Source organism: Rhinolophus hipposideros (genome assembly GCF_964194185.1).
Source record: "Rhinolophus hipposideros genome assembly, chromosome: 18".
NCBI classification, from domain to species: domain Eukaryota; kingdom Metazoa; phylum Chordata; class Mammalia; order Chiroptera; family Rhinolophidae; genus Rhinolophus; species Rhinolophus hipposideros.
The window spans coordinates 9351896-9640253 of record NC_138064.1 but is presented as its reverse complement, the minus strand read 5'-3'; the positions used below and the strand labels follow the sequence as shown (position 1 = coordinate 9640253).

The 288358-nt window shown below is 41.3% G+C and overlaps 1 protein-coding gene and 1 pseudogene across 3 annotated transcripts; both read left to right on the top strand.

Annotated features, from left to right (window-relative positions):
* The first annotated feature begins 53548 nt into the window (after positions 1–53548).
* Positions 53549–273621, top strand: BMPER (BMP binding endothelial regulator). 2 transcript variants are annotated; one of them, XM_081079765.1, is made up of 15 exons: positions 53549–54161; positions 55261–55346; positions 84945–85044; positions 106819–106901; positions 111673–111763; positions 115599–115681; positions 174170–174269; positions 178117–178226; positions 181472–181612; positions 183431–183535; positions 187284–187329; positions 202781–203110; positions 209398–209734; positions 264356–264486; positions 272221–273621. In XM_081079765.1, the coding sequence occupies exons 1-15, from the start codon at positions 54029–54031 to the stop codon at positions 272400–272402; spliced, it is 2058 nt and encodes a 685-aa protein (XP_080935891.1). In that variant the 5' UTR covers positions 53549–54028; the 3' UTR covers positions 272403–273621. The 2 variants fall into 2 exon arrangements, with proteins under 2 accessions (XP_080935891.1, XP_080935892.1); XM_081079766.1 differs by lacking the exon at positions 202781–203110 and having other exon boundaries at positions 53905–54161.
* Positions 107145–110624, top strand: LOC308510534 (ragulator complex protein LAMTOR3-like; annotated as a pseudogene). The gene is made up of 2 exons: positions 107145–107222; positions 110182–110624. The product of its transcript is annotated as a ragulator complex protein LAMTOR3-like (transcript).
* Positions 273622–288358: the final 14737 nt, after the last annotated feature.

Below are 288358 nucleotides of genomic sequence, written 5' to 3'. Positions count from 1 at the left end.
TTTTGGATTAGTCTTGAAAGGTGGAAAAGGAGGAAATGTTGATTGTAAGTAGCACATTTAAGCACCAAAGTTGTTTTTGTTCCTTTCAGCATTTTTACAATTTTGTTAATAGTGTGATACATGACCCACTGACATCAGAAAGAACAAGGGTTTCAGAGCTGGACAAAGTGGGTTGTGCACAGTGTGGCTGGTGACCTGACTCTGTCCCCCCTTGAAGTTGGGGATAAGAAGCCTGGAGCCCTGGCCCCACTGAACTGAGAGATGCTTAGACCATTTATATGGACAAGTCATCTTACCCTAAAAGAAATCTGTAGGCTTGGTTTTTCTTGTATAGTTGGAAAGCCTCTTCGGGGCTTGCAGGGGAATTATTTGGTATGGTGGTGGAGATCCTGCAAGGGAAAAAAGAAATGGCAAGACACAGAGCCAGACACTCATGTTGTGGGAGAGGAGAGGCTATCCATCTGGCTCATCATTGCATCCCAGGACCCAGCACAGCACTTGGCACACAGTAGGTGTTTAGCAAATATTTGTTGAATGAATGGGTGCGAACGCTTCACCAGCCTTGTAAACCTAGGTATATTTATTTAATCATATAAGATTCAGTTTAATCACAGATAAAATCGGGACATTAACACTTGCCCTGCCTGCATTACAGATTGTTGTCAGAAAATGCTTTCTAACCATGCACAAATGTAAGTTATTATAATTTAGACTTCTTCCATAAAAGCAGTACTGGCTTTACGAAGATCATAAAAATGCAGCAGATGTCAGAAGGGAAATATTGTCCAAGAAGAGAGCAATAAAACCTTGACTAACCAGAATGCTCAGAGAATGAGGTGTTCTAGTCAACGGAATCACTGTTTAAGTGGGAGATAAACAGAAAAACCTTTGCTTCAATCCACAATGAATCTACAATTTCTTTGCCCTACGAAGAGCAAATTGATCAAAGTATTCCATTAACAATTAAGAATAGTGCTGCATCTTTTGTTCATTGTTCTGAACATCATTTTTTCTTTAGCTATAATAGTCACTGACCACAGGACACAGCTGAGATGTGGTTCTGTCATCCCATGGGAAGACTTGGGCATGATGCATTAGAGGTACTAGAAACGCAAAGTGTTGAGGAAGGTGGAACGAGGCAGGGCATGATATTCTCATTGTGAAATAGTTCTTATGCAATATCAGGGCACCCCATACTCAAAATCCAAAGAGCATCATTGGTATTTTGTTTCAGTTTTGGTCAGAAAACATTTATTGGGGGCCTATTACATGCAAGGCAATGGGCTAGATTCATGACCTTGTGGGGGAGACAAATCAATGCAGTGCATTGTGGTTAATGATAAGATAGGGCTGATCATGGGAGGCATGTGGGCCCTGGCACGTCAGATACCTCTTAACTCTGCTCAACCGCATGGTCATTCATTCAACCATTCATTCGCTAATTTAAATCCTTGAACTTCGGTTGTCTCATCTGTGATTTGGAGATAATAATATAATAAGCACATACTGTGTCTGGCACATAGCAGATTCCCAATGGTAGCTGGATACCCAACCGTTTTCCATTTTTAATTTCAACTGTTCTTCGTGTTTTTCTTCTTGCACCTCTCTTTCCTCCCCTTCTCATTCTCTAAGGATGATTTCTTATTGCCTTATGGCCAGAGTCACTTTCATTTTGAAGCATTAGTATATGGTACATTTTCTCCTTCTCATGTTTTATAAAACAGAGGGGAACAAAGATTAATTTTTTAGACATCATCTTGGAAAGAATATAAATGCCTGAATCTAGCATGCTTTTAATGAACTTCCTTTATCAGGGAAAATATTTTGGAAGCGAGTCCCCAAATTTAGGAAATTATATATATTATAATATATATAACATATATATTATAATATATATAACATATATATTATAATTATTTATAACACATATATTATAATATATATAACATTTATGTCAACTTCAGAGTGAAGAGGGACACTTCCATTCTCATAGGCAATTCTAATGTACTTTTTTTTGGTTTGTTTCTTGGCTTCTAATATCCAACCCTCTCTTACTTCAACCTTCCTATTGGCATTCTAATCTTTCCATATTTGGGGGAAGATTTTGTGTATGGGTTGAGTGAGAGCAATTCCAAGACTATGCCTCACATTATGAAATCTACGAGTCCAGATTCTTCCTCTCTGCTATTCATTGTCATGTCCAAGGGCTAAGCAAGTGAGACCTTAAAGGCCAAGCTCATGATTTTAGGGCCAGACACGTGACCTAAGCTAGACCAGTGAGAAACAATTTCTGGACTTTGACTGTTCAATAGATAACACAATAGAGAAGGAAATATTTCCAAGTCAGGTTCATTGCTGAGCCAGCAGAGGTGCCAAGTGTTTGGTGGTCCCAGACACATGACTCTTACCACCTGGACCTTGGTGCTTCCCTGGTTCCTGCCATTGCCCAAACATAGTCCTTCGCCATCCCTTTGATCTGAAGAATTCTCCTGATTTCCTTTCAAAAATGTCTCATTTCTGCTTCAGTTAGTGAGAGTTGGACTGATATGACCTTACTGTTTAGGTATTACAGTGGGGATAAGGAAAAATTACGTGGTGCAGATAATCTTTTCTTCTTTCAGATCTCTCTTAAAACAATAATTCTGAAACCCTCCTGGACTGCATCAATTCAATGATTTGGTTCAAGAAGGTGAAGAGGTTGATCTAGTTTCAGGATGTGAGTCAGTGGGAATGTTGGTTAGAGAGACCTCTGGAATCCACAGTCTCCTATATTGTATCTCTTTTCTGAAATTCTCCACCTCGAAACATAAGGGTTTCAGGCAATCGGAGTGAATCTTTGCATTGGCTTTATTGACCTTTTAATTATTTCATTTTCCTTTTACTGAATTAGCTCTAAATACAGCTTATTTAAGTAAGTACTTAAAAGTAAGTGTAAAATGCCAAGATATTAAAGTTTATAAAATGACGACTGCTCATGTGATATGTGCCTGTCCACAGATGGAGGTTATTATGAACATGCATTTATGTCGTATGAATCAGTTCATTGCAGAAGAGAGAGTAGGAGGAAGTCTCGGCAGAGGGGAAAACATTGGTCAGCATTTGCTCTTTTAATGGTACTTGGCTGTCTCCTATTCCAAACCCTGTCACCCTTGGATTATGTTGTTTCTGAGAATAAAATACAGCAATGTGTAGCTGAGATGATGACGAGATGAGTCCCAGTAACAATTCTTTCAAAGTCGTCTTGGCTGATCTAGGTCTGGGATCAGAAGGAAAAAATAGTGATAATCAAGGTGAATGAATGAATAATCATGCAACATATATAAATTGAGGCCCTACTCTGGGCCAGACACTGGGCCAAGCCCAGAGGATATGGAGATGAGAGACAACCAGCCCCTATCCTAAAGAAGTTAGCATCTCCTGTAACTTGCAAGTGTCAGTGAAGTAAACTTACTCTACATAAATCACTTCAGACCAGGGGTTTGAGTTGAGTTTATATCGAAGCAGGAATAGCTGTCCCACTCCAGACCTGGCATGCCCTTCAACTCTCCCCACAATTGTTTGTCTACCATTCACTGATCCCATGGATGATTTCATGAATTTGGATAAAAGAGACAAGAAGACAAGATGAAGATGAAGTGAGAAGATAACTGCAGAGCAGAATAGAGCCAGCTCTGAAATAGGGAGAAGGAAGAGCAGCAAAAAAGGCCGAAGACTCCAGAAGTCTAACCAATGGGCTGGCGCCATCTTGGTGACATACCATAATCTATGGCAAAATGAGAAGAATAAGCACAGTGTAGTATTTTACTACATTGGTCTAAGGTTGCCTAAGGTTCTTTGTGGGAAAGACTCATTTGTTTTCGGAATATCTTCTTAATTTAAAATGTCCCTTCATTTATGACAGCGTGTACTCAACTGACAACTGTATGAAATTCCCCCAGAATACATTATCCTGGTCTGCAAAATTTGGAAGTTGGGAACCATCGAGTGAGTGAGAAATTAGAGCTCATCTTCCACTACCTGAGGTACTTCTGCTCTTCAAAACACTGAGTCACTTCTCAGGGTGGAATTAAACAACCCTGGCTTCTTTGTGCAGAAAATGAAGAGGAAATGGTAGATGGGATTCTGGAACCAAGGCTTTCATCACAATCTGCAGGGGTGATACATTTGGCCCATCGAAGTTTGAATTTCAGGAGAAGTTGGCCTGAGGGCAAGGGGTCAGAGAAATGTTTACAAGGCTGAATGGAAGAATGGGAGAAAGGAGTGGGTGAGCCAAGGGGCATCATACTAGAGTTAGAGGAAATCACTCCAACAACTGGGGTGGCAAGCAGAAAAGTTGCCTTAACTTTCTAAAAGGGAGTTAATATAAATTCTTCTAAAGTAAGACAGATTCCTAAAACTAGAAGCCTTTCCTTAAAAGTACAAGCCTTCAAAACAGTGAGCTTTCCTCTCAAGACTCCCTGCTGGAGCTTGCAGGAGCGAACCACTCTTTTCTTTGGGTGTTGACAAAGGCCTTGAAGGCGACATGAGTCGACCCCAGGGAGTAGATTCACTGTGCTTCTCTAATTACAGTGGAGAGGGCTTATCTTGCCCTCTTCTTTCTCTATATGTCCAACCCAACTAAAAGCAGGCTAAAAGCATCTTATTGCTCTTCTCCATAGGAGTCAACTATTGTTTTGCTAATATTATAATCAGTGCTATAAACTGAATTGTGTCTCAACCCCCACCCCCACCGATTTCAAATATTGAAACCCTAACCCCCAAAGTGACTACATTTGGAAGTAGGACCTATAAGGAAGCAATTTCAGTTATATGAAGTCATAAAGGTGAGGCCCTGATCTGTTAGGATAACTGTCTGTATTTGAAGAGACATCAGAGAGCTCACTCTCTCTCCCTGCCATGTAAGGACACAGTGAGAAGGTGGCCATTTACAAGCCAGAGGCCAGGAAGAGAGCTCTTACCAGCAACCAAATCAGCTGGCATTTTGATCTTGAACTTCCAGCCTACAGAACTGTGAGAAATAAATTTCTGTTGCTTAAACCAACAGTCTGTGATACTTTGTGATAGTAGCTTGAGTAGGCTAATATAATCGGTAATTATCATATGAATTGCATTGACCATTATTTCTTAAGAATAGGATGTTTACCTAGAGGAAGTGATTGCAGTCTCCTTGGGTACCACATTGTCATTTAGAAGAAGGGTACTAAGGGTTGGTTATTCCATTATTTGTATTTTCACCTATTTGCAAATCATTTTATATGCACTAGGTAGGAAGCTGTGGGTCAGAGGGGTTATGTAACTTGCACAATGTCACAGAGCTAGTAAGTTGAAGGCTCCACAGGGAAATGCCAGGTTTGCTGGGTTTGGAAGCCAGGTTGTACCTGGATGCTTGCTTGCTCCGCAGTCCGTATCATCTGAGCCTGTAGCAGACTGAGTTCTCACTTTCCTCGTCTAACATTCCACTTCGGCTGTAAAGACTAAAACCATGTAATAAGCCTGTGAAGGTTCTTTTGGAGATTCACCAAGATTCATTGTTTACATGATCCCAATTTTGTAAGAATAAAGAAAGAACAAAAGGAAATATGTATAGTCTATGTTGCATCAAAAAAAGCCTGGAAGAGTAACAGCAAATGATGATAGTGTTTTTTCTTCACCCCCCACCCCCTAAATTGTAGGATAATGAGTGATTTTGTTCTGCTTTTATACTTTGGGGGCACTTTTATTTTACACTCCCAACTTTTGAGATGAGAAAAGCAATTTTTTAATAATGAAATACAAGACACACTGTCCTCCTCCTGTGACATTTGTGTGCTCCACCAGAGCACAGGGGCTCCGGATGGCTCCTCGTCTGAAAGCCTGGGCACCAAGGTCAGGGCTCCAGAGAGCCACAGAAAGAAGCAAATGGCAGGAGCTGACCCTGAACAATCCCATTACAGAGGGTTGGGGGCGGGAGGAGATGCTGACACTGGTTCAGTTCCAAACCTAACTGAGAAAACATGAAAATGGTTACCATCTGGAGCTGTCTGGTGATGGGAGGTGAGGCGGGGAGGTGGTCTGAGGCCAGGGCGCCTACGACTGTGACTCGAGCACAGGCGTTGCCTTCTCTGGTGCCCCGGCCTTCCCTCTATACTGACACTAGGGAGAAAGAGCCACACCTCTCTGTGACCTTCAGATGACCTAGCGACTCAAACAGGGTGGCCACTGTCAAAGTGACATTTCCAAATAATGGAGTGTTCCATAGAAGCTGTATCATATCTTTGTAGATAGATCTGTCTTTATCAAATAGTAAAGAAATGAAAAACAAATTTCCTTTTTATGTCCCACAGAGTGTGTGGTTGAGATGGGTGGTATTATCCGTGGTTATCTTGGCAATAATCAGTTCTTATTCCCCTCTTAGATCTTCTGAAGTGCCATTTTTGGCAAAAGAGCACGGGAGAAATATTATATGTTGAGGAAAAGAAAACAGTAGGTTTCCCACCCCCAACTCTCTCCCTCAGTTTCATAATAAAAAGTTGTGAGCAGTAGAGAGCTAGGATTTCTTTAGAGGGAAACCATGGTGAATGGAAGTTTCTTGTAAGTGCTAGAATATTCTGGAGGGAATCCTGCTAATGAGAAAATAAAAGGGCTATTGTGTTTCCTCCAGGGAAACTTTGGAAGCAGGTAGTGACCTCAATGCAGCAGTATTTCAAGAAGGGTTTTCAGTTTTACCAAAGTAAGGCTGTCTTCCTTGGGTACCTATTTGTTGGCATTGGAGGAATGAAGGAATGAAGTGCTGTGTGAGGGCCTAATTCTGCATAAATTTGTCTACATTTGCCATTAGTTTTTGTAAGTCTTAGAAGTCAGGGATCTTATTCTGTTTATCTATTTGCTCCTTCATAAGTATTATTAAGCACCTGTTACATGAGTATCTATTAGGTGAAGAGTTCTGTGCTATACATTGAGGAGATATATATACATATATGTACACACACATTATATACATATTAATTATAGATCCTATATGTGTATATAATGGTAGGCTGAGTGGTGGTCACCCAAAAGATAGGTCCATGTCCTAATACCTGCTAGGTGTGCAATTTTGGATAATTTATTCTCCAAGCTTCAGTTTCCTTACTGTAAAATGGAAAGCATGGTTGTATCTATCTTAAATGATTAAATGAGACAATTTATGTAAAGCACTTAACACGTCATCTGGTGCAAAGCAAGTCCTCAATAAGTGTCAGCTCCTCTTATTGTCCTGGTCTCAGTTTAAATGAGTCCTTAGGGAAGACTTGCCTGACCTGAGACTGAGTCTCTCTCGTATGTTCTCACAAATTCACCTGTCAGTACCCTCATTACTTTTTATTTCAATTATATGTTGAATGCCCCTCCTCCTAATGAACTGTTGTGTTCCATGAGATCGGGCACCTTAGTGTCAGCCTTGTGCACTGATATGTACATATACACACATATGTTCCCCAGGCACTCTGACTCTGGAACCTTGGGTTTTCACCATTATACCCCATTGCTCTTTAGTATGTAATATGACTAAGAATAGGATGGAACCTGGCTTTCTTGTCAGAGGCACCAGACAGGGGACTTAGCATAATGTAACATGTCCAAGAACTACTTCTTACATGAAGAACTTCATCAAAGTTTGCATCTTATTCTGAAAAAGGAGAACTTACAGCAAAAGAATTGACCTCTTTCATGAATGGTCTTCGTTGCTCCTGCCGAAGCAGATATGAAGAACTTCAGTGGAGGTGATCCTAGGAAACTGGTAGGAGAGTGGGGAAGTGAGATAGGGAAGGAAAGGAAGCCAAGCCAAGGAAGGGGTGATGACCAAGCAAGTTTCCACTGTGGGTAACTGAAGTGTAACCCTCCTGAGAGTTGGCAAAGGGCATGCCCTGAGATAGAAAGAGTCTTCAGGAGGGGTCAGCGAGCTGGGGTATTTAGATACCAACACGCATTAGTCTATTGTGGGGGCTCAGCATGGGCAGCATGAATCCCTGTACTTTCGGCCTACGGAGCAGAGACACACAGGTACCTTCCCCTGGGAGGCTGCAATTTGGGCCAAAGGCACTGAGGTAAGCAGGGCACAAGGCCAAGGGGAGAATCCTGAGAACATTTGCCCTAGTGATTGGAAGGATTCATTTTCTAAGGTTAATGATTCAAAGGCTGCACATAGAGACAGAAGCTGGGCAGTATTTCCCAGAAATCCCAACCCCCTGAACTAGACAAACTGTCCTTTGGGAGTCCTGAGTCTCCCAGCTCAACCCCAAATTCGGCCAAAATCCCTGCAACAACAAACGACTAAATCAATTCCTTTGTTTTCTTCTTTCTCCTTGTCCACGTTATCAAATTGTGCTTATTGTGCTTTGAACAGTGCCTCTATTTCAGGTGAAATATTATAGAGAAAGAGACAGCCATGTTGGGGTGGGGGGGTGGGTCTGGAGCTACAGAAACATAGATAAGGAGAAGATACCTCTATGTGGAAATCATCACAGACACGCCCAAATCCTATGACACAAATTTGGCATTGGAAAATTAGAAAACAATCTTTCCTTCTTTCTTTCTTTAGGGAGGGTGCAGGTGGCTGTGGGGGTGGAAGGGAGGTGTGTGGTGTGAAGCTCAACATCTCCTTACATATCTCAAGCCTGGTGGGGGAGAACCTTTGGGACCTGTGTACCTTTTGGAAGCATTTCATAAAATTGAACATGGAAGCAGGTCCTCTTTGTGTGGAAAATTGTGAAAGAGGACACGCATATGAAAGAAATGGACCTCTTTGCTCTCTCACACTGGTGGCAGAGTTCTCTTTCTTAAGAAAGTAGAGCCCCACTGAAATGAATGGTTTGGGGAAGGAGGGAGGAAACTGTTTTCTTTACCAAACCAAGAACACTTCAAATTCATAGACTGGCTCATTTCAGAGGCCTCAGAGGAATTTCTCTGAGAACATCTCTGTAGTCCCCCCTAAAGATAAAATGAAATAAACTCCATATTTTGGGAAGCAGTAACAGGGGTGAGCAGCTTCAAAGGCTGGTTCTCAAAGTGGGGCATGCAATCCCTGGGGGCGTGTCGAAGGCTGACATTGTCAGCACGTCAGCGTGTGGCCTAGTGATGGTAGCAACACTGAGGCCCACTGTTATTGCAGGGAAGTGAGGGCTGGCAAATGGGGCGTAGGTAAAAGACTGTGGGGAAACACAGAGGACTATGGGAACCCTCTGGAAGAATGGGGGAACCAACAAAACTGGAGATATGTTGCTCTCACCCGGCGAGAGAAGAAGGTCCAGTTCTGTCAAGTCTATGTAAATATAAAGTGTTAGAAAATGGTTATAAATTGTATTCACAGAAAAATTGAGGTATAGTGAGGCCAACAGATCAGGAGATGATTGCCGATGAAAAGAGTTTGTTACTGTTCCCAAGAGGAGGGGTGTGGCACATCAGTGGAGGAGGTGGAGTAGAAAGGAGGGGAAGGCATGTGGAGAAGCACCCAGGTTAGTTAAAACACAGAGGGGAAGGAGAGAACTGTGGAGAAGACTCTTTATTGTAGCTTCTGCAGAAAGGAACAAACGAGGCAGGATAAGCAGGCTTAATATTGGCAGGTTTGATTTCAGGGGACTCAGGGGCATAAGAGCTGTCCCTCGTTGTTTGGTACTTGGCCCTGGGGTGATTAGGGCAGATGGACAGTGGTCTGGAGTGTGAGAGCCTGACAAAGGAGGTAGTTGGGGTATGGGCTGTTGATTGGCTGGTGTGTGTTTGAAAACTGTGCTCACGGGCGAGTTGTTCATATCTAGGAATTAGCTAACCCTGGGACAGGCAGTCTCTCCAGGCTCAGCAAGACCCCAGATGGCAAAGCATCAGAATACAGAAAATAAAAGATGTGGTTAATATAACAAGCCAGCAGGGAGGTGGTGAGCACCATTTCTTCTTTTACTTTTAAAGCCTTTTATAAAAGGTTGAAATACTTTACATTTTAAGTTGCGGCCCCTACTGGCCACATAGACCAGCCCTAGCGTATCAACTGGTGAAAGGAAGTGGTTCTGTTTGTCCCAGGCCTCATTTGGAAAGGAATTTGAAATCTTTCTCTCTAGAAGGCCTCATATGCATAAGCACAAAACCTTATTCATTGATAATAAATTTCAATGGAAACTTTTAATCATGTTTTTAAGAGCTGCCGTTTCAAAGCAACCCAGTAGAACCAAAGCCTTCATTATTTGAGGGATATTTTTGTGTGGAATCTGTTGATACCACACTTTGAAAGTGAATTAATGATGAGCTCGGGTAAGTTGGGTATTCAAAAAGATTTCAGGAGGAGTCCCCCATTGGAAATATAGCATGAAGTGTGGTATTAAATGGGATTCCTGTCTCAACCCCACATGTTGACACTGAACTTCTCTCTCTCTCTCTCTCTCTCTCTCTCTCTCTCTCTCTCTCTCTCTCTCATTGCCTTGCCAAGAAGAAGCCAGTCACAAAATTACACACAACACTGTATTTCACTCTATGGTGTTATTGTTACCTCCATTTGCATTTTAATTTTCTAGAATCAGATGGCAGGGCAACTGCATACATAACACCAGGAAGTGTATGAAGAAGGAGTGGGTGGTTTGCTACAGCACACAGATTTCTGTGTTTGACCCAAAAATAAAACAAGCACCAAATACAAAATGTTTTTAAATAGGGAGAGCTGAAAATCTCAGTAGACTTTGGTTCTTGGGCTTACTAGTACAGTTTGGTCTCTGAATCACTGAGTAGGCTCTCGGGGAGAAAGCTGAGAACTTGGGAGAGGGAGCACACATGCATTTCAAAGCCAGTGTTGGTTCTGGGGGGTAAGGGTATCCTCGGGCTGCGCAGCATCCAGAAAATGGAGCCCACAGCTCACTTGGGGCCAAACGTCTGAGGCTCACTTTTAAAGAGTTCTCTCGGGGCACCTAGTACAAAGCAGTCCTCTTCATCTCTGGGCCCTTGGACGCTGCGCTTGATCCTACCCACGTTCGGCCGCTGTCTGAGGGCTGCTGATAGGGATATTCACCTCTCCCTCCACTGTGCCTTGTGGAGACAGATGTAGTTTCCTCCTCCATCGTGATGTCATGCCACCAGCCCTGGCCTTCCCCAGGCTCCCACTACCTGTTCACGTGTTTCTGTAAGTGCACAGTCAACTCTAGCAAGGTGTGGTAAGGGGTAAAACGGGTGCCATTTGCAGAAAGAAACACGCTCACTCTCACTTGATTAAAGGCAGATGCTGTAGGAGGAGACGGGGAACAGGAAAAAGGGTCACTCCACTCTGTTCAGTCCATTGCAGCCCAACGGCCTAAGTGCCCACAGGCCCAGGGTGTAGGCCATACTCACCTGCAGGTGTGAAAACAAAAGCTGGGCAGGAGGGAAGGCAGGATTGCTAACATTTTAATTTTGCCTTTTGAGGATTTAAAAAAGTTCTATCTGCTCTCCCCACCTTTTCACAGTGAAAAGGCATTGTAACACCAAAATACAGGAATGCATTGTCCTAAATTTTCTCATGTACTCGCTCTCTGGAGAAAATATTGTCATAGATTATGAAGCTAGTATGTTTATTGAGTGTTTACCAGGCGCTCTTCTAAGTTCTTATACGTATTATCTCATTTTTTCCTTTTTAAAGTTCTCAATGGTTCCATATGGTCTCTTGCAATAGTCGCAAATATATCATTTCTGTCACCTTGGCTCCATGGACAGGGCCTTGCCTAGGGTGCTGTGTAGACAGGGATTCTGAGGTTCACCATGGTTGAGCTTGAAAGAGTTCTTGATTGACTAGCGATGCCTGCCATGAAAATGTGTGTCTGTGTGTGGGTGTGTGTAGGGGGGTGGGGTGAAAGGGAGGGTATTTGCCACCCCATTGCCCTCCAAGAAGAATTTCAAAGTCCACAGTGGGCAAATCCGGCACTTTACAGTCCTTGGGTTCCCTTTGCAGACTGGCCTCCTGCCCCCTTTCTTTACATTTAGTGCCAGAACTTCTCCAACTATAACATGTGTGCAAATCTCCAGGGAATCTTGTTAAGATGCAGACCCTTACTGAGTAGGTCCTAGATAGGATCTGCTATTCTACCTTTCTATCAAGCTGCCAGATGTTGCTTGCCTCTTACCATTCATTCTGGAAGCTGCCCGTGCTTTGACACGTGCTGTCACTGGTTAGTTAATAGGGGTTACCATTTACTATTTACTGTGTGCCAAGCCCTGTGCTCAGCATTTAACATAAATCATCCTATTTAATTCTGACAACAAACCTCTTAGATCTGTAATAATATTGCCATCCCATTTTACAAATGAATAAAACCACACTCAGAGATTAAGTAACTTCCTCAAGCTTAGAGGACAGCAAAGGACGTGAACCCATATCCACTGGACCATAAAGCATATACTCCAACTCCTTGCTATTCAGCCCGTGGACTATCAGCATCATGTGGGAGGTTGTTAGAAATGCAGATTCTCCGACGCACTGAATCAGAATCCCCATTTTATCAAGATCCCAGGTAATTTGTATGTATGTTACAGTGTAAGGATGGCTGCTTTAAACAACCATGACTGCATATTTTCTCATGTAGTTTTGAATCACAATTTTTACCACACCATTTCAATCAGGGATTTTTTTTTCCCCCCCACAAAGGGCATTTTTGCTAGGTTGCTGGGCAAATTTTTGGCTTGGATGAAATACTCAACACAAAATAAAACTGACAATGACTAAAAATGCAAGCGATAAAACTTATAAATGAAAACCTGCCCAAAGGCTCATATCATGTTGGTCATGTTGAATAGTGCAGGAATTGGCTCAGGAAAAAAAAAAAAATTAAACTTGGTAGAAATGATCAACATGAAATAAAACTGTCAACAGCTAAAATTACACACAGAAAAATACAGATTCAAAACATAAAACTAATAGAAGGAGCAAGTATTCTTTAAAACATATTACATTTGTAAAATTGGACCCAGAAACTTTGAACTTGTTAGAAATAGTGGTCTCAAAAAAAATAAATAAAACTCAGGAAAGCAGAGATTATTACTCTAAAATTATTTCTGGACAAGAATAAGTTATCGTTACCATAATATTAAGTTCCATGAATGCAGGAATCAGTATCTGCCTTAATTACTGTATATGCCCTGCACCTAGAGCAGTGCCCAATATGCCGCAGTATCTCAGTTAAAAATTCTTGCACAAAATCTTAAAATTTACAATCAGTTAAAAAAATTCAGAGAAAAAATAAAAAAATATTGAAAAAGGTTTAAACATGTGGACTAGAATTGGATAAAAGATGTAAAATAATTGAGTGGCATTTGATCTAGAGAATGCTTTTCATCCGAAAAAGATTTCATGAGAAGATGATTCATCAGTGTTGGCAGAATCTGGATATAAAATTCATAAACATGAGTCAAAATAGGCTAGAAGGGTGGGGTCGTAGTCTCCACCTGGTCAAATGGTGGAGTCAAAAATATGGAGCAAAGCAGCTGCACAAAAACAATTTGTATTCCTTCTTTTTGGCAGCAAATCTTAACGATCCTTCAATGCCTAACTGAAATTTCACATCTGGCATTAGGCTTTTTCTGATGCAAAGCAGGACATTGTACCCCCGATGTTTTCACTCCTACCATTTTGACCCAAGGTTGTGTTGACTATGCCACAGAGCCTATTAAAATTCATCAGAGTTGAAAAAAGACTTTTGAGAGCAATGCAAGTATTTTCATAATAGAGCAACCTTCCAATATCCGAGAATTGTTTACAATTTTATTATAGTTTAGCTAAGAAGTAAATACAAACTATCAGACTGCTATTCAACTTGTAATGTACATTACTAAAGAAATATATAAAATAAAAAGTGTCATATGGTTAACTGCCTGAAAAGACAGTTATGAACTCTTATTCATAACATTGATAACTATAAAAATTCGCCAAAAATGAAGACGTTCCTAGAGATATTCAACATAAAATAAAATTGTTCATAGTTGAACTATACATGGTGACATTCACTTTGATGAAAATTGATGGAAAAATAAAACCTTCTTTCAAAATTTAGATCCAAAAAATTGAACTTGGGACATTAGACTTGAAAATGATCACAGAATAAAGTTTATACTCTGATTCAGTTCTTAACACTTTTCACTATGTTCCATAAAGACATAAACTAAATATGAAAGTTACATCCTAAAATGTTCACTTAAAAGTTATTTTACAATAAATTAGCAGCTACTGCTAAATGTGGAGTATTAGGGGAATATTAGCTAAATTAGGTCACCTTCTCTTAGTGGTTGATGGCTATTTCCAGAGCAGTGGCTCTGCATTTATATCTGCTCATTTTTATTTATATGAGAATGCAAATGATGTTTTCCCCATTCACCTGAACAATTTTGGAAGCTGGCATTTCTGTGGTAGTTGTATGACGTCTCTAAGAGTGACAGAGCCTTGAAAACACAAAGGCTACTGCTGTGTCACCTCCAGGATCCCAAACACCAAAGTTGTGCCAAGAGCTTGAGTTGGGACAGTCTGAAGGATCGACATGTGACCTCCGTGACTGACTAGCTCGCTGGGATAGAGGGGTGGGAGGACACAGGAATGAAACCAAGAAATATAAAACACATTCCACAACCTCAAGTCAAATCCAAACATCCAGTTTTTCTTGATTCATTTATTCCTTCATCCAACAAATATTTATTGAGGGGTACCAGGCATTATTTTAGACAATGTTCTAGATTTAGAACACCAAATCTAGAGATTGAATGATAAAAGAGACAAAAATTCTTCTCATAGAGCCTCTATCCTGGTAGAGAGAGACAATCGTAAAACAAAATTAAGAAGTAAACTCTACAGCGTGTAAGAAGTTGAGAAGTGATGTGGAAAAATCAAAACAGAAGGTACAGGGACAGTAGGGATTGCCGGGGACCGGACTGTAGCTTTGAACTGAGCCGTGAGAGAAGGATCTGAGGAGATGACATTTGAGCAGACGCGGGGGAAGTTGATGAGCCTGTATGCCATACCCCGCAGGAGCTGGAGCGGGCAAAGCGAGTGGCTTCCCTCTGAAGTTTTCTGGCTTCGGACTTTGTCTCTGGCTAAGTCTATGGTGGTCATAATCTAAACCTTGAGAACAGAGTCTAGATTGATGAATTATTGGAATGGTGGAGAAAGGACCCCTAGGGCACAAAAAAGTGTCTTAACCTTTGTTTGAAATGATTTCAAGTCTGTGTCTTCCCAACGAGGCTTCGAGCTTGTGAGGCCCCATGGCCCCGATCTCTGCCATTAAAGTTTATATTAGTGTTTTCAAAATGTATTCTTCAGGAACTCACCCTGAGCGATAGCTGCTCCGTGAAAAAGGGTCTCATTCTTAAATAACTGTGAGAAACACAGTGTGCTTTCTTTGCAGTTGCGGAGTGTATCTTTGAAAAGCCCAGCACTAAAGAAACCTGATAACTTTGGTTTAACTCGGAGCTTCCCTGGCTTATTCTCATGCTATGGCTATTAATATCCCAGGAGACTAGCTTGGCCCACACAACAGTGTTCAGGCTGCTTGCAGAGTGTCTGGTCCTGGGCCCTTCCCTCCCCCATAGTGCCGGGGTTGTTGAATGGTAAGGCAGGCTAAGTGATAAAATTCTCCTGCATAACCACTGGCTTCTGGACACAGAGGACAAATACAGAAAACCTTTCTGGATAAAATTGATTTGCTGGCTAACTGCTGCTTTGAAAGAATGGTTGGATATGTGGCCCTACAGAAGAGGTCGGACAGGGTCTTCCGGCAGGTCAGCAGGAAAATATTTAGGGAAGGTAAGACCTTCTCTCCAGTCTAGACCAACTCAGAGACATAATTTTATTGTACATCTGAATTTGAGAGCATGAGAAAATTTGGGGTCAGGCGGCAAGGCAAGGCTGTGAGGAATTTAGGGTGTAGAACAATTCTGCACAGAAATCTCACAAATGATTATCTTTTGTTGCCCACTGAGCTGAGCTCGGATCTAATTGTTTCGCCATCTCTGCCTTTCGTGTCCTATCTGTAACCACTAAACAAAATCTGCACACTTGTTATTATTATTATTTTTTTGCCATCCTTTAATCTTCTTTCTTCTTATTTTCTTCTGTCTTTCTGGGCGTTTATTTCTGATTTCTCTATTTTTCCTCTTTCCTTTCAATTCTCCCTCTTTTCTGCTCACCCTCCATATCATTCCAAGCCCCCGTATGCCCCACCCTCTCTGCTGCTGACTTCTGGGGGTCTGTCTTCTCTCTGTACCTCCATCTGGTCCTTTTATTTCAGGTCCGTGGCCCAGGGCATGACAGACCTTTATTTCTTTGATGCATCTATTGTCATAGCTACCTAAGTCACACCCATGTTTGTAAAGCAACTCTCTGACTTTGTGTACATTTATAATAGTACCTAGGATTTTCTCTTACATCACCATAAAATCTCCAGTCTGGGAATACGAGATAGACCTGCATAGTCACCACATTCATCTGCCCTAAGGACTCAGTCAGTCATTCATTCACTGAGTAATGTGCATGTGTGAGGCGCTGAGGGTAGGGAAACAGAGGACACGGCTCTGCTCTAAAGTGCTGATGGCGCCCTGGAAAGATACGGGGAAGTAAGCAATCTCGATAGAACATGGCAAGTGCTTGGCTAGGGGTCAGGAAAGAATGCTGTTGCAGGAGGGTTCCTAACCTGGACCTAGGGGTCAGGGAAAGCTTCCCAGTCTCAAGGGTAACTGGCCCTAGAGGAACCACACAAGTCTGAGTGCTCAACTGAAAACTGGTGTTTGGAAAACTTTTATCTTCCACTCTTGGCTTGAGAGCATCTCAATACTTAAAGACTTCCCTGCTCAGGGAAGTGGTATTATTAACAAATGAAATCATAAAAAATACTGTATAAGGAAAAGTGTCAACATTTGGACAATCTGCACTAGTCAGGGTAGTATTTTCCAATGCATGATGCTACAGAATCATGTAGGATTAAAGATACACTCAGAATGCAAGATAGGCATTTAATGTAACAGTATGAAATGCCCAGTTAGAGGATATCAAGTTCTACGCTGCAACTAACCTTTGAGAAACTAGCGCTTGTTGAGTTTTGGTGTACTAGCAAATAAAAATATCTGAAATTATCTGGCAATATTGCGACATATTCCTTGCTTTTCCAACTTCATAACTGTGTGAGGCTGGATTTTCTTTAGCTATCTCAACCAAAACAACTGAATACAGAAGCAGAGAAAATACAACCATCTTTATTAAGCCAGACATTAAAGAAATTTACAAATATGTAAAACACTACTACTATTCTCTCATTTTTCGGTTTCAGAAAATATAGTTTTTTTCTTAAAAAACGTACTTTTTTTTGTAAAAATATATTAGTTATGTTAGCATGTAATCGTATTATTTTAAAATTAGTAATTGATAATTAAATTTTTTTCTCAGTTTCAGTTTCTAATATGGTCAATAATGCTAGCTCTAACCCATATAAACTAAAACTCTTCGGCATCCTCAATAATTTTTAAGAATGTAAAATGGTCGTAGGACCAAAAATTTGAGAAACACTGGACTGAACTATCCATTTTTAGCTTCCGAAAAGTCAAGCTATTGGCTTGAGACTTTGGGTGCAATGAACGGAAGACAGCTCAGAAGACCCTCTCTAAATCTGTGCCTATCCCTAAACTTGGAGAAACATTATTTTGCTTTTTGCCAATAAAAGTCTTTAGTAAGTCCCAATGATCACTTTCATGTATTTACCCTACCTCAGATGAGAACTCTCCTTCTACCTATTGTCGAATATAGAATTTTTGAATTGCCCTGGCCTCACTGTCCAACCCCAGTTGAATTTAGTTTTCTGTCTTTGGCAAAGTCTCATGCGTCACTGTAACGCTGTTCTGACCTTAAAGCTATACAAATATTTATTGTCTCCTAGGTGCAAAGCACTCTTCTCAGAAGTGAGAAGACAATGACAATACAGGAGATGCTCTCCTGCTTTTGTAGATTTAATTGTCCAGTGAGAAAATATAATGGGTAATCATGAATGGAACTCTGTTTCAGATTGTGTGCATTTTACATGGGCTATCTCTATTTCATCATCACAGCGATTCTCTGAGGTTAGCACTAGTATCCTCATTTTATATAGAAGGAAACAGCTCAGGGAAGTTAAGAAATTTGCCCACAGTGACTGCGGTGAACATTCTTGGTACCCTCAGCCAGATCCCCTCCCGTCATCTTCACCAGTGCTGTGCAGCCATTGCTAAATTTTGTGTGTCTTGCTACTAATGACTTGTAGCTGCAAAATTCTTCCAAGGATTGCCCATGGGCTAGCATAGCTGCCCCACCAGTGCCCAGATGTTTACTCCTGAGCCTCCACCCACTAGCTGATGAGTAACTGATGCTCAATACAAAAGCCCAGCTTTCTTTGCCTCTGGATAAACTCTGGGGTGCAATTTATACTCCCGAGCTTTTCTAGGGATCAAGCTGATACTGGTCTTCAACCGAAATCAGATCCTTGCCTAGCTGCTTCTTCCCTAGTCTGCTTCTCAAACTTTAACCATTGTATTCCTGGGAGTTCATTGGAACTTGAAATCTTTGGCTGAGTCTGCTTCTGGGAGAATCTGACAAAAGCTGTCTCCCCAGCTAAGTGGAATAAGTCAGGACTTAAACCCAAGGCTGCCTGGCTTGAGCACACGTGCTTTTAACTAGCAAGCTGGATCGTGTGTTGGTGTCGGCTTGTTGGTGAGTTGGTCCATCCAGATGTTAATTCTGTACAACCACATGTCTTATTTTGCTACACACATGAACGTTTCTTTTTATCTTGAGGATAAGTGTTCTTCACCCTCTTGTAAAAAATCCCCAAACCAAGGAGAAAGTAACATTCAGGTAGGATGGCATGCTTATTTAAAACAAGTCAACTGAAAACAAGTATAAATAGAGGCACACACTAGCTCTCCTCCACTCCATCAAAGTAAGAATAAAGGAAATATCCATTTGCTCTGATGTCCTACCATCCATGATGGCAATATTTAAGTAGATGGAGAAATTTCAGGGTGGCAATACCATACCAGCGGGCTCCTTCCATAGGATCATCAGCAGCAGCAGCTAGGTAGTCATACACTGTCACTACCTTAAGAGAGGACAAGCAGGAGCGTGATGAGTGTGTGGCAGTCACACACTGTGCTGAGCTCGGCCTTCTGGGTTGAATGCATGAGCTGTGACTCCCCAACGCCCTCGCCACCCTTGATTTGGTTCCCCTAAACTTGAGTCAGGGTGATTATAACTACCTATCCATTGCCTTTACAAAAAGCACTTCTGGTCTTGACTCTTAATTGCCGCCTTGTATTGTGGGGTCCTTGAGCTTGTCTGGTGTTACAATTCACAGGAGGCATAGGGACACGGATCCTCAAAGCAGTCTTAGTGTCAAAGACGTTTCTCATAAAAAGCCCTTTCTCTGTAACTACAGAATTGTTTATTTTTTCAATTAACAAAGGATAAGGTGGTTCACCAGGGAATTTTGGCTGGGAGTCTCAAAATTTAAATATGTATGCTAAGTGGGAGGTTAGAAGGATCTTAGATTAATTCTGTTCTTGCGACATCTGGGGCTGAGGTTGGGGTGGGGGTGGCTAATTTAAGTGCTGACTGTGGAAGTAGCCATCCTGTCCAAGTTTGGAGCCATGGCTCAGGTCACAGCTGCAGTTTAGAGTATCTTACCGAGCCACACTCAGTTGACAAGTTGTCAGTACCCCCTTGACATGCCTGGGTATCTAGTCCCATCCCTCTGTTTTACCTTTTTCTCCTCCTCAACAAATGGCACCTTATGTCTAACTTGATACTTTACATACAGAATTTAAGACAATCTGGTTTTTAATTCAATAAAGAATGAGCCCCAATGTGAGCCCTGAGGGTGGGGTCGGGGGGGCAGGTAGGTATAGGGAGTCCCTCCGTCTTCCATGTTCCTTTTAGGTTAGACTGAATGCAATACTTTTCTTCCTTCTCTCTGCTAGCAGGTCTATTGAATTTCAAAGCAAGCATGTATATAGAAATACAATAAATCCTATAGCTCTGCTCTGGGAGATTTTCTATGGCAGGAATTGGTACCCAAAAAACAAATAAATAAGTAAGTGGGGGAACTCATCAGGAACTCATGAAGTTAGAGTAAGAGACCACACTCTGAGAACTTCCCTTTTTGTTTCCTAACTTACTCAATGTCCTCTCTCCTCCAGTCTGAAAATGCAGATGCTTAAAACTCTCCTAGGGTGGGATGGCCAACGACCAATCTGATTCTGGGAGAGTCTAGACTTTACCATGACCTTCAACAGAGATTTTAAAAACTTACCTCCAAATTCATGGAACTGAGGCATGTTTGCACCATTTTGTCATTTGTTGATTTGGATATGTGAAGTCTTTCAGAGGAGATACTTCTTTTCATTGTGGCATCACTGTAATTCATAACGGATGTCATTCAGTTCCTGACTTTCTCCTCCTCTCCCTCCTTCTATTGTATTTAGTTGAAGGAACAATCTCTTGAACAAAATGTGTGTTATCATCTTAGCACCTCCAAATGTAGTCTTCTTAAGGCCCAGGACACCTTTCCTCTGGGCATTGTGGATTCATGTTTACATAATTAACCATAAAGAAAGTCTTCTGGCTTAAAATTCAGTTTAGGGTTTGTACTACCCATAAAATACCAACAATCTCCAGAAGGTGGATTTCCATCTCAGAGACTATACTAAGACATGGCGACTGGGCAAAATGGACAGGTGGGGAAACTTGGTTTGCCACCAACAGCTTCCACTTCCCAGCAAGTGTCCTGTTCACTTACCGCCTCCTCTCGTGTCACTTCATTTCTTCCTTCTGCCCTCACACCCATCCATTCTGCTATTAGGTAAAGTTGAGTTTCCAATTCAGTGTCAAGAAATTTAGGTCTATATGTTAACTTCCCTCTGCATTTGTCTTATCATTAATTATGGGAGGAAAGCTTTTGTCCTTGGAAAGGCATTGTGGGGAGCTTAGAGGGGGGTATTGAGGACTCAGAAAAAGAAACTTCTTCAGGAAATCTCAACCAAGAGAAACACCATTTGAAAATGCCTAAGTTAACAAAACTGAGTTTAGGACATCTGCTTTTGGCCCCTTCTCATTAACCACCACATCCCTGGAGACTGGTTTTCCTCCTAATATGGTGAAATATGCCAAAAGCAAGTAAATTCTCCAGTGGGATTTAAAGGATTTAACTGAATCACATGGAAAGTTACCAGATCTTCTGAATGATTTATGTGGTGGAAGCATGGTTCTATTTGGATGAACTTTTTGCTGTGTCACAGGAAAAAGAAAGTAAAATATTCAATATATACTCATCAAGTGGTTCCAAGGTCCTTGCCTTGAAAAAAATCATAGTTCGTTTTAAAAGTTAGTTTAGAAATGAAAAAAACACACACAAAAAAAACACACATTTTTGTAGTAAGAGTCATCACATTGCCATTTTTTCATCAGTGCTGTAAATAAAGTCACTTTTCTTGTTAGTGCATCATTAATTGCTCTTCAATAAGAAAAAGGTGTGTAAGTGTGGTCTTAATCTAAATATTAACACACTGGATGGAAGTGTGAAGTTTTTCAAATTTAAAACACACAGGATAAATTTTAGAAGCTAGAAACCACATGAGGTTATGAGATCCCAGACAGACACCCTTGTTCGCTCAAAAATCTACAGCATTTCTTAGGTTGAAGTTCAGTTCCACTTAAAAAGGCATAATTTCCGTTCTCAGCCCTGTTCTAAAATGGAACAGTAGAAATGAATTCTGCTGGGTTCTGTTCACATCTCAGTCACCTGGGCAAGTCCACAGAAAGTGACTTCTCAAACAAACATTTAGTCACCATTTAGTATTAGACCCCAGATAGTGGGTGGTATTTTTCAAATGCAGTGAAAAGTATTGCTAGAGAATCCAGAAAAAAAAATACACAACTAAAGTCTTGCTTTTCAAAAGCATCTTCAAATGGACAGGAAAAATTATCAAAAACAAAAACAAAAAAAAACCCACAAAAAACAACAAATAAAAACAAAACAAAAAACATATTATCATGAAGAAAAGAATGATCAGCTTTGCAGCAGAATAGAACTTGTGGGATCCAAATGGAATTCAGGTAACCATGGTCACGCTTTGCACTCCAGCACAGACTTTGTGTTTCAGATGCATTTGGGAAAGCTATGGATCATTCTGGATGTGTCTCCTCTCTATGCTTTACCTAATAAGTTTCTATAAACAGTGTTCCTTATACTGTATGAAAACCAGCCATGGTCCAAGGAGGGAGTTTGGATGACTTAGAGTAAGTAACTAGTCTTCTTGGTTTAGAAATGGCTGTTCTTAAAATACTAGTTTTGTAGATCACTTTGAGAAACTGATTAAAGGCAAGAAAAAGGGGAACATACATATCCCATACACATTGCATTTTGCATTCAGTTCCAGGGTTCCAAAAACTTCAGGTCTAGAACATCCTATGGGAGAATTTCTATTAGGTTTAGGACATCCATGGTAAGCGGGAGGAACAAAATGGGATTCTGACCTTGGGCAGCAATCTAATTCCTTTTATTGGTGACCAATTAATCCAACCCATTTGGATTGGACCAGTTAATCTAATCCAACCCTTTGTCCTTGCTTTTAAGTGGTTTATAAAAAGGAACAACAGGAAACAGCTCTGCTAGGAGCTTTTCAGAACTGGAAATAGTATCAAACTGGCTCCAAAACCAAACAAGTATAATATAATATCATATACACCAAATTCATATTTTAAATGCTATTCAAGCCAGAGAGGCAAAGGAGGAAATGCTGATTATATGGTGGGGTGGGGAAGGAAATGGGAGGAGAAGACTAGATGTTTAATTTCCAACATTAATGTTTCTGAAGCCAAAACTCTATTGCTAATTCAGACATGATAAAATGTTCAGGGATTTCCAGCGATCCACAGTCAGCTGACTTGTTTAAGGAGAAAAACAACAATTTTAAAATAATAAAGTTAGGCTGTAAATATCATTTTCTTATCTGTGATTCTGGTTATTTATACCTCAAAATGAATAGCTGCATAAAGATCTTATTGTTCCTCACTGGGATAAGCTTCTAGCCCAAGGACTGCCTTGACTTCATGAGGTTATCAGAAGAAAATGTTGTTGTTTTTATTTGATAGACTGACATAGATCTTATTCACTAGCCAATCTGACATGTTTCTATTATATAAATAATAAATAGAAATCTTCGTCTTATTGCTGGTTATGTGGCAGTACTGTTCTCCTTCCAAAAGCTGACGAGAATGAATTTTTTTCATTTGAGCCATTTTGCATGTTTGTTGTTGTTAGAATAAAATGATTTTACCAAAACCACTGAGTAAGCTACACATTGCCTTAATAATCGGACACTTCGTAGGTTTGGCTGCCTAATGACGCCGTTTAAAAGTTTGCACTCTGTCCACTTTTGATTTGACCTTGCAATTACCAAACTGCAGAAAAAAATGGCTTTTATAAGGACACGAGTCCAACTGAAACTTTGCAAGATTAGAATCATTTAGTTTTTGGAGACCGCGTTCCATCCAAAAGGCTCCTGTGGTTTGTGTACCCCAAAGATGATTTTCTATCCAAGTCATATTTGAATAAAGCAATGGATAGCAATATGTCCTATGTTTCCAAGAAACGTAATCTGGTGCATGATGGGAGTTCATTATCTTCTCTTCTGCCACCCAATGCAGGCTGGTAGGAAGTTTGCTTGGAAGCTTGTCTACACAGAGGATTTTATTAACCAAGTCACACAATAGAAGTTGTCAATTTCATGTCAGGTTTTTAAAAATTATATCCCGACCAAGTACATTTCCTTTTTTGTTAAATTATAAGTTTATATTTTTCAATACCAAGGAGAGAGTAGATGATTTTCACCAGAAGTAATCCTGATGGTTTTTTTTCTTTTTCTCCTCTATGCAAGATAGAAAAAAATATTTTTGCTATTTTCTTAGACAGAATAATTTCAGTATGAATTTTTTTTTCCATACACAACTTTGGCAGCCTCTATAAATACACCGTAACTTTGGGTTGTACATCATTGTTAATTTTAACCTTTTTATAATCCTGAAAAAACCCAACTTTCCAAGGTTTGAATCTATGTATTCCTGCACTTTAACATGCCTTACCTTTCTCCAGACCAAGCAGTTCCTGAGGTCTTGAAAATGCTTAAGCTGAACAAAAAAGTCAATGATCCTAGGGAACTTATATTGAGAAATAAAATCATTTTCAGTAAAAATCTAGTAAGAACGTGGTTTGGTCTTGGGTAAAGTGGAGGGCCTTGTTTATTATATTGGACTTCAAGGTAATAAATACTTGTGTTAATTTTCTTCTGCACCCTAATTTGGGCTACTTACGAATTGAAACTACCTATGCAGAGGTGGTTGGCTAACACTTGAAAAACTCTAATTAAGGGTCTCCAGGAAGTTAACACAAAGTGTGGCGGCAGCCTCCCAGAATTCTCACCCATGTGCAATGCTCTTCCCTTGAAGGTGGGTTGGACCTAGCAACTTGCTTTAACAAATGGAATACAGCAAAAGGAATGAGATGTCACTTCTGAGATTTTGAGGAGTAGTTTATAAAAGATTGGGACTTCCATTTTGCTAGCATTCTCTTTTTTGCCTTCTACACTTGTTGGCTTTAATGAAACTGTTGCTGTAATGGAGAGATGTACATGGCTAGTAACTGAGGTTGACCTCAAGACAGGGAGAAACTGAGACCTTAGTCAAAAAACCCACAAAGAACTGAATCCTGCCAACTACCACATGAGTGAGGTGGGAAGCTGATCCTTCTCAAGTTGAGCCATGAAATGACAACGGACCCAGCTGACACCTTGATTGTAGCATATTTGAGGCCTATAGCCAAGCACCCCACTAAGCTCTGTCTAGATTCCTGGCCCACCAAAACAGGGAGCTAACAAACATTGTTTTAAGCCTTTAAATTTTGGGGTAATTTGTTGTGCAACATTGATGCACAAGTTACAAGAATTGTGTTTTCATCTGTACTAGTTGATCTAACTATATACTTACAATAGGTGAATTATATGGTTTGTGAATTATACTTCAATGAAGCCATTTAAAAATATATACTAGAACATTTGTTAAATAGCATAAATAACATTAGAAACACATATACATACCTCTGTGAAAAGACTGGTGTACACGATATATAAATTGGCTACAAACAATGAACAGTAGAGTTATCTCTGACTTGGCAAGTAAGAGTCATAAGAATATGGTGATTCCAGAGCCCAGAACTCTTCTAAATAGTACCCCAGACCTCGATTCTCATACAGCCCTGGATCTGGCTGTCACATGGAGGGATTATGTGGCTTGATTTGACTCAGGTTAGGTAACATCTGTGCCTTTGTCTCCAGTAAACCCTTCCAGCTTGCTACCTGTCAAGGAGTCTGAAGGAAGGACTTATACTTCCTTGAACTTACAAGGGCAGATTCGGAAACATTTTTGTACCTGCATGTTAATAGTTGCTTATTGATGAGGCAGAATTGGGTCAGAGACTTGGTTTCATTGTAACATGCTATCTGCTACTAAGATTATGAGAAATCTGTAACTCTCACCTTTTTCTAGTAGAAGAGAAAGAAATCAATCAAAAAGAGAGGGACTGCTGTGAATGAGTAAGTTGACTCAGGCCATTCTGCAGGAGTGCTCATGTGCCAAGTTAATGCATCAGAGGAATGACTATCTCCCTTGCAAGCTAGAGTGGCCCCTGTACGTCCCCTAGCATTTGTATTTGTTATGACAAATAACAGATTAAACTGGCCCCTCAGCCAAACTATCAGTTAATTTAAGCAATTTAAGCAACCTTAGAGAAACAATGAGGCCAGTGATTCTCTCACTCAAAAACCTTTGATGATGTTCTATTTCCTGAGAATTAAGTCCAACTCCTTTGTCTTGAATATGAGGCTCTTAGAACTTTTGTTTTCTACCCTCTATAATACACCAAATTAGACAACTTCTGAAGAGTGGGCAGCTCTTATACTTTCTTGCTTCTCTGTCTTTGCTCATTTAATTCCATCCATCTGAATGAACTTCCTACTCATTAACTTTGGACAAACAGTGTTTATTATACCTCAGGCCCTTGGATACAAAAATAAAAAAGGTATGCTATATCCATAGGAAGCTGATTCCTTAGTATGTGACTTGGCCGTATCAATGAGCAATGTCAGTACAATTTGTTGAGTGATAAAATAGGTTTCTGTGGGTAGATTAAATATGGTCACCAATTCTTTGTGATTTCTCCTATTAAAAAGTGGACTCTTTTTCACACCTGTTGAGCCTGGGCTGTCCTGTGTCTTGCTTTGACACATAGAATGCAATGGTAGTGACATTGTGTCATTTCTGAGGCTTGGCCTCTAAAGATCTTGCAAGCTTCTGCATTCGCTATTGCAATCCGATTGCCATGTAAGAAGCCCAGTTGTGCCTACTGGGGAATTAGAGGCCATGTGGAGAACTGAGGAAGGAGCCTCAGCTAAGGGCAGCATTGCATTAAGTGTGTTTATGATATGCTGTATCTTATAATGTTTTAATATCTTTGGGGACTTTCAGACCTGGGGACAGACTCCCCCTGGTGGGGCTAGCTAATTCCTAGAAGTGGTGGTCAGCTTGCCTGGAGCACACCTTTCATTTACAGACTGATCAATCCATTGCTGAGCTCCCACCCACCTTCTTATCTAAGTCTCACACACTAAGCCAATATTTCCCCTGCCTTAAATCAACCCAGGACCAGCCACCAGATAGCTAGAGACGGTCCCTATGCCCCAAACCTTATTGAAATTATTTAAGCTAGCTGATCCTAAGCTGTTTGCCCAACCCTGCCTTCCCTTTCCCATGGAAGTCCCAAGAAAGGCTCTGGCTTAGGCTTTCCCTTTGTTCCTGCTTCTTCCTCCTAACCAAAACCTAGTACTTCCCCACGTAGGCCTGCCTGGTGTGGCATGTCCCTTTCTCTTTGAAAGTGGGAACAAAAATCTTCTTTCAGTGGCATTCGTCTCTCTGTGTCATTGCAGAATTAAAATTCTGCAAGTACAAATCTTAGAACAAGCACCAAATGGCTGAATTGTCCAGTCTCAGTCGAGCCTTCAGATGAGTGAAGCCACTGGAGGGATCAGCAGAGGACCTGCTCACTGAGTCTAGTTCAGATCATAAAGTTATAAGAAACTAAGTGTGTGTGGTATAGGGAAGAAACTGTACGGCAGTGGAAAACGGCTTTGTCTAGAGTGTGCTCTTCCCGGGTATCGGATTCTGATTCTATGGGAGTTATTTAAGGATGCTGTAAATTGTTGTCAACTGATCTCAATCCAAAATAATTTCTGTCTATAGACATGCAAATGAATTCTGTCTAGTGGATGGACAACCCTCTTTTGCCCCCAAAAGACAATGTTGCCTCCATTTTTACCTTCATTTCAATATTCCTTTACTCCATATGAACTTATGCTTCATTGACTTCTTCTTTAAATTACTTATAACATCTATCTGTTTCCCTCATTTCATTCAGTTAAATACAATCTTTAACACGTGCTCATTTTATATCTGTGTGAGAGCCATTTTACCTTGTTTTGAAAATTATCCCTTCACATAGCTATTTTAAACCATCAGGTTTTGAGGTACAACAATGGATAAGCGAAAGCAGTGATAAATTGCTGAATTGACTGTTGACATCCCATTTGTCTATATTTTTTGCTATCCATATTCCTTGTAGAAAATGTCATTTCTTTGTGGCATTGATGATAAGCATTTGTAAAGGAAAATATTAGGAGCATAGCTCTGCAGCATTCTGACCAAAGGGAGGCATAGAGTGATTATATTAAAGGGCGTGGACTTTCACCATTTAATATGCTTGGGTTCAAACCTAGACTTCACCATGAATCAGCTATGTGAACCTGGGCATGTTTGTCAATTTCTCAAAGCCTCAACTTCCACATGAACCAAAATCATACTTACCATACTTATTATATAGAATGATAAGATCGTGCTCGCTTCGGCAGCACATATACTAAAAATTAGAATGAGATCATGTAGCAGACATCTTTGATTGCCCACTTGACAACCATTTCCTCACTCCTGAACAGAGTCCCAAGTTAGTGTAGGCGTCCACATTGCCTCCAGCTCCAGAGAAGTGTCCTGAGCTGTGGAAACCAAGGCATCCATGGCCCTTCCCTGCCATCTGCCTTTATTTAGGAGAGGGCACAATGTTCAGTCGACCCAGTCGTACAAACTAGAATGATTCGCATCCCATGTTGGGAGAGGGTTTTTCTTTCCTTTTACCTTTCTTTTTCCTGCTGCGTGGGAACTAGGAAGTATATGAACATTTATTGCTGTAGGCAGCCATCTTGATCCCAAGGAGCAAAACAGCCTTGGGACAGAGCCTCTGCTGAGAGTCAGAACAGAAGGACCAAAGCTGGAAGCTTAGGGCCTGACCTATAGTCAGCATTTATGTGATCTAAGCAGCAGCCTGGGTTTTGCAGAGTTAGAGAGGAATCCTCATTTGAATCTGCACCAAAAGGACTCTGGAGCGTTGGCCAGTGAGGGTTGGAAGGACTACTCCATTTCCCGTACATTGTGTAAGGATAGTGCAGTTTTAACATGTGATCAGCCTTGAATGATTGTTCCCCTTAAAACCGAAACTCAAGTGCAATTGGGACATTGGCCTCTGTATTCACTGTTTGTAGTTATAATTCATCTTTGTCAGAAATACAGTCCTTTTTGCCAAATTGTTGAAATTTTCAAGAGTTTGGCAAAGAAGCATTTTCCACCAGAGATAGCATTTTTTTTCTGTGATTTTTGCTCATTACATTATAAAATAATAATTGTCAAAGTCTTGCTTCTGGTAACAGAGTATCCTTTAAGTATCTGCTATCACCACGGCAAAGTAACACTTCCAATTCAAGCCCTCTTTTGGGGATGTGATAACAGAGTTGGAAATTTTTGCTGCTGGCCAACAGCATATTAGATTTAAGCTTTCAAGCATTCTTCTGAATACAGTTTTGCCAAAATGCAGGCATGCATGCATACACACAGGCACATGCAGTTTTTTTCTTTTTTTTTTTGAGAAAACCAAAACAAGAAACCACATGAAGGAGGAAGAAGCACACTCTTTGACAAGGCAGGAAGTCTTGCTTTCTTCTAGCCTCTTCAAAGCAACAATCTAGTTTTAAGATGTAGGATGAGACAGGGAGATCATCCAGAGTGATGCCCATTTTTTACTGGAGTTTTGAAATATAGAGACTAATGGAAAATGCTTAAAGTTTGGAAAAATGGCTAAAATGACATGCATTTGAGTCACAGGACTGATTCTTGTATGATTTTCATGATCATCTAGTTCATGTCCTAATGACACCCCATTTGGCACTTCCATTTGGGCAGATTGTGACACTCCTCCACAGCACCCAGGAAAATCTCCACAGTCACGTGTCAGCTTGGGTTCCTTTGTAAAATCTAGCCCCTCTATGATCACTCAGTGCCTGAGAAGACGTCCAAGTCCCAGTTAGGGTTAAATGTAAAAACCTGTCTGTTGGTACAATTCATTAAAAGACCACTTGCCAATAATAGCTACTTAATGTGTCTGCAGTATATTTTCACCATAGACAAAATCAATAGAGACGATCAATAAAAAGAATTATCACAAATTTCCTGACAACTCCACGGTGGCAGCAGCTGGGAAGCCACAGCAGAGGGGTGGCACTTAGTTGGGCACCACTTGGAAGTGGGGGGTTATCTTCCAGCTGTTGGAAAACAGTCTAGACTGGTTATCTCACAGTGACAGCCTGTGGCTCACAGGCTCACTGCCTCACAGTGACAGCCAGGAAAGCTGCCCATAGTTCCCTCTCTAGTTTGGCCACTAGACCATTACCTTGATTTTCTCCTACTTTCCGTCCTGGCTCCCAGACCTTCCCTGGGTAGAAACGGGATCGAGTGAGTCTGAACTGTTTTGATTTTCATTCTTGTTAACCCCAACCAGAAAACTTCCAAACAAGAATAGCCAACTGCTAATTGAAGCTGAGGGGCATTGCTCTGGCGAGTCACAGCAGAACGGACATATTCTTTCATTCCTGAATTCTCCATGTTGTTAGTTTATTTGTATTTATTTACTGATTTTATTCATGCACAAAAGATTTGAGCCAGCTTACAGTAACGACAACACCTACAAGACAATATCAATGGAATAGGAAATCAAAGTCCAGGATCAGGGTGTTTGGGACTATTTAGTGGCTACAGCTGAGTTGCACAAAAGGATATGAAGCAAGAACAAACAAACAAAAAAACAGAAACAAACAAACAAAAATCCCCACAGGACTTGCTCATGGCTCTTGACTAAGAGGAAACACATACATGTTCCTGAGCCATGCCTGGCTTCTTCTTCCCTGCTCACTGAGTGGAGTTTATTCAGGTCGTGAAGATGTCTAGGTCTCAGGGAAAACGACCCTTTTCAAAACCCCACAAGAAGCCTGTCACGCACTTCAGTTTCCATTTGCTTGGGACTCTTCCTCAAATGCTTCGCAGAGGCAGATGGCCATGTTCAGACCAGTGAGGTCTCCCAATATGACAGAAATTCCTGTGCGGAGATCCTATTGCAACTACTCTTTCCTTTCTTCTTGTGACCTTAGTGTGAAAGCTCGAGGAACTGCACTTTTGCTGCCATCTTGCAATGGTGGAGGAAGGGCTGGCAGAAGGGCAAAACTGCAGAACCAGACCCCCTGGGACTACTCTTTCCAGATTCCTGCTTATTGGAGAGAATCAAGTGCTTTTATTATTTAAGACACTATTGGGAACGCTGTTCATTGTGGCTGACTATCCTACTGACATTAACGGTGCTTTTATTATCTTTATCATATAGGTGAAGACAGTTGAGTCTTCCCAGGGTGACACAGCTAGTGAGGAGCAATGCCAGGATTCGAATCCTCCTCTGTCTGACCCCAGAGCCAGAATGCTTACTCCCTCTCATAGTAATTCTCTAACTTCACCTGAGGCCCTTGTCAAAAATGCAGGTTCCTCTACTTCACCCCCAAATATTGTGCTCAGTAACTCTGAGGTGAGGTCCCAGAAATCTCCATTTTAAGCGATCAGTACAGGTGGTTCTGACACAAGGGCTTCCTAAACCCCAGTTTAAGTCTCACTGCCTTATATTATCTCATGCCTCAATCAAGCTCATTTCTTTCCAAAGCTTAGTCTTCGTCCCTCCACTTTGGGCTGACCTCGCTATAGCATCCATACCCCCATTCTTATCCCTCACCCCTAGCACAAGGTGAATGCAGACACAGGCCTACCTTATCAGGTCCCAATTCTTTGGGTTCTGAGGCTGAAAAGTAAGACCACCCAGGAAGGACAGTCTGCTCTCCTCTCCTCTCCTCTCCTCTCCTCTCCTCTCCTCTCCTCTCCTCTCCTCTCCTCTCCTCTCCTCTCCTCTCCTTCTCTCCTCTCCCTCTCTCCTCTCCACTCTTCTCTTTCCCCTCCCCTCCGCACCCCTCCCCTCCCCTCCCCTTCCCTCCCCTCCCCTCTTCTCTTCTCCACTCCTCTCCACTCCTCTCTTCTCTTCTCCTCTCCTCTCCTTTTTACCCTTCCCCTCTTAAGCAGTATTTTTTCATTTGCGAAACTGGACATCCTCGTGGTCACTGACTGAAACAACCAGCTCTAAGCCTTACTTATTCCACCACCTGGCCAGCTCATTACTTGGATATAAACTCCTTGAACAATAGTGAAGTGACATTGTCATGAGTCTTTGTTTTGGGAGGACATTAATTTTTGTTTCAAAGAAACCCATGCGGTTCACTGTCATTCAGCATCGATCAGTCCTGGCTTTGCCTGAGAGACTGAGTCCAAGCTTTATATTGTTGGAAGCTGTGAAACAAAAGTCTTGAATTTTTCTCAAGAATTTCATTTTTAATAATACAAAAAAATCACCAAGCCCATGTGTCCCATAAAAATAAACGAACGTTTTCACTTGTGAACCAATAAAGCAGATGAAAATTGGAAGCCACATAATGCTTTCTGTGTAGCTCATCCAGGCCATTCAAGGACATGGAGAATCAATCATTTTATGTTTTGCAGATGGGGGAAACTGAGGAAGCACCAGGTCCAGGTTCCCAGGTGTGGCTGTCAGAGAGCTAGCTGCCTGCCAGCTGCTGTGATTTGGAAGAGCAGCTCTTTTGAGGGCTGGAGCAAAGCCCAGAGTCTGGAGCATAGCAAGTTCCAGCTTAGCTGGCGAGTTCAGCTACATTTCCGGCTGAGTTCTTCGTGCACCCAACGACCTCTGGTTCTTCAGAGGGTCATGTTGCATCATGCCTTTGCACATGCTGCCCCTTCTTGCTGAAACACTCTCCTGTTCCTTTCCCACACGGCAAACGCCCACTCATCCTCTGCTTGTTCATCACCAAAAGCTGTGGGTCCTCCCATGGGGCTGCACCGTTGGGCCCAACCACAGCACTTACATACCAGGTGACATTTGTGTTCTCATGTATCTGGCCATCCCAGGACCCCACCAAAACACACTTGGAGCGTCACTGAGGCTGGATCCTGCTTAATTCATCTTTATGTTCCCAGGACGGGTCACATAACCAAGGACAGAATTCCTAGATGCTTGTTAAATGCTGTTGAAGGCATAAGTCATTCTAGTGGTTGCAGACATGGGGTAATGTGAGAAAAAAAAAAATGACACTTTCAACCCCATGGTGTTCCCTAAAAGAAGCTGGAAGAAGCCCATCCAACTTTCTGGCCAGCCTTTTCCTAGGAACTGTGTCTCCTCTCCTAGTCTAAGGAATATAAACAGATTCTTTTCACGGATAAATAACTTCACCTTCCATTCAAAAAAAGGGGAGGGGCACCGATAGTTTCTTAGAGGGGTGCTTCTGCTGGGCTGCCAGGGGAGATGTTTGTGGCTCTGACGGGTATTTGGGCAGGGACACTGCGAGGAGGATTGGGATGCCTTAAGGCCTACCCCAACTTGGGGAGAATTTTTTTAAGGCTTTTCTCTCCTTGGAAGGAAGTCACACTCCGGCAGATGCTGTCACTCTAAGCTCAGTTAGTTCTAAGTGAGAAAACCATGGGCTTTGGCAATATTGTCCCTTGTGCTCCTTCAGTACAAAGGTTGGAAATTGAGTAACAGCCTACAATAAGAGGGATTTTCCCTGTAGCCTGCGGGTGTCAGCCTCCCCACCAGGGGGCTGGAGTCAGGTCTGGTTAATGTATTTACCCAGGCCTCCAGGCAAGACCGCCCACTGTGATCTGGGGCTGCCCCCAGCCTAACCTGGGCTGTCCTGCTGACTTCCTTCTCAAGGATCCAGTAGATCATGCTATCTCTAAGCAACCTCTCCTCACAAAAGGGTCAGGTATTTGAATTTTCCTAGTGGGAGACTGGGAAATTGGGGATGGTTATTGATGGGAGAGGCTCATGAGATGGAGTTGGAGAGAAAGTTCTAACACTCTAAGTAGAGTGAACTTTGCTTACTTCGGTGGTTCCAAAGAAGAAACGATGGAGGTAGGGTGGGGGGTGAAATAGGACAGGGAAGGGCATTAATCTTCATAAAAGCCTGGTTTGGCGGTGCTGTTTTATGTGTATAATTTCATTTAATAAATCCAAATACCCTTGAGACCTATATTACTAACCATTGTACACATATGAGAAAATTGACTCTAAGAGAGAGAAAGGGACTGCCTGAGTCCACACAGGTAGGAGATCTGGGGGTCAGGATGTGAACATGGTCTATCTGGGTCCAGACCATGCACAAAATAGGAAGCTAGGAAAGTCATTAAAAAAATAAAAGACAGTTGTGCTGAACAGTTCGAAATCAGGTCAGCTTACATTTCTTGAGTAGCTTTTCTCTGCCAGGTATCATTCCTTTCAATCCTTGTAAAACTTCCATTTGCAGACGAGGGACCTGAGACTCATACCACTTTCCAAAGTCAGATGACTAAGAAATCATGGAGTCAGGATTCGAATTCAAGTCATATGGAATTCTAATCATTGTGGTAAGGCAGGGGGGCATACTCTTGCACGAAAAGGAGCAAGAGAAAATAAGAATAAACTTGTAGACTCTGATCAACCATTAGCTTCCCAAAGATACCAAGTTAGGTAGGGCAGAGTCCATTGATTTCAGAGGATAAGTAAGGGTGAGAGGAAAAGGAGCAGAAAACAGGTAAAAGCACTTCCTGCTGGAGGTTGACGCCCCCTACAGGTCACAGCGCGTTCCCACTCTCCTCCTGAGTGCAGACTCCCCAAATGCCAGAGTATTTTAAGCTCCTCTTTGGTAGTTTCAAACTTGGACACAAATTCTTTGACATTTGTTCCAACGTGAGGGTGGGGAGAGCTAGCTATCTACTCTCCCCTTGAGTCTAGGTCGGTTTGGAATTGGCTTATAACCAATAAAATGCAGCAAAAGTGACTGCAAGATTTTCAAGGCAGGGTCAGAGAAAGCAATGCAGCTGCTACTTTTTTTTTTGTTGGGATGCTCCCCTTTGGAGCTCTGAGCTTCCATGCAGGAAATCTGCCTCCTGTGGGACTGCCATGCTGTGAGGAAGCCCAGGTCATGTGTTCTGGCCAACAACTTCAAGTGAGGTCCCAAACAACAGCTGTCATCAACCGCTAGATATTTGAGTAAAGACTTTTCCAGTCCATAGCTTTCAAGTCACTCCCCAGTCAATCTTTGTATGTCCCAGTCCAGGCCCCAGATACCATGGAGCCAAGACAAGCAATGCCCACTGTGCCCCTCCAGAATCCTAACACATAGAATCCATGAGCATAATAAAGTAATTGTTTTATGTCACCAGGTTTTGGGGCGGATTGTGGGGCAGCAATAGTAATCAGAATATCATCTCACTTCATTTATTTTTAGGGTAGGGGAATCCCACGTCCTCTTCCTTGCTCCCCATCCTAAGCTCTTACTTTTCAATAAACTGTGTGGCTACAAGTGGGGGCAGTTCTCGGCAGACTACATAGGCTGATCTCATTCTTTGAGGAGGGCACCTTTAGATTGGCAAAGATGAGCCAGCTGCTTTACAACTGCCTCTCCTAATCAGGCTCCCAGCCCTCATCCATCCTTCACTCGTAGCTGACAGCTACTTACCCCCTCCTTTGGGCATCTCCATTGGGATGGGGAAACCTTTCCGTCCAATCAGCCCCGGGGCGAAAGCTTCCCTTCAACTCTAGGGCCATTTACCACCACCCTGGAAATGGCTACAGGCCTTCTATGAAAGGGGCCGGTATGAAGCCGTCTCAGTGGGTGTCTGTGTGGTTCAGGTTCTACCCTACTGGCCAAATTTCATGGCTGTTAAAATTCTTCAAAGAACTAGATGAACTCATTTCTCTTAAATTAGTGCCTGGTAGGAGATCTCTCATCTTCCCAGCACAAAGTTCATTATGGTATCCCCGTGCTAACTCACTATTAGCAACCCTTTCAGCCGGTAAACAGAGAATAAAGTTGAGTCCAAACAAGATTTTTTATTTATTTATTTATTTACTTACTTACTTACTTTCTGAGTTGACTATGGAATCTAGCATCCGCCAGCATGGTGTACTGGTAAGGTTTTGGCTTTACATAGATCAATGTCTCCTCTCCTTACTAGTTAGTGCCTTTAGCAAATTATATAAACCCCCTGAGTCCCACTTTCCTCATCAGCAAGATGAAGATAATCATTCCTGCCCAGGGTGACTGTGAAAACGGACTGAGATAGTGTTGGTAGCCAAGTCAGCCAGAACTTAGGCTAGTTGAAGGATATGGTCTAAGATCTAGTTCTTATTTTTGTTGTTGTTGTTTGTGGTTACCCTTCCGCAAATCCTATCAGGTCTGCCTCCCTAGTAAATCCAACATCTAGCCACTTATCATCTCCGCTGTCAATCGCCTGGTCCAAGCTATGGTCAAATCTATTTGCATGATTGCAATACTCCCTTGTCTGGTCTCCTGATTTCATCCCAGGTTTTTGCTCCTCCTGCTCACAGCAGTCAGAACAATCCTGTTAATTCTTGTCCTGTCACTCCCAGGCTCCAAAATCTTCAATCGCTTCCCTTCTTGCTGAGAGTAAGGTTTTTCCAGGGGTCTATGAGTCTATGCGAGGCCTCTATGACTTATCTTTCCTCCTCTTTCTTCCTTTCTCTCCCTTCCTGCTATTCCTCAAACAACAACAGCTGCTCCTGAGCCTTTGCACTTTCTGCTTTATTTTTCTACAATCACCTTCTAGCACATCATCGACTTACTTGTTTACATTTTCTGTCTATTTCCCCCAATCAAAAATATAAGCCTGCTGAAAGCAGAGATTGTTATCTCTTGTTCATTGCCACCTCTAGTGCCCAAAACAGTGCCTGACACATGGTAGACCCTCAAAGACTAGGCTGAATTGACCATTGATCACAGAAACCACTTAGTTGACTGCTTGTTAATATTTTACATTAGTGAAAATGACTGCATGCATTTACTGCATCATAGTATTGTTTACAAACATTGCCACTGTGCTTCCCTTTTCTCATTTGAGATAATGGTTAAAGCCTTGAGTAAAATCCATTTGAAGCCAAAGGATGTAAGAATAATAACATCTAGGCCTTCTGATTACTGACTCAGAAGGCCCCCAAGAATTGAATGTGGACTCACATAGTCAGGACCAGCTATTTCAATTTGTACCTCGTACAAAATGAAAATGCGGAGTGGCCCTTTGTTCCACATTATGAAGAATTTCAAGACCACGACAGCAGAGCATCAAAACAAGCGTGGGGCCCTCCTGAGCTCAGGCCCTCACATGGTTTCACAAGCATGATGCTGGCGCTGCCCATTTTCTACAACTGTATGGTATTTTTGCATCCAGTGGAAAAAAACCTTAGGGGGTTTGTTTACTTAGTGAAGTTTATCCTCACTAATATCTCTTTAAATTGCCATGAGGCTGGAAAGGTACCCATTGTGCCTGAGATTCACTGGTATTCTGGCTTTAAAATAACCTACTTTTGTTTTGTACAGTGGTCTCCCTTACCCTTGGTTTCGCTTTCTGTGGTTTCCATTACCTGTGTCAACCATGGTCCGAAAATATTACATGGAAAATTCCAGAAATAAACAATTCATAAGTTTTAAATTGCGCGCCACCATTCTGAGTAGCGTGATGAAATCTCGCGACATCCTGCTCTGTCCTGCCTGGCAGGTGAAGCATCCCTTTGTCCAGCGTCTGCCCGTATACATTACCTGCCTGTTAGTCACTTAGTAGCCGTTCTTGGTTTCCAGATGAACTATCTGGGTATCGTCATGCTCATGTTCATGTAACCCTAATTTTATTTAATAATGTCTCATTCACCTCACTTATCTCATCATGTGCGCATTTTATCATCTCACCTCATCACAAGAAGAAGAGAGAGTACAGTACAAGATATTTTGAGAGAGACCATATTCACACAACTTTTATTATAGTATATTATTATAATTGTTCTAGTTTATTATTAGTTCTTGTTGTTAATCTCTTACTGTGGCTAGTTTATAAATTAAACTTTATCATAGGTATGTACGTACTTTATGTACATATAGGGGAAAACATAGAACGTATAGAGTTCGGTACTCTCCATGGTTTCAGGCATCCACAGGGTCTTGGAATGTATCTCTTGTGGATAAGGGGGACTACTGTACTGGATTACATGACAACCTCAGTTTTGGAGCAGGAAGAGTATAAGATACCCAAATTATTGCCCTTCCCCCAAGACAAGGTGAAAGTCTTACTCCGGCGGCCATGCTAAATGCTGAGGCTAGAAGCGCCCAGGATGAGGTAAACGAGGATTACTGCTTCTGAAAGAGATCAGGTCATTTCTGATCCACCGTCACTGTTTTTCATGGTCTGGTTAGCAGCAGCAATCTCTGGGTTAATGGTTTGCAAATATGGGTTTGCAAATCTCTGGGTTAATGGTTTGCACAGTTAAGAACTAGCCTGAGGGATGGCCCAAAGAGAGTGAGAATGGGACTGAGATAGGGTCCCCAGTAGAGGCAGGGCCCCAGGACTCCAGATGCCAGCAGGTATCTCTTTTCATTACATTTTTATTACATGTCCACCTTGACATCTTACATTTTAAAAATGATTTGTTCTTTGGCCATGAACATGGTTTGAGTGATAGAGGCTGCTTCTAGGCCCTCCCATGAATGTGTTTAAAAAACCAAATTACAAACATCACAGTTAAGAACAATGTAACAGAATGCCTTATTTAAAGGTCAAAGTTATCTCTAGATTTCTAGAAAGTTCCAAAGATGAGATGATTTGGCCACAAAGATTTTAAAAATGTTAAATGAAACGAGTAGAAATATTAGTTCAACATTTCAAGGACAATTTATCACTAAACAAACTGATTTAAAGCTATGGAGAACTTTCTTAGAAGATTTCAAAGTCTTTTCATAAAGATAACTAAAATAAATATCATACACTATTTTAAAAATTCTATGTACACTTAAATCTTAAAGTGAGTTATTTTTTTGTGGGTCAGAAGTAACCAGTTGGCACAGGAGGACACATGACCATTCATATTTACAAGGCTAAATTTTTCTGTGCTTCTATTTTTGTTTTCCATAGGGGCTATCATTTCTTATAGTAATTGCTTAAATGTGTCCATTAAACTGTGGGCATCAATTTAACAGCAAGTGAAACGTCACAAAGTACTAGACTCTGGGGTAGACATAAGAATTTAGCCAAACACATTTAGAATCATAGGTTTCTTCCCCTTTACATAAATATTCTGGGAATTCACTTTCTCTCTGGTTCTCCACCAGGCTCTAACTCAAGTACGACCAACTTTCATTTTGACCATTCTGATTCAGATATTGTCTAGGGAATGAGACAACCTGTTCCAGAGATGGGAGACTAGCGTGAATCGCCTTGTGTCTGTGCAACCTTAACAAAACTGCTGTATTTTTAGGGATGGCTAGCAGAGCACAAGGAATTCCTTCTCCTGCAGAAAAATCCACAGGACAGTTGTAAGGAAGCGAAGCTGGGTTATCTTAAAGGCAGTCAGCCTGTTCATCTATCTCCATGAGGCAGATACCTCTGCAAGGCAGTGAGGCAGGACGAGCTTCTGTCTGCACAGTCCTGGTTCAGGCTGAGATTCTCCTTCTCTAAGCCCCTTCGTCCCCTTCTCTGATCGTCACATTCTTTCCATAGATATATGAATGCTCTGGCCACCGAGCTACCTGCAGTAGTCTCCCAGTCTCCTTGAGGGTATTCCATACTTCTAAGGTCATTTGTGGCTCCCAGAGAATTGAAGGCTCAGAAAGTAGCCTGGTTTTTCTGGTTCCAAGTTCAAGTGAGGGTTACAGGCAGAGAGTACCACTTCTGTGCCCCAGATAAGTCTGACAGTGGTTTTAAGATACTCATACTTGGGTTGTGCATAAATTCAGGGCTAGATGCTTAACTATCCATTGTTTCTAATTGATAAAAATTGATAAAATAATGGGTAGCAAAACTGATAAAACAATTGATAAAAATGATTAGGTTGAATCATAGGAAACTGCTAATAGTCAAACATTTTTACCTATAAGTATGGCAATTTTCTATGATTCTACTTAATGCTGTAGAATGTTTGCAGACACCAATAAAAAGCTATTGAAAGCTTTTTGCTTTATCTTTCACTATGTTTCACGCCCCCTAACTTCTTTCCCTGTACCCCGCATACCTATACTAAGAACACACACGCACACAAGCACACACTATTACTTAATCTTCTTCTTCTGGGACCTTAGAGAGTTGAGAAAGCCAGATGACAATGAGGTAACACATTTATGTGAATAAAAGTCTCGGGCGGTCTGCTCACAATGCTCTTGTCGTTTGTTCAGTGGCATCACGACCTCTGTCTTCCCCCCCACCCCAGCTCTGCCTGAAATCATTTTATTAGATTAAAAGCAATGAAGACAACCTCATGCAGCAGGCTTGGGGGCAGGCTGCATGTGTGTGGAATAAGCCCCAACTTTGAGTCACAAAGATCTGGATTCTGCATTTGGTTTGTTTCTTGGCATGTGAGCATACCAAACATACCATATTTTGGACAAGTTACCTAACCACAGTGTTTTCCAGTTTTCCCATCTGTAAGATAGGGTAATAATATCTACGTTATAGAGTTGAAGGGGGCCAAATATGATAATGTGTATAAACTGCCTAAAACTGTGCATGGGGCATAGGTGCTTCAAACTTATGTAAAACCAACAAGCTTCAATTTCCTGTCCCCTGGAGCTTCCAGCCTCCATGCCTACCCGTCTACCACATGTGGCTCAGAAACCAAAGAGCTGCTTTGCTTGAAGTGACATGTGGCCTGGGACATTGGGTGTCTCAGTGGTAACCAGTCAGCCTGGTGAGTCATGGCTAGCAGGGTCTCTGCTGCTTTGGGAAAGATAACTTGCAGCTGGGGAGGCACAGAAGTGGCTTTGTGGCGTCAGTGACATTTGGGCTGGTCCCTAAGGATGGTTAGGATTTAGACATACCCTCTAGGCCAGCATAGTCTCATTAAACTTTCTGTAGTGATGGAAAGTGCTACAACGTGCACTGTCTGAAATGTGTGACTACTGAGCATTTGAAATGTGGCTAGTGTGACTGAGGAGAGAATTTAAAAATTTAATTTTTAATTAAACAGCCACATGTGGCTAGGACTGCGGTATTGGACAGCACAGAACTAGGTGGTGAAAACAGCAAAAGTGAAGTGATGGGGGAAGAAAATCACGGGGGCAGGTGTGGGGTGGGTGCAGCATATGCTGGAGCCCAGGCTTTGTGAGGGTTGCTAGTGGTACAAGCAATCCCAGAGGGACACATGGCAAACTCTGATCGTCAGTGTAAAGAGTTTAAATGTTCTTTTTTGAGCCATAGAAGCCAGTGAAGGTTTGTGAGCGAAGGAATGACAGCATGTGGCTCTCGTTCATAGCGATTAATCTAGTGGGAGGTAGGGGAGTGGAACCTCTCCCTTTGGAACAAATAGAAGCTGGAAATGGAAACACAGGGATGTCTTACTGCAAAATCCTAGGCGAAGCTCTCCCTGAGTGCTGTGCTCTGTGCAAATAGCTCAGCCAGGATTACCGTGGGTCACTCGGAGGTTTATACTACCAAGGGATCCTTTTTACAGACAAGGAAATGGGGTTTCTTATGAGTTAAGTTACACGTCCTTAAGTAAGTACAGAAATAAAAATTCGAACCCAGGTTTGTGGGATTCCAAAGACCAAAAAGAAAGTATTTAACGCTACTCTGCTTCTTTTTTAGATCTCCCTGGGGAAAGTAAGTGAAGTAGGTTTCACCTGGCAGTGCAATGAGATGGATGACACAGAGCCAAACATATAGGTCAAGACCGGATATGAATGGGCTGGGGCATGGCTTTTCTCATGACCAGAGACAGGACACTCTTCTTTCCACAAGCACTTCTGAATGGGACGCCTTTTGTTGCCAGACTCCAGCCCTTTCATCTACAGTACTGCCTTGCTGAAAGCCCAAATTAGGCCATTGCTGAGCCCTTTATCTTGTCTATATGTGGGCCAGACGAACTATTATCTGCATTTGAGGAACTCTCCAGAAGAGTAGAGACTTATTTCCTTCCTGAGATCTCTTCAATTTGCAAGCAATTACCTGATGCTTTGAAAATTTCTTTTAAGTCTTCCCTTAAGAGGCAGCTCCATGTGGTGTTAACACCAATCGGAGAACCAGAGTGCTTGGGTTCCAACTCTGGTATGCGGTCTGACTGAGCAAGTTACTGACAGTTCTACCTACCTCATGGCCTAGTTTTTAAGTATTAATATTTAATGAGTAAAGGCACCTAACATGCATAAAATCGTGCACGGCATTGACTACATATGGTTTACAAGCATTATTTTTTGCCCCACGCGGGGTGGGGGTGGGAGCAGGAGTGTTCCATGGTGGCCAGGAAGAGGAAGAAGTAACTCTCAAAAGACCACTCTGAAATATTTGGGTGTGTATCAAAAGGAATTGGTCAGAGATAATGGATGGCGTTTCCTGAGTTCAGACTCACTCTAATAGAGAAACCATACGAATGTAAACACATGCAGAGCAGTTGGCTGGGAGGGAAGGGAAAAGGAAATATTGACAGGTACTGGAAAGAACAGTTTCTACATGCGTGGGAGCAAACTCTTTGCACGATCCGGCAGATGACACGGTCGTAACCGCAGTCCGGGTGGCGGCGGGAGCTTAAATTGTGGCATCCGGGACTGCGCTCGTCTGGCGGCCTCAGTGCTGCCATCTACAGGGTCTGCGAGGCACAACGCGCAGCCCTCATGGATGCTGGGCTGGTCTATAGCTTCCTCGCCAGCCATAATTCGTTCCCCTCTCTCACGGATTTTAAATGCTTCTGACCCTAGACACAACAGTTCTGAAGCACGTTTCTAAACGTTTATTTCGAAAAAGGGGAAATGAAAAATAAAATCAGACAGAGCGCCACACACAGAAATGTAGAAATGTCACATTGACCATAGCACCAAGTACCAGGCCCGGAGTTAGTGATTTGGCACATGTACTTGCATTTCGTCCACATAAAAGATAGTATCAATATTATTATTCCCATTTCAAAGTAGGTTAAGGAATCCAATACACAATTGTTTAGAGCCTGTGCCACTCACATTCCAAAGTCCATATATGTCATAGCACACTACTTACCAAATTATTTTTCCATCTTTCCCAAGTATAAAAGCACACACAACTGAGTTGACCAAACAGGATTAACAGTGACAGAGAGCTTCTGTTTGCACATGGGAAGCGCTGCTTACCTGGAGCTATTGCTTTGAAAATCTGGACTCCTCAAATGAAAATGTTACTGCAGTAATTTTTCACTTACATAAGTGAGTCAAGTCTTTATTACTAGGGCCTAAATCTGTGTCCATTTGTAAATTAAGTTATTTCTAGTCATTCAAGCCAACCCGAATGAATTAATGTTGTAGACTGAACTACAAAACAAAGTTCCCTGTCTGGCTTTTAGCAACTAAGGCTCTTTATTAATTAATCAATATTTGGGCACACTTATGCTGCATTTATACTGCAAAGTCATATTTAAGGCGACCGTCCTGTAGCACTAACAGCGCTTCTCAAATTTTAATGTACATACCATTCACTTGGGACTCTTGTTGAAATGCAGATTCTGATTCAGTGGATCTGGGGTGGGGTCTGAGAGGCTGTCTTTCTGATAAGCTACCAGGTGAAGCAGATGCTGCTGGTCCAGCAACCATGCTTTGAGTTTCAAGGAATTTGAAGATCTCAAAGTGCCTTGGAATTATCAAAATGAAATTTTAATTGTTTGCATATTAATTATACTGAGAGTGCCAAAAAAATGTGTACACATTTTAAGAAAGGAAAAAAACTGTATTAAAATTGTCATACTCAATATATACCGATAACAAATGATGAATACAAGTCATGCAAATACATTTTTTTTGGCACCCCTGGTATTGTATTGTTTCCTAATGCTTTGAGAATCAGTACACTCTATATTCCATCTAAAGTAGTTTATCAACTAGAACACTAAATTTACCAGAATATTCCATTCCTTCAGGCTGGATTATAAAACATTTACCTTTAGGAACTCTGTGACCTGAAGGAATTTTGCCTTCAATCAAACAGTAATTTAGGCACCATGAGAATTATTTTCTAGAGCCTAAAGGAGAGTAATGATGGTCCCAACTTCAGAAAAACATGTCAAAATTAAACTTTTCACTTGTTCAGGCTTTTCAAACTGACTCTTTTGCCATTTAGGGAACAGAGAAGTAGATCCAGTGACCCACTTTAAAACCAAGCAACTTCTCTTAGCACTTCAGGTCTGGAGGTTCACTTATGCTTCCACTTATCAGAGTCTCCAGATGTTGAAGGGCAAAAAGTAGCATTCATGTGTGATACAGAGCAAACACCTATTATGATGCCCAAAAATACAGCTATTTATAGCAGTAAAGACTAAGGTGACCCATAAATAGAGTGCCATTTACTTGTTTGTTTTGTCTGGGGTCCATTTAATGGCATCTGTTAGTACTACAATAGCTAATGCCCAACAATTACTTCCATCATAAACCTCACTGGGGATGAGAAGTGCAACGGAATTAGTTCTTCTGTTTGGAATTGATTTTTCCCCCACATCAGTTAAAACATTCAACAGAAGTATTGAGTTCTCCCTCATCCCTTCCTAGTTACACAAATAAAAGATACATTTAAATAGTAAAAGTAAATGACCTTATATATCTTAGAGAATATAATGTCTCCAATTGGAGTAGTGGAAATTAGGGCAATTTCAATGAGAAGAAAATGAGAGCAAGTCTGGTAACTTCAGTGGGAACAAAGTACCTGTTACGCTCACAGCAGTTTTTCAATAAAGGTGGATTTACTGTCATGAATGGCCTTAAGATTGATTGCTAGGTTTGCATAGCAAAGACTGACATGCGTTGTGAAGATAAGGGTTGGCTCCAGCATGGGGAAACAGGCTGCTGATAACTATGTCCTGTGATCCGAGGGGTCCTACAAAGCCAGTCTCTCTTTCTTCCTTTGTAGTTCCTACTCTGATGCCTAAAATTTTCTACCTTTAGCTTTAGTCCTTCAGGCTGAGGCATTGCTGATCACAGGTGCTGTAGTACCTAGATACTGGTCTATTAACTTGGTATATTATTATTGTCAATAAGATCTATGTTGACCAACATTTATTCAGGGCCAACCATGTGACAGGCTGCCACCAGAGAGGAAAGGTACTTTCCCTTCAGTTCAAATTTGAAAAATCCAGAAGAGCTGGGGTTTTGTTTCCTAGCTTGGACCAATGAGTGTGGTCAGAGGGATGAGAGATTATAATTGGCCTTGCTTGGGCCACGTGATCTCCTTGTTCGCCAAAAGTGTGTGTGGCAATGTGGGTACAGTAGTCCCCCTTTGTTCTTGGTTTAGCTTTCTGCAGTTTCAGTTACCACACTCAACCGTAGTTTGAAAATATTAAATGGAAAATTCCAGAAATAAACAATTTATAAGTTTTAAATTGCATGATGTTCTGAGCAGTGCTATGAAATCTAGTGCAGTCTCTCTCCCTCTGACTCCATCTCGCTCAGAAACAAATCATCCTTTTGCCCAGCGTCTCCATGCTGTGTTTGTTCCTTCCCTGCCAGAAGCTTAGTCGCTTCTGGATTATCAGATCGACTGTGGTAGTATCACAGTGCTTGTGTTCACATAACCCTTATTTTACTTAATAATGGCCCCCAAGTGCAAGAGTAGTGAGGCTGGCAATTCAGATATGCCGAAGAGAAGCCGTAAAGCGCTTGTTACTTATGGTCAGAAAGTCTGCAGTAGTCTAATGCTCCCTCACAATGCCTGCATCATTTGCCACATTTCATCTCGTCACGCAAGTATTTTATCATCTCACCTCATCACAAGAAGAAGGGTGAGTACAGCACAATAAGATATTTTGAAAGAGAGACCACATAACTTTTATTATACTACATTGTTATAATTGTTCTATTTTATTATTAGTTCTTATTGGTAATCTCTTACTGCACCGAATTTATAAATTAAACTTTATCATAGGTATGTGTGTATAGGAACAAACATAGTATGCAGAGGGTTTAGTACTATCTTCCATTTCAGGCATCCACTGGGGGTCTTGGAACATATTCCCCAGGGCTAAGGCTGACTACTGAATAATGATTGGCAGACCTTAGTAAAGCCACATATTTTGAGAAATATTCCTCAGAGAAGGTCCTTGCTCTTCTGGAAAAAAATCATGCCCACTATAACTTTGGGCAAATTACTTAAATTTATTTGAACCTCAGTAGAAAAATTTGTGTAATGAACGACTAGAATTACATGCTTTCTGAGGGCTCCTTCATATCTAAAACCTCTAGCTTTCAGTTACCTTTTTTTTTTTTTTTTTTTAATATAGCACTTTCTAAGATGATTTGAGTTTCAACCCTGATAAGTAGGCAGAGGTGATGCTATTTCACCCTTTTGTTAGGTGGGGGAAACTGAGCCTCACAAAGTTAATTAATTTGCCTCAACTCATTAGAATGTCAAGGGGCAGAACTAGGACTAGATATGAAGTCATTGGATTAGTTTCAAAGAATTCCCTTTGAATGCTTTCCACATTAGTGAAATTAGTTTTGTTCATTCCATGATGACCACTAATCTCATTGATAGCAAACTACTATAAATAAAGCTAGAGTTGATGGGATACTTTTGATGAATTAAATCTTGGGCACTTGAATTTTTTATTTTGCTGCCTTCTGAGAGATGCTGAGATTGTTCATTAATATGATTACTGTCTTTCTGATGGGAGATACTGGAAAGTGTGGTTTAGAGAAGGAAAAGCTACTGAGAGTTCAAGTTGAAAAAGGCTGCTGTTAGGAAGAGATTGAGGAAAAAACTGGGAGGAACTGATTATTATCTTCCAGCTCACAGACACTTGATATTGTACCCTGAAGCTGGTAGTGGTCAAATAAGTCACTACTGTTTGTTTTAAGATTTCCCTAAATAAATATTTACACCACATAATCAATGAATTCTAGAAAGTCAATGGGATGTGTTTTAGTTTTAACAAGCCTTAAATTAATTGCATATCCTCTGCATCTACAAGCGTCTATTAAGATAACTCTGAGAAATAGCTTAGAGCTCCTCATTACTTGCTCTCTTTTTGAGTAAGTATATCAGTCTAACATAGAAAAAAAAATTTTAAGACCAAAGGGGAAAAAAAAAATTTAAGACCAAAGGGAAAAATAATCTCTGATTAAAAATGTATAAATATATGATTCAAAAGCCTTAATGAACATGCCTTGGTCTGCCAATTAATACATTTATCCTTAAGGAAATAAATATGAATAGTAAAAGGACGTTCACTAAAGCGTCTCTAGTAATAAAAAACTAGAAACTACTTAGATGGGAGATTATTTAAGGGGATTACAGTAGCTTCATAAAATGTAATATTATATAATTATTAAAAACAATGTTGCCAAAGAAGAATTTGTGATAAAAACATTCACAATAGTTTAACCAATAAGAGCCTGAGCTCCATAGTCAGCCTACCTGAAGTCTGATTCTAGTTCAAACCAATCCCCCATCGTGTGACCTTGAACAATTTACTTATGTCTTTGGGCTTAATTGTACTCAGATGTAAAATGGGGCTAAAGATAGGCCCTGCCCCATAAGTTTGTCGGTGAATTCAATGAAGTGATCTGTGTAAACTGCTTAGCTCAAAGACAGTCACTATATAATAAAGTTATAAAACAGTACACCATTTGTGTTTTCTCTGTTAATCTGTATTTCCCACTTTGGGGGCCAAAAGTATGTTAATTTGTTAATGAGGAAGAAAATAGCAAGTTTTTAAAACATTACTTTTAAAATTTTAGTTGTGGTAAAACACACATACCATTTACTGTCTTGACCATTTTTGAGTGTACAGTTCAGTAGTGTTAAGTTCATCTTCATCACACAGTGGTGTGCAACCAACCTCCAGAACTCTTTTCATCTTGCAAAACTAAAACTCTATGCCCACTAAAAACTCTCCATTCCCTCTTCCCCCCCAGCAGCTGGCAACCACCATTCTACTTTCTGTCTCTAAATTTGACTCCTGTGGGTGCCTCATATAAGTGGATCTATACAGTATTTGTACTTCTCTGACTGGCTTATTTCACTTAGCATAATGTCCTCAGAGTCCATCCATGTTGTAGCATGTGCCAACATTTCCTTCCCTTTCAAGACTGAATAATATTCAATTGTGTGTATATACCACATTTTGTTTATCCATTCATCCGTTGATGAACACTTGGGATGCTTTTGGCTAGTGAATAATACCTTTTGGCTAGTGAATAATACTGCTACCAGCATGTATACAAATATTTCAAAGTTGTTTTTTTTAAAGAGAAAATATTATAAATTTCCTAAAACTCGTAAGATACATGTAACCAGGGACCGCAGGTGATTGAAATCTTACGTCTGTTCTTTGGCTCAGAAAGTGCTTCTTTAATTAATAGATTAATTAATTAGTTAATATATATAGTTTTTTACTAGGCCACTTATTTTTCGTCTTTGGTGTGAAATATTTCAGAAGATTTTACATTTAGTTGGAAGTAACAATGGAAGAAAAAATACTAACAAAGGGCTGCAACAAGACAGACACACTTTTCCTCTCCTATTCAGTGAAGTCAGAGGTAGTTCACCCAGGGCTCATATTGCACTTCATGGTATCAGAGTCTAGTCTTCTCTTTTTTTGCTCTGCCATATCCCTAAAGCTTTCTTTCCAACTTTTTTTTTTTTTAATATAAGTCAAGGTGATTGCTGGAGCTCTAATGGCATTATTTATGGTTGTATTCCAGCCACCAGAAAGGAGGAAGAAAGAGTACATCTCTCATTTAAGGAAACTTCCACTTCTATCTCATTGGCCAGAAGTTAGTCATGGGATCACTCCTGTTTGTACGAGAGGCAGCGGAAAGTGGTGTTTCTTGCTGATAAGCTATATGCACTGTACAAATTAGAGGTTCTATATTGAGGAAGAATGCATATTGGGGGACATCCATGAGTCTCTGCCAGAGTCTCCCTACATGTTAACTAGCATTCTGGAAATTACATCCTTAGGTCGCTAATAATATTGAACTGTTTCTCTCTGCGTCTATGTATAAAGATACTCAAATGATAATAGTTCTGAGACAATGTGATCTCTGCTCTGTTGACACTCCAAGTGAGACCAACTTAAAGTATTATAGGAGCGCTCATAAAATCCCACAACAGGAGCAAGACATTAGCGCAGTATTCTCCTGCCTTGGGTTCCTGTGAAGTTCCCTCAACTATCCCCCACTTCAGACAAATAAGGCTGCAGCTTTGGTGCCAATGAAGCTGGTGATTAAGTAAATATGGTTTGGGGTGTAACTTCCCAGATGGAATGTGGAGAAGAGGACCCTTTCTCAAAGATCATTCTCTTTAGAGGACCAACATTGGTGGCTATCTAGTAATAGAGTCAAATTTACATCTGATTTTTATAACTGCCAATATTAAAATGACTTATTTATTAAATATTTTAGATGTAGATGGAAGTTTTTAAAATAATGGTTGTTAATGTTTTGGTTGTAGAACTGAAGAATCTATGACACTCCAATCTGGTTGTTTTGGACATTGAAATGAAAAAGTGCTATGTGAAATAGGGGAACTTTACCCCATTATTCATGATGTATCATCATCCTTGAGGCAGGGATTGGGGTGGGGTCAAGGGTTAATGAGGGCCAGGGGAGTAAAGGGGCATTTATTTATTACAATATTAATTAAGAAAAAAACAACAACCCAGTGACTGTTATTTTAATAGAACTATGTATTAAAATGCCTTGGTCCTATCGTCTTTATCAAAATGCCCTGCTTTAGAAATGGATAAACTCTTTAGTGAGCACAGTCATATTGAAAGAACCTGAAGGTTACAAACCATGGAGAAAATGATTAATGAGAAAAGATCAGGTTAATGACTTAACAATTGTTTTAATAATGGTAATTTAAGTAAAATAGACCAATATCAGTGAAATAATTCTTTTGTCATTGTCACCACTCTCCCGACTTCACAAAAAAGTAATTTCAGAGCCTCGGAGTGTTTTGGAATGACATGAGAGCCCTCTAGCAGAATCTAGAGGGCTTCTCATCAGCTTCAATGGTACCCACCCCTCTCTGAAGGACCAGAAACAAAGCAAACATGTAGCAAAGCCCAGAAGAGAGTGTAGTTCTTTAATGATTCAGCCTAGTGACCCAAGAGAAAATTCACTGTTCAACTGGTGAGCAACATTGTGGTCTGTCTGCTTTTTATGGTCTTATAACTCATGCTGTGGGTGCCAGTTGAGTTTAATAGATACTTGAGTAACTGTTATGCCAACTTTTTAACTTGAATTTGCATCATATCTAAAACCTCCTGTGGTCCTTTCTCATAATTCTAATGACTCAAGAAGTCAGAACATTTGTACTGGAAAGCACCGTGATCGGAGAGCCAGAGGAGCTCTGTTTAAATGGGCTATGCCATTAAGTAGCTGTGTGACTCTGGGCGAGTCATTTACTACTTAGTCCTTAGAATTCTCGTTTTTAAAGTCAAAGAGCAGAGGGTTAGTATATGTGATCTCTAAGATCTCCAGTGCTTTAAAAAACAGTGAAAAGCAGCATTTCTACGTTCGTCTCAAGAAGAATCATAGCCATGGCTAAAGAATTTGAGAGACAGTGATTCATGTGTGTTATCCGCACCATTACCCATTTTCTTTCCAATGGAGATAGATGGAAATGGTGTTCTCCAGTAATGATTAGAAAAGAGTAAATTTTCAGATTGCTGAACATACCTACAGAAATAATTTCCATTCTAAAGAAATGTTGTCTGGTTGTTTCAAAGAACTGGGCACTTACTCCATGGTAAACTTCCTGTTATCCATCTGGGGAGGGTCCTTTAAGGGTTCCCTATACATTCCTCATTACCTCCAGGCCTTCTCACAGCTTTTGCTCAGCCAACAGAGAGCCAACTGAATGACTGCTCCCCATTCTCTTTATAAACTGTGGGTCCCCCTGCTGTTTCTAGATTGCCCTTTCTCCTACTAAGGCCTCTCCCTTTTGCAAGGCTCAGGTCCTGTGCCACCTCCTCCGGGAAGCTTAATCTTTTCCTTCTTTACACTTCCATGGCAAGGCATGTTATCTCTACCTCTGACATTCACTTCTTACCTTGCACTGCATTCATTTACAAACATGCTTTATCTCCCCTACTAGACTGTAAGCTCTTTGCTAGCACCTTCCCTTATCTTTATCAAGTCTAAAATGCCTAGACTGGAGTCTTTTATAAAGTAAAACCCTCATGTATTTATGGAATACTTTTGGCTCTGTCTCTATAGGTTGGTATCACAATTCCCTTACCAGGGTACCTTTGGGGAGGGCCTATTTATTTCTGTTTTTAGAAAACGGGTTGATGTAATTTCTCTTGAAGTAACTTTGAATCCACGTTACTAAATTCTACATTTAGTTGGATTTTTCAGTGCAAATTCAGCATCATGGCTTTGCAAGGAGAAGAGAATTCTTCCCGCCACAGGCCTGGTTCCCTTTTAGTCTGATTAGGTTATATATTTCACTCTAAAGAAGATGAGACAGCACTTTGTTTAACTGAGACTGGGATGGACTCTGAGTTAAATAATTGTCCTTGGGCCCCATTAGCTCCTTCTCCTTGAAAAGTGTCATAGACAGAGCCCAACATACATTTTGTTCACCCTTTGATTTCAATCAAGAGCATTTTGGATTTGGATAGCTCCACCATTTATTTTAAATGAAATAAAAAAAAGTAGATTGAAAGTAGATGTGTCTTTCAGTATAGGCCTCCTTTTTGACAGCAGAATATCTCTGTTTTGTGTAGATAGAGACCAACTGGCCGCTGTAGACCAGTCACTTGAAAGGGTGGTGGCAGCAGCAGTGGGCATGCAGAGAAGCTCTGATAAGCCCTTTGAGGAGTAGGATGCTTTTTCAGAAGTAAGGCGCATTTACCCAGAAGGCAGCAAGGGAAATCACTGACAGCAGCTGATTAGAACAAACAGGAAGGCAGACAGTTTTGCCAAAAGCTTCTGTACAAAGGCTTCCGCACATCTTCCCCATTTGTAAACTTCCAGGCAGGTGAAAATGTTTTCCAGGTGGTTTTAGGATTTGTACCTGCAGGGAGTGTTCCCATGCACCCCAAAGCACCATGCCCCTGGGTAGAGAAATACCACACACACCTAGAGTCCATCATAAAGCATTTTGTCATGACAACCTTTGAGGATGTATGGCTGGTGCCAGGGAAAACATATCAGAATAAATCACGTGCACTCTTCAAGTGTCCTACCATTCCCTAATGTATGTTTATCCCAATCTACTGCTGAAATCTAGGGCAATAAAAGGTCTCCCAGCCTCCCCATTATTCTATTTTCCTTAAGTAAGTCACTATTAACATCTTTATCTAAAATCCCCACGCAGAATCTTTTTAGAGTTAAGCGGAGATAGTGGTGTCAACCGACTCTACTTATCTGTAGTAATAAAAAGTTTTAATCAGTCACTACGGATTGGGCGGTAAAGCTGGGTTTAGTTTTAGTTTTAGTTTTTTTGCACGTTCTTTCTTTATGGTTAATAAAGACATAAAACACCCTCTGATTTTCAAGAAGCTAGGCCTGGCCGTGGTGGTTATTTGGGGGGAAAAAAACCCAACCACACATCATCTTTCTTCTCTTTTAATTTAAGTTTTACACTAAAAATCTGTTTTGAGAGGGAAATGGAGCGTGCCAAGCTAATGACAGCTTTCCCTTCTCTTATTTTTCCCCGTGTCAGAGCAATGCGCTCCTATCAGCTCCTTGGCCTGCCAGGATGTGGGCAATGTTGCATTAATTAAGTGAAACCTCCAAACCACTCGAAAAAATGAAAACAAATAAACACCCCCTCCCCCAATGCGGGTAGGGGTTAAGAAGAAACTAGACTACATGTGTCAGCAAACAGACTAATTTATTTTCAAAGGTATAGTTTGGCGACTACACACACGCTGCCGGGAGACTGTTAGGTGCGTCCCGCTGAGAAAAATGCTTGGCTAGTCAATGGTAGCTCTTTGGATCCACCCAAGCCAACCCTCAGGGAGGACGGACATGCGGGGGACCCAGTTTCCACCCTTGGGGATTGGAAGCTGGCGACTCACGGTGAGCTCTGAGGACAACTGATCATCAGGTCCCAATACTTCCCAAGCACCCCTAATTCCCACCCCTCGCCTTCATAATTTGGTTACAAAAATTCTTCTCTCCTCTACTGCACTGTCCCCCCTCCCCACCTTTGAGCAGAGGGTACCAGGCTTGGGCGGGAGGCCGAGATTCGGACGAGGGTATCGCGGGGTCTGAGTCCCCTACACGCAAGACTGCAGGGAAGGGCGCAGCTCCGGCCGCGGCTGCAACACAGCTCCCAGCTGCCGAGGCCGCGGTGGAGTCCCTCCCTCTTTCGCGGGTGAATGAATGATTAGTCAAACAGCATCTCCCCGCCCAGGTCCGCCCGAGTTTGGAAGGGAGGAGTCTTGGAGCGACCGTTCCTCTTTTTCCAGGGCAAGAAGCGTTCGTCTCCGTGCGTGTATGAATCGACCTTGCTCGTCGTTCCGACGTCCGTCCTCCCGAGTGTCAGGTCGCGCAGACACGTAATAAACACAGGGCACTGATCTCTACCCCTCTGTCTGCTCAGCCCGTGAGACCACTGTCGTGCCCCCGCCAGAGGGAAGCAAAGCAGACGCGTGAAAAGTTGCGGGGGCCCTCCTGCGCCCCGTTTGTCGCTCCTTCCCAAAGCTGGGGCGCCTGGGAGCGCGCAAGGGTGGTGAGGCGCCCCTGCGCTCCATTTTCGGCTCCCTTCTCGCGTGGGGGCCCCCGGGAATGAGCAGGGGTGGTGCGGCATCCCTCGTTAGGGGAGGGTTTCCCCGCGAAAAGGAGGAGGCCCCAAGCGCGCCGGGCGGTGGAGACACGCCTGCCCCGCTCCGATCCGCGCCCCGGGGCCGGTGGCTTCCCTCAAGGGGCTGGGGAGCGGCTGGACGCCTGGCTAGGACGTGCCCCGGGAGAGGGGCTCCTGCGCCGGGGCGCCCCCAGCGGGTTCCCGGAGGCGCCCGGTGCGCCCCTGTCTTCCGCGCGGGAGCGAGCGCGCACGCCGGCCGGGCGGAGAGCCGGCGGGGCCGGCGGGAGGTGGGGAGTGCCGGAGTGGAGGACGCCCCGGGCAGTTGCTGCAGCCCAGGCGGCAGCCGCGGAGCAGCGCCGCGCAGCCAACAGCGCAGCCAGTCCTGCCTGCCTATCTCCGGCTGTTCCGACACCCCCTCCGCCCGGCCCCCCTCTCTGGCGTGGAGGGGCGGACGACTAGGCTGCTGCGAGCAACTCCCTAAAAAAAGAAAAGCCACATTGGAGGAGCCTGGCCGCAGGACCCCTCCTCCCTGGGCGCCCCCCACCCCTCGCCTCCCTCTCCCGCCTCTCCCCCCACCCCCCCGCCCCGGCTCCCGGGCGCCCGCCTCCCTCCTTCGCGGACTGTCTCCCGACTCGCCCGCTGAGAGCCCTTTTTGATTGCGAGCCGCGGTAGCGGAGCAGAGGCGGCGGCGCGGGACCTGCAGTCGCCCGGGATTCCCTCCAGGTGACGATGCTCTGGTTCTCCGGCGTCAGGGCTCTGGCTGAGCGTCCCTGCCGGCGCTCGCCTGGGATTACCTGCTGCGTCTTGCTGCTGCTCAATTGCTCGGGGGTCCCCATGTCTCTGGCTTCCTCCTTCTTGACAGGTAGGGGAGGATGAGGGAGGGTACCGGCCCTTCGGGACTCTAGCTTGGTACCTGGGAGAAGAGGCGCTGGCCTGCCCCGGGGATGGGAGGGTGCGGAGCGAGCACCTTGGCTGGCGCCTGCCCCTCTTTGGCCGGTGGGGATGAAGTGAAGCCCATGGGGTTAAGGAGTAGGAAGGCAGTGAGTAGGTTGAGGGGTGGAAGGCTGAGAGGATGTGGACGTCAATATAGTGCTAGAAATTCTTCTTTTTGAATTTGAGAAATTACTTATTCTTAATAGTTTCTTCAACCCTTATTTTGATCTCTTCTTCCCCTATACAATTAAGGCAAAATATTGCACCGTTTTCCACACATCCTCCCTTCTTGACTCTATAGGGTTCCAATGTATCTTCTGTGCTAGGAGTGCTTTTTAAAGCACCCGCTCTCCAGACCTTGAATTTAAAGAAACTATCATATTTTAAAAGGGTAGTAATAGCAGGATATAGTAATTATATGTTTTCAGGCAGGTGAAGACCTCAGCTGCTATTTTGAAGGACATACTTTACTGACACCTGGTGCAGAAAAGAAAATATTGAGTCAATTTCTAAGAGAAGAGGAAAGAAGATTGTGTTTCAAAAAGTGATCTCAACTCAAGACAATAAGAGGCACATTCATATAAAGGCCCGTTCATTGACACAGTCCTGAATTTTGTTCAAATTTAAAATCTGCCCTAATGGTCAATTTGAATTTTCTTTCTTCTTCTTCTTCTTCTTTTTTTTTTTTTGCATGTAGGGGTGTGTGTTTAGTTGAAATGGTTTCCTAAAGGAGGAGTATTATTAAAGATCCCGTGGAATACTTGCAATTGTACTTAAACCACCTGAGAGCAGAAAATCTATATATCACAGTCTTTAAAAAAAAAAAATCTGTGCAAATAAAACTATTTAAAATAGATTTCTTTTTCCAGGGGGGTGGAATTTGTTTTTGGTGAGTTTGATAATTTAAAACTCATTAGGAATTTTTGAAATTTGGGTAGTTGTTTGGAAAAGGATTAGTGTAAAAATTTGAATCTTTATAATGATGCCACTAAGCTGATTGTAAATTACATTTTTTTTCTTCACTCTAGGTTCTGTTGCAAAATGTGAAAATGAAGGTGAGGTCCTCCAGATTCCATTTATCACAGACAACCCTTGTATAATGTGTGTCTGCTTGGTAAGTATGGAGAGCAGGTAATGGGAAGTCAATTGCTGCCTCTGACAAGGTTGACTCCATTAAATGTAATGATATAACCAGATCTTAAAAATTGTTTTTAGTCATTACAAAATTGCATATAGCTGGTGAATTGATTTCAGTTGAATTTCTGAGCTTTATGGGCTTTGGCGATTTTTATTTTATCAGGCTGGGAATTCTTTGACATCATCCTTACAGAAGTACATTTAAGAAGAACTTTGTGTGGCATGGTCTCAGTGATAATAACCTTTTGCACTTTCTGGTCCCGGGAATGGCTGTTGCCACCAAATCATGGGCGCCATCAAACTTTCTGCCTTGAGTCTGTCATCAGAGCTCAGTGTGGAAATGGTGAGATAACATTTAGGTATCTTACCAGGGATAAGATATGTGACAGGGGGAAAGATAGGTGACAGTCACAAAGGACAAACATGAGGACAAGATGTAATCTTGGATTTCTTTGCCTGTTATGGCCTTAACTCTCTAAAACAGTCTTTATATTTCTGATTTAGAATCTTGAGTCAGGAAGGACATTCAATCTTTAATCAAGAATGACACTTGGCTGTCAGCTGCTTAGTTAACACGGGCGGTGGCTGGATGATTCCAAAAAATAATTTGCTTCAATTTATTTTAGCTTAATAGTTAATGATAAGATCTAATAAGCAATCACACAGGGAAGATTAAGTTATAGGAATAAGAATTTCTGAAATGAAACAGAGATTGACAAAGAGCAACATTTTTGCTGAAGAGAGTTTTGCATGACAACTTTTGGCAAAACTTGATTAAAAACTACACACCACAAAACCCTCTAGGAAATTCGTTAAGGCCGTCAAATGCAAAGCTCAAAAGTGATAGATGACTGTTTGTTATCAGATCAACACGCTGTATGGAACTGGGGAAGGGATTCTTCAGTTTAGGTGAAAGCCAAGCCATCTGGGTTTAAGCTACCCAAACTTTTTCATGACGAGAGATGAGGTCAGTGTTCGAAATGATGAATGGGTGAAGGTGAATGCCTGTGTCAAATGATTATCAGGTTCTGAAGACTAAGGAAATAAACAGAATCAGAAGTGAAAATGCATTACATTTGCTGAGAAGATAAATATTGCTGTCTTAAGAAGAGGGAGTGAGAAGGGCTTTTCAGATTTTGTGTTTATGAGTTGCCATGTAATTAATGATCTTTCACTAAAGGACCTGTTGAAAAGAAGCTTTGTGTTTAAACTTTGACTCAATGATGTATTTACAAATGCAGTGTGTGTGTGTGTGGGGGGAGATAATCTTCCTTTTGAATTTCTCTTTATAAGGTGAGTGAATTATTTTATTGTAATCTCTTAAGATTTCAGAGGACATTACCCTGACTGAGTAACATTTAAATGTGCTTGGAGGTCCAAGCCCTGAAAATACTTTTCTCCTCGGCAATATTACTATCTATAAAGTTTAAATATACAGCTTGGGTTTTGCAAACTGTTCCCAAATAACATTATAAAAAAATTCTCCACACAGAATTCCCCCTTTTCAGTACCCCACCCTAGTGGAAAACGGTGCCTTTCTTTGAAAATGAGGCCTTACTGATAAGATAGATGTTAAAATCCTGCTATAAAGGTAGAGTGACTCCAAAGAGAAAAGATGTATCAATTGGACTTCAAGTTAAGATCATATTTATTCCCGAAATGTACTGATTAAGTTCAGAAGGGTAGTGGGTTCATTTATGTCTTTAAGTAACATTTGGAGATATCTGCCTCGAGTGAGAGCTGTCAGAAATCCTTTCTAAACATGTGACGTTGGGACTCTGGCAATACAACTCCATTGGTGTTAAGAAGATGCCTCAGAGCCCTTTCATTAGCTGAAAGGCTCAGTGATACATTACGGTGACTTGTGCAGGGGTTTAGGATTAAGGGGCCCAAGTTGTCATTATTGCTTCCTAAACCTTTGTAATGACTTGATTAAAAAATTGAGTGAGAATCGGATGACTGATTCTCTATTTATGTATGCTCTTGTAAGTTTCGCTGGGACTCACTTCAGTCTATTTCAAAGCACCCCAAACTGTCATGAGGCTGCTTAGCATTTTTACAGTTAGGTTGAAGGAGAGACCTATTTAACAGAGAGGTAATATTAGCAAATTAACTAATATTTATAAACATTTTATTTGCTGGCACTTATCTAAACCTGCATTACTTTATGTAATCCTCAGAAAAATCCTTTGAGAGCTTTTATCCCCAATTTACAGATGAGGAAAATGAGGCTAGAGGAGTTAAGTAGCTTGTGAAGGTCATTATTTTAGTAAATATCAGAGCTTGAACTCTCTCGGTTTCATCTGCCTCTAGGACACATGCCTAGAATCAAACGAAACAGGCTATTTGCTTAGTTAACATGTGAACAAGCAAGCAGAATATAGAAAGATCAAGTTATTTTACTGTTGGCGTTGCTTTGAGTGATTTAGTTTTTTTCTTTTGAGTCTCTTAGGAGTTCGGTTAGCTAACATTTGTTAATCACATTATATGAAAGGAAAATCTCGTTATGATTTCAGTTGACCTTCAGGGAGCTTTGGTTGTGAGCTAGTTTTGTGTATGTACATTAAGAGGGTATGTAATAGTCAAAACTGTACTTTGGATAAAGAAAATAGTCATATTTAGTTTATGTTGGTCCAGCCTTTTGGCAGAAAGGTACCTAAGGCTGAGCATAAGCGCATATCGTATTTCATAACATGTATTAAAAAAAAAGCTAACCTCAACGTATGCTTAAAAAAGACGTAAAGTATTACAGTTGGGAGGAAATAGGTGGCACAAAGTCCTGCTTATAATTACAGTGTAAAAGCTTGAAAACCCCACAAAATCAACTTGGCCTGATTTAAACTTTTAAGCTACGAAATGTTTCAGAGATGGAATGAGCTCATTTCTGTGGGAATTTTGAGGATGACAGTGGGTTCGGTGGCCACGGCAAGCAGAACTGAATAATTTTATTCTCATTTATCCTCGCCTGCATAGACCTGAGCATCATGCCAGAACCAGCCATGGTCCAAGAATAACCTGTTTGTTAGCTGGTGATGGATATGGTTTTAAAGTGTGTGGGACAAAAAGCTTCGGTTCATCTGTTCAAAGGGGAAGGTGAGAAGTTGAATCACTGGCCTGAAATCTGGGGAGCAGGGATAGGCAGTTTAAGTTAAAAATGCAAGTGCTCTATTGTTTAGTTAGAAAGCAAAGCATGACTTTTTACCCCCTTACAAAATGGTCGTTTAAGGGACTAAGGAAGGAAGGCCCAGACTTACTGCTGTTTTGTGTGACTTTCCCCCTCTTCTTGCTAGAATTACTTTTCCCATAATGCCTAGGAAAACATGCTGGTGCCATCCTGGAGGTGCAGGTAATAGGGGCCAGCCACACCCTGATAATGAGTCTAAAGCAATTCTCTGGGTCCTTTGGGCATCCCCAAAGCCACCAGACAGAAGTGGTACTTTTCCTTTTCATCCCTTTCCACCTAACAGGAGAAGAGAAGGAGATGGCAGAAGCCAGTGAGTTCGGCCTAGTACTGGAAACCTGAGAGAGCTTTGGAGGCTGGGACTTAGAAAACCAGAAGTCAGTCAGAGCTTAGTTTGGCAGACATTTTGTTCAGCAAAAAACATTATTCCGAGGTTTAAATTTCCTCTTTTAAATCCAGAGGTGCAATGTAGAAATGGACCCTCTGCTCATAAAAAGCAACGTGAAATTTGGTGTTACAAGAAGCGGGGCTCCACCTGTCTTGGAGCCAAGCAAGTAGTGAAAACAGAGGAGACTTTGTCTGCTGTCTTCTACTTTTTAATCACAAAAATCCTCCATCACTAAACAAGTAGCTACCAGCGTCTTCGATTCTCTGGGGTGCCTTATCTCTATAAAATCCTCATGTTTTTTACTGTTCAAATTAACTGGCTAGAGAATAGAGATCTATTATCTGAACAAGTGTTAGGCATATGTTTGGGAATGAGGGTGATAAGTTGCATCAGGATTCAATTCGTGTGTGTGTGTGTGTGTGTGTGTGTGAGAGAGAGAGAGAGAGAGAGAGACACAGATGTGTTCAGAGAGATACTACACGTAGTATATGCACATATACATAGCTTGCCATAATTTTTTGAAAATTGCTTTATATAATTTTTAGACTTTGGACTCTCACTAAGGAAGTGATCAGGATTCATTCGTCCACTCATTCATTCATTCTGTTTAAGTGTTGTGACCATTTGCCTTTTCATAGAACAATTTTAGGGGAAAGGTAACATATTTATGGCATTGTATTGGCCAATTCACCAATACCAGCTCCTAGACAGTTATTTTTACTCATGCTTTATTGAGGCTCAGAGTAGCAGAGCAAATGTCTTGAGGATACACAGTTACTAAGAGACAGACTGGGCTATAAAGCCAGTGCCTTCTCCACTAACTCAGTTTGCTTTTGCTAGTTTGCTACTTTAAAATGTCTACGATTACCTCCAAGGGCTTCAGAGGGTTATTTCCATTTCCACAAAGCTGACACAGACTCTCTTCGGGGGCAGTTAGAGTGATTTTGGTCTTGTTGCAAAAACCAAGTCTGCAATTTGGAGGACTCTTTCAAAGGAAGGCACAGCTCAGGCAGCTGTTTGCGGGCATCATATCATTTTGGCAAAGGGCTTTGGCTGTGACATCAGACAAGCCTGCGTTCAAATTTTGGCTCTATTCCTGACTGGTGGTAAACTCAGGAAAGTCATCTCACCTTTCTAAGCCTTAGTTTCCTCATCTGGAGAATAGGATGAATTGCTGTGAGAATTCAATAAGATATAGCCTATAAGGCTTGGCCCAGGGCTTGGCATATCGTAAGTTCTCTATAATGATTTGTTATTGTTCTTGATGATAATGTTCTTGTTTAAGTTGTTATGTCCTCACGTGGACTACATTGCAAAGGCTCATCAGAAAAGGAAAAAACAAAGGAAGCCAATAGAGAAGAGACATAGGGATAATGATGCCAAGCCCACCCATCGTTATGAATGAACAGGGCTAAGTCAGTAACATTTAGTGGGGTTTTCTGTCCCTCCAGACTTGGACTTGGCCAATCTGTGCTGCTTCCTTATTGGTCCAGTGGTCTGTGGGCCCTGGGATAAGTTTTCCCCTTGTTCTCCATTAAACACTAAGAAAACTTTCCATGGAAGAGGGGCCTCATTTTTCTGTGGAGTATTTACATCTCTATGCCTGTGGGGTCACCTTCACTTGTACTTTTATTGGCAGAGGGATAGGGCTGGGACTCGGGAGCGTTGTAATTCTGGAAAAACTGCCTAGTGGTCTGGCATCATGGGGATTTTCCTGGCCCGCCTCGTGGAAGTCTCTCAGCTCTGATCCAGACCTGAGTGAGTTTTGCTGCCTCCTAACTCCTGTGCTCGCCTGCCCCATCCACATACCATTTTAAACGCACTTCCATTTTCTTCCGTGACACTGGTCTTTCTAATGCACATCAGCAGGAAAGTGTGTTTGGAGTGTAGGAAATAATGCCAAGGAAGGAGAGCCCTTCCCCAGATTGGGATACACATATGGTGAGGGCAGGAAAATAGGATGTAGCAGATACAACGATGGAGAATAAAGCCAATTAATAAAAATTGGTTGAATAAATAAAGGATATCAGTTTTTCACACCCTCTTTTACGGTACTTCTGCCCAACGAATGATATATTGACTCCTTTGTGCTCTAAAAGAATACAAATAACACCACCTTTCATGCCACTGGGGGGTCAAGTGCGCTTGTTGAACTTAGTTAAGATCAGCAAATGAGTGAGGTGTATATTTTAAGACCTCCTGATTCCCAGTTCTAATTCTATAAAACACCACTCAAGGCACTGGGGATAGCAGGTTATAAATTCAATAATATTATTCTTTCTTCCTTCTCTCCACACTTCATTCTCCCCTTACATTTTATTTTATTATTTTTAGCCTTTTCTGTGTTTGAAGCATTGTGCTGGTTGGGCGCCTTGGGGAGACAAAGACCAATAGGATAGATTCTTAATCACAGCCTAATGAGGGAGACAGACGCATAAATAAGTTTTACAGGAGTGACAGAAAAGCATTCTAATAGACGCACATCCAGGTACTAAGGGAACTGTAGACGAATTCTGACTGAATTATCTGGTACCTTGAGGAGTAAAGGAAGGATAGTCCTGATAAGCCTGTGTTGGAGGAAAGGCACAGGGGAGTGTAGGTTTAGGATGTGTGGAGATGGCGGAGTCCAGTGCGTCCCAAGCTCTGATGGGAGCTGGGGTTAAAGAGCTTGGTGGGAGTTAGCTAGGAGAGAACCCTGAATGTGATAATAAGGACATCAGTTCCACTCATTAATCAGGGGCAGCCCTTTAATATTTTTGTTCAGCCACATGACACAATATGATGTGTTTTGTATAAATGCCTCAAGGAGTTTCTGTGGGGGATGTTTAGAGTGTGGAGAGGCTGGAGTTTGGACAACAGACTCCCAGGATGTGCTGTTGTCAGGTGGGGCAGGGACAGGCAGTGGGAATGAAAAGAAGGATAAACCAATACGGCTCATCCTTTTGAATTTCTTAAAGTGCCTTCCAGTTCTACAATATTTAGATTAAAAGATTCTAAGCCATGCTCAGCAAGGCAGAGTAGTAAAATTCAGTCATCATTATAGTGGAGTGATGTGCTAGGGTGCCTCTGTAGCAGTCACTTTGCTAATCACTTGGTGTCTCTAGAGAAGGGTGCACGCTAATTCAGTTAAATAGTTTACTTCCCAGAGCTCATGCTCAAGATTCTGTTTGGGGAGCCAGCTCTCTCCTCTTACAGTGACAGGTTGCTCTACACTGTTGCACGACCTACTTGGCAGATTACGTACTCTGGTAGATATTGCCATGATAGTATGTATTCTCAGTGTTAGCACAAATTTTACACAATAATCAAAATTGAGTGGCTCACTTAAAAAAAAAAAAGTGTAGCAATGTGCTGGGACCCCTCCACTTGCAAAGGAGGGTTGGAGCTCAAGTTGATAGCACTTGGCAGTAAGATAGGTAGGAGACATGAGCGATGGGGCGATTGGAGGGAATTTTGAGACTTCTAGCCAATGTTGTAAACAATGCAGGAAGAGAAGAGTCCAGGGGCTTGGGTGGGTGATGATAAGACCCACCCAATTTGATAGACCTTCCCAATAGAAAGCCAAGTAGGCTCTTCAAAATAGGTATGGTGAACTCAGTGGAGAACTCAAGACAAGAGGACACCAACTTAACTGTCAGCATTGAAGTAAAGTTCAAAATTTTGGAATAAATTATTTGTCTTGGGAAGAGTTCTAAATTGAGCTTTCAAGAAATGGGCCTAAAATAGTAACTGGAAGAAGGGCCATATTTAAGAAGGATGGTAAAGGGGAAACCCATGAAAGGGACCAAGAAGTAATTATAGGAGAATAAGGAGAACCAGGAAAGCACAGACCAAGGCAGGAGATGTTTGAAGAAGGGAGAGACCAGTGGTATTAAATATTGCAGAGTTAGTCTGAAGATTATATAAGGACAACAAAGAAGGACTTTCTCCTCATCTACTTGGATTATTTGGAACAATCAACAAAGGTGCCTACCTCCCTCCTGCTGCACGTTTGCACACGAAATGAATTGATGGTAGATGGAATTTGGGTGGAACCCCATTTGACAGAAATCCAAAACTAAGACTGCTGTAGGGATTTTGAAAATTTAGTGCAAAAATCACAAATTTTCCAAACTTGGATTTGAAAAGATCTTAGAAAAAAGGAATAAATACCACATGAAAATTTAAAAGGTACCAAAACAAAACTAATTTCATGGATAAAAGTAACATACTTTTGCACATGCCTTTGGAATGTTTCTATAGTTAAGTGCAAAATGGACAAGACCACATTGAAGCGTTTTTTATGATGAATAAGAGCAACAATGTAAAAGAGCCTGTCTAATATAAAATCTTACCACTATAAATTTCAAGTTTGCCCTATTAAACTGTTAATGATGCTTTAAAAATATTATGATACAATTTAATCCCTTAGCTAGATCTTCAGGAAAAATACTTTCTTTTTTTCACTAAATGTTTAATGTCCGTGTTGTCATGGAAGCACGGCTGTGGAGTGGTGGCCTTGGTATCTGAAATTAGGGGATCAAGTGTCACCTGGGCCACCTGGTAGCTGTGCACCACTGAGCAGGCACCTTCCTCTCTCCGAGCCTTAGTTGTCACAATGGTGTGTATGTGCCCTTCAGCTTCGTCTCTAAGGAAGAAAGAAGAATTCTGCAGATCTTAACTGTCGGCAGTAGCTATTAACTGAGGAGCTGTGTATGGGCTAAATCTACTGATGTTTGTGAAAGGCCTTTGCAAATAGTGTAAATGGAATTCTTATTAAGGACAAGAGCTTGAATAGAAGAAAGTGAGTTGTAGGCCACAGACCAGTGTTTAGCACATAATTTAATGAATATATTTTTTTAGGAATGATGATGTAGTGGTTTCTCTTTTGACTCCTTCATAGGTATATGGCTTTGGGTAAGTTGCCTAATATTTCTGTTTCTCGACATCTTTATCTTCATCATAGGGGTTTTGTCGGAATTTTGAGTTAAAACACAAAAAATTCTTAAAACAGGGTCTGGAACATGGTAAGCACTTCAGAAATGATAGCTATGGCCACTGTCTAAATGTTTCGCAATTACTGCCTACATGATACTTCTAAGGAGTGATTAAGCGGACTGTTCTTACTACAATTTATTGTTAACATCTATGAAATGTGTTTACTCTGAATTTCTGTCAGCGTAGACAGTGCCACTTTAGTAGAAGTGACAGCTAGCCTTTCTGCTAAAAGATGGAAAGCTCCAGTAGTATTTGGGCTTAGCAAGATGGGTTGCTCCTCAATTTTTACCTAAAAAAATGGTTTACTTTCTTGATCGGTGTTCATCTACAGACAGCTGAATCACAATATTGCTTGTGCAGTGGGGCCCAGCTGTCCTTTGGCGACACTTGCAACTGAATCAGGAAGTGGCAGGTTGGTGGCAAAGATGGAGAGCCAATTACTGAGTGGACCCGTTGAGCCTGACATTTCTGGGTCCTCCCCATTTTAGAGTGTGCAGAGTCCTGCTATCTGACCAACCAGTCACTCGTGCATACCCGTGGTTTGGGGGACTCATCTATACAGTGTAATTAACTGGTGTGTCTGCATTTGGACATGTGGACCCTACAAATCCACACACCAGCTTTGTTTGTTTGCGACCAGCGGTCCTGTCAACTCCTTAAGAGTTTGCGTCTTCTGCTCTTCCATAGCATGTCCTGGATTGTAGTGTAGTTAGTCGGGCGAATTTGTATCTTCAGAGAGGAGGTCCTCAAGTATAAGAACCTTATCCGGTTATCTCTGTAAGCCCCATAGCTTCAGCGAGAGGTCCTCAACCTTGGGACTTGAGTGGGAGTCAGGCTGGAGTTTCCTGTTTATAGTTTGGGTTGTTAACACTTGGGATAGCTCCCCCCCAGAATGGAACTCCAAGTTCCAAAACATAATTCTCCCAGAGAGTTTGTCACAGAAGGTCAACCTCCTCTATAAAAGACATCCGAAGTAATCATTACAAAAACACTTTTTTTCCCCTTTGAAAGGAATGTAACTCACATCTGAAAATTTAGAAACATATAGATACAGAGACCTGCTTTTATTGGTGACAAAAAGAACCTTCCCTCTCATAGAAATAACCTGTTGTCAAAAGCAGCAAAGTAGGTGACAATGCAGGGGGACCTGGGATTATCTCACATCTGCTTTCAAAAGTCACAATGAAAGTGTGCCTCCTGTCGCCGTAACTGTGTTCTCCAGTCGTTTCCTCCCCCTTTCAGTGAGGCAACGTCCAAAACCTTGACACAAGCCTTGATGTTTATATTAGGTTTTGGATGTTAGCTCCCTTGGCTTCTGGTAGCTAATGCTGTTGAAAATTATGTTTTTCTTTTAAGGACAAAGGCCTTATTGTATGTGCATGTTGTGTAGAATAATGAGTTGTTTTTTTTTTTTTAAATGTTAGGTAATGGGTAATACTAACCCAGATCTGCCAAATGAGAAATTCACAGGTCTATAACCCGAATGGCAATTTAAGGTTTCACTCAGGTAATTCAGCAAGAGAAAATGAGAAGGCGGGATAGTGGCATCTTCACTGACCACAGCATGTCCCCCAAACGCCCTGCTTTGATGGAATAACCATAAAACGACTGGGAGAGGACCTGCAACATGAGTGATGGTACCCCAGAGACCCTTCAAAGAGAATGACACTGATAATAAAAATAACAGAGATAACAATGTCACGTTTTAACTTATAAAAACACGCATTTCCAAAATAACCCCTGTATTCAGAGTCGAATAAATAGATTTGGGCCAGACGTATTTTCATGGCTGCTGAGGCTTTAGGCAGAGGTCGAGCATCTTATTTTTAGAGCATGTGCAGTGGCCTCTCTGGTTCTGCTACTCGCCATTTTAGTTGTGGGCGACCCCAGGAAGACTATTTCCAGAAGGGCACGGGCCTGGCCTTCAGAAAGGAGGCAGGAAACCAGAGCAGCCCAATGCTGTTCTTATATTTCTTCAGGCCTTAGTGAGAGGCCTTTTTAGCATCTTTATCTTCATGTCTTTTCCTCTTTTTCTGTAAACATTTCTTCTTTAATCTACCTTCCTAGATTCCCCTTTGAGGCAAATCTGTGGATGACTGCAGTGGAGTCAAGGTTCCTTTAACCTCTCTCCCTGCTTTCTTTTCAATGAGCAAAGAAAGGGCATTTTCCTGCTTTTCTTAGAGCTTATTATTTAAAGAGGACTAGAGATTCCTATTCCATTTCATTTTCTAATTGAACAGAACTGTTGGAGCCAAGATAGGACAATTGTTCCCTCTCGGCTCAGTGGCGCCCGTTCTGTGTCAGTGGTCAAAGGTGCTAGAAACTTCTGCTTCCATCAAGCCTTGCTGTGTCATATTTACTGTACTTGACTGGCTTGTTCTGTCCCTTTACCTCTCAGAAATTCACGAATTCTAGAGGCTCCCATGGCTGCTGGGTCTCTCCTGCTTTGTGGATTTAGAGTGTAAATGCAGTGGCATGGAGACATTCACAGAACAGTGTGTCTTAGTCTCTGGGGGACACTAATGTCCTGATTGAGAGGACATAAAAGATTCATCAGATATTCTCCCACTGGAGAGCTGCCCCTCCAAGTACCTGTGTTCATGCTCCTTGGCGGGGAACCAGACCTATTGGAATTGAGAATTGAGATGTGGTGATTTCCTGTTTTCTTGTTCATGTGAAACAATGGTTCCTGTGCCCAGAGGGACCCACCAGAGGTCAATTCTGAGTCCCATTAGCATGTAGGTGAGCACCCAGATGGAAATTCCTTTTCCCTAAGAGGTGACTCCAGTTAGAATTTGGAGAAGGGAAGGGGGCAGGAGCCTGTCCTCTTTGGGAATCTCCTCACCCAAGAGGAACTGGCTCTACTTCCTCCCTGCTGTGCTGTGCTGGGGCTGCAGGTACCTGTAGCATTGGCTCCCTTTTCCTTGGAAGTGCTTGCGTGTGTGTAGGGGAGTAGTTGGAACTTGTATAATAATCTGATTTTTTTTTTGGTTTTCTGTTTCATGTAAATCATACCATATACTGGACAATGGTAAAGAGAAGTTTGCTTAAAGTACTTTGTACACTAGTTGGCCAAGTTACAGATATGTAGAGCTCCCAGATTTTGGTGTTAGAGTGAAGCATATTAAAATTTTTATATTTGGTGTTGACCTAGAGAAACTGCCATTTGTTGAGGTTCAACCTCATATATACTTTGAACACCTCTTTTTCACTGGAGATAGTCAACCTGCCTGTTTATTGCAGCGTATCTCAGCGAGGGAAACTTTAAATTTAGAGTGAATTTAGAGTTACAGTGGGTTCATAAACTAGAAACAAAATGTGGTGATAGAATAAAACACTAGCACCCCTCGATCTCTGAACCCCAGCTCTGAATGGTCTCTTCCTACATCCTCAGGACCCCTCTGATGGTGTTGGGGTGGGGCGGGAAGCGTTTCACCTTATACCAATGAGAGGGACCTCGTGGCTGCTCTGCCGCAAAAGCGGCAACTGAATTGCAGGACTGAAGTAGGAAAATGATTGATGGTCATTAAACTCAGCACATATTTATTGAGCATTTATGTTAATAATGGCCCGAGGCATTGTGAGATTGGAAAAAAAATGCCTTTTTTTATGTGAACAAAGAGAGATTAAATTATGTTCCAGATAGTTTTGAAGTTAGATCTCTTTTATTGCTTTAGAGTTCTTTGAAAACTGATGAACTCATGCAAGCCATACATATTAACCCTTGGTTAGAATATTTGATGAATAAGGATAAAGTATTATCTTATTCCTTGATTGTGCTAGATTTTATATGTGTATGTATTTAATATAAAGTCGGGATAATGGATTGAGTTTGCAATCCACCTTCGATCATTAGAGAGTCTAAAGTCCCATTGTGAACATGTGATTGAAACAGTGATTGTGTACATGTTCCTGAGGTGGAGGCGCTGAGAGTGGCCCTCTGAGCACGGGGGGACAAAGCACTGGCAGCCTCGCCTCATCCTCCCTCCTCACCCACACACTTATCTGATTACATGTCCTCTCTTACACAGTTTTAGCCTTGACAAGTCAGTGGTAAGAATTTTGTCTTCAGATTCCTCTGTTTTTCTGCCAGGGCCCTGGCTGCTTTCAGTTTTTCATGTGCAGAAAAACCACCAGGGAGCTTGTTAAAAATGCAGATTCTGGGGCCCTCCTCCAAAGGCTCTGACTCAGTAGGTCTGGCAGAGACCAGGAAGTCTTCATTTTGAATAAACCCTTCCAGGGATTCTATGCAGGGACCAATTTTTGAAAAACTTCCCAACCGAGGTTACGGAAAGGGAAGAATATATAAATATGAATACAAATATAGGTAAATTTCCCCCTGCAGCAACCTGTGAACTAGTGGTGAGGTGCCGCTGGAATTCTGTGATTGGTACAAAACTTAGAAACAGGTCAACACATAATGTTATTATTGTAAGGCTTTCACAGTCACACAGATTGCCATCAGCCATCTCTATTGAGGTGCTACTTTTTCTCTTCATGCCCTCTCCTCCATCAAGCTTCCCCTTGTCACCTGATCAGAAGTAATGACTTATTCTTTGACGCCTTATGTTGGTTAGTTGTATTATAACCCTTACTCCTGCCTACCCTGCAGTTTTATTAATTGTGTACACGGCTCTCTCTCTGACTGGACTTCAGGCTTCTTCAGGGCAGGGATAGTGTCAGATTCTTCTCACTGTCACTCAAAACATCTACAACCGCACTGTGCACACTGTAAGTCTCAACAACTATTTAATGAATGAATGCTGTGTTCGTAGATTGAGGGCAGCCTGAACTTCATTTTCCACAAGTGGGGCTGTGAGATAGGGTAGGCTTTCTCAAGAAACCTATTTCACAGCTGAGATCATTAAGGCTTGGAAACAAAGGCAGACAGGCTCACGTTGCACTTGGACTATAATTGAAGTATGGGAATCCTGACCCATCCCTGGGGGTAGACCTCATGGAGTTATCCTTTTGAGAATGCTTCCTGACCACAAGGGTTGAGAAAGCACCCGGAGGGGTGAGGGAGAGAGACCCAGCACATCACTTCCCTGGGGATTCTGTTTTTAATAGTCCTTGTGGTTCAGTTAGGTAGAGTCCTGACTGGCGCCTTTGCGTAGGACAGGCTGACCCTCTGGGTGGCTGCCAGTCTTTTCATGTGATGGATTCCCACAGGGATCCACTCTGTTTCCTGTGGTCTTTCTGTGATGGGCAGCAGCTGCAAGATGAAGCTGATGTGATGTGTGTTTGTTGCTTCTTCAGCCTGAGCCAACTAGATGTAGCAATTTGACAGAACAGCCAGGGTTTTATGACCGACTTGCTGAGACCCAGCAGCATCTGGAGGAAACAGAGGCAAGCAATAACAGAGAGGTAGGATTTAGAGGTGTCCCCACCCCACCCCTTCCATTCCCAAACGTCTGTCATCGAAACTGTTTCCTTCTGGCAGTGTCTGTTCAGCAGGTACCTTCCTCATCCAGGACAGAACCATTCCGGGTAATCTTAGTTCTTTTCTCCTCTGTAGGCCGTCTGATGTCTGCCGACACCTTCCTTTACCTCATCATGGAGAGTGTAAAGTCAAGCTGCCCTGGTTCTGGTTCTGATTCATGTTGCTTCCGTAATTCTGGTCACGTTGCTAAACAGTTTTCTATACTTTTAATGAAGATCCTTTAAAAAAAGTTTTTTTTTTCGTTTTAAATTCGCCTGGCATTCTGTTGTTCCTGGCTTTCACCTTTATCATCTTCATCTTTATTCTTCTTCTTTTTTTTTTTTTTACCATGTTATTTTCTTTCTCTGTTATTAACCCAGCATTTCCATGATGTCACCATTCCCCAAGTTTTGTGGCTTGTTTTTCTCAGTTTCAGTTTTTAATTCTTGGTTTCAGCCTGATAATGAAATGTACAAACAGAATTGCAGTGGGGTGGTTGTTCTTCCTACACATACCATGTTGGCCAGACAGTTGAGAGATGGAGTGTCCGTGGGGAGCTCTCTGTCATAGGCACAGTGAGAAGAGCTGGTGGAAGGCCAGAGGAGGGCCATTTGTGATCATGCCTAGGGGTCGAGAAAAGGATGGCTGGGAAGAGCTACAGGGCTAGCTAGCTTAGACCCGTGTCAAGTGCCTAGGAGGGGGTTTAGTAAATATTTTTCACCAATGATGATGTGCCGATATAATTTAGCCTGGTGGAGAGAATGCCCAGGGGAACTTGAAGAGCTTTCCAATATCTGGGAAGGAAATATTCTGTTGAAAGGACAGAGAGGAGTAGGAATCCCAAAGTTGCAACATATCTTTAGCCCTGGCTTCTCTGCTGGCCTCTGCCTCTCGCACACTTCCAGAGTGGGTGGGCCCAAGGTGGTTGTGGGGTCTTGGCTTCCCTGCTTCTTGGCCAGGGCCTCTTCCCTACATCCCCATATCCTAGTTGCCCCACCATAGATGAGCTCATACTTCTCGCTTTCAGTCACATTTGTGGGGATTAGAAATTGAAAGCAGGGTCTGACTGTGGACTCTGTTTATCCCAGGGTTTTGCCTTCAGATTGCAGTATAACCGAGAAGGAATACTTAAAATGAGGGGTTTTCCCCTTCTGTTCTTTTCTGTCTCTCCTAAGGGTTTAAAGTTCTCTCATCCCTGACACCTACCTTTAACACTCACCTAGTATTTTGTCCCAGACCTGTTGCTGGGAGACGTTGGTCCTAGAACTTTTCCCTGGCATTCTCAGCTCTTCTAGCCAGGCAGAATTCTCCTAAGCTTGAGTCTATTCTGTCAGAGATGTAGCTTGGCAGGCATGGTGGTTATTAGCACTAGGGGTAAGGGGTGGCCAGCAGTGGCCAAGACAGAATCTCTGTGAGCCTCAAGTGGTAGACACTGACAGTCCTGAGTTGTGTTGGTCTCTAGGTATCTGGCAAACTGAGTAGCAGGAGCTGAGAAAAGATGACCTCTGGGAGTCACTGGATTAATGTAATAATCTCAACCAGTGATTGATCATGTGCTGGTGTGTGTGTGTGTGTGTGTGGACTTACACGTGTAGAGTTCTCTCAGTGTTTGCATGATGGATTTATAAGAAATGTTTTCTCCCGTTATACTCCTTCCCTAGGTGATTTTATATAGACCCATGGCTTATGCTCAAAGTTACCACATTTATGTTCCCAGCTCCGTCACCCCTCAAGTGCAGACACATGTATCCGAATGTCTACTTGGTATCTCCACATGAATGTCTAGGAAGCATCTCAAACTTAAAGTGGTCCAAACAGAGATCTTGTTTTCCACTCCTTGGCCAAACCTCGTTTCCTCCAGCCAACCATCTCAGCTGCATTTTCTCAGGCCATCAACCATGCGGGTCTTGATTCCTCCTTTTCTTATACATCCTATGTTCAATCTCTCCGCAAATCTTGACATCAATTCCTTGAAAATATATGTAAGTTCTAACTACCTCTATTATCACTTTTACCTCTGGACAATATATTATCAACCAGTGGTCATTTAAACGTATACACCCACTTACTTCACTTATGAAAAAACCCTCCAGTGGTGTCTCCTCTCTGTCAGAGTACCCTCTGAAGTATAACTGGTCTACCAGGGCCCTCCATGGCTGGCTCCTGATGTCGACTCTGGCCTCACCTCCCAGTGTATCCTCCCTCACTCTGCTCCAACCACACCCCTCAGCTCCTCACTGCTCCTGCTTCATACTCAGCATGTGTGATACCCAACACCATCTCAACAAGGGCATTTGTGTTTGCTCTTTCTGGTACCTGTAGTACACTTGTCCACTGTGTTTATATATTCTCCTTCCTTCATTCTGGTCGCTGAGCAAATGTTTTCTTTTTACAGGGTCTTTTCCCCCTCAATAATACCATACCTTATCATTCTGTTCCCTTGTCCTAATTCATTTTCTCCAAAACCCTCATTAGTGTCCATTACACCATATATAAACACATATGTATTTATATTTGTTTCCTTTAGGTCTCTCTACTAAGATGTCAGCTCTGTGTGGATGTGGATTCTCTCAGGTTCATGCAGTAGCCCCAGAGCTGGGACAGTGCTGGACCCATTCAGTGTGTATCTGTGGATGAATATATGCCATTTGCGTTTAATTTTTTGATTCAATAATTTGAAGATCTAACTAATTATTCTCCTCTAAAATAAATTATGGATTTTCCTTTCTTCTTTAAACTCTGCTTTTTCTGTAATGATGACTTGCCTTTTTTTTGTAGCTCATATTACTTTGCATGTCATATCTGATGGTGGGAAAATTATACAAATACACTGACTGAAAGATGAAAAGCTGCCTCTAGGGAACAATAGTATAATCATAATATAATATCTAATGAGCGGTAATAATTATAAAATAAAATTTTTTTCTATAGAAAAGTATTTTGAAAAATAGATATGACTGTTCATACTTGGTAGTATGATAATTATTAGTTTTGGAATGTAAGTTAAAATACAGTATGTTGGTATTTTGTACTTGACCTAAAACATAGTATCCCGAAGAAAGACTAGCCAAGTGTGTTAATTATTACAATTTAATAGAGCAAGAAAAAAGTGGCACAAAATATTTTCCCATGATATAAATAAAACGAACTGTTCTGTTCGCAATGCCAAGCCACGTTGCTGCACCTGAGTTGGGAATGCCCTGGGATGTCATCAGGGAAGGAGGTTCCATTTGGGGGTTTTCACATCCCAAGGTGCTGACATAGGAGGTCGGACAATTAAGTTTGCAAATTTGTTGCAATGATGTTGCTAACTGTTTTTGATATCAAAGGGATTATTCATTATGGATTTGTACCAGCTGGACAGTTAGTTAACCAAGTTTACTATTTGGAAGTGCTGAAAAGGCTGCGTGAAAAAGTTAGACGACCTGAACTTTATGCCAACAATTCATGGCTCTTGCATCACGACAATGCACCAGCTCACACAGCACTGTCTGGGAGGGAGATTTTAGCCTGTAAACAAATAACTGTATTGGAACACCCTCCCTACTCACCTGATTTGGCCTCCAGTGACTTCTTTCTTTACCCTAAAATAAAGTAAATATCGAAAGAAAAACATTTTGATGACGTTCAGGACATCGAGTGTAATACAATGATGGCTCTGATGGCCATTTCAGGAAAAAGAGTTCCAAAATTACCTTGAAGGGTGGACTAGGTGCTGGCATCGGTGCATAGCTTCCCAAGGGGAGTATTTCAAAGGTGACCGTAGTGATATTCAGCAGTGAGGTATGCAGTGCATTTTTTAGGATGAATTTGCAAAATTAATTGTCTGACCTCGTATGTGGGTCAATTTCTGTCTCAGTGAAATAATCGTGTAACAAAACTTTATTTTAGGCTTACTCAGTGGTTCACATAGTGTCCAAAAACCAAGATAATTTGGATGATCTCAGGGAGTTTGTGGCCGTGAAATTTGGTTGAAACTGACCTTTCCCTCCTCTGAACTCATGGACAGCTCTACTGTCACTCATGTTGCAACATGTGAGGTGCTTTTGCTGTGTTTATGCTCTGGCCCCTCTCCCTCTTGGACTGTAAGCTCTTCTAGGGCAGAAGATATATCTGATTCATATTTCCTTTTCCCAGAAAACCCTGGCTCAGTGCCTGGTCCACAGCAGGGGCTCAAAAGGTATTTGTTAAACAGATTCATGGAGTTTTAGTCAGATAGAGTTTAATTCTGCAAAGTTTTAACCTGCAGAAACATCCAAGTTTATAGCCAAGATGTCACATTTTCTGAAGGTCACTTGTCTCCTTTTAACACTTTTGTCTTATTTTAGGTGTTAAAGCTTCTGACAAGCTGTTTTATGGTGAAACCCTTTTAAAAGCCAATTTTTAAGGGTAATAAGCATGGATGACTGTGTCTTTTTTAAAACGGGGCACATGTTATGAATCTCTTTAGCAACAAATTGATGTTAATGTTTTGTGGGTAAACATCCACTTTCATTTATAACACTTCAATCAGAAGTGCATCATAAGCAAAATTGGCATTCATTTGATTGTTTAATGAGTTTGAAAATGGAAGCTAGCGATTAAAATTACATTCTAAAGCTATGAAATAAATCTGTGGCTTCTCAGCTCTTTCTGACATCTGCATGTGGCCCTTGGGATAGCCTTGGTGAAGAGAACATGCTGCTAATGGCCCTGAGTCAGACCAAGGCTAGCTAACAGAATAGCCTGCGTTTGGGGGATACTGTCCGAGGCTGGCTTTTTCAGTTCTGTGAACGTCTAGCCAGCCAGAAGGCTTCTGGCCTCTTTCTCCCTTGCCTAACGTGCCTACGGCTAACTAGCCACCCTCTGCCATCAGCAGCAGTGTGAATACAACCCCGGAGCAGGGACCTTTGCAGTGCCTGATGCATCACACTGCCCTTACCATTATCTGGTGGCAGGACAGCAGGAACCAGCTCTAAAACCTGTCGTCCCAGGGGTCCCTTTGAAAGCCTCTGTGATTGCTGGTGGTTGGGGTCAATTGTGCAGATGTCTTTAAAAGTGTCTCACTAGTGACCAGAAAGTTACTTTGTCAAGATGACAGATGGGCTGTGAGCAGCTCCTTCGTCTGTTCCCTGTGACGTCAGCTCCATTTACTTGTCAAGATCAGGTATTTTTGTAGCTCCCAGCAGTGCGTGGGCTTTCCCAGGCAACCTGTGGAAAATTTTCTGTTCTTTTCTGTGAACAATCAGCTCGGTGGCTTGCTGTTGTCCCACAGGAGTGAGAGGCATTTGAGGACCTGGTGAGTCCTACCCCTTGTGCGTGGGTTACGCAGGAAGGAGACATGTACTGACAAGAGGGTGACAATCCTCCAGGGCTGAGAAGTAGTGATGAGACAGAGTGAGAAGTAGTGGTGAGACAGAAATGGGATCTGAGACATCCAGTTTCCATGTATTAGACGTGTTTGCTCTTCTTTGGCGGAGAATCATTTATGGGTACAATTAAAAGGGTCCACTGAGTTCTCAGTTTCTTTATAGAGCCAGGGAGCCCATCTTATACTGTGGCAATTCAGAAAAAGGACGGCCAAAATAATACCTCCAGCTGTCATTTCTTAACATCACATCTCAACCTTTTCCAGGGAAGTTACTCTAATTTTATTATTATTTTTAACTCTTTAACCCTCTCTCCCTCCAATTCCCCTGCCAGCCTGACTGTCCCCTATCCCCGAGACTGGGAAACTGGCTAATGTCCCCTGAGCCATAGATCCTGTTAGTGGTTGGACTTGGACCCCCATCTTCTTCCCAGGATTTCAAAAGAATTTGCCAGAAAGGTACAAAAATGTTCATAGAATTTCATCTCCTCTTTCTTTTTTGTTTTCTTTTTGGGCAGAAAAAGAAGCTGATTCACTATTCCTTATATGCTGAAGTGTAAAATAATCAAAGGCGTTGGGAGAGGCCGCTGGACCACTTGTGCAGGAGGCCACCTTACTTGGCAGGACTCTGTTCCCCCTCACCCCTTCTTTACACCTTCTTCCTGTCAGGGGTCTGGGGCCGTTTCTCTGTGGCACTGACTCCAAACCACATCCTAGCTCTCTGAGTCCCTTTCGGTGGGTAGACTTGAGAATTTTAGCAAAATAAAGGAAAGATGCTGACATTTACTCCTCTCAGTTCACATACCTGACTCCTGTCCCCTGGTAGGTGGGGACACCGTTCACCTTCTGGTTTTCCAGGATGCTTCTGGAAGCCCAAGTATGGGGTGGCAGAGCTACCTGTGTGACAGGGTCTCTGCGCTAGGTCACGAGGGGCTTTGTGTCCAACCTATTACATGAATATGGGGCTGCCCGCAGACCCCTCTCTTATATGATGTACACCATAATAAAAACCAGACAGTGCAACTTTCTTTTGGGCTACTATTTTTATTTGGTGGTTATTTCTTTTGTGTTCTGCCATCTCTAATGTTTTGGTTCTATTTCAAAATATGATTAAGCAGAATGAGGAGCTGTTTGGCACTGCCATGTTTTAAATCAGAATGGTACTTGAGTAGCTGGGACATTCTAATGGCCTGTGTTTCTTTGTTCTGAGAGTTCCTTGTAAAGGCCAAAGGGGGGGGGGGAAGCCAGACCTAAATCCTTAAACAGCATAGGATCCAAAACAATCCCTCCAACAAACTAAAGCCCATTAAAAAAGAATTGAAATGTTAGGTAAGTTAAATATAAAAGGGGCCTTCTTATTAATCCCCCGTTGCTTCTGTTGGCACGTGTCATATTTTCAAGGTACAATATCAGGAGAACACTGTCATTTAGTGATATATTAGGGCCATATATCATCAGAACATCGTCTTTGTAGAGGATATGGGTACTAAAAGACACGATTCTGGCCAGACAGAACAGCAGGGGGTCTTACTTCTTTGCTCCATCCCCCCTGCCCTTTTCTTTAATCTCCCTCTGTTTTGTGTTGCAGAGAAGTGAATTTCTTCATGGGATATGACTTGTTGCAAAATAATCGGGGGGCCCCAGTGGGCTTCATAAAGTCTTTTAAATGGCTGGGCTTCAAGGGCAGCTTTGTTCGGAGTTTGCACTGTTAGCTGGGGCGGAGGAGGCTGGGTTTGCCAGGGTCCAGGTCTCTGGGGTGAAGGCTCGCTGAGCCTAGACAGGAGGAAGAAAGAATAACACTCTCAGATGTAGTGCAATGAGTTACATGATGTTCTTGCAAGATGCCTCAACATTAAGATTCCAAACGTATGGCCATTGGATGCTGTCAGCCTCTCGAGAGGCACCCCCTCTGCTCAGATCAAGGACGAAATGAGAGGATTTGGAGGCTTTGGGTCCATCTTGCAAATGACTGGGCACTCAATGACGGAGACTTTCTTTGAGTTTGTAAGTCAGAGACTTCATCTGTCTTTCCTATGAGGCACTGTTTTTGCTCCTGTGTTCACAATGAAACCATAAACCACTAAGGCTTATAATGGTCTGAAAATGGGGAGTGCTTAACAATGGCAAACATTTAAATTCTTAGCTGTAAGAAGAGATGGCTCATCTTAGCCTCTGAACCAAGCTATATAGCATAGTGATAAAATCACCAACTCTGACATCAGTCCTGGGTTTGAATCTCTGCCCTGGCTAGCTGTGGAAACCTGAGCAAGCCATTTAACCTGTCTGCTCCTCAGTTTTGTTACCCATAAAATAGGGGTAAATCAGTGTTTTCTGAGGGTGAAATAGAAGGTAATATGTGTTCAGCACAGTCTGACAAATCATAGATTTTCTATAAATGTCAGGGGCTGTTATTCTCAAAAGTTCTGTAACCTGCCTGGGAAAATTATATGCCACTGCAGTGTTTGGTTAGAGGTGGTTCAGCTCTGTGGCTTTGGCTGTTGAAGCGATTTGCTTCAGTGGAGGTTGGGGGGTTCAGAAAGATCTGAAAATGCTAATTTACGTTAAAAGCAAGTGCCATTGACACCTCCCACCCCTGTTGCTAACTTCACTCAATTGGGGAAGAGAAGAGATCCTTGGGAAACCATTCTGGCTGGGAAGTTTGGGTCCTTTTCCCTATCAAACTTACTTTCCTCCTCACCGTAGAAATGGCTTTGTTAGTTTTATTCATTATTATTATCTTATGATTATTATTTTTTTCGCTCTCTCCATTTTTTTCAACTTTCATTGAGTTGAGAATCGTGGCCCAGAGCCTCGTACTTGTACACGGAGGCTTTGTAGTGGACGAACTGCCTTTTTTTCCCCCTTCCAGCTCTTTCTGTGCAAGAGTTATGGGGAAGTCAATTGTACTATCAGTAACAAAGAACAAGCAAGTCAAAGCTTAATTAAAATAATAAATTATCAGTCAAATTTAATACCGCCATTGGCAACGACTGAGCTATCTCAGTCCCCCCCAGCCTCAGTGATTCTTTTCTAGGAGATGAAGAACAGATTTTGTCCAATGGAGGCAGGCTGGAGCAGGTACGAGCTTGTGTTGTCTCCTCTCCCAGTGGTCATGCTGGCTTGCAAAGGATTTCCCCTGACTGTATATTCCAGAGAGGGAATCACTTTATTTTACATTTTGAATGATCAAAAACGGTGATAAACAATGGAACCTGTTTCCTTTGGGTCTTGTCTTTCAGCTTTTCGCTACATATCTGTGTTCTAGACCTTTCACGCTGTGAAGGGAGCTCTGTTCACCCAAGTTTTGGCTCATCCCTTGTATGGCACCTTTCATCGGTTACCTTAGAACAGGGCTGTCCATGTCTGACCCAGGTAGCCTGTCTTTCCAGAAAATTTCGGGACCAGCTCAACTACATACTAATTGATTGCTAAAATCTCAACAGTCACGTAGGAGCTAAGCTACTATTAATATGATACACTCATAAATTGTAATGCTGTGCCTTAGCAACTAGCCTGCCTGGCTGGCCCCTGAATCCAGGCTTGGGAACCAGGTTCTGTTCCGAAGTCCACTGCGAGCCAGCTATTTGATGGACCTGAGACACCTACTGGTCGTTCCTCTGTCTGCAAATCTTAAGAAACCTGTGAGGATGAATAAAATAATGTCTGCAGAGCTCTTCAGAAGAAAAGTGCTGTGTAAACATCAAGTATTAGTCTTCAATAGGTTTATAATATTGCCTAGGAAAAATTGTGTTTAGAAGTACCGTCAAGTCCCCTTTGGCTCTGTTGGGGCTGGAATTGGGTTACCACGTGGGCACTACAAGGAAAAGTTGACCTCTGTGACTTTATGCATAGGGAGACTAGAAATTCCCAGGAGAACGTATGCTGGATGTTGGATCACCTTCCTCCTTGGAAAACTTCACACAAGACATTGTAGTCCAAAACGCAAATTCCTCTGTGAGCAGTTTCGAGTCTCTCAAATAGTGAAACACTCACTATTGTGTGTCTGCACCGAATACATTCTGTAATAAAAACAATTTAATTAAGGGTCAGAGTGTCCTATTTGTATTCACTGACTACGATGGCTTTTGAGTCAAGGTGAAATTCTCTTCTGTAATTCTCACTGGGTGCCAGAAGTGACCACGCGTGTTGTGTGTGCAGTCAACCAACGTCCGACGTCCAGGTTCTTCCAAGAGCTTGAAGGTTCTGCAGCATGGATAGGAAGCTTGCAGTGTGATTTCTTGCTCACTCCTAGCCCTGAGTACCAGTCTTTGATTCGGCTGTTTTAGAACTCCCACTGCTAAGCTCCTTTACTTCTCACAGTCACAGAGCTGGGCATCCATCCCCTGACAGTAGCTGATGACAAAGGGAATAGCTTATTCAGGATTAATAGGGGTCCCTCCCCCACCACCACGATGGGTATTTGCGTTTTGGTAGGGCAATTCTTGAAGGCAGCAAAATTTATGGGGCCCCTTCCTAAATGAGATGACAGTGATGAAATGACAGAGAGGCGCGTGTGTGTATTTGGGGGGGGGGTGGGGGTAGTCTAGAAGGTTTCTAACTTAGGACAGGGAGTAACTTCAATCTCTTTATCCCCTCTAATGATACTAATACTACCTGGCCCGTGTGCTTCACGGACAAACTGCGTGTTGTTCATTTGGGCAGGAAAAATATTACAGCTTCACATCCTTAATTTTCTGAAACAGGATCTGGCACTTAGAATTTGTGAGTTTGCCAAATGATTGCCAGGCAGCCTTTGTTTTCCTAAGAGACAAGGATTGAAGGAAAACTATGCCATCCTCTAGAAGAGACTTGTGTGGTCTGCTACATTCCTAATATGGCCATGGAGGGTCAGCAGGCAGGGCGTTAGGTGTTTTCATTTGTATTCTTATTTCAAGAGATTTCTGATGCTGTCGCAGTGTAAAAATACAGTATCTGCGAGCTGACTTTTCTCCCCATCACTCTCATCGTATTAGCTACCGTGTTTTCCTGTCCAGATTTCTATTTTATTACTATTATTTAAATATAAATGGAAGGTCAGGTGGTACTTTCCATATTCTATAAAAGGATTGGTCCTGGAAGAATCTTAGAAAAAAGTATCTTTAAGACATTGACCTAGCATAGAGCAAAAGCATCTCAAAAACATTTTTTTTTTTCTGGTTTCTCTGAGGAAGGCAAACAGGAAAATCCCACAGTGGTGATTTGTTATCTTCTGTCTCCAGCCCCTTCCCCTCCCCCACCATCAGTGAGAGATCATTTCCTTCTGCCCCAGACACTGACAAGTGCTCAGGAGGCACTTGCAGGTCCTAGGGCCACAATTCACAGGGCCAGGGAGCCACGGAACTCTGTGCTGCCATCTAGTGGCGCATCTTCGACACAGCACGCTGCTTGCTAGAATCCTGCTTGAACTTGGCTGTGGCCAGAGCTGTGGTTTGGCTTGCATCGTTATAGAGCTTTGTTGCCAGCCATGTAGACTTTTTTCTTTTTCACTCTCTGTGCCCCCCTTTCATTTTTGTATGTTGGCACTTCATTTCATACGTCTCCAGAGGCCACATTTTGGGTTTTGGTATATTTGCTCTTCTGGAAAGGAGACAATAATGCCAAGATGCTTTTGACAATGGGCAAATCACAGGCTGGGTGACCCTAGAAAGTGATAAACATGGGGAGACAGACTGAGAATGAAAAATATAATGAGGTTTATTACTCATATGCACTGGCTAGGTCGGTATTGTAGAGTGTTCTGACGTTTTCCTCCAATGCATATTTGTCACCATTTCTGTTCCTGAGATTTGGGGAGACTCAGACCCAAGCTGGAATCTTGCGGAATATTTGTTTGAGGATGCTAGTCTGTCTTTCAGAGGTGTGATGGGCACAGATACCTGTAGTATCCAACATGGCACAACTTCCCTCCTTATCAGAAAACAGCCGGTGTTTGTAGAGCTTCCAGTGTCTGCTGATGACACAGCTCCTTGGAGTTATTCGGCTCTTGTTAGAGGGCTCCCGTGACACTTGTGTAGTCACTAATCTCCTCTGGGGCCTCAGGGCCTGACATTGTTTTGCTCTGGTCTGTATTAGGAAGGCCTGGGAAATAACAAAGCACTTTTTTTGGGGGGGGGGGATATTTTGTGTTAGCTTTTATTTTACCTGAAATACTCTAATAATTTCATGTATTTGATAAATGTTTTTCACATCAGTATTAAGATAGTAATATTATCACCTTTTTTATACATAGAATAAAACAAAAAGGGATCCTACTCTATGGGAAAAGATATTTGCCAATGATATATCTGATAAAGGATTAATATCACAAATCTATAAAAAACTTACTCAACTCAACTCCAAAAAAACAAACAACCCAATTAAAAAATGGGCAGAGGACTTGGGGAGACATTTCTCTAAAAAGGACATACAGAAGGCAAGAAGACATATGAAGAAATGCTCAACCTCACTAACCATCAGAGAAATGCAAATAAAAACCACAATGAGATACCATCTCACTCCAGTCAAAATGGCTATTATCAATAAATCAACAAACAACAAAGCACTTTTAAATGTGTGCCTTTGGAGGCAGACAGACCTGTGCTTGTATTCCAAGTCTGCCTCTGTGTGACCTTGGGCAAGTTTCCTAACCTTGGTTCCTCATCTGTAAAGTGGAGATGATGGAATTTTGTATGTGTGAAATAACACATATAAACTTCTCAGCACAGAGCCTGCAACATACGAAGTGTCCTGTACGTGTGACTCAGTATCAGACAATGTTTCATGAAGGAAAAAGTGAACCCAATGAGCTGTGACCTGGAGTCAGAGCAGAGGATCCTTGGCGCACATGGGGAATGAGGAGGCCGGTGGAGATGGGCTCCCAAAGGCATGGCTCGGCGTGTGCCACTTCTCAGCAGAGCCTCTAGTTTGAAGACCAGGGTTTTTGTCTCCGAGCAAAATCAGGGAAAGTGGACCGTGTAGTCTTAGCTAACCTGTGCTTGAATTTACTCTGTAGCTGCTGGACCCAGTTCAGGGGATGGAAGAATCAGTCTCTCACCAGCGATTCCCCGTAGTTCTTCTTTCTTTCTTCGAGGGCCTGGGATTCTAAGCGCGGGTTCCATAGGCACACCGGCCAGACCCCAGGGAGAGGATCAGATATGGTCACTCTGTACCAATGTGACCTTTGGTAGAATATGAAAAACCACTCCAAGTGTTATTAGAAGGGACAAAAAAACACCCACTACCTATGGCTAAGGTTTAGGTTTGATCCCTGTGTGTGTGTACAAAAAAAAAATTCCAGATGTGAATCTATAAACCATCTGGTTGGGGTAAGTTTTGTGCTGGACGGTAATTACAAGCTATTAACTATGAATCTTGGGATGCTGTGATGGATCCAGACTGGCTCCTAGGTTTCCAATTTAGCAAAGAGTTCCTATATGTAAGAGAGTGTATGTCTTCTATTTCTCAGACCCTGCATTGTGACTCCACACCCACTCTGCCTGCCCTTGGAGCTTTGTATTCCTGTATCTGAGCATCTTCCTTTCAGAAGAGATGAACTTAGGGGGTGGTCCTTCGCTCAGGCTGCAGCCAGGTTTGCCTGAGGCTGGGGTAACCCGTGCTCTGCTGGGGGACTGTGTTCCCCTCGCAGCCACCTTGGGATGCAGGGAATCGGTGTCCAACTATGGCTGCAGAAGTGTGCTTTGCAAAGCCATGTATCTACTTGATCACCATTCTTGATTGCTTTGGTGGTAGCAGAAGGGCACTATTCATTTTTAAAAATATGCTGCTTTAATTTGCACTGTGACCACAACTACATACTGCATTTATAATATGAACAAAATTAGGAACGTAAATCAAAGGGCCGTGACTCACAGGGAGACTTGTTGGTGCCACCGTCCTTATGAAGAAGAGAGGAGGAGCTTTGGATGGCTTGGAGCCAGGATACCCAGGTTCAGACTGTAGGTCAGCCATTCACTAAGGGACTGTGGACAGCTCCTGAACCCATCTGGGCCTCATGGCCACAAGAATAATCTCCGCACAGCAGTGGTAGTCAGCCCTGCTGCACACTGGAATGGCCTGGGGGGCTTGAAAACAACATCTAGGCCTGGTCCTTAGATAAATCACATCTGAGCTTCAGGCGCTGGGAGACAGTGCCAGACTTAGTTAAGAATTGCCCAAAGGTTCTGATTCACAGCTCAGGGTGAGGACCACTGCCTCACAGGATTGTAAGGAGTAAATGAGGGCCCTTACCACATAACAGACACCCAAAAGGGGGGAAAAAGGAAACTGGATTATTCAGGCCAACCACCCAAAATCATACACCGACCATCAATAGAGGAAAAGCTGAAAGGTCTGTGACACCAGCCCTTTGGGAGTGGGTACAGGTAGCTGAGCAGTGATGCCCTCTGTCTGGTTGGTGAGGCAGATCCTGGCCAGTGTATCACCTTATTGGCCTCAGGGTTCCTTACCTGAAATGATGGTCATTTTCTATGTGTGTTAGCCAGTGGGAAACTTTGAGCAACGTCATTTCCATGATGGCCTCATGATTCCCACGATGGCCTCCTGATTCCCATGATGGTCTCCTGATTCCCATGATGGCCTCATGATTCCCTTGATGGCCTCCTGATTCCCATGATGGCCTCCTGATTCCCAGGATGGACCCATGATTCCCATGATAGTCTCATGATTCCCATGCTTCGATAGCCTCGCAAAGCCATGAGGGTGGTGAAATAAGAAGATTCTGTAGAAACAGAGCTGTTGGGATGAGGCCCAACCTCCCAAGGCTCCATATACCTCATTCTGGGGAAGTGGTAATTGTTGAGTTAGAGGGAGTGGGCTTGTGGAACTCTTGGCGGTTCTGTTCATTTGAAAGGTGAGAAGATGACAATCTGGATTCATTTTAGAATTAGCCCGTGTGAGCATCTTGGGGGGGTTCTGGGACTTCGAGGGAATTGGAGTGGAGCACGTAAGCTGACGTGTTTTATCTTAGAACTGCTTCAGGGCGGGCATGTGGGCTTGGCTTGGACCCCAGCTCCCAACACACACACACACACACACACACACACACACACACACACACACACACCCCTTCTCCTTGGTTTTAGACCAGAAATGGTGAGATCTTCATTACTCTCATGACTTTGAAACATACTGGGTACACTTGTGAATCTCCCAAGGTCATTGTCAGAGCTGAGGTAGAATTTCTCCTGCATGTATTCCAAGAGGGTTCTAGGTTCATCTCAAGGTGAGAGAGAGCTTGAGGTGTCACTCCTCTCTGATCTGCCCCGAATCAGGCAATGAATGTGATAGTACTTGCCTTCACTCAGGGTACAACCTGGGTGTGAGTTCAACTTGAAATCCACTTCTATCACTACCACGCTGCATAATCTTGCAAAAGTCACATACCTTTTCTGAGCAGCAGTTCTCTTATTTGTAAACAGGGCATCGTGGTAATACTCGTCTCGCAGGATGTTAATAAGAATGAAAGCCACAGCAGCTAGCATTTAGTAGACACTTGTTAACAAAGCTCAAAGCTCATTGAAGTTTTGTGACATGACATTTTTGGTTCACGTGCACCCAGTCTACAAACAGGCATGTACATCCTATGTGGGTCTTCTCTTAGTCATTTTAAAAGCTAAGCTTTCAGGATATATCCAAAGATGCAAATACTCACCATACTTTCATTAGCATACGTGCTAATATAATGCAGCTGTCGCACGGCCATAAAACACTGAGGACTGTGTCTCTGCTTGGCATGGAGAATATTTTTTTTTTCTCTTACTGAGCCGATTCAATACTCAACTTTGTCATTATTTGAGTTGGAACTTTAGATTGCTGCATTTTAATGCCCTCTACTATTAAGGATTGTTGGAAGGCCGTGTGCAAATATTTTTGTTCTCACGACGCAGTCCTGGCCCAGGTAGCCCAATGGGCAAAATATGATTTACACAAATATTATCGTTTCTATAGTGTATACTAAATGGAAACCTTAGAACAGAGAGGGAGAACGCCTCTCTCTCCGCATTTGGTTATCTAGGTTAAGTTGGCTTGTAAAGAAGGGACTTTTTATCCCCTCTCATCTGCCCCTGATCTGAAAAAGTCCTGTGTTCCTGGATTGATATTTCTGTTCCAAAGAGAGCGAAACCCTATTTGCCATCAGAGTTTTCTTGCCAAGATGAAGGCAAGATAGGGAGAAGGAGGCTAAGAAAACCTCAGCCATGGGATAGTATTCTGGGGATTCTGTCTGAAGTCTATTTCAAATGTCTCTTGTCTCTTTTTGCCTAGAACAAGGAAGTGACCTGTAAGAGAGAGAAATGCCCAGTGCTGTCGAGAGACTGTGCCCTGGCCATCAAGCAGAGGGGAGCCTGTTGTGAGCGGTGCAAAGGTGATTTATGTCTTGGCTGCCTTCTTTTCTGGCTGTTGCTTCAGACATTTTTATTTCTCTTTCTCTCACCTTTCTCTTCACTCAGCCTCTGGCTGGGGTGCAAATGGGTGTTGGGAGGGAAGCTGGTGTGTGTGTGTGTGTGTGTGTGTGTGTGTGTTCAGGGGTTGGTAGCAAGGGGGATTCTCCTAGTGGAGGGAGGAAAGGATAGCGAGCATCAGTCTATTTAGATTATTTGCTAAGGCAAATTGTTAAAATGTCACAAAGGAGATGCCAACACGATGGCTCTGCGTGTTAGCACGCATGCACACAAGCATCTTATGTACAGAAGTTTCAACACCGTGTCTCCAGGCTCTTCCCTCTCCCTGCCCACCTCTGCCAGAGGAGCCCTGAAGCCCAAATGTGATCATTTTGGTCCCTAAGCGATTTTTTTCTTTTCTTCCAAATTAAATCTAAATTCTTCCCTTTGTCCTCGAAGCGTTTCTACAGTACCCTTACTCCAGCCTCGTTTCCCATGGCCCGCCGTGCACGTGTCTTCTTGAGCACGCTGTTCCTAGTCTTGCCTCTGCCTTCGCTCAGGTCTGCCCTCCCAACCTATCCAGGTGCTGCCGGTGTGCCAGGTCTCAGCCCTCCCTCGTTTTCCCCTCTAAAAATCTGTGACAGAGGGACGTTCACTCAGCTACTTCAGTGGTGTGCCTTTTCTCGTTTGTTACCAGCAGAACATTTGCTCTGTGAGGACACAGGCCAGGCCATGCTCTGACACCGCTTGGCGCTAGGTAGTGTATGTGTCAACAGTGCTTCACCGAGAGCGGGGTCCCCAGGGGGCAGGATGTGGGCTCTGCAGTCACACTGCCAAGTCCAAATCCAGCAATCCTGGGTCGTAGAGTGTTCCCCACAAGTTCATGTCCACCACCAATCAGAGTGTCACCTTATTTGGAAATAGATCTTTGGAGATATCCTTCGTTAAGATAACATCCTACTAGATTAGGACGGCCCCAAATCCTATATGACTGGTGTCTTTATATTAAGAGAAGAAGACAGAGAGAGATGCTTGAGAAGGTCGCCATGTAACAAGAGAGGCGGTATAAACACCTGGGCTCTGTTCCTGGAGATTCAGATTCAGTTGTTCTGGGGGAGGGGACGAGGCACTTGTCTTTTTCAAAAGCTCCCAGGAGATTTAATGGGTAGCCTGGATGGGGAATCTCTGAAAGAGTTCTTGACCTAGTACCAGGTGATTTCTATCCCCACAGAAAAATATACACTTTGGGGGGAGTAACAGGCGAGAGACCTAAAAGAACCATCAGGAAGAGCTCTACAGACACCAGGTAAATGAGAAACCATTTTTAGTGACAACTCATGAGTCTGTATTCAATGAAGATGTGGTGAACTTTTCAAAACACACTATTATACAAAATCCACATGTCAAATATTAATGCCAAGTTGTTTCTTAATAACTATAGTTATTATTATCAAGTATAATTATTTTCGTGTTAAAGACTAAAAAAACCAAGAAAGAAAGAAACAAACAAGCAAGCAAACAAATAAAAAAAACAACAAGAGAGGCAGAGATTGGAGCTACCACAAGCCAGGGAGTGCCTGGGATTACCAGGAATTAGGAGAAGGCAAGGAGGGATTTTTCTCTAGAAGCTTCAGATGGAGCATGGGCCTGCAGATACCTTGATTTTGGACTTCTAGTCAACAGGCGTGTAAGAGAATCCGTTTCTGTTGTCTTAAGCCATGAAGGTTGTGGTAATTTGTCACAGCAGCCCCAGGATACGAGTACCCCATCATTTCCACATGGGCAGATAAAGACGTGGAACCTCTCTCTGCCCCAGTCCCCTCATCTGTAAAATGAGCATAATAATTTTGTTGGAAGGAATGAAATGGGAAGATACATTCCAAGTGTTTAGTGCAGTGCCTAGCACATAAACATTTCTCACTTAATATAAGTATAGCAGGTCCTCTTTAAGCACTCAACAGACTTGACTATCAAAACGTATTTTATGAATCCTTTGAACGGGGTTTTTCTCTGACCCTTTGCTCTCCTCCTATTCTGATTTTTTAAAAATATTGTTAGAATGATGGTATAATAAATAGAGTAAAATAGATAATGGCCAAGAAATATCACTAAAATGTCAAAGTGCTGGTTAGTGTTTATCAAAACTCTTATCCAGTTAGTCAATTGTGTAAATAAATGGGAGTGGGGGACTTGAGCCCCAAGAACTGGTTAACCACTTCCCATCATTTGCTGAGACTTTTTTCCCCCTTCTAACTTCTTTTCTCCTCCTTCCCTCTTAGCATACTTCCTTTTAATTTTAACTTTAGTTAGATAATTATTACATTAATGTATTATCATACTAAAAATTTTAAACAATAAAGGGGAAGAAAGTCTTTTTTGAGCTACAAAACCCCACTCTTCTCAGAAATAACAACTGTCATCACTTTATTGTATGTTTCCCAGACCATTTTCAGTTTATTACATATACATATATATACATGTATATGTAATTTTGTATGCGTGGTTTTATTTTTACACAAATGGAATGTTTTAAACAGTACATATTCTTTCACAGTTAAGAAAATCTCAACGATAATATGACTTAGAAATTTTCCCATGCCAGTTTGTGCTGCTGTGCGGATTTTATAACGCAGATCTATAATAATTTATTTAACTTCTGTAGACATTTAGATTTTCAGTTTTTTGACAAGTTGCAGGGAACCAGCTTGTCATTTCTGTTGTGTACCTGTATGTTTCTCAAGGACATCAAAGTGCTGTGGGAAGAGGCGAGCACATGTTAAATTGTCACGGACATTACTCAGTGGCCTCCCAAAATGACAGGGCTAGTCATCTTTCTCCTTCTTTGAGAGTTTTTAAGCTCTTTCTTCCCATGATAGACTAGAGGGAGGAAAGCTAATATTACACGTGGCAACATTTAGGCAGATCAGTTGCTTTTGCCTTAAAAACTGGCCCAAACAGCTATATTACCCGTACATGGCCCATATAACCAATTCCTCATTTTGACCACCACAGGTGTACTCCTATTCCAATTCTTTCCTGGTCTGGATGTTCCCCATATTACAGGGGATACTTTCCTCCCCTTTCTGTGGGATATCAAGTGCCTTTTAAAGAAACCTTTCTGAGGACCATCAGCTGCTTTTATGTCTTTCAATAACACATCGAAAGCACTGACAGTTGTCAACAAGACTTGAATGATAGTATTTTAGCAAAATTTGGCCCAATGCTGAAGAACTGCAGTTATAGAATCAATGAAATTTAGAGTACAGGCTAGATGAAGAAAGGGGAAATGTGTTACTTGCTTCTTATTTCTAAGACTGACTTTTCGATGAAAATTTTTATCATCATCTTCATCATCTTCATTTTCTAACATCCTCCACATTTGAAGCTGTTGAAGCCTCTCTGAGGTTATTACTTTTCGTTTGTTTATTTTGATACTTCCTATGGGGGAAGCATGGAGAGAAGAAGGCATAGTCTTAACTCATTCTTTCCTGGACAGTCTACTAAAAAATTTGAGCCATTTAAAATTCCCATATTATTCTATGATTATGTTTCTATTTTATTCTATGTCTACTACCATATGGTGGGGACACTTCTGTAACTCGAGTTCATAGTTTATTTGCAATAATGTGGAGCCTAATTTCATTCCTTTAAATCATTACAGAAGTTTATATTTATGACATCTTGGTCGTTATGACCATGGCCATTCTATATGGTTTTTTTCTAGGTCATTTCCATTCCTTGCTGGAGGCCAGGTGGCTGGTCAGGAACACAGCTCCTCACCGATGACATTGTTCCTTGTGAAAGCTATGGGCATTTGCCTTTCCATTTACTGTTGTTGAAGCCCTGATATCTCAGATAATGACAAAAAGGAGGCAAAATATAAATACTTCTATACTGGTTTCCAAAATCATGACCACCATCCTAGGTTGTGAGTTGTGAGGTGTGAATTATCTGGTTGACTCCTTTACCCTGACCTATTATCATCATGGTAGTCCCAAAGGGACTTGTTTTCCCATGATGCTGGATATTGGGTTAGTTGGTTTATGCTCATCATTGAGTCTTCACAACAGCGAGGTAATTTCTATCTTTCTCATTTTACATATGAGGAAACTGAGGGCTCAAAGTAGGTAAAGCATTCATTTGGCAAGGTGTTAGTGACCAAAAAATCAACTGAAAGGGTGTCTGTGCCCTCAAGGAGATTGCTCCTCTGGTGGGGAACAAAGAAATACCATCCAGTGGGGGAGGTTCTTTAGGGAAGGTAAGCCAGAGTGCAGAGGGAAAGGGGAGGAGGCCAGCTCCTGGGAAGGGGTTGGGGAGTGTGCTGCGGAAGGCTTCCCAGTAGAGGCAGCTCATTTTCATGAACATGAAGAAGTTAATCACATCCAAAAGTGTTGTTCCGGGGAAAGCTCCCAGGTAAAAATCTTGGTACACAAAGGCACAAAATAGTTCTTAGGCACCACCTGCCATTCATAGTTACCTAGGGAACTTGTTAAAATACCAGTTCCTGGGCTTCCCTTCAGATCTATTGAATTAAAACCAATCTGGAATAAGTTTTTATTTGTAAGTTGTTGATTGTTTGGGAGTGGGGAGAGCAGTCAGACAAAAAGGTAACGGAATCCTGTCATGACTTCTACTTACTTTCCTTTGAAAGAAATGTTGGTATTGAAAAAGAAGCAGTAGAATAAATCTGCTCGAGGACAGAAATAAGAAAACTCCTATTTCCAAAAGGATTCTTAAGGGTGTGTGTGTGTGTGCATTTGTGTTTCTGTTTCCTTCAATCAGATTGCTCATATGATTTATTCATTCATTCATTCAACAAGTTTTTGCTAATCCACATGCCAGGTATTTAGGGGATGGCACTGCTTATTAATTGTTCTTAACTTTTATGAAGCCATAATAGTCTTTTTAAAAAAGTGAGTAAATTATGACTAATTCTTTTCAAGCAAGTGTTTCAGTGTACTTTTCAGATTATTTTATGCTAATACTGGTTATAAATTTTTATCCAGCTACCTAACAACTGTGCAAAAGATTAATATAATTTGAAAAATCAATATCGTTTGATGAAAATAAATGAGATCATTGAGAGTCAAGTAGACGGTTTTGGCAGCTTTTCTGTATTTACTTGGACTGAGAATCACCCTTTAATTTGGGGTTCTTTCATGAACAATAATGTATTTGTTATCTGAATATATGTTTGTTATTAGTGGATCATGAACAAATAAGGTGTGTTTCAAACATTTATAGGTCAAATTCCATCCTCTTTCTTCACATAGAACATAAAATATTAATTGTCCACAATACCTTGATGAAAGATATAAGACAAAAGTCTTTCGTTTGTCAAGTAGGGTTTGTTTTCCACAGTCTTCTCTTATCTTTGATTTCTCTGTGCTATGTCTTGTTTTTCAATGGGTTGTGATTCCTTGGGTAGCATTTTACATAGTTTAACTTATATATTTGATTTAAAAAACATCCGATGATATCTCAGAAAATGAAAGGAAGGAAACAAAATATAAATATTTCTACACTGGTTGCCAAAATCAGGACAGCCATCCTAGGTTCTGATAAATAAGAATTAGAGAGCAAAACATGCGTGGATAATTATAAAGGGATTCGGCTCATTTATGTAGACCAAGTACTGACCAAAGTAAAAGGGAACTATGAAGAATGGTAAAAGATTGAGCATTATTTATTATATAGAGTCTGCCTTTCATAGAGTTCAAGGTCATGAATAAGGGGCCTCTTCTCAGTGTTGCCTTGAGAATAACCTGGAAGATGAGTAGGCTTTTCTGAATATTGCTACACGGCTGTTTATAAGGGAGTCAGCCATTTACCATATACATGAATGAGCATTAAAAAACAAACAACAAAAAAACCTTAGAACGATAATCACACTCACTTTGTTGACAGAGCAAATGGTCTTATCTTTTAAACATTTTAAGATGGAAAGACTGAGTGAGCCATGCAGGTGTCAATCTGTTTGTTTTTAGCCAAACGTTTTCGTGGCGGTTGTAACCATGCAGTGTCTGTTGCCCCCACAAAAGGTGGTGGCTCTTTCCTCCACTTCTGTTTTCCTTTCTTTCAGTCACAATCAAATTTTTTGGTAGTTATTGTATATGATCATTCTGGATGCAGGTTGCCCCAGGTTTCACATCCCCAATAAGGAATGACCTGCCTTAAGGTGAATGTTCTCTCAGTCATCTTGACTATACTGTGAATTAGATCGAGAGAATATTTGGAAATAGACAAACCTCAATCTTTAGGTATTCATAGACATTGTGGCATTCGGTCCTGAGGCGGTGGTAGTTATTATTCTGATTTAATAGATAGGGAAACATAGATGCTCTGGGAGGTGAAGTGATATTTTTCAAGATCACAGAGTGGTGTGAAGTTGCAGGACTCACGTCCCAAAGGCTCATTCTTCTTTCTGCTATCACACGACCTGTGAGGTAAGAAGGAGGGAGAGAGACCTGCAGAAGCAGGAGGGCTCTGGAGACAAAGGAGTGAGAGAGGCGCTGGAATAAGTTTTGCTTGCATGAGTCTCTTCTATAACCTGGGAGGACCAGCAATTTCAAAGGAAATACGTGGGCCACTAAGCTTTGCGGGGGTGACTAAAGACAACGTGTGGCTTAGGAGGTGGTGGCTTTTCTTCCTAGTTGACATTCTGAGGGGAATCCCCTAACTTAATTTTTGTTCCTTCTTCAGTATCCAGGGCTGCTTATACTGCAGCAGTACCCCAGTGAGATAATTTAGATGAGCTTTACTCTTTTATGAGTATGTGTGTGCCTGGTTTCATAAAATATCTTTAATGCATCCAGACACTTAAAAGTATAGAGAAACATCTGCAGTAAAAGTAAGGCTTCCGTCTACTCTTGAGCCTAGCTATCTTGCACCCTTTCCTGGAGACAAATATTTACTAGATTCTTGGAGACCCTTCCAGAGCTAGCCAGCCTTTGCCTATTGTGTGTGTGGTGCTCCATTTCCAACCACAAAGAAGTCTCTACTCGTTATACCCCTAGCTGTTTTAATGCTGAGACTGACCGATCACTGAAAACATCTTGGGAAAGTACTTTGCCCTAAAAAACATTCCTACCTCTGAGCTACTCCTTTTCAGTGCCACTGTATATTTACCATGATGAATTTGTAATGTGTTTCTTGATGAATATTGTTAAATTATGGAATTCCTGCATATATGTATATAACTGATAACTATGATAACAGTTAACATTATGACAAATTTTATCTACCCAGCCTCAGAAATTTGAGTGGGGGCTGTTAATATGTTTTTAACGACAAGAAAGAAAACAAAACAAAACAAAAAAACTCTTAGAGGGGTTTCTTTTTTGCCCTCCTTTTTCTCTAACCAAGGAAAGATGTATAAAACATTGTATTTCATAGATGGGTTTCCCATAATGTGAACCAGGGCATTTTGGCATTTAAATAAAAATGACCCTATTTGTTTGAAATGTTTTATGAATATTAAATCATACTTTACAAAAATCTGGTTTTGTTGTTAAAAGTAGTAAGAAAACTTAAAACAGAGATCAGCTTTCCCTGTCAAATTTGTCCCAATCCATTTATTCAGGGCTTCTGTTTTTGAGATTCTGTAGGACTTTGGAAGGTAGTTTAAGTGGAGAGTTTGTGGTTGCCTTTACTTTATTTTTTAAATTTTATTGGGGGACAGTGTGGTTTTCCAGGACCCATCAGCTCCAAGTCATTGTCCTTCAATCTAGTTGTGGAGGGCACAGCTCACTGGCCCATGTGGGAATCGAACCAGCAACCCTATTGTTCAGAGCTCATGCTCTAACCAACTGAGCCACCCGGCCGCCACTGTGATTGCCTTTAAGTTAGAAGATTAGATGACCAAGGCTTGCTGATGACTCGGGGTCCATCAGTTTTCACTTTTCTAAAGTGGGCAAGTTGATACTCTTCCTCACTGTGACAGAGGAAGCCAGTGGCCCTGGACTCCATGTTGTATCGTATGCACAATGCTGCAATTGGGCATGGGCCTGGCAGCCATATCAGCACATGGGTGCCCTCTCCAGTGGCCACCAGCCTAACAGAACTGCCTTCAGCTACTGCTGCCCGGTCTATTAATTATCTATCGATGCACAGTAAGTTATGACATACTTAGTGGCCTAAAATAACACTCATTTATTATCACACAGTGTCTATGGATTAGGATTCTAGGCACGGCTTAGCTAGGTCTCACAAGGCTCCAGACAAGGTCAGTCAGGGCTGGGTCTGATCTGAGGCTCAAGGTCATCTTCTAAGCTTACATTGTTGTTAGTAGAATTCAGTTCCTTGTAGCTATAGAATGGTTTGCTTCTATAAGTGCAGCAGGAGAATGTCTGACTACAAACCCGTTTTTAGGGCTCACCTATTAGGTCAGGCCCATTCAAGATAATTTTCCTTTTTAATAACTCAAAGTCAAATTGATGGGAGATCTTAATTACACCTGAAAGATCTCTTCATCTTTGCCATGTGGCATAACCTAATTGTGGGAGAGACATTTATCACATTCACAAGTCTTGCTCACGCTCAAGGGCAGTGGATTCCACAAGGTGGGTATATCAGGGAGTGGAAATCTTGGGGACCATATTAGAATTGTACCAACCATACTCAGAGCAACTCTGGAATGTATGGCAGGTAGAAGCATCTATGGAGAATGGCGCTAAGAGCTAGAAGGTAACTTATGGATCACTGCACACAGGAAGTGCTGGCACGTGCACACTCTTGCCATTCCTTCTCCCCTGGTTAGGTGGCTGCTGAGCCCTGCAAGGTCTGACTCATGCTTATTTCTCTAGCCTTCTCTAATTCTGGCTTCCTCCAGGTAGGAGCCTTTATTTTGTGTCTCCCAGTGTTCTGTGCTTGCTTCCTGCAATGGGGCTTTGCATATACTGTTCCCTCTATCTGGACTGCTTTTCCACCCTATGTCGTCTAGTTAACTTTTACCCTTTCTTTACTTCTCACGTTAGTCATAACTTCCTGGGCCTCCATGGCTACTTGCCATGGAATTAAGGATCTCTCCTTAGCACTTGGCACAATTGGGAGTTAACATTTTGATATTCTGTAACTCCCACAAACTAGAGGTTCTGTGAGAGCAGGGACTATAGTATTCTGAGCCATGGTCACTGTGCTTGGCACACAGTAGTAAAATATACTACTGGAAAAAGGGGAAAAAGATAGGGAAGAAAAAGATAGGAAAATTGGGACCAAATTCTAGTCTTCTTAGTTCAGTGTGTGTCTCATGCTATAAGCTGTATATTTAGTGCATTACTAATGAGCCGTGTGCATCTTAACACATCTTAAGTCCTTTTGGGAATTCTGCAGGACGTAAAAAGAGTTGAGCGAGAATTGTGGGGAGAGAATAGGAGTGGATAAATAGGAATGAAAAATGACTGAATGTCTATAAACCAGACCCCAGCTCCTGACACTTTACTATTTTTTCACTGAAATTCCATACAGGTTAAAAAAAGCACCCTTAAAATCACTACAACCTAAGTATATTTTCACATGGCAGTGGATATAGTATATTTCAGTACTAATAGACATAGCAATAACTTAAATGCAACTTTTAGTAGATCTTGCAGTATATTATGCAAAGTTACCAAATAACATTATGCAATTATGACTTCAGATTTTCTAGTTACCATCATTTTGATATGATTATCTTCTTCCTTTTATAACATCATATAAAACACCTTTGATTTGGCTTTGAGTTTTCTGCAGCTGCTCTTAGAACTACTCTGCGACTGCCTGTAACTTCCCGCCACGCAGGATAAACCGCTCTGCACTTGAAGATGATTTTTAAGATGACTCCCCTCCTCCTGTCTTGTATTTTACCATGGGCATGAAATCACAGTGATGCTTGTCATCTCCAAATGTCTTGGAATCCAAGCAGTCTTATCTCCTCTGAGGCTTCCATTGGCATTGTTTCATGGAGTCTATCAAACTGAGAAAAATAAAGCTAGGTATTCCAAGTGGAAAGTTGGGGTGCATCATCAGAAACTACAGGAAAGAAATGGCTTGACACAGTAGCCCCCGACATCTGCCCAGATTCTCCCTTATTTGCTGGTTAAGTTTGGCAACTGCGAAATTGCAAGTGTGTCTGTGTGTGTGACTTGTGTCTATTTCTGAAGATGCATGAATGTACATGCACCTATTTGTTATTTTGAAAATGATCCTTGTGCTGCAATTATAACTCTTCTTATCGGGCTTTGATCAGAGAATAATCTCAGTCTCTTCAGAAGTTGGCACTTTTTTTTTTTTTTTAAGATCCAAATGTTCTAGGATCTCTTTGTGAGAGGAATCTCCTCCTGAGAGCTAATGTACACTTGCCTTAAGATTCTGTCTGCTAGAGAGGCGTGCGTTGAACAGGACTGATGTGATGACGAAGGTGAACAAAGTACATTGGTATGCCCATGAACTTGAGTGCCTCCTGCACTCAGATGAGTTTATTTACCCCAGAGCCAGTTAATTATGTTTCCAGTAGCTTGGTGGTGAAAGGGCTCAAGATGTTTATCTGCAGACATGCTTGGGCATCAACCAGCTGATATTTAACACATGTGGCAGGCTTCTGCCTCCTGGAGAATGTCTGGGCATTCTCTGAGCCATACCTGGGACAGGCAGAGGGATCGGATTTGAAAATGTACTTTGAGATTTTGATATTTGGGGTTCTGGGGACTGTGGTACGGCCACCTCGATGAGCCTGTGAATGCAAACGAAACAACTTCAGACCTCTAGAAGCAAGGCCACATTGAGGTGCTAAATACAAAAGCCAGAGTGATATTTTCAGGCATCTAGACAGGGAACTTCTGTGCCTTGGGGCCTGTGCATTGGGGGATAGTCCTAACAGCCTTTAGTCATTGAAGAATGAAGTGAAAGGAGACTGGACTTGGAATTAGATGTGGAACCAATTCCCTGCTCCGCCACTTGTAGTGCCTTGACCTTTGCCAAGTGTAAGTGGAATCACACAATAGTTGTTCTTTTGTGTCTGGCTTATTTCACTTAGCATAGTGCTTTCAAGGTCCATTCATGTTGTAGCATGCATCGTTGTTCATTCCTTTTTAAGGCCGAATAATTTTTCACTGTATGCCTATACCATATTTTGTTTACCCATTCATCCATCAATGGACATTTGGGTTGTTTCCAGTGGGCATCTATAGTCTTAATTAACCCCCAGGTGGTTCTGATGCTCAAAAGGCTTGGAAGCCACTGGAATGAATTTTCTCCTGGTTAAATTATGAGTTTGTGTACACTAGGTTTAGGAAGAAGAGGGCCAGATGTCGTAACCGAAAAGATGTGACTACTGGTCTTACATATTTTATTTAGGTATATAAAATAAAGCATGACCCCTGATGCCAATAAAATACCCTAAACTCTAGCCAAATATTCGTGGGCTGTTGTTAGGAAGAGAAAAGGTTTCACAGAGCCAATAGCGTCTAATGTGAAAATATGTAGTTCTGTATACATTGGTGTGCTGGAGAACTTCCCAACTCTGTGTGTAGTGATATGATGGTAGCTACAGATTGACCATGGCGGGAGTATTTACACCTTAGAAACTGGAAAACACTACAAAATCAGGGCTTTTCTCTCTTGTGGAGCTGGTTGTTAAACGTCAGCAGCACACCACTGGTCATACGCCAGGTGTTTGGTATTTTTCTTCTTTTTAACAAATATCACCAGCCAAAGATAGACAGTTTTAAAAGATAAGCCTGTGTCAACCAACTAAATTCCAGAAATCCGTGGCTCCTCTGATTGAGGATGTGCGGGAGGTTAATAGGGCAGAGCTCCCGTGAAGCACCTCTCTCTCCTTCAACTCCATGTTGGATGAGCAGGGACTCATCTGTTGGTGAGATTGCTCCTCTTTTCTTTCCAACTATGATCACACCCATTAGTGACTGCTTTCCTTGTCAGATAGTTGGCAGTCTCTTCTATAGCTTCTGCCCATAGGTTAAGGTCTTTTTCAATTTTGTTCTGTTTTCAGAGACGGTGAATTTTTCTCCTTAATGCCCTTATCTACCCATATTTCAAATGTAACAAAGACCTCCCTCTGATCCCATGGCATGAGATCAGAGGGGGCCACACACAGCCTCCCAGAAGACTCTGCAGATATGTTGGGCTGTTTAATCAGACATCCTTTCTGCTGGCCACAGTTCTAAAACCATCCCAAGCAAATGTGGCTCAGCTCAAACTTTCTAGAAAAAAGCCCAGGTAGAGGAGGGAGCATATTAGAGGAAAAAGATAGACTCCAGGAGTCTGCATTTTTACAGACCCCTTAGGGATGCCCCTAGTCCTTGCACGGCTCTTAGACAAAATGCTTCCTACAAGTGGACTTGGCAAACGTAGGCAGGCTTCCTCCTGCCGTGGGATAGGCTCCTGGATACTGTGTGCATCATTTTCCCATAGACAGAGTATTTAAAATGGTATAGAAAAGGGGTGTATGCTCAGCACGGGTATTTTGTAGACATAGACAAGCTTATTCTAATGTTTATATTAACAGGCAAAGGACCTACAAAACAATTTTGTAAAACAGGAATCAAAGTGGGAAGAGTCAGTCTACCCTTGTCAAGACTTATAGTTACAGGAATAAAGACAGTGCGGTACTGGCAGAACTACAACACAGAGATCAATGAAACAGAATGGAGAACCCAGAAATAGACTCATACTAATGTGCCACCTGATAGTTGAGACAGGTGCCAAGGCAACTCAATGGAAGAAGTCTAATCTTTTCAACATATGGTGCTGGAAGAATTAGACATTCATAGGCAAAAAATAAATGTCATCTAAACCTCATATATAAAACAAAAATTAACTGAACATTGATAATAGAGTTAAATGTAAAACATAAAACTATAAAACGTGTATAAAAAGAATGTAGGAGAAAAACTCTGAGACCCAGGGTTGGGCAAAGAATTTTTAGATTTAACCCCCAAAGCATTGTCCATGGAAAGGAAAAACTGATAGATTAGACTGCATTAAAAAAAATTGCTTTATGGAAGACCTTGTGAAGAAAACAAAAAATCTAATTAGAAAATGGGATAAAGATAGAAAGAGATATTCACCAACTAGGAAATGCAGATGGCAATAAAGCACATGAAAAGATATTTAATCTTCTTAGCCATTAGCAAAATGCAAATCGAAACCACAGTGAGACATTACTACTCAAAATGGATAACACCAAATGCTGCTGAAGATGCGGAAAATCTCTCATTTATTGCTGGTGAAAGTGTCCAATGGTTTAGCTCTTCTGAAAACCAGTATGGCAGTTTCTTATAGAGCTAATCATACACTTACCATATAACCCAAATGCCTCTCTTGGGCATTTTTCTCAGCAAAATGAAAACCTGTGTTCACTCCAAATCCTGTACACAAATGTTCATAGCAGCTTTAATCATAATAGGCAAAAAACCTGGAATCAGTGCAGGCGTCCTTCAATGGGTGACTTGGTAAATACACTGTGGCACATCCATACTGTGGAATACTACTTAGCAACCACAAGGGACACGCTGTCGGTTCATGTAGCCACTGGATGTATCTCAGAAGAATTATTCTGAAAGAAAAGAGTCACTCTCAAAAGGCTACCTACTATACGATTCCATTTATATGACACTTTTGGATGACAGAATTATAGAGATGGATTGCTGATTTGTGGTGGTCAGGTCTTAGGGATGGAGGCTGCACGCAGTGAGTACAGTTATGTGAACAGTCTGAGAGGGCCTTGTGGTAATACAGTTCTGTGTGTTGATTGGTTGCACAAATCTACACATGTGAAAAAAATCTGCATAGAACTGCAGACACACACACACACCACACATGCATGTAAAATCTGAATTTTTTCAGAAACCAGTGGACTGCACCAATGGCAACTTCTTGATTTTGACATGGTACTATAGTAATGTAAGAAATGAACACTGGGGGAGGCCGGGTGAAGGGTGTGTGGAATCTCCCTGTATATTTGTAGTACCTTCCTGTGAATCTATAATAATTTCAAAATAAAAAGTAAAAGGAAATGGGAGGTGGTAAGATATTTCTGACTTACGTTTTGCAATGAGCCTTAACCATCCTACGTAATCAACCTTTAAGGATTTCATCGTGAAACATGCTTCCCAAAATATAAAACTTGTGCCAGGCAATGTATTAATCACACAAAATGGCATTTCATGTGTGTGTGGTACATAGCTCATTTCTTCTCTGTGCTTGACAGAGAGATTTGTGCTCATGTCTTTGAAATCACTTTGGGGAAACTGAGGGTTCCAGTCATAATTTTTTGTCTGTAGCCACCACAGTTTATTCTATGAGGTTGTTGGTTGTTTTGCTGTCTTCAAATAAATTTTATTTTCTTAGGCTGCCACCGTGTCCCCCAAACTGTGAAACATGTTTCTGTTTTGAAAAATGCGTGCATGCAACCTTAGAGGTTTGAACTTGATCTATTGATCTCTTATTATTTGTTGCTTTATACTCTCAGAAGGCCTAAGGCCTAGCCAGAGGTATAGGCATTTAAAACAGTTTAAACATAAATCAACAAAACCAGGTCTTGCCTCTTTGGCCGCGGAACCTGCATTTTACTTTATCATGTTGGTTTCCAGGAGCGACTGAAACATGCTGGTGAAGTACTATGGAGAGGTAGCATCCTATCTTCCCCAGAGAATTCATTTTGGCTAATGGGAATTTAGTCATATGGGAGTCTGCCTGCAACAGAAAACCAGTCTTATGACTTCACAGGACAGTCTCTCCCATTTTTCCTTCGTTTTCCATTTTTGCTCAGTACATGCTCAACTTCGTTGCTTGCTCAGAAGCAATGGGTGTTGGCTATTTGGCAATGGGGTGCTGAGGGTAGAATGGCTGCTGCAATGCTGATTCAGCCCAGAGGTACGGACACTCCCACATTTAGAAGTGTTTATGGTCAGAACAGATCAAATGCAGGGATGGGCGATGTGGCTCATTTAAAAAAATTGTTGCAAGTATTTTTCTCCCTTAATGCAGTTCATATTTCTCTTATTGTATTAATTATATTAAAAGTTTGAAAACATATTTTATTGAATCAAATCCTAAATAATTTATGGCTCATAGAATCTGTTTTATTACCTTAATACCAATGCCAGATATTGTGTGTATTCTAATCCTATGAAGTTATGAGACTGGTTCTGTAAGCCACAATTTCATCACTTTACAGTCTTCAATAAACACATAGTTTGAAATCCAAGTAAGTCATGTGGAGATTTTGTGTGCCTTTATATTGGCGAAGGGAGTTGAATTTGCAAGTCATCTGTACTCATCTTATATTTCTGTGTATTTGGGGATTTATTCATAAAGCCGTAAAAAATAAGTAAAATAGCTTTCTAACATTGATTTTTATATTGTTGATTATTTCATTTCAATCATATATGTGATTACTAATTGGAAAACAAAATAAGAAAGCTATGGGAAAAAAATGTGGCGAGAGGGCACCAGCCACTCTTAAAGAACTCAGTTCATGGGTCTGAGTCTTTCTCTGGGGATTGAGGAAATGGTTTGGCTATAAAATTCCCATTAGCCAAAAATAAGCAAAATTGCCTGCAGGATTCATGGTAGGTAGAGCCTTGAAGAGTAATAAAAGCTTGTTTTAAATGAACTCCTAAGGACACAATTTAAGCCCTAGAATAGCTAGTCAGATTTTATGTTTATCCCTTTGATTATACTTCCATATGTTTCTGAGAACAGTGTCTGAAAGTGGGTCATTAAAAAAAATTGTATTGGGCTGGGGTCATTTGGGGCTTATTGGCCAAATCCAGGGAACGGGGTGGCTTATCAGGTGGCCCAGAAGCAGCAAAGAATGGCAGATCTGTCTGCTCTGTTTCCCTCCCTGTTCCATGTGGCATGAGCTGACTTCAAAGACCCCAAGTTTGGTTTAATTTAAGTAAAGATGACAGTTTGCATGCTAACCTTGCCCCCCAAAGACAAGAATAAACCAATTTTGGGGGACCGAAGTGGAGTTTGGAAAGAATAGGCCCCCTCCTTAAGATAATTTTAAGGAAGAGAGACTGAGAAAGTGTTGATATGCTTCTCATTTCTGAGATTTGGTAGATGGTAGGATGGTCAAAGACTTTCCTTCATGTATTCAACCCTCGCCTGCCTGGTCTGTGGAGGAAGGTGGTCGGTGTTAGAAGAGACAGACTTTGATGTCTGAGTTGGTCCAGGAAAGCTTTGATGTTTCTGGAAGTGGGATAGTGAACTGAACTGGTCCATCTGCCAAGAAGAAAAGAGAGGAGGTCCAGGGAATGTCAACCTTTTTACAGTCTTTCTCTGTGGTTTCCAGGAATAGGTGTATGTTGGGACTTACTATTCATTATCGGTGAAATTAACCATTTATTAAGTACCTACACACAAAGTAATGTAAGGGACCTGGAAATGGACATTTGAAAGGCCAGTTGTGCATGACCCAAGAGTACAGGAGCACATTCTGAGTGGGGAAGGTGTCCCAGAGGCTGGGACCTTGAGTTGAATCCTGAAGGAAGAGTTCGCTAGGCAAAGAAGGAGAGCCCGAGTGACGCATGTGTCGTTGTGGGGTCGATGGAGATGGAGGGAATGCATAAGATTTGGGTTTTTCAGGAAGGGAGCAGCATTTGCAAAACCATAGGATGAGATCTTCGGGCCAGATTGGCGGGGAATTCTACATGCAGCATGTCTGCGTATTTGGGGAGTTTAGAGCAGCAGGTAAGAAAATGAAGAAGTGAGTCAAGGCCAGCCCTGAGAGCTGTATGCTAAGTGTGAATTTTGTAGTAGAGGGCAGTGGTTTTCAGTCCTGGCTGCAACGTAGATTCCTCTTTCACTTCCTACTTCGAGAGCCTCTAATCCAGTTGGTCTGGAGAAGGAAGGTGGGGGATAGGTGCCAGCCTACACCTCAGCCAGGCTGAGAACCATCAGTTATCGATAGAGTCAAGTGTGCAAACGAGATAACGAGAAGTGGATTTAGAGCACACACTGGTAGCTGTGCAGGTGGGTGTGGGAAAAAGGCCCCTGTTCTTCCCAGGAGAAACAGTCAGCAAGCCTGTCCTCACAGTCCAGGTGAGAAATAAGCAGAAGCTTGGTGGAGGTAGGTGTGGAGGGAGTGAAAAGATAATTGGAAGAGAGCATCTAGAAGGCGTATGGGGGTGGGGTGGAAGTAGAAATGCGTGGTCAGACTGCCACAGAGATGTCCCATAAAGGAAAGACTGAGTGTCCTTGGATTGGGCATTTAGTAGGCAGCTGCAGCCCTAGAGAGTGACATTTCAGTGGAATGGTGGAGGTGGAAGCTAGATAGCTTTGATTGAGAACTTGAACTTGTTTTAAGAAGCATTCAAGTTCATGATGATCAGGAAAAGGTATATAATCCCAGGGACCTAGATGGAGTTCCTGGAAGGAAGGGAAAGTGCTGGAAAGGTAGGTTGGGGCCACGTTGTGAGGCCCTTGGGTGCCTGGGGTTGAGTTATTGGTAGTGGTGAGATCTAGTTCTCTGCTCTTAGCTGATGTTAATTTGAGAAATGAACGGATTAAGATTAAAGGGCAAAACTAGGTGGAGCTAAGGCTCATTAAAAGGTCAATGCCATTTTTTATAGTCCTGATGATATTTAACAGCTATTTTAACAACAGAATGATGAAAATGTGTGGTATTCTCTTTCCCTTGGGGCAATGTGGCCACTGAAAAAAGGTCACAAATAATAGGAAAAATGAGTTCTGTTGCTTAATTGTGGATTCAATTTATTTGTGTTTTTCCTATTTCCATGGCCATGTGTTTTCTGAGTTGACTAGTTGACTAGGCCAAGTTTCTCTATAAGAGTGTGTGTGTGTGTGTTTTAAAAGGCTCTGAAATTCTTCCTGAAAATAACATAAAAAGCCAAAATACATAGAAAAGTGTAGCTAGTTTAGGCTTGTTTTTGTATTATTTTAGTTTTGTAAAGGACTGTTAAAAAAAAAAAAAGGACTGTTTTGGGCTATGTGTAATGGTTTAAATTAGGGTTTCTCAAGCTTGGCACAATTGCCATTTTGAATTGGTTGATTTCTTGCTGAGCCTTGTAGAGTGTCTAGCAGTATCTCTGGCCTCTACCCACTAGATGTTTGTAGCACCTTTATCCTCCAGTTCCGACAACTGAAACTATCCCCTTACATCCCTTGAAGTCCCCAGGGAGGGGGGTGGGGGATGGCAAAATTGCCTATTGAGAACTATTGGTTTAAATAGAGGGTAGTGAGTATCAGAAAATAACTTCCTCCTATTATAGTATGGAGGGTTTTACTGAAGCCTTATGGAATCTGAAAAGCTTTTTATCGCCTGAAGAAAACTAATGAATGTGTATAAATTCCCTTGTTGAAAGTTCCTTTCAAAATATTTAAAGAAAAAGAAAAAACTACTTTACTGGTTGCGTAACCAATCCTTGGCTTACCCCACTTACCCACTCTTTCACTTGGTTCCTGGATCTGCTCTCATTTACTTTTACAGGGACAGTATGGACTTTTCTCTTGGGCCTGTATGTCCTCAATGCAAAGGATGTTAGAATTAGAAAGAGCCCAAATGATACTACCAGGTTAGACCTGGAGGTGAAAATGTGGATTTCGTGCAGGACCTGTATTCTAGTGTTAGTTCACACCTAATGCTTTCTGACTTTGAGCAAGCCATTTTAATCTTTCTGCGCACGTTTTCTCCTCTGTACAATGAAGGAGATGATCTATATTATCTGTATGTTTGCTTCAAGTTCTAAACATCTAAGATTGAAATATTTTGATTATGTCTTTGGGTTGATCCTGACTCCACGATGCATCCTCTAAGGGGTGACCTAAAATGTGCTTTGCACGTCACCAGTGAGCCACAGACTACGATGCTGGTCTACAGTGAAATAAGGACAGAAATGGAGAGTGAACAATGACAAATGTTTCTTATAATTCAACTGAGTAATTCTGTGCCTGTTACATATAATAATAGAACGTTGGGCTTACATTCTGTCCTAGTCTTTTAAATTTAATTTTTCTAGTAATTCACTTTTATTATATGAAATGAAAGTATCAGTCCATGTCAGATTGGAAGAAAAAAGTAAAACAAACTGATCTTTCACCAGAGGTAGTTTGAGAAGCACTCTCTCGATATATAATGGAAAAAATTCTTTACCTTTCTCCCTACCCTGGCCGGTAAGAGATATGTAGTATTTTCCTCCTCTGAGGTTTAAATGAAAAGAAGGGCAAGATATTGCCTGTCTGCCATATGAGCAGCATAAAGTTGGTGGCCAATAGAATTTATTACGAAGAAATTTGCCTTACAGAAAATAAGAAGTGATTATGGACTAAATATGAGGTTCTTTTTGATTGTATGTATATGTGTCTTCACATAACTCATGGTAGTGTCTTGCATTGCGATGATATGTTTATCTTAGAACATGAACCCAAAGAGCAGTGCACATGTCCTTTCCTTAATTATTTTGTTCGCTAGAATCCCTTTACATATGAAACCTACTAGTATTACGCTTGGTATACTGGAATCTCCATTACTAGCCGATGCTGGTGAGGGTAGGCGAAGAAGGGAAAGGTATGGATTACACTGAAGAAATTATTATAGATGTTTTTGAGTCTGTTCTGTCATTCAAACTCATCCAACATTTGGAAAAATCTGTTATATGGATTTTGGAGTGATAGACGGACATGTAAACAAGGGCAGCTAAGCAAGGAGGCACTTCACCATTTGACCTTGGTCTTTACATATTGCAATAGGGTGGAGGAGCCAGACTTCCAACTCACCCGTTATTTGATGCAGAAAACGTTTGCTGGGTTCCCTGCACTGAGGAGCACTTGCTGGAGTACCTTTTATCCCATATTGAGCGGAATGATTCAGAGAGGGCTGTCGCACCCCTGGGAGGCCCGTGCACAGGGTCTGGCATTGTTAGGAGCAATTTCTTGGCCAGCAGTTCCTTCTTGGGCTACTATACGGGTTTGCAGTGCACTTCTTCCTGCACAGTAAAAAGGCAAGAGCTTTGCCTGCCCTGTTTTAGGAGCATAAAATCACCCTTTCTTTTAGTTTTTTTTTTTTTTTAATCCAGAGGATGAAAATATATAACATATTTGGAAACTCCACTGGCAGACTTGGCAGGCGTTTCATATTTACTTGGACTTAACATGAATTGGATTTGGCCCTCTGATTTCCCCGCCTCCATCTCTCGGAACAAGTCATTTATTATCCGAGTGAATCTGTGTTAGTGGATCAGACATGCACATGGCACATCTATTGTAAGTGCGTTTGTTCGGTAAGATTTATGTTAGCCCAAATTGTTTTATATTGGTTTTCATTGTTGAAAATTTACTGTATTCATTCTTGGTTTGGCGTAAGTATCTGTAGTGTGCTAGGGGTTCCTGTGGTTGAACATTTTATCGCTGTAACACTTCATGCAAAGGAAATTAAAAAATATATAGTGAAAGCATTTCCCTAATATGTTTCCAATCAGCTGTGTACTTTAGTAATTTGATTTGTAGGAACTAGAGAGGAGAGTATTACTGAACTCTTTTCAATCATTCATAATTCTCTGGGAATTCAGATCACGGTTCCAAGTGTATGAAAATGTCAATTGAAATTTTCTTAAGTCCTTTGTTATTGTATTATTTTGTTTGTATGTATTAAGAGGTTTTTATTTTCCTTTTTTTTTGTTTTGTTATTACCACAGCAGTATGTAAAATAATTCAGGGAAGCAGATAAGTCTTCTCTGTGTATCTTGGACAGAGGGGAAAAAAAAAAAAACCCGATGTGAATTGAGGTTGATTGGCTTGCCAGAAGTAGTCAGTCATTGGTCCAGAGAGGCAGGCCTTTTTATTTCTATATTGTCCCATGAGTGTGTTCCTGCTTCTGTACTCTTTAGGCGAAGCAATCGGACTATTATTTTTAAATCCCCTTGCCTGGTAGACTCCTAGTAATCTAATATTAGGGATGAGAGGCATAACCAGGTACGTCTTCCCCAAAAGTGTAACACACAAGATGGAGGGTGTTATTTGGACTAACTAAATCAAGATCTAGGATGTGATCTTTGTGCTGTTTTTCTTTTGGCTCTTTCTAGAGGGTCTTCAGCTAACTGGCTTGATGCTTCTTTTGAGAATCTCTGGTCTTTGACTTCTGGTTTCACAAATGAATGATTATGACTTCTGTTTTGGCTAACGTGTGATAATCCATATATTGATAGTTTCAGTTTTCCTTACTCTACTTTACAACCCAAAAGTAAAATCAAAGTGAAATATAAAATCATAGCTCCTAGTCCAGCAAGGAAAGATCTAGAAGGTTTCATCTGGTGAAGACAGTGGCTTGTCAAGATTCTTAGATGGGCGTAGGATTTCGGAATCATTTCCTATTTTTTCATTTTCTGCTTTTAGTTCCTGCCAGTTTTAAACTTCCCTTTTGACCTTCAGCAATTTTGAGATCATTTAGTCTTATGTAAAATCCCCTTTCACTGTGGTATTTTTAGCCCCGGTCCTCCTTATACTTTACTAAGCTTAAATAAAGTCACAAGGGCAAGAGAGCACATCGATACGTGGTTTTTCATTTGAAAATATAGTCAATGTGGTTAATCTTCTCAATAGTCAACGAATTGATGTAAACGAAAACCAAGTGGATATTTTAAAAGCTTAGTTGTATTTTGGGGAAAATAGCCAAGGAGTTTGATGGTTCCTGTGGTCACTAGTCCTGATTTAGCAGGTATAACTTGTTTTGCAACAAAGACAACGGAAATCCACATTCATTCTTGGCCTGTCTTCCTCCTTCTGTGTTTCCTGTCTAGGTTGTACCTATGAAGGAAATACCTATAACAGCTCCTTCAAATGGCAGAGTCCTACAGAACCCTGCGTCCTACGCCAGTGCCAGGTAAAGTTCCACTCTTTCCCTCTCCAGTGAAAAGGATTCTGTAAAGTCCTCCTTACAAGTTCCTTTCAGACAACACAGAACAATACAAAAAAAAAAAAAAGTTAGAAAAATAAAAAGAAATAAAAAGAAAACAAATGAAAAACCACCTGTATTTTTGTACGTATTCATCGTGACATTCACTGTAATAAGACAGGTACAGGATGAATGTTGTATAGGACTCGCTTCCAGAAACACACAGTGGAAATGTTCCCCATTGTTAAATCGTGCCTGGAAAAACTTCTAGAAGATGCATACGTCCTTGGGGAAAATTCATGTCTTCCTGTGAGTCAACTTTAAGCAGAACACAAATTCCTGTTAGCAGAAAGAGGTATTATTGTTAGAAGATATATGTTTTCCTTTTTTGATTTAGGAACATTTTGAATTGGAGCCAGTCTGCACACTATATTCAGTCAAAGCAATTAGTACACTGTAACCTCAGTGACTGCAACCTTACGAATTTAAGAGCTGCCAATTCCCCTCCGAAGGAGCCCACTGTGGCTGGTGTTTGCTGAACTCTGAACAGAGTGCTGATGCCATGTGTCTCTAATTGTTACAGGTCTTAAACACAGCAAGATAAACTAAAGGGGAAATGAAGAATCTAAATTTTCAAACTCCTTTTTTGATCTCTAAAGAAATGCCCATCTAATGTTGACATCATTAAAAAATTCTCTATAGAGAAGATGCTGTTAAATCATTGTGCCCCTAGCCCTGTTTCACTGTCCGAGGCTATGCTTTGTCATTTAAAGGAGAAAGAATGGTTAGCATTAATGTATATTTCTCTCTGCTCTTATCTCAAGTGTATTGATATTTTGTTTATTAAAATCTGAATTTTATGTATTCATGTTATTATATGCCCACTTTAAGCATGTTCACTCAGAAGATCTTCAGTTACTTATTCAATTAAATGTTCAGCTTATTTATGTAGTAAGTCTTGTGAAAATAAATAGTAGCTAGAACAGATATAAACAATAGATTAATTGAATCAATACATATTTGTTGAATTTTTACTCTAGGTTGTAGATTCAATCAGCTTCATGGAACAAAGAGATGAGAGCGATGAGTTTTAACAACATCAAAAGCCCACATTCCTCCTAAGATTTGCAGCACCCCCCCCACCCCTGCTTCTTGACCAATGAAATGTCCACTCTTTGACAGGGGCCCTCTGAAAGCCATGGTTACACTGTCTTTTAGAGAAGGCAACTGCATGCCCTTTAGAGCATATCATTACATGTTTATACAACAGTCAGAGGTCTTGAAAATGCTCAAGTTGCATGGACCAGTGGTGAATTTTCCTACCTGTGGATGAAGACTTTGTTTAAATTAAATGAAAACTATTACCTAGAAGGGAATATTTTGTTGACTGAGTAATACATTAAGGCGTTATCAATTGTTGACACTGAAATTCCTACTGCCTATCATGTGAGTCACTAGCTACTCTGCAGGGCCCAGAAAGAATGATGCAGGAATATCAAATTATTGTTGGAAGAGATCTTAAAGACCAACAGCCCTGTGAGTCAGGAAGTGTTGAACAGCAGAATGGAGCTCAGAAAGGTGATGTTACCTACCAAAGATCGACTTAGCCTTTTAATTTTCCTCTTTTTGAAAAGCTTTGCCTAAGCTCTGCTAGCTAATTTAAAAATATCATTTCACTCAATAACCATACAAGCAAAGGTAACCATCTCTGTTAAGGTAGTTATAAAAAGTGTATCCTCTACTCAGCTGGCACCTTCCCACTCCTGCTTACTTTCTTCCTTCTTTAAGGAAGGAGACCTCATCTGTGAATGCAAGAAATGACCATTTACTGGCACCTGTCAGGGAAGTCTTCATTTAAGAGGGTCCTGTGCAGAATGACACAGTTACCACCTCTCTCTCGAAGCTCTTGACTTCACAGGGCGCAGATTCAGTAATAGAGGAGAGAGTACAGTGTAGTAAGTAAAATATGGGCTCTATTGCTCATAGAACTTGTTATTTAACCTTTCTGGACCTCATTTTCACCCCCCATAAAATGAGCACAGTATCTCAGAGGGTGGTTGTAAGCAAGAGGAGCCTCTCATTAAAAACACTTCTGAGAGAGCCTGCATGTACTGGGTCCAACTAGGTACCAGGCGTAACATCTAGTCTAATGATCTGGCTTATTTCCAGTTGAGTTGAATTTTAGCGCATTTCTTATATCCTCCTACCAAAGGAGTTCTGATGGTGAAAAATTTACCTTTATTTTCCACTTTTAGTTGTTTATTGGAAAAGAACCATCTGAAGATTACAGACAGGAAATTCATGCTGGGAACTAACCTGAATCCTCCATCTGGATTGCAGATAATAAAGGGAAATTGATCTTGAGCCATAGTTTTTTGCATTGCTTCAGTTATGTAACTAAAGCTAACTAAAGCACAGATCGTTTTCTGATGTTGTATATTATAATATTTTGGCAGTTGTTTTTTTCTTTCCCACTGTGATATAGACCACAATAAATTCCACTCGTAGTGGAAGCCTCAGGCCTGACAGATAAAAGACGTTTAGGATATAACCTTCTTTGTTGGATTGAGATAATATGGTAGCAGATTCGATGAAGAAAATTATCTAATAGTCAAATGTTACTTTCTCTTTAGCCTGTGCTACCCCCCCAAAAAAAACAAGACTAAACAAACAAATAGATACACAAATCCATTTATAAAATGAGTAGAAAATATGGTGAAAATTCTTCAAAAGCAAGCTCTGAAAATTAATTTCAAAATGGTTCAATTAATATTACAACATTAGAATTCCAAGATCACTTTGCAAATGAGTCACTTGATGTCATTAAGACCTAAAGTCTCTGTTTTGATACACGAGTATATAATATGCACTTTATGATAGTTCCATCTAATCTCTTCAGTTGATGCTGAAAAGCCAGGTTCTATGTGAGGTGGAGTGAAATTGCTAAGATTTCAGAGCTGGTGTAGATATTTTTAGAAGGGTGCTAAGGATTTAGGTCTCCAGGTGCCAGTCTGGGATATTACGCTTATACTATTAGCCTCATAAGAAATGGATTCAAGTTTAATAGCAATTATAGAAAATGCAGTAAATGTTGATAACTTAAAACAATTGTGAATGAACTGTGAGACTCTGTCAGCTGCTGACCGACAGCAAGAAGGTTTTAAATACTAAATTTAAAAGAAAGATCTTGGAGCACAGAGGAGGTCACAAACCATGCGATGGCAGCTTTCAGAGGAACCTGTCTTTGAAGCTGTCCCTGCAGTAACAGGAGGTACCCAGAGCCCTGCTGTCCAGAGAACCAGGCAGCCCAGAATCTGGGCATAGGTATTGGATCCGCGGGAGAAAGGGGCTCATCGTGGCGGATGACCTAAAGCGATTCCTGTATAAAAATTTACCAAGTGTTGAAGGGCTCTATGCTATTGTCGTGTCAGATAGAGATGGAAGGCCTATTATTAAAGTGACCAATGACAATGCTCCAGAGCATGCTTTGAGACCTGGTTTCTTACTTACTTTTGCTCCTGCAACAGACCAATGAAGCAAACTTCGACTTCCAAAAAATAAAAGGATCATCAGGTGGTTCAATTCAATTATTTACCTTTGGTGGTGAGTTTCATAGCCAGCAGCAGTGCCAATATAGGACTCGTTGTCAGCCTAGAAAAGGAACTTGCTTCATTACTTGAAGAATTGAGACAAGTTGTGGAAGTTTCTTAATCTGACAGTGGTTTGATGTCTACCTACTCTTCTTTATAACAGACACAATATCAATTCAGCAAGCTTTAGACCACAAAAATTCTTGCACGCTTGTTTTCAATGAAGGGCCCCTCCCCCTTACACTAAATATCCTATAGATATAATTTATGGATTGATTTATTGTTATCTTTTCTTATACAGGGTCTTTTCCTATTTACTGAGATATGGGGATACCACAGAAATGGTTCACAGCTCCCATGGAGTTAGTGCAGTCACCAAATCTGCCTGAGATTCTCTTCGGTGGGTCAGAATCAAAATGGTATTTTGAACCACTGGAGCCATGGCGTGTCCCTATTGCACCATACGTCCAGAACAAAGCAGACCCTTTTTATTGTGAATAATAATGAGGACATATTCTTTTTCATATTGTTTTATTTTTTGCATCGAGTGTGAGGAAGATAAAATGGCTTAGTAAAACTAATAAAATCAACACAACCACTCACTCTTCTATGTATATGATTTTGCAGTATAGATGGATATCACTAATTGATTTGATTCTTCTCAGAGGGTGCTGCTCTTTAATGAAGATGAAAATAATCGTTAATGCTTTTTTCCCCCACTCTGCTTTCTGTAACCAATCAGTGTTTTCATGTTTGTATGTTCTTTATAAAATTTTGATGTGATTCATCACCGAATTCTGCTTCCAATATTGGTATATATGTAAACATAGTACAGCCATGGTTTTCATACATGAGTATAAATAAAATAGTATTTTTCACAGTAAAACAAACAAATGAATAAATAAATTAGGGTCAAAGAGAAAGACCAAGGACAGGGGAAAGAACAACACAGGTAATAGGATTTGCACCCTGAGTTCGAAAGCATCAATGGGGTAAGCTGAGGAGATCTGACCTCATCTGTGCCACATACCTCTGGACCTGACACTTACCCTCACTTTGCACATTTTGTGTCCGGACTCTTCTCCTATTACCTTGGTTACTTTCCAAAAGTAAATAACTCCTCAGTGGGAATTCTGGACTGACTTTGTTTGTGGTGTTCTGTTTTTCAGGAAGGTGTTGTCACAGAGTCTGAGGTGCGATGTGTTGTTCATTGTAAAAATCCTTCCAAGCACCTGGGAACTTGCTGCCCCACATGTCCAGGTAACATTCTCAGGAAGGGGAAGGATTCAAGGCTCCTGTATACTGTGGAAACCTCTGAGTTCTCTCAAGAATGCGTGATTTCCCCCTTTCCTGACTGGAATTTTTCTCACTTTACGTCTGTGTACCTAATGGGTTTAGAGAGCAAATTTCTTTGCATAGAAATGTCCGGTTGGACTCTCTGGTGAGCCCAGGATGAATGCAATGTGCTGTAGGTCTTGGCATTTGGATGCCCCAGGCTCAGGAGGCCTGCTTTCCACTCCACAGGGCTACAGGTAATGCTTATTTTGGAAGGGAAGGCTGTGGCTTTCCTTTGCTACCAGAAATGTCTTTTTACTGCTTCAAATTGCAATATCTTGGCCAGAGCTTGCCTCGGTGATGAGGTGACCAGATGTTTTCTGAAAGCAGAGAGCTGTGTCCCTAAGTGAATTTAGCTTAGGGTTTTGTTGGTCTCAATCTTCAGTGTGGTGCAACGAGTTGGATCCACTGTCTTTTTAGAGGGCCCCACTACTGCCTCGCTGACGGCAAAGGGCTCTTGGCTTTCCAGTGGCTGGAGTGTTGCCTCTTCCTTTTCTGAACAGGATTACGAAGGCCTCCTGCATCTTTTCTTGCCCTTCAGTATGATCCCAGGGATTTTGAGGTGAGAGATTTTTTCTGATCCCTTAAGCCCCTGGCCTGTACTCTTAGACAGATGTTCTGCGTTTTGGGTTTTACTCTGAGTGCTTTTTTCCTCACTGGAGGGGAAACTCACAACTACTCTGCTTTTGAGGTTAATCTCCAAAGGGCCTTCTGTTCTGCAAACCTTCCTGGGACATGGCTAAGACAACATGGTGGGACACTCTGAAAATCTGAGCCCCTGCTCCCTTTGCAGGCGCCTGCCATTCCCCTCCAGTCTGAAATGCGCCTCGACCTGAGTCCCCCTGGGTCTACTCATTTCTCATTTTTGAAGGACAGTCCCTTTCCACTTCCGATCTGCCTGAGTTCCCTGGACAGTCGTTATTGAGCCAAATTTCCTTTTCACTGTGGGATTTCTGTGAAGTACGATTGGATGAGCCCCAAACTGGTGGAAAGTAAAATAATTCTTTTCATAATCCAATTATTTTGTATCTATCGAACAGAGGTTGCTTGAGTACTTTTTTCTTCTGAATGCATTAAGTATGCTTTGTATCACGTAACCGTACTTTTAAATGCCTAAAAGATCTTTATTAAGTTAGAACAGTAGTTCTCTAGGCTGCACATTAAAATCACCGGAAGCTTTCAAAAATAAATCTTGATGCCTAGATTGCATATATCACAGACCAATTCCATCAGAATCTTTGAGGGTGGGACCCAGGCCTCTCAGATAATTCCTGTATACAGCCACACTTGAGATTGATAGCACAGCTAATTTTTTATGCTGCATAGATTTAAAAATTTTTATAGCTCTTAAATATGAATCCAGTTGTGCTGAGTAGACTGTTGCTTTAGTGATACAGAATCAACTCAGCATGCATAACATTCCTTCTCACTCAGGAGATAGTCATTTTTTTAGGCTCTCTTTGAAACTGTGGATATACAAACAGCAGAGTGAATTTATTTCAGCAGTTAAAATGATCATATTTGAGCAATTGCTTTTTCCACTTTGTTATCTGGTTGAGTTCCCAGGAAGGAAAGGCTGAACTCCATGATTGCACATACTGCAGTGTTACATGCTCACGACCATTCAGTGAGGGATGAGGCACTGTCTGCAATTCACAGAGGAAGGGCCTCGACCCAGTGAGAATAAGTACCTGCCCGAGTCCCTGGAGTGTTGGCCAAAGGTGGGGTTGCGATGTGGCTTCTTCTCTTTCTTGGCCACCATATTGTACTACCTCCCACCACCCCATACACCATGATAATCGTTCTGCTTGGTTCCAGATGCCCCGGGAGGCAAATCTTTAAAAGTTAGTATGCCAGTGCCACACGAGGCTCCTGACACCTAGGCAAGCTATGTGCCCTCAGTTATGGGGTCAAGAATCAACTTTGCTCCCTCTCCTTAATTTTAAAGGCCAACCTGTGGGATGCAAATCAGAATACTTTATCTTTTGTCTTGGGAGGGAGGACTCAACCAAGTCTGTATAGGGACAGTCAAGGGAAGCCTTGGGGTATACTCCTTGGTAATTGAGAAGTGGTTTCCGTCATTGATCATGGGGTGCTATCCCCCAGAATGACAAACACATACAGTCTGTGGTCAGCTTCTCCCTGAGACAGATTTCAGGGCATTCTTGGTTGTCTGCTCCTTCCTTTCTTCTCACTCTTTGCTCAAGGCTGGTGACTTGTGATGGGAACAGTTTGCATTGAATTTTCATTTAAAATTACCTATTTAAGTTATCCAGTGTAGATTGTTGTGGCTTATCATCTGGCAATCTATATGACAGAACCCCTGGTGCAAACATCTCTTTGGAGACCCTTTGTTGGCAGTGTCCTTTGAAAAGAGATGATGGGCAGCTGCCATCATTAACTATGCTGACATACAGCCACTGGGAGGGACCCATGTTTCAGGATGTCTTCCCTTATCAGTGGGAACAGTGAGGAGGTTTGGATTACTGGTGTGGGTATCTTATAAACACATTTTCCCTCAGCTTCAGACTCAGTAGCATTTGTCTCCAGTTGAACAAAGCCCTGTAACTAGCTTTAAAATAAACAGGCCCAGCAGTCAGATCAGGTGGTTATGGTTAATACTTGTTTCTCTTTGTCAGGAACCAGCTGCTTCAAGAGTTTGGTGGGTTCTGTGGATGACTTCAGTTGGCAGGCCTTGAACTCTTGCTCCCTGGGGCATGAGTCAGTCTTTCGCAAGGGCCCCCTTTGCTGAGTGTTGGCCACTGGTAGTGCTGCTTCCAGTACTGTCTACTATGCGGAAAGTGACCTTAGCGATTCTGGCAAAGCACCTCATGAGGACGGACCTGAGATAAGAGGCTTTGCCATTAGCTGACAACCTTCCCATAGCCCGTGTGACATGCGATTCCTGGCCAGCCTGTGCTTTGGGTCATTTGGGACATCTGTTAGGATTATAGCAGTGTCCTGAGCACCTTTCTGAGTAGGAGACCCCCGGGCTTTTGGTCCTATTTTTAGCCAAAGGTGGTGGGGGCCACAGCCCCTTTAACAGCACGTAGTGGGGCTGAAAACCTGTGTGGCACCTTGTGACCTGCCTTTTCCTCTTCTTGCCTTGGTGCTTGACCCTCTGCATGGTGTGGCCAATGGGACAGAGCTGAGTTTGAATTCCAGCTGTGCCACCTGACAGCTGGATGGGCTACTTTCTTTCTCTGAGACACATCTTCCTCATTTACGGGGACAGTGACAAGAGTCCCTACTTTATAGGTTCACTGTGAAAAAGGAGTGAGATCAGTGGTGCAGAGAGCCTGGCAGAGACAGGGCAATTCCCGCGTATCCCCCAGGTGACAGCCCTTCCTGTCATTTGCTCTTTAGCTCATCATGAACTTCGCTCACTGGGTCTTCTTGTGTTTGCCTCCTCCAGCTCCTCTGGGATTTGGTTCCCCGGGCTGTGGGCAGGGTGGTCAGGTACGTTCCTCAGACTGTGCAGGGCTCACTACTGTGTACTGCCTGCTCCTCTTCCGTCTGAACCGGCTTCCAACTTCTCATGTGTTTTCTAGCGTCTTTGGGTTTCTGGGCCCATGTCACTCTTTTGTACTTTTTTTTTTCTACAAAGTAATCTTGTCCTCTGGTTACAGAAGACACTGCTAGGTGGAGGTGGAGGTGGAGGTGGAGGTGGAGGTGGGTGATGAATGAGCAGTGAATAGAAGAATCGTGTACAACTGAACGAAGGTGCTGCCCTGATTCTAAACTCTTCGTTGCTTTCCAGGCTGTGTGTTTGAGGGTGTGCAGTACCAAGAAGGCGAGGACTTTCAGCCAGAAGGAAACAAATGTACCAAGTGTTCCTGTGTTGTAAGTACTGCCCTGAGTGTTCCAAGGGCTTTCCTTCTCGTTAATTGTGGCTGGGACTAACCAAGAGCAGCCCTGACTCTTTATAGCCTGTCTTCCTCTTCCTCCTGTTGTGTAACCAAGGGAAAAGCTCATCTCTCCACGGCAGGTTTCTTGGCCTTGGCACTACTGATATTTTGGGATGAGCGGTTCTTTGTGATGGGGGCTGTCCCAGGCATCGTAGGATGTTTAATGGCACTCACCCCCTTAGTTGTGACAACTAAACATATCTGCAGACATTGCTACATGTCCCCTGGAGAACAAGGTCACTCCTGATTGAGAACCACTGGTCTAAAGAGTGAGGAAAGGTGCTGGTTTTCCTCCACTTGGCTTCTTCTTTGGGAAGACATGGATTCTCTTCTCTTTGGAGCAGAGAAGCTTCTCACTGAAGCCATTGTTGAGATCTTCTGTGAAGTCAAATGGGAAGCAGATGGGGACAAGTGCAGCTTGCCTCGGTATTCTGTCGGGTTAGAGAACCTGATCTGAGGGTCATCCATTATGTTGTGCGGAATGGACAGGAGGAAGTGGCCCCCAAACTGAGGATTCAGGGCAGAGTAGGGATTAATGAGACAAGGCCACACACTTGCCTTTGCAAGCACTGTTGTCATGCATGTACCAAGGATATTTCAGAGTGCTTAAAAATGTAAAAAGGAACTTGGCTTGTGTTATCATTTTAAGGGGATCTTTTTTATTTATGTATTTTAAATTTGGAGTAAGATCATTTGTGGTGATAGTGGTAATAGTGATGATGGGGAATCTAGTCTTAACCAGCTGCTCCAAGGTATTTACAGGAGGGAGTTCGTACAACCATATACTTTCAAAGCTTTAATCTTTTGTAATAAAGAACATCCAGTATGCATCTCAGAATATTAAAAAATATGGGGATCTCTAGCATCCCAATTTCACCAAAGTAGAATCATATGTGGATCATCATAAATCATAGCATTTGTCATTTCTCTACATGTGTTTTCTCAAATCTTTCCCCTTCCTATAGCACAAATGCACACATAACCTAGAGAGTCCACATTAAAGTAAATATGTATACGTGTGTGTGTACATATATATATATATATATATATATATATATATATATATATATATATGTTTATATATATGGTGTGTAATATGAGGTATGTAATACACTTTATATCATAATAATATACAAAAACACAAAAGTAATTTACTGATGAAGAGGAATACGAGTTTGCATATTCAGATTCAACTTCCATGCTTTTCCTCTCTTGCTAATTATGGTTAAATAGCTGTGTTTTTTTATGTAAATAATTTCTGTTTGCCATTAAATACTGCCCATTTCTCAATTTTATTTCTTCTATATTGGTAACTGTAAAGTTCTCCGATAACTTTTTTTTTTTTTTTTTTATGAATCTCATTCTTTTGGGTAGATTGAGGAACACCAAGGCACACCTAAGTAGGAAATTTCAAACCTGCACTGAATGAATTGCCTTTTCCATAAAGGTGTACCAAAGCTGGGCAGGTGAGCCTCCTTGGGGAGGAAATTTAGAAGTGGCAAGGAGGATGGAAGGTCCTGCAGTTTTACCAGTGACAGTCATAGCAGGTGCTCCAATGTCGGGGACTGGAGAGGGATTTCCATGGGCAGGGGTCCCACACTCTAATGCACTCCAGGCATGCAGATTTCATGTGTTTCTAAACACTGTGCGTGCTGAACAAGACACACTTGAGGTCAGGCCTATGGAAATCCTGCTTTCAGTTTTGGTTGAAGAAATCAAAATCCAAAGATGCTGTTACTTGCCTAAGCTTTCCTGCTTAGTGAGATCTCTCCAGATCTATGTTCTATACCGTTTGCTATGCCCCACATCTAATTTCTTTCATTCTTCTATTCCTAATCCTATATTCTTTCTAGCTCTCCATGTTGCCACCCTCAGCACCGAAGGGGCAGCTTATGGCTTTATGTTCCTGATGTCAATCTTGACACTGATAGGATAACCAGAAGAGAGAATAGAGCCTGTGCTTGTGGGTAGGACATTGTGAGTAAGCTTTGGTCTGGCAAGGGCCGTCAGAGCAGTTTTTCTTTTTGTAAATTTCAGGCGCAGGCTTTCTTTTTTGCACCTTGTTACTAAAATAACCTGGATTTTAATATTTTTTTCATTTTGCTACCTTTCAATGTAGTACACGACAAAAATGATAATGCCTTGGCAGCCAATGGCCTTGTCCTGAGAGTGGTAACTGTGCAGGTGTTTGCTTCAGAGGTAATACTGCACACGTGTGGCCTGGCTTTGGCACCACAAGGCCCACAATTTGACAGAGCTGCCTGGCAGCAGCTTTGGAAGCTTCGGTGTGGAAGGTGCGGGAGGAGTGAGGTGCTGTCTTGCTGAGTGAGAGGCCAAAGGTGGACCAGGGCCTAGGACGGGACCAGTGTAAGGCAGAACCCATTGAGGAAGTTTCCGGGAGCGGCCTCAGCCACAGGTTCCCCATAAAAAGAAGACTTGTGTAATCTGTTGTGCTTTGGTAAAAAGGAAAAGAGCATTGCCATATAAAGAGCGCTATAAACACATTTATACCTTTCAGTTTGTATACGAGGTCTGACAATTAAGTTCGTAAACTTGTTGCAATGATGTTGCTAACCTTTTTTGATGTCAGAGGGATTATTCATTATGAATTTGTATGAACTGGACAGACAGTTAACCAGGTTTACTATTTGGAAGTGCTGAAAAGGCTGCGTGAAAAAGTTAGATGAAAACGAGCTGAACTTTTTGCCAACAATTCATGGCTCTTGCATCACGACAATGCACCAGCTCACACAGCACTGTCTGTGAGGGAGATTTTAGCCAGTAAACAAAAAACTGTATTGGAACACCCTCCCTACTCACCTGATCTGGGCCCAAAGACTTCTTTCTTTACTCGAAGATAAAGGAAATATGGAAAGGAAGACATGTTGATGACATTCAGGACATCAAGGGTAATACGACACAGCTCTGATGGCCATTCCAGAAAGAGTTCAGCAATTGCTTTGAAGGGTGGACTAGGTGTTGGCATTGGTGCATAGCTTCCCAAGGGGAGTACTTAGAAGGTGACCATAGTGATATTCAGCAATGAGTTGTGTAGCATTTTTTCTAGGATGAATTCGTGAATTGTCAGACCTTTGTATATGTCTATGTCAACAAGTGTGTATATCCACACACATATATGTGAATCTATATAAACAGGCCTGTAAATATAAATACAGACACACACATGTACATGTCTAAGTTGGGATTCCTCCTGAGACAAGTATTTGCACAGAAGGAGTTTATGTGGGACAAGGATAAGACTCTGGCAGAGGAATATGGAAATGAGGCAAGGATGGGGGGGCAGCCAGTTGAGGGTATGTCACCAAGACAGTATCACTGTGTGTGACCAGAGCTCACTCCTACCGGGCAAAGTCTGGAAGGCAGTATACGATTCGTGCCTCACAATTTCCCAGCTGAGGGGTGAGATGAGATGTGTTTACACCAACTCCTGTCTGCTGGGTGTCAGTTGGGTAGCATTTGGAGACTCCCACTCCGGTGGTCAGGTGGCCACTAGCAGCCAGAGGAAGAAACACACCCAGATGTGGGCAGTTGGAAGTCTGGCGTGTGCCCTCAAGTGTAAGGGTGACAAGTGTATGTGTATGTGTACATATATATGCACATGGACACATTCACATTGGTGTATCTCAGAATATGTAAGCATATACGAAGGTTGGACAATTAAGTTTGCGAAGTCATCCTAGAGAAAGTGCTACATACCTCATTGCTGAATATCACTATGGTCACCTTCTAAGTACTCCCCTTGGGAAGCTGTGCACCGAGCCAGCACCTAGACCCTTCAAAGCAATTCTGGAACTCTTTTTCTGGAATGGCCATCAGAGCTGTGTCGTATTACCCTTGATGTCCTGAATGTCATCAAAATGTCTTCCTTTCCATATTTCCTTTATCTTCAGGTAAAGAAAGAAGTCATTGGGGACCAGATCAGGTGAGTAGGGAGGGTGTTCCAATACAGTTATTTGTTTACTGGCTAAAAACTCCCTCCCGGACAGTGCTGTGTGAGCTGGTGCATTGTCGTGATGCAAGAGCCATGAATTGTTGGTGAAAGTTCAGGTCGTCACACAGCCTTTTTAGCAGTTCCAAATAGTAAACTTGGTTAACTGTTTGGTACAAATTCATAATGAATTATCCCTCTGATATCTAAAAAGGCTAGCTACCTTGTGGCAGCAAGTTTGTGAACTTAATTGTCAGACCTCGGTATGTACACACACACATACACACACACACTCATGCTCATCCACACGTCTTTGGAACCCTGGACCACTAGCTCTTTCCTAAAGCCGTTACTCTTTCTTATGCCGCCAGTCCTTTATTCATGCTGCTTCCTTGTCTGGAAGGCTTTTCTTCTCCTTCATTCATATTGCCATCTTGTGATACAGTACACTAAAAACCAGTAATGTCTTGTCTTCCAAACTGTGACAGTTGTGCCCTTTGAAGCTGGCCAGCCCCTTCTTCTTGCCAAGGAGAATAACTATTGTTAGATAGATGTCCCACTCTCATTAGATTACTCCGCCTGGGAGTGCACCCTATGGAGTTGGGCTCCTGGGCAGCAGCCCTAGTGATATTTCCATCTCTGATGAATGAATCACCAACTCGCCGGGGGGTCCCCCACTCTGCAGCAAATATTGTATTTGCCAGGTGGCTTGTATTTTATGTCTAACCCCTTTATATTTACACTCTCTAAGTTTGAGAAGCTCTGTCTACCCATGTTTTTGTAATGTGGTGACAGAGGCAGACAACCAGAAAGACATTTCATCTCATTGAGATGAATTCCTTAGATAATGAAACAAATGCCTTACACATGATTTTACATCCTTGATTTAGGTCAGGATAGTATATGTGACATTCCAGACAGTTGAGAACATGCTCATGTTTGAAGATATCTGGAGAGGATTTCACAATTTCACTCTTACCCATTCCAGAAGCAGAGCGTCTAACAATTTTAGGTGTGAATAGCATCATGACTCATGTAAAACAATGCTTTACTATTACTTGTTAAACGGTATCATCCCCATTTACTCATTACTATGTACGTAAGAGAGCCAAGAGACCCAGTACTATTCACGGGGGTGAAGACATGAGTTCCTTTAGCTGTTCCATCGAGTTGTCTGAGTCACATTACAGTGTGTTGCTCATGGCGTATGTTCAGTGTGAATAAGTCCTATGTTCATTTTAAATGGAAAGATGACTCTTTCCTAAGACAGAAGGAAAGAGTAGTTTATAAAGTATACTGCACATTGCTTAAAGCACACATCTGCTTCTCTTTCGTTTAAGCTTGAGTTTTTATTACCTGCCTAACAGAACAGTAATCAGTTCTGCAGGCCTTTGTTCAGTCAGATTCTCAGGGAACAGGATGGTGGCAGTTGGCACAGACGTTTCTGTAAAACCCGACATCTTCAGGGTTGTAAGACTAAAGACCAAGGTGCCAGGGAGAGATGGCTGCCTTCTCTTCTGCCAAACTATTTTAAGAAGCCGATGGGCTCAGCGTTCTTGGAAATTGCTTACTGAAAGGAGGCAAGCCCAGAGAGCTGTCGGACACTTTTAAAAGAGTGGCAAGTCCTCAGTCTGTAAAAGCAGCCAAATTAGCCGGCCAAGATCAATTACTTTTGCTGACAAAGGCGTATTAAGTTCAGAGGATTTTTACTAATAAACATGGGTTGTTAATGGGCTGTCTGTGATGAAGGAGTTGTACTTTATTGGCTCTTAGAAGGCCTGAAGTCCATAAACACCTTTGCTCTCACTTACACTTAAGATATTGCAAAGTCCTGTCTCCCAGGGAGAATGAACCCCTAAGAAGGATATGTAGAGAGAACAAAGAAAATGGAGATCTTCGTGGTTCCCATTCCTCTTAGACCCAGTACCTTAAGACGTCCTGCACAGAGTGGCATGGTGCGACCTCGGCCGAGCTCTTTGGCTTCATCATCAGCCCTCCCTTGCTCTCTGTGCTCCTGCCTCTGGGCAGGTCCTTACTACACACAGGTGGGCCAGACCAGCAGCCTCAGCCTCTCCTGAGAGCTTGTTAGAAATGCAGAATGTTGGGTGCTACCCCAGACCTGCTGAACTGAAATCTGAAGTTGAACAAGATCCCCAGAGGATTCATTTGCCAGTAAAGTTTGAGGAGCCCTGGTCTAATATCTCATGGCCTTTACCTAGTGTGGGGACAGAGTCCCAGAGAGCAGTTTCCAGGCTCTCGGCCTCACGTGAAAAGCTGCTGGCTCGGGGTAGTAGATGGCCGTCAGCTACTTGGTGGTCAGCTACATAGTAGTCACAGCTACTGTGACTACTTGGTCATCAGCTGTTATCGGTTAGCCATTAGCCACTGATAGAACTGCCGTGGCTGAGCTGGTTGGTTGGGTGGCAGAAAAGCAGACGGTGGATTACAGCTAGCAAGGGGGTTGGTTGGTTGGCAGAGAAGCGGACAGCAGATTGCGGATCATGTGGCTCCTGCTTCTTGTGTCTCCAGTCCAGCCACCAGCGAGAGGTATGACTCTCCTATCTATGGCTCTGTGGGTGTTCCTTTTGGCCTCACCAAATCCTGCGTTCTTGTGTGGGGAGCAGGAGATGAGACCCCACACGACACCTGGGCTCCTTTTTTATTCTTTTCTTCCTTCCTTTCTTTGCTATCATTCCCTAAACCTAGTTAACACCCACTCTCCCGCCTGTGGAAGCCCAAACTTTCCTTCTTTAGGAAAGCTTGTTCTGACTCCCAGACCTGATCAGGTCCTGTTTCTAAACCCTTTAGAGCAACCCATACTAGATTTTCCAAATATTTAAAGTGATTTGTAATATTTTTGTTTGTGATCATTTTATTTAACTTCATGTGGGTAAAATGGTGACTTTGTATCTTCAGTGCTTGGTACATAAAGGACTTTCGTAATAATTGCTGAATGTATGTATGAGCAAATGAATGCTGACTTTTATTTTCCTTTCTTTCCCCACTGTTTCTCTCTCCCCTCTGCTACTTTATTCCACACACGCCCTCCCACCGCACATTTAGTGTTTGTCAATTCAGCAGGGAATAGAGAGATGTACATCACAGTCGATGAACTCAGAAAGGAAGATGGATTTATGTTCAGCTGCTGTAGCACTTATTATAAACTGCTTTGTGTGGAATGTGGATGACTTCCCTGGGGGTGTCGTGTTTGAAAAGTGTTCTCTAAGCCTAAAAGATGGCCACTACTCATGGCAGCAGGAAGATGCAGTGACAGGAAGCTCTCACCAACGACCAGGGCCCCTCGCTGTGCCAGAGCTTTGAAAAGAGAGCATGGTTCTCCACCCTCAGAGTTGAACTTGCCCTGAAGTAAGGGGGAGACATGCCCAACCTCTCCCTGTCCCAGTGTGTCTGGCTGCAGATTACACTTCCCAGTACTCGGAAGGAGTGGGACCTTTCATCTTTTTGTGGTCACATCATGCCAGGGCAATCCAAGTTACATATTCCCAAACACCTCGCTGCTCCTCTGATAAGAAGACTGGGACCCTGAACCCTTGATGCCTGAACTCTCTCACATGGCCTCTGCCTTACTTGTAATAAGTGCCATTTGGCATATTTTCAGTTAAAGCCTGTCACTACATCTTCCCTGTCCACAGGGAGAAATTTGGCTACATCTGGGCAATAAATTGGAGAATTGAGCAATTACCGAGTGGATTAGATCAACGTGGGCAGTTTATCTAAGCAGTGTGGGACAAAAGTAGTTTTCGAAACTAGGCTGAAATGTTGGTATTATTACTGTGGCAGTTCTTCCATTTTGTATCGTGGATGGATGTACTGTCAGCCTGAAGACAAAAAGGTCTTGGTTCGGAATAGCCAATAGGAAAAAAAAAAAAAAAAGCTTTTCTTTAAGGGCTGGATAGCACTTGGCCACTAGGAGGGGACTCCAACTTGCTTACAAAAGTGGCTGTGCTCTTGGCATTTCATGCTCAGTGAATCTGTAAGGTTGTGTTCTGTCAGCTGAGGCTTCTCTTTGAAGGTCTATTGTAATGCCATTTTCTTTAGATTGAACCCATAAATGTTCAACTATTGTTACGGGGGTGTCAGATTCTTGCTTCTTGAAAATACCACCTAAATGACCTGTGTATGAGGCAATGCTGAGTTTATTGCCCACTGTAGTCATGGATCATTACCTTGACAGAGTCTTACAATGATGTCTTAGAAGGAAAAGGCCAAAGGTGGGATATTAATGAGGTTTTGGGGGTGACTGGATTAAGGTGGGTTTTTCAGTGTAAGGACTTAATGTGGACTGGGTGACTTTTGTGATATACTAGTTTAGAATTGGTGGAAACCATGAGGTGAGGGCTTCCAGGCATGTTTTAAAGAGATCATGAGCCTAGTTTTCTGCGTTACTGGTTGAGTCCTATCATTAGTTTCTGAAATCAACAGGAGGAATATTTTTTTTTTTGCAGGGAGGGGGGTTGTTAGAAAGATTGGGAATAACGGTTGTATATTTTAAATTTTATTTCAGTCCTGCCTCGTGTGTTTTCAGGCCAAATCCAGAATTTTAATCCCCGAATATGTCTTTATTTTTTGTGGTTTCTAAGGTTCTTTATGCTTATTATTTCTTTATATAATTTATATCTGAAGCATCCTGTAAAGTATTTTTCTACACAGGGAACCCCCATGTTAAAAATAAGCCCAATAGGGAAAATAGTTTGAAAGGAAAATTCTTATATGACATGATCATTTACAGGAAAACATGCAGTTTGAAAAGAAATCAGAGAGCGATTTATTTACAGAGGCATTATTAAACAACAATAGCTACTTATACTGAGTGTATGCTCTGTGCCAGATACATATAGGGCTTTAATGTTAATTTTCAAAATTGTCACGCAATCTAGGGGGCACCAGCTCCATTTTTTTAACGAAGAAACTGAGATTCTGAGAAGTGTAATAGATTGCCTCAGGTCAAAGAAATCATATGAGTTAAAATCCTGAACTGCCTGATTAAAAAACCACATGTCATTTCTCACCCACCCACCCTCCTATCCCCCACCAACCAGTGTAATTTGGGGATAGTCTATATGATTGGTTGTAGACTTTTGGAAGTGGGAAATGCCCTTTGAATGTGTGGAGTGAGGGGTTACCAGACAGTTTGAGGGAGATATAAGGGTGACGTGAGCCTCCACAAAGAACCCCAATTTTGGTGCAAGAAATCTTAACACAATAAAAATGTGAATTGCACTTCCTCTGTGTAAAGTTCACAAGTCTAAGCAAGTTTAAACTCATACCAGATTTCAGCCTTGGCCGTTCAGCCTAAGTATCTGTCACCGTGATGCCAGAGTGGATGAAGAACACGTATCTGTTACTCTCACGTCAGCTGGAGAATGGAGATGCTATGTTTTATAATGCATCTCCTCGCCAAGAAATTATGAATACACAAAGAGAATGTGATAGTTGCTGGGAGAGAGCCATTCTCATTGCCTCTGCTTCCAAAGATGGATAGAAATACATGTATATCTGGTGGGGCCCATCTATCCCTTGTAATAGTCACTGACCAAGTTTAAGCACCAATTTTTGACAGCCCTCCTTGGAGATTTTGTACAGGAGCTGGGGTCACCTAGACACGAGTTTCAATGGTTCTGCGAATTAAGTTCATCCTCATGGTAGAACGAAGGGGCAATTGTGTAACTGCTTTTGAGCTGTTGCTTTCTCCTATTCGCCCAAGAAGCAGTTTACAAATTTGAGTGACGTTTGAGATAAATACCCAGAGCTGGTAGAAAAATGAGCTCAGTTGAGTAAATCTCATCCCATTGTATCCTTGTGAAGACCATCCCTTTTATTTTTACCCTCTTCCTTTATTCTGTCACACGATGAGCCCCTTTCCTCTCCTGAAAATCCTACGGAAAACTGATTTTACTAAATGCCGAAGAATTTTCCAACTATTTATCTGTTTCTCCTTCTATCTTTCCATCCATCACTTATCTCTGTAGCCAGCCAGTCACTTATTAATTTAACAATGTCTGCTCTGTGTTAGACACGATTTTAGGCACTGAGTGCTCAAAGATGAAGGGAATTTCTCTTTTTCTCTCCAGACAATTACAATGTATTGACTTGGGTGTATTTATTAAATATAAACCCCAAATCAAATCATCCTGCAATATTTTTTGAGTGCCAGGTATAAGATGATATTATATGAAAATATGCACCAACTATAAGACGTCTGATAACTCTAAGAGGTCCAGATATGTTGAGAAATAGAAATAATTATACAACTCAAAGATAACCACTGTGAATATGATTTGATATATTTCCTTCCAATCTATTTTCTTCATGTTTTTATGTAGTTATCCAACTAGATAAGATCACATTCTATAAGTAGTTTTGCATCTTGGTGATTCTCATTTAACATGACATTGTGAACACAAATCCATTTCATTAAAAAGTCATTGAAAAATAATTTTTCATAGCCACCTACTATTCCATCAGTATACTATAATTTATTTAATCATTTTTCTGGTATTAAAAATTAATACTGTTTTCACTATTTTGGATGATACAACAACCATGTTTGAAAATTAATCTTTCCTGTTTCTCTATTTCCTTAGGCTAAACTCATAGAAGTATAATTAGAGGGTCAAGGCTACACACATTTTAAGGGAGGCATGTAATGTGTGTGTGTGTGTTTGTGTGTGTGTGCGTGTGTGTGTGTGTGTTGCTAAAATACCTCATATAGGTGATGTCCTCATTTCCACGGCAATCAGTGGTACAGACGTGTATACATTTCTGCATCAAAACTATTTTTCTATATGAGAATCTTCTTTTCACTGGCATTCGGCTTCTCAAACTGAACATTTTTCATATATTTATTAATTGTGTTTCTTCTATAAATTGTGTGTTTTTATTTCCTGTCTTTCTATTGAGTGGCTAAAGTTCTACTGAAGTTTATGTATGCATGAGGGATATTAATCTTCTGCTAGTTATGTTAAGGTATGTTTTTGAAAACACTGAAAATATTCTGTGTGTGCACTTTGACCTTAGTGCATATATTGCATGTTGGATCATGTCCGAGTTTGCTGAAATCCCGGGTCTTCTTCCAAGCTTTTCTCCTCAAATCGTGATCCAAATATATTAACAAAGAGAAAAGTGAGTCAATGTTGTCGGCTCCCAAGTTTAATTAGTCCAAGATTTTTCTTTCTTTACGCTCGTCTCTTTCCATCTCTGACTCCTTCACCTTGAGGTATGATCTTGTACCTGCTCCCATACTAAAGTGGCATTATTTTTGGAGTTTCTAAAATGCCTCTTCCCTTACCCGTGGCTCTGCAGCCTCCCACCTCTGTCTGTCTTTCCCCCAGCCTTCTCTTTCTCTCCTGGCTCAAGTGAGGAGTGTCTGTGCTGCTTTCCAGGCCTGATCTTCCATCTGAGCTCTTGCCCCCATCCCTTCTTACCTCTGCTCCTCCTGTGTTTTAGATTTTAAGTTTCTAGTGAACAGATATAATGTACCTCACACCTTTGAGTACAGTGTCCTACACGTAGGAAACAGAAACTATTTGACTCAACGCCTGGTCTTACACTTTCTGATTTGAGTATATATGTTCTTGAAAAATGAGTAATAGATATCTGGAACTTTCTATCTTTCCTATTTCGGTCTTTGTTTGCTCTTGAAAGCAATAAGCTAATTATTCAGTTTTTTTCTTTCGGTGAGCATGGTGACATGAAGGATTTATGATAAATCTTTAAAGGAAGAGAATGTAATCTAAAGCATTAAAAAAAAGTACTGTCGAGGAGAATTTCAGAATAGCTGCGTGAAGAGGATTGGGCAAGGGGCTGGGGTGAGCTCTGACTCCTAACGGCCTCATGGATGACAAAGATAGGAATGCATCTTTCTGTGATGTGGGACGAAGAGAAAGAAAATGTTCATTAATGAAAGTAAAAAGAAATATCCCATTTTGTCATTAAAATAGAATAAAATATTAGTGTTACAGAACTTTAGAGTATTCCCAGACTTTTTTCCCCTCTATTATTATCCTGAGAACTTTATTTTTTTTTAATTGGTACTTAATGAGTCTGCTCCTCTCTTTGTTTCCTTGTTTCTGCTTCATGGTGTTGTCCCCTACCCCCATCCCTTCTCCTTTCCCTCCCGCTTCCATTTTCTTTTCCCTATCATATCCAGTCCATTTTAAGCTGCCCCTCTTCCATTTTGATCAGTGTCTCAGCACGGTAGCCTGTGTTAGGAAAGCAGCACAATTCATTTTCATTGCTATCTTGGTCTCTCCTCGAATAACCATCCCACAATTCTGTACAAACTAGATAGCCACGAAATAGCTTTTGAAAGAATTGATTACATATTTTGGCACCTTTTAAATGTCATTCAAATGTTTGAATTGGAGGGTGGCAGTGCTTTTGTGGTCCTGTGAATGGCTTCAATTACTACCATATCCTTTGAGTGGAATTTTAAATTGTACCACTTGTGTAGTGTTAAGCAGCAGTGTGTTGGGATCCCAGGGAGCCAAGGTCCTCCCAAGGATTGGGATATACCGAACCACAAACACAGGAGATTATTTCCCCTGTACACATCCAACATGGTCTTTTAAAGCCCCCCTCAGAGCCTACACAGAGTGAATCACAGTGAATCCTTCCCTCGGGATCCACGTAGGTCCTCTAGCTGTGGTTTAGAAGAGCCAGCTTGAAATACTGAGCAGCCTTTACTGTTTAAAAAGGGGACAGGCCTCCAGGATCAGGGTGAACCTTCTGTGTAAGGAGCACCATGATGGTGTAAATACCCTGGAGTTATATCCCGTGTCAGGCACATCTATCACATCATTCGATGCACTGCGTTTTTGCTCCCGTGCCTGCCTTCTGTTCCCTATGATACACATAATAGAATCAGACAACGTGATCCCGAGGAAGCTGGTTATGCTCCAAATGTCCTATGCAAGGACTTTTTAAACCTCTGAAGATTGCTGGAGTTAACAAAAGAAAAGAACTGTTAACGAATAAGAATAACGAATAACTGAATAACGAATAAGAAGACATTGCTTTGGGGGGGGAGTGGGGGGAGGTACCTGTGTCATTTCTGGTCTGATTAGATATAAACTTGTAATGTAATTTTCAAACATCCATAAAAGCAGTAACGTATTACAGAGGAATATCCTTTGGTCATATTTGAAGAATTAAAATCCAATAATAGAACAGTTCCTTTTTAATTTCTAAACAAGCATGGGAAATGACTCTCACCACACCATTAACACTGATACATGTCTCGAATTGTTTCATTCTTTTATTTGATAAAATAAGCTCCTCATATCCTTTCACGTTTTCGTTGTAGGTGTCGGTTGTCCTTAGGGATCTTGTCTCTCACCAATCTGAGTTGACGAGTGTGATTGGTAGATGACAGGAGTGACTGTTCCTGACGTTGGTGGCAAATGCGTTTCTTTTCATTTTCAAGTTCAAGAAAAGGAGAAGGAGGGGACTCTTGAGAATTTTTGGTTTTGTTATTAGGTTTTCAGCATCCATAATATTCATAAACAATAGACACAGCTGTCTTTAATAACGAAGCCTACTAACTGAAAGAACAGAACGCACGCCAGAGGAATATCAGGGTTTTTTTTTTTCCAACACAAAAGTGTTCATGTATTGAAGCATGATTTCATTTAGAACCAAACTGGATGTTTACCTGAAACTTCTATCATTAAGTAAAATCATTTGGCCAAGCTCTCGGAAAACTACAATGACATTTTTAGTATTTCTAAAAGTTTTGCCTTTGCTGCTGTATTATTCCGAATGGTTTTAGGCATAAAGATGTGTTTTGTATCCCCTAGAAGGCATTTTGTGGGCAAAAGGTCACTGGCCTGAGAGTCAGGAGACCTGGGATCCTGTCCTGCTTCTGTCACTGGCCAGTTACATAACCTGGAACCTTCCCATTAACCTCTCTGAGATTCAGTTTCCTTATAAGTAAAACAAAGGCCTCTTAGAGCTTTCCAGTTCTATAATTCTATAATTGTATAACCACCCAACTCAGAAAAGTCCTTTACTTTTCCAGGAAGCAAACTACTCAACACACTCTAAAAACCAGTTAATAGAAATTATTTTTCTAATAAGTCATCACTACATTTTAAATTTACTTTTTTAAAAAATTAATTTTTAATTTATACACAGTAAAATACACTCTTTTTGGCATACACATCTATGAGTTTTGACAAATGCACAGTCATGTACTTTTCAAATAGCTAATATTATGACAAATTATACTTAAAGATATACAAAAAAAATCTTTATATATATATGTAGCTATACCACAACTTATCATATTAAAAAACGAAGAAGTGAAGCTATTGTTGAGTTTTCAATTATAAAGCTTCTTTGAAATAGTAAGGCATGTCTGGTACTTCTAATAGGTCTGTAATGAGGAGCATGGCACTCTATTCACTTTGGATCACATGACGTCCTTCACTCAGGACATGAATTTGTGGGGTTTGTTTGCAGAACATTAGAGGTAGAGGATGTTTTTCTCCACCCCTACCCCCGAGCCAAGGGGAAGACAGTAAACTAGTATGATAGAGAGGAAGAGAACTCCAGCTGTAGGGTTCTATCAAGGATGTTGCTCAATGGATAGGGTTTAGTGTGTTTATGTTTATTATACAATTGCAGAGTCATAGCTTAGAGATGGGAAGACATTCCAGTAGCTTGACATGCCTCCACATTAATACACAGCCAGGCAGTGTGAGACCGATGGTTTCCTAGAAGAGTTTTGAGGTTCTCTAAGGAGAGAGAGTCCCCTGACCTTTTTGGTAACATTTTTTTCTCGAGGCCTGTGCGGACGTTAAGGTGTTGCTTCCTTCTTCCTGTTAACCCTTGTTGCTTCCTTCTTCCTGTTAACCCTTGTTACTTCCCTATTCCAGGTGGTGTTCAGATGTTGGTAGTGAGAGGCCTAAGTTTTCCACAGGGTGGGGGAGCCATGACCAAAGTGTTTATTAACACTCTGTTAATAAACAGACTCTTTTTATTTAAACTCTGTTAATAAACTGTTGGTCAGGGGCCAACAGGTGAGTTCTGGTTGGTGGGCCCTGGTGGGAGGGCCTGGTCCTGAAGTCAGTGGGGGCAAAGGAGTATACTTTTGAGCCTCACTTTCTTCGGTCATAAAATGGGAACGATTTCTTGGCAAAAAAACCCAGGGACCTTAGTTTTTTCTTCCTCTATCTATGACATACACAGTATTATATTATAGCAAACAGGACCTACAAAGCTATTTATTCCACACATGAAGAGTCTTATGCAAAACAAAAAAGGATAAGGATCCCTTGCTTCTCGTCAGAGAAACAAAATAGATTTCAGAGAAACTTTAGGCTTTGGAGCTAAAAACACTCCCACCCCCATTTCGTCTCTTTTTTCTTTTCTTTTCTTTAAATAAAAGAAGTCCCAGATGGTTATGATGACTTCATGGGATGATATACACAAAGTGTCCTCCCAGGTAACCAGCACTTCATAGAGGGCAGAATACTTTTTCGTTATAGTGCTTTCAATGGTAACCTGTTTCAATTTAGGACATTTATTTCTATATCAAACCTAAATATTTAAAACCAGAGTTTCCTGGATTGGTTTTCTGAGGAGAAACCTACCAGATAGCTTCTTCGTGTCTGACGACGACCCTTCTTACAGGAGACTACTGGAAGAAGCTGCCTCTTTCCCTTCAAATGCCGGTGCCTTCCTATCTGCACATAGGGAGATAGTATTTTGTGGTCTGAGTCATTCTTTCCCTCCCTTAAGGAGCTGTTGCACTTTATCTTGGGCTTCTTTGTGATGGGGAGGTCACAGCACCATTCTTGTAACACTAACTCTACTCTGTCCAGGGCAAATATAATGTGAGCTACATATGCAATTTTTAATTTTCCAGTAGCCTTATTCAGAGAACTAAGAAAGAAACAGGCGAAATGGGTTTTAACAATATACTATATTTAAGCCAAATTGTATTCAAAATATTATCATTTCAATATATAGCATTATAAAAATATAAATAGCACACTTTACGTTCTTATTTCCTTGTTTATACTTGGTGTGTATTAACTTCTGGTGTGTATTTCACACATACAACCCTTCTTACAGCCGAGCCACATTTCAAGGACTCAATACCATATGTGGCTAATAGGTACCACACAGGACAGCACAGGTGTAACCAACGTTGACAGGTGAAAAAGGAGCAGGTCCCACATTCGCATTCAATAGGATCTTCCCTCTGGTCTGGAACCATCACATGCCACCATATTGCTATTATGTTTATGGTCTGCCAAGTTGATACTGTGCCAAGAAATCAGGATGGAAGTGAATAACCAGCCAGAATGATCCCTAAGGGTTTGCCTCCCTCTTCTCTGAATCCTTCTTTTTCAGAGTTAAAGCCAAAACTCGACTCTCTAACCTTATCTTCCAACACTGCCCCTCTCACATAAACCTTTCCAGACACACTGGGCTCATTGTGATTCCTCCAACTTGCCAGGTACACTCTCACTTCAGGTCTTTTGTATTTGTAGAACCAACTCTTTGTCTGGAACATTCTTCCCCAGGTGCCCAAGTCTGGCTCTTTCATCTCCTTTAAGGCTTGGCTTGAATGTCACCTTCTCAATGAGGTTGTTCCTTACCAAAACTATCTAACATGGTGACCCTACTTTGCTACTAATTCCCTCTGCCATTTGACCCTCCATATCAAATTGACTTTGTTAATTTTTTTCCGTAGTTTTTCATCTCCATCTGATATTTTCCCCCCTCTATTGTTCTATCCACCCCCATCCTGGTAGAATATGAGCTCCATTAGGGTAGGGCCCTGGTTTTGTTCATTGCTGTGCTCCCACTGCCTAAAATGGAGCTTAGCACATAGTAGGCACTCAACAAATATATGCTGACTGAATGAATAAATGAGCAAGAATAAACATTTGATATTTCCAAGAATGCAGAATTCCAATCATTGTATTTACCAGCAATTGATAAACATTGGTGGAAGTCCTGGATACCACCGTACCCAAGATAAATGGAGTTACCTTGCTTCATTTGGAAAACACACTCGAATCGTCTGCATTCACTTTGTTCTGGTTTGGAAGGCCCACTAATGGTCTCTTATGTTGTCCAGGTCAACCAGACCCCACTGGGAGTCTGGTCAGTGCCCTTACGCATAGCATGGCTTGCTTTTCAATGGTGACTTATTGGAATGTCAGAGCTGATTCATATTCATGAGTTCCTGAATGCTTTTCTATCTTTGGAAGTAGATTGTCAGGAATTCTCCAAATTGAGGAACTCTCCACTTGAATATTTAACGGAGGCAGGTTGGATTGCCTCCTCTGCCTTTACAAATCCACAAACCTTCACACAGGCCTCTCCCGTTCCATTTTAGCAGAGTCCTTAAGAATGCTGTGAACATATGTGCAGGGTCAAGGCTGAATGGTAAGAGGGGTTGTTGTTGTTGTTGGCCGGACCCGTGTGGGGAGCAGCGCTAACCGTGGGCTTGTGCAGCCAAATAGTGTGATGTGATCTCCCGGCTGCCGAGGGCCTGGCAGACTACAGAGTCTGGCGCAGCGGCTGCCTGGCTCTTCAGAGGAAAGGCCAATCTAATTTAGAAGCTAAACAACTTTCTTTTGTCTTACTTGTTGTTTTGCTCCAAAAAGGCAAAGTTTCGATGGCCTCAGCAGGAGGGAAGTCTCCTGTGTCCGAGGGGCTCTCTCCGGACTTTGTGACTTGTAGTATGAGGTTAGCAAAGAGTTTTCGCCATCTCTTTCCTCTCTCCCCGCCTGCTCTCAGTCCCTGAACATAAAATTGGCGATGGACGTAAATATGTTTCACACGAAGTCCTTCTTTCTGGCAGTGGAGCAGCCTCTTACCATTCTCTTACATGTTCCCAGAGAGGAAATCAAGCCTTTGTCAGTGGCTTAAGAATCAAAACTCAAAATGGAAGTTTCTAGGCGATGAGTTCCATTTTGACTCTGCTTCACCTGCCTGAGAGCTGGGAACGTGGTGGTTTTTGTGTGCTGAGAACATGCAATCTGGTGAATGAGATCTTAGAATTCTAAGTCAAAAAGGTCCTATGGCTTTTTAAAAGTTTGGTAAGATAGTTTTGGATTAAAACCAACAACCTAAACTTTAAAAAAGTATGTCTTCTTCCCATAAAAAAGAATCCAATATAGGAAGTTTGGTTTTTGAACCTCATTTTTATTAGGTAATAATTTTTATACTTTCAAATTTTAATAATGTGAAAAAGGCTTTACTGTACTTACCAGTTTATACCAGTAGAACACTTACAAAAGATATAGTTTGACAAGAACTTCTGAATTCATTCAGAGAAAGGATATTTTTGCTTGAAATCAGTTTCCCCTTTCTCTTCAAGAGCCTTTCCTTCCGGGACCCTCATTTCAGACCTTATCATCTAGACGAGAAGATAAATGCTCTGTCTGTTGGCTGCTCAGTTTCTGACTTTCCAACCATCCTCACTGAAAGAGGCTAGATGCTTTTCAAAGGCTGATGTCCAGCTATGCATAAACCTGGGGCCTGGGGTTGATGAAAAGACACAATGGTGAAAGGAAAACCATTTTATCCTCCAGTCTTTTTTTTTTTTTTTTAACTTTCCCTCTATTTCTTTCTTCTGAATACCTCTTTGTTTTTTTCCCACCTTCTCAGAACTTCAAAAGTAACCATGGTTGGAAGTAAGTTGGAGACCTTCATAATCCCGCTAGTGGAGGGTGTCACCAGAGTGTCATAATCAAGATCTGCAAGAGTTATGTATTTGTCAAAAACTGGTTAACAACTGTGTTCATTTTTCTGATCCAAATGGCCCATCTGTAATCCTTTTATGTAACAAACCCACGGAACCCCTAATAGCCACATATTAAGCACCCAGCTTCGAGGAGAGAAAGTGGAAAGGAGGTTTAGGGACAGCTCAATCAAGTTAAATTGGAAAAGGAGCTGTGTGGCTCAAATATCCCAAATCTCAAGTACTCTTGTCACTCTGGCACATATTAATGTGGGAGATAAAAGCATTCATTCATTCATTCATTCATTCATTCATTCATGTATTGACAGATTTTTACTGCAGACCCACTAGAACCGAGGGCATGGCTTTGTTCTAAGTGCAGGGAGTACAATAGTGAAAATGCTCACCCTCATGAAGCTTACGCTCTAGCGGGGAGGTAAGAAATAACCAGGTAAAATATATGTATGTCAGAGAGTGAAAAGTGCTAAGGAGAAAAACAAAGCAGAGTAGGGGCAGAGAGTGTTTGGGATGGGATGGGCAGTGATTTTAAATAAGGGGATCTGTTGCCTCCTAGTGTATTTGGGAGCATTGGCTCCCAAACTCCATTGTGTTTGTGACTAATAGATGATCACATATCTGCTAAATGAAAGAACTCAAAAGTAAGAAATCCCCAGAGATTTGTCTAGACTACATAATGTAGTTTAGTGCATGTACCATGTTTCTAGTTCATTGAGTACTTTTAACATGAATAAGTATTGGATTTTGTCAAATGCATTTTCTGCATCCGTTGAGATGAGCATGCAGTTTTTGTCTTTTGTTGTATTAATTTGGAGTAGTATGTTGATTGGTTTTCACATTAATCCATCTTGCATTCCTGGGATAAATCTTACTTGGTCATTGGTGTATAATGTTTTCTTTTACATATGTGGCTGGATTCAAATTGCTAGCATTTTGTCAAAGATTTTTGTGTCTGTATTCATAAGAGATACCGGTCTCTAGTTTTTTCGTGATGGCTTTGGTTTTCAATCGGGAAAGTAGCTTCATAGAATGAGTTTGGAAGTGTTCCCTCTTTTATTTTTTGGAAAACTTTGTGAAGGATTTGTGTTAATTCTTCTTTAAACATTTGGTAGAAGTCAACAGTCAAGCCATCTGGGCCTGGGCTTTTCTTTGTGGGAGGTTTTTATTACTAATTCAATTTCTTTATTTGTTATAGGTCTATTCAGATTTTTTTATTTCTTCTGGAGTCAGATTCAGTAGTTTTTGTGTGTCTAGGAATTTCCATTTCATGCAGGTCATCTAGTTTGTTGGCATGCAGTTAATTGTTCAGAGTATTCTCTTATAAACTTTCTTCTTTATGTAAGATCAATGTCTGCACTTTCATTCTTGATTTTAGTGTTTTGAGTCTTCTCTCTTTTTCTCCTGTTCAGTCTAGCTAATGGTTTGTCAATTTTGTTGAGCTTCTTAAAGATCCTACTTTTGGCTTTATTGAATTTTTCAATTTTTCTATTCTTTATTTCATTTATTTCCATTCTAGTATTTGTTATTTTCTTTTTTTCCCCTAATTCCTTTGGATTTAATTGCTGTTCTTTCCCTAATTTCTTAAGGTTGAGGGTTAGATTATTAATTTGAGATTTTTTTATCTTTTTTGATATAAGTATTTATAGCTATAAAATTTTCTTCGAACACTGCTTTACTTATATCCCCTAAGTTCTGGTGTGTTCTGTTTTTATTTTCATTGACCTCAAAGCATTTTCTAAATGTTTCTTATTGTTTTTTCTTTGACTTATTGGTTTTAGGAGTGTGCTGTTTAATTTCCATATGCTTTATGGAGGAGTGGATTTTTAGACGTTCTTACTCTAAGTCGGTATTCTGGAATTTGTAATCTCTCCATATCATTGTATATCACTTTTGCATTTCATTTTTTCAACTCACTTTATTTAAGCACTTGGAACATCTTTGAGGTCAAATCTTTCCTTGTGTCCTTAAGTGTTTCCCTAAGATAATAAATTTTTAGAATTATGATTGCTGAGTCAAAAGAAATTACTGTTCTTACTATTTTTTGTTATACTTTGCCAATTCGTATTTCAGAAAGACGCTCTCAATTCACACGTTAGCCACTAGCACATATAAAGGTGTGTTTACCTGCATGCTTAGCAACTATGCATATTGTTATATTATTTTTCTATTATTAAGTTAAAAAATACAGAGTTCTAATTCCAACTTTGTTCTCATTTAGATAAGCTACTTTAACAAACTAAGATAATGGCCAAAAATATGTTCTAAATAAAAATAATTAGGATTTTTCTAAAGTAATCAGTGTATTCTACTCTATTTAAAAATATATACACAATGCTAATTTCACTTTAAAAGCCTCAGAAAAATACAGGTAAACATGATGAGTTTTTAAATTCTGAGAGAGACTTTGGTTTATGTCTGCTTAATTAAGGATTAGGTTTTACAGTGTGTGAGTGATTCCCTAAAATCATCATGTGCTTTCGGCTAGGTTTCAGTGGAAAGGAGACACCTAACTAAACTCTGTTATTTGCCAAGCATAAGAGGAGAAATAATAATAAAACCAGAAAGCAGAGCATATGCAAACAGCCAGAGCTAAATTTGATGAGTACTCCAGAAATCAAAATCACTCATCTGTGATATTCTCTGTGGATGAAGCTACTGCTGCTGGGAACATGAGGCACTTTTTAGGGAAGGTCACTGACATGTATGCTTAACTAGCAGTAGGGTAGATTTGACAGGTAGATGTCACTTAAATCCCCAGGAGTCCCCAGGAGATGTGTTGCTGATGTTGGTGAATTACTTGGAAATAGTGATGTTTCAGTTCTTAGACAAATGTATGTTATAATTTCTCTCTGGGATGCACTTGGAGAGACGTGCATGACTTTGGTGGCCATAGTTTGCCCTCTAGTGCAAATTGGCATAGATAACAAAGCAACTGATCCACATTTCAATGGATTTTTGTTCTAAAAATGGAAAACAGACCAGAATGAGGGAGGTTTGAGGAGCACACAAGCTCATCTACCTATTTCAGAGTAGACCAGTCCTTCTCTGCCAATGAACCTTCCTGATATGATTTTCTGAGAATTTCTAAGCTACAAGATGATAAATGGTGAAAATGAAGTTTCCCACCCACCCGTATTAGTCAGTAGCATAGTTTTCTCCGGCGGTAACCACAGTTACTGGGTTTTTATATATTCTTCACAAATGTCTAAGTATTTACATAGACACATTTATTTTCGTTTACATATGCCTATTATCCTTATGAATGGTAGTATTTTATATACTCCATTCTATGTTGCTTTTTTTCACTTAAAAAAATATATCTCATGTTTTTTCCAAATCAATGTATTTAAGAGCCGCCTCATTATTTTAATGGCTGCACGTTATTCCATTTATAGATATAGGATAATTTACTCATGGGTATAGGTAATTTATTTATGAAGGTATGTATATGTTCCCTCCAATATTTAGCTTTAATAAACAATGATGTAATTAATATATATTTATACCTATTTTATTTCACACATGTGAAAATATTTCTTTAGGATAAATTCCTAGAACTAGAGTTATTGGATTAAAGGGTCCATGTGCTTTAATTGTTTTTGGGTACTGCCAAACTGCTCTCCATGAAAATAGTGATTTTCACCTCCACTAACACTATGTGGGAATGCCTGTTGGTCCGTACCTTGTTAATACAGTATTTTTATTGTTTTATTTTTTCAATATGATTGGTGAAAAATATTATTATAGTTTTAATTTGATTTCTCTTTCTATTAATGCAATTGAATATCTTTTTACGTATTGCAATTCATCAAATTTAAGAAACCATTAATTATAAGACCCATCCAGATTTCAGAAATGTTAAAATGTAACAAACTTAGAATTGATGAAATATGATACTTGAGTCATATATTTCCCTTTTGGTGAACTGTCTTTTGTTTATTTCTCTATTGGCTTATTGGTCTTTTGTATTGATTTCCAAGAGCTTTTATAAATTAAAGAAACTGGTTCTGTCTGTGACATGTGATATAGTTTCCAATTTTTCACTGTTCATTCTGTAGTATTTTTTCATGAAAAAGAATTTTATTTTTATGTAGCTAAATTCATCCAGCTTTCTTTGTCAGCTTCCAGATTTTGTGTAACTATGAGGAAGGCCTTTTCCACTCTGAGATTAAAATAATTGATTTTCTCCAGGTTTTTTTCTTATTACTCTGATTGTTTTATCTTAATAGTATGTCACTTATCATTTCATAATTTTCTATCATTTTGCTTTTATTATACCAATTTTTTAAATCATCTGTTTAGTTCTAAATAACTTCCGGTTGATACATTTATTGGAGTCCTGCTTGGACTTTCCATATAAATCGACATATCATCTGACAATAATAATTTTACTTCCTCTGTAAAGTGTGTGTTTTAATTCGTCTCTTGTACAATTGTTGACTGGAACCTTGGGAACAATGTTAAATGATACCGGTGATAGTGGTTGTCTTTGTCTTGTTCCTAACTTGAATGACAATATCCCAGTATTTCTCTGTCGCCCATGGGGCTATTTTTTGGGTTGATACAGTATCATATTAAGGAAATATCCATCCAACCCTATTTTATTAGGAGGAAATTTAACATATTACAGCAGAATTCTTGAATATGCATATTATCAAATGTTCTAAGAATAGCCTTTGTTCTTTCTGAGCTCTTACTGACTGGAACAGGAGATGAAATAGCTCTTCTAAAACTACCCAAACTGTGCTTCATGAGGGTGTTCCATGAGTGAAAGGGGAGGCTTGCTTTGGGGAAAGACTCTCCATTTGTTTTAGTAAGTGCCACCTTAGTCACTGCATACAAGTGTTTTGACCTTATTGTCCACCCCCAAATGTGAGTAGCAGACTTGGTTGTTTAGTAATATCATTACTATCTATATAATAACACTTAGTGCTTAACATAATGAAATTTAACAAATAAATATAACAACGTAAGAGTGTGTTCTGTGGCTGAAAGGTGTACATTGCTACACAAAGTTTATAAATATGAAAGATAGGTAGTTTTCTTTGAGTGTCCTTTAGGGAGAGAGGAGGTATCCTAGGATTCAGGAGAGAGATGTGATAGAAAAAATTACTCTAAACTAAGTCTTAGATTTCCAAGTCTCCTCTTTTGTCCTGTTCAGCTAGTTTCAGGTTGTGTTTCCAGAAAATTCGAAATTTCCAAAACATTTTTCTTCAAGAACATGACTGTGCCTGTATCTCTAGGCTTCTACTGCTGTTCTGTGTTGACTGGTTGCTTTTATAAGAGAGCCGGAAAATGACTGACAAGTGTTTTTCGTTGAAATAAGGCAATCTTAGAAGGAAGGTGACTTTTCAGGTAATTCTGATAAGATACCATGTTTCTGCCTCCCCCCAGGTCAGCAGGTTAAACAATTATTTCCAGCTGCAAATATTTTTGCACATCCATCTTCCCTCACACATCTGATATGTAAACCACATGTTTCTTAAAGCATGCCGTGTTTCTCACCTCTGTGACTCAAGACATGTGGTGTTTTATGTTTGTTGTCTTTTCCTTCGATTCTTCTTTTACTCACCTTTGAAATTTAGCTCAGATGTCATCTCCTGGGAAGTCTTACCCAATCACCCCAGTTACTTGGTTCGTCTTCTTTGTGCATTTTGTGCAGAGTTCACTGTAAACATCTGTTACATGGGTGTGTAATTTTGTGTCTGTTTTTCTTGAGTATTAGGAATACTCATATATTTCATGGTATTAGAAAGGCTATCGTCCATTTTTGCATTGAGAAAATTCAACAGAAAATTATTTTGGTCAAGTTGTATAAATATATTTTTGGTGCTTTAGATGGGGGTCAAAAGTCCACTTTTAATGTTTAATTAATTAATTTAGTTATACATATATCCAAATCACTTGTTGTATGAAATGCTATTTAAGGAACATAGCTGTTCTGTTATCACTTTTCATACAACGATTTTATTCAAATTAATTATATGCATCTTTATCATGGACCATTGATATCACTAGGACTACTCTTTGAGTCATCAATCATGGCTTTCCAGAGTAAACTGTATTCATCTCCATTTAAATGGTTGGAGATCCAGTACTTGTTAAATGGATGCATGATGTTATCACAAATACCCACTGATAAAACATTAGGGATATTGTTTTGTTTTATTCATATCTAGGATTGTATTCGTGAGTTGATTTTCATCATGTAACCACATGCTATACTACTTTTTAATGTGATATTTTAATGTTTTGTTTAGGATGATATTGTATGCTTATTAAATGTGAATTTTTGCTACAGGAATAATTTTCATATCCTTGTTAAATTAATTCCTTTCCTTTCCTTCCCTTCCCTTCCCTTCCCTACCAATTCTACTAAGTGACCCCTGTCAGCTAGTATTACTTGGCATATGAAGTGTGATCAAAATCAACAGTGAATGTTTAAACAAAAAAATATTTATTACAGTAAAAGACACATTTGCCATTAATCCCTTCAAAATACTACCCCCCTCACTTTGAACACACTTATCCCATTGTTCTTGCCACTTTCTGAAGCAGTTCTGGAAGTCCTCTTTCGTGAGTGTCTTTAGTTGCACTGTTGTGGCTTGTCTTAATGTCCCGAATCAATTCAAAATGTTTACCTTTTATGGTTATTTTGACTTTGGGGAAGAGCCAGAAGTCACATGTTGCCAGATCTGGTGAATAAAGTGGATGAGGATACACTGTAATGTTTTTATTTGACAGAAATTGCCGTACCAGAAGCAATGTGTGACACAGAGACTTTCTGTTGTGATCAACAAATACAGTGAATGCTACTGCCAAGTGCCATCCAATGGAAAGGCAGGGATCTTCAATACGGGACGCGACATGTTCAACCTTACTAACAGTGTGTGGCAAATTTCAACTCGTTCAGTGCTGTCAGTCAGGTGTGAGCTATGGTTGAGAGAAGGTGTGTTTAAAGTAAATCATCCTCCATTATGACAACACTCCGTGTCATACATCGCTTCTGGTATGGCAATTTCTGTCAAATAAAAACATTTCAGTGTGTCCTCATCCACCTTATTCACCAGATCTGGCACCATGCGACTTCTGGCTCTTCCCCAAAGTCAAAATGATTCAGGACATCGAGGCAGCCATAAGAGTATAACTAAAGACACTCACGAAAGAGGACTTCCAGAACTGCTTCAGAAAGTAGCAAGAATGATGCGATAAGAATGTTTAAATTGAGGGGTAGTATTTTGAGGGGGATTAATGGCAATTACTGTAATATATCTCACTGTAATAATTTTTTTTACTTAAACATTCACTATATTGTTTGATCATACCTCATACGTTTGGGCTGATGGGTCTTAAACAGTCACTTGGTGTTCAGAATAAAGCAATTTAGAAAATGCCTTCTTAATATGAGAGATTTGTGAATATTTGAATTTAAGAGGAATTTCTTTTTCTGAAGTATTATTTTTCGTAAAAACAAAACAGAACAAAAAAAGCAAAACTTATAGTGGGAATCTGTAGCGTTTTCTTTGAGAATATGATTTTATGTTTCTTTTTATTCAGGTACTGATTCGAATAACGTTATCTGTTAGAAATTAAAGACATTAATTTAACCAATGTTAACATGTCAGTCTTAGATGATGGGAAGATGATTAATGCGAGCAATTTTTTTCTGAGAATTGCTTTGGAATTGGCTAAATCTAGCTTGAATTCATGCACACCAGTGACTTCTTGTATGGTTTTTAGGTAAGCTACTTAAACTCAATGAGTCTCCGTTTTCTCCACTATAAAAATGCTGTAAGTATATACCTTACAGGACTGTTATACAATTCAGAAATTACAATATACACATACACACACGTACATACATACATGCATGCTTGCACGTGTGGATGTGTATGAAAGGCCCTCACTACTATTCTTTTCCTCCAGAACTTTTTTTTCTTCTACTGATATCCAAAGCACCTTTCCCTCAATTCTCTACCTGATGGGGTCCAAGACTGCTTGTTCACATCCTGCCTTTGGAGACCCACTCTGGCCTTCTCTTTCCCACAATACTGCGGGACTTCTATTCTCTAGATCCCGGCATCTTAGAGTCTAGTCCATGAATCAGCAGAACAGCAACACCTGGATCTTGTTGTAGTGCTTCTCAGACTTTCAAATACATGTGAGTCCTCTGAGGATCTTGTTAGAACGCAGATTCTGATTCAGTAAGTCAGTGGTGAAGCCCATGACTCTGCACTTGTAACAAGCTCCCAGGCCTGTTGACGCTCTTGGTCCATAGCCTGTACTTCGAGGAGAAGGGACAGCGATGATGCTGTACCTTTAAGAATTTATTAAACTTGTTTGGCTGCCACTGAGGGAAGCACTGAAAGGAAATAAAAAGCATGCTTTGCATATGCAAAGTTTCACAACACAACTGAGCTCACTCATCCTCATACCACTCTCTGTGGAAGAGGAGTAAAAATTTCCATTAAAGGAAAACCTTTTGAACTAGACTATAAGTAAGGGCTTTGCTGCTTTCAGTTGGTCAGGGCAAAAAAAGCAAGTCTACACTGTACCTTGAAATTCTTTTGGATAAGGAAAACAAGCACATTCCAGAGGTCCGGGACCTTCTTAGAAAAGACTATTACTTCACTGGGCTTTTTACACTGCTTGGGGATACAAAAATTGAAAGCCAAATCCAAATTGCAGCCCAGAACCCAGTGTTTGAGGTTTAAAGCCAGCAATATTTTCCTTGTAAAATTTCTTTGGAAAAGCTTTCAGGTCTGAATCAGCCAGGGTGAACCCATTTTCCGAAATTTTGTTTCTGGAAGCATTTAATTGAAAGGAAAACCCCCAAGAATGCATCCAGAGTTGAATGTCATGCAGCAATTGGGAGGGCCTCGAAATAGCAACAATGGGAATAAATGAAGCCAAATGAAATCTGCAAATTATTAAGATGAAATTGGTAAGGGGCATAGAAACTAAATAAGTGGGAAGTAAGGGAAATCAGTTTTCCAATACAAACTCTGTACTGAGATATTATACAAAGGAAGACTGGGAACAAGAAACTTCTGTAAGCTAAAAAAGATTGTAAAAGCTGAAAGTTCAGAGGCGACTGGATGCCTCTCATTTTAGTTTGATTTCCTCTGAGAGATTTTAGCTTCAAAATCTCATTTAAATGGTAGTCCTCAATGCAGCTTCTTACAATTTCTCACAAAAAGAACCCCCCAAAATATCAAAGAGCATGCTCTCAAGAACTCTGAAAATTGAGATAGGCAGAAACCTAATGCTGGCATTTGGAGGGAACTGGCATTAATCATAAAGCAAATAGGTCTTAGTTAAGGAAATTGACTTATTTTCAGTTTGCTACATATTTAATTTTCCTTTGTTTAAACTGTCTGCCAGACAAAGAGCAGATGTTCTCTAATTCTTATTCCCCATTCCACTAGCCTACCAGCACACATAGTGAAAGCAGACACCATTTCTTTCTACATCCCTTCTCTAGGGTACTCTCATGTGTGATGAGAAGGAATCACCGTTTCGAACCCTGGAGAAAAACAAAATTAAAAAAAAAATGCTGATAATATACTAACAAAATATACCAGTACCAAATTATACTAATAAACTATTCATATAACAACAATCACCACTAAATAAAATGATCAAAGAAGTATGAACACCAAGCTTACAAAAGACTGATAGGAGGAAAATCACACATATTGACCACATAATAGACCTAATTGGGTTACACTCTCTTTTAAAGATGATCTCAATTAGGATAAAGATGATCTCAATTAAACAGTGAGCAGTCTATTGTTTTGAAACTTCATTAAAAAAATAAAAATGTCTCGCTCCAACTTTTTGAAAGGGCAGCATCTTCTGTTGCCATTTTGGAGGTTGTCAGATGTCTGGAATCCCCAGATGTGTCAGCCCAGGAGCCCTGGCTCAACAGCAGGCAGACATTCCTAAAAATAACCCAAGACCTAAGAAGTGCATGCAGAACACTGCGTTGGACTCTCTGTCCTGGGCCCCAGCTGTGCGGGCTCGTCTCTGCTGGTTGGGCTGCAGGTACCATAACAGAACTAATGACCACCTCCCCCAGTCCTGCTTCTCTACCATCCCCATCTCAGCAAGTACACAGCTCTTAGTCCACTTGAAAACCAGACACCCAGGAACTCTACACCTCCTTCTTCTGCCTGTGGCCCACCATCCACCAAAGTCTTGCAGAGCTTGTGGCATCAATATTCCTTGAATCTATTTCTCTCCATCTTCATGGCTTCCATTCTGTTTTACGCTATTATGATCTCTTTGTTGATCTCTAGTGAAGGCGTCCTAATAGTCTCCTTATCTTTTATTATTTTTATTCTATTGCCTTTAAAGTTTTAATACGTTTAAACTTTTAATAGGTTTTAAGTAGGTTTAAAGTTTAATAGATCTTATTCTGCATTTTTTAAAAAACAACTCCATTGAAATATAATTTACATACCGAAGAAGAATTCACTTGTTTCAGTCTACAATTCAATAATTTTTTTAGTAAATTTAGAGTTGCGCAACCTTTACTGAAATCCTATATTCTTTTTTTCAAAACTTTTATTATGCAAAATTAAGATATACAAAAGTAGGGCGAATAGTATAATAAGCTGCTATGTGCCATAAATAACCATCAACACAGCTCACCTTGTTTAATCCATACCTTCTCCTACTTTCCTCATGTACCCTGGGTTATTCTGAATACATTCCAGATTTAAGAGCATTTCATCTGTAAATATTTCAGTATGTTATTTTTGAAACATAAAGACACTTTAAAGAAACAACCATGGATACATGATCACATCTTTAAAAAGCTACCAAATAATTTCATAACATTACTAAATGTTCAGTCAGCATTTAAATTTCTCATTTTATTTATTTTTTTAGTATGATTGGTTTTTTGAATTCAGACCAGGTTCAATCATTACAGGTGATTCAGTTTCTTAAGTTTCTCTTAATCCTAAATTTCCATCTTGTTTTTGTCATTATAATTTACTATTGAAGAAATCACATGGTTTGTATACTACAATTTCCCAAGTTCTAGGTTTTCTGACAGTATCATTTAACACGTTCCTCTGTCCTCTGGAAACTGGTAATTATATTTAGAGGGTTGATCAGACAGAGGTTTGATTTTCTAGAAAAAATACATCACAGTCGATGTCATGAACTTCCATCAGGGGGCACCTACGGTCTGGTCGTACCTATTTTTGTGAGGGAAGTTTGATTTGTGGTTTAATCTGCGGGTTGTTAGTCTGATCCATCCATGTTAAAGTTTGTCATCAACCTTTCCTCTGAGATTTATAGCAGCCATTGATAATCATTGCCTACAGCCAAACTGCAGCCGCCATGAACTTTGTTTTACACAATGAACTTCGAAAAATGAAAATCTGATCATTTCTTTCTTCTGCCTAAATCCCTTAAAGGTTTCCCATAGCTCCCTCTCCATTCCCTCATTGCGCATACCACTGAATCTAATTATAGTCTGCTGGGATTATGTCATTGTCTGTTGTCTGGTTACTTTACAAGCCCCATGAGGGTACAGACCGTGTCTGTTGTCCCTTGTCATTGAAGGACTCCTAGTGTCTGACAAATACTAGTGCTCATTGAACACTTATTGAATGGATGAAACGAATGAATAAACTAATGAGTTAAACCAAAGGAGGATTACAGTATCTATAAGAAAGGCACGTTGTGTGGGTTTTTTTTTTCTCTCTCTCCCTAATGTGGGGAAATGGGAACGGCAAGTAGAGATTAAAGAAACAAGAGAGAGCAAAGCCAAGAGGAGACAGTTTTGGAAGAGTCCCAGTGATTCTGACGGTGGTGACAGTGTGGTCAGATGTGAAGCTGCACTCACTGTTCACAGAGACGAGGCCGCAGATGGGAAGCTCCCTAGAATGCCCAGGACGCCATTCATGTTCAGGGGGCAGAGTGAGGAGGGGTACCCCTGAACCAAGACATGCAGTGCTCTGTGAATGTGTGGGAGGCAGCCCTGTGTCCCATTTCAATGGCCCTTGAAGGCGTCATTGTGATGCGACACATTCTGGCCAGTCAAAGCAGCCCATTCATCTTGTGTCGTCTGGGGCGTCTCCCCACCGTACTGTACAGTACTGTGCCAGGCCAGTAGCGTGGAGTACGGAATTTCCTCCCATCTGGGGAGACTCAGGCCCTGAAAGCACCTAGTCTAAGAATTTGTGGTTGGGCAACTTGAATTCTTACAGGAAAATGGTAGTGGGGAATTAAGGTTGTAAGTAAACTTCCATCGCCTTTGTAAATCGTTTCTGTGGCTACTACAGAACACCGTCAAGTCAGCACAATAGAGAGCATAGCTGTGTTTTTATACGTCTCACATTAGCAAGATTAAGTGTCAAATGGTTTTCACTCACCAGTACTTTTAGCTTCTTGCCGTATGTTCAGTATTTCCCTCATTTTTAAAGGATGCTTCCAAATCTGTTTTGCTTTTTACCAGTAATAAGCATATTAAGAAGTTGGGTTTCTATCCCCTGTGATGCCGAGTGCCCTGTGATTTCACACGGAAGAGCCTCTCACTTCACACTGTATGTCCTGAGTGGGTAGACTCTGAAGGTTCATCTAAATATGCACTGCAATTCTCGCGGGCTCAGGGCCCCACATCCCGAAGTAAAGATAAAGGACATACAGCACAGAGGAACTGGACTCTGGAGTCAGAACACCTGGGTTTGAATTCAGATTTCACCAGCAAGTCGCTGTGTGACCTTAGACAAGTTCCTGAACAGCTATGTGCCTTCATGTTCTCATCTGTAAAACAGGACAACAATAATACTTTGCAGCGTTGGGCAAAGAGGAAATGACTTGTTAAAAGTGCTTAGAAGAGTGCCTAGTACATATTAAGAGGTATGAAAGTGAATCCTATTACGAGTAATGTTGTTCTTCACGATCCATACCTATGAGAAATTTACCTGTGGGGAATTTGAGGGGCAGGAGGAATGCTCGAAGTACCTAATAGCCTGTAGGTACTTGTAGATACAAACTCGCGACAGTTGCTGTGACAGCTCTTCCAACTTGCCTTTAGTGAGATGCAAAGAGCAGAATCACAAAAAAATTCAGCTCATCGTCAAAGGGGAAATGCACATTCCCTTCACAGTTGACCACATGAAAAATTTGATCAATTGGAATAATATCATTTTTGGTTTGTTTTTTTTTTGTATTGTCTGCTAATTCTGACCAGAAAGGGCTTCTGCTGAAGATGGGGTGTTCTAAAAGTCTGAACAACAGACTTTTTTTTTTCTGACTCTAGAGCCCTTAGACCCTGCTCCGAGCAATGACACAGAAGCAGGTTGATCTGAGGGTGTACCCCATCTCGGGAACAGTGCTCCTTGAAAATAATGCATGTTTTTATGAGCACAGTAGCATCTTGGGAATAATGGCTTGGGAGTTTCAGATATGACATAAGAAAAGTAGGCTACCCCCCAACCCCCCCCCAAAAAAAAAAAGAAAAGAAAGAAAGAAAAAAAGGAAAAATGAGAACACTAAAATTTTAAGGCTTTTAAAGAAAACTCAATCAGGACCATAATCTATTCCCTAATCATATTTATTGCCCTGATGAAAACTTTTGTTTGGGGTGACATTTATCATTCATCTCACACATTTTTTTTTATCCTCGCCCCAGGAAAATAATGGGACGTTTGCCAATTACCTTACCGAAAAAAAGAGACAGCATGGCTCAAATATCCTTTGATCCCCAGTGACTACGTATATAAAACAGACCTGAAAGGGTTTTTCGCTGTGCTTGGTTCTGGAATAATCACGGCACGTGACCATAATCACTTTACTTTCTTTCTTAAATGTTCAACCCTACCTGTTTAATGCCATGCCTGAAAAATCTCTAAAGCGAATTGTTAAAACTCCTTGGTCTGAAATTTGCAAAAGTCCCCTTTCCCTTTTCTTTCAAATAGGGCCGTATTTGCCCTTGCCCCATCTCTGGCATTTTTTCAGCTCTCCATAATTAATCTGATTACTGATTGCATTTTAAGATCATCTTTGCATTTTCTTTCAGTGGCTAGGGCATAATTAATGGAGATCTGAACTGAGACTTGAATTTCTTTAAAGAGTTGGGATTGTCTTTATCACCTCACCTATAGTGGCTGTTGTATTCTTCACACTATGTTGTCCTCGGCAGATACCAATTTTCTGGTATTATTAATGTAACTTTCTCCTCATACGAAACCTTTGTTCAAGTCTCCTGCTAAGGAAAAGACCTTATTTCAGAGGGTGGGGTGGGAGGGAGCAATAGGCAGTTTATTACTTAATATTTATTTCTTGCAAATTCAGATTTTTCACGTAAAATGTTGGTGTTAGTCAATGTCACTGTTATTTTTTTATTATTATTATTTTTTTTAGCAGCGACAGAAATCAACTTAATTTTAAAGCAGAAATCAACTTGATAGTAAATCCAGAAGGGATTCGAGAGACTTGACTGAGACTAGGTGACACAGGAATTGGAAAATTGTCAGCATCTCTGTGGAACCAGGCAGTCACTCCAGGGAGGCTTTTTGTTCACTGTGCTGGTTGAGTCCTGTGAGTTAGTCATCTCTTCTTGAAGGCTGATCATTTGAACTTGGGGAAATTCTGGCTCAGCTGTTAGAATCAGACAGTTTTTAAATGCTGCCTTGTGATGCTGATGATTAGCCAGATTTGGAAATCATCAAGTGAAGCAGGGATTTTCAAACTTGAACCCCCTGAAGTGCTTGTTAAGGCACAGATGGCTGTGCCTCACCCTCAGAGGCTTAGATTCAGCAGGTCTGGGGCGGGCCTGAGAACGTGCATTTCATTGCATTCCCAGGTGTTGCTGAAGCTGCTGAGTAGGCCCTGGGAACCATTGAGCAAAAGGGCTAGCCCACTGCGGATTGGCATGGAAGCCTGCGTGTCTCACTGTTTTCTTGTTATTTTTGACATTTTGACCTCACTGCCACCTGTGTTGCTCTCTCCTGGGAGATCCAGGCTCTTCTGCTGGGTGCCTCTACCAAAGACACTTAACGCGTGCCAACAAAAGCTAGTAGTTGAGTTTTATGAATGAGTGTTGGGCGAAGGGTGCATTTATTTCAGTTTGGCTTAAAATCCACTACTGACCTTGTCAATTCTGGTATCCAGAGCCACAGTCTATAATCTGAGCTGCATTTACTGGGATTGAAGTCATCAGCAGACACATGCAGTTTGCCATTTAACCTTCCTTGCTAGGAGAAAACAAAGAACATATTGGTTTGAAGGCTCTCGTTATGGGCTGTAGAAAAATAGGTCGACTTCAAAGAAGAGACCTGGGAATATAAGGGAACATTTCCTCTCTTAGCAACCAAATGGAAATCTGCTCCTTCCGCCCCTCCCCACCCCAGCTGCCCTAAAACATAAAGGGAAGTCTCACCTTCAGCACAGATGGAGAAGTTTTAGATGGTTCTAATCATTTAATGTTAGCATGAGCAAGCAGAGATTTCGTATTGGAGGTGGGCTCAGTTTTATAAGCTTCAGATCCTCATTTAAGAAGCCTGTGTACAAATCTTAACCGTCACCTTGGGAAGGCCCTGGCAAAATGCTGCATGCCTTGCAAAAGCTTTGAGATGAAACCAGACACCGAATGAGTTGCTTGTTTCATTTGCAAACTAAACGTGGCTTACACTTGTTGGATGCTTCAAGTTTCTGACCCTTCTGGTGCAGGTCTGCCTTATTTTTATCACAAATACTTCCTGAGATGTTCTGTGCTGGAGAGAAACCACGTAGCCATGGAATTTTCCCTTGGAACTTGTCTTGCCCCCCCAATCCCCCCGGTAAATCTGGAAGATGAAAGACCAATTCCCCGGAGGTAAAAAATCACAAAACAAAACTGAAACAAAAAAGAAAAAAAAAATTGTGTGGTTTCATGCTTCACGTGCCTTGCCTCACCTTGGAATTGAAATGTGCTGCTGGTCCTGAGTCAGAAACGGGTCTCAGGGTGAAGATAGGAGTTTGCAGTGGGAAAGGCCTCAGTGCCTGAGCCACTTGTAAAATCCTCGTCAGTGTTCAGGATGAGAAGAGAAAACGGCAAGTTTCCACAGGGCGTAGAAGCAATGACCCCACAGATGGGCGATCTGTTCAACAACTGATTTAATTACTCCCCACATGATGTCAATCTTCTGGGAATGAGTCTTGTTTTGGAAATGAGCTGCTTGCCGGATTGCATCATTGTGTCTAGAATATAACTTTGGAGAAAAAGAGCATCACTGAAAAAGACCATCACTCTTCCCCCCCATTCAACTTCCAAAGAGCTTGTCTACAGTGGAGACTTGGGTTTGGATTCTTTCCTAAGTCACGTGGTGTGGACAGCTGGGGTTAGGAAGAAATTGCATGTGTTAGCAGACCAGGAGCCATTCTCTGATCAGAGAACCAAGATCAAGGACTCTGTTACCCAAGGGTGATGCTTGTCTCAGCATCTCCCACTCAGATTTTACTTTTGGGAGCCAAGAAGCATTGAAAACGTTTCTCCCCTCTCTGATTTGCATCACGTCTACTCTCAACCTCAATAAAGTCCTTGCAGAATGAACTCACGCAGCTTTCCTGGAAAGCTGCCTGATGTTTGCGTTGAGTCTCCTCCTTGGAGTGATGTCACAGGTACAAAAGCACCTTTCTCATATTTGAGAGTTTAGACAGCAAGGACCACTCATCTGTTCATTGATGCATTTCAAAGTACACGTGTAGCTCCACTATGTGCTGGACCTTGTGCTTCACACTGGGGCCACCGTTGTGCCTCGGATGGAGCTATGATGAAGAATGAAAGTCAATAAACTAATAACTGCAGACCAGTATAATAAGGACTGTAAGATGGTGTGAAGTACTTAGAAGCTCTGCACGTGTGTAATTGGTGCTCAGAGACTGTAGAAGTTGCCAGGGAGATTACACAGGAGGGCGACTGACCTTAGTTCAGGGAAAGGGGGAGAAGCTGTTTTTTAAGTTTTTCCCAGAAGACCTAACAAATAGCCAGCCTGAAATCTAGAAAATGAATGTGGCTGTGCCAGAAGAAAGAAGAATTTGGAAGGGAGGCAGAAAGAATAGCATGCCAGGCTCAGGGACCAGAGAAAACATGAAGCATCCTAAAAATGGCTTCAGGTGAGTGGAGTGGGCAGTGAGAATGAGGTGGAGAGACGTAGTTAGAGATTTCTTTGCCCACTCACACCTGGAGAACACAGAGGGCCCTCTAAGAGATTTAAGCAGTGAGAAAACCTGGTCAGACTTCCCCCTGGAGTGTACACAATGGATTTGGGAGTGGCATGTAGGCAAGTTGTTCAGGTTTTCTGGAATAGCATGCTTAAAAAAAAAAAAATCTAGATATTTCCTCAGTTAAAAGATTTTAATCTGATTCAATGAACTGAAATCTAATCAAAATGAATATATATACATATATATATATCAAAATGAATATATATATATAATACAGGCATGACGCTAAGGTGTTTTATATATGCCAGGGAATGTGAATAAAGGTTTATGTGAGATATTTTGCTTAGTTTTCAGAACAATCATTGGAGGTCAGAATGGCCATGTCCAGATGACGCATTCATACCTACGCTTACTAACAGTTAGATAGCTCAGCTAGAACTGGAACCAATGTCTGGCTGCAACGCAAATCTTCAAAGAATTTGTTGGAGGATTGTGATTCCAGCATTCGTTTTCTAGTGTTTTACCAAAGGCACCAGATTAGCGTTCTTTTCCCATGGGCTTGTATCGATGGAGTAAAAAAGTAAAAGATATTTATCAGGTCTCTTATCAATACTTGGTTCTTGCAGACATGATTATCCTAAGAAAATGCCAAGTTATCTAAGCTGCACTCATCCTTTGTGTTTGGGGCACTCCTTCCTTCCTTCATTCATTGAATATTTATTGAGTTCCAGACACTGTGCAGAAGTTTAAAGCATGTGAACACAGTGATGAGTCCTGGACACCAGGGAACTTACTTTCTTGTGGAATGTTGCTGCTCTTGAAATGTGATGACAGTGAAGGGACACTAGTGCGCAACACGTAGTACAATGAATTCAAAAAAGTAATGATGGTTCTGCTCTATGATGCTTATCAGTCATGGTTTCTAGAGTCATCTTGGCATTAATGACAGCTATCTAACTTATATGGAAGCTCCCTGTCATCAAATGATGGGCCTTTTAGGGATTATGTCCAAATGACAGGACTCAGGAAGCTGCTTTAATTTCGGAAATATTAGAGAGTTGCAACTGAAAATTTTCCCATTCAGTAGGACTCACTCTTCTTGTCTTGTTTTTCTAAGCATGCTCAGAGAGGCGCGAGTTCTGGGGACGATTTTCCATACTTTGCCTTCCTTTGTCTTATTTTGGGGATTTTGGTGAGTTCACAGTGAAGGGCACTGCTCAGGCAACCTTTTTCTCCATTTCCACGGACTCTTGGGGGAGACAAACTATTGAATTCCAGAAGGCAATGGAGACTTCAAAACACTGAAGGAAGAATCTGAACTCCTTTATGAAAGTTTTCTCAATCAGGAAACTCCAGCTCCATATTTAATTCAAATCGTTTTTAAAGCTCTGCAAGACATATAATGGACCCTTGTTATAGCCAACTTTCTGAGTTCTGCTCAGCCTGCAAGGGTAATTTAGATTTGGCTTCACTTAACAAGATTATGACTGGGTGGACCAATCCCTTTAACGTTTGCCAAAAGAAAAAAAAAAAAGGCAAGCAAAGAGGTGGAAAGTTGCTATATCATTTTGGCAAAATGCTCAAACATCCCTTGCTTTTTCTCTGCAATGGTCAAGAGTTTGTCTCAGATACAGTAGTTGTCTCATGCTGTCTATGGTGATAACATGATTGATAACCCTTCTGGGCTTTCCTTTGGAAGTCAAATGGGAACGGCAATATATTTCTCGTCATAGAGATTGGTATGTGATCTGAGGGGCTTTGAGCCAACTTGGAATGCTCTTTGAAACTAACAGTAAAGTGCATTCAGACTGTTTGGGAGGACCACCACGGAAAGGTATAGCTTGAAGAAACTTGGGTGGCACTTTATATAAGAAAGGTCTTCTCAAGACAGTGGCTTTGCTTTGGAAGGTTCCAGTTAATCCCGTCCATGTTGTAGGTCTTTAGATTTTTCACAAGTGACACAGAAGAAATTATAGCTTAGTGATAGATAAATCAATTATCCTGTTTGTACCAATACCCACAGCTGTCACAGTTTGTCACCTATGGTTAGTCCTCATGCATCTTTGGGAACCCAGACTCTTTGGTAAAAACATCTTCTCACTGTAACCCCTGACTGGGCAATAATGAAGTGTGCTGCACCTAGAGTGAAAAAAGCTTAGCTTATTCAGCGTAGGAAACAAATGTGATATCATTGATTGGGTTGTGTACCTTTCTGGGTTTTTTTTTCTTGTAGAGGCGACCACTGCTACAGTGTCTGGGAAGGTTGCTCGTCTTCCAACCCGCCTTCCTTTTAGCTAGGCGTCCTCCTGCAGTGTTTCTCCTATTCTCGGACTCTTTTCACAGTTCTGTCTTTGTCCTGAGCATGTCCTTCCCAACTTCCAACATCATTTGCCAAACTTCTAAATAATCTCAAATCTCCTGAGGTCCTAAACATAAGAACTCTAACTCCTATTATACAAATTTGACATAAAGATTGGGTAAAGAAAAATTACAGGTTCTTCTAGAGAACATTGAATTATGCCATATGTTGTTACATTGCAGTAGGAAGTATGTAGCTAGCACACAGGAAATTTGAAGTGGTCTAAATTATTACAGTTAGAATCCGTTTTTTGATCACTTGTTGGACTTTAGTAGTGTTTTTGCACATTTTGTTGAGAGGAACGGTTCTGTGAATTTCTTCATTTAATAAAGTAGACAGCCACGCTAAGGGTTAAAATAATATGTTGATATAATTTTTTTTCTGTCAAAATAAACCAAAATTGAAAAACCAGGCATCCTTGATTCGTATTTTTTTTTCAAGAAGTACCATTTTACTACCATAGATGAATGGAAATGGAATGGAGACACTAATCTGAATAAATTAAAAATCTGAATAATAGAGTGTTTTATATTTTTGCTTTTAATGTATTTTTATTTTTATTTAAGTTAATAGATGGGCATGGAAAAAAATCAAATAGTACTAAAGATTAATAACAAATCCAGTAGTACCCCACCCCCTCCACTCCCACCCTGTATTCTGTTTTCCATAACTGACCAATTCTACTACTTTCAGTATTTCCTCTGATGTCTTTCCCCATATTACTCAATAATACACATGTACTGCTTATTCTTGATTCATCCATGTAAGATATTACCTATAGAATTCCTGTAGTGGCTGTAAGGATTATTTTAGTTCTTTTTGCATGTTCCTGTCTTTACTGACCTATTATCCCGAGATATGACATACTAATAGTAACACTACTAATAATATGAATCCTGAATGTGAAAGCATTTATTAAAACCCCAGGCTCTGCATTCAGATTCTGATACAGTAGGTGCAAGGTGGCCTCGTTTTTACGTATTATGCAATTTTTTTAACTAAGTGACTCAGGTAAATTCTGATGCTGGGATTTAAAGAAGATATTTGGAGAAATTCTGGCCTAGGGGTTGACTCTCGAATCATCTCTAGGTGTCAGGTGATACAGAATTTCCAGAACTGTGGAGGATATAAAGGCATAGTAATTTGTAAGCAATAGCTCAGGGGTTCTGCTTTAATGACTAGATAAAATGAATCTGTATGTTTCATGCAAATTGTCTATAATTATCTAATTGCTGCTCATAAATAAGGTTGAAAATGGTTTGTTGCCTCGAAACATAACGCACATGTACCTCTCAAAATGGTTTGGCAATGAAAACGTAAACTTTAACTTAAAACTTTAAAATGATGTGCTGATTTGCTGTATTTGATTTCTAAATATGTGTTTGTATTTATCTAGGAAGCACAGCGGCTCCCAAACGTGACAGCTGTGGGGAGGAGGCAGTGGGTAGACTCAAAGTCAAGGTGCAACCAGGCAGAGGGGCTGGTACAGAGTAGTGAAACCTTCACAGCCCAGCTTCAGGCATGTGGTTGGTGCCTGGGGCCTGAGATGAGCGAGAGGAATCCCAGGAGGACAGCGTCAACTTCCGGGAGTCAGGAATACACAGTGCTCACAAATCCAGGAAGGCAAGTGTTACATCCTCTTTAGGAAGTTCTACTACAAGAAGGAAGTTTCCACCCTTAGCCTGAGGTTCAGCGGCAAAGAGAGAAGTGATTCTAGGTCCCGGATGCTAGGCAGAGTCAGTGTTCAGTGGTTTGAAAGGGGGCTGAGGCAGAGGCCCAACATGAAAGCATGAGTCAGTTTGAGTGAGAGAAGATGGGGAGACTCATACCTATTTCTGGTCCCAGGCATGTTTGTGAATCAGATTTGGGGTAGAGCAGGGGAGCCTAGAGTGTGTCCATGTGCTGCTAATGCCTAAAAGGAAAAGCTCTGGAGATACTTCTGACCTACCTATTAGGCTTTTACATTTGTTTGGAAGCTGAAACAGTGTTTATCAGTTAGCTTGTCTAGCTCTGGAGAGTTTGGGAGGGCAGGGATGCCCCTAAGCAGGAGGTGTCAAGATAAAGGTTTAAGAACTCCTGGAGCTTCAGAAACCATTCCAGATCCCCTACTTTGGGTTCAGCATAAGAATATAACCTCCTGGCCCAGCCGAGTAAGAAAGTGACCCAGTGTCAAGTACCTTTGTGGGATTGGGAAGGTAGAGGGCTTGAGACTAGTTGATCCCTTACTTTCTTTTGCCCTTATTGGTCTGGGAACAGGGATGGGGCTGTAGCTGTAGACAGATAGATGTGAAGCATTGATGAGGGAACAAGACCAGGCAGAGTTAAAGGATGACTCTATTAGATAATGAGACATTTCTGTTACCATCATTGTTATGAATCCCATGCTCTCCACTGGATTTTTCTTCTTTGTGGGTCAACTTCATGCAAGGATTTCTTGGATTTTGAAATGCAGAGAATATGCAAACTTCTCCTTCAGCTTCCTTTAGATGAAAATTCTAAGCAAGAGCTACAAATGTCGTGTTTTTGACCTCAGTACACCAGGCCTGATTCTTGTAGGTCCTGTTTTATGCAAGACAATGACTATCTTGTGAGGACACCCTGCCTGAAGCGTATTGGAGAAGGGTTAGTTGGCATTTCATGGCCATCAGATTGATTACCAAGAACACAAAGTCCCTAAAATAAAAAATGGCCACTGTGTTTATTTATAAAAGTACTTTGTTGGCCCTCTAAGTTGAAGTTGATGACAGATATGTTTTCAGAGAAAGAAGTACAAACCCTGGAGACATAAGGATCTGCTCTTTCTCAGTCTTGCCTTCTAGGTTTATACTTCATTTTTTACCCACACAAAGGGCTGTCTTTTTTTCTACCGAATACCTGAAAATATGGGTGTAAATGACTAATATGGATTCTTGACAGTTTGACTGGAACAAAAGTGGTGTTGTCAAGCTTTGATTGTCCATATCTGGCTGCCTCTGTGGGCAGTGTTGATTATGCTTTTTTTCCCCATAGTCCATATGGCACTGGCGGTCCACTCAGTGAACTTGCCAATTTAAGTGATAATGTACAGCATTTCCCTGGGACCATAGAGTTCATTTCTGTGACCCAAATGTGCTGCTATACTGTGGTTTGTTTTTCGTGGTTATAAGAATTACGTCACGGCGGTAGACCTCAAGAATGAAAAAGGTCAACGTATCTGAGTCAGCAGTCCTCAAAGGGTAGTCCACAAACCCCTGGGAGTCCCCAAGACTGTTTTAGAGAATTCACGGGTTCAAAACTACTTTTATCGGAATGCAAATGCCTTATTAGCCTTTTCTGCTCTGTTCACATTTGCACTGATAGTGAGTAAAACTGCTGGAGCCTGAGCATTGGCCAAGATAATAGCTGCAAAGGGTCACTGTCCTGGTCATCACCATGTACTCAGTTAAAAGAAAAGTCACTGTTACTTGAAAGTGTCCTGATGAAACTAAAAAGCATTTGTTCTCATTAAACCTTCCCCTCGAACACGCATTGTTTTAGCATAGGAAGTGTGCAAAAAATAGCCTGCTGAATATTGAAAGACAGTGAATATCTAAAGGAAAATCACTTATGAGTCTGTTGAGTTGTGAACCAACCACTTTTCCATGGAATTCCAGTTTTACTTGAAGGAAATGACTGACAGACAAATCATTTAGACTTGGGCATTTGGTAGACATCTTTTCAAAAAAATAAAAAGTGAACATGTCACTTCAAAGAAAATCAATGGCAGTCTCAGTCACCAGTGATAAAATTTGAGCTTTCATGTGAAAACTAGAATTTTGAAAAACTTTAATATGCCACTGTGAGCTTCACAGATTGCTGATAATTAAAGGTTTTTATGACGAGGTAAGAGATGATATTAATAAATGCATTTTTTGGACATTTGATAATGAAATATACCAATGTTCGAAAGATCTGCATAAATCAATATTGTCTAAATGACCAATGAATAATGTTACAAGGATCGTGCATGGGAAAAATGTCCACCCAAACTGCAAGATACGGTTTTGAATTGCATGTTCCAATCAACCTTTATTTTTGTTGAATTTTGGTGTAGTATCATAGAAGAGTATCCATAATTATATGAAATGGCTCTTAAATCTGCCTCTGTTTTCCAAGTACAAATCTGTGTAAAACTGGATTTTCTTTCTGTACCACACGCAAAACAATACATTGTAATAAATTGAAAGAAGCAAATAGGAAAACCCCATATCTTCTGTTAAGCCAGACATCAAAGAGATCTGCAAAAAGGTAGAATAGTGCCACTTTCTCATTAATCTTTTGTTTGTTTTGGAAAGCATAGTTATCATAAAAATGTGCTACTTATCTTAATGCGATTGATTTTTATTTTAACGTGAACACATTTAAAAAATTTCTGAGTTTTAATTTCTAATACAATAAATATTGATGGATAGATATAGCCCACTTAAACAAAACTTCTTTGGTAGGTTTGATACTTTTTAAGAGTGTAAAGGGATTCTGAGATCAAAATATTTGAAAACCACTTAGTCGAAACTCCGTTTTTCCACATATGGCCCAGATTAGTAGGCCATATCTCATTTAAATATAAGGCAAATCATTTTTCACTTTTTCCCTAGTTTCCTTAGCTTTGCCATTATCCTTTGGTTCCTCTGTGTTTATCTAGAAAGGCACATAAGACATCTTTGCTGGATAAAGGCTGAAGGCTATGCACATCGTCCACCTGGGAGGAAGCCCCACCTGTGGGCTCCACCCACCCGAAGGAGAAGAGAGGAGCCCATGTGCAGTTATGGACAAACTGTCTTTGTTTTTCATGTCTGCTAACTCCTTCATATGGAAAGGTGGACAGCTAGCTGGGGATATGATGACTAGCCTGAGTAATTCTGCGTAAAACCTTTCTTACCTAAGGGCAGGATTGGAATGTGGAGGAGTGTTTATGAATTCATCAGAAAGAATGTCATCAGCATAATGGAATATTAAATAGGCAATGAAATGTTAATTATGGAAAACCGTGAGAACTGCTTGCTAGGATTTCAAGCAGGTAGATTACCCAATGGTATTGCAGTCTGTCAACAAAAGCTGTAATTATTCACTGGAGAGCGACATGTGGTAGGCACTCACGATACACTGGTAAACAAAAGACACACGCCTTGACTGTAGATATAAAATTATGTATGCACACTGAGACAAATTTGAAGGTCATGAGTAAAAATGAACACAGATTAATGCAGAAGCTGCTTCAAACCTCTCACACTTTTTAAAAGGAACATTTTTTTTATATTAATATAGTATTTCAATGTCAGAGAAATGAAAGCCTAGAGATGGATATGAAATTTATGCTATTTTGACCCCTGCCTCTTTAAAACACTAGGCACTGGGAAGGGCACTGCTCTTTCTGGCTGCTCCCAGCCTGGTGTCCTGGCTGATCCCCAAAGCTCTTGCCTGTTTTACTCTGTTTATGTAGCTCCTTGACATAACCTAGACCAGGGCTGTCATAGCATCACTTCATTGCCCATTTATATTATATTAGACTGGGTATAATGTAATATAATATAGTATAATATAATATAATATAACAATATAAAATAATACTGGGTCTTATATTAATTTTTGCTCCAAAAGACGAATTAGAGCTGATAGTCCAGCTCAGTCTTATTTTTGGGGAAACAGGGTACCACCTTCTGAGGATTCTATATGGGTTCTATTTGTTTAAAATGTGCCACGTTTTTAAGGCCACCCAGAGGCAAAGATCAAGGGGCAAGTTTGCTAGGCAAAAAAGGGACAAGAGAAAGACATGGCTGAAATGCTCCTCAGCATATCCTACAAATACCCCTTTTAAAGACATGGAAACCACATATCCCACATAGTCAGCCTGGGGAATTTGTAGCCAGCTATATTTTCAGAAGGCGTGGGAGGTAGAGTTTTCATACTATGGTATTTAGAAATATTCCAGAAATGCCAGACATTGCTAGGGTGACCTGGTTTATGGAATTGGAAAAAGGCTTAAAATTCTTTTTTTCTACAGTAAAAGTTCTGAAAAAAATCAAGATAATCCTGAAAGAAAGTAAAGTGAATGGGAATCCTGAGGTAGCTTGTATTGACAATATTCTTCAAACAAATAAACAAATAAACCACTGTGAGAGTGGTTTTTGAAGTGTATCAAGATATAGTCTTCAATTGCATTTGAAGAGTATTTTATTTAATTTAGCATTTACAGGGGGAGGAAGGACTTTGGGGGATAGAATTGATTGTTCATTTCAAGAATATTGATTACTCAATATAAGGACTTGTTTAACTAGAAATTATCACCAAGAAATTTGTGTCAATGACAAAAGATGCTATAGTTGTAGATACTTAGGACAGACATGCAGTAGTAGTATATTGAAGTATACTAGCATTTTCCAAATTTTATTCCTTATATTGTACCAGAATATGTTCATATGCCACGACAAAAGGGTTTTATGGTCAAATAAGTTTAAGATGCATCATATCCTATATTCTCCCCATTGACTATCCATATGCATTAATAGATAGGAAAAATCCTACGGTAAAGAAACCTGTGTAATTTTGTTTAACACAATCTAACTCATTTCTTTGTAGGATTCTTGTGTCATGGCACCCCTATTAACCTCTTAGGATTCCACAAAGTACTAGTGTAGGAAATGCTATAGGAGATAATTGAATGTAACTTATCTTGATAGTTTTGCTGGAAAAATTTGGCCAATGAAGATAATTTTTCAAGTGCCTCTGAAAAAAGACAGGCAAATGTTGGCATATGCTGGTAAGGAATTGTCATTATCTTTCATGTCTGGCAAACTCCTTCACGTGGCAAGAGGGACAGTCAGCCAGGGCAGTGACAATTTGCCTGAGGGATTCTGTGTGCTGCAGGTCACAGCCCTCTATTTCATCCTTCCCTCTAGACCTCAGATGGATTGTGGTTACGGCTCCCATCAATGCTGTTTCTTATAGGAAATGATTTTTTTAAAAATGGTTATACAGTGACCTACTATATCTGAGGGATTGCCTCACGTATTCATGGGGAACACCAGCCTATTTGTGGCCATGAAGCTAGGGAGCATGCCAGCATGTGTTACTTTCTATAGTGAGATGAAATGATTATCCCCACTACCCCCCAAATACACCCTTCCTTAGGAAAACAAACATTTGCAAGTTTGTTTTATAAAATCTGCGTAGAACTTATATAAATATATTGTGACAGCGGCTGTCATACTACATATATCAAGAAAGTGCTTTGAAACTTTATGCAAATACATGGGCAATGTATACACTACTGTACACCCCAAAGAGTACTTCATGTGTTCCTGGTGCCAAGAAAAACACAAACGTTCTCCTGCTAATTCAGAGGGAAAGTCACCATAGCCCTGTACCTTTCATAGCCCTTTCTCTTGGCTAGCAAAACATACTTTGAAAGGCTGATCCTAAAGAGAGCAGGGTGGGGTGAGGGTGCTGAAGTTTCAATTTTATCGGTAATCTTTATAGGTCAAGTACTGTGCTGAGTACTTTCAGCACATTCGCTCATAAAATTTTCACAACAGCTTTGTGAGGAAAATGGCATTGTTTAGTAATAAAATAACCAAGCCTTAGATGAAATAATTTGCCCAAAGTCACTCATTTATTAGTTTATGGAACTAGCTGGGGTTCAAAATTAATTTGACCCTAAATATTTGTAAGAGCTAGCATTTAATGAGCACTTCCTAGGCACGAGGCATGAGCAAAAAGCGTTGCCTCCATTATCTTACTCTTTTTATGAACTCCGTGAGACTAGGTCCTGTTGTTTGCCTTAATTGATTGCTGAAGGAATGGAAGCTTAGAGAAGTTCAGTAACTGTGGTGCAGATTAGTAAGGGATAGAACTAGGGTTGGAAGGAGCCCTTAACCTCAGGAGTTTGTTCCTTTGCATCATAGGGGTTTCCGGTTTACCTTCTTGATTTAGAATCTGGAACCTTTCCTGGTTGTACTGAGTTTTCAGGCACAGATCTGCTCACGTCATGGGCTAGAAGGTCATAAACTTTTTAAGAAGTCGTTATTTTCACTCACATTTTTGCTTCATCATCAATAATCTGGACTTTGGTATTATTTCCACATTCATGGGTATTGTGTTTTCTACAACTGTAATAGATGACATTTGGACTTTTGAGAAGATGTCAATGCAAATACCTCACAGCTAAGTATGAGCTGACGGAAATGGCCTCTTTATAAAGTTGTGCAGCTTTTTGCCCATGTCATTTGGATCCATGTGTCACTGGGCTTCTCCCCGTTCCTTCCTGTGTCCCCTTTGGAACTGGGAATGTTTGAGAACAGGGTCATTAAAATTTTTGCTGTGAACAATTTTGGTCCTAGTACGGCTCCTTTCGTTTCCAAGTTTTAAGAACTCGACTGCTTTTTAAAGTCAAACCCGTTAGACCCTCTGAGAACTGTGGGTTTTGAATCCTTATCCTCTTGAGGTTACTTAGGTTTCCCTACCATGGCATGTTTTATTACTGTTGTAAGGAGAGCAACCATTTTCCAGGCAGATTGATCCAAGAGAATGGGCCACTGGGGAATACAAAGTTAGTCTGCCTGGGAGAATTTGCAAAAGAGAGAGAAAGAATTGAGCCTAAAGGCTCTCTCAGGCGAGAACTGTTAAAGGCCTCAGTAGATCATACTCTTTGTCAGAGACCACTGGAAATATCTTCTTAGAACAAAAACACAAAACAGTGATTACACGTGAATGTCCACTCAGTGCATTTTCAGTGAAATCTGTAACATAAATGTAAGTGTGTTTTCCACCTTAGCAGTTTTTTTTTGAGAACAGATGGAGGCATTTTGTTTTGGAATCTCATCCACGGAGTCTCTGAATAGACCTTGTCAGATAGCTACTAAGAACAAAGGAATATTTTATGTCATATCTTAAAATGAAGAGAAATACTTCACTGCAAAGGCAATGTCCATAATCTACACACTTGTGAATATGCCAGACAGTCTACAGTTGAATATATCACAAATATATTCAACCAATCAGAACTTGCAATGTTCTGACTGTGAGCTGGTTATAGACTTTGAGTCACTTGTTTATATCAGTTCTATGAGCTTGGCAACCAAACTGCACTCCTGGTTGATGAGGCTGTTTATAAAGAACACAGATCAATTTAAAAAGTGATTTTTTAATGTTTTCTGGATTTCTTGCTCAAAAAAGGGGGCTGGATGTTCCATCTTCAGTAAGTAAACTTTCACTTATCTGTCTGTTTTCAAGATATTGCCATCATCCTCCAGCTGGCCTGGTATGATAACATGGTGGATGGTTTTGGACCACGGCCTTCCTGACTCCTGGACATTTGCCCCCAAACTACTCCCCTTCAGCAATGGTCTGTAAAGAGAGCCTCTGGGCATCTTCTGAGTGGCTTGTCTCTGGTCCACTGAAATCCTGATAGCTGTTCTAAGTGCATTGGCTTTCCCCTGATTTCCCAACCAAAGGTGGTCTTTCATTCTTTTTGGGGGACTGTCCTTGGGGACTGTCCTTGGCTTTTATTGAAGCATTTAGAGTCATTCTGATAAGCACTTGAACTTCTGTCCTAGCTATGGCCTACACAAGGAAACGAGTCCTGAACTGCTGCCCTTTCTGTATAATTTTCTGAAATAGGTACTAATTGTGCTGCTCAGGTAGAACTTTTGTCCATTCCTTTTAATAAAGTTAACCTGTTCAGTCCTATGGTTCTCCATATTTTTTGAAAAAAATCTGTGGGGTTGCTAAACATGTTGTCACCATTGTGGAGCTGTTGTTCTTTCAGGCCTCATACACGTCCAGGCAAACTTTCTACTCAGCTGCTACGTCACTGAGGTACCTACTCCCTTTTGGCCTTTTCGCAGCATGTTCTGGCCATGATTACAACACAAAGCTTCTGAGGCTCACCTAATACTATTCTAGGAGAAGCTCAATTTAATGTAACTCATTGTTTCTACAAGAGACCAACCACTTTCTCTTTCTGTCTGGCCAATATATGAATGCATTTGTCAGAGAATACACCTATGCCTTGTCTGTAGTTGCTGTTTTATGCTGCCCAATGCGGGACTTTTTACAAGTCAGAGTTTGTGACAGAGGAAATATCACTTTCCTGGGCTGGATAAGATTCCCTCTTCGGCCGTGTCAGTCTGCTTTGTTTCCTCTGTTTGGCACTGCCACCATTTTTTCCAGGCACTTTGGTTCTCAGCCTGGCATGACTACTACTTCCACCCTCTTTGATTGTGCATTGCACTCACATCCTGGAGGCTTCCCATGACAAAGCAGTGTGGAGGGGAAGTGGAGAGCACCCATATTACTTTCCTTTCTGTATGTTTTACTCCATGCTAGGAATCCCAAATTAGTGGGGCCCGGACTTGACTATTTCACAGAGATTTTCGTCACACAGTCCTTTTAGGCTTTGCTGTCAGCATCTGCCTTCACTTGGACCAACACGGGCAACCAATGCACTGGACTTGAGATGACTTGAGTAACAGACGCTAAGTTACATTCAGATAATGCCTTCCTTCTGTAAGTAGTAACTGGTGATTCTGTTGTGCTCCATCTCTTCTTACCCCAGGAAGGAGTTTTTCTTTTTTTCTTCTTTTTTTCTCATGAGAAGCCAAATGGGTGAACTGGACTTGCCCAGACATGTCAGAATGCTAGCTTTGGCTCAAACTGGGACCCCCCACCACAGCTGTTTCCAACAGCCTGTACACTTCTTTTCTTTGATCATATTTGGCCTAGATTACAATCATCCCAAGAGCTTGCCAAGGTTGCATTGCAGCCTGATTATCTCAGAACATAAACTAAGAATTGGTTGACAAGACCAATACCCAGGGGTATCACCAGTTTGAATGAATAGTGCCAGAAACTTCTAGTCAACCTGGACACTGTCCCTTGATGGAGGCCAGAGTGTTTATAGGACTCTGTGATGCTTTACTTACAATATTTTAGATTTTTTTTTTTTAGAAGTTTAGGAAATTGGCATCTGACACAAAATAGAGAACTGCACAGAGTAACTTGTACTGAATGGAGATTTGGAAAATTTTTATTTAAAGACCACAGTGTCTATCATATAGAAGCTCACATAGTTGCTGAATAGGCAAACAAAAGCCAAAATGCTGTCACCGGTCAACTGCTATTCAGATATTAAAATAAACTTTAAACGTAATCTTATTTTTCAAGAGTGTGTTCAGGTATACTATTTTAGGAAATATCTCAAAAATTTCAAAGTCTAATTTTGTCAATACAGGGAGGGGATCCAGACATATCTTAATTAAGACTAATCCATTTGAAGACAACAGATATTTTTGTACTTCAGGAAACCTCACTGGAGGACACACATTTTTGAGTTATTTTCAGATTTAATTGACAACCCAACAAGTAGGTGTTTAACTGAAAACTAAACACTTCTGATGTTACCACAGTTTGGCTGTGGAGCTAGGAAGGCAGAGACACGTGTGGAAGACAGAAGCTACGTAAACATGGCTTCTGCCCTTAGTGAACTCTCAGCCTACTTGAGGGCAAATGATAAATCCAAATGGAACATTATGGAAACAAAATAAAGCGATATATAAAGTGTGTGGTATACCTAGACTGGTTTTGGTAACCAAAACATCATGGTCAACAGAAAGGTTTTAGAGAAATAGTTCATCAGAGATGCGTGTGTTTCTGTGTTTGCGGCTCAGTATTTCCAGAGCCTCTTGCCCCCATCAGAGGCCTTCATGTGGCTTCCTCCTTAGGGCATATCCAGCTTTGCTCTGGTGTAGACAGCTTGGGGAACGTGAAAAATGCCCTTTCTCCTGCACAATGGTGTTATTTCCTTCCTTTCAGGAATGGCTCATAACTCATAGAAGGTGTGAGTTCTGAATGATTGTGCCTTTCATCCCCCTGGATGTGGGCCAGACTGTAGATAAAGCGTTTGATGTGTCAGCAGTAGGTTTGTAACAGCTTTGACTTCTTACATGATGATGAAAGGTTGAACTTTGATAAAAATGGCAAGAGAAGGAAAAGGGCTCGTTTTCGTTCTTTAGCTCTTTCTTTCGGATGGCAGTTGAGAAACATCCTACCGGGTGGTCTCTGGGAATCTGAAATATTAGGAGGGTGTTCTCTTGTGAATGTATTTGTTTGTTTATCGATTGTTTCAGAGCGGGAACACCCATGCTCACTGGCATGGTGGAGCCTGATTCTCAGCAAGCCCTACCTCTCGGCTCACTGAGCCCTGGAAAGAGATGTCCCATTCGTCAGGGCAGATCACTGGTGTTTCAGCTGTCCCTCAGACACCAAACAAACCAGGGCTGGCAAATCTGTTCTCATTCCCAGGGCTTTCCTCATCTCTTCATTCCTAGGGCATTTTTTCAGAGATCTCATCTGAGCTTGGTCCCATAGGATGGTCTTATGTTCCTGCTTCTAAAGTTGGGGAAGAAAGGAGTAAAGTATTTATGGAAACCCAGAACCAGTTGGAATTTGCCTTAAACAGTATCCCAATCTTATCAGTGATTTTTGTATCTGCCTGTATGGAAAGCTGTGTTTGGGGAAGAAGAATTTCTACACTTTCTTTTTCAAAGCAAAAAAATTAACAAACAAACTAACTAACACAAAAACCTTCCATTCAGCTAAGTTGCAAGAAAGAACAAAGAGCAAGGACTCCAAGAAGACAGATGGATTTCACCTTTAAATATGAGGCTTAAGCAAATACAGTGCTGAACCCCTCTTTTGAAATGGTACTAATGAAACAGTTGTAAACATTTATATATCACTGATTTATCTATGAATCTAATATTTATTTTACAAAAATTGTGACCTTTGTTTTGCCTCTGCCTCTGGTGCTCTTGAAGTCTCTACATAGCCAGGCTGGGCCTGCTTACTTATGTAGCTGCTGAAAACTAGTGGCAACCTGAGCTGTCAGAGGGCAAAATCCCAGTGTGATGCCTTGCAAACCCTTTACTGAGTCCAGGGCAGGCATTTTTCTACAATCTTCTGCAAGTATCTTTGATGATGATGAACACAGCCAAACTCTTTGGGACTCATCTGTCTGGCCATCAGAGAACACTGAAGTCCCTACAGGACTCGGCATGGGCCAGAGGGTGACTGGCCAATCGTACTGCTTGGTGGGAGCTTTAGCTTGGGGGTTACTGCTTGTCAGCAGGGCTGGCCCAGTGCCCTGAAGAGGCCTATTGGCAAACAGTGTCTCATTTACACCCAAAACGTTACTCCTGAAGCTGTCCATCAGCACCTACTGTTTTTTCTATTACAATAAGGAGAGAGTGAATAAGATAGGAACTCAGATGGTCTGGTTTAAATGTCACCTCCTAAAAGGTAGAATGGCATAACTGGAGATGAGCATAGGGAGAAGAACAAATAAATAACTTGTTCAGTTCAGACACTGTATAACCAGGATTGAAATTGAGATTCTTGACTATCTTTCTCTTTTTGAAAAACAGGGAAAACGAGCTTTATCAGTGAGGGAAAGGCTGATGGAACAGGTCATCATAGTGCATTATAGTGACTTTAAGTCTGAAATATTACATCGGAGACTGCACAGTGATGAAATGGCATTACTAGAATAATAATTGTGGTAGGCAGAATAATGTACCCCTTGACCCCTGATATGTCCTTGTCCCAATCCCCCAAACTTGTGACTGTTACTTTATATGGTAAAAGAGACTTTGCAGATGTGATTAAGTTAAGGATTTTGAGATGGGGAGATTATCCTGGATTATTTGGACTTTTATAAGAGTCCTTATAAAAGGGAGGCAGGAGGGTCACAGTCACTGCAAATCTGATGACAGAAGCTGAGTTCCAGAGCCAGAGCGGAGAGAGACTTAAAGATGCTACACTGATGGGTTTGATGATAGAGAAAGGAGACCATGAGCCAAAGAATGCAGGCAGCCTCTAGAAGCTGGAAAAGACAAGGAAATGGATTCTCCCCTAGGGCCTCCCGAAGGAATGCAGCCCTGCTGACATTTTGATTTTAGCCCAGTGATTGATTTCAGACTTCTGACCTCCCCAACTGTAAGATAATAAATGTGTGTGGTTTAGAGCCACTAAATCTATGTGGTAATTTGTTGCAGCAGGAATAGGAAACCAAAACAATATTATGAACAACAATACAATTGGGCTTGGAAACATTAATTGATGGGAAAAATAAGGCTTGATTCCCAAGACAGAGCATCAGGTCGTGATCCTCTGAGTAGGTAGAGAAGGACAAAAGGGTTTTTGTTTTTGTCAGCCCAGTAGGTACTTCTCACAGGTATTGTTTACTTAACATTTTTATGGGACAAAATAAGTATCTTGGTCAAGCTTTAATGACATGTCCTTGACTCTGTGTAAAACCAGAGTTGAGTTTTATTTTTATCACTTGGAAACAAAAACCCTTGTATAGCATACTGTTCAGATTCTTGGGTTAGAAATTTCCCCGAACCCTCACAGATTGGGATGAAAAAGCCTACACTGGTCTCAGCACAGATGCCTTGGTGAAGTACAGTTCAACCCCATCGAACTCAATCACAACTCCATCCCCACCTCTGCTCCTCCTACCTCTTCCTTCACAGGCTGGAATAAAAGTAGCTTTTAGCCACCAGAGAGGGCAAATGGGGCCTGGTTCTTTCAGAGAGAACTCCTCCACCTGAAAACATCCTCCATCATTCAGAACACATATCCTGAGTACATGTTAAAAGCTATGATGTGTGTGCTAACTGCTAGAGGAACTAACAAGATAAATAAGCACTAATCCCTGCTTGCTGAAAGCTTATGTTAGTGAGACATTTTGCAAAATCCAGTGCTTGGGATAGCAGCCTCCAAATCATCTGAGAAAGTTATTAAAAATGCAGATTCCTGGACTGTGGCTTGAGAAAACTTTGGTCTAGTGCAGTGGTTCTCAACTGGGCATGATTTTTGTCCCCCAGAAACATTTGGCAATGTCTGGAGACTTTTCTGTTTGTTACAACCTGGGGATGAAGGCTGATACTGGCATCTAGTGGACGGAGGCCAGGGCTGCTGCTAAACGTCCTGCAAAGGGCAAGAAGCCCACTAATACAAAGACTTACCTGCCCCCAAATTAAAATAGTGCCAAAGTTAAAAAGGTCAATAGTGCCAAAGTTAATAAAACCCTGCTCTAGTGGGTAAGTCTCATAAACACACACACAAATTTTCCTACCATGGTGGTGTATACATATGAGTATATATACAATGTAGTCTCAGTCTCTCCCTCTCTCTCTGTCTCTCTCTCTCATTCTAAGTGGGCTCATGAACCACTATAATTTGGGGTGTACTCTCTCTCTTTGTTCCCTCTGCTTCTGCACCCTCAACCCCACAGCTCACGTGTTCCCCTTCTCTGCTTTGATTTCCTTATCTGCTCTGGTCAAGAACAGAGGAAGCCAAGTATCAAGACCTTGACCTCTGGAAATAACTGTAATGCTCCGAAACTTTACCAAAATAAATGTACACGTCAGAGAGAGGCATGGATAAGGACATCTATTTCTTTTTGTGACCCCATTTATAATTCAGTGTGGGTGCTCTGCTGACAAATCAGCTTTCCACCACCATCTGTTTTGAAGTAAGAATTCTGGGTCACACATAAAGTCTTGCATTCAAGATGTATTTCTCCCCTACACTAGCCCCTCCAGGTCCCCCCCCTTATTTCCATGATCATCTAAAACCAATGGAGAACTCTATTCTCTTAAAAGAATAGAACACTGGGGAAATACTATCACTCCAGAATGTGCTTGAGTATAGCTGATTGATTGTAACTGGTTAGAAATGCACCGCTCTGCTTCCTGCCTCCAGTTAGATAGCCAGGCTCTGCATTCTGGTCAAGGGATGAGTGCCATGACACATGCTACAGGATGGTTTCCAGCCCTCATTTCTTAGCAGTCCTCAGGGGTAGGAGAAGCACCCTGCAGGCACATGGCTGTGGTTTAATCATCTTGCACTCATCACTGTTTTCAGGAAGAGAGATTTTTATTGTGCAACAAAACTGCTATTCTAGGGTAAACTTTGACACAAAGCATTGTGTTCTTGACAGAATCAGCTAAAGCAAAAAATACGGGGGCAAAAAAGAGGCCTAGGACAAGTTTCAAGTCTTTCTTTTAAAAACAGCTACTTTTGGAGAAGCACTCAGATATGCAATTAGAACAAATGACCACCTTTAAAGAACAAACTTGCCTTTCCAATAAAACACAAATGGTGAAAATTCGAACTCACCAGTACCAGTAGCATTCCTTTCTTTGTTGACCAAATGAGAACGTAATAGTTACATGAGGATTTTCGACTTTGTGGAAAGTTGCTACCCCTAACCTCTATGTGGTTCAAGGGTCAACTGTAGTCATTAGTCCCTATATATTTTAACCATTTAGAAATTTTCAAACATTTAACAAAACACACGGGATCCTAGGAATCCTACTAGCTTTGTAAGTTGAGGTTGAATGTTGCTTTTTGAAGTATCAGCACCAACAAACACTTAATTATTACCTAAAACGTGCAAAATCCAAGGAGATACAAAGGTAAGCAGGCGTAGACAGTCCTGAACTATGCCATTTCATCGGCATCCCATAGTTAAAGACGTCTGCAGAATTCACCTGGTTTCCAGAGCTCATCCTGCGTGCTGACTCTTCCTTTCACTCAACAAATTTTTACTGAGATGTTTCCTTGAACCCATCACTCTCCTGAAGGACATTAGGCTCAAAGGACTGTTTCCTGCCCTGGCAATTGTGTACCTTGAAGACAAAACCAGGGCCGTCTTGTGGGGTTAAAATTTATGTATGTGTCAAAAATACAGGCGAACAGATGAGAAAAGAAGAAATATGGGAAGATGAAAGAAGTTGCTGGGAAGTGAACAGGTCTAGAAACCTTCACAGATAGGAAGAGGCTTGAGACGGACCTTAAATGAAGCAGGATTTCCATAGGGGTCAATGATGGGGGGTGAGAGGGAAAGAGGTATGTATAAAAAATATTCAAGGCACAAGATGTGCTTCAGGGCAATAAAGAAATAAGATACACTGGACCCGTCTATGTGGGAGTTGGGAGGAAAGAAGGTTGGGAAGAAGATTATGGGTATCTTGACAAAGTAGGCAAACTGTGGTAATAAAGAACTAATGTGTCTGTGTGTTTTAATGCAATATAATTTTTTTTTGCTCATTTGGTGGTTCATTATAGGTGCTTGGTGGGTAGATTTCTATATGGTAACTCAGGGAAGCAGGCTCTTTCCATCTTTTGCAAAGTTCTTGGTGTCCCCTCCATTCAGCTGTGTATACATCCAGCTGAGAGAGAAAGTGAGAGAGTAGAGCATTGTGCAAGAGATGTTTTTATGGGTCAGGCCTAGAACTGTGTTATATTATTTCCATCCACCTTCCATTGGTCAGAACTAAGTCACATGGTGACACCTAACTGCAAGAGAGTCTGAGAAATGAAGTGCTCTGGGTTAGGAGAGAAAAGAAACAGACGTGAGTGAACACAATTGCCTCCTCATGGACTTTTAGCCGGAGTGGTTTGAACTTTATCCTGAATGCAGTGGTAAGTCACCCTTCACCTTAGCCTGGGAGTGCGTTCAGTGGTGACATAAGCTCTGTAAAGAGAGTGATTTTTGTATGTTATATTCACTGCTGTGTCCCCAGCATACGATAGGCCTTCAACAAATATTTGATCAAATAATGAAATGATGGATGGATGCAGGAAAGGAGTCCTGGATATATAGACCCTTCCAGGATGAATTAGTGAGAGAGTTGAGTCAGGGAAGCCAAAGAGGAAGTGATTGTGATAATTTGATAGAGCCTGAGTTAGTGCAGTGGCAGTGGGAAGAGTACATTTTTAGAAAGAGAAATGTTTACTTCTGCTATTTTAACTTTGTTAGTTTACAGCATAGCCTCAGCTTATGGTTTAACCAGAGTCCCTGCTGAGTTGAAATCATAGAAGCAGGTTGTGAGCTGAAAGGCTGGGGGCTTTCTTTGGAGGCATTCGTTGGAATGCAGCCTGGGGACTAGAGCTGTGACACAATACTGCAACCCAAACAAAATAAAACTTGACCAAACCAGCAAAGCCCCATTGGAGTTCAAGTTACTTTAATGGACTCTGGGGAAACACAAACTGCAGTTGTATTATGTATGCAAAATTTGCTCTTTGACCTTATTGTAAGAAAAATTACTGGAGTACACATAATCTTTTGCCAGCTTTCCAAAGTGTTGGACAAGTTAACTCCTATGCAATTATGCAATTTTTTTTTTAAATTTAATTTTAAAATATGCCTGAAAAATAGATGCTGATCCAACAAGAACAGAGAATATCAACAAAAAGAGTATGTATGTGCTCTGTTCACCTAAGACAAGTCAACACACAGGCAACCCCGTCTGGTCTAATTTTAGATTTTAGGAAGTTGTTTGCAGATAAACTTCTTTGAAATTAAAAGCACAGGATAGCATATGTCCTCCCTGTAGGTTTGACTTTTGTGATTGATACACAAGCTGGGGTAGACCTGAGTCCGACCTAAACTCAGGTGACGCGTCTCTTCATTCTGGGGAAAGGCTGGATTTAGGATTATGTTGAGTTGAATGAGGAAACTCACTGAGAGCAACTCGGGATTCTTAGGAGCTCCTTAGTGATTCTTGCTGATCTGAAAATAATGTAAAAATAACAGAAGAGCTTTTTGTGGTATTTTCACATGTCCTCTATTGGTCTGGGGAAGAATCCAACATTAAAGTGGTTTAAAAATCATAAATATTTAAAAAGACATAATGTGCCCTACCCCTTTCATCCACCCCTACCAAAAAAATAAACCATAATAATAAGAATGGCAAGAACAAGCGGGGGAAGCAGGAATAATAGGAGACAGCAGTACGTAGGATGGGGATGAATGTGATCCAGACGGCTAATGTCTGGTTTTCGTGCAGAAAGTGTTGGGGAAGGTGTGAGGAAATGCCAGGAGGGCGTCTTTCCCATGCGAGGCCCAGGTGAGGCGAGTTCCTAATTTCTTGAGGCTTCTTGAGATATGAATTATCGGCCCGAGACAATGGATACCTGGGGGTTTCTTAATTTGGTTTCTAGTTCAAATCCTAGAGAAGTCAATCCATTGAAATTCCATTTGCCTAGTCGTTTACTTACCAAATTAACTTATTTTCTGAAAAAAAAAAGACATAAAAAACTTAATTATTCACAAATGTGATAGCAATTCATTTTGCACAGGATAATTTTCACGTGAGCCTTGCAAAATTGTTGGATGTAAATTGACTGGAAAGCCGTTTTTGTTTTTGTTTTTGTGTTTTCTCTTCTCCAGCTTTCTAAAGATTGAATCACAAGTTGCTGAGGCTAGAAAAACAGCCGCCTCTGCTGAGGAATAGAGGAGGGGTAGATGGCATACTGCATACTGTATCTTTGCATTCTAGAGAGGGGAGAGAGTAATGGGCAGAGAAAGGGGACACAACACTGGGATAAGGAAGGAAAGAATGGGTGTCAGATGTCATGGGCGCGGGAGGACAGAAAGGGTTGAGAATGAGCCTTTCCCAAGGGAAAGTATTTGACGGTTCTAGAATTTTTTTCCATGGCACACTGGGGCTCTGCCAGGTCTTCCGCTATCAAGCATCATATACCTTCTCTTTAGTTAGTGGAAGCAGACTAAGTTAGCTAGCAAACTTGGAGAAGTTGTTCTTCTGAACATTGACTTTCAGAGTATCCGTTTTCCGCAGATCGGCTGCTTACTCTAATCCCTACCTCATCGAGCCATCCCAGCCACACCTAAAAGCTGTGGCAGAAAGACAAGCCTGATGTGGAACCTACAGAGAGATGGGGGTTTGAAAGAGGAGGGAAAGTCTCCGTAAAACCCAACGGGTTCCTTTGCTTGCTTGGGAGTTAGACACACAGACCAACTTGTCATGGTATGCCCAAGACCTTCCTGGTTTTAGTCTTGAAAGCCTCAAATCTCAGGCCCACTGAGGCAGTTGATTAGTCTTGAGAAGGAAAATGGTAAACAAAGGTAGTGGCTGGTGAGAGAGGTGATGCTGAAATCCTCTCTTGAGGGGTAGTCTTTTTGCTGGTACAATTTGTATAGCTTACAGGGAAGATAAAAGGATACTTGGGAGAAGTTACACGGATCTAAGCAGTCACCCCAGGGACAGAATACCAGGGAAGGCCCTGGTTTGGTCCAGATATCTTGATTATCCAATATTCGTGCACGTACTTTTCTAAATGTGCTTTTCTTTCTCTCTCTCTCTCTCTTCTTCAGGGAGGCAGGACACAGTGTGTGCGAGAAGTCTGTCCCATCCTCTCCTGTCCTCAGCACCTTCGCCATATTCCCCCAGGACAGTGCTGCCCCAAATGTTTGGGTGAGTGACTGTTTTCAGGTCAAAGGAAAGTGTAACTTATTCTTGGCATTTTTTGCAGAGACTGTTTATCCACATTGTTTTCTTCAGGTTTCTCAACTTGTCCTGTTTCAGGGCAACCGTTTCTAATTAAATGAGCATAAGGTGGGCACGGGGTTTGTCTCTTCTAAAGCCTCCATAGAGATTTCTTCTTGCTTGTCTTCCTTTGTGTCTGTAAAGCTGGGACCCCAGACAGCCCGTGATGATACCCTCTTGTGGGGAGAACAGTATTGAAGACATTATCTTAAATTGGCCCCATGACGATAAGTTGGAATGGATTTCAAAGGCATGTGAAGTACACACACAGAGGAATATAGACTAGTGTTACTTTTACAGGCAAAAGCATGCAGGAGGATAACATGCCAAAAGTAAGAGGTTTGGAAGGGAACAATAAATAATAGCTGAAATAAATAATAGCTGAATAGCTATTTCTTACTGCACATTTACTACCCTGTTTCCCCGAAAATAAGACCTAGCCGGACAATCAGCTCTAATGCGTCTTTTGGAGCAAAACTTAATGTAAGACCCGGTCTTATATTACAGTAAAATAAGACCGGGTCTTAAGTTTTGCTCCAAAAGATGCATTAGAGCTGATTGTCCGACTAGGTCTTATTTTCGAAGAAACACGGTATGTACTAAGCACCAGGTGAAATGTTTTTATATGCGTCTCAATTAATCTTAAGAAGCTGTGATATATGCATATAGGTACTAAACATATTGTATAATCCAATGTATGATATAGGTGCAATTATTATAATAGTTGTATTGTACTGAGAGGAAAGTAGATATCTAGAAGGTGGCACAGCTAGTGTGATGGGTTGATACCCAAACACAATTCTCTGTGATTCCTAAGCCCATGCTTTAACCTATAGCAGCCTAACTCTCCTGGTGACATGGAGGGCAGCATGCATGTTGCCAATGGGAAGTAAATAATCCATGATGGTGAGTCTATAGCATGAGGTTCTTGGGCTTTGGTTTACAGACCATATGTCAGCTTCTTCCATATAATCCTTAGGCTCTTGAAGTAGTTGAGGTCAGACTATTTAAAATTCAGATAAAGGTAGCTTGACTCATCGTATGAACACAATAGAACGTCCAGACACCTCACCAGAATCTCCAGGAATCCTTGAGGGGGCTAATGTTTTCCCCCGTCATCGCTCACTTCATCATGTTTCTGCTTTTGCTGTTTCTTTCTTTATTCCCTTCCTTCCCCCTCCTCCTCATCCTCCTACTACTTCTCCTTCCCCTCCTTCTTTTTCTTCTCCTCCTCCACCTCCTCCTTCATTTTGTCCTTTCAGAGATACTCCCACCCAGTCTTTTCACATCTTATGGTGCTAGTGAGTGAAGGCCTGTGTAGCAGATTTTATTGAAGGTTTGCAGTCCACGAGGGTGATTACTTTACAGAGAAGCACAGTGAACAACATGAAATGGAGTATTAGGCTTCCTTTGTTCTTAAAGGTCTTAGCCATTTTGCCTTTAGGAAAATTTTGCTGTTTGTCTGTATTATTTGGGCTCCAGCCTCCTATCAGTTACTGTCGACACCCTTTTCTTGAATCCTCTCTCCTTTCTTTCAGAGTTTGCTTTTCTCAATTCCAAACGTCCTGTTGCTTCATCTCAGCTTATCATATCCCTACCCTGAAGTCTATCTTTCTACAACCAAATTGTCAAGTAAAGGTATCTTGTTAAACTCAGGCAGTTTTCTCCCCTTTTAGGGATTCTACTACCAATTCTTCATCTAACAATGTTTGCCTTCTTGTACACACACACACACACACACACACACACACACACACACACACACACATTTAAAGTAAATATGAAGTAATTATAGGAACAAAGGATAATTGTTTAGACATGCCTGACTAAAGATATTTCCACTGATGTGTGTGCCTCTTGGGTTGCCAATGTATGCTTGTGCCCCTGGAATAGAATTAGCCAGTTACTGTGGTCAAAAATCATGCTGTGGGTCCTGGTGGAAGCCGTGCTCCATCTGCACAGGAAGGTCATCACAGAGGAGGTGGTGTCTGGGGCCTCGCCTTAAGATAAGTACGCATGATTCATGCTTTGAAGCTGGTACCCTGGATACGCTGAGTCAGCTCAGAAGTTTATCATATGAGTAATAGTTGTATTGAATGCAGATTTTTCTGTCCATTTGTGGTCATAAGACAGACTACGAAAGGAACAGAAAGTCTTAGGAAAACTTGAAAATCGTAATTCTCCCAAAATGAGACCTATTTTGGGTGGGCTAAACCCCAGCAGAACAATGTGGAAATGGCTCGACTCAGGCTGTACAGAGAGTCTCTGAACCACTTTTTTGACTGTTTTATCTTGTTTTGGGCCTTGATAACTTGGGGATTAAGGTAAGATTTTATGTTCTTTGGGGGTAAAAAGAAACATACCCACACAACAAAAGACAGAAAATAAAAAAGGAAACACTAGGGCACTTTCTGGATGTTTGATATTTTAGACTAGTTAGACTTTTGCCTGGTTGGACATCAATTGCTGTTCAATTTTCCCGTCACCAGTATTCATTCACATGACTTACCTCTGCTTTTACATTACAACATTCACTTCCTCTCTTTTCTCATTTTCAATGAAGAGCCTGGTCAGAGGTTTGTGTACATAGAGCACCCAATTCACCTTTCAGAGAGATACAGCCCAGGGTCATATTTGAATTATACCACTACTACTAATAGTACTTATTATCACACACTTATTGGGAGTATTTAATGAGTACAAGGCTCTGTGCTGAGATATTTTTCGGTAAAATTTACATTTTATTGGGGATAACTTAAGCCACTGGTCATGTTTTTTCGGGGGTGGGGGTGGGTGGTAAGCTCATTGAAGAGTCATTTTGTTCCACTGAACATTTACTGATGTCTACTGATATCTACAGCTGTCAATCAGTAGATCCATCCATCCATCTATGCAACAATATTGAGTACTATGATTGTGTGAAAGCAACAGGAAGGGGCTATTCATTCTAAGAGGGGACAGGGCTCCTTAGAAGATGTATTTTGATTGGAGAAGACAGCTTGACTACATCTATATATTTATTTATATTCTGCCTTTTGCCCAAAAGGATTTAAGTCCACTTCCAAAATACATGAAAGACGTGTAGATAAATGACAGGAAAAAGGCCAAACAACCTAATTTGACAGAGATGCGATGCCTATGAAAAGCTAGACACTTGGCATGTGGAGTTGGATTTTATGTGCTCTTTGAGTTAGCTTTACCCCTTATGGCAACGGACTTGTGATTTCTTCAACTAAGATGCTATGTAATCAGTTCTTCTTTTTGCTCATTCTTTTCCTTCATGGGATTTCTTGACTCCTCCTGCCTTCCATACCCTCTTCCTGGATAATTTCACTCATTCTTCAAGATGTAGGTCAGGCATCACATCCTCCAGGAAGGCTTCTCTGTCGTCCCTGTCCGCATGGTTCCCAGATTGGCTTCTTTCCAGAACTTACCGCATTGTTGTGTTGAAATCAGGTTTTATGGGTTTGTTTCCCCACCAGACTGTGAGGACATGAAGACAGGTCTATGTCTTAGTCTTCTTGGTTCCCTCCCATGGACATATAAAGATTTATTGAACTTACAGTGTGGAATCAAACTGTTTTTAACAAAACCTCTCCAAATGAATGACTTCCAAGGATCCACTGGGAGCATCTGACCCAAAACTCTATTTTTGTGCATCACCGAGACCTTGTCTTCTGAGAATGTTTAACTGCAGTGTGATGTAATTGCTGATGACAAAGTGGGACGTGCTTGGCTGCTATCTTGCTTACTCTGTGCTGTTGTTTCTCCTTAGGTCAGAGGAAGGTGTTTGACCTCCCGTTTGGAAGCTGCCTCTTTCGCAGTGACGTTTATGATAATGGATCCTCATTTCTGTACGATAACTGCACCGTATGCACCTGCAGGGTAAGGTGGTTCTGAGAGGCGGTGGGACAACAATGATAGCATTTAGGGGGTTACTGTTAACATTAAAGCCAAACATGATGCGTTATTTATTATTGATGCCATTTTAGGAGAGAAATCACACTCAAGACTGCACAGAAATTCAAACATAGGACCCAAATTACAAATCACTGTTATCTTCCCAGGAATAACACGTTAACTTCTGGTGGTGACAACTCTGAGTGGCTGTCTGAGGCACTTTCTAAAATCAGAAAAATGCACATGGCAGTGTTCTCTGGATCTAATTATCCACGATGAATTCTCTAACACACCTGGCAATAAAAATGGTTTTAATCACATTCAAGAGAAAAGAAAGACATGGCTTTGCAGTTCATCACAAGATAAACCTAGTAGTTTGGGAAGAGACCACTTATGTTTTGTTCACTTGGGGCATTGCTCACTTTACTCAAAAGGCCACCAGAAGTCTAATGACTGGTAAAGAGTTCCACCCCTCCCGAATTTTAAAGGGACACACATCACACATTTCTACACTGTGCTTATACCATGATTTGTTTTTGAAACCAAGAAGAGGGTCATTGATATGGAGGACTTTAGGATCGTCCATTCATTAGTGAATGAACATCTGTGTGACACAAGTGTAGAATAATACACATTGGTGGTGATGGCTGTTATTTTGTTTTTAATAGCTAAAGGGCTAGAGAGGGAAAGAGAGGAGGTTTGCTCAATGTCAGCTATGAGTCAGTAGCTGGGATTCGAGACCAGAAGTTCCTGATTACTTGAGGCATGCTTCGTTAAGTAGCATGCACTACTTCAGGGAGGTGGCTGAGTAAGAGTTGACCTGGTTGTTCCCTGGCACTGAACACTGAGTCATTCCTAAGCCCTAGAATACTTTCCTGAGGCTCCTTCCTCTTTTTGTGGTTTGTGTTACCCTATGTTAAACATATAGCCAGTCACTCCTTCTGTTGCTCTTGGCCTCCATCCTCAGGACTTCTCTTCCTTTCTAGGAATTTCACAGATTACAGCTTCCTCTTGGGGATACTGAGCCTTTGATGGAACCCATCACATTCCCAATTCTCTTGATTGCAGGAAAACCTGGCAACCCATGAATCGTAATTAGTTATGCTTGCAGTGCCTTGGGTCTCATGGATTCCTTGAGAGGTGATTAGGAAATGTCCCAGTCCTCAAAAGATGTATAATTAATACTGTTCCTTCAAGAGGTTATTTTTTCAGAGTATGTGTTCGCAGTTAGTCATTTTTGGGAAATTAGGCTGCAATCATTCTGGATAATCAGCATTATTTTCTCTTTGCTTAGAGCTTTCCTCTCTAGCATCCTCATTCAATGCCATGGTAGCTGAGCAAACTGTTAGTAGTTCTCTGAACATAACATGTTTTCAGGTCTCTGTGCCTTCAGATTTGATGATTTCCCTACCTGTAGTATCCTTATCTTCTTTAAATTGGATTAGCAAAATCCTCTTCATCTATAGCAGCTCGTCTCAGATGTCACCCCTCTAGTGAGCCTTTCCTGACCTATCTAGATATAGGTAATGATTCACTGTTCTCTGCTACCTCTACAGTTTGACTAGTTCTGTTTACCCCATTATATTGCCATTTATTTGTTCACATGCTTCTCTCCTCTGACTCTCTGAGCTCCTTGAAGACAGAAGTTCATCCATCCATCTCTGTATTCTCATTACTTAACCCAGTGCCAGGCATATGATCTAATGGGTACTCGTGTGTGTGTGTGTGTGTGTGTGTGTGTGTGTGTGTGTGTGTGTGTGTTAATGAAAGTGGGGAAATCCGCTGTGAAGTATGCATTATTTGAAAGCTAGTGAGTACAAATCAAGACATGCAATTCGAAAAATGATTTTTTTTTAATTTATGAGTTGACTTATAATAATTTCTATGACCCAGGCTCTGTGCTGGGTACAATACTTCATTAAACTGTACAAGAAACCTGAGAAGTAGGTATTATCATCTCCATTTTGAAGATGAGGACTTGGAGATTCAGGGAGGTGGATTTGCCCAAGGTAGCACACCTAATAAATGAACTGGCATTCTACCCTGATCTTGTTCAACTCTAATCCTATCCACTGTACGATGTGGGTAGAACTGTAAATATAAAGGATAATGAATGATATATTTTGGAAGGACTGTCTCATTGTCATATTAATCTTACATGGATAAGTCAGTGGGAATATAGTAGGTGGTATCAAGAGTATAGTAGTAGGAACACAGTAGGTGACTTACACAACTTATTTGTATGTAATGCTCAGAAATTAGTCCACTCACAAAGCTTACTAACAGCGTCTATTTCTTGAAGAGGGGTTTGGTCTCATTTCTGTGCCATTGTTGTCACACTAACTTGACACTTTGACGGGACTGCTCTTCTACCCTGGGATACTTCTTTTCTCCATCCCTGTCTCCCACTAAGTTTCATACATGTTTTGCTCTTACAGTCTTTCCAGTGATAATCTACTCCAGGTGAAATTGCATCTTGTTGGCTGGGGAACTAGAGAAATTTACCTTTTTTTAAGCTGCTCTGAACTTTTCTTCAATGTGTTGTTGAATGAATCAGTAGGCCAATTAACTTGGCTATTCTGTTCATGGAATATGCTTCTTTAGAAATGAAGTCATACCCTTTAAATGAGATATCAACTTGTCACACTCAGAGGTTAAGTGGCCTGCTTAGGGTTACACAGTTTCCGGAAGAGCCCTAGAACCCAGGTCGTTTTGAAATTGCTCATTCCATTCCTTTGTGAACATAGAATACACTAAGAAATTTAATCTTTAGGTGGAATATTAGCTCTTAATCTCTACTCTTTGATGAAAGATAGCCTGACTTTGTACTACACTCCTAGGAGATGGCATAAAGCCATGGAAGAGACCCAAGAGAGCACTGTTAATGAACGATGTGAAAGAAGGAAAGCACAGAAGAAAAACTGGTTTACCCATCGTGAGCTAGCCCTTCTTGCCACGTGCTGGCTGAAGCAGAATCATTAATCTCTAGAGCATTAAATTATAAACCCTTGGAAGGCGGGGAGCATATGTCACACTTTTCATAGTCCAGATATTTAATCAACAAATAACAATTTAAAGTGAATGAAAGATTTATTGCAACAAATGAAAATGTGGTATCTTCGGAATCTGGTTTAATGCAGTTAGTTGTGGGTTGTTAAAGGAAGGCTAGGGAGGATATTTGGTAGAGGTGGACATCATTTTTCATTTCTTGTTTGCCTTTGGGCCCCCAGGACTCTACTGTAGTATGTAAGAAGAAATGCTCCCGCCCTGGCGGCTGTGGGAAAGGCGAGGGGACCTGTTGTGAGGAATGCCTCCTACGAGTGCCCCCAGAAGACATCAAAGTGTGCAAGTTTGGCAGTAAGGTCTTCCGGGTATGTCATGAGCCAAGCTCATGGGAACTATTGTTATATACGGAATTGTAGAAAGCTCCAGACAAAATGCAGAGTGGAATCTTCCATGTTTTGTATATGCAAATACATGTGTGTATAAATGTACTTATTTATATTACAATATTCTATATGCATGTACATTTAGAATCAAGTACTCTCAGGGACCAAGAGGTAATGGTTTGAAAATGTGTTTCTTTGAGAAGTTTTTCTTTTGCAAAATGCTTTATTTTTTTCTTTTTAAAATATTTTAAACTTGTAAAACATCATTGCCTATTCCGAATGTGGCTGGCCAGTGATTGGGATTGGGCTGAAGCAGCCCCCCGGATGGTACAGATATGGGTGCCCAATTGCCAGGCAGCATCTCATTCAGTCAGAGATGCTCGGGGCTCCTTGTCAAGATCCTGATGGTTCTACAGCTTGATAGTGTGAGAACTTTTCCCAAAGCTGCTTTTTTCAACCAGAGATTTTCTCATTTGGGACATGTTCAGGTGAGGATGTTTATGGTGTACGGGTCCCGGACAGAGCAAAGGCGAGAGGGCCCTGCCCCGGCTCAGCCAGCAGAGTTGTCTGCTGGCTACCTGCTACCCTTCTCAGGTGTGTTTTACATTGTTTTCTGATGAGCCGAGTGGGAGACTGTGCAGTGACCATTTAAATGTCAGGATGAAGATTGTTGGCTTTGTCCAAAGTGCTTCCCATCTAGTCTGTTTTCCCAGGATGTGGAAGGAGTCTCTCTGTACCCGAAGGTGTCATCTCATGATACCCCTGAGAACGGAGACCCTCAGAAGCAAGTCAGATATGGAAGCTCCTCAGACAGGCTGCATGTAGCCGGGCTTCCTATTACACTGTCGAAATGGAGGGAGAGTCTTTCTTGGTTCTTAAGGAATCGGTAGGAAGCCATGATGTGTCATGCCCAAGGGAAGGGGATTACGTGTGTGTTGTACTTATACCAGGCTCTCAGAGCCACTTGTGCCCTTTTCTATAATGTCATCCCCTCTTGAACACTCATATGCAATAGACTCACCCTCATGATGGTGGTGTGTGCTACGTGTCTCCCTGGTTCCTTATGAAAAGGCTCCTTACACGAATGAGGCCTGAGACAATTTACAGAGGGTCATCCTTCAAACACTGAGTCCTAGACATGTGCCCTTAGAGAATCTGAAATGGTCAGGTACCCTTGTGGACAGATTCAGTTAAGTCTTCCTCTCCTGAAAAATAAAAGGCACGGGAGAGTAGGTAGGCCTTAAAACAGCTTCAACAAGTGAGAAGGAAGAGGAGGAGGGGGAGGTGTCATCAAAGATCTGAGCTAGTTTCCCGGTTTTTAACGCAATTTGCTGCTTAGATGCATAAGGGAGGAATTGTTGTTTTGTTCCCAGGCCCAACTCTGTTGCGTGTAGTCTCTTTTCCCACCAGCAAGGATGCGCATCCCTGCATGTTCTCCAGAGCTACGGGGCTTCTTGTGGCTGAGCATATGGTGGCTGCAGATTATAAATCCAGTGAGCCAAAGAAATTCTTCAGACAGCCCTTTCTGGGGTAGAAAATGTGTCCCATAGTGCTGCCCAGCTTTTGGGGGGGGGGGCGAGAATCTGACAGGCAGGGACATGGTGTGAATAGTTCTTGGAGTTTTCTGTCTGGGCCCCATATTTCACATGGCTTGCTGGATAGGTGTAGATGGATACCTGAGTAATTTCGTCACATGATGGCATCCCTTACTCAGGATAAGAACTACCTTCCAGGACAGAGACATGCCAGCCTGTTGGATGAGCTCCAGCTGACAGCAGAACTCTGTGCTCTCTTCACTAGGATGGAGAGATGTGGTCCTCATTCAACTGCACCATCTGTGCTTGTGTGAAAGGCAAAACAGAGTGTCGCAAGAAGCAGTGCGTTCCCATCAGCAGCTGTCCTCAGGTACGTGTGGGATGGAGGTTAACTTACCTCAGCATCTTGGGTCACGTGGTCACAGAATCTGGATCCCCTGAAACATCCAAGTTGCAAATACCCACAGGCCCTTTGCAAAGCTCGCTCCTTCTTCTCTGCAGTCTCCACCTAGACGCTAGTCGTGTGTGAAAATGGCTCCTGCTTTGTTCTTGTCCCCACTCTCCTATTTCTTAGTGCCTTTGCCCAGTTCTTTGTTTTAATGTAGCTAACTCCTGTTCAGTCTGCTCCCTTGTACCTTTTGCTGGGTTTTCTGGTGAACATGATAATCCTCCTTTGCATTTTCCTTCTTTCATTCTCATATCAGAGTTTTCTTCCTGTAGCCATTCGAAGTAATATGTAGTGGTTTATTAATAAATTTCCCAAAGGGTTCCTCCTGCCTAGCAGCTCCCCTGACCCCTTCCCTGAAGTTTTCCCTCCTTAACCCTGGCCTCCATTGTAGCCCCAAATAGAAATTGTGTCCTTATGGAAATATCTCTTTTCAGAAACCCACAGTTCCAGTGCACCAAATAAAGCAGCCTTTATCTTCTAGAGCATGAGCTTCAATGAATTCACCTTAGCAACTTGAAACCTCTCAAAGTTTTATGCGTTTTGGGAAAATGTCAAACCTATTCAATACCTTCCAGTGAATGAAAAAATATATCCATATATTCAGGACATGTCCTCCCTTCTCTGTTATACACAGCCTTTAATTTTATTCACATCTGTTATTATTATAAACAAAACATCGCTGTATTTGCTTGACTGCCAAATGAGGCACAAAAAAACAACAGCTGTTGCTATTGCACAACTAAATAAAGGGGGGAGAAACAAATGAAAAAAAAAAGGCTCTAATTAGTCTTGCTTTAAAAAGCCTCAGACATAAAACTGAAAACCTCCCATAAAAAAGGAAAAGAAAAAAAAAAGGCGATGCAGTACGGAGACTTGAACATGGTCTGCTTATAAATATTCATTGGGAAAATGGGATAAATAGGATCACATCATTTCTGCCAGTCCTGGGGGAAACCTCACTGCTAATGACCTCTCGCTGCACATGTTAGTAATAATGGGCTTCCTTATTCTACAAGACAAAACAGGACACTGTGCCAACCTGGTGGCTTAAGTAACTAGCTTGGCAGGCCACGGTCGAGAGTCCAGCTTTACATGAGTCCTGCCACTTGTGGCGGGGCTGGTGGTTTTCATCGTTGTCTTGATGTGAGGAGGTCAATGCTCTTTATGTCACCAATGTCTCATTAGTATCTCTTCTTTGCGGACCACATTTGGGACAGGAGCATCCATGCTTTCAGTCACAGGTCTTTCCCCTGGTCCAACCCCCTCCTCGTCGTGTCAAAGCTCCTGCCTTGGGGGCCACCTTTCTGTTTCTAGGCATCTTTCCAACCATTCCTCCAGTTCACAATTTCCCTCCTCCTTGGCCAGCACAAGGCTTTGGAAGATAGCTTGTTTCTACCATGGAAATCCTGTTAAACACTTCCTTCCCCTCCCCTGCATTGCCTGGGGAAATTAAAAAAAAAATTAAGAAGCACCCTGTATCCCCTGTTCTGTTCTTTTCCCACCAGCAAGGATGCACATCCCTGCATATTCTCTTCCCAGGTACTGCACATCTCTTTTTCCAGAAGTCTGTGTGCTTTGTTGAAGAAGGATCTTATGGTTGGATTCCTTATCTACCCGCCCTGGCAACTCCCCCAGAGACAAAGGAGTGCCTTTTGTGGGAAGGGCTATGAGGGCTCCATTGGGGACAGGGTTGTCATGACACTGTCAGCTTATGGATGCTGACATGTACCAAGCCTTTCTCTATAGTCACAAGATTAACCCCATTTAATGCTGAGACCACATCTCTGACGTGGGTGTTGTTACTAGACCCTTCTTAACCATAAGGTCACATGTCCAGAGTTCCACAGCTAGTTATGTGTAACCCAGGAGCCCTGACTTCAGAGAGAATGCTTGACTTATTCCCCACCTAATTTAGCAATATTACCAGCCCCACTTTCATTTTCTGAAGAAGTTGATGGTAGTTCCTGCCAATGTGCTGAGGCAGGGGGTCACGTGGTCATGTTTTGTTGGGGCCTTGGCTGTAGACAGCTCTTCTTTCAGATAGAGCACCTCACCCCAAACCCCTGGGGCTATCATTCCATTTGTCTAAGCCAAGCTCATTTGGTTTTGGCCTCAACTGCTTTCAGTCCAAGAAGCCAAAGGAGACTTATGGCTAAATAGAAATTGAGAAGAGAGCTCTAAACGATGAAAATATGTCATGATACCCCAAGCCATGGGAATGCTGAATGGGACTGACTTTTCTATCTTATTCAAAGTTGTCATAGCCTTTCATGTCATAGCCATTTAGGTCTAGCTGATGTAAAAATGAATCAGACATAGTTCTAGTTCTTCAATTATTAACCAGCATTTTTTGAGTCAGTATGATTTTTGTGAGCACCTAAATCTATTCTTGATGCCTCTCACCAGTAGTGAATGAGTCAGTGGACATTATATTAACTGTGTGGCCTGGACATCTGTCTTGGACCACCCCTCTGTGTCTCCTATAAATAGGTGTAGGAACACATGCATTTGGAGGGTTGTTATGAAGTATAAATGAGATAAAGTATGAAGAATGCACAACATTCTTTCTAGTGTATAGCAGATACCCAATAAATGTTAAATTCTCTTAGAGAGGAAGATCAAGGAGAACAAAAATCTGGAGTGGAAAGAACATGGCCTTTAGGTTACACAAACTTGGGTTCTACCACCCTTGTATAGAATGACATCAATTTCTTCACCTATAAAAAGAGAAATACTCAGCTCATAAGGCTCGTGTGAATCCTAATAAAAATTATTATAATAACACATAATATTAATTAAATTCTGATATATTCTAAGTATTAACTTATTAAATCCTTACAACTAACCCTGTGTTCAGTAACGTAAGGAAAATATCTAGTAGGATGTTTTTTACATAGCAAATTCTTCATAAATGTTCATCTTTTTCCACATTTCTTTTTCTCTGTGAGTACCATTGAGTCAGAGATAAGACAATGCCATTCTCTGATATGGGCCCTGAGAATATGCTTCCTCCTTTAAATGTCATGCACTAAAAAAAAATGGGAAGAAATGCATTATAGGAAATTAAACTGTATTTCCAGAAAGGTAATGGAAAATCACTCAGCATTTTGAAACTCTCAGCTTCATTGGCTTTGATTGCATAACAGTTTCTGAAAGGAGAAATCTGACTGAATTTGATCTGTAATACAGATATTGTCCATATCCATAGGCCCAAACTTGGGTTACAATTTATTGTTTGGGTCCCTCCAACAAGCAGAGACAGAACGAAGACCTTACATGAATTGATAAGCTAATAAACAATTCCCATGTTTGTGTGTATGCACTTGGTCTTTAGAGGGCTAGATTTGGATATCAGTGAAAAGGTTCAATCCAGGGAAGATGTTTCCATCGTCCCTCCATGTGAGAAAAATCACACCAATGTGTCCTTTAGATATTATATTTCTCAAAGGATGAAAACAGGAAAGCTCTTTGAATGACTTTGCCTGGCCTTTGAACCTGATACTTGAAACTTCACTTTCACCATCATCATCACCATCTGGACATTGAGTTCCAGTACAGCTTGGACTGATTTCATTGGTTTATCTGGTATTGGATTTAATAAAAAGAGTTTTGTCCTCAGCAGACCCTGTTTCTTAACATTAACTCCTATTTTTTTCTTTCTCTTGATTAGGGTAAAATTCTCAACAGAAAGGGATGCTGTCCTATTTGCACTGAAAGTAAGTTTATTCCTTTGAACATGTGCTATTAATACTTGTTTTGATTGTGGAGTGTGACAAGAAAAATAGCAGTGTGAGTTTTCTGTACATGTTTCTGTAGGTGTAACATGGGATTATCCCACTTCCCTACAGACACTTTGAGTGAATTATAATCCTCTAACAGAAGCTCAGTTGTAGATGCTTCCATCGGAACTTGTTGCTCTGAGAAATTTGGAAGATAAATGGTCTGATGAGTTTTTAAGAGGGACCAGATAACCTAGTGTGCATTTTAATTCTAATAACATTTGCAGTCATAGTGGCTAAGATAACGATATCCAGTAAAACCAAACATTATGCATAATCGAGGAGGGATATTTTTCCTTCTATCATTATAAAGCCAGACAGCTGCACTGACTTCCTCCTCCCTCACCCCACCCCCACTTCCGCCTCTTCACCATTTCACCTGGGCACATCCAATTTTTGCTGTTGGCAAAGATAAAACAAGAGGTCATTGGACTCGCCATGGTTTGGCCATCCCATTATTTTTAACTGAGCTCTTGAAGGTTCTCACAGGGCTTATTCTGAAAGCTGCCTGAGATCGCACCACTAATCATACACACAAAACATAGCAAAAGGTTTAATGGCCTCCCAACATGTAGACAAATGCCTGGGTCTATTAGCAAACTGAGTGTCTTCCCCAACTCGTACGGTGTTGAGACAGCTTTCTGAAGTGTTTTAGTGAAAGAGAGTATTAGTAATGTCATTGCCAAATTAGTTTTGATCTGTGATAAGTAGGATTAACAAAGACACAAAATCTATTAGAAAGTATTTGATGAGCCAGTCATGCTTAGAAAAGTGGGTTTTGCTGATGGTTGAAAGCGGCTTTCATGTGGGAACAGGTTTGTTTAATCCACTTGTCTAAAATATTTTGGACAAAAAATACAAAGGTTTTATATATGTACACGCCCATATATGTAGATAGATATATAGATATAGACATATATGTATATGTACACATGCTCTTATTTTATATAACATGTATATGTATGTCTCACTAATTTTTGAAATAGAAAGCTGTGAAACAATTATACATTATACACTGGATGAAAGTACTGATTGAATTAATGAAAATTAAGTTATATACTTAATAAAATAACTTTAAAGATAATACAGTACATAAAATAACTCCAGGGGGCCAACAAAGTATGACTTCGTAGAGCCCAGGAATTAATGCAGGAAGAAGAATTAGCTATGATTAACACACCAGTTTATTTCAAAACATGTGTGTAAGCTATTACATTTAATCATCCTCCCGGGGACCCTCTGAGGACACTTTGTTTACAGATGGTGTGGAGGCCGCCTCCAGCTTAAGCCCTTTCTGGATTAGCAGACTCCAGTCTAAATTGATGGTTTCCTTTTGTATCCATGGCAGTAGATTTGTTTGCATTTCCTTAGAAAGTGTCTTCTAGTTGAAACAGAGGCAGACTTCAAAGGAACCCCGTGGATTTTCTAGTTAATTCTTCCAATTCGCATGAGCACAGATAGGTTACGTACGTGTGCACATCACACCACTGTCAGGAAGGATCACTGCTTATCAGCTGAACAGAAACGTGTGGCTCCTCTTGTACGGAAACAGCCTAAATCTGGAATTACCTGACTTTATGTTATCAGAACCAAAATAGTGATTATTGAGATAGTTGAGAGAAAAGCTGCCTCTCATTATTTCTTCATCCATTAGGGGCTAGCCTTTCCATATCTAGAATACTCATGGCTTATCAGGAAACAAAACGAAAGAAAAGACTAGAAGGAGAGGCATGACAAAATCAAACCAAGTTTTTAACCAGTCATATGAAATACTCTATTGTGTGAAACGCATGAATGAGCCCATGACTTCTTTCACTGAGAGAGCAATCGGCAAGGGAGAAAGCCACCCAGCTGGAGGGGCACCCGGGAGACAGGAACTCTGTGCACCTGCAACCAGCAGGTCAGTGTGGGAAGAGCCCAGGCATGTGGTTCTCGGTCCAATTCTAAATGACATCATCAGATGGCTATTTCTCCATTTCCTTTGGTGTTTTTTCCATCTGTTTACTCTTTCTTTTCAGCAGTTCTTCCATCAGTGCTGTAAAACACATTCTATTCGGCAAAATTTATTTGTTCCGATTGAGTTCAGAGATGAGATGACTTCCAATTTTTTTAAGCAATTACCAGATTTTCATAACACATTCATGTAGACTTATTCTGGTGTCCTTTAGCTATGGCCAGACGACCTCCTCATTTGAGATTCCTTTGTCATTGTAACCAGGATCCAGAACAAACCTTTAGGCTCATTATTTCTCCCTCCATCAATTATGAAAGCTCTTCTGATATATGGGTTTCTAGATCAGACAAATGGAGGCTGAAGTACGAACTAAAGCTAGTGTTTCTAAAACCAGAAAAATGACTGATTTCCATCTTTTTTAAAAAAATTACAAACCCTCATACATAACCTATTAATTACTTCAGAGTTTTCAAGCTCAGTATTATAATCCTTTGGCCAGGTCATTCTCTGTCATGGGGGCTGTCCTGTGCACTGTGTGACATTTAGCAGCATCTCTGCTCTCTACCAACTCGATGCCAGGAGCACTCCTCTCCCCAAGGTTTTGACAATCACCGATGTCTCCAGACATTGCCAAATGTCCTCTAGAGAGCCAACTCACTCCTGGTTGAGAACCTCTGGTACTCCAATCAGGGCTAACGACATAGGTGAATACAGAAATAAACACCTGTGGTACTAGTAGCAGTAACTTACTCTTAACACAGTGGTGAGATGAAACAGGGGAGTAAGGCAAGGTTGCCCTTCTGCTGGTATAAAAATGACAGACCAGAAGCCTCTGGATTCAACTGAATGTGGGTCTATATTTTCATTGCCTTGCCCTACTTCCGATCCTTTTATGGAAAAGGGCAGGAATAAATACTGAATTCCACATATACATGCATATATAAATAAAATGTAAATAAAATGGATTGAATACATAGCTGTAATACCCTAAACCTTACTTTGAGTATCTGTAGTAGTTAAATGAGTGTCACCTTATGTATGTCAGCAGTGGTGACACTGCATTGTCTGTTTCTAAAATCCCACGACATCCCTGCCTTATTGACTGGGTTAGTCTGTCCTGGTAGTGTTTGGGGCTGTCTCAGACTCCGAAAGGAAGAGTAAAGAGGAGACAAATTCAATGTGTAGAACATTTTATAGGCCTATCTTTGCAATAGTCAGGGACAGTGGCTAATGTATCATTCTGTAGGTAAGAAGCAGTCATTGAGGCACTAACAGATTGTCTTCCCCAGAGTAAGGTAGTCTTTATAGGGTGGGTCTGAACGGGCAATGATGATTCTATCAAAATAGAAAAAAAATGAATCCTTTTAATATTCGATCTGAAGGAAGTATGAAAAGCATTGCTATCTATGTTCTAATAACATGGGATGTTCTCTCTCCTTTTTCAACTGAAAGGAATTAAATGTGGTTTGGGTGAATTGTTTAAAATAAAAATTGCAAGTGAGTTAAACAAACTTTATAAAGCTTTTGTGCAGGTGCTATTTCTTGCCAAAGTGTGAGCTCTAGCCTAGAGTAAGTCCTGCTGTGCCTGGGCTGAGCGTCAGGGGACCGCAAGTTAGGTGCCAAGAAAGCCACCGTCTGTCGTGTATGTAGCACTTGGTTTATGTGAAATATTATTTTACTGAGTGCTGGCAAACAGGAGGTGGAATCTTGACCTGACCACCCAACAGAGACTAGAATCAGATAAATTCTTTGCTGGAAGAATGTCTGTTTTCAGACATGGAAATAATACTTAGAGGCAAACTTTTCACTGATAAGAGGTGTGTGTGTGTGTGTATATATAGAGAGAGAGAGACAGAGAGAGAAATAGACAGGGAGGGACAGAGAGAGGGAGGGAGGAAGAGAGAGAGAGAGAGAGAGAGAGAGAGAGAATCTAATCTCTTAACCGTCTCCACGACCAGAGGCAGCCAGAGGCAGCCCTGCTGTGCATGCCCAACCCCAGGTCTCAGATTCATTAAGCTGTGCCTGTAACTGTATTAGTCCTAACCATCAGAATCCAAACCCCAAACGAAAGTTCACGATTACGTAACACAGAGGTGGGCAGGCTATACTGAGCACAGATGTGCATTTAATTGGAATAACCTCAACTACACGTCCCACAAGTAACAGGAAATATCAGATTCCGGCAGGTCTGGGTGCAAGGAGGCTCACAGTTGCCAGGTGACCTCTCTAACCCCCCAAGGGTGAGTTTCCAGCTGTACGTGGGGCTGCTGTGCCTGCTCTCCAAGAAGGCTCCTGCCCACCCGTGTACCCACCCCAGGCACTATGGAATTGCCCTGGGTGGTTTAGTCTCTGGGCTCCAATAAAGGAGTAGCTGTGGGAGGGGGAAATAGAACGATTTCATCAAACAGTGACCTTGGGGCCCATTGTATGAGAACTCTCCACTGACAGAGGTTCTGCAAATGAGTAATTCTGTGTTTGAGCAAGGTTTCTTGGCCTCTGAGACTGTGAGCAGCTCCAGGCCCCTTAACACCAAGAGTCTGTCCTTAACGCAGGAAAGCAAGGAAATTTGAAACCGGCTGAAGATGCTTGCAGAATAAGAATTGGTGGTGTTGACTTTAGCCCTGCCAAGGAGGTGTTAAGCTGAGTGGCCACTGAACTTTCTGCATGAGCATCTGGCATTGGGGTCATCACTTCTCCTGAGGCCCAACCAGACAGGGGTGGCAAATCAAACCCAACTGTTCCCCACGTGATGGTTAGAAATCCCACACAGGCAGGAGGGGCTTCGGAAGGCATATGAGGAAAGCAGTTTGTTTTCTGTTTTATTTGCTGGTCTGTCCGAAGGGATATTGTTCCTTTAATTTTTTTCTGGCTGTGGATTGGTATGAAGTTGAAGGAGGAGACTGACGTTATTAAGGGTTGTCTTTTATCCACCCCTGATTGTCGGTTCTTACAGGGTGATACTACTCCGTAAGTTCTGACTGTTTATTTTAGTTAACAATCATTATCACCAGCATCAAATAACAATAATGGCAATGATAACAACAGCAGAAGCAGCAGCAGCTAATATTTACTTGGCATCTACTATGTGTCTAAACACTGACATTGAGGGGTGGGAAAGTATCTCATTCGTTCTTACTTGATCCTCACAGCATTCTTAGCAGTTAAGAGGTTGCCTCAGGTAAGTAGTGGAGCCTGGATTCCTTCAAGGAAGTCTGGCCCCATTGCCCCGGCTGGAATTTCTCCCATTGGCTTCTTTGTCACTTTGTACCCTTTGATAACCAATTGCAGTTAGGAAAGGAAGAGAAGGTCTGGGGGGCTTTTACAACTGGTAGGGATTGGAGATTGGAGAAGGATGTTAGGAGGAGCTTCCAATTTAATAGCATTTCCCTCCACCCGACCCCACCTGGGAAGAAATGTAGACTGAAATGCCCAGGCTTCCCTCTACCTGGTGACACCTCCACCTTGCTGTTCAGACACAGAGCAGTCGTAGCTGGTATGCTCAGCACTCACCTACAATTCAAACTCTCTTGGTTTTCCATGTCTACTCATTTTTCCAGGTATTTTTTTTTCCTCCTGGCAACTCAGGGTTGAGGTATTTCCAATGGTAAGTGATGATCTCCCCAAATTTTCTTACTTACAATATTAAAATATGTATCCTTTTAAACTTAAATTACTTGTGTATAATTTCCACAAGGAATAAGAAAAAGTAAAGTTAGTCTGTCAGTCAAGCTCTTCACTATTTTAGCATCATCGAATTGCCTAAATGAATGGACCTCAACTGTGAGGTCAAATCTTCCAATTCGTAGGTGGGGAAGTGAAGCTCTCAGTAGCAGTAACTGGAAATACTGAGATGAGACCCTGCTTTTAAAAAATTTATTATTATTATTTTTCAACCTGCTAGTCTCGTATTTATTCTGTAATATCATATGGCTACCCTGGGTCTTTGCTTGGGAAAATTATTTTTAATATAGATGTTCCGTTTTTGAAGCATTCAATTAAAAATGACTTTCTTGCCTAATTTTGGAAAATATGCTCTGTATATAAAGAAATATATTAATTTATTATTAGACATCTAGTGCACTTCATCTAAGGCTGTCATCTTGAATGTTAAAAAAGATGCAGGAACCCAGTTTTGACTGAAGGAGCTAGTGACCACAACCCTTTAAAAAGAGTACAACTAAAATACAGCTAAGTGAGAAAACAAACAGGGGTTACAAACCCCAAACTCTGAAACTGAAACGTGCACTTTGTGGGAAATACTGCATAATACAGTACATGTTACTGTATGGCAAGCTGAGGCAGATTTATTCTTCTCTGGAGGTCACATCTCCTGTGAGCAAAATAAGAACAACAATTACTACTTCTGCTGCCACTACAATTGCTCCTATTACCAGCAATGATTTATTGAATGTAAGTCTACATCAGGCATTGTGACAAATGCTCTCCATACATTCTCCTTTAATTCTCTCAGTGATCCATGAAGCAGAAGCTATTGTTATCCCCATGTTATCCGTGAGAGACCTGAAGGTCTGAGAAATTACGTAGGGTAATACCCCGGTCAGCTAATACCCAGGCCTGTGAGACTCCAAAGCCCAAACTTTTAAACACTGTTTTATGTTCTCTATTGACTCCATTTTTTTATTCATTTTGGAGGTTTGCCTTCATATATATGTGAAGTTTGCCAATTTCTCTATACATGACTGGGGACTTCTATTTGAAAGCAGCTGTATTTGCTCACCTTTTAAAACTTTACCTATGTTTATGAGGTCACTTAACCTCTTCAGACTCTTGGGTTGTAATACTTGAGTTCCTAACCTTCCCTGGGTGTTAGGAGAGAGGGTTCGTTAGCTGTGCTCCATAGCTCCCTTGGGTGTGAAGTTCATATTCATCAGTATTATCATTCTTTCGCCTTCTCATGGTCCTCTGCTTGGTTAATGCTCTCTGTCCCCAACCACTGCTCCATTCCTCTGCTGTCTTTTCATATCCCTTCTTAGTACACGTATCTCTTCTGCTTTGATATCTCGCCTTTTCATCCTATGAGTGCACAGCTCTGCCTTCACCGTGCCCCTTCTGTAGTCTTCTCTCATTCTGGTTTTAGATTTGTTGGAACTTCGAGGTCCCTAACATATGACTTCTTGATAAGATGCTAATATGGCAGATGTCAGCTTCTAATTTTTTTGGAGAATGTATTTCAAGTCTTTCAGAGTACTATGCTTGAATTTTATTAGCAGTTGCTACCTTTGGTTCCCCAAATTATCTGTGTTGGGAATTGGAGGGAGGGTTTAATGGCTGTTTACAACCCCTGTCTGTTGACTGAATTCTGGCACCCCCATTTTCCCAGCTGCACAGGTTTTGAGCCTTAATGTTATTTCTCGTACTTTTGGCATTTCTCTCTCATGTTGTTGATCAGTCATCAAGTCTGATTATTGTCTCTTTGTGTTGGTTTTGTTTTTCTAATAAATGATATTCTTCCCCTTTGCACGGCAGCCAGACCCTCATCCTATTGCTTGCAACTAACCTCTGTCTTTTCCCCTTCAGCCTTTTCTGCATACTGCTGTCAGAACCTAAACTTGGCTTTCACAAGAACCTATAACAGCTTCCTTCACTGGTCTCTTGCAGAGATGCCCAACATTTGTTTTATAAAATGGTAGTACCGAGTATTATCTTCAAAACAAGGTTCTATGATTGAATACATTCAGGAAATGCCGGGTCAAGTAAACTTAAGTAGGTTTCCTTACCACAGGATTCTCAGAGCTCTTTACATGCCCACATGCAGGATAAACTCTCAGGAGGGTGATGGGCTATGGAGACCCTCTCAAACTAATTTGAGCTGCAGAGCTGTTTTTTTTTTTTTTTTATTTCTACTTACTTTGGCAGAGTTGCAAGCAGGATTGATGTTTCATAGGAAACACGTTAAGAAATGTAGGGTCTTTGCAATACATTTAAACTTCTCAGGTTGGCAATAAATCTCAGGCCATTTAGACAACTTGGGTTCTCACATCTCCTGAAGCAATCCTACCCTCCTGTCAGATTGGTCTCTCGATCTTGTGCAAGCTGTGTTCTTTTCTGTATCTATGACTTTATTGACATTCTTCTTTTGGCCTCAAAGGCTTATTCCATGCTAGCCCCGAATCCATGTTTTATGGATAAACTTAAATTTCAACAAATCTGCGTTTTACATGTATGTTACAGTCTTATCAAGCCCTATTTTTGCCAGCAGTGGGTATCTGTTTGCTGGATTTGCGTAGCATTTTAATAATAAAACCCATAATGACTAGTCTCTGAGCTTCTGTTATGTTCTCAGCACGTTTGCAATGTCACCTTTATCTTTATAACCACCCTTCAAGGTTGTTGTTCGTAGACCCATCTCATAGGTGAAAAAACGGAGGTTCTGTAGGGGTTGGTGTGTGGTTTTGTAGTCAGTAAGTGGCAACACTGAGATTCAAACCCAGGACTCTTTCCAAAACACAGGATGTCTGCGAGCTCTAAGGTGGTTTCCCAGCCAGAGCTCAGTGACCTTGGAGCTGTGAAACTCATCTCTTCAGCTCAGGTGCACAGATCTTTTAATTGATAAATAACTATTTCTAGTTTAAAGAAAGCTGGCATTTTAAAGTCTGAGCTTGGATGATGAGAGTGCAAAAAAAAAAAAGCACCTTCTATAACAACTTTGTATGAACATTTGGTGAGTTTCCAGCATCCTGGAAGATACTCTGGAGAACATGGATATAAAGCTCATACAGACCCTGAGTTTAGGAACTTGTAATGTAGTTCAGGGGATGCAATATGCACATGTTAAATAAGAAAACCACATACATATACTTCATCATTAACTTCCAGATAGGTGTTCTTTACCTGCAGTTCATGGACTCCTAGGAGGTTAGCGATCAGTCTCGGGACAGGATGAACCTCTACATTTCAGTGGATATACTCATGCATTTGGAGGGAAGAGTGTCTACACATTTATTTCTTCAGGTCCCCAAAGAGCTCTGTGCTCCCTCCTAGCTAACAACCAAACCGCACAGGATGCTGTGGTCCAAGGGTAAGTGGAAGCATCAGGTCATCGGGGGGAGGCACTGGCCTGAGAGCTGCAGAGACGGAGTTGGACTGTATCTCTACCGGTATTGGCTGAGAGACCCTGGGCAACATGGCACCCTCTCCAAATTTGTTGCTAAGAAGTTAATAACATACAGTGTGTGGAGAAGTAGTGAGGACTGAAGGAGATAGTGAAAATATAGAAAGCATCTGGCATGGTGCCTGACACAGACTCGTGACTTTAGACGAGTCCCCTTGGCATTTGCTAAGTTTATTAGTTTCCTCTTGCTGCTGTACCAAAGTACTACAAACTTCATGGCTTGAAAGGATACCCATTTATTATCTTACAAGTTCTGGAGGTGAGAAGTCAGAAATGGATCTCAATGGGCCAAATCAAGGTGCGGGCAGGACTGTAGTCTAGAGTCTGCTTCCTTGCCTTGTCATGCTTCTAGAGGCTGCTCACATTTTTTGATTTGAGGCCTCCTTCCACTTCAACGGCGAGTTGAGTCCTTCTCGTGCCACATCACGGAGACATGCACTCTCCTGCCTTCCTCTTTCACTTGTAAAGACCCCTGTGATAACATTAGTCCTGCTCGGATTGTACAGGATCCTCTCTCCGTCTCCAGATCAGCTGATTAGTACCCTTAATTACAATTGCGGCCTTAGTTCCTTTTTTGAGAGCGCTAATTATGCAATTAATTAATCGATTAAACAAAATTCTGTTGATTACTTGCCATATGCCAGTCATTACACTTATCTACTTTAGTGAGTTCAGTGTGGATACTTTGTTTTCCACTAAAATGTCTTCTTTAATTAATTAGCCCATTCACTCAACAAATATTTATTGATAACTAATATGTGTTATACCAGGCATTATTGTGAGTAATGCAAAAATAAATGCACACACACACACACACACACACACACGAACACAGAAAGTCTGTGAACTTAATTGTCCGACCCTTCATGTTTGCGTATATATATCTATATCTATATGTCTATCTATATCTATATCTATAGGTATATATTGGCAGATGTAGATGATATATGTAGATATACTTCAACCTATAAGGCCGTGTGCCAGGCACTGAGAAGTATAAACAAAATTTGCATGTAAGGAATTTAAGGCCTGGTTTAGGAGTTAAGGATATGTTATAACTATACGCTAGAATAGAAATTGATTTATCATATGCACGCTATGGGTTTGGTGCCTACATTTTTAATCCTCAAACTGAAAAACACAGTATATCTATAGGGCAAGGCATTTGAAACTAAGGCTGTCCCAGAAAACCCTGAGTTGTGTGGTCAGTTTTGCTTTAGGGATTCAGCGGAAAGGAAAGTGACTTCGGCTGAGGCCTCCTGGAAATTACTGTGGGAATTAGTGTTGAACCTGGGAACTGAAGGATCTCTGTGCAGTGAACTGGGAGGTGTGGGGCAGCACATGCCACTACAGGAGTGAAGGTGAGCAGTGGGGAAGCACAGAGCTCAGCCGGGGAGGCCGAGGATGGTAGCCATGGTTTTAGGGCTTAGATTTATTTTAGATTAGATTTTGAAGGTAGGGACTGCTTCCTTTGCTCTTCTGTTGGAAGTTGGTGCGTATATGGGGTTATGGAAAATACATGAAAAGAAATGCACATTCTTAACAATATCCCTACTTAACTTTAAAAAAACACCACCACCAATATTAGTGTCAGGTGCCTGCTCAGCTTTTTAAAAAATCCATTTTTATATGTAGATTTGTAAGTCTATCTGGTGGATTGCAGATTGGTGAAAAGAAACCCACTATCCCCTTCTCCCCACATTCACACAGTAGACTTAGGTTAAGTTCTTCATTTAAGAAACCGAGGGAATAAAATCTCATAGGAATTCAGGTGCTCCTGGGTGGAGCATACGTTGGCCCTTGTGTCCCCAGCTCCAGCTGGGTCCCACACAGTCTTTTTATGGCAGAGGCTGACATCGCTTTCAGGAGGAGCCTAAACCAATAACACAGGGGCTTGTCTTAAGGACAGTGTTTCCAATCCCAGCCTTTCCTGGTACTGGACCAAACTTGGCACCATCATACCTTTTTGCCCCCTCCCCCTGGAACCCCTGCATGATCCAGCGACCCTGGAGTCCCACAGAACCCGTTTCCCTGAAATTTGGGTTGAGAAAAGTTAAAAGCCATGTTACTTTCTCCTGGTTAGAGTACCTTTTACAGTACCTTTTCTCTGAAAAGGTCCTCATCTGTGTGCTGTATGGTATGATGAGTTGGAGAGAACTCTTTCTTTTCAGAAGTAATGGATGGAGGATGAAAGTCACTTTCTATGTTTTCAAAGTGATTTTAATGACTGGGGAAATCATGTGACATGTTAAGTGAAGAGGAAATATAATTTCATGTACAGGATAATCTTAACTATGCTACAGAAGACACACACAAATTGTAATCAGTGGTTATTTCTTGGTGGCAGAACTATGAATGATACTTTTTTTCCCTTATGCTTTTCTTTCGTGTGTGTGTGTGTGTGTGTGTGTGTTAGGGGAAGGGTGGTAAAGGGGGTTAGAGTGTATTCAATTTATCTTATTTTTTTCTTTACAACATGGAGTTGTATAATGTTCCCTTAATTTTCTCTGATGGTTGTTTTGAGAATAATTGCAGCTCTCCTAAGGAAGGCATTTCATTAGAATAAATATACCCATGGCAGAAATAAATGCACTTGATGCGATTAAGAGAAAAGCATTGGAATTATGTTTCCAGAAGCTGCCTGACTCTCTTAATTCTTACAGCAATCTTATTAAAAGTATATAACATCAAAGCAATATGTTTTAATCCAATGTTTTTAATTTTTTAAAGCAAATCGTCTATTCCAAAAGTATACATAGTTATTGTAAATAATGAATGTAAATGTAAAAAATTAATGTAAATGCACACAAACAAGAAAGGAAAATAAATGTCATCCCCAATTCCATAACCTAAGAGGAAAAGAAAAGACCACACACACACACACACACACACACACACACACACACACACAATACTTTTATATTTGGGTTTATATGCTTCTAATTTTTTTTCTAGGCCTAGACATTTGTATACATGTATTGAAAACAAAGCAAAATAAGAATGACATCTGACAAGTTGAGTGAGAGACTATGAGAAAAGTACCACCAAGGGTAAACGCCCCTGTTTTCTCTCCATCCTCTGACTTACACATATTCAAGGTTAGTTATAGAATGGTCTGTTTCTTTAGCTTCAACTATCATGCCAAGCTTTCCAGAAGAGTGTGACCAGACATCTGGACCTCTTGGACTGCAGCTCACTTCGCTGCGTCCACTGGACAAAAATTATATGAGGATACAATGTTCACTTGTATCCCCTAAGTGTTTCTTTCTCCCTGTTCCTTTCCAGCAAGGCAGATTCTTGTAACTCTGAGGCTCTCACTTTCAGTCACTCTTTTGTGCATGTGTTTGCTGCTCCTGAACGATCTGGCAAAGGGGACCTTGAGGTGCCAGGAAAAAGGGCCAAGGTTTCAAAATTATTTTAGCTCGTGATACAAATGTCCCCAAATGCAACACGTAATTCTCAGGCATCTTCCTAGTCATGAAATGTTGTTGGCCTCTTCTCTATGCCTGTTACACAGAAAAATCATCCTGATATCCAAACCCTTCTCTTTCACAAGCTAGGGCCGCTTGAAAAATATCTCTCCTGACAGCGCTGTTCACACATGATTTCCCTTGCCCAGTCTCCCTCGATGTCCCTCAGTGCTTTCCGCCCAACTATGCGTAAGCTCAGGCTTCCCCAGGGCAGCTATAGGCTGTATATTTTCTGTTGCTTCTTTGAGGATTTGCTCTGTCACATAATAGGCCTTATCTACAAGTACCACATTTTGACTCTTTATTAAAATAAATAAATAAATAACACCAAAAACAAAATCAGAAAAGTGTAAGGAAGAAAGAAGACGTGATCACTCATGATTCTGCCACCAAGAAATAACCACAGTTTACAATTTGTGTGTGTGTGTGTGTGTGTGTGTTTGTGTGTTTCTGTATTTGTTTTAACACAGTGAAGATTATCTCGTAGATAGAATTTTGTTTCCTATTTTTCACTTAACATGTCCTAAGCATTTTCTCAATCATGAACATTACTCACAAACTTTTCCAATGACTAGATAATAATTCATCTTATGCATTTACTACCAAGTGCTTAGCTGTTTGTTTCATGTTAGGAGACCCTCTAAATATCTATTTTCTTATAATGTAGCCACGATCAGTAAGCATAGAGAACAGTACTAGGGTATACACTGAATTCTCGGTAAATGTTAGCTATCACTGTTTTTGTTAATGATAATTTTGATCAGAACACCAGGAGAAGCCATGGGTTGTCCCTGCTTCAGGGAGCTTGTCATTGTAGCCTCTGGGCAGAGACGTAGGCTTTCCCTGTGCCTGCTCGCAGCTGAGAGAGAATTTCTTCTGGAGGATAATTTCAAATTCTTCAGTAGTGTGTCGGCCTCTGCAAGCCGAGGTTCATCTGTTACAAGTTCAAAAGCTCAAAAGCCTTGATGGGTTCCGGGTTTGTTGCTGAGTATATGGAGTTAAGAACTCTGAAAAAAAACTTCTCTTGAATTTGTACATCTGATGGTCAGGTTAACATTTAGTCCTTTTGTGGCACAACTCTGACCTCTAATTCTCCTGATGCCAGTTGGGTCCCAAAGAACTGCCTTGAGTCCTGTCAACCAAAAAGCACCCCTTTTTTGCCAGCAAGAGATTCTGTTTGTCAGAATGTGAGGAAAATATGGGATAGGACAATTTCGAAAGTAACCACACAGAGAAATGGCTGAAAAATACTGTGTGCGGTGATCAGTGAGCTGAGGACACTAGTTGGGAGACATAGGATCAGAGAAGTAGGGGTAGGGTAATGGAGTAGCAACAAACTGAGTGACATTGGAGTCACATGGAGAAAACAACCAAGGAAAACGTAAGCAAGAAACAGAAATGGAAGGTGAATTCAAATATTGCTACTGATCTTTCGGAGTTTATCTTCCCACCCACTTCTTTTGTCCTCATCCCTTAAACAGTACCATGTATATGTTCTTTAAAGTATTTGTGCATTGAAATTATCCTGTGTGCCAAAACTCTCTTTTTTGAGTCTCTATCAAATATTGATAAGGAAAGCTAACTTGGGACGAGTAATCAATTTGCTAAATTTCAAATATATATGATTTATATGGAGTAACATGAAATTGACATGTGACCATGACATAATAGATCACAACATAAAATAATGTTACTCTCCAAGCACTTGAGACTTTAAAAGCAAATGTTTGCCTTGGAGCCCCATTGGTTCTATCAGATCTGTTGGCACATGCTCCCTCTGTCTTGACTCAATCCTTTCCTTAGATATTCAGAGCAATGACTTATATGATATCCTCCTGTTCTGGACCTGTTCTGATGCTGACTGGAAATTGCTCTTTTTATTATAGTTCTTTCATTGCGTGGGCTAGTTTCTCTAAATGAGTTCCTCCCTTCCTGGTTGTTCATGCTTCCTTGAAAACAGATAAAATACATGGAGAACAAATCAATGCCACATTTTGTTTTAAAAAGAAATAATACTTAATTTTCTGTAAAAATCTTTGAGATACCCCAAAGTGTGAAACTCTCCTTGAGTCTCATAAGTGTTTGAATTAATGGTATTGTGAAATGAACTCGCTGGAACTTCTTAAATTTCCTAAATGATGGGTATTACAATTTATTTTTATCCAACTTTAGATTTTGAGACTCAGATCAAAATATAGGAACCTTGTTTTTTCTTCAAAAAACATAGAGATTGTTGGTTCCTAAAGGTATTAAACATGTATCTGTTTGGCAATTTTATTTATCTGTCCTTAATACATACATGTGTCGAATGTAATACTTTTGTTTAAAACCGTGAGTAATGTGTAAGATACCATATTTCCTATTTTTTGAATTAGTTAAAATGGAAATAACATTACATATTGTCAATTATTGTTGCTGACTCTTATTTATGTATGTTTTGTTTTTGTTAACATGGGACATGAAGCTAGGCCAGTTCTGTGTACAAAATTATCTTAGTTCCCTTTTCTTATCCCTTCCATTAAGACCACAGAAGCATATCAAGGCTCCAAAATAGAGATGCTTTAAAAATTCAGAAGTATTGTAAATCACTTCTAAGTATAAAAGCACCAGAAATATTACATGCCTGATGAAGCCCGGCACAGACTTTTAAAACAACCAAACCACCAAGGATTTTTGTGTTTTTTAAAAAGTTGATTTTGTTTATTGCATCTCTGCTAAGACCCTCCCTTACCTGAAAGGTGTCCCTTCCATGTTCACTGCAGGGACCCCTGCTTTCTGTTTGCATCATTCGCTCAGTGTATGACCCTGCTTTTGTCTCTCACTCATCCGCAGAGCCCGGCGTTTGCACAGTGTTCGGAGATCCCCACTACAACACTTTTGACGGACGGACATTTAACTTTCAGGGGACGTGTCAGTACGTTTTGACAAAAGACTGCTCCTCCCCTGCCTCGCCCTTCCAGGTGCTGGTGAAGAACGACGCGCGCAGGACTCGCTCCTTCTCCTGGACCAAGTCGGTGGAGCTGGTGCTGGGCGCCAGCACCGTCAGCCTCCAGCAGCACCTGACCGTGCGCTGGAACGGCTCGCGCATCGCGCTGCCCTGCCAGGCACCTCACTTTCACATCGACCTGGATGGCTATCTCTTGAAAGTGACGACCAAAGCAGGTGGGCTTCCAGAAGCATGGGGTGTCTGTGCGCCTGGCTCTTCCCTCTACCTCACCAAGCCCCACAGCAGCACCACCTGGGCGCTCTGGAGCCCGGCTCCTCTTCCTCCTCCGCATAGGAAACCCAGAGGCAGAGAAGTGTTCTAGCTGCAGGCAGGCGTTGCCTCATCCCTGTTCACCCGGGCTTTGAAGGGAGACCTTGAAGACGCCCCAGAATTGCTGGAGAAATGTGCACATCCTGGGGCCTTGCAATCCAACTCCAGTCCCATCAGCCTTGCACTCTGTGGACAACCAGTGCCTTTCCATACTTATTCCAAAAATAGCAGTTGTACTCTCCAAATAACCTCTTTGTCATGTTTTGTTGCTAAATTTAGGCCCCTTATGTCCAGCTTGGAATTATCAGTGTCTCTCCCAGCTCAGCCAGTAATGTGCAATTTCACATCTGTGAGCGTGTTTCCTTCTTTGCATCTGTCCAGAAGGGGGGAATCCTCAAAAGTAAACCACAGACGTGTGTGGGTGTGCAGATGGGAGTGCCGATGCCGGCCTATGTGACCAGCAGTCCTGTCAACTCTTGACCCAGGGGAAGGATGCTCTCTGAGCCGATGGCTAGACCATTGGCTCCCGCTGGAGGACACTTAGGATGCTTGCACTGAAAGCACTTCCCCTGGCCTTGGGCGCATGGATCTGACCCCCAACGCCCTTTCTCAGCATCCCATGTTGCCCCAGGTCCACTGGACTCTGTATTTTCACTGCACAGTTCCACAAACTCTTCATAGTTGCTAGGTTGTTGTTACAGATTCAATGAGGTGCAAATTTTTGTCTCTGAGGTGCTACCTACGAAGGGCATCTTCAAAGCTGAAGAAGGGCATCTTACTTCCCAGAGTTCCGTATTGTTCCCAGAGAATGAATTCAGCTTGTTTACATATTTTATTATCTCATATAAGGTTCCTTCCGTGCTTAGTACATGTTGTTTGTCAATTGGATATTGCTCTGCCTGATTTCCTGGCCTAGGCAGTTTCTTTAAGCACGATGCCTGAGGAAATCAGCGTATTTCTTGCTTTCTGCATTGATGAGAATTTAACAGTGTAAAAGCATCCATTTGGTTCCAGTTCCGTTAGATAATATGGATCCAAAAGGGAAATGTTTGATAGAGCAGGTACTTCTGAGGGACTACAGAGATCGCTCTACTGCTCTCCCTTCTGAGCCCTGTTTATTGTTTCAGTTCAAGCCACGTATATATTTGATAAATTGATTTGAGCCTATGGAATGCCAGCTTAGCTAAACAAGGCAGGAAGCCAAGGAGAAGCCCAGGGAGCTTTCATTTACAGAGTATAACATGGTTTTCGTGAGAGAATGTTAAATATTAATACATTGCAACATTCTGTATAGGTGGAAAGAGTCCCATTCCTGACTTGAATGTGGCAAATGAGAAGAGCTCTGTTCACTCAACTTTGGAGGGATTAGTCCTGCTCAGAAAATTCAGACACCTGTTGTATTTGAATGACAGGCCACTCTGCAGCTCTAGGCCACAATCAGTGGCTCCCTGTATAATGTGCGCAAGAATGACAGGTTATTAAACAGCACTAATTAGAAGCACCTTGCCTGTCTGTTTGTAAGCCAGCTGAACACAGTGGATTCTACTGATACGGAAGTTGTTACACATAGCCCAATTCTCCAAAGGATCCAGGATACTAGAAGATTGTAACAACAGTCTAAAGGTTCGATACTGTTCCTCGAACAGCTGGCAATACCGTACTTGTTAGGATTCCACATGGTAAAAATGAACAAAACAATGAGGCTGCGAAGAAAATAATAACACATCATCTGTATCATAATCAGATTAGTGAATTTAATCCTTCTAGGCCTTGACCTTGGTTTTGCAATTCTGTTTATTTTTCTATCTCTCTTACTGTGATGCATGTAATTTATATGGTGCCCTTAATAGTCAGCTGAACAAGTTCCTGGAGCGCCTGAAGTACGCAAGTATCCTGCTCCCTAGGGAAGAATTGTAGTTCCCTGGGCGCCAAACGTGCTTTGAGATTATCCTTTGAATGGAAGAATCCCATTTCCAGACACTAGTCTTTTCCGCTCTGGTCTACCAATCTCAGTCCGTACTACCCCTCAAGGGTATTTCCTTGTTGTCACCTATTGATTGTCTATTTAAAATACCACAGTACATCCTTTGAGTGTTCTTTTCCCATCGTTTCTTTTTTTTTTTTTAATTTCATAAGCTCATATGATCAAACAGTACTTTCTTCAAAATAACAGCTTAAATCAAGCCTGTGGCTGGAGGATGGGAAGTGGGGAAGCATGACTTGGCCCTGTGGTTTATTGACTCGGCACTTCACAATGGAGTCATCTGGCAGAAGAGCACAGGTGGCCATGTTGCCTGGTGGGGGGAATTAGGTGGTAGCTGCATACCGAATAACAACTGGGGTAGTACAGAGGGCACAGAGCAAAGCTTGGTAATTTGAGAAAGCACCCCCACCCCCATCACACTCCCCACCCAACTCCCGGCACTTAGCGAATAATTTAAAAATACTTCCTTTCTGCCATCTGTTCACTTCATTAGCTCCTCCTGAAAGAGTCCCATCAGATCCACCTGAAAGGCGTTAATACTTGGGAGTATGGCCTCTTATTTTACTTTCAGTAGAGTTCTATGCTTGAGGAACCGGGAGAGTATATATTTTCTTCTTTTTTTCCTTTGGTGTAAAATCTGAACAGAAAAACCATCCAGTTTTTACGTATCACTATGGTATGTCTACTGATTTTGCACCTCCTCTCCCCTAGACGTGGACAACAGCCAAAGCAACAGTAACAACCGAAAAACAAAACGAACAAACAAGAAACACAAAATAAAAGAATAACAACTTCCCTCTCCACACCCTAAGAAAAATCCCAAAACTAGTGGTCTAGAGCTAGGTCACACATTTGAAGGGCGAAGAACAAGTCAGTAAAACATTCACTGGTAAGAAGGGAAAATTGGAAGGTCCTTCCTACAGTAGAAGGAATGTGGCTGCTGCTCACACCCCCAGATGTGACATGTGCTCCAGCTTTAGCTTTCTGACTCTGCCAGTTATTTCTACCCAATTTCCCATGTGGAGAATTGGGAAACTCATCCCAGCTGCAGAAAGGACTAACCTCAGCCCACACTTCCATGATGTTTTCATCTCATAAGATGTCTATTTAAAATATCTTTTGGAATAGCAATTTCTTCAGTTATAACTGATTAGTTTTTTTGCCTGTCACTGGCACAATCTGCTTTTCATGGATTTTACTCTTGTAAAGGGTAAAAATAATCATGAAAACATATAGGTGTATGATACAGCAATAGACAAAGTCATCTGTAGTCGAATACTTTTTCCCTCCAGAATATGAAGCCTCGCATTTGTCCATGAAAATCCTCTTAATATAATAACAAAAGGGAAGGAAAAGGGAGGGAATTACAAATGATTCTCTGACTTTTGGGGAACATTTTTTTGAGATGTCCAGAGTTTTAAGAAGACTTTACTAAGAACACCATGGGCCTGTATCTTCCCAAGCATGCGTGGACCACCAGTCCATTGCAAAGGAAGAACACAACGATTGGCTCCTTCACTGTGAGCTGAATTCCCACAAACTCAGTTGCCCAAAGTCTCAAATTTATCATTATCATTGTCTGTAATGATGTTGGAGCTTTCTTGGATATAAATTCTCAACCTTTGTGGCGCTTGGAAGAATAGTATTTGCCTGCTGTCTAGGAAAGAAATTTGTAGTTTGGAAAATTTTGCCACATGGAAAAAACCTTTGGAATTATACTCTAAAAGTGAATGTGTTGGATGAAATTGATTTTTCTCCCTTCACTTCTCTTGCGGGGCAGTTGCCTGGCTACAGGCTTGTGAGGTCAAGTTTTTTCTATACCATAGAGAGTGTATTACAAATCTTATTATAGTTTGCTTGCCTTTTTTCAAAATTATTATTTCAGTGTCTTAACTTGCATGAAATTCTCAATTTCCTTGGCTTCACAGTTTTGATGTATCAATTTTCAGGGTAATTCATTCATTTAGTAAGTATATACTATGTGCCAGATAATGTGGTGAATGATGGAGTATGAAGAAATAGAAATCATTGTATATGGTAGTTGTAGTTATCTGAGGTGACACTGTCTTCTCACAGAGATCCACATGGGAGGTCAGCCCAGCATGTGGATATTCTGTGACCTTTTTCTAATAATCTTGTCCCATCACTATCTTTCTTTATCAAATTTCTCCCAAGAGAGACTTTCGTATGACCTCCTTCTTGCTTTATCTAACTCCATTTAATTGTTTTCTGAACCCAGCTTCTTATCTCAACCAAGAAAGCTTCTCTACCATTTGCCTTGGACTAAGAATGATTCCATTCCTTTCATTTACCATGGTTTTCAGATGGGCTTTTTTGTTTACTTCTTGAGAAATCCAGTTTCAGACCACTGGTTTATTCTACCAATAACTGTCCTTAAAGCAGATCTGTAACTCTTTCTTGTGGCAGTTTTGTGGGCAACCTTCTCTACTCTTCGTCCCTGTCCAAACTTAGGGAATCATAGCTTTAGAATCTTACTTCTGGGTGTTTCTTACATCACTCTGACCTTGCCTTATGCCAATTTTATATCCAAGCAAGATCCATTCCCTCTTCTCCCACCATCCTTTCCTATCACCACCTTATCCCCCAAACTTCTGAGCATCTTCTGAACATTTGCTGAACATTTGCTCATCAGGCTAATCTTGATACAAATGCAAAGTCTTCCAGGAGGAGAGTCATGTTGCTCTTTCCAGTGACTCAGAGCTGGCTAAACAAGACTAGTTTTTGTCAAAAACCCGAGGGTAAGATTAAAAAACATATGTAGGGAGACTTTTTTCTTTTCTGTTAAAAAAGAGCCTTTTCCTGTGGGTCGTCACTCTTAGGATACAGTGACAGAGAATAAGGAGAAATCCTAGGGCAGACATGCACATGACTTTGCAGATGGTCCCTTGGTATTCATGTCCCACGTGGCTGTTTTGCAATCACTGGTTCCTAGTTCACTCATTCACTGGGGGCTCAGACAATTCCAAGGTATTACTAGTAGAAGAGTAAGAAAAAACTGCGAACATGTAATTGAGACAAAGAACTCTAACTCGAAGAACTTGTCATTTGCTTTTGATTGAATCTCAAAAGGTTTTTCATTAAAGCTTTTCCTTTCTCTTGTGGACATTGCTTTCTCACACAATATCAAGATGGGTTATGAGAGCATTTTTTCTTGACCATCTAGTCAGACTCATCTATGTATGTGACAGGATAACCTGGCTGTGGCAGCGTAATCTGGATGTTCTATGTGACGCAGATACTCTACCATTCCATGGAATTGGCTAAAGTGGCTCTTGCAAGTCTTGGGCCAGCATTTCTGGAGAAATATGAATGTTCTCAGAAAAGTATACCAGTGTTTTAGATGGTCAGTTCAGCAAACCAAGAGAAGCCTATATTCTCTAACTTCTTGAGTGAAGATCATTTCCTTGGTGAATAAGACTGTTCTGTCCTGCTGATTCTATTTAGCACAGGGGGAATTTTTCCCATGGCCTGGTAGCCTCCAACCCTGAAGCTTATGATTAGCCCAGGGATGGACGCTATGGAGGTTGAAAGGGTTTCACAATAACTCAACCTTAAGAAACATTGATTATACAGCCATCCATGTCTCAGGGATGACTGTAAAATAATGAGGGGCAGACATTTTTATTTATATGAGTGTTGTTCTTTGAAGGTGATATATTCAGCAGGTATATATTTATTTGCTTTAATATACTCACTATAGCAAATAATTTGCAAATTTTCATTTGGTGTTTGGTATAGTCATATGGTGAAATTTTTGGATAAAGGAAAAAAGTTACATTAAGAACTATCATCTTTGTCATCATTCCATTTCCACATTAGAGTAATCATTGAGTAAATGAAAACATGACTTGGACCAACACAATTACTCTAGAAAAGGGCACACATATGTACACTAGAGTAACATGGTCAATGAGTAGTTATTTATAAGTCAAACCAGGATTCATAAGATATCATTATAAGGTCATATTCCGTGTAGTTTAAAAATCCTAAGTCCCCAAAAGAAAGTGGTTCATGTAGTTTCACACAACATTCAATATGACAAGAATAAAAGGTAACCAAGAATTTGGACAGGCTCTTAGTGTTCCTTGTCAGAGGATCGTCCTATGTGCTATGTAAGGATGTGTACACTGGGGAATTATGGGTGGATTCAAGAGTGGTTGATCCCCTTTTTCTCTCTTTTCCCTCTAGGTTTAGAAATATCCTGGGATGGAGACAGTTTTGTTGAAGTCATGGCTGCCCCCCATCTGAAGGGCAAACTGTGTGGTCTCTGTGGCAACTATAACGGACATAAGCGTGATGACTTAATTGGTGGAGATGGAAACTTCAAGTTTGATGTGGATGAGTTTGCTGAGTCCTGGAGGGTGGAGTCCAATGAGTTCTGCAACAGACCCCAGAGAAAACCGGTGCCTGAGCTGTGTCAAGGGACAGTGAAGGTAAAGCTCCGAGCCCATCGAGAATGCCAGAAACTCAAATCCTGGGAGTTTCAGACCTGCCACTCCACTGTGGACTATGCTACTTTCTACCGGTAAGTGCAGTGTTCTGGGGGACGGGATTGGGTGACAGACCAAGGATACACTTAACCTTGAAACCAAGCATATCCAATTGCTTGATATACAAAACAACTTCAAGTTTTTCCGAAGTACCTTAGGGTAAACACTCCTAGGTCTTTCTGTTCAGCAGCTGACCTCAGTCCCACATTAAATCTCAAATTAGGAAATTTCAGGGGGTATTTCAGAGTGATAGCCTATAAATGATTCTGTTTTTGAGTGTCTGCAGATTCATTGGGAAGCCGGTGATACCCCAGGTTTTTACCAGGTATGAGCTTGACTCTGAGATCAATGAGTACTTCCAAATTCTGGTTGAAACCACAGTAGTATAGGGTAGAAATGGGAATCTCAAATCACTCTGGCTGCCCATTGGTGTTTGAGTGAGATTGGTTATCCAAGTCTGAGGAAGAGTTCAGATCTCCCTCAACTTCTAAATCAAAACAGGTCTGCACGTGGGAAACAAGGCAGTGATGTGATGATTCCTTGAATCTTGGCCACCGATGAGATTTTGTATCCAGAGTCAGAGGGGAGTAGAGTTACAGATTGAGGATGGAGGAAAAAGGTCTCTTTTTAAGAGTAGAGATTCTGTAACCTCTTCTAATTCTGATTAACCCTCTTGCACACAAAGCGACTCGTTACAAAGGAGACTTGGATTTGACATACAGAGGAGGTTGCATTTGGGAGTTGATGCGTTTGGCCTGGTTGTACTTCCACTTACTACACAATTCCACGGGTTAAAGAGCTATGACTGTCTATAACTTTAACCACCATGGGTGTGGGAGGAAACGTGAGACGAACACAGCCCAAAAGGCCTTAAGTGATTTGCCTGTGCCTCTTAAAATGAGTAAACGCCTGTGGTCTGAAGCCACAGAGAAGTTATTTTTACTCTTTAACTGCCACCAATATATTTCCCCTAGTTCTCATTAAATGTGATCTTTCTTTATTTGATCTTTGGACATAAAAGATAAAGTTATATAAAGGCAGCTCAAAGTGGGGTGGAAAAAGGACTGTCCCTGTCATCACAGACCCCTGAACGTGGCTGTATCTGCCAAACCATTTGGCTCGAACACATACAGTTAGCTCTTTCAATCCATTTTCCTATTATAATTTGAAACCTCTGGGTTCCCTTCTCTCTCCTCCATGTGCCACCCCCTAGATCGACCACACCCCTTGTCTATTGAAATTGAAAGATCTTAATGTAAGACTTTAGACTAGGGTAAGTGCTTGGGCAGGCCAGCCAGGTTTCATTTGGAATCTAAATGCCCATCACTTGAAGGTCTGACGGGAAGCAATAGAATAGAGCATTGAAGAACTTTGTGATCTCCGGGACAAAAAGTCCGGAGATCTAACTCTATAATCTCGAACAATCATTGAAGCTCTTCAACCTTGGTTTTCTTATCTGTAAAATGGGGATCATAAAATGTGCTACCTTGAAAAGTTGTCATTTAGTGAGATTCTGAATGTATATGCATATACTCAACCCAGTGCCCACACTCAGTGATCGATGGTAGTTGGCTGCTATCATTTCTTCTGCTGTTAAATGATTAACAAGCGTTAAGGCCTCTCTTGGAAGCCCCCTTACCCCAGTTGCAGATTTTGACTAGGCCCTTCTCTGTCTAAAATAACATGGAAAGGCTATGCTTCTCCCAGGACCCCAGCACTCTGCACTTTTGGTTTTTATCCCATTTCAAAGGAATGTGTTGAAAACAAAAATTGGAGAACAGGCCTGCAGAGATCAGTCTTGTTGTTTTTTTTTTTCTACATATTTCTTTCTCTTTTCCCTTTGGTGATTTATTTTGTATCATGATCCCTGGACTGTAAGCAGGAATATGATGAGCACCTTGGCAGACGTCGTGAGAAACAATTTTGACACAGAGAGAATTGGAATTGCTAGGTGACCAGACAGATGCTGGCCTTCTGCCTTTGAAAGTTGCAACAGCAGCTACAGCTGCACAGTGGGGTCGCTTGTTTGTGAAAGGGGCTTGGTGCATCAAGTTTGGGAGCTTCTGAAAATGCTCGTGGGTTATTCATGCACTGAGGTTGGAGGATGGGACGTGGTGGGGAGTGAGCTCACGTTCTGCTGGGCATGGGATAGTGGCAGAGTACCCTTCCACGGTCAGCCATGCCTTCCTGGAAGAGGCAGGAATGTGCTGAAAACAATTCTCAGGAGGGTTGAGCTGGACAGTCTTGCCTGTCAGGTGCCTTACTGATGATCTCACTTCCCAATCAAGAGGTGCATCTTCATGCGTTTCCAAGTGAGGGTGACCAATGTTGGGTAAACCCTGAATTTCTTCTTTCCTTTCAAGCACACATGTGGCAAAAGAAAGACAATAAACCAGGCCAACATGGAAAGGCAATTCTGTTCTCAGTGGCTCTCCAGTGAGGACCAAACCTTAGGGGGGCTTTAGGAAGCAATGGACAGAGAACATGTGGGGTGATGCTCAGCTAGACCTAATCTCAACTCTGCCACATTGTAGCTGTGGGGCCCTGGTAGCTAGCTGAGTTTCAGATTCTTTACATACAGAACAGGTATGACAGAAACTACCTGGTGGGTGAGATTGCTCCTCCAAGGATTGAGGCCAATGGGCAGTGCCATGTTGGCACATCGTAGATGGGCAGTACTGGCACCATGTGTTGTTGTCCTACGTCCCTTCCTTCCTGTGGAGAATCTGGCCCCTGGCTCAGCTGCTTATCTTTCCGGTTGTTGATGTTTTCTCCTGATGCCATCTTGGAGAACTGATTAGATAGATTCTCACCGATAAATACATGGAACAATTTAAAAACTGAACTGTTTCCCTTTTGTGACACTGAGAGAGTGTAAGGGAAGACCGCTCTGCCATCCTTTTAACAATTTTTGTTGTTTTTGTTCTATAAGAATAATGTATGTTCATTGTATAACGTTTAAGTCACATGGAAAAGAATAAAGAAGAAAATAGGAATCACATGACATTCCACACATGTAAATTTTTGCCTGTATATTTTATATCACTGGTTCATTCTAAATGAACCTGAAAGCATAGTTGTGATCGTGGCTGTGACCTTTGTATGAATCCTTACAGGCCTAAACAGATTTGTCTTGATATCATGGATGGTCGTAGACATACATTGTATATGAACTTGATTCTTTCAGTTTCCCCTCATCCTCCAAAGACATATCTACATTTTGCTTTAAGGACAAAGAATAAAGTCTCATAACATGCAAATTCAACTTTCTAAGCACCGCTGTGTCTATAACATAGAGAAGGGAGAGAGAAAAGAAGGTATTCCCTGAGGAAACCACCTCTTTTGGGTTTCCTTAATCATCTGACAAATCCACAGGGCAAATTCTATTATAAATATGAGATAGCTCGTCTTATAAGGTCAAAATAGTATTTCTGATTTCTCTGAATTAAAGTTTCCTTTTGAGATGTCTAGGTCTTAAAATGCTTATTTTATTTTGGCCTTTTACCCAGTTCAACATTTTTAATAGTAAACTGTCCGTTGTCTAACAGCTGGAAAAACTGTAAATGAATAAGAAATGACTACATGTTAGCCAATACTATTTTTTTTTCTTTTTGGTGAAACTTTTTAAGCTTTGCTAATTTTTCTTCATAAATCAGTTTCACCTATCATGGCCTCTTTTGGCATTAAAATGTAATATTTAAAGTCTTTGTGACCAGCATAATTTGGTTTAATTAACTAATTGAATATGTTTGAGTACAAAATAATCTCATTATAAATTAAAATTTTAACTGGCTACATTGATAACTTGTGTTAAGTCCTGGAGTTGCTAATTGACTTGTCCTTAAGTTAGACAGACCTCTTTAATAATTTTTGCATTTTCCTTCACTGATATGTTATGGAGAAATTTCCAGTAGATAGAATACTAGTATATTGTGGAAAAATTAATGTGAAATCATTTGAATTGTATTTGGATTCAAATGTAGGTTCTCCTGAGGGGAAAGTGTTGTGTGTTCATATCTCTTTTCTCATTTCTCATTTTCACGCCCCTGTCCTAGCCTCATATAGCCTTCTCCATTTGTGTATCTCATGTCAACTGAGAAATCCAGGAGGAAGAGGCAGACCCCCACCGCACAGGCTCCCTCCAGATTTCAGCAGCCCATGTCTAATCCACTCCCCACTGCTGACTCGGGCCATACTGACCAGACCAGCTTTGGGCAGCTTGGGGACAGAGAGAGGCAGGAGATGGTCTGAGCTATGTGAAACACGTTGGAAGAAAGAAAAGACCTCATGTGTTTTGGGCTGGTCTGTGAAACACCAGCAATGGGCTTTTGCCTTAACTCAGATCCAAATTGTAGATGAAATGGTTGTGCATCGGTGGAACCTGCCAGCAAAGCAGGACACTTAAGTCAGGGCAAGCCCACATTTCAGAGCAGTCCGGAAAATGAAGTGAACTATAGTGTAGCCCCGACGTTTACAGACCACAGTCATCTCAGGGCTGTTTTCCTCTTCCCACTCTCTGTAATGGAGCATAATTCACCAGAGCGAAAATGCTAGTCACTTGTTCAGTTCTGGAAAGTGTCTGGGGATTCCCAGTCTAGGAAATGTTCTTTCTTTCCATGCAGTGGTTTTTACAGCTGTAAGGAATTGAAGGGATGCCAGAGGATTCAGATTTGTCCTTTCCGCGGAGGTACTGGGAGGTAGGAGGTGGGAGGCAGGAGCACATTGGAACTCCGACAGCTCAATGGTGTTGGATAGACGAGCGTCCTGGGACTCCCAGTGGCTTCGTTCCAGGGGAAGATCACAGACTTTGTGCATGACCCACTTTGTGTTTTCCTATAAAGGAAACTAGCCATTGATTATAAAGCAAGAGGAGAGAGCCGGCGACAAGCCCACACTTCCTATGTGTGCGTTTGTTTATGAGATAGAGAACAATAACTGCTTGATTTAATTCTATAATTAAAATCAAGTCAATCTTTCCTTGCTATAACACGTTTGGAGCATTTCTGTTTACATCTTTTCATGCTTGCCTCAAATTGCCATTAGAGCTGGGGTCTAAATCAAGTGAGATTTATTTTCAAGTGTGACCTTGTAGGCCTTCCTTTTTATTTTTCCTTTGGCAAATTGGGCTTTTAGGATGAGTAGTTACTCTGAATTTGTAATTAAGGTATGCTGACACCAGGTGGCAGTAGACACCTCAGTTGTACTACTTACCAGACTAGACCTCACAATTCCAACCTTAAAGTTCAAAATGTTTTCCCTTCTTACTCATTAGCTCTCTCCTTTTTTAAAAACTTCTGCCTTAGACTACTCCTTTGACTATATCTAAGTATACGATGCCAGTTTTGTCTCTGGGTCCATGTCATTCCCCTGCCTGTGGTACCCTGATTTTATATATACATTGATTTAAGCTGAAGGTACAGCTCAAGTTTCATTCCAGGCCTCTGTAAAAGTTCTTCCTTTAGTTTCTTAGAAATGCTAATTGTGCTTATCATTATTTAACACGCATACTATTTTGCACTACCATTGTCTCTCTCCAGTGTTGGATTTTAGGTTCACTGGGGAATGGCGAATGTCTTTTCTACCTTTTTGTGTTTCACCCAGCATGCCCCTAAAAAGTTGGCTCTCAGAAAATGTTTCTTAGCTCCCTTCCTAGCCTCTGTCTCATCTTCATGGTCTGTGATCTACTTGTGACTCTTGCTATCCCCAATTCCAAGTCCATCTTAGGCCTTTATTCCCATGCTCAGTTATACACTTATAGTCAGAATGTGCACCCATCTCTGTCCTTTCAGAGAATAGATTAGTTAGAGCAAGCAGAACCTCTGGTCCACCTTTGACGCTCCAGAACTGTCAGCAATTCTTACTGCATGAGTCTGCCGCTGGGATTGCCAGTGGCAGGCTCTGAATCTCAGCATCTTCCTCTGCCTACTCACAATTCACTTGTAAGCCACATGGCCGTCCTCGCTCCTTTTCTGTTTGACCTTGCCATCTTCTTACGCAGTATTCTGATCCATAGATGTTTCTGCACTGGCTTTTTGCAGTTGATCTCAGGACCTCAAATTAGCCTCCTTCCATAAAACACAACTGACCTCTGACGAGGTGATCTTGCCAAAGCTAACTGGTCCTCTGCCCTGGCACCTTGGAGTCACCTCCCACTTGCTTTGTCACTGTCCCTGAGCCTTCTGACAGGTTGGAAATACAGCTTTATGGTGGTTTCCTCTCAACCTTTCATTCATCACCTCAGCCACCTCAGCTACCTCAGAAGGTAGATTCTTCTCTGTTCGATTCATCAAAGCAACACAAGAGAAAAGCTTTAAATTGCCTTCCAGCTTCCTGGATCTCAGCTCAGAAGGGCCCTTCTTAGTTACTCTAATTTTCTTGCGGCCAAAGCAGAAAAAAAGACCTGATTACATTTAGAAAAGTCTGAGGATGCTTGGGATATCACTTCATCCAAGTCCAAAATCCTTTCATATTTAATTTTTTCATATCAAAAAGAGACAAACGTTATCTTTTAAAGAAGAAGAAACAGAAAACTGTGCCTATCTTAGCAGGTAGGTTAACCTTCGAGGAGAGTTTAGGTCTACTGTAGTTAGCCAACTATAAAGTTAGGGGGTGACAGTCCACACAAGCTGCCCTCACTTCTGATGCCACCAGTTGGAGGCATTCCCAAAATTACCCTCAGGGGCAATGATTTTTCTAGAAGGACTCACAGAACTCACTGAAATCTGTTACACTCATTGTTATGCTTTACTATGGGGAAAGCATAGGACAGCATTCAGGAGATATACAACCATGGAGCTTCTGCTGTATTCTCCTGTGGAGTCATGGAGTGGTGTTCATTTCTCTCAGTCACAACGTGATACTTTTCATGGGGCATTTCAAATCAGGGAAGTTCACCTGAGCTTTTGGTTCCCAGAGTTTTATTGGAACTTGATTGCCTATTGTTGACGTGGCTGACCTTTAGTTTCTAGCCCCTCCTGAAGGTCGTGTTAATGCCTTAAGTCTCCAGTTCCTCTGGATGTTGGGACTGTTATCAAAGCCCCCATCATAAATCACATTATTAGAGTGTCTGGTGGCCAAAGGCCACAGGCAAAAAAGTAAATAACACTCCTACCAGGCAGAAGTGTTCCGGGGAACTGCAGGTCACCCTCCAGGAGCCAAAGGCCACGGCCAGCCTCTCTTTAGACAAGATTAATTCATTACACAACCTGCCTGGTTCAGAATTAGATGTCATTTAAGATGGATTTTAATTTTAACTTTGAATTTATTTTCAGCATGAATTTTCTAGAATCCTGCAGTGTTTCTCCTCAGAAAATTACATCTTGGGATACAATTAGATGAGGCTTTTGAACATAGATTTGAATGAGTGTCATTGTAGCAGGTAAAACACTAATTATTTTGTAGCATGTTTCTTGGCTGCTTAAGGGATTTCTTGATTACTCCTTATTAAGCAGGACACAGTCTGGTGTGGCTTCATTATATTTTCATTATTTATGAGCGTAAAGCCCTTTCCACCCATGAGAGTGAGGCTGACATGAGTAGTGTTCCCCACGTTTTACTGTTGAGCTAATTGGGGCACTGAGAAGTGAGGACTTATTCCAGGCCACGCGTTGTACCTGAGCAGCCAGCCTGACCACCCACCTGGTCTTGAGTCTCTGTCAGAGAACTTGGCAAGAGTGCCAGGGTTGATCTCAGAGTCCATCACTGTCCACTCAGGTTTTTAAATATCCTGCTTCTGTCATGAGCTTTCAGAGGAGGAGTTTGAACATTATTTGATTCATTCCTTTGACAACTTTCAAGTGAGCATTGCTGTGTGCCAGGTACCATTGTAGGTGTGGGGATTTGGGAGTGAACAAGACACAAAAGCTCTTCTTTCAGAGAACTCGTAGTCCAGTGTGAGCAGACAACTATAAATAAGAAACAAGGTCATTGCCAATTGTGAGAAGAGTAATGGAGGAAATAACGTAATGGGGCAGGGTGGGCTGGGGCAGCCAACTTTGAATTAGATGGACAGGAAAAGCCTTCATGAGGAGCTCTCCTTGGAGTGGAGCCCGCTGTGCGTGGGAACGACTGGTGAGCAGACGTGTCATGGCCCAGCAGAAGGACAGACCCCGCCCAAGGCTGGAAAGGGCATAGACTGTTTGAAGACCAGAAAGGCGGCCGCCATGACGGACGCTTTCAGAAAGTGACAGGTATTCTGCCAACAACCATATGAGCTTTGAAGCAGATCCTTCCCCATTTGAAGTTCAGATGAGACCACAGCCCCAGGGAACATGTTGGTGGCAGCCTTGTGAGACCATGAACAGACAACTTCTATACACAGAAATCAATTTTGGCTTATCTTTAAATTTATTTTCCTTTAAATAGTGACAAAAAGTAAAATATGATCACTTTCCTTTTTTTAAAACCATTTTTGATTTGCTCATTCTGAATAGTTTGCTATAATTCCACCAAGTCTGGGTTACCTGTCTCTGCTATGAGGTCCCTTAGCACTCTGTACTTCCCACTACTACAGGCATTAAAAATGATTGTAAATGTCTGTTTTTTTAATCTTTATCACCACAAAACATAGCCTCCTTGAAGCTCAGAAGCTTTGTTTATTATTGTATACTCAGCACCTAAGATGATACATGCAAGATAAATGTAAATATAAATTTCTATACTGAAAATATACATGTCAAATGATGAAATAGGGAAAAAAATGAATAAACGAAGTAAAAAAAAAAAGTAAGTGATGGGTAGCGGGCACAAAATGAGTGTAGCACAGTTGTCAAGCAGACCTGGAAACCTGCGTTAACTCTGAGCTCTTCCACTTCCAAGTTGTGTGCCTTTCGGCAGGTAAGTTTACCTATTGCAGCCCCAGAAGCCCCAGAAGCCCCGGACGTGTCAAAGGGAGTAATGAGAGAACTGTCACATTGCTATGAGGATGTTGTGAGGCTTGCAGGAGACACTCCATGAGGGTATCGACTCCAGGTGCTAGCACAGGCAAATGCTCGGTCAATGGAAGTTTTATTCATTAACATGATTTTGTTGCTCCGAAATAGACACCGATTTTGTATGTAGTTTGCCTTCAATATGGCCTGTTCCATCTGGTGCCAGTACTTGAGTGTTTCTCTTTTATTTTCCATGGTCATTTCTAGACCCACCTGGAAGAACTTCTTCCTATCTTGCACAGAAATTGATGCTTTTTCTTAAAGTCAAACAAAGCAAACAAAAGCAAACACTACTTTGGAATTAATTAAAATTTCCACAATGTGCTCTTCACAAATAATTTCAATTGATAATACTGAACAAGACCGGGGGATGAGGAAGGGATAATTAATTCTTTGAGTATTTCAGTCTGAACTTAAAAAAAAAAAAAAAAGACTTATTCCCAGTGAGGGTAGAGATTAAGAGAAGGAGTTCATGTGTCTTATTTTGTCTTTCTTAGAAGAATACTGAGTGTAGGAAAAGAAGAAATATATGCTAAACTTTAACTTTTTAATGTCGATATTCTTGGAATTTTTCAATAGTGTCTGAGCATAATTTACCTTTACGTGATTATCCAAGGTTATTACTGGAGTATCAGTTGCAGTTAGAAGCATCAATTTCTAGGAGACCCTTGGAAAGGGGAGGGGTTTCTGAGCTCTGTTTGTGATTTTGATCATTTCAGGAGATTGTGTCTACTTGCTGTAAGCTTTCCCTTGCCCTATTTTCTCCTCATTTGTTGTTGCTTTAAATACAGAAAATAACGTTAGTTAAAAATGTATGCAGACTAAGTGTTAGAGGTTCTAAAGACCACCCAAGGTTCTCATGAGAAGAGCACTTCAGGATATGAAGTGTGGGCTGAGAGATGATCCTGTGTGGGCTGGCTCCAACCAGGCCACTGACACACTGGTCGCAACATTGATGTGTCGAACAGCACTGTGACTCAGTGGAACCCCAGGGATGGGCACAGCATCTTTTGAGATGAGCTGGTATCCTGGCGGCATCATGCACTTCTCAAAGGTGGCACTCTGGCCGCTGTTCTGCTTGGAGTAGCAGCAGGACTGCAGTCTGGAGCTGAGGGCTAACCAGGTCTGACAGCCATTCAGGACTCTGACCGTTTCCAATCAAGGTGGCAAAAATTAAAATCGATGGAGATTATGCAAATGAGGCTTTTGTGTTCTCAAGTCTTCCTACACATCGTTCTCCATTTACATCATATTGAAATCTGGTATGCAATCTCATTTTTCTTCTTACCTGGCAAGTGAAAGGAGCAGGAGGCTTTCACACACTGCCTTTCAGAGGGGGCAGTAGTTCAACTAGAGACCAAATATTTAGGATTGTCTATATGTTTAAAAAGGACTTGGGGAGTGGGGAGGGAAGCAGTTTCGTGAAGGAAAAAAAAATGCTGACTTATGTTTTTATATTCACAGGCCTCGTTTCTAGGCTAATGGTCAATTATTCATGTCGAGGAGTCAATGAAATCAATCAATACGAAATTAAAATAGGTCTATGTTACCTATTGTCAAAAATAGATTATTTCATAGTCACAATTGATAAATTGATCGAGTAAATAATTAACCAGGTACTGTTCCAGGTGCTAGAGACATGGCTGTGAATGAGATAAAGGCGTCCTCTGACTCGTAGAGCTTACAGTCCGTGCAAGCGGGGGAGAGGGACAAGTTGTTTACTTGGACTGCAGATAGGGAGGGATGCACTTTTGATAGAGGATATACGAGATGCTGTGGGAACTGCCAGGGTTCCTGGAGGAGGGGACTGGCTAAGCTGAAACCAAAAGCAGAGGTAGGGTGTAGCTGTACATAAAGAGGAGGAGGTGGCTGGGGGAGAGAGCAAAGGGAACGATGCCAGCCATAGGAGACTGTATGCTCAAAGCTGCAGAGCGCAGCCAGAGCCTGGTGCAGGCAGCTAACAGAAAGGTGTTCCCTGCGAGGGGTGTGGACAGCGAGTCAGGAGGCAAAGGCTGCACCCAGATCATTAGAGTTTGTGACCCAGCTTCCATCAGCCATGAAAAGGACACTGTTCCAACCACTAACTGGGAGCTGGTCATACTGGGCAGTGCTTCAGTAAAGCTGAAGTCTTTTGATTTATTCATTATTTCTCCATTTTTGTATATGTATTATATATTCTGTACATCATGATTCTCAAACTTTAGCAGGAATCAGAATCATTTAGAGAGCTGATTCAGTGGAACTAGGGTGGGGCCTGAGAATGTGCATGTCTAACAATTTCCCAGCTGGTGCTGGGGGTCGGGGACCACTCCTGGAGAACCCCAGGTAAAGGAATTACAAGAAGAACTGCTTCCAGGTGTTTGTGATCCCCGAGAGAATCAGTCCTCTGAGACTTTGTCCACTCCAAGACCTTTTCTTTGCAAAAGGGATATTTCTTGTATCCTGTACAGTCAACTTCCAAATGTTAGAGAGGAGAACACAGAGCGGGTCTCTGGATAACGGGGTTAGGAGCTAAGTGTATGCCCACCTTGACCAAAGTGGCAATTGGAGCTCAGTGGCATTTTCTTGGCTTGTAGTTTAAAGTACAAGCAGCAAAGTAAGTCCTTTTATAAGCAAGACGGTACTGGTCTTACTGCTTCCTCATGAGGCCAGTCCCAGCCAAAGTGCTGGACTCGTTTGGCTGGGTCATTTGTGAGTCAGAATTAGGATCTACCATGTTTCCCCGCAAATAAGTCCTAGTTGGACCATCAGCTCTAATGCATCTTTTGGAGCAAAAATTAATATAAGACCTGGTATTACATTATTATATCATATCATATATCATATCATATCATATCATATCACATTATAGTAAAATAAGACCAGGTCTCATGTTAATTTTTGCTTCAAAAGATGCATTAGAGTTGATGGTCTGCCTAGGTCTTATTTTCAGGGAAACAGTATTGTCAGAGTTCTCCTGGTCACTGAAATACTTTTCACAGAGAGTCCGGTATAGAGAACCACCCTTGTCACTTTGAGATGAATGACCAGGGTCCCAGCAAGGTACGGTGCAGCTTTGTTGCTGGACCCAAACGGAGTCAGCGGTTCCTGTGTAGAGGCAGAGTGCCTAAACCACCTCCCCTCCATACGCACAAGATGAATAGGACCCAAGCCAGCGGCCAGGACCATGCGCCCAGAACAGCTGACAGGATGTATCTGTAAAAACCTGCTTCCTTTCTACTGACTTCAGGCTTTTATAAAGAGCCTGGTCAATGGGCATAGAGAGTAGAAAAATTTGCAAGGAAATGGGGAAATCTGGTGATGATACTGGAATTAATAATTCTTTTCACATGAAAGAGCTGTTCTCTATGATCTTTATTTACTGTCTTACCTAGTGTTTGGAGTTTAAAAAGAGAGAAAGGGCAAGCTGGTTTCTTCATTGGATTCCCAGCCAATGGCCCATGTGTGAGCATGAAGGTAAGGATGCATTTGAGCTGCTCAAAGAATATGGGCCAGAAGACCTTTCAGAACCCCTGAAAGCTTTTCCATATGAAAAGGAAACCAGGAAATTGGAATCTTCATTTTGTCTTTGCGATCAAAGCCAGGGAGGAAAGATATTAAGCAGATACTGACCCGTAGTTTTGTGGCCACCGTTAGGATTTATTGACCTGAATAGCAAATAGGTTTGCAGGAAAGCTGAGGTTGGTATTTAGGGCGTGGGTAAAAAAGATCCAGATTCAGAAGTTGACTGAAAACAGAGAGCTGTCTGACTACAGATAATGAGTCATTGGCTTTGGTAATAGAATGTAATGACAACCATGTTGGCTAGCAGTGATTGACATGTATTATGTGCCTGAAACTCTGGGAAGCCTGGTGATATATTACAGCATTGATGATAAGGGACAATGCTATGATAGGAGGAGGAGTAAGAGCTTACATGTTTGGGTGCTCACTCTGTGTCAGGCGGCAGCTAAGGGCTTTACCTGCATATATTATTCCATTTGTGTGGGTGAGGAACCGAGTCTTAAAGGACTTAAGAATATCACCCAAGGTCACCAGGCAACAAAGAGGCAGAGCCAGGGTTTGAAAACAAATTTATTTGACCTAGAGCTTGTGCTTTTGACCATTACCACTATAATCTGGTAATAGTTCCTCTTAGTAACCCATCCCTGATGCCAGATTTTCTGTTTTCTAAACTGAGCTAAAGCACTCAGATTTTGCAAATGTTTCACATACAGTTGACCCTTGAACAACATGGGATTGAACTGCGCAGGCCCACTAATATGCAGATTTTTTTTTTCAATAAGTACAGTCAGCCCTCAGTATCCGCGGGTTTCACCTCCGTGGTTCAACTAACCGCCAGTTGAAATGATATTTTCAATCCAAGGTTGGGGATCCCCAGAAGCCAAGAACCAACTGAAGTTATATGTGAATTTTCGACTGTGTGGGGGTCGGGCCCCACTAACTTTCACGTTGTTCAAGGCTCAACTGTACTACAATTTATTTTCATTTTGAAGAATATATTTTTCTTTTTAAAAGATTTTAAGCAAAATTGTTCAAGCTTTGGAAGTATTATGCTGTAGTTTATGTTGGCTGAATTTTAAATAAACCAGTTTCATCCTACTGATCTTTTAAAGAGAAATATATATGAATTTCAAAATGATGCCCATTTTCTACTCAAAAATATTTTCTAGTTCACAGTATTAATTCTACAGATAAGACACACTAATGCCTGACCCTGCTGTGAAAGGCTAAACTCATCCTGGATTTTAATGCTGCGTGCCTGTAAAGTATTTCCTCCTTTTTCATCTTCTTTTTCTTCTTTTTGCTTCAAAAGACTGTTTAGGAGCAATTTCTAACTAAAGAGACCGATTTTTATTTCACATCTTGCTTAAGATGTTTCGGCTGATGTAATATTGGTAACTCAGTTCTTCTGAACTTTGGGGAGACTGCAACTCTTTTTGAGATCTGATGCAAGTTAAATCTCCTTTTTTTCCGGAAAAATGCACACATACTTGTGCAGACAACAGGACATTCTCTGCATAGGAATCAGTGGGCACTGGGTTAAGAAACCCTGCCTCTTTCTTTTTCCCTCTCTCCCTTCAACTCTTTGATCAAAAGATCTTTGATCTTTAGAATCTTGTTAAATATCGGGCACTGTGCTCTGTGTTAGGATTCCAGTGGTGAGTGCATTCCATATGGGTCCTGTCTTCATGGAGTTTATAGTTTAGTCAATGAGAAAGACTGTAAACCGATAGCCTCACAAATATACATGCTATGAGATATGTGTGCCGTGAAGAACAACTTCACAGTTTATAAAAAGATCATGTCATAGGAATCAGACAAGTAGGTGTAGGGAAAAGGGCTGGGTAGATGGAGCAGAGAAGGACACCCCATCTCCCCACGCAAGGATATTTGAGCTGAGATCAAAAGAATGGATAACAGTGAACCAGGCTAAGGTGCTGGTGGAGAAAGGCCCAGCCTGGCCGTGTTGTGTATTCTTGGGCCTCCGAAACGAGGGTGCTGCCAATTCTGAACTGCCTGTGTGCCTGTGTCACAGAGCAGTGTGTCCTTCCTGTGTTATCCTTTCAACATAACAATGTCCCTTGTACAGAATCTCACCTGTCAGTGATTCATTCCTATTACGGCTCCAATCCTATTTCTCCTGAAGATACATGCCTCTCGTGAAGCTTGAAAGTGAGTTTTCTCTTCACCAGGTTATGGGGTATGGTATCGGGAGCCGTGGTGTATTTTACTTGCTATGATATGCTCAGAATCAGGGCCATGTGCCTTTTCAGAATACATCCGGGATGATGCAGACACACTTGCCACACACGTGCTTACTACACACGTGACCCGTGTGCTCAGCCATATCCGTGCTCCCCAGCACACATTCTAGAATATACCTGCATCCCTGCACCAGCATGAAATTTAGACTCTTGCTGTCCGAGGCACCATCCTTGGGCCGGCAGCATTGGGAGCTTGTTAAAAATGCAGAACCTGAGCCACCACCCTGCCTTCCTAAACCAGTACGTGCGACTGGGTAAGATTCTCCTGGATTTGGGTTCACAGTACGGTTTCAGCAGTGCTGGTTTGGTCTTCTCTGTTTCCGCTCTGGCCCACTCTGTGCTGTGTGTTGGATAATTTTGCCCAAATGCTCCCACTTAAAGTTTGATAGCACATTGAAGCTTTGATATATGTTAGTAGCACCATTGCCATATATTTTCTATGCAAAGGAAAGGAGTGTGGGTCACCGTTTTGTGGGACAGTTGTAATTTACTCCAGTGTATAACAGATGTATGTACTTGCGGGAGCTGAAGGCATGCTGTCACTCTTCTGCAAAAGGCATTTTCACCTGTTCGTGGGTTGGTCACCTGATTGTTGCTGGCATTGTTCTTCATTATTTATATCAGATGGAAAGTCTTGTAACAGAATTTTTTTGAGATGAGTTTGTTTGTTTGCTTGTTTTGTTTCTGAAGAAATAGGGCCAGGCAGTTGTCCACTAACTAGTGAAATAGCTCACATGGATGAGTTATACTTAAGGTCGTTTGTGTTTGCGCCATCCTTGGTCCTTAAAAGGAATTTCACAGACACTGGGCCCCAAGACACCAGGAATGGGCAGTCCGGGTCTCAGGCCCTGGCCTATCCAGCTGTGTCTTCACTCTCCCTGGACCCATTCCTCCCTGTTCTCTGATTTCCAGACTCTGCCCTTCAGTTCTTGATTACAATGACTGAGTCCCTGCCTTGCTGGGGCATCGAATCACTCATTTTGTTCCATATTCTGTCATTTCCCTTGGTTATAGCACCATCCACACACAGCATTGGGTAAGAGGCCCTTTCCCCATGAGTCTCAGTCTCAGGGCCCCCCTCGGATGGTAGAGAGTGACAAGTAGGGGGGAGTACAGAGCCCATGTGTTCATGTGGCAATCTTTTCTTTGTGCTTTGGTGGCACTATTTCCTAAGTTGGATTAAGTTTAGCAGTAACATATGCTTTTGTTCACCTTGTGTTAATTAGATCATTTTTTCAGTTGCGTATAAAGAAAATCCCAGTTAAGCTAGTTTGAATAGTCATAGGTTTAATTGGTAGAAATGAGTGCTGATTGACTCATGTAACCAAAAAGTCGTAGCAACTTTCACTTCACTCATGGCATGATTCAAGGTTTAAATGAGCTCCCGGGATTGGTGCTTTTTGCAGTTCCTGCCACAATTCCTCTGTATTGGAACACAGTTCCACCCTCCCCAAATTCATCCTGGGGTAGCCTCAGACAGATTATACAGACAGAGGTGAGTCTTTCTTTCCAAAACCCCAGCAAGTCCATGTACCCACTGGTTCTAGTCGGGTTTTGTGCCCATCTCTACACCAATCCCCTTAGTTGGGAAAATAAAATGATTCCTTTAGACGAGTGGTTCTTACACTTCGACAGATATCTGACTCATCTGGAGGACCTGCCAAAACACAGATTGCTGGCCCCATTCCCAGAGTTCCTAATTTAGCAGGTCTCAGGTGGCATCTGCAGATTTCTGACAATGTCCCAGGAGGTGACGATGCTGCTGGTCTGAGAACCACTGCTTTGGACCAATCAAGGTCTCATCACATAGGAAGCGGGGGACAGGTGTTCTCCCCAGTGTAACTCGAGGTGCTCTTTTACCTGAAGAGGGGTGGATGGATATTTCCACCTCCCCCTCTCTAGCATCTTCATTATGCCTCTGTTTAATCACAACTCCTGCCAGGGTGTAGCGAGGGCCGTCTACACCAGGTACTTTCTTAGCTCAGGGACTGCAGCTTTGGTCAAGACCAAGGTTTTACTCTCATAACCTGAAGGGCTGACAACAATAAGCAAATACCTACATAATACGAGTATTTGCGGTGGTTTCAGGTGCTACAAAAAAACACAGAGCAGAGAAGGAGGTGGAGAACAATGCTGGGACCTGGAAAGGCCTCTTGGATAAGGTGAAACCTGGAGGGAATGAGGGAGTGAGCCAAGCCCAAATGTAGGAAAAATGCTTACAATGCAGAGTACAAAGAACTTGGAGAGTTTGAGAAATAAGAAAAGGTTAGTGCATCAGGGGAAGAAGGAGCAAAGGGGAGAGGGAGGGAAGTAAGCACAGAAACAGGGCTTTACAGGCCGTGGGAAGGGCCTTGGGTTTTACTGTCAGGAAGAAGAGGCCCTTCCATGAGACGTGAGCAGCACATCTGGGAATACGGACTTGAGCTATGATAGAATAAACATGGATGTAGGGAGAATGTACTGTGCCCTGATATTTGGTTAATGTCCAACCACTGAAAACCCAGCATTGCGCCTTAAGTGGACCTGGCACTTTTGCTCCTGACCTAAATGTTTCCCAAACCATATGTTTTGAAACTCAGTATTCTTTAGAGGAAGGAATAGGAATATACTTCTCTGTCTTTTGGTCTGTGCCTCTTGATGCCACGTCTGGGTTCCTTTCTAGTTAACTCTAATATAAGATTGTTTTCTTCTGCATTTAAACTTTGAGAAAATCCCCCAACACCACATAAACTTGAAGCTCAGCCATTTCTCCCATTCCTCCTTCAGGCAGAGAAGAAAAGGGATTGCTATTGACTCTTGCTTGGGAAAGCACATTGATTGTTCAAAAATAACTTCTTTTCAATGAAAAGGAAGAAATGAAAAAGTAGGTCTGATTAAAATACAGGTGTAGCCGCAGGGGAACATATTTCCAGGTTTGCAGGGCTGCTGGAATGGGGAGGCCCCTTGGGATCTTCCAGAGAGAGAATCATGAGGCTGACTCCAGCAATAAATAAGAACCAGGAGCCCCGGACAGTCTCCCGCAGGGCAAGCTCATGGGGGGTGGGGAGGTGGGGTCTGCCCCCATCCTGAGCCTTGGTGCTGGGGCCAGTGGTAACACCTAGCACATCCCTCCCGAGCTCAGAAGCGCTTTAGTGACCCTGTCATTTATTCGATCCCATTCACAACTCCCGAGTGTGGCTGTCAGGCTCCATGCCATGAAGCGATACCTTATGTGTTGAGATTTGCTCATTTTTACCTACATTCGACTCCAACCATTCCGGCAACTCCTGAGTGTCCTCGGCACTTTCCCGTGAATGCGCCTTTGCTTTTGGTTGATGTCATTTGCTGAGACTGTCCTTCTCTGCTTCTCTCTGTTCCGGATCATTTCTTTCTAAAAGGCTTTGCTCCCACTAAAATTGATGCTCCCACCCCCTCTCTCTTTCTCTCTCACAGTTTGGTTATATTGTTTTATGCACTAATTCCATTTGGCTTTGGATATATTACCATTATTCCTCTATATGTCAGCTTCCCTCAACATGTGTCAGCACTTCATGGGCGAGGCCATTTGTCGTTCTTGTTCATGTCCCCCACCCCACACCTGGGATTTGTCAAGCAATTTCCTTTTCTTTGGGGGGAGGGATGGTATTTTTATACAACCTCTCCTTTTGGGACACCTGGATTACACGTTGCTGAGGTCGGCACCACTTTCCCTTTTTCTCTAGAAATTTCTAGAACCACTTCTGAGAAAGGGAACTGTGATTTGACCTAACCAAACAGTCTGCCTCTAGGGTTGAAATATGACTGTGCCATGTGGTTGGGGAGGGCCAGCAATGAGGTCAGCACACTCTGCTCATGGAGGTGCTTAGCTCCCTGGTCTCCCGTGGAAAACTCGTCCTCTCTCTGTTGGCCTGTTGCCTGGGCAGAAGAAAGGACAGGAGATGTCACCATCATGGATCTCGTGACCTGACAAATCAGTGTTAAGAGTGTTTAGAAACACATTTCCGCTCAGAGAGGGGAGTACAGAAAGCTGACACACACATTTTCAAGGCCATGGGATTCGCAGAGATCTCCCTTACTACACACACGTAGCTTTATTTGCTTTCTTTTGTTCAACGATCTGTCTTCTGGATTTATCTTAATTGCGAATTGCCTCCTGTGTAGATGTGACTGGCTGGAACCACATCCTTTGTGTGACGGGTGGAGGTACGTGGTCTTCTAGGGGACAAGGGAGGTGCGTGATGGAATGTGCCTTCGTGTCTGTATGTTCTTGGCTCTTCATTGAGTGTGTTAAGGAAAGTCCTATTGCTCCTACCTGCTTGTCCTTTGTGACTCTCCTCTCACAGACGAGTTGCAATTTGAGGAATGTTGTGCACAGTTGAGCTGTCAGGGCCATTGTGTTATGTGCATTCTGAACACAACATTCCTCTATGTCTGCAGAGGCTGACGACAGACTGTGAGAGCACCCCTGGAAGAATACATGCTGTCTTGTCCTCATGCGGACTTTCTTAAGAGAGGTCTAAGAAGACAGGTTCAATTTGGGTTTTGTTCTTGTTCCCTCCAGACGACATTGGAAGAAAACTAAAAGCATCTGAGGACTTGTCCAAGTCAATCATATCTGTGCTAGTAAACCAAGTTTGCCATAGAGGGCCAGTCAGCGATGTCTGGACTCACTAGTGAGGAGAACAGTTTGATTTTTAACACATGAGTCAAATTATTTCCAGCGGAGGATGAAATAATTTTTGATATGTAGATTCTTTAGTGAGGATGAAATTAGTCGTTTTTTGACTTATGGACTATGAGATAATTTAATACACAAAGTGCATATTTACTTGATACTCTTATTTAAGAAAGGTGGTCATGTCCTTTCCAAAGTGTCCATTTACCTTGAAGTGAGTAGATGAACTATTTTCTATGTGAATTGGGGGCACTATTTCTTTCAAGCTAACATTGCTCCTGAGCTGAGGGAGCGCTGGGATAATTTTCACAGCTTCCTTTGAATGGACTAAGGGAGTGGAATGATGACTGCAGACCCATTTTCCCAAGGCAGCCCAGTCTACGAGGTAAATCAGCATTGGATTGTTACTCAGGCCTTCAGTGTCCCAGCTCCCAAAGTCGACTTTCCAGATGGTGTTGTTGATTCTTAGCAGTATGATAACCCATGTAGACCTGACCACAAGTGCCACAAGACCACGTACCCAGAGCTCCTGCCAAGTAGGGGGCTCATTCCAGGCCTGGGTGAAAATGAACAGAAAGGGTAGCTCTACTGGGGGCATCCTCCACACACTTACAGGAAAAACTGCTACCCTAGAAAGAGAACCCTACGTTCCTATGTGCTCTTCCTGGTTTAGTTTTATTAGGAAAGATCTTCAGCCTTTTCTGCTTGAAATGTTGTAGTCATAATTAGGCATCATTGACTCTATCCTGCCTTTCCCATCCTCTGCAACCAGTTACCAACTCTCCTGATTTATCCTTTCTAAGAAATTATGCACATGTCGGTCTCCCATTATTGGCCATATGATTGGGTAACTGCTCTGCACTTTCCTTTTCTGTGAAATGAGATGAACGTGCTATGCTCAGGGTGGTTGTTAGAACCCAATGAGACAATGGGTGGAAAGCATCTGGGCCAGCGCTTGTGTGTAGATAGGGCTTTGCCATCATCTCCCTCTTTCTCTCCCTGCCTTTTTCACTCAGAGAGAGTCTGACGCCCTCATCCCCACAAACCTGTACTATAGCCATAAATTCCGAACCTGTTCCCTCTGCTAGAATCTTTTTTCTCCTCTACGCCTCCCTGCCTGGAGACTTCCACACTCAGGTGCTGCTTTGAGCTTTCTGGCCCTCTCCTCAAAAACCTTAAGTAGCCCCCTACTTGAAGGACAAAGTCTAAACTCTTTAGCTTGGAATCCCAGGTTTGTTCCAATCTCTAACCTGCATACCTTTTCAAATAAACATTTCATTTTCCAAACCCTCTGGCCCAGCCCGACTGACAGGCTCTGAGTGTGCCATGCCCTGTTATGTGTTTGGCCCTTTGCCTAGAACCTGCTTTCCCATCTCTCCAAATCCTACCCATCTTTCCACATCCAGCTCAAGTTTCATGACTTTTTTAAATCTTTCCTGTTCACCAAAGACACATGCTTTTCTTTTTTCATGAACTCTTACATGAATTGAGCACTTCATTGATTTGGCCCTTAATCAAACTGCCTCGCTTCTTGGAGTGATCATTAATAGGAATTCAAATCCTCTCTCACTGTTTATTCCTTCTGCCACTCACATCCCATCTCCTCAGCTAGAGGGTGTAAATGTCACCAAGTTGAGGACTATGTCCTATTACTATTTCACGTCTCCTAACATAACGTTCCTTGCATTGGAGCCCCCTAGTAGTTGATGTGATGGAGGAGAGAGAGGTTCATCATGATTAGAATAAATCTTTTCTGTACATGATTCGTTGTTTTTAGCAGTCGATGTAGCAATTCAATGCACAGCATCTCAATGTAGATTGGGACATGCCAATTTGAATCACCTTATTAACTGCGCGCATTCTCAAACTAATTTGTCACTGTGTACTCCGGACATTAGAATGCTAATTCTCTCAGACTTTGTAACTTTTGCCAAACCTTTGAGCGTGGCTCTGGCTGACAGCCTCCAGAGACTAAACTGGAACAGCGGCAACTAACTAAATAAGCTGTTTGGAGTATTATATAATTTGGACTTAGACTGAGGGTTGTTTTTTTCCTTTCGGAAGTAAAATAGAAATATGACACCATCGCAGGCCCAGGTGTTTTTCTCCTTTTCTGTGTTCTCGTCTTCAAAAGTGAATCTCAGGCAGTTCTCTATGCTTTAGGATTGTTTTTACAATGGGATTCCTTTTCATTTTATGTCATATCAGGCCCCCTTTCTGGTAGAAGCTGTGTGATATATGAGGTTTGATGCTCAGTACATGAGGTTTTATACTTTTGATTCGTCTATATGTTGAGTTTTGGCATAATGGCTAAAAGTGAGGACTTATTGTCTAACCATTTGGGCTCAAATCCCGATTTACTGTTACTGTGTGCCATAAGGAAAACGCCAAACTTTCTAGGCCTCAAACTCCTCCTCTCTAATGTTCATTTAACAGTAATATTTACCTCATAAGATTTTCTTGACTGGCATATGAATAATATATTTAAAGTACTTAATACAAAGTCTGCGATATAGTAACTGCTCAACAAATGTTTGTAATTTAAAAAAATGCTATATACTCCTGTGCTAATGTAGTGGTGATAAGAAATAACACGAAACAAACAAAAGCCTTTCAATGGCGGATCTGTAGAGATTTTGTAGAGATTTAAAACATATCAATCAAAAGTCTGTGCTGATTCTATAAATCTAATGATTAACGGTGATTTTGACAGGGAAATGAGAAATGGTCATATTTCCATATATCGATCCCTGGCATATCAGACCTACATGGAGGGTATACATTTTTGGCTTTTCCAGGGTTGTGAAATGAGCCCGGTTTATTGGAAATGGCCTTGTATCATTACCCTGAATAAGCTAAGGGTGTGGCACTGGTGGAGGAGACTGTCATGAACAATTGCATGGACGTGTACTCAACTTGTTCCCGAGTCACTGACCTGCCCAAGGAAGTGACACCAGAGCTCCCAGTTTCCACGTCATTCTCTGCCACTGTCTTCTCTTAGTCACAGATCTTCAGTGTGCTAGAGAGCTTCATGATAAGTTGAGTGATATATAGAGTGGGTGTTTGCTACTGACTGCCTTACTCTATATTCTCAAGTTTCCCTTGAGTGTGTCTCTGTAAACTTTAGCAGTGATGAGAGTGGAGAAAGAGAGGACTTTTCTGACTACATTGTCTCTCTCTGTATTTTTTGAAGTATGTACCCAGGAAACATGAAGTTTAGAGCTGTTTCCACCTGATGCCGAATTCTTGGGCTAGAGCAAGAAAAAGACCCTGACAATCCTCATGGATTTTTGAATGTTCCTTAACATTAGATACTCCTTGAGCATTCTATTGTTCTAATTTTTACCCCAATATGGACAACCAGATGGCTTTCGTCTTAGATTAAGCCTAAAATACTTCTTGCAAGAGAGTGGGCAGTCCTGGGAGAGGCGAGACTATGATTTTCAAATGGATTGGTGTATTAGTCAGGACTCTCCAGGGAAACAGAATCAATAGGATATATAAAGAGATTTATTATAAGGAATTGGCTCATGTGACGAAGAAGGCTGACAAGTCCTAAGATCTGCAGGGTGAGTTGACAAGGTGGAGACTTAGGAAGCCTATGGTATAGTTCTAGGCTGAAGGCCAACAGACTTGCAGGACCCAGGAAGTCCAACGGCAGGAAAAAAACAAAAATAAAACAATGTCCCAGTTGGAAGGCAGTCAGGAAGGATTGTCTCTTACTCTAGGGAGAGTCAGTTTTTTTTTTCTATTCGGCCCTTCAACTGATTGGATGGGACCACATTGGGGAGGGCAATCGCTTTACTCAGTCTATTGATTTAACTATTAATCTCATCCAAAATCATCCTTACAGAACTACCTAGAAAAATGTTTGACCAAATATACGGGTGCCCTGTGGCCCAGACAAGTCAACACATAAAATTAAGCATCACAATATGGACTTTCACTTTGATTCAGTTCTCCAAATCATCCAACAGCCGTCCCATTAATTTGTTATCCAAATTTCTTGACTGGCATAATACATAATATGGTCAAGAGGCTTCAGCTCAGTGAGTATGTGGGGACTGGTTGGGCTCTGCGGGAGACAAAGATGGACTAGTTGTGATTTCCGCCTCAAGATTAAAACTTTCTCCATACCAGATGTCTGCTGCCAGCCTAGTTTTAGAAATTCATTTTCTTTAATCTAACTGATCTGGAGCGTGTACGCACTTAGAAGGTTTCTTTCAAAATTTGACTTTCTTGAGTTTAACCTCTCCACTTGCTCTAGCTTTTTTTTTTTCATCTTTGCAGAATGAAGGAGTTGCTTTTTATCCTTCTGGTTTTAATGTTATGTAGAATCTTGATGACAGTTACTATACAGTGAGAGGGAAAATGCCATCCAAGGAAAACCCTCCACTACTCCAGAAGCCTTTCAAATGAAATCATACTCCTGATGAGATTTTGAAGCAGCGACCTGATTTTGAACCGTGTATCAAGGTTTCCGCTGGCTCTTGTGTGCTGTGGACTTTGCTGGCTGTCTATCCATTGGCTCTGCTCTGTAGTTTGCATTTTTATCATCTTTGATCTTTTCACAGGCAAAGAACACCTGGCTTTATAAGCACCAAGGTCTTCTTACCTCCAATTGCCAATCCCAGGCCAGCGTGTTTCAACAGCCTCCCTGTCCTGTCTCCCCCAGGCCCCTCACTGTCTATTTGCTGGGGGTGAGGGTGTAGGGCAGTGGGGAGAGAAGGAAAGTGGATACACAGGTCAGCATTAGCTCCCTGTTTAGTGTAATCAGTGTAGCATTGAGGGTAAGTAAGTGCCAGATCGCGAAGCCTCTGGAGGATTCAGAAAAGGATGTAATGATGAGAACAACAGCTGGCCGGCTGGTCTGGGAATCACAGAAGTAGTATGTTTGTCACTTTCCTCATCACTGTTGTATGTGCTTTCTGCCTTTATATATTGTGTGTTCCTGTGAAATTTGGAAGAATCCTCACAACTGGATCTAGGATGGAAAGGCTTAGTTTTGTCATATGGAGACCCTGGAAGAGCTGCAGGGAGTTTCCTAAGGGAGCCAAAGGCGCTGGCTTCAAACTCTAAAGCTATTCTTTCTAATCCAGATCAGATTTTTTTTTTAATTGAAAAATGTGTAATTTGAAGTGACAAATGCATCCAGATCCCCAGATTGAATGATCAGAAAGGAGGGTGAAGACCTAGGAGTAGAACAACTGATGTTAATCTCAGGATAGTGAGATGATCGTGAAACAAAACTCCGGGTTAAAATACAGGAGACACTTAACATGGACTCAAGAACCTCTGTGGAAAGACGAATTGCTTTTGCCCTTAAAATATTTCCAAGGAAAAAAAAAATCCTTCTGGTTCAGTGGTTTTCTTTTGAGGCTAATGGCTGAACCTGCTTTGAGAATGAGGCAGGGAGTGTAAATGCTGGGATTTCCATAAGAAAGATTGATACTTAAATTAGTTTTCAGTGACAGGGTCCTGTTAACAACTCCTTGGAAAAATTATTGAGGAGAGACAGCTTTTTATTATTTTTATTAAGCTTTTATGGAATCTCCTGCTGTTTCATAGAATTTCAAATGGGAAACCAGAGACTCCAGCATAGTCTTTCGGTTCTAGATTATTAGCAGAGGTTTTTGTCCTGGTGAGCTACACCAAAGGCTTTAGGTAGTCATGGCCCGGCATCAATCCTCTGTGTTCAAATTGAATTTGTTCCCCAGTTACCTTTTCATGAATATGGTTAATCTGCACAATCAATCAGATGGATTTCTCTGGTGATCCAATTGGGTGGTAAAGATTTTGTTGATTGGCTGAAGCCTGAATGTTACACTCATTTGGAGGCAGTTGGGTGGTCTGCTGAAAATAAATCTCATCCGAGGATAACAAGGTAGGGTGTATCGGAATTCAAGACTTTGGTTTGGATCTCAGATGATCTTGGATGATGATAAATATTTCCTTGGTAATCCGTGTGAATCTCACAGGCTAAAACTCTTTTCAGCCCTATGAAGAGAAAACAATTTAAGGAAAAATTATGGTCTGTGGGGATTGCTGTCAATTCTGAAATGAACCCAGAAGAAAAATATCTTGTATTATCTAAATGGTTGCTAAAGGATGGATATGACCATTTTTTAAAATAGAATTTAGAAATGTTAGTATAAATTTTTACATTTAAACTCTTGGAGAAGTTTATAAGATTTATTAAATTCTTCCTTTCAGCAAGTTAAATTTCAAACTTAGTGTGTTTCAAACATGTATTACACACATATCATGAACTAGGAAACACAGACAATGAAGAAAGTAAAACTAACTCCACCAAGATAACTGGTTTTTATTATTTTCAGGTATACATGTGTATGTATACACGCGTACAATTATTTTACAACAGCCAGATCACATTGTACGTAGCATCGTAAGCTGTTTTTTTTATTTAACAGTATATTATTCACATCCTTATATATCAGTAAATATTCTTCTATACTATTATTGTAAATGCCTGTATAGTGTTTTATTTTTCTTTTCATTTATTAAATACTTATATAGAGTGTACAATGTGCCAAAGTTCTAGTTACTTTACAAATATTAACTCATTTCATATAAATATAGAGGTAACATAGTTCATTTTTACCATTCCACCAATGTTTTTATGATGATTCTAAGTATCATTGCAATAAATATACCTCAATAGCTGTGCTTATCCTTATTTCCTTAGGATAAATTTTCAGAAGTGGATGTCTAGGTCAAGTGGCATGCAAATTTTAAGGCTTTGGAGATATAAACAGCAACCAGAAAGGCCAAGCCAATTTTACATTTTAACTAGCAATATATAAACAAGCACCCTTGCTAATAGTATTTTCACTAAAATGAACAATAAAAATCTAGAAAACTCAAAAGCAAAGAAAAAGAGTTCCTGAAATGATAGGCAAAAATTAAGTTGTCATTTTTAATGGCATTCATCTTTTTCTTATTAATTTTTGCAAGTTCTTTTGATATTAAAGATATTAACCTTTTGTAATATGTGAGTCATTATTTTTGTTATTGTGATTCTTCTTATTATACGCAAGTGTTACTTTTTTTGCTAGTCAGTATATCTTTTTTGTGGTTGACGTGTTATCCCTTTGCATTTATGCTTATATGGGTTTTACTTGCCCCTAGAATATATAAAAATATACATAAATTTTATTCAAGTACTTTTATGGTTTCATTTATTTTATTTCAAATCTCTAATCCATCTGGAATTTATTTTGGTGAGCATACTTCTTTTTATTTATTTATTTTTTTAAACCATCTAGAATGCTTTCAGTACACAGGAGCAAATGTTGTCCATACGGTTTTGGAGCAAGTTGTGTAATGAAATATCAAACCTATATTTTTTAAAAATTAACATTTATTAATTTCTTGCTGTGTGTCAGGTAGTATGCTAAAGGCTTTTCATGTATTATTTCGTGGACTTCCACCAAGAAGCTCAGTGTGAAGTATTCTGTAGTTATCAAGGTGGTATCATGGTAACGGGTCATCTTCCCAGAATGGCCCAGGGCACTGCTGGGTGAGGGGCGTAGTTCCCCAACCACAATCCTGGTTTCTCCTTGGGTCCCTCTTTTGGTCCACGTTTCCCCTGCCCCTGGGATGCAGTCTGGGCAGTGTCCCTGTCTCTCCTTTTCCTGCTAGATTCTTCTAATGGTTTGTAAGTGCAGCTGTTTGTATTGGTGCCTTCTCTCTTCCTGACAGCATTTATTGACACAATTGGCATTTTTATTGCCTTTCTGTTTTTAATCTAGGGGAGATGATTCCTGCATAATAAGCCTGGGTTTCCATTTTTAGGCAGCTGTCTTCATGTGGCCATGTGTTTCATCCCCTTCCTCCTATAAACTCCACCACAGGCTGCCACATCTGCACATGTTTTTCCAGGATCTCTGGGAGTTCACCTCCATCCCCACAGGCCCCGAGCCCGCGGGATTTACCTCTCAGACTGTGCTGCTGCTCGTTCAGCCAGGCCAGGCTCTGCACTGTTTGTCTGTTTGTTCCTGTCTCCAGCATTTGCTATTTATAGATTCTTTTTAAACCAGATTTCACGCGTGAATTGTTAATTTATGAAATCTTGCTGTATTAGCAGTGAGATTTTTCTGTGCTTTTTCTTTATTGACCATTAAAACCCCAATTCATGAATTCATTCCAAAATATTTTTGGAGTGCCTAGTAGGTCCTAAGAACTGTGAAAGGTTCGGGGGTGCACATGCAAATGAAAAAGGCAGGTTCTCTGTCCTCACTGAGCTGACAATGTAGCAAGGAGTAAAACAGTAAGTCATCACACAAGTGAATGTTATTGCAACCTGTGATAAGTGCTATGTGTGATCGAGTGAGAGGAGGAGTAAGAAGCTATAACGTAAACCTGACGTGGTCGCAGACCCGAGGGAAGGTGCCCTGAGGAAGGGAGCCTTAAGTTGCCATCTGCAGAGGTACGGGCATGAATCAAGCTGAGGGCGGAGCAGAACTCCAGTGCAAAGGCCCTGAGGTAGAAAAGAGCAAAGTATTAGGTTGGTGCAAAAGTAATTGTGGTTTTTGCAATATTTTCAACCTTTTAAACTGCAATTCCTTTTGCACCAGCCTAATATATTTCAGGAACTGAAAGGAGACAAGAGGCAGTGGATGGATGGATAGATGAGATGAGGCTGGAGAAGTATGTGCAGGCCAGATTGTGTAGGTCACAGCAATGATTCATGTTGTCATACTATCATACTAAAAACAGTAATGTAATAGGGAGTCAAGAGAGTGTGATAAGTCGGAAAGATTATCATTCACTATGTGTTTTTAAAAAATTATCCAATTATAAGTTACTATTAATCAAATAATGTTTATTTTTGAACCAGTCACTCAAAAGTGGTTACTACGTAAATGGCTTTATACTAGATGCTTCAGGGGTTACAAAGATGGCACAAATCTTAGCCCTATCTTCCAGGTGCTTGCATTCTAGCAGGGGACAATAAACATGTATACAAATAACTTTAATACAAGTAAGAACAGTACAAATAAACAAGTACAAAATTTAGAAATAGGATGATTGTCTTAGGAGAAAGGTGACTAGTCTCTTGAGAAGATAGCCATAACATTCATTTGTCTACTCTTTTTTCCCCCACAGTTTCACTGAGATATAATTCACACACATACAAGTCACCCATTTAAAATATACAATTCAATGGTTTTTATTATAATCACAGGAATGCACAACCACCGCCGTGTCATTTTTAGAACATTTTCGTCACTTGAAAAAGAAACACTGTATGCGTTAGCTATCACCCTTCCTGTTACCCTACAGGACCCCTGCCCCTAGGCAACCACTAATATACTTTCTGTCTCTATAGATTTGATGGTTCTGGACATTTAAATGAATGGAATCATGTATTATGTGGTCTTTTGGGAATAGTTTCTTTCACTTAGCATAATAGTTTCAAGGTTCATGCATGTTGTAGCATGCATGAGTATTTCAATCCTTTTAATGGTCAAATAATATTCTATTGTATGAGTATGCCACATTTTGTGTATCCATCCATTAGTCGATGGACATTTGGGTTGTCTCCACCTTTTAGCTATTGTGACTAGTGCTGCTGTGAACAGTCACGTACTTGTATTAATTTGAATACCTGTTTTCAGTTATTTAGAGTGAAATTGCAGAATTGTATGGTTACTCTGTGTTTAATCATCAGAGGAACTGCCAGACTGTTTTCTAAAGTGGCTGCCATTTTTCATTCCCATCAGCAGTGCATTTAGGTTCTGATTTCTCCACACCCTTGCCAGCACTTGTCATTACCTCACTTTTTGATGATAGCCAGTCTAGTGGGCGTGAAGTCGATCTCCTTATGGTTTTGGTTTGCATTTCCTTGAGGACTATTGGTGTCCAGCACCTTTTAATGTGATGGCATTAGTTCTTATGTTAAAAAAAATAATGAATAACATACATTTTTGCATTGATGAAAGAATGAAGATAAAATGAGACGTTTTAGAATATAAACTCCATGAGGATAGGGACCTTTCTGTCTTATTCATATGTGTAATCCCATTACATAGTAGTAGGCGATAGTACTATATAGCAAAGCAGTAATATATAGCAAAATAATGGGTGGATGGATGGATGGATGGATGGATGGATGGATGGATGGATGCCTTCTTCTTTCTGATAAAGTTAGAGTAAAGATTTCTAAGACAGAATAGTTTTTTTCCATCTGCCTTTTCCCTTATTCAGTTTGTCGACTCATTCCTATATGTACAAAGAAAGAAAATGTGTCAGGTTTTAGATGAATATAGCTCATTTTCTTTGTCTCTCTGAATTATTCACTTTTCAGAATTCCAGAATTGTGGAAATTAGGAAAGACTTGTGAAATCTTTAGAAGTCCAGCTTTTTAATTAAATGTTTTATTCTTTCCCCAAAACTGTTTCCCCTACTTTCCCCAAAACTGTTGTCATCTCCTTTGAAATGTTTATCTGTTTGCATGACTCTTACCAAAATCAAACAACAACAGCAAAAGATCATCTCGGTCCAGCACTCATGCAGTAATAAACTTCCAAAAGCAAATTTGAATTCTTAAGTCATTATTTTTCCTTAATGGGTATTATTATTAATGGCATAGACAATAACACTGATTAAAAGTGGTAGGGGCAGATTCTTGAAATAAATGTAAATCCATGCCTTCCCAAGCAGAATCTTATCTACCCTTACATTTTTTAGAAATGATTTATGATACAGTAAAATGTCAGAGCTTCAGGTCAAATTGCCTCATTCATCAATAGGAGGCCACCTCAGAAATTTAGGTATTTTTGAATGGAAAACTGTACTCTTCACTTGTCACAGCCATTTTTATAACACCACCAGAGTCAAAGATACTAAGTTCACATTCTCAAGGGTCCTTCAAGTCAGAAGCACTGAACTTAGCTCCTCAAATGGAAATATCAAGAGACCATATCTTCTCTCAGGCTTCTTTGGGGTCAAAAAAATCCTAAGTAATTGAAAACAGGCAAGTAAGCTGTAAATCTGACAATCACTCTTGATATTCTGTTTCTCTAAAGAGAAACAATAAAATTATTATCCTATTAACCTCAGGACCTTTATGATAACAAGAAGAAAGGTGTTCGAAAGTGTTGTTATTATTGCCCTGTTTACTATTACCTTTTGTTTTTCATTTTTGTCTGCTGTTATTTAATACCTTGGAAGCTGTAGGTCTCTGAAAAATCTGCATAGCACAAGCCAAACTTGCTTCAAAAATCATTTTTCACCCCAAAACAGAAGGTTGCGATAGAAGATGTTCTGCCAATTTGGCATCAGAAAGGTTGCTGTAAGACCAGTTAAAAGGACACTCTGCTAATGTAATAAATGCAGGCCATCCTAAGGGGATGAAAAAGCATTTTCCAGAACTTTTATTCCTTGTGTTAGAGATTGAAACATAAACCTCTGAAAATTCCTGAGAACTAAATTTCTACCTTCAGTGCATTTCTTTGTTATGGTTTTTCTCCTTTCTCTTTTCTTAAGAAAGCCTTGAATTCATTTACCCCATTTTATTAAAACAAAATAAAAATCAGAGTCACAAAAGATAATTTAAAAGAAATTATTGTACTATCTCTGCACAATCCTATTTATATTTGTATCAACTCTTTTTTTCTTTTTTTTATATTGGGCCTTCCCTGCTCAAAGGGAAGAAGTATTTCCAGAGTCCCTGGGTGGGAGGGTGGCCAGTTAATCTGGGATTTGTTGCCAGGAAGGGGGAATATTACCTTGGGTAAGTGATGGAACAACAATGTCTGGCATATAATTGGTATTCAATGAAAATTTGCTCGATGGATGGATAGATGAATGAATAACATGAACAAGGAAAGTGTGAAGGTTAATTTTATGTGTCAGTTTGGCTAGACCATGGTGCCCAGACATTTGGTCAAACATTCTAGGTGCTTCTAAGGGTATATTTTAGATGAGATTAACATTTAAATCAGTAGACTTTTAAAGCAGATTACCCTCTGTAATGCGGTTGGGCCTCCTCTAATTACCGGGAGGTCTTAATGGAAAAAGATTGCGCTCTCTCAAGGAAGAGGGAATTCTACCAGCAGATGGCCTTTGGGAACGGCAGTATCATTTCTTCCCTACATCTCTAGCATACCTTGCAAGATTTTGAATTTACCAGCTTCCACAATCTTGTGAGCCAGTTCTTTAAAATAAGTATCATAAATCTCTCTCAATGTCTGTCTGTCTATCTATCTATCATCTATCTATCTATCTATCTATCTATCTATCTATCTATCTATCTATCTTTATCATGGACTAGGACTGCTAAGAGTGAAAAACAGCAAGAGATGTGTGACAGGCTGAGTCAAAGGTTCAAATTGCATGTGCCCGGGTACCCACATAGCACCACAGCAGAAAAGAGGAATGCTGCTTGAAGGGACCATATGGGTTCAGCATATTTCAACCAAACACCAACATATCTCTACTGGTGGAAATAGTGGTCTACATAGTGTACATGGAATTTGGGATTCTGCTTCTCCTCCTGATACTAAAACATTATTCAATATTTTCTCATTAGCACTACATAGGCTTCCAAAATAGTTGTAATGGTTCTAAAATAGTTCATCACGTTCTCTATCGTTAGCTATCCATTTCTAGGTCAACATTGTAGATCATGCTTCATGGAATATCTTCATATACATGTACTTTCTGATGTCTTAATTCTATAGGGTAAATAGCCAGTAATGGGATTTCTGGATAGGATAGTTAACAACATTTTGTTGACCTAAAGGAAATAGAATATAAAAAAAGTCGAGAAATAAGAAAAAACACATTATAAATAGAAAATATAAAAAGATAGAAGACAAAAATCCAAATAGAGTAATAATTGGAAAGAAATAAATTGATTAAAGTGGCCTATTAAGAACTTGCAACTATTAGAAATTGCATTTCTAAACTAGCAGTTGTATAGGGTTCTATGTGGTTTGCAACAGCAATATCTAACAGAATGATACAGAAAGATTTAAAGTAAAGGAATGGAACAAATATATCCTAATACTAACCAAAAAAAGCTGTTGTAGCAATAATATCAGGTAAAATAACATTAAAGGTGAAAATGAGATATTAGAAACAATATACTAAAATGTCACAATCATGTACATGTGATTTCTAATCACATTGCCTTCACATACACAACAAAAATTGTCCAACTTAGAATTTGGAGACTCCTTCATCATAAAGAAAGATTTTAAGATACTACCCTCAGAAATTGATAGGTCAATCTGAAAAACTGGTAAGAATATAGGAAATTTGAACCATTAGAATTAAGTATGATTTAATAGATATAGAACTTCATTCAAGAAAGAGAGTAGTCATTTATACATGGAATGTTGTTGAAAATTGACCATTAGGCTCCAGAAAGTCTCAACATGTTCCAAAGATTGACATAACATACAATACAATTACATTTTAAAAATTCTCAAAAAGATAGAAACAATACATATGCAAAAATGCTTATTTGGGAGTATTTTTAATAGTAACCCCAAATAGCAAACACTTTGTTGTCCATGCTTAGGTGAATGGCTTCCAAAAAAAGAAAAAAAGAATATTATATACATTGGTTAAAGTGAATGAACTAGATGTTCTAATATCAACACACATAAATGTTACACACATAGTATTACGTGGAAAAATCAAGTTCAAGAAAGATATACACAGTGTGATGCCACTTGTGTAAAATTGAAAATATGAAAGCATACCACATATTGTTCATGGATACAATTATATATAGGGAAAATATGAAATTATTATAAAATATGAAATGATAGCCTTTGGGGAATGGAATTAGGGATAGAAGGGATCAAAGAGAATTTCTACTATACTTCTAATGTTTTCTTTCTTTTAAAAACCTAAAACAAATACAGCCAAACGTTAACATTTGTTAATCTTGAGTACTGGATACATAGCACCTTGCTATATATTACTGTGTTCCTTTCTGTTTGAAATATCTCATTGGGAACAAAGGTTTGAGTTACTTGCCCAAGGACATACAGCTAGTACTTGGTATTTTAGTTTCAATATTGTAATTTCTTTATTTTTCATTGTACAAAAGTTCTTAATGTTTATAATTTCAAACTGAATTCCTTCCATTTTTTTCCCCTGAGTTTATTTATACTTAAAAAGTGACTTGATTTTTAGTGTTTCACTCTTGAAGTTTATTATTTGTTTGCATTTTCACTCACTTTTCTCCTTGACCCCCAAGAGTTTGGATTATAAATATTAAACAAGAAAGAATTATTGAGTCAGTTTTTATTAGGAGAACATTTAGTGTAAGGATGAAATACAAATCTGCCTTTATCAATGCTGAGTTAAGCTGGATTGCAATTCAATGCGCATCATCCAGGATGTCAGAAGAGAAAAAATTTTCTTTTCCTTTTTAATCAAGTAACAGTCAAGTTTATTGAGCATTTATGACACTCCCAATGCAGTATGTCAAATCTAGAGCACTGTGGAGGACCAAAGAAATCGAGAGCAAGGATTTTTTTTCTGCACTCAGAAGAGGGGAAAATCTACTTTGGCTTGTCTGTAAAAATGTGAAACGCCTTCCCATAGCCAGGAAATAATAGTACTGGAAGCAGTGAACAAAGCCCTGATTATTAGCATTTTGAAAGAAAAGGAAACCTTTCTCCACCAAGAGCCAGCCTCAGAACCTGCGTGCCTGAGTTCCCAGACCGAGTTTAGACCTCCTTAGTTCTTCCTTGCTCAGGACTGGGACTCACAGGAGCTTCTTCCTACATTCCTGGTAGCTCTTCCCATATCCCTTAACATGCTAAACGCCCGATTCCTCGGTGCTCCCTGCCCAGCTCTTAGCTCCATGAGGGTTGGGATTCAATCAGCTTTGCTCAGTCAGTGTCCTGTCCCCTGGCCTTAAACATAGCAGGTGCTCAATTCATGTTTGCTGAGGGAGGAAATGAAGCACATAGTAAACTGAGACATTTGACTGCATTTCCCATACAATGAAATCACCATGAAAACAGGCCAAAAATTAGAGTTACCAACAGCACTGATAACACGAGGACTTTGAAGATCTATTTCCATCATTGTGAAAGATTTGGTTTGAATACTCTCAGACGTCTTTAGTGGAGATGGGGGTGGGAAAGTGGGCCAGGACCCAAACTTTTGATTTAACAAAAAATAAGATTGAAAATACGCTCTGCCAAAAATTAAGACTGAGATTGCAAACGACTGGATTTATCATCTTATTTGGAAATTTCTAAAGAGTGAGAACCCAAGAGTCATCCTCAGATGCTAAAGCTAACCTCTGGCTCTGGCATAGATGATGGGGAGGTACCATCTAGTTCTGAAGCTGTAACTGCTCCCTTCTCTCCTCTCTAACTCCTACTCATCCTTTAGTCTCAGCCAAAAATATCAATGATCAGAATGCTCTGGAGGTAGGGTGGGAGGAAAGCCTGCTTCAGACGACTGCTTCTCAAACCTGGCTGTGCAACGGAATTACCTAGAAAGCTACCCAGCTGATTCCTGGGTCCCAGGGCCCACCTCCAGAGTCTGAGAGTCGGTCTGGAACAAAGCCCAATAATTTGCATTTCTCCCTGGCTCCCAGGTGATACTGAAGCTACTCTTTCACTGACCACACTTCCAGTAGCTCTATTCTAGACCAGCATTTCTCAGACTTCAAAGCACATTCAAATCTCTCCAGATCTTGTTAAAACACAGAATGTGATTTGACAGATTTGGGGTAGGGCTGAGGTTCGGCATTTCTAACACACCCCAGGTGAGGCCCTAGGTGAGGTCAAGGCTGCTGGTTTGAGTAGAAGGACCAGGGGCTGAGAGCTCAGCTAGACTTCCAGCCTCTCAGTAAACTTGCCTGCAAATGTCATGAGAGACACGCTGCTTTCATTGGAGAGGACACCTTATTGCAAGATACCACTTTTGGTCATGTCAGTTGCCCTTCGCTCCTTTCTTCCCTTTGAGAGTTTCGGTTTTGCAATGACAGTTTTTAGTGGATGGACAATTGTGAGTAAAGAGCTTTGAGGGAGAAGATGAGTTCGTTCTTTGGAATGTTTCTAACAATGACCAAGATTGTTCATTTTTCTCTGTGTTTATGATGTATACACAGGGATGATTTTCATCAAAGATCTGAAATAACATTTGCCTCAGCAATTACCTGATTCTTGTGCAAATGGGCACCTATGATCTTTTTAGAGTTCATAGAAACTCTTCCAATCAGTTGTTAGATTGCATTCTTTAATAAACAATTCTTTTTTTATAGAATATTGCACAGAAGGATAAAATTATAAGAGCTCAATGCTGACCAGCATTTCTAAAATTATGTAAGATTATTTTAATGCACATGCAGGGGGAGCAGGCTTATATTTTAACCTCCCAGTTTTATTTCTACAGCAGAGGTAGAGAAAAGTCATCAGACTATAATGTGTTTTCAGCACTTTTAAGGTTGGAAAAGCTATTCAGCTGGTAGAAATTCAAAAGACGTGTATCTTAGTTCCTCTATTTTAAAAAAGTGAGTTTATGGACTATGAGGATTTCTGTAGAGAATTGGGGGCTCTTGTAGTCTTTGAGCCCTAAGAATAGAGCCTTCTTAGCTGTGTTTCATTGCAGGAAATATCTGGACTATGAACCAATATCTGCTAGTGATGACAATCAACTTCTGGGGTTCTCCATCTAGCTGCACGAGGGGGTCACTGGAGGGTTTTCTGGTACCCTGGCCACCCCCAATTAAGTCAGAATCTGTGCAGGCCGTGGCCCCTGGCATCACTGTTGTTCAAAGCTCCCTACTGATCCTAAAGTGTAATTGGGGCTGAGAACCAATGGTCCAGAGGACTGGGTCCTCTTTCATTTCTAAATTTCACTTTGGAATGGTTCTGCTTCCTCTGCGTTGGCTCAGACTGAGCTAAATGCACAGATAAGTTTTACCTCCACCCTTCCTTGCAGTTCTGTGTTCTTCCCCAGGAGTGAAACACTTCAGTTCTCCTCTGGGTATTCTGTAATTTGAAGGCATAATTTCTTCCTAATTTCCAGCTAATCATGATGCACATTAGATTTTTGTTTGTAGTTAAAGAAATAGGTGTGGGTGTCTTGTGGGTTGAAACTATGTCTTTTCACCCATTCTCTTTCCTAGGAAGATGCTGAATTCATGTATGATTTCATTTAATCATCCACGGTTCCTGACGCCTAATTTCATGCTTGGCACATAGAAAGCACTCAGCAAATATTTGTTGAATGTAAATGTCATTGATTCCTCTCTCTCCTTGAACGCTCATGCTCAATATTCAGTCAGTTTCTGAATGACGTCGATGTAAGCTCTTAGACACATCTAAAATCCATTGACTTGGTTGCATTCGCCACCACTGCTGCCTTGGTGCGGGCCTTCCCTCCTCCTCTGGGTCCTTCTCCCACATTGGACACTAACCCTGCCTCTGTACCCCAACTTCTACTGTACAGCCAAAGAGATTTTTAAAAGTGATTTTCTTCAAATTTATTATTTAGATTTTTATCACATTATTAATTCTTAAATAATGTAGAATTTTTAAATATTTTTAAATATAAAAACAAAGTCTATTATATTACCCCTGGAAATCTCTGTTGGTTTACACAAGTACCTGTTGTTTGCTTCATATAGATTCTGCACTTTTTAAGTCTTATTTCTGTTACATTAACTGGTTGATAGTGTTACTTGTATCTTTTTGTACAGTGTGTTTTCTAAGAAGTTATTGCTGGTATTTAGTAAAATGGTTTTTACAGCTTATCTATAATCAATAAATGTGTGTGTGTGTTCTGACTGCTCCACTAACTGGCTGGTCCCCCTTTTCTCTCCCTATTCCCTGAGACACACAATATTAAAATTAGGCCAATTAAGAACCCTACGATGTTCTCTCAGTATTCAAGGGAAAGGGAGAGTCACATGTGTCTCTCTCACTTTGAATCAAAAATTAGAAATGATTAAGTTTAGTGAGGAAGGCATGCCAAAGCCAAGATAGGCCAAATAGGCCTCTTATGCCAAACAGTTAGCCAAGCTGTGACTATAAAGGAAAAGTTCTTGAAGGAAATTAAAAGTGCTACTCTAGTGAACACACGAATGATAAGAAAGAAAAACAGCGTTATTGCTGATATGGAAAGTTTTAATGGTCTGGGGAGAAGCTCAAACCAGCCACAATATTCCCTTAATCCAAAGCTTAATCCACAGCAAGTCCCTAACTCTCTTCAATTTTATGAAGGCTGAGAGGAAAGGAAGCTGCAGAAGAAAACTTGGAAGCTAGCAGATGTCGGTTCATGAGGTTTAAGGAAAGAAACTGTCTCCATAACATAAAAGTGCAAGGCGAAGCAGAAAGTGCTGATGGAGAAACTGGAGCAAGTTATCCAGAAGATTTAGTTAAAATAATTAATTAAGGTGGCTCCACTAAACAACAGATTTTCAATATAGCCCACATAGCCTTCTACCATGTTTCCCCGAAAATAAGACCTAGCCAGACAATCAGCTCTAATGCATCTTTTGGAGCAAAAATTAATGTAAGACCCAGTCTTATTTTACTATAATATAAGACGAGGTATATAATAAATATAATATAATATAATATAATATAATATAATATAATATAATACTGGGTCTTATATTAAATTTTGCTCCAAACGACGCATTAGAGCTGATTATACGGCTAGGTCTTATTTTCAGAAAAATAGGATATTGGAAGAGGATGCCATCTAGAAATTTCATAGCTCTAGAGAAGTCAATGCCTGGCTTCAGAGCTTCAAAGGACAAGCTGACTCCTCTTACTGTGGGCTAATGCAGCTGGTGACTTTAACTGGAAGCCAAGGCTCATTTACCACACTGAAAATCCTTGGACCTTTATGAATTATGCTAAACCTATAAATGCAACAGCACATATGTTTACAATATGGTTTACTGAATATTTTAAGCCCATGTTGTCTTATTGCTCAGAAAAAAAGGGATTCCTTTCAAAATATTACTGCTCATTGATAATACACCTAGTCACCCAAGAGCTCTGACGGAGATGTACAATGAGATAAATGTTGTTTTCATGCCTGCTAACAACATCCCTTCTGCAACCCAAGGATCAAGGAGTAAGTCTGACTTTCAAGTCTCATTATTGAAGAAATACATTTCGTAAGGCCACAGCTGCCATCGTCATTTGTCTGATGAATCTGGGCAAAATGAATTGAAAACCTTCTGGAAAGGATTCACCATTCTAGATGCCCCTAAGAACATTTGTGATTCGTGGGAAGAGCTCAAAATATCAACATTCACAGGAGTTTGTAAGGAGTTGATCCCAACCCTCATGATGACTTTGAGGGGTTCACGACTTCAGTGGAGGAAGTTACTGCAGATGTGGGGGAAATAGCCAGAGAACTAGAATTGGAAGCGGGGCCTGAAGGCGTGACTGACTTGCTGCAATCTCAGGATAAAACTCTAATGGATGAGGAGTTGCTGCTCATGGATGAGCAAAAAAAGTGATTTCTAGAGACGGAATCTACTGCTGGTGAGGAAGCTGTGAAGACTGTGGAAATGACAACAAAGGATGGAGAATGGTACATAATTTAGTTGATAAGGCGGTGGTGGGGTTTGAGAGGACTGACTCCAATTTTGAAGGAAGTTCTACTGTGGGGAAAATGCTATCAAATAGCGTCGCATGCTGCAGAGAAACTGTTCATGGAAGGACAGTCGATCGAAGCAGCAAACTTCACTGTTTTAAGAAATTGCCACAGCCACCCAGCCTTCAGCAACCACCGCCCTGATCAGTCAGCAGCCATCAACATGAAGGTAAGACCCTCCACCAGCAAAAAGATTACAACTGGCTGAAAGCTCAGATGATGGCAACATTTTTTAGCAATAATTTTAAATGAAGATATGTTGATTTTTTTTTAGACATAATGCCATTGCACACTTAATAGACTACAATGTAGTTTGAACATAACTTTTATGTGCACTGGGGAACCAAAAAGTTCTTGTGGTTCTATTGCATTATTTGCTTTATTGCAGTGATCTGGGACTGAACTCTCAATATCTCTGAAGTCAGCCTGCACATAGAATAATTTTTGATTTTACAGAGGGTAGTCGAATGGGGGTAGGGAATTATTTTAGAGACTAGTGGTCAGAGAAGGAATGTCTGAGGAGGTAATACTGGCCTGAAAGTTGAGAATGCGCAAGCCACTCCTCCAGTGAGTCTGGAAGTTTATTCCAGCCAGAGGGAGCAATGGGTTTGGTATATTTAAGGAAAAACAGGAAGTCAGGTCTGGTAAGGTAGTGAGCTAAGGCTGGTAAACAGAGATGAAGATGTAAAGCAGGAAGGGCTTCAATCATCAGGAATATGTGAGCCACAGTTAGGGTTTAGGTAGATTGTAGTTGTCATTTAATGAGACATCTTTGGAAACTTTTGATTAGAGGAGTGATATGATTTGTTTTCTGCTTTGAAGAGAACATTTGGCTGCTATGTGGTGAATGAAAAGCTATGTTCCCCTAAGTAGTATTATAAAAAGTGGTTGCACAAAATACTTAACTGGCTGCCATGTCCGGAAGAAGGAATGTGATGATATCTGCACTGTCACTGGAAAGGTATGAGTGAGAAATGATAAATTTCACTGTTGAGTCTGAGTAAAATCTTTCTCGACCAATCATTTTTTTCCCCTTTTTTCTTCCTATTCTCTGCCCCAGTGCATGACTTCCAACTGTTATCTTTATATTGACTATTCACTTTTCTCACCTTTTAAGTTTCTTGTTTCATATCGTACCCATTACTAACCTCATGACATCACTGATTGAATGTTCATCAGTCATGTTGCTGGATTGTTATGCACCTGAAAAGAGATAAAGAGTAGCTTATAGGTTTGTGGTTTTTTTTAAGCCAAATTGCATTCTATGATTGACTAGCAGTGTGACTGGGAACCACTATAAAATATTAGGCAATCCAGAGGTGCTTGGAAAGATGGCAATGAAACAAAGCAAACTTTAAATTGATTTAGCAATATACTTCGTTACTATTTCATGGTAGGCAAAACAATAATAAATCTTAAAGGAGGAATCTTCCCAGGACATTATGAAAATTAAAACTAGCGTAAACTCATTGGTTGCTGTCGGCACTCATTTTTATGATGTTTACATAAATGTCGGTAAGAGAGAATGAGAAAACTTGCTTGTGGCTTTTAGCTGACATTGGAACGTATCAGTAGGGATGCTCAAGTCTGTCTGTAGCCATGGTGTTAACTTTGTCTCACAAAGAATCACAGTTTGATTACTGGACAATAAGGAATGCTCTTGGCTCAACTCCTGTCTTCCCTCTCCAACGTCTCCTAAACATTCTGCTGGGTGCAGTGTGTGCTGGAGCGGACGTTAGTGGCTAGAGCCAATTGTTAGCATCTTTTCCCAGCCCCATGTTCCATGATCAGTGATCTCATGTTGGTAGCCTGAAAGCAGTGATAGCAGGACAATTTAAACCACAGAAATTGGCAGAGGCTACAAATCAAGTATTCTCTCTCTTCTCCCCAACCCCTCAAGAACCAGTTGCTAAGCGTTTACCCACATCCCTGTCTGGATGTTTCACGAGAAACTGAGCATGTTTGAATAGAAACCCATCATCTCTCCTTCCACTATCAGCTCCTCCTCCTGCATCCCTCTGATTTGTTGACAGACTTTAAATCCAGTCTAAAACCTCCAGAGGCGTCTGTGATCCTACTTTTCTATCTTGCCCTAACGTAAGATCCTTTCTCAAACTCTACACATTATGCCTCTCCTATCTCATCCATTTTATATCTCACAATTTCTACCGGCGCTCCCTCAGATTAGTCCCTGGTCATGTCTTTTTTCTCTCTTGACCCTGAGTTGGGTCATCTGTAATGGCTGCCTAATTCCTGCATTTAATCCTTTCTCTCCACCTCCTTCAGCCCATCAAACACGCTATTATCAGCTTACTTTCCTAAGGTGCATTTTGGATTTTATCACTTTTCTCTTCAAATCTGTCAGTGACTCTTTTGATCGCTAAACACATTCATGCTTTACAGCTTGGCATACAAGGCAGTCCATTACATAAGCACAACCTACCTTTCCATTTGATTCCTATGACTTTTGGGTTGTTTTGTTCTTGATGCTCATGGATCTTCAAAGGACACACATGGCATTTCAAACAAAAGTATTTCTAAAATATGAGTTTTCTGAAAAGCCCTTCCTTCCTCTTTTCCTGGGTAAAACTTACTCTTCCTTTTAAGATAGAGTAAGCTTCCTCCTTAAAATCTTTCCTAACTTCTCCTCACTCTGTATCGCCCATGTCAAAATAATCGCTCTCTCCTCGAACTCCCTTCGTAATACTGTACTTTTTTTAAAAATAGCACTCATCATTTTCTTCGTTTTACTTCAGTTTATTTTAGCACGTTGTGTAGTTTGGAGAAGGAGCCCCATCTTTTTCATCTTTTCCCCTAACTTGGAGGCAAACACAATGGCCCCGCTCAGTAGAAATTTGTTGAAAAAATAAACACTAGGAAAAGAAGGTTTATACTTCAGTTGACATCTTTAGCTGGTAGGTGTAAAGGAAATAAAAGCACAGGAATTAAAAAAAAATGGTATGATAGGAATATTTATGGAAGTCCCCCCAAGGTTAACTTCTAAGTGGAACTGTGTTATTTTTTTGTAACGTATTTGAAGAAAATATCATACGGAAGCTGGAACAGAACAGAATAATTGCACAATACAACAGAAGGCAGAATCTGAACAAATGGGTGGAAACTTTCAGAACACATTTTTATTTAATGTACAAGAAAACTTCCTGAGAGATAGAAGCCTTAATTGTCTATCACAGGAATGAGATTCCTAAAAAGCTCCTGAGCTCTTATTACAGACACGACGCAGATGTGTGACCATCTGTCGGGGATGTTATAAAAGGAATTCCTGCAGGGAGAAGATGTTCACCAAGGTCTTCTAAGACTCTTAATTTTATGATTCTGTGATCATTTATGACTCATCCAGCCTATCGGTAGGAGTTTTGAGCACTCACTGTCCTAAGCCAAGATGGGTTGCCACAATGACTGCTATTAAGACTTTTATTGTATAGTTGGGAGCATTAAAACATTTGGGAAGGAAGCATCTTGAAAAGGCCACATATCTACCCCCCAAACCCCCAAAAAAGTGGTTTCTAAATTTCAGGGTTTTCATTGGTAGGGAAATGTTCCATCACTAATCTTAGATCATAAAATTAAAGTCTAAAAAAACCTGCCGTGTTATCTTTCTTTCCACAGGAACTAAGGGCAGATTTCTCTAGTACTAAATTTCTGCCAGATTAAAACTCTGGCGTAGTCTTATTTCAGTTCATTTATCATTGGTCCCCGAGGGCATAGACTGAGAGAGTGGAACTCTCATTCTTCAGAGGTGGTAATCTTGTACCTTGTCTGGAGTCCTTCCTCACCTGGAAACACCCTTTGCATATTTCATTCAATTCTATCCCGTTCTTTGCTAGATTTTTGCATTGGGTTGTTTGGTGTTCCTTCTTCCAACTGCTGATCTAGAAGGCAGCCTTTATTTTTACCTCTTCCCTTATTGTGCCTTGTATAAGCATAGGGACTTCTATGGTTTTCTTCTTTTTTTTTTAGGAATTTACTAGCAACTGTTTACTAGTAATTTTTCTCCTAAATCTTGACACCCCCCCCTCATCTATTTTCTTCATGACATCACTCTAGAGGTTAGGTAATTAACCTAACCACCCTCATCTCTTTAACTTCAACATCTTCTCTTGGGCTTCTTTATTCTTGGTACAAAACATTTTTGAGTCTTCTTAATCCTAACACACACACGCACACATGCATACCTAACTTTCCTTCAAACTATCACCCCATTTCCCTCCCTTCACTGCCAACCTACTGAAAGACGGTCTTCAGTCAACAACTCACACATTTCCCCCTTCAATACACATCCAGGTGATTTCTATCCCCACCATTCCAGTGAAACTGTTCCTGCTAAGGCCACCACTGACTTCTTAGGTGCCCAGTCCAGTGGCCAGTTTTCAGCTTTGATTCCACTTGGCTGTTGGAAGTACTTAAATCCATGGTATGCTCACTCCTCCTTCAAACTCTCTCAGGCCATTTAACCATCTGATTCTCGTTGTCATCTTAGTAATCCCTTCGTCTGGACTTGATTACACAAACATCTCTAAGTGACTCATTCAGAAAAATAGGTTTTGAGATCTACACTCGACCAGACACTGCATCGAGCTGGTGAAATATTCTGAACAAAAAATGCCCACCCTGGAATGTGGTGGGGTAGGCGTGGTGACGGGTCACTCAACTAGGACACCATTGCAGCCTGCGACTGAGCCATTCAAGGCTGCCAGGAGTGTGTTATGGTAATAGCAACCTCACCTAGCTTGGGGATCTCAGAAGCCCGCCCTGAGAAAACTATTGGCCTGCGTATTGAAGGGGGAGTAGGTTTTAACCAGAAGAAGGGGGTGGAAGAACATTCCAGTGGAAAGCACAGCGTGGAATATAGAAGGCAGCGTGTGGGAGAGGAGAGAGCATGGACCCCGCTTTGCCACTTACTAACAGTGTGATGTTAAAAAAATACAACTTCTTGGCCTCTTTGGATCTTAGTTCTGTCTTTGGTTAGAAATTTCGTTGTCAAAGTTCTAGGTGCTCATCTGTGCCTGTACCTCACATGCAGTGGGGTCCTCGGGAAGGGTTGGCTCACTCCCACCTCTTCCAGGCTTGGGCTGTGAACGTGCTGGGGACCTGAAGGCAACTTTCTCCTCTGTTGCTTCTAGGAAACCGGCCTCACATCCGGTCTCTCTGGGCCTTCCATGAGGGCTCACTCACGCTGGCAGAGGATGGGAGGCTGGCAAGGAGGCGGTTGGCATGGAGATTATCACTGGGATTTGGGGAATGTCTGCTCCCTGAACCTCTTTTCTGTGATTTGAGAATGGCTGTGTGCCATCCCCCAGGGACAGGGCGGGGTGGGTCGCTGGGGAAGGATAAATCTCCTTTTAGGTCTAGTGGACTGAGTTTTGCCTACACGGCCACGCTGCACGGAGCATGGAGTGCAAACCCCCTTCCTTGTGCTGTGATTGGATATGAACGCCAGTTTATTGCCGAGCCAGGAGGCACGGCAGACGCCCGATGAAAGGCACCAGCATCTGACAAAGTTCCCTGCCACACCACATCCTCCAGGCGCAGCCGCCCGTGCCGCCCTTTTATTAATGTACATAGTGGAGGGTTTGTGGGACTTGGCAGCCAGCCAGGGCCTAATGTGAAAAAGGCCTCTGGAAGGATCGGCCCCTTTGAAGCAGCTGGGCTGGTGGTGGCTGCTGCGTGTGGCTGGGGTGTGGCCTCCAGATGCTAAATGCCTTTGCTCTCATGGCTTTTCCTCATGGCCACTGTGTGCTCCCAACCACTGCCCTCTCAGCAGGCAGCGGCCATCCAGACAGGCTGACCCATCCTGGCTGGCACGGCTGGGCCACCAATGGCCAGACTTCATAGAGGCACTGCTGGGGCCAGATGTTCCCGAGAATGGCACCGAGGGGGATGAGAGAAAACAGAACACAAACTGCCACTCAAGGACAGCCTCTCACCGAATTCCTTCTGGGCAAAGATGGCACACCACGTTTCTGCCCTTGCTTTGACCTCTAGCCTTCAGGTCCGTGGGTGGATGGATTTTTCTCTCTTCTTAGGGATTCATGGTGGTGGGAGTGGGGGCCAGTCTGTTTTCTCACTTACTTTTTATGAGAACCCTATAAGAGATTGCACAAGAAAGACCAGAATAGAAAAGGGGAAGAATGTACCCAAAGTGACACAGCTGGGGGGGGTCACTGGGTGTGGCATCTCCCCAATGCTCTTTGCCTCACCTTGCTGACTCCCACAATCTTGGAGGCATGTGTGTGGGCACACTTTCTTCTCTCCTAGTGTCCAGAGATGGACAGCGCACCCCAGAGCACAATTTCAGGAGGCGCTGCCCCTCCAGTGCACCCCTGTACTTGACTGGGCCCCCTTAATTATGCTGCATGTTGCCTGCTGCCTGGCTCAGTCTTGCCCTGCCCTCCTCACACACCATCCCACATGGAAGGCAGACTCTTCTTTCCTTCTGCCTTCCCCACAGAGCCCAACCCATTGCCTTGTACACAGCAGACACTCCGTTAGTGTTTGTCGAGTTGAGTGGAATAGTTTCAAAGATGGTGTGTATCTGTCTAGGCCAGCGGTAGAAATATGAGTCAGACTCATCACAGAGCAGGGCCATTGAGATTTTTCTGGGTAAGGAGCCCCCTCTTATTACTGGAAGGTCTTTCCAAGGGTGAATATCATGTAGTTTTAAGGCTACCTGAGTGCTGGGCCAGTCCGCATTTAGACAGAGTCATAGAACACGAGTATGGTAGGGACCTTGTCGTTTTACTAATTAGGAGACAGGAACAAGGCTGAATGCTGGCAACATGCTGGCACCTTCAGCCTCTGATTATGTTACTACCTCAGATGTGGAAGAGACTATTTCTCTCCTGCTTAGGTAAAGGGTCCGGTACTCTTTTGTCCTTGAGATTCTTTAAAAAAAACAAACCACAAAAGTACGAGAAGCTAGATGCAGTGCATAAGTAGAATGAGATTTTACAGAAAATAGAAAAGCTTAGGCTTGTTCCCACTGATGCTCCCCCTGGCCTGCCCTGTGGAGGGGGTACCTCAGGTAGGCTCTTACAATTACGCCAGCATTTAGTGCACCAACCAGCCTTGCATTGTTTCTCCGTGAGTATGGCAGTGATGAACTGAACGTGTTTAAGAGAAAAGGTGGTTGGTTTTCTGACAAGCAGCCATTTTTATGATCTCTCTTATCAGCCAGCCTCCACCACAAAAAAGTAAAGAGTAAGAAGCAAATGCCGGAAGAAGAATGAAGGTTACTTGGCACTCTCATTCTTGGCCACTAGAGGGGGATAGTAACCAGGCTTCCTCTCTCCCCGGCTGGCTGGTGAGACATCTTTGCCCAAACTAAAAAATAAGTTATCCCTCAAACAGTAACAACTCAGCAAATGTCTGTTCATTATGGCCAACTTTTCCCTCCGTGGAGCCAGTGTTTCGTACTCCATCAAAGAGATCTCATCTTTCCCAAGAGGAGTATTTCTCAGTGTGTTAGTGGTTACAGAGTCTACAGATTTGGCCCTTTAAAAGTCCTAGTCCCTGGGCAAGGAGGAAATAGCAGAATGATGTCCACACCTCCCCCCCACGTAACTATGGGCATGGAGATCCTATTCTCCACGTATACTCTGATAGATGGCCTTTTCAAGGGAGAAAACACTTTAGGTTTCTAAAAATGCATGAGGTTGTTTGGTCTCAGCTCAAAACAGGACTCTGCTCACAGCAATTGCGAGAAACTTCTTCTAAAATGGGCATTTATGGAAAGTCGTAAGCATTACTACGCTTTAAAGGAGGTCCGTGCGTCCTTAGATGCCTCCATATCCCACACCGAGAAATAATAATCTCTCACTTTACAAGGGTGTCTGAGAGAAATGACCCTTTCTGGAACTTCTGTGCCACGCTTGCTTTTGCTGTGCAGGTAATGGCATTTGCCTCCTGGGGAATGTTATAAGGATTAAAGCAATCGATATTTTTCAGTTTCTAGAGCGTGTCTAAATTAGGTAAAAATGTGGAGTACCTAGACTTCAAGTTGGAACTATGTATAAGTAGGCAGTGGGTACATGACAGGACCAGAGTGCAGGCAATCAAAGAAGGGGTTCATTGTGAAAATTATCGGAACGGTTTGATGGGTTTTTCCCTGTTACTTTGGTAGTTGGATTTTTATTCTTGTTCAGGCAGGAAAAGCCATTAGAGGGAAGGACATGAAAGGTAGGAAGATGAAAACACAGGAGGCAGAGTGGGGAGCTCAGGAAGATACCTGAAGTGTTATCACTGGCATGAGCAGGTGGACTGCTCTGTATGTCTCCAGGGGTCACACCTAAGAGCAAAGGTTGGAAACTATGAGGATTTTGATCCCTAGAAGAAAGAAATGTGTTAAGCATAGACCTACCACGCTGCTCTGTGGGAGAAATGAGGTCTTCAGGAATAGGCTCTGTCAGGGACTTTTTTGTTTTGTTTTGTACTATTGGGGGTTGGACCCTAAGACCATCAAATCTAAGATGTGGTGATGGGGAAACTCTATTCTTTTATTCTCAGGCTCCTCCCTTTGCCTGGAATTTCCTTTTCCTCATTCGCTAACCAAGCAGAATTCCACAGATCCTTCAAGACCCAGCTCCCATGTGTCTCCTACGCTGTGATTCCTCTGGACACGCTCGCACGCCTGCCTGGAATTAGTGCTTGATATCCCAGCGTGCTTACTTCCTGTCCATAACAGCCCTTACGTCATTTGGACTTTGGCTTTTAGTAGCTGCACAATCTCCCCTTCTAGGTGGGCCCATCTCTGTTCATCTCAGAGCCTCCCTTAGTGCCTGAAAAAAACAGGGCTCAGTGAGTGCGCTCTTCGCACTTAGGAGTGGGCTAAAGGGCTCCCGTGTGTGTGTGTGTGTGTGTGTGTGTGTGTGTGTGTGTGTGTGTGTGTCGGTGTGGGACATTAGGTGAGGCGGGACTGCAGATAAGGTCAGTATTCACCCCGAGTAACAGCTGGACTCGCACATTCTCCTGCCCCATCTCCTCAAATTGAGTGTGTGAAAGCGACAACCTTGTCCAAAGACGCCTGGCCTCGCTGTCTGTCCTGGCAACCCCAGGCAGCCACAGCTGCAGAACCAATATTTAAGCCAATATTTGATATCGGATATTCTCACCAATATTTAAGTCACAGAGGTGCCAGACTGTGGCTGGCGCAGGAAGGACCTGGAGGGAGCAGCAGTGACTTCCTCCTGGCTGGCTCTTAGAGTTTGCCCCTACCCCCTTCATCCACAACTCAATGAAGCAACCTCCTGTTTCCCATGATTGAATTCTTTGGCCCTGGTTTTAATGTTAGAGCTCTGTTTGGGGGAATGTGTGAGGATGCCCAGATAGTATTGAGGAGAAGGGCATATACCGATAAAATTATTTTCTTAGGTGTAATGTGACATGGATATGCCTTCTTACTGTGGCTACTACCTCTAGTTTCTTCCGTGAAACGCAGATTACGGAGGTCAGCAACATTTCAAGGATCAAAGTATAAATGCATTTTTTAATAGTCTGTGGGTAGTTAAGCACACTTGTATCCACCCAGACAAGACTCTAGCTCCATATCCTCTCCCTTCCCCCTTTCCCATTGATGCCCGGGCACCAACAAGCCTGATCTCAGGCTCTTTCACTGGCTTCTGTGAACTTCCCAGATACATGCAGCAAGGAAAGCCATTTAACCCTAATGTGGTTTCCTAGTCACCTCCCAGCCCCGGGTCTGTCATTGCTCTCAAGAAAGCTGACCTCCAGACTGAACAACGCAGTCCAGCCAAAGACTCTGCCCAGTGGCAGCTCCGACTCTGCCTCCCAGATGGGGCTGGGTGCTGTCACTCGTGGCGTGCCCAGTTGTTCTCCCAGAAGAACAGAGTGTGGAGAGTTCCCAGTGGTTAAAACTGTGTCTGGGCAGCAAAGGCATAAGTATTTGCCTCTGTCTGACAAGGTCACCCTCCTGCCAGAAAAAGCAGAGGGAAAACCGTTCGGTATGCCGTTGCTAGGAAGCCAGGATATGTTTGATTTTTTTTTTTTTTTTGATTTGAGCAGTATTGGAGGCTTGCCTTTTTAATAACAGGAAGATCTATAGGTTATTCTTACAATATTGCATGTGCTTTTCTGGAAATGTGTCATTAAAGCAGAATTCTCTCACCAAATCCTTTTTTCCACCATTCATTAAATTATATAAATATATATATATATATATATATATATATATATATATATATATATCCCCTTGGATCCGGGACAGGAGTGCAAGGAGTTTGCAATGAAAATGATAGTGGAAAGGTTCTTGTAGAAGTAGCTTAGTTCAGTGGTTGCTATAGCCAGCAGCCCGCATGGCCATTGTCGTGTTAAGCAATCAGGAGTCGGGGCAAGGATGGGATTCATGCTCTTCATACATCAGTGTCCAACCTTCCAACCCAGTGGAAGCTGAGCAAAGGTCATTAGGCCATTCTCATCCACACTTTTGATTCACTGAATATTTCCTGAGCTGCGTGTTCAATGTGCTTAGCTGGATGAGCAAGCTACAGTCTGGCCCTACAAACAAGGAAAGTGGTCATTAGGATTCAAAGGGTCTGTGCAAGAATGAAGGTCTGGAGGGGACATGACCCCATAAAGAAGGGGCCACCTTTTCTTGGACCAGTCAGGGAGTCCCGTGGAGGAATTCGAGCTGAGTCTTAAAGGATAGGCATCAGGTTTTTCCAGTGGAAAAGACAAGGCAGGAAGAGCAAGGTGGAAGGAAAGAAGCCTGAGGAGTAATGAATGAGGCATTTCCTATGAATGGGTAGTAGAATGAGTGGGGAAGCAAGAGGAATCCAGATGGTGAGGGACCTTGACTCTGTCGCCAGGAAATGGGAACTTTTTCTGTAGGTGCCCAGTAAGAAAGCAGGAGTGAGCATGACCTTAATCTCACTACTCTTGTAAATCCCTCTGGGGAGGACAGAGATGGTTCCCCAGCACAGATGGAACTGCACGCTGTGTACCAAGATCCAGCAGAATTTTCTGCAGTGATGGAACTGGCATAAATCAACACTATCCAATGGTGTGGCTACTGAACATGTAAAATGTGGCTAGTATAACCAAGGGGCTGAGTTTGAAATTTTATTTAATTGGAATTAACTTAGTTTCCATTTAAATAGCTCTGGGTGGCTGGTGGCTACTGTCTTAGAGCTTGGCAGGAGGCAGTGGTTATAACTTGATGAGGGGTGGGGAATGGATGATTAGGGTTCCCCTGCAGACAGATTGTGGTAAGTTGGATTTCAGGGAGGGAACGGACCACAGGTCGGTTCTGATACCAGTGCTGGGCCGGGTACTATGACGACAGGCCTTCAAAGAGTCTTACTGAAACATGACACACATGCATAGGATAATTAGAGAAGGGAGGCCGTGGGTGTGTGACAAACTGCTGCCCAGCATGACATCCGCTGCTGGGGCCCTGCAATAGCTCCTGGCACCCTCCTCTTTCCATGTCACTGCACTGAGCAGCTGTGTGAGCCCCACGGAACAAGGGTCACGCCTGCGCTTCTCTGCTGGCAGCAAAGATGCCAGGAACAGGGTGGATAAATCAGAAAATCACTCTAGATCTGTGATGGAAAGTGTGCTGTAAAGACATTGCATAGGCAGGCGTTCTTTACCTGTAGAGCTTTCCTGGAAAAACTCAATTGTAATGCATCCTGTATTTTCCCGTTGGAGCAATGAACAGCTGTGTTTCCTGACCAAGAATTCACCATCCAACAGAACATAACGTAACAGGATAATGCCATGAAAGCAGAGAGAAACCAAAGCCATAAATCTCAGTAACTACCAAAAGTGATACAATTCTGCTACTTATTCTATAAAATGAATATAAATGTACGGTGTTGGTACATACTAAGGAAAGGGCAATCTTCCATTAACATGAAACATTCAACTCTACTGTGCCATAAATTAGATTTTCCTCATACTGAATTATTAAGTGTGATAAACACAAATTGAACATTTGAATCATAACAGTTTTGCTTCTCCCTGAAATGTAAAGTGTATTTGAGGGTGTTTTTATTTTTCTCCTGATAAATTTCTCAGTAACCAGCAGAAGCCGACATAATTATTCCATTATCCATTCCATCCATCGGGATGCCTCATTCGCAGCATCAGTGGTACAAGGAGGTGAAGTGTGAGGACAACATACAGTGAAGTGATTCAGAGCCTACGTCAGGAAGCCTCCGATACACAGATGGGAAGATTTTAGCTCGACAAATATTTATTAAGACCTCCAAATAAAGACTCGAATTTTCTTCCATGCTTGATTTCTTATTTCCTCACTCTAGTTTCTGAATTCTGATTTAAATATTCCTATGTTCCATGTTCTTCTTATCATTTCTTTAAAAATACACTGTGATCTTATGTGTTTAGAAAAGTTCCTTGTAGAAAACACAGATAAGAAGAATATAAAAGAACAACAGTTCTACCACTCAGAGTTTACTGTTGTGGACATTTGGACCTATCTACGTTCCATGATTTTTGGTTTCTGTGGGTGACCACACCATATTGAAACACAGCTTTGCTTTTTCAATGACTCCTTCCTGAACCTCCTTCCTAATACTTTAAAATGTGTTTCTAAAACATCGTTGTAATATCTATAGACGATTTCATTGTAGAGGTCACCTAAATTGTTTTAATTAGGCCCCTATTGGAGGCAAATTAGATTTTTTCTTTTCATTTTAAATAGCACTGTGATTAAAACCCCTGTATATAAAGTCTTTGTCCACATGAATTACTATTTCCTTAGGTGTGGAATTTCCCTATCAAACGATAAGAACCTTTCTTAGGGCTATTTCGTAAGTGTTGCTAGTTGCTCTGTAGAAAGGTGTTCTAATGTAGTTCTAATGTAGTTATGAAAATCGGTGTTGAGATCAGAAAGACCAGAGTTGCAGTCCTAGTATAACAGTTCTGGACCTGTCATCAGCCATGTGACCTTGGGCAAGGTGTTAACGTCTCCAAGCTTCAGTTTTCCTATCTGTGAAGTGGGCTAGTAGTAACACCTCCCTCAGATTCTTTGCCACGTGGGACAAATGCGATCACCCATGTAAAAGCTAAATATAGCAAAATGCTTGACATGACAGCTAACGATTATACACTTCTGCCAGTGGAGTATGGACGGTATACTCCCTTCTCTTACAAACGCTGGGCACAACTTCATGTAAAAATCATCAAGGAAGGTGACAAGTGAAAAAAGATGTCTTGTAGTTTTAACTTCTGTGACAAAACACATCTTTCAAGCCTTCAAAAATATGTGAAATATTTCAAGCGAAGGGCTGGCTTTGACAAACATTTTTGTTTCACATGTTTTTCCTCATGAGTGTCAAGTAATAGAATAAGCTGAAATCTTTAGCTTTAGAGGGTAGATATATTATTGATTGTGTCTGAGGGCACAGGTGGTCTGTGGGTGGGGTGGAATACCTGTACATAGCAATTATCAAATGTGTGCTTCAACCATTTTTCTCTCAACAGTCTCTATGAATTGGATTTAGCTGTCCATAAGTTATTTTAAATTGTATAAATAGCTTCATTAGACAACCATTAGAAATAAAGAGAAAAGAAAGGAAAACATTCACCAACAATCCTTTCATCCAAATGAAATTTTATTTGTTTACAGTTCACACAATTTTACAGAATTACATTAGATGTTCTTTCAAATTAGACAATGCAGTTCCTCGGATCAAGACTAGTTCTTTTCCATAAAATACTGTCATTTTCCCAGGCCCAGTAGGTGCCATGCCATTCATGTCACCTCAGTGGGAGCTGTGTATAAAGAAAAGAGATCCAATCCTCATGGGCCAGAAGGAGGGTGGCTGATAAAAGTCTCCTGGGGGAGTGAAATAGAAACGGAAGTTGAGAGTAGAACCTGGGGCAGCTAAAGATGTCGCTGTGAAGTCTGAGCCTGAATGTGATGGGAGGGGTTAGTCTGAAATGAAAATTGAGGAGGGTTCAGACTCAGACGTTTAGAGGCCATTTTCAGGACAGGCTTTATTTTCCCTTTCCTGGAGGCCTGGGGCTCCACACGAACTTAAAGGCACAGTCCCGTGTGTCTCCTCCCTGAAAGGGTTTGCTAGTGAACATGACTTCACAGGATTTCGGTCATGCAAGTGGGAGAAGCTATTAAGAAAAACGGCCTTGATTATTGCAGAGAGGAGAAAGATCAGTTTTTCTGTCCTGGTCATTGTGTATTAGTCTGCAAATCTCTCACTTGGTGACTTGGAAGTGGCTCTGTGGGTTTCAGGTGTGTTCCTCTTTTGTCCCTGTTAGTTCCTAGTTCCCAAGGCTCTGCCCTTGAGTGTTGGGCTGTAATAACTTTGGGGGTACATGGTGGGTCTGTTGATCCTGTAATATGGTTTCTGCTGTTCATTCCCGTTTAAAGCAGGTGGTGTGCCCGCTTCTACACAGCACCAGCTGCTCACTCTCTCCAATCCAATGTGCATACATGTCCCACCAAGAGAAAATGGTCTTGATCACTTTTCAAGGTCATCTGTGCTCTTTGTAAATCTGAATATTATTTTTTTCTGCCTTCAGCCTTGAATTAGTTTCTGTCAAGAAGAGGTTTTGCTGGAAAAAAAATGAAAAAAGGATAGTTTAATTGTATTAATCTTGGAGGCCTCTTGCATAAATGTTAAGTCAAAATTGGTAGGCAGTAAACTTGCTAGAAGCTGAAGATGAGAGCAGGGGTATGGTATGAGAAAAAGGGCGCTAGTGTAAGAGTTAGGAGATATAATTTCATTCACTCTTTTGCCACTTATTAATATGACTTTGGGAACATCTATTTATTTGTAAAGTGACTTCTTCATTTCTCAGAGACTGTATGATGTCCTGTTTACTACTCAGTGACAGGTTGCATGTGAAAGTGCTTTGTAAATTATAATATTACATTCCAATGTAAGGTCATTATTATGTCTTTGAGGTCAACATGTCTCAAAATTTGTTTGTTTGTATTTAAACATATTTCTGTTCTCTTTATGTCCTGGCCTATCATTTTCATATTTAAAGTTAAGCTAAGGAGACCCTGGGTTCATCCTCTTTATCTTTCAGTCTAATTAGGGACCTGAAAGTTCTGCTTTATTTGGAATTTGTTACACCATGTTCTAAAAAAATGGGGTCCAATGTTCCTTAAAAGATGGAGATTCAAGATGTTGCCGTAGGGTTTTATGCTTTCATTCTGGTGGTCACTGATTATGTTGTAGTAGAACCTATTATTCCTGTATCACAGCTATTCACAAAAGGACAGAACCTTGGATGGTGGCTGTATTCTAAAAGCTGTATTTCTAACATAATAACTACAAGGCACATGTGACTGTTTATATCTAAGTTAATTAAAATTAAATCAAGTAAAAAGCTTGGTTCCTCAGTCACACCAGCTACATTTCAAATGCTCAATAATCAGATTTAGGTACTGGCTACTGCTTTGGATAGTGGAGACTATTGAACATTTCCATTATTGCCGAAAGTGCTATTGGACATTGTTCAACAGTATCCAGCATAGGTTCCATGCAAATTTTTTCATACCATTTTTAGGTTTCTCACTCAAAATAGCAACCTTTAATGGCCAATCATTGTTCCCCATTCACCCACCCACCCACTTTCTGCAAGTCACAGTTAGGATGTTTGATAGTTTGATATGTTTAAATGTTCATTTCTTTCTCTTGGTTCCCACAGGTCTTGCGTGACAGACATGTGTGAATGTCCCGTCCATAAAAATTGTTACTGCGAGTCATTCCTGGCATATACTCGGGCCTGCCAGAGAGAGGGCATCAGCGTCCACTGGGAGCCTCAGCAGAACTGTGCAGGTGAGACTCTCCTGGGAGATCCAGCCACCAAAGTTTCACCGCAAAGCCCAGGGCAGCAATGGCAGGGACTGCTGACTTGAGTGGCCATTCCCCCCTTGGCCGAAAGGAAATCACACCAGTGACCCAACTGGATTGCAACTTGATAAAATACCGGGCATCCCACTGGGCAGGGTAGAAGGCACTTCAGAGAAATCCTTGGTGACAAGTCTATTTGAACAATGTACGGATTTCCACTGTTACAAAATCCTCCCAACCTCAAGCTACCAGCTGGATGTACTTAGCCCCAGGAAAGTCACAGCTATAGTGTAGGTTATGCGGAGCAAAGGAGATTCGAAACAATTCAGTCATTTAAGGTCTTTGGGAAAAGTGTGATTTGGGGTTTTTTTTGAGAGATTGTGATACAAACCCTAACAGAGAGTTCTTTTCCCTCTGATTTCTGTAATGGTTGTTAGAGCTCTTTGATCGCAGGCAAGTTAATTAGCTTATTTAATACTATGAAATGGACTTCGGTGTCCATCCCAGAGTATGTCTTACAAACTGTCTACGTACTGGGCATTGTGCTCAGCACGGTGTGTACACTGGTGACTGTGAGAGACGAGGCCCTCTGTCACTGAGGTGCCACCAATCCAGTGGGAGAACCAGACAAAACATAGTGACACTGTAGTACATACTAAGTATGGTTAGTGTGATGAAGGAAACACACAGGGCAGAGGAACAGAACGCAAATGGAGAGGGACTGGGTGACCGATTGCTTAGGGGGTGAAGAGGGAAAGCTTTTCTCTGTGCAGGTGGTATGCCTGAAGGCCTGCCCTGGATCAGGGGTGGCATTCCATGCAGAAGGCCAGACGGCCATACGTAGAAATGAAACAGCACACTCCCGAATGGGATGGGAGCCAGAGGGGGTTGACCATGGTGGGCATGGGAATGAGGGGCACACAATGAGGGTGAAGCCGAAGCAGCAACTGGATCAGGGAGGACTTTGAAGGCCTTCGGAAGGAATCTGGCTTTTATTTCAGGAGGAGTGGAAGCCAACGATGGGCTCTAGGCAAGCCCCTTTATGCTTTTCAAAGATCACCCCGTGTAGAGAATAGACTGGATGGGGCACAATTGAAAGCAGATGACCGGGCAGGAGGCTATGGCAGTAGTTGTGGTGGAAAAAAGTTTTAAAAAAACATGGGTTGGATTAAGATGGAGGCAGTGCGTGAGGAGAGAAGAGGGTCTAGTGATCTTGGGGAATTTTACAACAATATTGGCTATGCAGAGTTAAAAGCATTCGTGATGTGTGTGTGTGAAACCTCTGAAGAGTGTCCACTCATAGGAGATGCTCAGTCAATAATAGCTGCTGCTATTTAGATTGGAAGACGAGGTGACTGAATGTTCGTCATTTCCTTCAAGGGTCAGGAAACTTTTTTCTGTAAAGGTCCAGATTTGCCTGCAACAAAGAGACTGGGGGTTACAGCATCACACGAGTGCTCACAACCTTAGCTCTGACATTAGAAAAGAAGGCAGTTCCTGGCATTGCTAACTCGAGAATGTCTCTGTTGGTAGCGGACAGGTTGGTTGAAAGAAGGGTCACGAAGGATTGTCTTGATGCTGTGTTTTCAGTGTGTGGACATCTCGTTCACTTAGATGAGTGGGTCTCAATCCAGCTGAACACTGGAGTCAGTTTGGGAGTTAAAAAACCAAACAAAACCAGAAACCTATGCCTGGGCCTGTGCCCAGATATCCTGTTTTAATTGGCCTTGTGTATCTTGTAAAATCTCTCAGGTGACTCTGACCTGCAGCCCGACATGAAACCACTGAGTTAATTTGAATGGTTATTTGGGTGGCTTTGGGGAGTAGGATGTCAGGTATTTGGGGGTTCCTCAAGCCTCCTCAAGCTGCCCCTTGGCACAGTCACTAACCTAGTCTGTGTCCTTGAAAAGCACCAGAGCCTTTTTGTCTCCTCTGTCTTCCCGTTGGGATTTGCTCTCTCCTCCTTAAACCCAAGTCCAATTTTTACATCTGAGTTCACCTTCGGCAGCAAGAGTACCTCTCTGTCAGTGCTGACCAAAGCTCAGAGGAATATTGATTTGATACAAATAACTCACATTAAGGTCTGCTTGAGGCTCCTGAAAGGTGAGACTAAATGGCTTCTCTCTTACCTAATGCATCAGTGTGGTGTAGCATAGCACGGGCGATATTTTTGAGGGACGGGGTCCTTTCAGCATATCTTGACTATTCTCTATTCTGAGTCCTCCTTCCCTCAAATCTACCAGAAAATGAATAAACTATATGGAGCCAAGCCCCGTCCATCCATCCTGGTGTAATGTAATGCGCAGTAGAACGTCATTAATTTTATTATCTGCGGTGGGGCTGTGGTAAGGATCGTATTCGATACAGAATATACGAGCTCTCTCTTCCTGGCCCAGAGCTATATTTAGCACCATTTCAAAGTGTACATTGCATTTGAAGATGACATGTTTCACCTCAACATCCTGATTTCAGAGACTGCACTCAGGAGCTAAAATTACTTTTCTAATGGAGAAGGAATATGGCTCCTGAAAGGTTCCGTTTCCCACTTACGGTTAGTGGAGCCATCTGAGTGAAGTACAACTCCGTCAATATGTGGTTGCAGGAGAGCCTTTTACACACACACACACACACACACACACACACACACACACACACAACCATGAACTTCCACAGATTGACAGTTGGTCCAGGAGAAATTTACAGAGACGTGCAGGATCTCTCAGACTCATTTCTGATTCATCTGGAATACTGAAGACTGTGAAAATACCTGTTACTTGATTTTTAGCTCCCCGATCTTTTGACTTATGACAACACTTAAGGCCACTTCATACAGAGAAGAAAAATTTTCCAGTGTAAAAAGCTGGGAAGTTGAATAAATAAGAGGCCAGCCAGACTTGAAAGTCTAAATGAACAAGTGACTTTCCAAGTCTAGGCTGGATTTAACGGTATCATGACAACGGATACAGTATACATGCCCACTGGCTGGACCTCCAGCCTGGCTGTGAGTTACTGAATACAATACAATATGCAAGATCTAGAAAAGTTTAAGAATGATGATGTATATTTATAGTTACTATTTTCTAGGCACCTCCTTGCCCCAAGGACTCCACTAGCATTTTTATTACATTGTATTTTGCTAAATTCACATTGTAAGCTATGTGGTAACATTCTCTTATCCGTGTTTTACTGATAAGGACATTGAGGCTTAGACTATTTAAGAAATTGGCTAAAAGTCACAGAGCTCAAAAAGGAGAAAGTTGGGAATTGAAGCCAGGTCAATTTGCTTTGTGGCCTCTGTTCTTAATGATTATGAGAACACAGACAAGCGAGAGCACTGTGGGAAAATATATTTAACTATGAATATGTATTTATTTGTATACATACGTAAGCATCAACTGATTTATTCAAGCATTTGTTAGATACTTCCAATTTCTGTTCACTTGTTCCTTATGATTGATGTTACTTGGTACCTTCGACCTTGTAACTCTGTTTTGATCCTGCTCTTAGGAGACTTTCTGCCACTTGCCTATAACTGACACTCATTGTCCCTGCAATTTCACTGATACATTGTATAAGTAGAAAAGGTGCTGGGATATTCAGAATGGTGTGTGTCTTTCGGCAGCACCTCAGATATCTGCTGGGTTCTGGGAGCAGTTTCAGCTTGTTTTATTCTGCAAGTTCCAGGTGATATCTAACCCCTTTGCTGCAGCATCTCTGCCTTACTCAAACACCCTGAGCTTTGTCTTGGCTGACTTGGTACCTCCTGTAAAAGTATAAGAGATAAAGTTCAAACTGTGACCTTCAGCCCCCAGTGGGGGGACATGGAGACAGCTGAATTCCAGAGGGCACTTGTTTATTGAACTTATTGAGAAAGCCAACATGTGTTGCTACATAAAGTAACACATAATGCTATTTGTGCATTACCAGTAGCCTCTTGTGTGCCCCCTTTGAGAATAAATACATGCCAACTCGAACCACTTTGGTAATGTCCTGGTTTTGTAGAAAAATCTTAAACCAAATGAATTCTTTTTAAATGCATGTGTGCAGATCAAATCACATTTATGCTTTACAAAATTATCATTTGCCTTTTATAAGTTTGGAAAAAAATTGGATTCACAGAAAGGTGAAACAGTGTCCAAGCCAATGTTAACTTTCTAGGTTTGTCTAAAAGTGCCAATTTGAAGGCAAACTCAATCATGTCCCTCCCCCAGTTCAGACCCTTCCAAAACTCCCCTTTGCCAAGGCTTGCAACCTGTTTCTACTTCTCTGCCTTTGTCTCCTACTCTCCCTCCTCAAATGTCAGACTTCCTTCCATCAAGCAAAGGACCCGCCCTTCCCTGGTTGAACACCAGATGCTTGTTGTTGCCGCCACGCCTGCCTGCCTTTGCTCTTACTTTTCTCTCTGCTTGTTCTCTCTTCCTGCCATTGTCTGTCTGACAATTTTGACTCGCCGTTTAAGACTTAAGTGGGATCAGTTCTCTGAAGTCTTCCTTGATCCCTCCCCCCAAAAAGTTGAGTTGATGTCACTCTCTTACTCTTCCACGGTACTTTGCTTTCTTTATCTTATATGATACATCTTACATCTTATGAAGAATCTGTTTATGTGTCATCTTCACCTGTCTGGTTGTAAGCCCAGGATCCTCTAACTGGAGGTCAGAAATGACATCAGGTTCACATTTGATTCCTTGGCCTAAGAGGATGTCGTCTACACTGCAGATACTTAGTGGATGTTTATTGATTTAATTTGAATTGAAACGGAGATGGTAATTATACGATGTAAGATCTTTTCTTCCCCTAGCAGTTCTTAATTTTCTACATTCTACTTTCTACCTATAGATTGAGGGAAATATCAGTGTTTGATAGTCAAAGGTAAGATGTCACAGAAGAGCATTAGTAAGTTAAGTGGTAGAGAGAGAAAAAAAGAATTGAGAGGTCAGAGAGAGGAAAAGACACCAGGGAGTTCTTATCTATAAGAAAATGAGGGGAAAGGAAAGAACACTGGTGGGAAGGAGGAAATGCTGCAGAGTTTTCATACTAACGGGATCTTTGCAAATTGGAAGGGGAGCAAAGTAGATATCTGGAGGGTAAAGCGAGTTGAAAGAGATGTTCTGGAAGCAGCAGAGTGGAAAATGAACTCAAGGCCAGCCAAATGTAATCCACACTGGGAACTGGGATGATGGATTGAATGTCATTAAGATTAAATCATCATCCAACAAACACAGACATTTATGAAGCTTCTCCTCTGTGCTTGGCCCTGTGCCAGAACCTTGGGTCATAGAAACAAGGATTTTGCCCCCAAGAGCCCAGGTCTCGGTGGTTCACTGTCTTCAACCAGGAGTGCTTGCATAGTGACACCTGGAGTTTTTAAAATCTACAGCTACCTGGGCCCCACTACAGACTCAGAGCGAAAGTCTTTAGGGAATGAGGCTTAGGAATACATATCTTTTTAAAAAGACACTCAGAGATGCTCACGAGCATCTCTGATTAAGAACTACAGCTGCACTCGAATTGTGGGATTAAAACAAATAAACAAATAACAATAATATTAAAAGTGCTGTGGAATGCAGATGAGGGAAGGTATCCTAGGGGAGATCCAGTAAGCTACTTGAAGGAGGTCAGTTTGAATTAAGACTTGGAAAATGAGGAGACTGGAAAGAGAATCAGAACTGACGATAATATATTTCGGATCTCTCTGGAAATTGGAGATTAAACTGTGGTAACTGCTGTGTGTGTGTGTGTGTGTGTGTGTGTGTGTGTGTGTGTGTGTGTGAGAGAGAGAGAGAGAGAGAGAGAGAGAGAGAGAGAGAGAGAGAGAGAGAGAGCAATGTAGAGGGAAGAGAGAAGAGTCTTGGAGGTAATTTGAACACTTAGTGCCAGCGAGTAGGTAAAGAAGCTCAAGAGAGGTGTTCTCAAGGTGTTAGCGGAAGCACCTGGAGAGTTCAGTGTCATAAGATAAAACGACAAAAAGACCAAGTATTTTGTGGAGAGACCATGGAATAATGAGGATTGCCAGTATGTCAGCAGATATAGTCATTGTTGAAAATTTTGGTGGGAACTGCTCCAGTAAAGTGCTAACTGAGGAAGACAGGTCCCCAAGGTCCCTAGTAGCCTAAGGGGTAGAATTAACTGATGAAAAGCTGAAACAACTTCATAAAGTTCCATTGTGGAGGTAACATTAGGGCATGCAACCTTAAAGGGTAGTAAGTAACTTTTTGACTTATTTAGTCTATCAGTCAGGATCAAGGCATGAAACAAATGGCACACTCAAATTCACTAACATAGGTATGTTTCATAGTTTAAAAGGGACAAATAGGGTGTAGGGAAATAACCAGGAAAAGTCCAGTGCCCTGGAAATGAACTGAATCCATACAGAAAAATGATCATCAGAGAGCCAAATATTATGAAGTTGGTTCCACTTAGATATTTCTCAAAACTCTATGTTTTATATGGCTCGTTTTCTAATAACATGCGAGAACTTGTGAGAGATCACTGACTGCTCTCTGGAGTGGGCACCTCTGGTCTCGGTTGTTTTTAAACTAACGTAGTGGGTATTTGAGGAGCCTTCATAGAATTTACTTTTATGGTTCTTACTGTTCGTTGGACATGGTCAAACATACATGCTCTGTGGTCATTGTAAATATGTTATTTAAAATTCTCAAAGTAAGGCTCACTTGCTTGAAAACCAGTTCTGTTTTTCCATTTTACAATTACGTGATTCTTCCCCAGGTGTTATTCTGCATATGGCATGACCAACAATAGAGCCATTTAAATTGATAATCTTCCACTGTCGTTCATTTTGTTTGGAGCACTTCAGGTGAAGTTTGGATTGTCACCGGTGTTCTCGCAGAGTCCCTCCTCTAAATTCCTAGTGCCAACAACATTCTTGCTCATGAAAATGAGGGTTGGTCTGTTTGACTATCACTGGAAAGAACTTAGATGGGAAAGTCTGTGTGTCATAAAACGTCCAGAATATTCATTGTATTTGTTTAGACAAATTTATTCATGCATTTTCAGGAACTCTCAGAATATTGACAAACTCAGGTTAGCTCGAAGTTAACAAATATAGCAAATTGATTTGTCTACATCATCATTTTTAGGTTCTCTGGCTCAGCCAGCCACCTATTTTCCTCTCCCCGGTCACACATCTGATTTTGTCTGTTTGGCTTTACTCTTGCCCTAACTTGCCTCAATTTGATTAATTCAACACAGAAACCCTGCCATTAAAATATGTAACACGTTTCCAATATCTTTGGTAGGCATTTTTTTTTTCTGGACGTGTAATTCTGTCTATTTGAATATTGGTAAGGTTGCACAAAATATTCCTATTCATCACAGCTCAGTGGCTTGAAGGACTCTTTGGCGTTAATTTTGCATACTATTATAAACAACTAAATACCCTGATAGATTTTCTTGTAGCTTTACTAATTTACAGTTTGTCTTATCTGGGAATAAAAAGCTTTTCATTTGATTTTCTTTTGAAGTTCATTGACCCAGAAGATGGACCTTTGATGTTTTTTTTAAGGTGCAGGCGATTCTCAGCATGTTTGAGGAATGGTGGGTATTTGGGATTCCTTTGTTAAAATGCAAAAGTGAACCCATGCTGGGGAAAAGCCTATGCAGTGAGTGATGAGAGCCTGTGGAATGGCGTCAGGCTGAGGGCGAATTCCTGAGGCCATTTCTTTCCATCTCACCTGTGTCGCCTTTTTTCTTTCTTTCCAGCCACCCAGTGTAAGCATGGTGCTGTGTATGATACCTGTGGTCCAGGATGTACCAAGACCTGTGACAACTGGAATGAGATTGGTCCATGCAATAAGCCGTGTGTTGCAGGTTGTCATTGTCCAGCGAACTTGGTCCTCCACAAGGGAAGGTGCATCAAGCCAGTCCTTTGTCCTCAGCGGTGACCTTTGTCTAGCAGCGTAAGACTTTGAAACCTGGTGTCCCTGACACTGAAGTGGAAGAGCCAATGAAGGACTGCGGTAGTTGTGTGCTGATTCAGCAAACACACACACACACACACACACAGAGTATATATGTGTACATATATAGATATATAGATATATTCAGAAACATTTCATCATTTATATAAACTATAGGTGGATTATTATGTGTATATTTTTTGCTATAAGACATGTATTGTTTGTAGAATCCTAATCTGTAAGCCATTGGATAGATTGTATAAATAAACCAGGTGTTTTTAATTTAATAAGGCAGCATGCAGACATATCAGATGGCTTTAACATCACATACATTTGTCATTTTTTAAGGAAGTTTTCTAAAGAACCTAAATTGCCTGCCTGCGTTAGTTTTAGCTTTGAATTGGGATTTGCAGTTGAGTGAGAAATGTGTTTCTCTGGAGAAGGGCAAATTTATCTAGGGTGTTTCATGATTCCAAAGAAAGGAATGTATGCTTGAGAGAGATGGTTGCTGATTGGTGACAGACCCTAATGAGCATGTAAAACAAGGCATAGGTTGTTGGACTTTATTGGGTCAGGGTCTGATATTATTTCCAAAACTGGTTGGCTAGTGGCCAAGAAATATATATTTGTCCCTAGAGCATAACCAAAGAATCAAATGATTTCTTGCCATCTTTGCATATTCCTTGAATTTCCTAATTATATATGTGTTTATGATGGATGTGTCTACTTACACACCACACACTGAGATTAAGGAGTGTCTGAGTGACATGTTAGTTTTATTGAGCATGAGGAGATATTTGGAGAAACTGTTGCACAACATATAAAAACATCCATTTCTCTGAAGCTCAGAGCAATTTAGGATGGGCAAATCTGATGAGATGATGTGAGCCATTTACATTCTGTGACTATTCCATGTATAAAACAAAAGCCTTTAATTATTTCTAGAGGATTCCTAGTGCAACGCTATTTGACTGTTACTCTGTCATAATTATTAGAAAGAAAGCCTTTACTGACCAGTCAATTTAACATCAGTCCAAATGGTCTATATACTTGCTCTAATGTCCTGATAGGTTACTATTAGTCACCATGTGATTTTCTTGACTTTTATTTTCAGCTGAACAAGTGAAAATGTCAACAAAACAAAACCCACTGATGTCTAAAAATAAAATGTTCTGCATTGTAGTAAATAAAAAGCTTACGATTTAAAACAATGCATTTTCTATTTCAAGATGCGCTGTATTGTACTTTATAAATAAGCTATGCCAACTTCCGGCTCATCAAGTTTTGACAGCTCTATTTAGATATATTTTGTATACCCTACAATACTTTATTTTGATGAAGAGTTTTATTATTAATAATAGACAATAGCAGACTCCCAAATTTTTGACAGTCAGCATATTGTCATTGCTTTTTAAGGCATTTGTGTTCCTTTAACATATACTCATGACAGCTAAAAGATGAATTTTCATTTTTTACTGGGACATCTCTAGTTGTGTAAATGAACTGTATAGGTGCACAGTGTAATAGTGACTGGCTGGGAAACCAGGGAGTGTGGTGGTTATTGCTGCGCTCAGGTCTTAAACACCTCAGTATCCGGGACCCGAGGCAGCCAGGTCACTGCCTCAGTGCTGCCCTTGGAAAAAAAGCTTTAATTTAGGAGACGGTCCCAGGTGTACTTGGTGGCCTTGTTCACACTGTTTAAGCATTTGGGGCCACACTTTTACTTATCCGTAACACAAAGGGGTAGTGTATGGACAAGAATAAGAATCAGAAGACTAGACACCCTGCTGCTAGTGAGATTACTTGCACAGTATACTGAGACATAGTTTGCAAACACTTTCACACTTGCAATCTCATTTATGCCCCGCACTGTACTGAAAGGGCAAATCAGTTGACATTTCCTGATTGGTTTCTTCTTTTTTTTCTTGTTTGATATTTAATATTATTTTATATTAATTTCAGGTGTACAGCACAATAGTTAGACATTTATGTAATTTAAGAAGTGATCCCCTAACTAGTCTAATACCCACCTGGCACTATACCTGGTTGTTACCATATTATTGACTATATTCCCTATGCTCTACTTTATATCCCATTGACCATTTTGTAACTTCCAATTTGTATTTTTTAATCCCTTCACTTTTTCACCCTGCCCCCAATCCCCCTCCCATCTATCACTCTGATAGATTTAGTGCCCATCTGACACTATACATAGTTATTACTATATTATTGACTATATTCCTTATGCTATACCCTTTACCCCCATGACTAGTGTGTAACAACCAATTTGTACTTCTTAATCCCTTCCCCTCTTTCACCTACACCCCAACCCCACAACCATCTGGCAACCATCAAAATGTTCTCTGTATCTAAGAGTCTGTTTCTGTTTTGTTTGTTTATTTTGTTCTTCAGATTTAACTTGTAAGTGAAATCATATGACATTTGTTTTTCACTGTCTGACTTACTACTCAGCACAACACCCTCTAGGTCCATCCATGTTGTCACAGGTGGCAAAGTTTTATTCTTTTTAATGGCTGAGTAATATTCTGTTGTATATACTCACATGTAGCACCTCTTCTTTATCATTCATCCATTCAGGGACACTCAGGTTGCCTTCAAATCTTGGCTAATGTAAATAATACTGCAATGAGGTTACAGGTGCACACATCTCCTTGAAGTAGTGTTTGGATTTCTTCAGATAAATACCCAGAAGTGGGATTACTAGGACCTTCTTTGTCTCTTGTTATAGCCTTTGTTTTACACTCTGTTTTGTCTGATATAAGTATCACTGCCCCCACTCTTTTCTTTCTTTTTTTTTTTTGGTTAGATTTCCATGGAAAAGTGTTTTCCATCCCTTTGCTTTTAGTCTGTGTTGTGTCTTTTGATCTGAAGTGATTCATTTGCAGGCAGCATATGTAAGGGTCTTGTTTTCTTATCCATTCAGCCACCCTGTCTTTGAATTGGAGTATTTAATCCATTTACATTTAATGTAGTTGTTGATACATATGTAGTTATTGCCATTTTCTTATTCATATTTTTTTATTTTGTTGTTGTTGTTGTTGTTGTTGTTAAGTTCCTCTAAGATTACTTGTAATATTGGTTTTGTGGTGATGAACTCCTTTAGTTTTTTGTTGTCTGGGAAGCTCTTTATCTGTCCTTCAATTCTAAATCATAGCTTTACTGGTGGATTAATCTTGGTTGTAGGTCCATGCTTTTCATCACTTTGAATATTTCCTGACAATCCGTTCTGGGATGCAAAGTTTCTGTTGCAAAATCAGCTGATAGTCTTATGGGTAACTAACTGCATTTCTCTTGCTGCTTTTAAGATTTCCTCTTTGTATTTAACCTTTGACATTTTAATTACGATGTGTCTTGGTGTTGGCCTCTTTGGGTCTATCTTGTTCGGGACTCTCAATGCTTCCTGGGTTTGTATGTCCATTTCCTTCACCAGGTTAGGGAAGTTTTCTGCCGTTATTGCTTCAAATAGGTTTTCAATTCCTTGCTCTTTCTCTTCTCCTTCTGGTACCCCTATGATGTAAATGTTGGCATGCTTGATGTTGTCCCAGAGGCCCTTTAAACTATCCTCACGTTATTGGATTCTTTATTCTTTTTGCTATTCTGTTTGGGTGTTTGCTGCTACTTTATCTTCTGAAATGCTGATTCTGTTCTCTGCTTCATCTAATCTGTTGATTCCCTCTAATGTATTATTCATTTCAGTTATTTTATTTTTTATTTCTGACTGGTTCTCTTTTATTTTTTCTATCTCCATTTTTATGTTTCCTATTCTCTTTGTTGAATTTCTCCCTGAGATCATTGAGTATCCTTATAATCAGCGTTTTGAACTCTGCTTCTGGTAGATTGCTTGTGTCCATGATGTTAGTTCTTTTTTTGGAGCTTTGTTCTATTCTCTTTTGAGGGGATATGTTTCTTTGTCTCATCATTTTGGCTGCCTCTCTGTGTTTGTTTCTACGTATTAGGTAGGGCTGCTATACCTCCCTGTCTTAGTAGAGTGTCCTTATGTAGTAGGTGTCCTGTCGGTCCCAGTGGCACAATCCCCTTGTCACCTGAGCTGCACACTCCAGCTGTGTCTCTTGTTTGGGTTGTGTGTGCCCTCATGTTATAGTTAAGCCTTGGTTACTGTTTGCACATCAATCAGAGGGATTGACTGTCGGGCTTGTTGGTTGTGAGGACTGGCCATTACTATAGTGATGAAGCTATTGTGGATAGGCTGACCCTATGGAGGTAAAGGATTCACTTTAGCAGAGCTCTGGTGCCTGCCCAGTCTGGCCTTTGTGTGTGCCATCCTTGGAGGTGGCTAGGTGATGCTCCAACTCAGTTCAAAGCTGGCCAGTGGGTGAGCCAGCCCCAGGGCCACCTGAGAGGGGACTCACTGCAGGGCAATTTCAGCCAGAGCCTGTGACCTAACTGGAGACACCTGGCATGAGCCACAAAACAATCTGGAGATGGCTGCCGCCCACACTGTGCTTGGAGGTGCCTTGAGAGGCCAAGCCGCGAACCAAGGCCAGCTGCCACTAGTGTCGGGATTAGGGCTGCTCACTCAGAGGTACAGGACATACTGAAGCCAGATGCTGCTTGTCTGGGTTTTGTGAACCTTTGGTAGACTTTAGGAAAGTCTGCAGCATGAGCCAATGCAGGCAGTTTGTAGAAAAAGCCACTGGAAGAGGTTTGTATGTGCCTGAAAGTTGGGTCAGATGGGGTCTCAGAATCACCAGGTAGGGCAAATGAACGTCATTAACCAGGTTGATAGAGATTCATATATGGCTCCCACCTGTGTCTGCATGCTGGGAAAGGGGAGGGCTCAATAAAGAAACAATGGCTTCTGCCAGCTCCTCTGTCTGGGAGAAAACTGCCCTTCCAGCACTCACCCTGCAGCCAGACAACTCAGTTCCTCCCTGAATGTTCTTTTTTCCTTTTGAGTTGCTGCTGCTCCAGCGCTAGAGCTCAGAGCCAGTGATTCCATCGGTAAGTCCGTGTGCCGTCCCTCAAAGGGGAGCTGCCCTCCTCCACAATCTCTGCTGGTTTTCACAACAACAAATTATGGGGACTTCCCTCCCTGGCACTGGAACTCTGGGATGACAGCCTGGTGTGGCACTGAGATCCCTTGCTTCTACAGGGGAGACCTCCACAGCTGAGATATGCCTGCCTAATTTAATGTTCACACACAGGTGTGGGACCAGCCTGTTCCACATCTCTGCCCCTCCTACCAGTCTCAAAGTGGCTTCTTCTGTATGTCTTTAGTAGTAGGGCTTCAGTTTAGCAAGACTTCAGGCGATTCTCATTGACAGTTGTTTTGTAGTTTAGTTATAATTTTGATGGGGTTTTGAGAGAAGGTAAGCACAGTCTTTTGATACTCCACCCTCTTAACCAGAAGCTCCCTGGTTCGTTTCTTTTTGATTCCTTTAGATTATCTTTAAATTCCTTTTCAGTTCACTTTTATCAAAGAGGGATGGATGCAGAAGGGAAACGATGCAAAAGGGGAAATTGTGAGTGGTTATTTATTGGTCATGGCTGCACCCAATAAGGCTAACCAGACTCTGTCTGAACATTTTTAATCATGGATAACCATGGAGGGTGAATGATGAAGGCTCTTCTTCATGAACCAATTCCATAAATTTGGGTGGCTTGGTTATAGTTTTTGTGATGTATCTTCTCCAGGGTTTAGTTTAACCTTTCTTTGTACATTTTTTTTCATTCTTAATCCTAGAAGCAATAGAAGGCAGAGTGGTCAGAGGGTTATTCAGGCCTACTAATCCAAACAGGGATGAGAGAAAGTGGGGAAATCAGCTGAACAGTTGGATTGCATTTTCTGTTTTTGGCCATGGGCTATAGTTGAGCAATGATTTTTGTCTGATGTTTGATCATAATGGAGACTAATCAAGTGTTTCAGTGATAGTGACCTCATTTTATTCACATGAGATATTTTCAATGGGTTCTCAAAGCCAAACTCCTGCAGACTTAGATGACTTGAAATGAAAATGTCCCATTTCTCTCATTAATGTACATAACCTGGTTTAGCAACTTGTGTTGGTTCTGATATATATGTATATATTAAAAATGGGTTAATATTGCTCTATCTACATGTATAGAATGCCTACTTTGATTATGCTATTAACTATGAAGATTGAATCTGATAAGGGACAAACATCGTTGATGAAGAACAAGCACTATTATGATTCTCATTGCACATGATGCTCAGGAAAAGTAAGTTCCTCCCTCTCTTCATGTGAAAATAGGAATGTTTGAAGGTTCTGAACTAGAAAGAAAAATAAATCTTTGACATTGACAACAACACTTACTTGTTAAAAGGGTAGCCCATGTCTCACTAACTCTTCAGGTGATAGTTCTCCCCCTATTAATTTATTGAGTGTTCCTGAGCATCTGACCATCAGCCTGTGATGGGGTACCTCTCGATGAAATGAGAAGGACCCAGAAGGCCTCTTTCCTCACCTTTTGTTGGACATGGATAAACTATGTTGACTGGAAAAAAAGTCTTTCTTATTTTGAAATATTTCAGACATACAAAAAGGGAAAGAGAATTATGTAAACACCCACGAATACATCCACCTAATTAAGAAAAATAACCAGATAAGTAGTCCTTATATTTTTCTTGCATAAATAAAATCAAACCAAGTCTCATGGTTGCAACAGCTGTGTAAGTAGCTTTTCCTTGTTGAGTTTCTGTTCTTTGCTGCTTTTAGTCACATTCATCTGCATCTGACAAGTATCAGGGATGTGCACTGGAAATCTCTTTTTCTTAATTAAAAAAAATTTTAATACTAAATTTCTTATAGATTCGCAGAAAAATAGAGAAGATAGTTCAGCATGCGCTGGAAATCTCTTGATGTGGGAGAAGGAGAGTGCCTGGGGGGACAGGCGCCAAGATATTTCAATTAACTACGTCCTCCAAACATAACCCTCAGGAACAAATTATCTCCGATTCTAAATTCTGACGTACAAGCATTTTCAGATCCCGGGATTTTCATTCTGAAAAATGACACTGTTTAAATGGCCAAGAATGAATAAACAGGGACAAGAAACCAGTGCTGGTAATTATGCCAACCTTAAATTAAGATCCCAGACATTTAGACCTTTAAGGGGACCTTTTGGGCTTTAGAGCCATGTTGCTGTATTAGATTTAATGAACCCAACTGGATGACAAACACTTGCATGAAATCCGTCTTCACTGTGGTTCCCTTTCAGATTCATTTTGAGCAAGCCAGCCTTGAAAAGATTAATGTGGGGCAGAAGGATGGGAAATCTGCATATAGTGATGAGCCTCAAGGGAGAGTTCCAAGTGGGCCTGGCTACACAGGGTGGGTAAGGTGTTCCAGGTAGGGTGTTCCAGGTAGGGTGTTCCAGGTAGGGGAGAACAAAGCACCACGGCAGCCAAGGGCTCTGTCCCTATGGCTGTACCGTAAGCCATGTGGCATGAAGGGAAAGGGTAAAACATGGGGCGTGGAGGGCCTCGTGGTCATGCTAAGAACCCTGGGTTTTATGTTTTAGGGCAGTACTTCCCAAAGTGTTTGATGTAAAAATAGTACATTCAGAAACAACATTTGTCTGAGGACTCGGGTAAATAGACAGGGCTGCTTGAAGCTAGCACATCTGGGGACATCTTCGTTTCCGCCCAACTGCTCCAAGAGTGGAAGGGCTGCCAAGATCCCTGTTACTCATTCCAACACAGGTCCCAGTGGCTGTGGCACTAGATGAGAAGATCTGCTCCAGGGCAGATGTCACTATGGGTCGGTGTTAAGCAATGGGGTCATGTGACCAGAGCATCGTCTCAGTGAGTGGAGAGCTGATGGGATTTTCAGGAGGCCCCTCAGGTAGTCCAGGTGAGACACGATGAGTCCCTAAACTAGGAGGTAGGCGGTTAAAAGGGGAGAACTTTGTGTGACGTATGGGTGGCGGATAGGCAACATTTTGGCTGGAGTGATGGGTGGTGGTGGTGCCAGTCTGTCACATAAGGAATGCTGGCAGGGAAGCAGATTTTCAGAAATTTCTATTGGAAATCAAAGTATTTCCTTTAGGCTATATTTGGTTCAGTTCAACAGATATCCTGAGCATGAGCATTAAGACGTGGTCCTTCTTTAGACAATTACAGTCTGGGATGAATGATTTATAAACCAGAGGAGCACACATAGCTATCTGTGTGTCTCAGGAAGTCCAATTTGGGGGCATGTCAAGGAGGCTTGTCAGGAAAGGTGGCTCCCAAAATGAGCCTTACTAGACTTAATAGGCTCCACCTTTGCAAAGAGGGGTGTGTGTGTGTGTGCGCGCGCGCGCACAGGAATGGTGCAGGCTGGGAGTTTAAGGCACGAGTCACTGCGTATAAGGAGAAAGACAAGCAGACAGTATGGGGGTGTGGAGAAAACAGGTTTTTGTACTGCTGCAGTATAATGAATTCACAGAACGTTTCTGAGCTGTAGCAATGTACCTCACGTGCCCTGAGAGATCTTTGCAAGCATCCCTTGGTTTTTAGCGGGGAAGGCACAAGCAGGGTTTGGGAAAACTTTGGCATTTTGTTATCAGCTCTCTTGGCTTCTTGCACTTGGGTAAGTTTGAATCCCTTGATGTGTCTTCTGAGAACCTATGGAGGGAAGGGGAAAGGAAGAAGCTTCTAATGAGACTGTTCTATCTGACCTCCAGTGTGGTCCTGTACAATGAGGAGGCATCTTTCAGACCCTCTAAACATTGGTTTCTTTAACAAAACTGGTCCAAGGTAAATACATTTAATCACTGCTTTTGTTGACCTGGCTGTGGCCTGATGGCAGGGCTGGGGGATGCTTCTGGTCCAAACAGTTGAACCTACTAGTGTCAGCAGCTCTGGTCACACCTACAGATAAAAGACCTGAGAACAGAGCTCACCCCAACTTCTGATTGGAGCAATTCTGTCATGTTTTAGCCACTTGGTGTCATAAACCAGCTTATGCCTTAAAAATGGACATAAACGACTTCTCTGCTTCCTGCAACTGGAACTTGGCTTACTAAGTAATTCCTCTGAGGGGTGCTTTCAGCACTGAAAGTCGGGGCTTTAGCAAACGTTTGTGGCGATGAAAAAGTTTCACTCTGGCTCCGAAAATGTAAATACCATTAGTTATATTGTCATTTTCACCATGTTCTTGAATGTAATTTAAAGAATCAGATCCCCAGCAGCTCCTTCTGGCTCGGGTGCTTAGACAGGCATGAAGGGGAAGGAAGACAGCAGGAAGCCTGGCTGAGCCCGTCCCACACTGAGCAGGGAGCCTGAGAACGTATGATCTGTTGTGTGCCTGCTGGGTCCCCTGCAGGCTTCCGTGAAGAAGGCTATTCAAAGGATCCTGACCACTTCGTGTGGATTCCCATTGCCTTGTTGAAGACAGTGGGACCAGGGGGACTTGGTCTTCGGAAACGTGCTTGCTCACGTCACTTGTTCTCAGAGCTAACTGGCTATGATCAAAAATTAAAGCAAGGAAGAAGAGAGAAGATGAAAAGCCAGGTTTATCCAAAGCATCTACGAGACCTGCCACTCCTACAATGTCCAGGGGGACATGGGGCAGACCGCTTGGTCACACTGAAGAGCATTCTGCGCTCTGTTTTATGTGGATGACATTTGGGGAATATCTCTTTTCATAGTCAGAGCAGCTCTCCCTGAGCAATTTCATTTCTATGGTGGATCCACACAGCTATCTTAATTCTGTGATTCTCTGACATGCATTGGGGATAATCCTGCCAATGGTCTCTTAATAGGCTAGGCCACCCTACTCAAAGGCCCTAAATTCATCGTAGATTAATTTAGATCCGAACTACTTTTGGTTTGCCTGTGGATAACCCCCCTCACACACACACCCGGAATTCATGGCATGATTGACTTGCCCTTTCTTTGCTTTGTCATTGGCTCAGACCACAGAATAATTGGGCTGCTTTGGTTAAAGGAAATAAAGATGGTGACCAGAGGAGCATCTCACAGGAACTGGAATGTCCAACTGAGCTGGGAGGTGTTTGCAAACCTGGGAGGCATACCTTGACTGTGCCTGAGGGTCTGAGTTGATCCATCAGCTTCTTTTCGTTTGAAAATGGAGAGGCCACCAAGGGCTAAGGAAGGTTTCTTTCATATGAATTCTTTCTGAATGTGTTATTTATTTTCTTTGGCTTTATTTGGGAGGGAAATATCAAGGAACAGTATGGTGTTAACTACCTTTTAATTTTTTGTCTTAAAAAAACTTGGGTAAAATAAAAATTGGTTTTAAATTTGGGGAATTTTATATTTCATTGAATTCAAGTGCTATCTAATTTGTTGAATGCTCAAGTTTTCATATCTAGCTGATTTTAAGTGCATACGAGTATGTTTTGAATGCAATCTTCAAAGTAAAACTTGTTTTCCCTGAAATTGGTTCCATGATTTATTGTTCACATGGCTAACCCATTTGGGCTATTTTTGTGACAGCAAGTGCATGGAAATGTTTGCCTAAATAATGCATATGCATATTATTTTTCTCACGTAACAACATTTATTATCTTTATATCAGTAATGCATGCAACTTCATTTGTTTATGCTCCTCGAGAAGCGTAAGCACAGGATCCTTTTGATGATGAAAGATGAGGTCCAGTAGGAGACAGGGAGAGGTGGTGAGGCAAACAGCAAAGACGCAGCAGATACAACCCTGTGTATCTTCTTTCAGCACCACCCACCAGGGGCTGCAGGAGTCATACAGATGTGGCTTTATCTATGCTGCCTTCAAGTAAACGGATGGAAATAAAATCCAGTCCTGAGAGGCTCATCCTCTGAACTACATGGCCTGGCCCACATTGTCTTCAAGAATGTGCCTTTTATGACACGTAGGAACGGTTCCTCGTGTCTCAAAGCAGCCACCAAACTCCATCAACACTGTGATCTGTCATGCAGATGTCTAGGCTGTTGGGGATAAAGGCCAACTTCCAGATGGACTGACCTTCTCTCATGGCATGAGCTGGCTGGATGCTGGGATTGCATGGCCTGGTCTGACTTGGTGCTTAGATCCTGGGTGTGAGTAGGTGTTTCAGACAGGCCACCGTATGTCATGGGCATGGGTGTGTACATGCCTGCGGAGGCGTTCCTGCCAGATGTCTGGTGAGCCTGTAGCAGTGGCCTCACTCTTTCTTCTCATGCTCCTTCTCTGGGAGAGCAGGGAAAGACTTCCCTCACAGACCGTAGGTTCTCAGCAGTTCTAGCCAAAGATCCCAGCCATTGAGTTAGTGCATGCAGGGCCAACGACAGTTCTTCCACTAGAAGGAACAAATCCCAGTGTAGCTTCTCGAGCTTTTGCACCAGGAATTAAAACAAATTGTCAAGTCAGCTATTAATTTGTGCCACCCTCCCTTCTATGTGTGCTCCCTTCCTTCATCAGTCAGTTTTGTCCCTTTCTTTTATTTCTCTCCTCTTCTCTCTAAATGGAGATGTCCCCTATTTCTCTCTACCATCTTCCTGATTTCCATTCCAAACAGGCCTGCCCTCCTGGTAGCATCTTATGTTCCAGCTCTTTTCCAGGCACTTTATAAAATTGTAGTTGACCTGGTTCCTACTCCCTCAAGAATCAATTTATCAAACATATATTTGAGCTGCTCTGAGATCTATTCATTATCAGCTTTAGGTACCACATTTTCATTTTCTAATCTTGAGTCTTCTGGCATTTAACATTTTTAACCAGTAATCTAGTTCTAATGTAGGCATTTAAGGCCCTGTATCTGATCAGAAGGGAAGCTGTTTAGAGGAAAGGAGGGCGTTCTGTTGTCCCCAGCAATGTAGATGCAATGTAAACACTGATTACATAGACGACTAGTTCTGTCACACGCCCTTTGAAATCATTTTTGAAACATTTTTTTTGGTTGTAGAACATTTTTTTCCATCTTTGGGTAGAATGTCTTTAATTTCCAAGGTCAAAAAGTCATTGAAGAAAGAGGTGTTGTTCAATTTTCTCCTCTCTTGTGTCCTGACCCATAATCTCCTTCTCATGAAGTGTGGCGTCAACTACATCCCTAGAAAACAACGTGAGTGAATGTTGCAAGGCTTTCCCTTTAGAGGGTCCTGGATGGATTTCCAGAACTATGGCATCAAAGAGCAACTCAGTAAAATCAACTTCATTACCTAATCCTATCTTAAAAGTAATATACTTCAAACAGTTTTCTGATCCAATGATAATATATAAAATGTATTTGCCACCCCTAAGCAAGATGGCTTATCTGTCAAGCCCACTCCAAGTGAAGTCTTTCTCTGATTCTGCATGGAAGCGGGCCATGAGCTACTAACAAGGTCTTCACAAGAGGAGACCAGTTTTACCTGCCCTCCTGTACTCACTGATGGGATGGATGACCTGGCTACCCAACATCACCTTTTTATCATCAATACGGACATTCTGAAAAATCACAACGCCCATGCACACACATAGGCACACACAAAGGACAACGGAAATTCACTGTGTAGGAGTCTTTGGGATAGAATTTTGTGTTTCATTAGACCGTTTCTTTGAGAAACAGAAATTCTCAAACATAAATTGCAGAGTGGAAACTTCAGCTTACTATAAATCGGTCTAATTAAACCTTATTGACATTGGTACCCTGGGGAGAATTGTTATGCTTTGCACAAAGGATGACACTGCTGATGTCCACATATAATGCAGGTGAGTCTGATGATTTTATGGGTGAATTTTCCAAATGAGGATAGCAAATGTGCCAAAAAACAGTATCTCTGAAGCACATGGAGATACATAACTGTTCAGTAATTGCAGTGTTCATTTGGGAAACTTAAAAGGAAATGAAAACAAAAGACATGTCCTGTCTTTGTAGGGTCTTGGTAAGGGAGCTTCAGGTTAGGGGTGGGGGTTATCAGAGTTGTCCCTGGGGAGGTAGCTGCTCATCCTTTCTGCATCTCCTAACTGCCTCTCATTGCACTTTTCTCCTATCCTGAAACATCATGGGGCATCTTCATGGACAGAAAAGGCTCCCACCAGACAATGTCCCTGTGCAGAGGTGGCCATGCTGACTTTCTCTGAGAAGCTTTCACTCGAATATGACTGTGAGGACACAGTATCTGCTGGAGCTAGAATGAAATGAGGAGAGCATGGAAGAGCTGTCATTACAATATAGGACATGGCTCTGTTTATTCCTTCCACTGGTCATTGCATCCTAGTCTTTGGGTCCAGGAAAGGAGTCATCCACCAAGGAGACGGTGGGATAAGGAGACTCACTGTATTGGTGGAGTCTGTGAAGGTGGGGGCGCCTGTCACATCCCAACACAGCCGAGTCTCTTCTGAACTCTGTGATCTGGATTCCAGACTCAAGTCATCCAACTGTCTCCTCACCATCTCCTCTCGGAGGTCTAACAGGAAACTCCAACGTTCATCTGTCCTCCCTGAGCTAAACTCTTTCTATCCGCCCTCTCCACTAAATTCTCCCTTCCTTCAGTTCTCCTCATTTCAGTAAATGGAGTAAGATTCTAGTTGCAGAGCCTCCGGCAAGGGCTGGAGAAAGTTTATTTTGAGAAGGAAACCCAGGGAATAATAGTGAGGGACTGGGAAGGGTAAAATGGAAAGAGGGAAATCCCATCCAAGGCAGTTTGATTGAGCTGGTTACTGCTGAGGGCTCCAGCGGGACTCTAAAGAGACGTGCATGCAATCCTTCAGGGTCAAAAGTTACCCATGTGGGGTGACCTTCCTGGATCTTCCAGACTTCCACAGGTACCCGAATGCCCTGGGGCAGAAGGCAAGGGACGCCAAGTGCAGGCAGGGAGGCCAAGGTGCTGCCAGGCTACACCTGAGGCAGCTCATTGCCATAACAACTGCTGGAACAGAAAGGTGGGTGTAGAGATTATGAGAGGGCGCAATACCTGGGCGTCATCCTTGACTCCACACTTTTTCTCCATCTCATTTTACATTCATCAGTAATTTCTGTAGACTCTACCTTAAAAATACATCCCAAATCTGGCGATCTCTCACCATCCCTACAGCCATGTCCCTGGTCAAAACTATCAACATCTCTGACCTAGACTATTGTAATAGTTTCCTGATGGAGCTCTCACTCTTGCTTCCCTTCATTCTCCCCCACCACACACCACACAAGCCACACACAGCAGGCAGCAGCTAGAGTAAACCTTTTTAAAAAACCATATCATAAGGTATCCTGCCCCCTTTCAAAACCCCATGACTACTCACCTCAGCTGGAATAAGTCCCAAATTCTTTCTAAGATCTACAAATGTCTGTATGTTTTAGTCTTTTGCTCCCTTTCTGATCTCATCTTATAATTCTCTCCCTCTCTCTCACTCTGTTCCGGACACCTCTGGTCTCCACTGGCCTCTTTGCTGTCTCCAAATTGCCAGGCATGGTCCCACGTCACGGGTTTTGCACTTGCTACTGAACTCTATTCCTTCAGGTATGTGTGTTTCACTTCCTCGCCTCATTCAGTCAAGTCTCTGCACAAAATACCACCTCATCACAAAGTTTTCTTCCTAATCATCTTATCTAAAATAGTAACTTTTCCTCCAATTATCCATTTCCTTTCCCTCATTTTTCTCCTTACCTAAACGTTATAGATTTATTCTGCTTTTGTCTTCCCCTCCCGCAACAAATGTAAGGACCTGGCGAAAGATGCTGATACTATATGAAGCAAGGTGGTGGCCTAAGGCAGGGGAGCAAAATCCAGCCCATGGGCCAAATCTGGTCCACTGCCATTTTTTATAAATAATGTTTTATTGGAACACAGCTATGTTCATTCCTTACAGATTATCTAGAACTGCTTTCATGTCACAAAGACAGAATAGACTATTTGTGACAGACTGTATGTCCCACAAAGACTAAAATGTATACTATCTGAAACTTGACAGAAGAATTTTGCCAACCTCTGACCTACTGGGAAGAGCCATAGGCTGGAACCTGATTAATAAAGATTCCGGTCACCGCTCTGTAACTTAGCATGTATGTGAGCAACTGGTCTACCCTCAGTGACCCTCAGCTTTGTAATCTTTTATACGATGTAATTTGCATTAATTTACACAAATGTATGTTCATTTAAAAGTTCCTAGCCTGAAGAAGGTATTCAATACAAATTGGTTAAACAATAGAAAAATAAGTTAAAATGCTGTGGGAGAATAGTCTGTGCTCTGTCAGTTACACAGGGTTATAGCGACAGTCAAATGAAGTAAGAACTGGGAAAATCCTGAAATCCAAAATCCTCTCTCAGGGATCATCGAAGCTAACTCCCAGACTAGACGTCTACTGTGTGTCCCCAGCTTCCCCTCAGGCCCTGGGAAGAAGCAATGGCTCCATAGGTAAGCCTTCCCTGACTGGGAAAATGGAGGGAGAGCTTAGAGTCGCCCATTAGGATGTTTTTCATGCTTAAAAGAGGAGAGTTTCAAATGATTCCAAGTCATACATGTAACAGGGGGGAAACTGAAATTGGGGTGTGGTCAAGGTGGGAGGGACCGACCACCTGAAGCCCCCGTCCCCTCCTTGTAAGACTGTCCTCAGGGTCTGGTCTCTTATGATGTTTTTGTTGCTGTTTAGCTATGTCCATACTTTTCTATATCTAAAATTTGAAAGAGTCTTTGTGTTTTTTTAGTTTTTGCTTTTTTGTTGTTCTTGTTGTTTCTCATACTCAAAGTACCCTTTCCTATTCCTGGCCAGGGATATCAGTGGGGCTCCTACAGCCAGCAGCGAGAACATGGGATTTACTGTTAGAGAAAGCTAGCTTTATGTTCCCTATTAACAGGTAGTGTGACCTTGAAAAAGTTGCTTAATCTTTCCAAACCCGTTTCATCAACTATAAAATGAAGACAATCCATTCTCATTAAATTGTCATGAGAATTTTAATGAGATTGTACACCTCTCCCCCCCACCCCAAGTGTTTATAAAAATAGATCACTTACAAATTAGATGTTTTAAAGTCTGGGGCAGCCTATTGTTATTTCCAA

Bases quoted from the DNA above. Each gene is read 5' to 3' on its own strand.
- BMPER (XM_081079765.1), top strand. From the start codon at position 54,029: ATGCTCTGGTTCTCCGGCGTCAGGGCTCTGGCTGAGCGTCCCTGCCGG. The intron at 85,045-106,818 runs GTGATTTATGTC...TTTCCTGTCTAG, and splicing joins CTGTTGTGAGCGGTGCAAAG to GTTGTACCTATGAAGGAAAT. The intron at 187,330-202,780 runs GTAAGTTTATTC...ACTCATCCGCAG, and splicing joins CTGTCCTATTTGCACTGAAA to AGCCCGGCGTTTGCACAGTG.